Source organism: Pseudophryne corroboree, chromosome 4 (assembly GCF_028390025.1).
Source record: "Pseudophryne corroboree isolate aPseCor3 chromosome 4, aPseCor3.hap2, whole genome shotgun sequence".
In the NCBI taxonomy this organism is placed as follows: domain Eukaryota; kingdom Metazoa; phylum Chordata; class Amphibia; order Anura; family Myobatrachidae; genus Pseudophryne; species Pseudophryne corroboree.
In genome coordinates, this window is record NC_086447.1 from 94,806,427 (window position 1) to 95,061,748 (window position 255,322).

The following is a 255,322-nucleotide window of genomic DNA, read 5'->3' on the forward strand; positions in this document are numbered from 1 at the left end:
ACCACTGAATCAACCCGAACCGAGGTTGATCGCCCCCTACCTGAACAAGTGGCCCCCATAGTTCGAAAGTGTTGCTTTATTTAGCCAACCCTTTACGAAAAACCAAATGCCAACAATAGACTGACGGTGGCGGTTTACCGAGTACCCCACTCACTCGCCCACGCCGACCTATACGACCTAATCACACCGATATGGTGCTGGCGTACTCGACCTAGGGCCCCTGCGACCTGAACCTCTATTTACTGGAACCTGTGAGGGTTATCCGAAGAACACTTACTCTTTCCAGTAACTATTGGTTGCTGGATAGTTCCTGAGTGAGCAGCGAACTTCCCTTAAAATAAAAAAAATTACACAAATCACGTTAGAGTGTACAGATAGCGTTTGTGACCCCTTTACTCTAATGGTATTAGGTCAGATTACTAACTACTGCACACACTTACGTGCGGTCCAGTCGTTCAGTACACAAACAACTAAGCTTATGTACGGAAAGACCAATGGAATCGAAACTTACGACTGCGAATTCCTTCAGCCAGAGCTTATATGGCCTATATGGGTGTTGCACCAACCCTTTTCGGTGTTGTGCCTGTGAACTGTATAGCGGACTTCCTTGTCGGCTGTACCTGGACCTCCTGGTCTGTTATGACCTCCTGGTCTTGTTACAGTGTGACCTCCTGGTCTTGTTAGTATGACCTCCTGGTCTGCTATACTCTAATGCTCAAAATTGTATTTAACCAGAGATGCCTCCCTAGCCACCGTGCACATCACTTACACGCATGTACCTCACGAGTACTCGACTTTTCTTGTGGTTCAACCTTTAAAAATTGTGAAAACACTCACTCATCACATGTACACTTTTGTTTCTATTTCTATTTCTGCGCAGAAATTTCCTTTAGCCCAGCTGTGTTACCAATTAGGAGCAGGATCTGTTAAACTAAATTTCAGACTTTCCAAAAATAGACTTGCGTTATTTATCGCCTTTTGCGCTATTTACCGCTTAGCGCTAACCATCGCCTTTGCGTTAATTATCGCTTTGCGCTAAAATTCAACTTTTCGTGATTTGAGCTATGTGGGCGTAACCGGACGCTCCGTTGCGTAATGTACGCTGCGTGCGTCGGCCTTTGGATTGCGTACGCTAGTCTTTGTTAGAGACACGTGTACGCAATGCAAAGATCCACCGTAACACAATATACTTTTATCAATGTAGACGATCCCTGATCATCTACCGCGTACCCCACTGGCTTTGCCTTATCTCCCAGGCAAACCTGTGTGTTTCTCTACACTTTTAACTATTACCTCTATTCTTAAACTATGAAATAACAGCAAGTCTCTTTTAGCACTTTTCTATCAACTATAAAATTGGCAAACAGGATAGTGATATACGAAAATGAAAAAGAAATGCAGATATATGTATGCGTGCGTGTGTACGCAAGACAGAAGACAAATAAACAGTTTTAAAAGACACAAGCGTTTTGTTCTTACCTCCGGTTCCCGGATTCCTTCAGCACTCTTTATCTAAGCGAAGCAGACGCTTATCCCGCCAGCACTACGAGACAACCTCCCGCCCTTTGCTGAGGGATAATGTCTGCTGATCTACCTAGTGCAGATATGTGAAGGACAGGACGAGCCGCCAATTGTCAAAGCTAAATATTTATCGTGTATATAACCCTTTATGAGGTCTAAGAACACTGTACGCTATCTACGTAAGAAGTACCGTAAGGGTACGCAAGCTGCGTATCGATCGCTTAGCCGTGATCGAGACGCTCAGGCGTCACGTTCACTCACGGCCAGGTGATCGCAGGCAGGCAGACTATTGGCTGTTGACTTATCGTAATGATTCGCTATAGCGTAGCAGCGCTCGGGACCACGAGGAGATCACCAGCGATGCAGACGCTCACAACGTTAAACCTTTATATCTATACCTCTAACAATGAAATACACAGTAAACCTTAGTGTAGAGACAAAGTGTAAGTGCAACCTTGTGTAACCTGATTAACTACAAAGCTGCTTGAGCGTCACCGACGCTCAGAGAATACTTAACACTATAAAGAATACACAGATACCTGGGCTTAGGGTCCGAAACCTATTATGTGTATTATGACTATTACTTGTAAAAAGAATCACAGTACAAAGCATACACTACAGTATAACATAAACCAACTAACCAGATAAACTACACAGGAAATAAAATACAATACAATTTAAGGAAAATACGAGAGAAAGAGTAGAGAGAGAGGGAGAGATAGAGAGAGAGAGAGAGATGGCTCACAGTAAGACAATATGATTACGGAGAAAACTTACGCACAAGGGGAACGATCGCATGCGCCTCGATATCCAGCTCCCGATTATCAGCAATGAGAACCGTTGAAGAGAGTGAAGTTGGATATGGTCGGCCTGCTATTTATGCCCCACACACAATACAATTCAATGGTCCCTACAATCTCATTGTTCATTGGACACAGGAATTCGGCTTCGCATTATAACAAAAGGTCATAGGTTGATTCATACAGGTGGGCTGTGACTATTTCCAACTGCTCAGGTGGGAGGGAAACTGGGTTTCCCGCCGCATGGGTAATAAAGTGCAAATAAAGTAAATGTTCATAAACTTCTTATGTCCATAACTATTCGCACGAGCGATTGATCTGCTTCAAACCAACACCGGAATATTGCTAATTTTATACTCTTCCGATGGATACTAAACACCACTGTATTACTCCTATCTGACCCTTCATATCAAACAAAGAGGGATTCCTCTGTTCATGGACATTCTATATTAACCAAACTTTCAGATTCTATCAAAGGGACCATAATCTACAAAATACATTATTAGTGAAAATATGTAATGATTGAGTCGCACGCTACGATCGCATAAACTCTACCGTAAATACGCATACCATGCGCCTGCGGGTGCCCGCGACTGTGAGTATGCGCACGTACGGGAGAGCGTACGCATGCGCAGCACGGACCTGTGTGAGGTGCAAATATGGTAGTGTGCATAGAGATATTTTTCTGACTTTGACACCACCTACCCGTGGTTTTTTTTTCTTTCTTCTTTATACATACTACATCTCATTATCATCCAGTCTATATTAGCAGCAGACACAGTACAGTACGGTAGTCCACGGCTGTAGCTACCTCTGTGTCGGCACTCGGCAGTCCATCCATAATTGTATACCACCTACCCGTGGTTTTTTTTTTCTTTCTTCTTTATACATACTACATCTCATTATCATCCAGTCTATATTAGCAGCAGACACAGTACAGTACGGTAGTTCACGGCTGTAGCTACCTCTGTGTCGGCACTCGGCAGTCCATCCATAATTGTATACCACCTACCCGTGGTTTTTTTTTCTTTCTTCTTTATACATACTACATCTCATTATCATCCAGTCTATATTAGCAGCAGACACAGTACAGTACAGTAGTCCACGGCTGTAGCTACCTCTGTGTCGGCACTCGGCAGTCCATCCATAATTGTATACCACCTACCCGTGGTTTTTTTTTTCTTTCTTCTTTATACATACTACATCTCATTATCATCCAGTCTATATTAGCAGCAGACACAGTACAGTACGGTAGTCCACGGCTGTAGCTACCTCTGTGTCGGCACTCGGCAGTCCATCCATAATTGTATACCACCTACCCGTGGTTTTTTTTTCTTTCTTCTTTATACATACTACATCTCATTATCAACCAGTCTATATTAGCAGCAGACACAGTACGGTAGTTCACGGCTGTAGCTACCTCTGTGTCGGCACTCGGCAGTCCATCCATAATTGTATACCACCTACCCGTGGTTTTTTTTTCTTTCTTCTTTATACATACTACATCTCATTATCATCCAGTCTATATTAGCAGCAGACACAGTACAGTACGGAAGTCCACGGCTGTAGCTACCTCTGTGTCGGCACTCGGCAGTCCATCCATAATTGTATACCACCTACCCGTGGTTTTTTTTTTTTTTCTTCTTTATACATACTACATCTCATTATCAACCAGTCTATATTAGCAGCAGACACAGTACAGTAGTTCACGGCTGTAGCTACCTCTGTGTCGGCACTCGGCAGTCCATCCATAATTGTATACTAGTATCCATCCATCTCCATTGTTTACCTGAGGTGCCTTTTAGTTGTGCCTATTAAAATATGGAGAACAAAAATGTTGAGGTTCCAAAATTAGGGAAAGATCAAGATCCACTTCCACCTCGTGCTGAAGCTGCTGCCACTATTCATGGCCGAGACGATGAAATGCCAGCAACGTCGTCTGCCAAGGCCGATGCCCAATGTCATAGTACAGAGCATGTCAAATCCAAAACACCAAATGTCAGTAAAAAAAGGACTCCAAAACCTAAAATAAAATTGTCGGAGGAGAAGCGTAAACTTGCCAATATGCCATTTACCACACGGAGTGGCAAGGAACGGCTGAGGCCCTGGCCTATGTTCATGGCTAGTGGTTCAGCTTCACATGAGGATGGAAGCACTCAGCCTCTCGCTAGAAAACTGAAAAGACTCAAGCTGGCAAAAGCACCGCAAAGAACTGTGCGTTCTTCGAAATCCCAAATCCACAAGGAGAGTCCAATTGTGTCGGTTGCGATGCCTGACCTTCCCAACACTGGACGTGAAGAGCATGCGCCTTCCACCATTTGCACGCCCCCTGCAAGTGCTGGAAGGAGCACCCGCAGTCCAGTTCCTGATAGTCAGATTGAAGATGTCAGTGTTGAAGTACACCAGGATGAGGAGGATATGGGTGTTGCTGGCGCTGGGGAGGAAATTGACCAGGAGGATTCTGATGGTGAGGTGGTTTGTTTAAGTCAGGCACCCGGGGAGACACCTGTTGTCCGTGGGAGGAATATGGCCGTTGACATGCCTGGTGAAAATACCAAAAAAATCAGCTCTTCAGTGTGGAGGTATTTCAACAGAAAAGCGGACAACAGGTGTCAAGCCGTGTGTTGCCTTTGTCAAGCTGTAATAAGTAGGGGTAAGGACGTTAACCACCTCGGAACATCCTCCCTTATACGTCACCTGCAGCGCATTCATAATAAGTCAGTGACAAGTTCAAAAACTTTGGGCGACAGCGGAAGCAGTCCACTGACCAGTAAATCCCTTCCTCTTGTAACCAAGCTCACGCAAACCACCCCACCAACTCCCTCAGTGTCAATTTCCTCCTTCCCCAGGAATGCCAATAGTCCTGCAGGCCATGTCACTGGCAATTCTGACGAGTCCTCTCCTGCCTGGGATTCCTCCGATGCATCCTTGCGTGTAACGCCTACTGCTGCTCGCGCTGCTGTTGTTGCTGCTGGGAGTCGATGGTCATCCCAGAGGGGAAGTCGTAAGCCCACTTGTACTACTTCCAGTAAGCAATTGACTGTCCAACAGTCCTTTGCGAGGAAGATGAAATATCACAGCAGTCATCCTGCTGCAAAGCGGATAACTGAGGCCTTGACAACTATGTTGGTGTTAGACGTGCGTCCGGTATCCGCCGTTAGTTCACAGGGAACTAGACAATTTATTGAGGCAGTGTGCCCCCGTTACCAAATACCATCTAGGTTCCACTTCTCTAGGCAGGCGATACCGAGAATGTACACGGATGTCAGAAAAAGACTCACCAGTGTCCTAAAAAATGCAGTTGTACCCAATGTCCACTTAACCACGGACATGTGGACAAGTGGAGCAGGGCAGGGTCAGGACTATATGACTGTGACAGCCCACTGGGTAGATGTATGGACTCCCGCCGCAAGAACAGCAGCGGCGGCACCAGTAGCAGCATCTCGCAAACGCCAACTCTTTCCTAGGCAGGCTACGCTTTGTATCACCGCTTTCCAGAATACGTACACAGCTGAAAACCTCTTACGGCAACTGAGGAAGATCATCGCGGAATGGCTTACCCCAATTGGACTCTCCTGTGGATTTGTGGCATCGGACAACGCCAGCAATATTGTGTGTGCATTAAATATGGGCAAATTCCAGCACGTCCCATGTTTTGCACATACCTTGAATTTGGTGGTGCAGAATTTTTAAAAAAACGACAGGGGCGTGCAAGAGATGCTGTCGGTGGCCAGAAGAATTGCGGGACACTTTCGGCGTACAGGCACCACGTACAGAAGACTGGAGCACCACCAAAAACTACTGAACCTGCCCTGCCATCATCTGAAGCAAGAAGTGGTAACGAGGTGGAATTCAACCCTCTATATGCTTCAGAGGTTGGAGGAGCAGCGAGGTGGAATGCACCTGTCTCAAGTGCAGTGGAGAATGATTTCAACGTTGTGCAAGGTTCTGATGCCCTTTGAACTTGCCACACGTGAAGTCAGTTCAGACACTGCCAGCCTGAGTCAGGTCATTCCCCTCATCAGGCTTTTGCAGAAGAAGCTGGAGACATTGAAGGAGGAGCTAACACGGAGCGATTCCGCTAGGCATGTGGGACTTGTGGATGGAGCCCTTAATTCGCTTAACAAGGATTCACGGGTGGTCAATCTGTTGAAATCAGAGCACTACATTTTGGCCACCGTGCTCGATCCTAGATTTAAAGCCTACCTTGGATCTCTCTTTCCGGCAGACACAAGTCTGCTGGGGTTGAAAGACCTGCTGGTGAGAAAATTGTCAAGTCAAGCGGAACGCGACCTGTCAACATCTCCTCCTTCACATTCTCCCGCAACTGGGGGTGCGAGGAAAAGGCTCAGAATTCCGAGCCCACCCGCTGGCGGTGATGCAGGGCAGTCTGGAGCGACTGCTGATGCTGACATCTGGTCCGGACTGAAGGACCTGACAACGATTACGGACATGTCGTCTACTGTCACTGCATATGATTCTCTCACCATTGAAAGAATGGTGGAGGATTATATGAGTGACCGCATCCAAGTAGGCACGTCACACAGTCCGTACTTATACTGGCAGGAAAAAGAGGCAATTTGGAGGCCCTTGCACAAACTGACTTTATTCTACCTAAGTTGCCCTCCCACAAGTGTGTACTCCGAAAGAGTGTTTAGTGCCGCCGCTCACCTTGTCAGCAATCGGCGTACGAGGTTACATCCAGAAAATGTGGAGAAGATGATGTTCATTAAAATGAATTATAATCAATTCCTCCGTGGAGACATTGACCAGCAGCAATTGCCTCCACAAAGTACACAGGGAGCTGAGATGGTGGATTCCAGTGGGGACGAATTGATAATCTGTGAGGAGGGGGATGTACACGGTGATATATCGGAGGATGATGATGAGGTGGACATCTTGCCTCTGTAGAGCCAGTTTGTGCAAGGAGAGATTAATTGCTTCTTTTTTGGTGGGGGTCCAAACCAACCCGTCATTTCAGTCACAGTCGTGTGGCAGACCCTGTCACTGAAATGATGGGTTGGTTAAAGTGTGCATGTCCTGTTTATACAACATAAGGGTGGGTGGGAGGGCCCAAGGACAATTCCATCTTGCACCTCTTTTTTCTTTAATTTTTCTTTGCGTCATGTGCTGTTTGGGGAGGGTTTTTTGGAAGGGACATCCTGCGTGACACTGCAGTGCCACTCCTAGATGGGCCCGGTGTTTGTGTCGGCCACTAGGGTCGCTTATCTTACTCACACAGCTACCTCATTGCGCCTCTTTTTTTCTTTGCGTCATGTGCTGTTTGGGGAGGGTTTTTTGGAAGGGACATCCTGCGTGACACTGCAGTGCCACTCCTAGATGGGCCCGGTGTTTGTGTCGGCCACTAGGGTCGCTTATCTTACTCACACAGCTACCTCATTGCGCCTCTTTTTTTCTTTGCGTCATGTGCTGTTTGGGGAGGGTTTTTTGGAAGGGACATCCTGCGTGACACTGCAGTGACACTCCTAGATGGGCCCGGTGTTTGTGTCGGCCACTAGGGTCGCTTAGCTTAGTCATCCAGCGACCTAGGTGCAAATTTTAGGACTAAAAATAATATTGTGAGGTGTGAGGTATTCAGAATAGACTGAAAATGAGTGTAAATTATGGTTTTTGAGGTTAATAATACTTTGGGATCAAAATGACCCCCAAATTCTATGATTTAAGCTGTTTTTTAGTGTTTTTTGAAAAAAACACCCGAATCCAAAACACACCCGAATCCGACAAAAAAAATTCGGTTAGGTTTTGCCAAAACGCGGTCGAACCCAAAACACGGCCGCGGAACCGAACCCAAAACCAAAACACAAAACCCGAAAAATTTCCGGCGCTCATCTCTAACAAAAATGCTGCACAGATATGGAATGGATACTTGCAGTGACACAGAGCTGCAAGATACAGCAATGGCCTACTGTACACAACTATATACTGTTGGGTCACCAAAATGCTGCACTGTAATACTATATATACTGCTCACAAAAATGCTGCACAGATATGGAATGGATACTAGCAGTGACACAGAGCTGCAAGATACAGCAATGGCCTACTGTACTGTACTGTACTACTATAAGTACAATTATATACTGGTGGTCCCCAGTCCCCACAATAAAGCACACTGAGCACAGATATTTGCAGCACACTGAGCACAGATATGGAGCGTTTTCAGGCAGAGAACGTAGATATTTTCAGCACACTAAGCACAGATATTTGCAGCACACTGAGCACAGATATTTGCAGCACACTGAGCACATATTACGGAGCTTTTCAGGGAGAGAACGCAGCAATGTCCTCTCCGTTCAATCTCCAATGCACGAGTGATAATGGCGGCGACGCGCAGCTCTTTATATAGAATACGAATCTCGCGAGAATCCGACAGCGGGATGATGACGTTCGGGCGCGTTCAGGTTAACCGAGCAAGGCGGGAAGATCCGAGGCTGCCTCGGAACCGTGTAAAATGGGTGAAGTTCAGGGGGGTTCGGTTCTCGGAGAACCGAACCCGCTCATCTCTAGTATCAATGCCTATTTCCCTATAGATTATAAGCTTGCGAGCAGGGCCTTCCCACCTCTATGTCTGTCTGTTTTTACCCAGTTTTGTTCTATTACCGTTGTTATAATTGTAAAGCGCATCGGAATATGCTGCGCTATATAAGAAACTGTTAATAAATAAATAAATAAATTCGGGTGTGGTTCATCAAATCGACAGTATCTAGGTCGACAATGTTTAGGTCGACCACTATAGGTCGACAGTCACTAGGTCGACATGGATGGAAGGTCGACAGGGTTTCTAGGTCGACATGTGCTAGGTCGACAGGTCTAAAGGTCGATATGAGGTTTTTTGGGGGGGTTTTGTGTCGTTTTCTTCGTAGAGTGACCGTGATCCCAAATTAGTGCACCGCGTCCCCTCGCATGGCTCGCTTCACTCACCATGCTTCGGGCATGGTGCCTTCGCTTCGCTCGGCACACTTTACCGTTCCAATCGTAGTCCACGTGGATCGTTAAATATGAAAAAATTCAAAAAAATAATTTTTTTTTTAAAAACTCATGTTGACCTTTAGACCTGTCGACCTAGCACATGTCGACCTAGAAACCCTGTCGACCTTCCATCCATGTCGACCTAGTGACTGTCAACCTATAGTGGTCGACCTAAACATTGTCGACCTAGATACTGTCGATCTTCAGACCGGATCCCAATAAATTCACCCAATTCCTCTCATCGGTAGGGGCATCAGTTCTGTGTCTCTGCAAACTCTCCATCTTGCTCTACTAACTCATGCACATACATTGGTGCACATGTAAATTGACCTGTCCAAACTCCAGTGTACAGTGCCCACCTATGGGAATTTTTCACTGTGCCTCCTCAGGGGGATGTAGCTGGCATCCGAAATCAGGATGCCGCTGGTCAGAAGGCACAATGGCCCTCATTCCGAGTTGTTCGCTCGGTGCCGAGTTTCGCTATATTGCGATTAGTCGCTTACTGCGCATGCGCAAGGTTCGCAGAGCGCAAGCGCTTAGTTATTTTACTCAAAAGTTAGGTATTTTACTCACAGCATAACGAGGATTTTTCATCGTTCTGGTGATCGGAGTGTGATTGACAGGAAGTGGGTGTTTCTGGGCGGAAACTGGCCGTTTTATGGGAGTGTGCGGAAAAACGCTGCCGTTTATGGGAAAAACGCGGGAGTGGCTGGAGAAACGGGGGAGTGTCTGGGCGAACGCTGGGTGTGTTTGTGACGTCAAACCAGGAACGAAACTGACTGAACTGATCGCAATGGCTGAGTAAGTCCCGAGCTACTAAGAAACTGCAAAGAAATTTCTATTCGCAATTATGCGAATCTTTCGTTCGCAATTCTGCTAAGCTAAGATTCACTCCCAGTAGGCGGCGGCTTAGCGTGTGCAAAGCTGCTAAAAGCAGCTAGCGAGCGAACAACTCGGAATGAGGGCCAATGTACGATGTACATGTGGGTTTAGCAGTAAATGGCATGGTCACATCTGAGCAGCCAGCTGGTAGTCAATTAAAGAACTTCCCTCAACTTTGCATCCGATCAATGGGATAACTAACAAGCTGATCTAATTAAGCCGTGCAGCCACTGCCAACATGGCATGAATTAGGTTTTAATTTTATTCCCCGGCTGCCAAATGCATAGCAAACCCCCAAGTACTCGTGCCCTAGACTGCAGCCCAATCAGGCACTGCAAACAGCCCTGTAGACAGCCATGTTTTGTGACGAATGTCACTACCTCTTAGGATACCTGTTTTAAGGACTGACTGTCTTATTCCAACTCCCCACCTCTTCCTCCAGCTTCCCTAGGATTTGTATTCTGAAGGGAACACCTGTATGTTTCAGGCCCTATAGAGATCCCATTAGCCTCTGCAATGAGAGAATCCTATGTTCTGCCATCAATACTCTTTGCGGTATGGTGCTATAGTAAACAGAAGTCCTATACAGATCATCTGCTGAGCAGGAAGTAGGCTGGATCTTTGGTATTACAGGACACCCCTAAAGCTGCATACACACAAACGAAACGACACATCGTGCACATCGGTCCGGGTGTATAACCGATGCCAATGCGCGCACCCGCGGGACGCTAGCGACAGCCCCTGATCTTTTGAACATGGACAAAGACCTGGGGTTGTCGTTAGCGACGCCATGTGCCGAATGGCCCCTGCACCCCCCGCTCCGTCATTCATCGCTGCCGGCATTGGCAAGTGCACATGGGCATGACGTGATCGTGCCATGTGTACCCAGTTTAAGACTCTAAGGAAAGGCATTCCCAACCACGGTCCTCAAGGCACACCAACAGTGCAGGTTTTAGTGATATCCAGGCTGCAGCACAGATGGTTAAATCAAAATAACTGAGCTACTAATTAAGTCACCTGTGCTGAAGCCTGGATATCACTAAAACCTGCACTGTTAGTGTGCCTTGAGGACCGTGGTTGGGAATGCCTGTTCTAAGGTCTAGGACGATATATGTTATATGTGTATTGTCACAGAACAGGGATGAGGATCCTTTCTTCATTAGAGAGACGTCTAAGTAATAAATGGCTGGCATAGCTCTGGCTCTCAAAAGAGCCACCACTGCTGTCATGAGTTTAGTAAAAATCCTTGGCACTGCACTGCTGGCGAATCAGAGTACCATGGTGCTGTAGTATTCCATGGGAAATTCAGCATGTTAAAAATCCCGGACTTGCAGGACCCGGAATTGGCAACCCGAGCTAGCGTCAGCAGAACAGGGAGTTGGGACTGTATGGGCCACTTAAGACTATGAACTGATAGGAATTAGGCTTCTCCCTAGGCTCCTTCTCCTCCTCAGGCCCATCGCTGATTAGACTAGGGATGGCCATTGACCATTGATGGTATGCTACAGTTGTCAGTGGCTTTACCATTGATTGTGGGAGAATGAATCACAAACAAATTTTCCATCTTTACCATTTTGTGGCTGCATTTGAACTGCGCATGCACTGCTGGAAACCATGGATGGACAACCCTAGACACCACTGCTCACTGCCTCCAGTCAGAATGAAGAGTGGGACAGATAACTGCTCTGTGCTGTTATGGCAGCAGCTGCACAGGGACTACGGTGGTGACCGGCTCCCAACTCAGGAGGTCTGACAGAAGGAAAAAAAGGGGGGGAGCAGCGGAATGAGATGATTAACCTGTTACAGTATAAATCAGTCCCGGCTGATAGAGCACTGGGTTGAGGAGTATTGTGCGCTGCCCGTTTTTAAGACAATGCAGTCCCGCTCCACCTCTCCAGCCATATTAAAGGCATACACAAAAGGAACTCTTAGCCTCAGCGCATCTTTTCAGTGCAGACATTTTACTTCTAAGTAGCCATTAATCTTACATAACTTATACAAACAGACTTATTCAGCGAGATTCAGCTCACACAACAAGGCAAATCCGGCCAACGTGCCGGATAAACTCAGCAACAGCTGAAAAAGTACTGAAACAGTAAAAAACGCAAAACTTACCTAGAAACCAGGCAGTACTAAACTAACTAACCACTGCAGGAAAACGAAGCGCTGGGCGGGCGCCCAGCATCCTCTATGGACTACGAAAAAAGGATTAACCAAAATCCTATTTTCTCTTACGTCCTAGAGGATGCTGGGGTCCATATTAGTACCATGGGGATGTACCAAAGTTCCCAGAACGGGAGGGAGAGTGCGGAGACTCCTGCAAAACTGATTGACCAAACATGAGGTCATCAGAGGCCAAAGTATCGAACTTGTACAACTTAGCAAACGTGTTCGACCCAGCCCAAGTAGCTGCTCGGCAAAGCTGTATAGCTGAGACACCCCCCGGGCAGCCGCCCAGGAAGAACCCACCTTACGAGTAGAGTGGGCCTTAACAGATTTTGGACACGGCAATCCTGCCGTAGAATACGCATCCTGGATGGTGAACCTGATCCAGCGAGAAATCGACTGCTTAGAAGCAGGACACCCAATTTTCTTGGAATCATCAAGGACAAAGAGTCAGATTTTCTATGACGAGCCGTCCTCTCCATATAAATCTTCAAAGCCCTCACAACATCCAAGGCCTTTGAAGCAATTGAGGAGTCAGGAGCCACTGGCATCACAATAGGTTGGTTGATATGAAAAGCTGACACAACCTTAGGAACGAACTGTGGACGAGTCCTGAGTTCCGCCCTATCTTCATGGAAGACCAGATAGGGATTTTTACAGGACAAAGCCCCCAATTCCGACACACGTCGAGCAGAAGATAAGGCCAACAAAGTGACCGCCTTCCACGTGAGAAATTTGATTTCAGCCTCCTGTAGAAGCTCAAACCAATCTGATTGCAGGAACTGTAACACCACATCAAGATCCAAGAGTGCAGTTGGCGCGACAAAGGGAGGCTGGATGTGCAGAACCCCTTTCAAAAAGGTCTGAACCTCAGGGAGGACAGCCAATAGTTTTTGGAAGAAAATTGATAAAGCTGAGATCTGGACCTTGATGGAGCCCAATCTCAGGCCTATATCCACACCTGCTTGCAGGAAAAGGAGAAAACGTCCAAGTTGAAACTCCACTGCAGGAAATTTCTTGGATTCACACCAAGACACATATTTTTTTCTAAATTCGATGGTAATGTTTAGACGTTACCCCCTTACTAGCCTGTATCAGGGTAGGAATAACCTCGCTCGGGACACCCTTCCGAGCTAAGATATGGCGCTCAACCGCCATGCCGTCAAACATAGCCGTGGTAAGTCTTGATAAGCAAATGGCCCCTGCAGTAGAAGATCCTCTCGAAAAGGTAGGTGCCTTGGATCTTCCAACAGTAGATCCAGCAGATCCGCGTACCAAACCCTCCTTGGCCAGTCCGGAGCAATGTGGATTGCCAGAACCTTTGTTCTTTTTATAAGCTGTAGAACTTTTGGAATTAGAGGAAGTGGAGGGAACACATACACTGACGTGAACACCCACGGTGTTACTAGTGCGTCCACCGCCACTGCCTGTGGGTCTCTCAACCAGGAACAGTACCTCCACAGCTTCTTGTTGAGGCGGGAGGCCATCATGTCTATGTGAGGAACCCCCCACCAACCGGTTACCTCCTCGTACACCTCCGGGTGGAGGCCCCACTCTCCTGGACGGAGATCATGTTTGCTGAGGAAGTCCTCTTCCCTGTTGTCTACTCCCGGAATGAAGATTGCTGACATCGCTACCGCGTGCCTTTGTGCCCAGAGGAGGATTCTTGTCAACCTATATATTGGTTTTAATTAGGTTCCTGACATTTCTTAGACTGCATGCAGAGCAAGGTGAGTCCTGCACAAATGTATATTGGATTATCAGATGGGGGTGCATTTCTGGGGTGTGGGTCCCCCTGGACTGTTGTGGCTGTTTTGCCTCAGGAGCAACACATATTAACACTTATTTTCATATTTACTTTCATCCCTATCGTGTGTTTTGTTTCAATGTAATTAATTTCCTTCCTTCAGTTTTCACTACTTTACCTCTCACTTCATTACCTTTCACTAATTTACCCCTGCTCTTTTCAGCAGCCTCCTTCACTAACCTATTTTCACTTTTTCACTATATATTTTTTCACTTTTGTGTTGCCCTGGGGTCACTCAGCTGCTTCATTTTGGGGGGTCCCGCACCCTAGATTTGTACCCCCCAAAATGTTAGGGACTTGCCTGACTAATGAGGTCACCTGGACGCGATGGGCAAGCTGTTACTTATGGCCAAAACTATGCGAAGAACCTTGCTTAAAATGCTAAATTTTATTGCAATGATTATTATTAATAAATTGGTAATGTTTGAATTGTGCACCTGCAAACTTTTACTTTGTATGAAGTTCTACTGAAAGGTCTCCGCAGGGTCGCACCTTTCATTACCGGTGTGCACCCCAGGACCCCTCCCCTGTATACCTAATGCTGTGTATTTACATACACAATAGAAGGCCAGAGACTCCTTCTGCCTGGTGGTAGCACCCACGCCCACCTGTCCTATATATTGGTTGTTTTTTGGGTTTTTTTCTCAAATATATTTTACTGAAGTATAGGTACAGACCAGAATGAGCAGTATAAATAACAGGTACAGAGCCTAACATACATGACTGAGAACATGTAAGTAGAGAGATACAGGATGGCAACTGCATAATCCTAAACATACCTCACATTTTCCATTTTCAAACATATAACACATATACTAGAAGGGTGACCAGGACATAGCACGATAAAGTAATATAAAGAGAAGTAGAAATATACTTCTACAAAATCGTAACAGGTCTAAAATATTACTAAAACTGTAGTTATATCAAGGCGTCCTACAACATGGAGGACGCATAACATAAATCAAAAACACACAGAGAAAGTAAATACAACAAAAACTTTGTCCGCCAAGGCCAGGGGGCCATCGACCCATCCATGGAGAGAACATCAGAGCAAGGAAAAAAGAAAGATATTAGTACTGGAGGTCTAAGAGAGATTGGAAGGGGAATGGAGTGAGATGGGGAGGGGAAGGTAAGAAAAGGAGAGATGGTGCGGAGAGTAGGGAGAGGACATCAGTAGTACAGAGTTATGGAAGAGAAATAGGGGGTTTCTGGTCTAGAAGTTGATGACAGTACCATGTGGTGTAGTGGAAGCTTTGTTGAATGGCAAGTAGAGTGGATGTGGGCAGTGTATGTATAAATTTTCCCCAGCATTGGAACAATGCAGGGGTAAGAGTCTCTTTGTCAAGAGAGGTCTCCAACCAATCCATGGTAAAGAGAAAGAGCAGTCTGGAGGTAGCCATGGGTAGGGAAGGGGGGGTAGCGTGTATCCACTGTTGAAGAATAGCTTTCCTCCCCACATCTGATAAGAGAGTCACTAGGATTTTGTCAGGAGAGGGAATGTTTGGCTGATCAAGCAGGTATCCAAAAAGGGCCCAAGAGGCGGTACATTGGAAATCATTACCTAGTGCAGAGGAGCTGTATGCCTGCAACCCACCCCAAAACGTTTGTATGTGAGGGCAATGCCAGAAGCAATGCATGATGTCACCCACTGGTGCGGAGCATTTGACGCATGCTGCAGACTCCGAGAGGCCCATCAAGTGACTTCGTTTTGGAGAAATTTAAGCCCTATGCAAGATCTTATACGACATTTCCTTGTAGACACTCGCCGGAATAAGCTTCAAAGATACATTAAAGTAGTCCAACACTGCCTCCAGGGACAAAGAAGGGATCTGAGATGACCATTTTTCTAGTTGTAAAAGATCAGAAGAGGGGATAATGTCCGTGCGAATTCGGGCGTAAATGGTTGAAATGGAGTATGTACCGGAGTGTATAAGCGTGTCTAGGGGATTGAGAAAATAATTTCTATCAAGTCGTGCCAAGACCGAACGTACATAATGAGAGGCCTGAAAATAATAGAATTTGTGGCTTTGACTAATGTTATATTTGTCTATAGCCTCAGTGAAAGTGAGTGGTTCGTGTAGGGAGTTGAGGAGATTGCGAACGTGTGTGATTCCTGCCGTGTGCCAGCTATTAAAAGGGAAGGATGCATGTCCATTGTGAAAGTCTAAGTTCCCCAGAAAAGGGAGAAACGGAGAGTGAAGACTGTGCATATCCAATGATTTCCTAGACCTTTTCCATGCCAAGATAGTAGAGGTTAAGAGGGTATTGTCTAAGTGAGGCGTCTTTAGAGTAGCACTACTGGCATGCAGGATGTAGCTAAGGGACAAAGAGGCGCATAGTTGAGAGTCCAGCAGCGAGTCGGTGAAAACATTTGTGGCGCTGAGCCAATCCATGACTATGCGGAGAAGGGAGGCCCTATTATACTGCTCTATGTCAGGCAAATTTACTCCCCCATTCCGTACCGATTGGGACAACTTGAAGAAACTTATCCAAGGCCGTTTATTGGCCCATATAAACTTAGATATGTGTGAGTTAAGAAGGGATAACTCTGATTTTGTAAGCAATATAGGGACCATCTGGAGTACGTAGAGCAATTTGGGAAGCTTGCCATTTTGACAAGGTTACATCGCCCTAGGAGATTGAGGGGAAAATGTTGCCAGAGGCCAAATCTCAGTCTAAATTTTAGTGAGAATAGGTTGGACATTGTAGGAGTAAAGGAGAGAGGGGTCTGCGGGTAACAGAATCCCTAGATAAATGAGGTGGGTGGGGGCCCATTGGAACGGAAAGGGGGGGCCCCAGCCTACAGTGGCCTGTCGAAATATGGCTAGGGCTTCTGATTTGTCATAATTAATCGAGAAGCCTGCAAAGGAAGAAAAGCAGGTTATAGCCTCCTGTAGTATCGGGATTGACTGTTTGGGATTCGAAGTGAGGAGGAGGATATCATCCGCGAATGCTATGATTTTCAATTCTTGAGTGCCAATCAGAATGCCCCTGAAGCTAGTCAAACTAATAATGTGGCGTATAAAGGGTTCCAAAGCCAAATTGAAAAGGAGGGGAGAAATGAGGCATCCCTGTCTGGTTCCTCTTTCGAGAGTAAAAGGAGTGGAAGAGATATTGTTGACCATCACTTGCGCCATAGGATTAGTATAGAGGGAGTTGACAAGACCACAAAACCTTTCCCCGAAATGTTGGTGGCGCAAGACCCGATCAAGGTGAGGCCAGGCGATCTTGTCAAAGGCCTTTTCCGCGTCGAGATTAATCAAAATATTATTAACTACATTGTGGGAGCGAGAGTAAGTGATGGCGGCCAGAGCCGCCCTAATGCCCTTCACCGATTGTCTATTTCTAAGGAAGCCCAGCTGGGCTGGTGATATGATATGAGACAGACAGAATTGTAGGCGAGTGGCCATTAGTTTGGTAAAAATTTTGAAGTCTTGATTTAAGAGGGATATCGGTCTGTAGGAACCAGGAAGGGAGGGGTCTTTGCCAGGTTTCACTATGACAATTATTTTAGCTTCATTGAACCTAATCGAGGTTTGTTTGGAAGAAAGATTATAAAGGGATGTGAGAGTGGGGGCCAGATCCTCACGCATCATTTTGTAAAATTCCGCGCTAAAGCCATCAGGGCCAGGGCTCTTATTATAAGGTAAGCTTTTATTAGTGTCTACAACCTCCTCAGTGGTAATTGGGCTTTCTAATAGTTCCCTTTCTTCCTGAGAGAGGGTCAGGAGATCAGCAGATTTAAGAAAGGAATAATTAGTAGCAGGATCATCAGGGCCTTTGGTGTATAAAGAACGGTAGAAACGCATAAATTCAGTGCAAATAGAGTCAGGGTCTGAAACCAATTTACCAGAGATATCAATGGCGTTAATCCATGTACGGGATTTGGGTCCCTTAATCAAATTAGCTAATAGTCTGCCCGACTTATTGCCCCATCTGTGAAACTTATTCCTTTGGTAGTCATAAGAGAGTTGAGCTCGTTCAGTGAGGAAAGTGTCGTATATGAGCTTTGCTGAAAGATAAGCCTCTTTGTGGGCTGGGGTGTCATGTTGTATACAGAGGGGAAGACAATTTTTTCTCAGTATAAGCGCCCAATATAGATATCAAAATGAAAATAACAATGACATATACGTCCCTTGAGGGTATTCGGTATAATGATCCTCAGCAGTTCAACGAAGTTTCTCAGTTGATGTAATCAGTGTCCAGTAATTTTTACATGAAAAGAAACAGACATACAATGTGTACTAATGTTTTTTAAATAATATTCAATACACAAAAAAGTCCTTTATCCCATCAGCATAGCAGAAAGGCAGTAGCAAGGGTGGGGGGTCCGTATAAAGTTCGTACCCCAACTCACACTAGGAAGAACGGATATGTGCACATAAAGGTTTCTTTTTAAAATTCTTCACCCTTTCTGTGTGTCCTCCACCATTAAGTATGCATAGATGAGCATACCTAAACTCACTTAAAAATGAAGATGAATCAAGTGTATAAAGGTATCTTTCACATCTATTTCTATATCAATAAAGGTGCGTACCACACTCACAGGATGAAGTGTGGAAATGTTCCTATCAAGGTATCTTTTGAATCCGCAACTATTTCAGACCTCAGGATGCCAGTGCGTGGTTAGACAGTTGTAAATCCAAAAGGAATTAAAAAATGGTGCCAATCAATCCATTTTTTTTTTTAATGTTTTAATTAATACAAAATCCCATAGCTGGGAGAGAAATACATATGCGTATACACACTCCTCAAAAGGGAGAATCAAAAAATAAATGAATAAAAAAACTGGATATGGGGTGTCATGTTGCTTGTATCTCCGATATGAGGAGCTTAGCAACGTACTCAGAGTCTGCAGCTGCAAAGAGAATTTAAGTATAGGACATGACGTGCTCTCTAAGGACCGCCTTAGCAGCGCCCCAAAATATAGGGGAATCTAGCGTCTGGTCGCTATTGTCCGAAGTGTAATTGAGCCAGGATTGTTTGAGGTGGAGAAGAAAGTCAGTGGAGTGGCGGAGGTATGCAGGAAAGCGCCAGCATGGGGGGACACGAGGGGACAAAGTTATTCGGATATCTATTGATATGGGGGCATGGTCGGAGATGATAATGTCTGCAATAGATGTGTGCGTGACCTTAGGAAAGAGGGATGTGGAAGTGAAGATATAGTCAATGCGAGAGTGGGATGAGTGGGCATGAGAGTAAAAGGAAAAGTCTTTCTGAGTCGGGTGAAAAATGCGCCAAGGGTCGAGTAAGTCGAGTTGTGTACAAAAAGAAGATAGCAGTTGAGAGGTGGAAATAGAGGTGGAGGTACTTACCCGAGACCTGTCCATGGATGGGTCTAACACCAGATTGAAATCTCCACCTACAACCAGATTCTGGCCACCCCATTGTAGGAGCGTCGATAGAAGAGCTGCAAAAAAAGAATTAGGGGAGGCATTGGGGGCATAGACATTAAGAAAGGTATACATGGTATTATCAATCAGTGCGTCAAGTAAGACAAACCTGCCTTCAGGATCGATGTGTTTTCTACTAATTGAGTGTTGCAAGCTGGCATGGAAAATGATGGCCACTCCCCGGGACTTAGTGTGATATGGGGCCGAAACGCATTCTCCTATCCAAGGGACTCGCAGGGAGTTTCGAGTGTCGTCTAACCAGTGCGTCTCCTGAAGAAATACAACTTGAGGGGCCATACATTTTAGATGTGAGACTACTTTCTTTCTTTTAACGGGATGATTAAGTCCCTCTACATTCCAGGAGATTATGCGCAATGGAGTATTGCGAGAGACTCCAGTATCATGAGAGTGTGGGGGGGCTGCAGAAGCCATATTAGCCCACCCCTACAATCGGAAATAACATAATGAATGTGTGAAAGGTAAGATAGGGCCTCACCCTGTCCCAGTGAGCGGGGGGAGGACAACCTAGGAGGGGGATGAGTCCCCAGGTCAGGCAGACAGAACAAACCAAAAAACATAAAAATATTAACATGAACAGCATGAACATTAAACAGGTAAAGGATGAGCTAGGAGCATTCATGTCTCACAAACATGGCACTCCACATATGAGACCCGAAGTAAAAGCTCAGGGTAGTGATGAGCAATAAGCTAGCAGGTAACAGTCACAGTCAAGTATCGGGCAAGGAGAAATGTAGCTTTGCCTCTCCTGGGTTGTCAAAGAACAGCGGTTTACCATTCTCAAAGACCCGGAGGCGGGCTGGGTAGAGGAGGGAGAACTTGACTTTGGTATCGAAGAGGTGCTTACAAATGGGAGCAGACTCTCTGCGTTTGGTAGCCACGAGGCCTGAGAAATCTTGAAAGATGAGAAGGCGATCTCCGTTGTAGGAAAAGGAGGCCGTTTTACGATAATGATCGAGAAGTTTCATCTTGTCAGCATAGTTCAAGATTCTCATTATGATGGGACGGGGGCGTCCAGTGGGGTTCCCCCACTCTGGTCTGAGCCTATGGGCTCTCTCAATTATGAGTGGGACTCCTTTAAGGTCCATAGCTAGTTGTTCCGGGATACCAGATGAGAGGAGATCCATAAGTTCATGACCCTTGACCGATTCCGGGATGACAATGACCCTCAAATTGTTACGATTGCTGCGGTTTTCAAGATCATCGATCTCCGATAGGTCAGCAATCTCGGATTGATTGGCTTGTATGGTTCTCTGGGCTGTGGGCAAGTCATCTTCCAGCGTGGATATCCACTGTTCCGCCTCGTCCAAACGAGTAGAGTGTTGATTGAGTTGGGTTAGCGTGGATTCGATGGCTTCCTTTTCGTCCAGTAGGGGGCCCAGAACAGCTACTAGGTAATTGTGTTTCATTTTCGGCTGCTTAACGGGCGGTCTGGAGCTACGTGTGCGTTGAGATGCAGACCGTGAGGTTGAGCGGTCGGAGTCGGAGGAATTGCCACCAGGAGTTCCGTCACAAGATGGCAGAGAAGCCCCCGCAGAAGTCATTGATGTAGGAATTAGGAATTTTTCCATGCAGTCGTAGAATAGCAACTGCTGCAGAGGTGCGCAGAGAGTATGATATGTCGAGAGCGTATCGGGTCTCACATGCGAAGCGCCAGGCCGGTACGGTGTCACATCACAGTGGGCTCAATCCAGGAGACAGCCAGGATAGGGGCCAGCCCATATGGAGGGCGAGATGAAATAATCACAATTTGCCTACAAAAGGTATCATGAAGAAAGCCGTGCATATGGTGAGTGGCATGCAGTGAGGAGGGTAGCAAGCTGAGGCAGGCAGGCAGTGTCTCAGTTGTGAAGAAGGGGGGGAGAGTTCCTCACCACACCATCAGTATATTACAACACTGGCAGTGCGGCTCCCGTCTCCCGCCGTCACCAAACCCCAGGGCAGCCTATAGGTGGAGAGATACGACGGCCAGCGGTCCACGTGGCATGCCGGGGGTGCAGGTTGTAGCTTAATCCCTGCAGCTCTCTGTGTCATATAATGCTGCAGTGCCTCCACGTCTGCCTGTGCACCCACAATGACAAGGCTGGGCAGCAGAGTGTGCTTCAACAGAAGGACCCCAGTGGCACAGGGGAGGACACCTTACCAGGAATGCAGCTGGCAGTGGAGCGTTGGTGTCCTCTCCCCTGATCTCCGCGCCATCCGGGCAGCCCGCAGCAGCAGGGGGATGAGAGCCGCCGGGTCCCATCGCCGCGTGAGGGCGGCCGATCGCGGCACCGCCAGCTGGGTTCTCCCGCAGAAGCAGCAGTCGTGGACCAGGTAGGGTTGCCTGTAGCTGATGGCCGGGTCCGGGGGCGTCAGATGGGGAGAGAGAAGCCTGGACGCCTTTACCGCGTCGCGTCTGGAAGTCCGGCGGGCCGAAGGCTAAATCGAGGCCCCGGCTTCGTAGCCAAGTGTAGGCCGCAGTCCGCAGGAGCCTCCACGGCGCTCCCCAACTCCGCGGCACTGAGCGTTCAGTAGCAGGGGGAATGGAGGGAGTGTGAGAGGGAAGGATGGGGTGAAAAGACGGGTTCTAGCTGGGCAGGAGGGGTAGAAAGTAGTAAAGGAGCAGGAGCTGCAGAGAGCTGCGACTGCTCTCCTCCAGTGTCAGGCCCCCCCATCCTATTTATTGGTTTTAATTAGGTTCCTGACATTTCTTAGACTGCATGCAGAGCAAGGTGAGTCCTGCACAAATGTATATTGGATTATCAGATGGGGGTGCATTTCCGGGGTGTGCGTCCCCCTGGACTATTGTGGCTGTTTTGCCTCAGGAGCAACACATATTAACACTTATTTTCATATTTACTTTCATCCCTATCGTGTGTTTTGTTTCAATGTAATTCATTTCCCACCTTCACTTCTCACTACTTTACCTCTCACTACTTTATCTCTCACTTCATTACCTTTTACCCCTGCTCTTTTCAGCAGCCTCCTTCACTAACCTATTTTCACTATATATTTTTTCACTTTTGTGTTGCCCTGGGGTCACTCAGCTGCTTCATTTTGGGGGGTCCCGCACCCTAGATTTGTACCCCCCAAAATGTTAGGGACTTGCCTGACTAAATAGGTCACCTGGATGCGGTGGGCAAGCCGTTACTTATGGCCATTACTATGCGAAGAACCTCATACGCGCACGCAGGGGGGGTTTCTGAGTACCTAGAAATCCCCCCTGCCCGCCGATCCAGCGCCGCTGCTTACCGATGTTTATTTATTTATTTTTAACTGATCCCCACGCTGTGCGGCGGCCAGAAGCTGTCCCCTATCACACTGACTGAGGACTCGGAGACAGGCTGTGGCTGTGCGACTGGCTCTGGCTGAGTGTGTAGGAGGAGCTGCTATAGCTGCAGAGGCAGTGTGTGCAGCTCCTCCCAGGCAGTTCTTCTGGCCAGAGTCGGGTGAGGCAGAGAGTTATACCCTGCAGCAAACAGATGTGTGTGTACATATACTGGGGCTTAGTTATGCTGGGCGGGTGAGGCACTCAGGCACCCATTGTCCTGATGTTTGAGGGGGAGGGGGACATGATATGTGTGTGTATATATGCTGTGTGTGTGTGTGTGTGTGTGTGTGTATATATGCTGTATGTATGTATGTATGTATGTATGTATGTATGTGCTAAGTGTGTATATGTTGTATGTATGTATGTATGCATGTGCTATGTGTGTGTGTATATGCTGTATGTATGTATGTATGTATGTATGTATGTATGTATGTATGTGCTATGTGTGTGTATATGCTGGCTGTATGTATGTATGTATGTATGTATGTGCTGTGTGTGTGTGTGTGTGTGTGTGTGTGTGTGTGTGTGTGTGTGTGTGTGTGTGTATATGCTGTATGTATGTATGTATGTATGTGCTATGTGTGTATATGCTGTATGTATGTGCTATGTGTATATATGTTGTATGAACATGCTATGTGTGTGTTTAGTGTATGTACAGTATGTGCTATGTGTATATTCTGTATGTATACATGTTATGTGTGTATATGCTGTACGTGTGTGTATATGCTGTATGTATGTGCTATTTGTGTATATGCTGTATGAACATGCTATATGTGTGTATATATGCTGTATGTATGTGCTATGTGTGTGTATGTGCTGTATATATGCTGTGTGTGTGTGTGTGTGTGTGTGTGTGTGTGTGTGTGTGTGTGTGTGTGTGTGTGTGTATACTGTGTGTGTGTATATGCTGTATGTATGGTTGTGTGTGTGTGTATACTGTATGTGTGTTTATATGCTGTATGTATGTGCCATGTGTGTGTATATGCTGTATGTATGGTATGTGTGTACTGTATATGCATGTATGTATGTGTGCTGTGTATATGCTGTGTATGTATGCTGTGTGTTTGCAGTATGCATGTATATTGTGTGTGTATGTATGCTCTGCGTGTGTGTCTGCTGTGTGTATATGTGTTTTTGTAAGTATGCCATGTGTGTCTGCTGTGTGTGTTTATGCTAAGTGTGTATGTATTTACAGTATGCATGCTGTGTGTATGTATATATTACACATACATACATGTACGGAAACCCCCCATGAAAATTATGCGTTTGCCCTTGAAACTCGCTTAAAATTAGTGATGAGCGGGTTCGGTTCGTCGGAATCCGAACCCCCCCGAACTTCACCCATTTTACACGGTTCCGAGGCAGATTCGAATCTTCCCGCCTTGCTCGGTTAACCCGAGCGCGCCCGAACGTCATCATCCCGCTGTCGGATTCTCGCGAGATTCGGATTCTATATAAGGAGCCGCGCGTCGCCGCCATTTTTCACTCGTGCATTGGAAATGATAGTGAGAGGACGTGGCTGGCGTCCTCTCAGTTTTATTCAGGTGGCTGCAAATATCTGTGGTCACTGCTTTATTGTGGGGACTGGGGACCAGCAGTATTATATAGGAGGAGTACAGTGCAGAGTTTTGCTGACCAGTGACCACCAGTATTATACGTTCTCTGCCTGAAAAACGCTCCATATCTGTGCTCAGTGTGCTGCATATATCTGTGCTCACACTGCTTTATTGTGGGGACTGGGGACCAGCAGTATTATATAGGAGGAGTACAGTGCAGAGTTTTGCTGACCAGTGACCACCAGTATTATACGTTCTCTGCCTGAAAAACGCTCCATATCTGTGCTCAGTGTGCTGCATATATCTGTGCTCACACTGCTTTATTGTGGGGACTGGGGACCAGCAGTATTATATAGGAGGAGTACAGTGCAGAATTTTGCTGACCAGTGACCACCAGTATTATACGTTCTCTGCCTGAAAAACGCTCCATATCTGTGCTCAGTGTGCTGCATATATCTGTGCTCACACTGCTTTATTGTGGGGACTGGGGACCAGCAGTAGTATATAGGAGGAGTACAGTGAAGAGTTTTGCTGATCAGTGACCACCAGTATTATACGTTCTCTGCCTGAAAAACGCTCCATATCTGTGCTCAGTGTGCTGCATATATCTGTGCTCACACTGCTTTATTGTGGGGACTGGGGACCAGCAGTATTATATAAGAGGAGTACAGTGCAGAGTTTTGCTGACCAGTGACCACCAGTATTATACGTTTTCTGCCTGAAAAACGCTCCATATCTGTGCTGCATTGTAGTATATAGTAGGAGTACAGTGCATAATTTTGCTGACCACCAGTATATAATATATAGCAGTACGGTACAGAAGGCCACTGCTCTACCTACCTCTGTGTCGTCAAGTATACTATCCATCCATACCTGTGGTGCATTTCAGTTTTGCACAGTTTGCTGACCACCAGTATATAATATATAGCAGTACGGTACAGAAGGCCACTGCTCTACCTACCTCTGTGTCGTCAAGTATACTATCCATCCATACCTGTGGTGCATTTCAGTTTTGCACAGTTTGCTGACCACCAGTATATAATATATAGCAGTACGGTACAGAAGGCCACTGCTCTACCTACCTCTGTGTCGTCAAGTATACTATCCATCCATACCTGTGGTGCATTTCAGTTTTGCACAGTTTGCTGACCACCAGTATATAGTATATAGCAGTACGGTACAGTAGGCCACTGATCTACCTACCTCTGTGTTGTCAAGTATACTATTGTCAAAGTCAGAAAAATATCACGATGCACACTACCATATTTGCACCTCATACAGGTCCGCGCTGCGCAGGCGTGCGCTCTCCCGTGCGTGCGCATACCCGCTGTTACGTGCACCCGCAGGCGCACGGTATGCGCATTTACGGTAGAGTTTCTGTGTGCCCAGCGTGCGACTCAATCGTTACATATTTTAACTATATAATGTATTTTGTAGATCATGGTCCCCTTGATAGATTCTGAAAGTTTAGTTAATATAGCATGTTCATGGACAAAGAGATCCCTCTTTGTTTGATACGAAGGGTCAGACATGGGTCATACAGTGGTGTTTAGTATCCATCGGAAGAGTATTTAATAAGCAATATTCCGGTGTTGGTTTGAAGCGGATTAATCGCTCGTGCGAATAGTTATAGACATAAGAAGTTTATGTCCATTTACTATTATTTGCACTTACTTATCCATGCGGCGGGAAACCTAGTTTCCCACCCACCTGAACAGTTGGAAATAGACACAGCCCACCTGTATGAATCAACCTATGACCTTTTGTTATAATGCGAAGACGAATTCCTGTGTCCAATGAACAATGAGATTGTAGGGACCATTGAATTGTATTGTGTGTGGGGCATAAATAGACAAGCCGATCTGATCCAGCTCACTCTCTTCAACGGTTCTCATCACTGATAATCGGGAGCTGGATATTCAGAAAGGCGCATGCGATCGTTCCCTTTGTGCGTAAGTTTTCTCCGCAATCATATTGTCTTTATTGTTATTGTGAGCCATATCTCTCTCTCTCTCTCCTCTCCTCTTTCTCTCATTTCCCCTTAAACGTAATTGTATTGTATTGTATTTCATGTGTAGTTATCTGGTTAGTTAGTCTATGTTATATTGGTAGTGTATGACTTGTATTGTATTATTCTTTTGCAAATAGAACGTTCATAGAAGGTGTTAGAACCTAAGATCGGTATCTGTGTATTTCTTATATTTCTAAGTATTCTCAGAGCGTCGGAGACGCTCGAACAGCTTTTAAGTTAATAAGGTTACACTGTGTTACATCTACACCCTATCACTACACCAAGGTTTACTGCATAATACATTGTTTTATGGTATAGATACAAAGGTTTTACACTGTGAGCGTCAGCGCCGCTTGTGATCTCCTCGTGGCCCCGAGCGTCCGCTACGCTAATAGCGTATCATTACGTTAGTCGGCAGCCAATAGCGTGCCTGCCTGTGATCTCTTGGCCGTGAGCGAACGTGACGCTTGAGCGTCTCGACTACGGCTAAGCGATTGTTACGCAACGTGCGTACCCTTACGGTATTCCGTACGCCAATAGCGTACTGTGTTCTTTGACCTCTTAAAGGGTTTTAAGTAAGATAAATATTTAGCTTTATCAATTGGCGGCTCGTCCGTCCTTCACATATCTCTGCTAGGTAATTTCAGCAGACATTATCCATCAGCAAAGGGCGGGAGATCATATTCCTCGTAGTGCTGTCTGGATAAGCGTCTGCTTCGCTTAGTAAAGGGTGCTGAAGGAATCCGGAACCGGAGGTAAGAACAACACGCTAGTGTCTTTTAAAACTGTTTATTTCTGTCTTGCGTACGCACACACGCATATCTGCATTTCTTTTTCATTCGTGTATTTTCATATCACTCTCCTGTTTGCCATTTTATAATTGATAAACGTGCTGAGAGAGATTTGTCGCTATTTAATAGTTAAAGAGTAAAAGTAATACATTAAGGTATAAATTGCAAAGCACGCACACAGCTCTGCCTAAGGATACAAGGAGAGATCTGTGTGGTGCTCGGTAGACGATCGAGGATCGTCTACATTGATAAACCTGTTAATTGTGTTGCGGTGGATATCTGCTTTGCGTACACGTGTCTCTAACAAAAGGCTGAGACTCGCGTACGCAACCCAAAGGCCGACGCACGCAGCGTATATTACGCAACGGAGCGTCCGGGTACGCCCACTTAACTCAAATCACACGCTAGTGTTATTTTAACAGGCGAAAAGGTGGCAACGCAATAAATAGCGCAAGTCTATTTTAGTGTCCGAAATTTAGACTAACAGATCCTTCTCCAAATTTACAACACATCTGGTCTAAAGGAAAGAAAATTTCTGCGCAGAAATAGAAATAGAAACAAAAGTGTACATGTGGTGAGTGAGTGTTTGCAATTATATAAGTTCTACAATTTTTGAGGTTGAACCACAAGAAGTCGAGTTCTCGTGAGGTACATGCATGTAAGTGACGTACATGGTGGCTAGGGAGGCATCCCTTGTTAAACATAAAATTTGAGCATTAGAGTGTAGCAGACCAGGAGGTCACACTGTAGCAGCAGACCAGGAGGTCTTATAACAAGACCAGGAGGTCCAGTTACAGCAGACTAAGAAGTCCGCTATAGAGAAAAGTAGCACAACACCAAGAAGGGTTGGTGCGGAACCCATATAGGCCATAAAGCTCTGGCTGAAGGAATTCGCAGCCGTAATTTTCGATTCCACTGGTCGCTCCGCACATAAGATTAGTTGCTTATGTGCAGAACGATTGTACCGCACGTAATTGTGTGCATTAGTTAGTAATCTGACCCAGTGCCATTTGTGTACGAAAGGGGTCATAAACGCTATTTGTACATTCTAACGTGATTTGTGTAATTTTTTTTTATTTTAAGGGAGGTTCGCCAGTCACTTGGGAACTATCCAGCAACCAATAGTTACTGGAAAGAGTAAGTGCTCTGCGGATCACCCTCACATGTTCCAGTAAATAGCGGTTCAGGTCGCAGGGGCCCTGGGTCGAGTACGCCAGCACTAGGGCAGTGTGTAGGTCGTATTGGTCGGCGTGGGCGAGTGAGTGGGGTACTCGGTAAACCGCCACCGTCAGCCTATCTTGAACATTTTGGTTTTGTAAGGGTTTGCTGAAGAAAGCAACACCTGCAGGTATGGGGGCCAATTGTTCAGGTAGGGGGCGATCAACCTCGGTTCGGGTTGATTCAGTAAACCGACCAATCGGGTCGGCAAGGTATGTAATGTGTGAAAAATACGGTTCACACACAGAAGTTTTATGTGATGAATGGGAGAGAATGACGGTACATGACGGGGAGAAGTTCCCAAGAGTAGGCAGCTTTAGCCCAGAAGTGTTACAAAATCTAAGGAGGAGGATATGTCTCATTAAATCAGCAAAGAGACGAATCAAACATTATGATTATTTGCAGTTATGGCAACAGGAGGGTGAAATACAGAGAGGATTGGCTCAGGCGGCGGGATCTAATCCTATCAGGAAACTGATAGCCACGGCCCCGCCACCACCATACATATCAGGAGAGAAATTGGTTGCGGAGAATGACGCACTAGGGTGTAACAAACAAACACTTAGCAACTGTGTAAATGTTAATAAGTTAACCAATGCAAGTATTAACCCATGCAAGTTGTACCCTGTTTTGAACTTTCCCCAGGAGTGTGATCAAGAGGACGAATCGGCAACAATATCGGCGCTCTCTCTAGCAGCCACCATATCAGAAACTACAGTAGGCACGGCCCAATCCTTAAGATTAGTAACAAAGGCCCCTAGCGGAGGGACAGGTGAGGTCATATCTACGGGTAAGTACGGCACCATACACTATGCTGAAACCATTTCACCACAGGCTGTAGAATCTACACAGAATGATGTTGCTAGACTTAATCCTGTTAGGGTAATAGCAGTGCCAAATGGAAAAACTGACACTTCAGGAGTCACTCCTGTTAGGAACATTGCCATGTACAGCCCATTTTCCCGAATGGAATTAAGAACCATAGTGTCTGAATTCCCTGACCCTAGGAAAGACTTAGTTGCTAGCCAGAAATACATCAGAGACCTAGGGAACACTTTAGAGCCCAATAACAAATACTGGCAGGTATTGCTGAGGGCTTGTTTACCCTCCAATGTCGACTCGGCTCAATTTTTAGCTGACTGTGGATTGGATCAGGATGTACCTCTTACAGATGTGTACAACCAAGACAATGTAAAAAGGATAAGTTTACAGTTAAAGGAGTATTTTCCAGCTGTAGTTAAATGGAACAAGATTTTCTCCATTAAACAAAAGGAGTCAGAAACAGCTGCAGAGTATTTTCACAGGGCATTATTAGAGATGGCTAAATACACAGGCATAGAGGACATTAAAACCAACATAAACCATAGAGAAGTAGCAGTATCTGTGTTAATGGATGGTTTGAAAGAAGCATTAAAGACAAGGGTACAGACCACGCAACCATGTTGGCGAGGTCTGTCGGTGGCTACTTTGAGAGAGGCAGCTATTGATCACGATCGGAACATCACCAGACACAGGGAATTACAAGGTGATAAGTTAATGGCCGTAAGTATACAGGCCCTGACCACAAGGCAGCCTTTGTATAAATCACCAAACCCTGTTGGTAAGTCAAATGTGGTAACTTGTTATTCTTGTCATAGACAGGGACACATGGCACGAGACTGTAGAGTGAAAAATTCACAAAAATCATACCAACCCCCTAGACCACGACATGACACACGACATTGGGATCAGGGTCCGCAGAAACGGAGTTATGAGCCACATGCAGGGGAAACAAAAAGATACCCCCCGAACAGAGACTGGCAAGCCTCTGGTAGTTCCCAGTTAACTCCCTCTCAAGTAGTTGCTGCCAGCGGGATTCAGGGAGGTCACCATACCCAATAGGGGTGTGGCCATACCTGTAATCTGCAGCCAGTAAAATTGATTGCAAATCTTGGAAGTGAACCCGAAATTGCAATTGACGTAGCTGGTAAAACATTAAACTTTCTTGTAGATACGGGGGCGGCCAAATCAGTGATAAATTCGACAGTGGGCATGAGAACCACTGGTAAGACAATTCCAGCCATGGGAGTAACAGGAGTAGTCCAGCATTACCCTGTTAGCAAACCAGCCGAGATTACAATAGGGCCTTTACATACCAAGCATTCCTTTTTGCTGGCTGCATCGGCACCGACTAATCTCCTGGGAAGAGATTTATTGTGTAAAATGGGGTGCGTCATTTATTGTACTCCTGAAGGTGTATTCTTGGACATACCTGAGAATCACGCTCAGGAAGTGCGAGACATGTTAGACTCCCCATCAAAATTACTGTCACATACCATTATGACAAATAGGACTCCATCCCAAGTAGAAGAGATGACATCCCAGATACCAGAGTCACTTTGGACTAAAGATGGACAGGACACTGGATTAATGGCAAACGTAGCTCCAGTAGTTGTACAAGTAAAAGATGGTAGGATAGCTCCAAAAATCCCACAGTACCCTCTGAAGCCAGAGGTGGAGTTAGGAGTTTACCCAGTAATAGAGCGCTTGCTACAACAGGGCATTTTGGTAAGAACATCCAGCACAGCCAATAGTCCCATCTTCCCTGTGAAAAAGAGTGGGGGGAGGGGTTACCGGCTAGTGCAGGATCTAAGGGGGATTAACAAAATAGTTGAGAGTCAGCTCCCCGTAGTGCCAAATCCAGCTGTCATCCTTATGCAAATCCCTACCACTGCGAAATTTTTCACTGTTATTGACCTCTGCTCCGCTTTCTTTTCGGTACCCCTACATCCTGACAGTCAATATTTGTTTGCATTTACATACAGAGGAGTCCAATACACATGGACTCGATTACCACAAGGTTTCATAGACAGTCCAAGTATATTTTCCCAGGCTTTGCATGATTGTTTACAGTCTTTCCAACCAGAGAGTGGATCAGTATTGATACAGTATGTGGATGATTTACTGCTGTGTTCAGATTCATTGGAAGCGTCCCTGAAGGATACGAAACAGCTCCTGTTTCATCTTTCAGACACAGGACACAAGGTTTCCAAAGACAAGTTACAATTATGCCAAACTAAAGTAAAATATTTGGGACACTGTCTAACACAAGGACTGAGACACCTGACCGCTGATAGAATTCAAGCAATTAGAGACATGACTCTGCCTCAAACCCAGCAACAGATCAGAACGTTTTTAGGAATGTGTGGGTATTGCCGTAACTGGATCCCAGGATTTTCCATTCTAGCGTTACCTTTGCAGGAGATGGTCTCCTCAAACAAACCTGATCGGATTTCGCATACAGACGAGTCCGAAATGGCATTTGAGAGACTCAAACAGTGCCTAACGCAGGCGCCAGCATTAGGTATGCCAGACTATGGGAAACCCTTTGAGCTGTACGGAACAGAAAGTGCTGGTTGCGCGGCAGGCGTCCTAACCCAAAAGCACGGTGATGCCAGCAGGCCGGTAGCATACTACAGCGCTCAGCTAGATACGGTAGCGCGATCCCTCCCCACATGCTTGCGAAGCGTTGCTGCGATAGCATTGCTAGTAACAAAAAGCGAAGATGTAGTGCTAGGTCACAACCTCACAATTCATACACCACATGCAGTGTCAGCCTTGCTAAATTCTGCCCAAACCAGGCACGTCTCATCAGCGCGGTTTACAAGATGGGAATTGGCACTAATGGCCCTCGTAAACATCACCATAAGGAGATGCAGTGCATTAAATCCTGCAACATATCTCCCAGGTGTGCCTGGACAGGCACAAAGGGTGGAGGATGAGAGTGGTGGGGAAGGAGGATTTAATACAAAGGAGGACACACATGATTGTATGGAATATTTGAACCAAAATTTCACCGCAAGGCCTGACATCAGTGACAACCCACTGGAAGATGTAGATCTTACCTTCTACACGGATAGTAGTTGTCACAGACAGTCGGACTCGGGAGACTTGTGTACTGGATACGCAGTCGTAGATGACCAAGGCACCATAGAAGCAGAACCGCTAGGCCCACCTCACTCAGCCCAGGTTGCTGAACTGGTCGCCCTAACCAGAGCATGTGAATTGGCTAAGGGCAAGTCAGCCAATATCTACACCGACTCTAGATACGCATTGGGGGTAGTCCATGATTTCGGAGCCCTATGGCGCCTCAGAAATTTCATGACAGCAGCTGGTACACCGGTAGCGCATGCAGCTCACATCAAAAGGCTTCTAACAGCGATACAGGAACCCGACAGAGTGGCTGTTATCAAGTGTAAAGCACACACATATAGCCAGGACCCAGTATCACTTGGTAACAGCCGAGCAGACGAAGCTGCTAAGCTAGCAGCTGGTACCCCCAGACAGACAGACACCACACAACTGATGGTATTTAATACCATCAACACACAGAAGCTGTGTGAAATGCAAAATTTGTGTTCCACACAGGAAAAGGCAGTCTGGAAGGCAAAGGGATATGGCCAGGAGTCCTCAGGACTTTGGACGGATGGACAAGGTAAACCAGTGGCCCCCAGAGCATATCTTCCATGTTTAGCTGAGGCAGCACACGGGCTGACTCATCTGGGCAAGGAGGGAATGTGCAAGTTGGTAAGAGCATATTGGTGCGCCCCAGGATTTTCATCTCATGCGAGTAAGAGAGCAATGTCATGCCTTACCTGCTTGAGAAAGAATATCGGAAAGGCAATACCAACAGAACCATCTCATATCCCACCTACAGGCGGCCCTTTTCAGGTAATACAGATTGACTTTATTCAATTACCCCCTTGTCGAAATTTGAAATATGTACTTGTTTGTATAGATGTATTCTCAAATTGGGTCGAAGCATTTCCTGCGGCCACAAACACCGCTATGTTTACTGCTAAGAAAATTGTGCAGGAATTTGTATGTAGATATGGTATCCCTAGAATAATTGAAAGTGATAGGGGTACCCATTTTACAGGTGATGTCTTTTAAGGAATGTGTAAGTTAATGGGAATTGATAGCAAGCTGCACACTCCATACCGTCCACAGGCGAGTGCGAAGGTGGAAAGAGTGAACAGCACTATTAAAAATAAACTGAGCAAAGTTATGGCAGAGACAGGACTGACATGGCCAGAAGCTTTACCCATTGTACTATACAGCATCAGAACCACTCCCAGGTCCCCTCTTAATCTGTCTCCCTTTGAGATCTTATTTGGTCGACAACCGCATGTTATGATTAACCCTCAGGATGATTTGAAGTGTAACAATGAAGTGACTGTAAAGTACCTGGTTAACATGAGTAAACAGCTAAGGAACCAAAATGATAATTTGAAGTTAGTGATTCCTGATTTACCAGATAGTAATTGTCATGACATTGAACCTGGGGATTATGTAATGATACAGAATTTCTACGCTCAGGTTGCCTTATTGACAGATGGGAAGGACCATACCAAGTCTTATTGACTAGCACTACAGCATTGAAGGTTGCCGAGAGAGAGACTTGGGTTCATTCGTCCCATTGTAAGAAGGTTGCTGATCCAGAGAGGTCCCGTGATAAGGAACAGACGGTAGAGGAAGTTGTATCACTGGAGTGTCTGTTCCAGGAGGACTGAGGCGGCACCTGAGCATTGAAGATCTCAAGATCAAAAGCAGTTGTCGATTTCCTGTTCCCTTTTATTGTTTTTCTCCACTTCCCATCCCCTCTCCCTCAACTATTTTTTTCCCCCTTCTCATTCTTCTCCGTTTCCTCCTATAAGATGGACTTGCCCCAAGATACTGTGATCCGGATTTTCCTGTTGACCATGATGTTGACCAGAGCAGTCTGTTCCGGCGAGAGTACCATGGAGGTCGAGAGAGGTTCTGGAATGGGTTCTGATGACAAAGATGGAGGCGTAGTTTTCCAAGAACAACTTAACCAACAAGTAAAGGCGAGTATCAGAAAACGATCCGATAGCATTGACAATAGAAGGAATTGTGAAGGATTGTTAGCTGAAGAAAACTGTATCTGTAGGCTCTGTGACAATGTAGTTGAGGATGGGTGCATCAAGAAATGCCAATCCAGTTTTAATATCCACATGGACCGGCATCCCTTGAGTGACTATCACTCCTTAGTGGGTAGTGTGTTAAATCAAACAGATTGTTGGGTATGCTCTCAAGTACCTCAAGGTCATAACAAATCAGGACTAGTACCATTTCCTTTAACGGTAGGGGAGGTACTTGAGCTAAAGGGTGGGAGACCGGTGGACAGGAGGTTCAATATCTCCAGTCCTCCTAGTTTGAAGCTCCACCAATATCATGTGGATAGATCCCTAATATGTTTTAACATTACCAATCCCCGAAAGCCGGGAAATTGGGAAGTGTCATGGAGTAACCAAACCATGACCTTTTCATATAGAGCAGATAGAATGCCGACAGATACAGAGCTTATACGCCACATAGCCAGTAGAGAAAAATCTTTCCGATATAGGTATACCCTAGGAAGTAGGATTACGAGAGTTGGAGAGGTATCACCAGGATACTGTGCACATATCATACAAACTGATACGTGTACTAGACAGATGGGAGAATTAGGGTTAGGAGATTTCACATGGAAGATGTGTAATATGGTTATGTCCTACTCCGTCCCATATGTTCTCCCCGATGATGCATATTTCATATGCGGGAGGAAGGCGTATAAGTGGCTTGCCCCAAACTCTGAAGGATTGTGTTATATTGGAAAAGTACTGCCTGAAGTAATGACTGTATCACATGCCAAAATGAAAGATATACACCGTGGTGCCCAAGCTCCTTATACTCACACCCACTACGAGCACGTAGTTAAAAGGCAACTGACAGAAAGGACAGAGCATTCGGCCTCTAACATGATCCATGAATCCACCGGGATTCAGGTCCTACTTGCGTTAGATTTCACTCGCACCGCTAGAGGAGTGCTGAACTATAGATACATATCTGCGCTTGCAAATTTGTTAGACAATATCACAGAAATGTATGATGACACTTTTAGGTATACTGGAAGAGAGCTTCAAGCTTATAAAACAGAACTGGTTCAGCATAGAATGGTTCTTAATTATCTCACAGCAGTGACAGGTGGATATTGTGTCACACTGGCAACGCAGTACGGCGTGAAATGCTGCACATATATTACGAATAGTACCGAGGACCCGGTCGAGGTCATAGACCAAAAGATGGATGACATTCTCCAATTAAAGTGGGAATTTCGCAGGAGACACAATCTCACCCTTGCTGCTGTGGGTAATGAGCTGACTGGTTGGGTGTCATGGTTGAACCCGCGAAATTGGTTCTCTGGTTTAGGAGAATGGGCTCAAGGAGTCATAATGGATGTAGGGAAGTTTCTCCTATGTATCTTAGGTGTTGTCATATCGATTGGCTTGATATTTAGATGCGGTCAGGCTTTAATGAAGTGCAAACGTAGTACCAGGGTAATGAGTCTAAGGAGTGAGGAAATTGTAATTCCAATGGATTTGATTTATGACCCAACGGTAGAAACAATGATGTGATGAAAATGCGATTATACGGTCCGTTTCTTTCACCTGTTTTTCCGTTTTCTCCAAGATAAAAAGACCCACGTGGACGAGGAATTTGACGAACCTGTATACAGACAACTGATGGATTAAAGAAGAAGTTTTGACAACCTTATACACAGATATTTGATGAACTATGCCATAGACCCCCAGTTTCCCTAGAAATTTTAAAATTACGCTAGCCCAACACTTTTGTAAGTCTATGGACATTGACAAAGCTTTTTGCCCACACTTTTTGGCAAAAGCCCAAAGAAGACTGCATTCAACAGACACCGAACAAGACTTCAACCGACAAATGTTCATTAACCTGACATAGAATACCACTGCATTTACCATAATTGTTCTTTATCTTCATTTCTACAACCTTCAGGTAATGACACACATAGTCGATAGGGAATACAGGCACAGATATCAGCAATCACATATTCCCCCATTCATGTATCATCAACTAAAATGTGCTCCCCCATTTTTGTTGCAACCAAAAGCCGAAAAGAGCTCGGTAACGTTTGACAGCCCATCCACAGACCCGTACCGCGGGATAAGAAGGAATTCAAATGTATACTTCGCAATACCTCGAAGCTTGATTTAAAACACGTACGGCACGATGATACATGACCCCCCAAACATGGATTCATACACACATGCTTCTGCTATCTCACTAGGTCATACCCTTTTCACACCTTCTTCTCTCCTCCCTTACCCAACCATGGAAATGTATTTACACCTGACATATATTTTTCTCTTTTTGAAATGTTTTAGAAAGTGGCAGTTATTATTGACTGCCAAAGGGTGGACTGTCAAAGTCAGAAAAATATCACGATGCACACTACCATATTTGCACCTCATACAGGTCCGCGCTGCGCAGGCGTGCGCTCTCCCGTGCGTGCGCATACCCGCTGTTACGTGCACCCGCAGGCGCACGGTATGCGCATTTACGGTAGAGTTTCTGTGTGCCCAGCGTGCGACTCAATCGTTACATATTTTAACTATATAATGTATTTTGTAGATCATGGTCCCCTTGATAGATTCTGAAAGTTTAGTTAATATAGCATGTTCATGGACAAAGAGATCCCTCTTTGTTTGATACGAAGGGTCAGACAAGGGTCATACAGTGGTGTTTAGTATCCATCGGAAGAGTATTTAATTAGCAATATTCCGGTGTTGGTTTGAAGCGGATTAATCGCTCGTGCGAATAGTTATAGACATAAGAAGTTTATGTCCATTTACTATTATTTGCACTTACTTATCCATGCGGCGGGAAACCTAGTTTCCCACCCACCTGAGCAGTTGGAAATAGACACAGCCCACCTGTATGAATCAACCTATGACCTTTTGTTATAATGCGAAGACGAATTCCTGTGTCCAATGAACAATGAGATTGTAGGGACCATTGAATTGTATTGTGTGTGGGGCATAAATAGACAAGCCGATCTGATCCAGCTCACTCTCTTCAACGGTTCTCATCACTGATAATCGGGAGCTGGATATTCAGAAAGGCGCATGCGATCGTTCCCTTTGTGCGTAAGTTTTCTCCGCAATCATATTGTCTTTATTGTTATTGTGAGCCATATCTCTCTCTCTCTCTCTCCTCTCCTCTTTCTCTCATTTCCCCTTAAACGTAATTGTATTGTATTGTATTTCATGTGTAGTTATCTGGTTAGTTAGTCTATGTTATATTGGTAGTGTATGACTTGTATTGTATTATTCTTTTGCAAATAGAACGTTCATAGAAGGTGTTAGAACCTAAGATCGGTATCTGTGTATTTCTTATATTTCTAAGTATTCTCAGAGCGTCGGAGACGCTCGAACAGCTTTTAAGTTAATAAGGTTACACTGTGTTACATCTACACCCTATCACTACACCAAGGTTTACTGCATAATACATTGTTTTATGGTATAGATACAAAGGTTTTACACTGTGAGCGTCAGCGCCGCTTGTGATCTCCTCGTGGTCCCGAGCGTCCGCTACGCTAATAGCGTATCATTACGTTAGTCGGCAGCCAATAGCGTGCCTGCCTGTGATCTCTTGGCCGTGAGCGAACGTGACGCTTGAGCGTCTCGACTACGGCTAAGCGATTGTTACGCAACGTGCGTACCCTTACGGTATTCCGTACGCCAATAGCGTACTGTGTTCTTTGACCTCTTAAAGGGTTTTAAGTAAGATAAATATTTAGTTTTATCACTATCCATCCATACCTGCGGTGCATTTCAGTTTTGCACAGGTTGCTGACCACCAGTATATAATATATAGCAGTACGGTACAGAAGGCCACTGCTCTACCTACCTCTGTGTCGTCAAGTATACTATCCATCCATACCTGTGGTGCATTTCAGTTTTGCACAGTTTGCTGACCACCAGTATATAATATATAGCAGTACGGTACAGAAGGCCACTGCCCCACCTACCTCTGTGTCGTCAAGTATACAATCCATCCATACCTGTGGTGCATTTCAGTTTTGCACAGTTTGCTGACCACCAGTATATAATATATAGCAGTACGGTACAGAAGGCCACTGCCCCACCTACCTCTGTGTCGTCAAGTATACTATCCATCCATACCTGTGGTGCATTTCAGTTTTGCACAGTTTGCTGACCACCAGTATATAATATATAGCAGTACGGTACAGAAGGCCACTGCTCTACCTACCTCTGTGTCGTCAAGTTTACTATCCATCCATACCTGTGGTGCATTTCAGTTTTGCACAGTTTGCTGACCACCAGTATATAGTATATAGCAGTACGGTACAGTAGGCCACTGCTCTACCTACCTCTGTGTCGTCAAGTATACTATCCATCCATACCTGTGGTGCATTTCAGTTTTGCACAGTTTGCTGACCACCAGTATATAATATATAGCAGTACGGTACAGAAGGCCACTGCTCTACCTACCTCTGTGTCGTCAAGTATACTATCCATCCATACCTGTGGTGCATTTCAGTTGTGCGCAGTATATATAGTAGTAGGCCATTGCTATTGATACTGGCATATAATTCCACACATTAAAAAATGGAGAACAAAAATGTGGAGGGTAAAATAGGGAAAGATCAAGGTCCACTTCCACCTCGTGCTGAAGCTGCTGCCACTAGTCATGGCCGAGACGATGAAATGCCATCAACGTCGTCTGCCAAGGCCGATGCCCAATGTCATAGTAGAGAGCATGTAAAATCCAAAAAACAAAAGTTCAGTAAAATGACCCAAATATCTAAATTAAAAGCGTCTGAGGAGAAGCGTAAACTTGCCAATATGCCATTTACGACACGGAGTGGCAAGGAACGGCTGAGGCCCTGGCCTATGTTCATGGCTAGTGGTTCAGATTCACATGAGGATGGAAGCACTCATCCTCTCGCTAGAAAACTGCAGTGCCACTCCTAGATGGGCCAGGTGTTTGTGTCGGCCACTTGGGTCGCTTAGCTTAGTCACACAGCTACCTCATTGCGCCTCTTTTTTTCTTTGCATCATGTGCTGTTTGGGGACTATTTTTTAAATCTGCCATCCTGTCTGACACTGCAGTGCCACTCCTAGATGGGCCAGGTGTTTGTGTCGGCCACTTGTGTCGCTTAGCTTAGCCATCCAGCGACCTTGGTGCACCTCTTTTTTTCTTTGCATCATGTGCTGTTTGGGGACTATTTTTTTGAAGTGCCATCCTGCCTGACACTGCAGTGCCACTCCTAGATGGGCCAGGTGTTTGTGTCGGCTACTTGTGTCGCTTAGCTTAGCCATCCAGCGACCTTGGTGCACCTCTTTTTTTCTTTGCATCATGTGCTGTTTGGGGACTATTTTTTAAATCTGCCATCCTGTCTGACACTGCAGTGCCACTCCTAGATGGGCCAGGTGTTTGTGTCGGCCACTTGGGTCGCTTAGCTTAGTCACACAGCTACCTCATTGCGCCTCTTTTTTTCTTTGCATCATGTGCTGTTTGGGGACTATTTTTTTGAAGTGCCATCCTGCCTGACACTGCAGTGCCACTCCTAGATGGGCCAGGTGTTTGTGTCGGCCACTTGTGTCGCTTAGCTTAGCCATCCAGCGACCTTGGTGCACCTCTTTTTTTCTTTGCATCGTGTGCTGTTTGGGGACTATTTTTTTGAAGTGCCATCCTGCCTGACACTGCAGTGCCACTCCTAGATGGGCCAGGTGTTTGTGTCGGCCACTTGTGTCGCTTAGCTTAGCCATCCAGCGACCTTGGTGCACCTCTTTTTTCTTTGCATCATGTCCTGTTTGGGGACTATTTTTTAAATCTGCCATCCTGTCTGACACTGCAGTGCCACTCCTAGATGGGCCAGGTGTTTGTGTCGGCCACTTGGGTCGCTTAGCTTAGTCACACAGCTACCTCATTGCGCCTCTTTTTTTCTTTGCATCATGTGCTGTTTGGGGACAATTTTTTTGAAGTGCCATCCTGCCTGACACTGCAGAGCCACTCCTAGATGGGCCAGGTGTTTGTGTCGGCCACTTGTGTCGCTTAGCTTAGCCATCCAGCGACCTTGGTGCACCTCTTTTTTTCTTTGCATCATGTGCTGTTTGGGGACTATTTTTTAAATCTGCCATCCTGTCTGACACTGCAGTGCCACTCCTAGATGGGCCAGGTGTTTGTGTCGGCCACTTGGGTCGCTTAGCTTAGTCACACAGCTACCTCATTGCGCCTCTTTTTTTCTTTGCATCATGTGCTGTTTGGGGACAATTTTTTTGAAGTGCCATCCTGCCTGACACTGCAGTGCCACTCCTAGATGGGCCAGGTGTTTGTGTCGGCCACTTGTGTCGCTTAGCTTAGCCATCCAGCGACCTTGGTGCACCTCTTTTTTTCTTTGCATCGTGTGCTGTTTGGGGACTATTTTTTTGAAGTGCCATCCTGCCTGACACTGCAGTGCCACTCCTAGATGGGCCAGGTGTTTGTGTCGGCCACTTGGGTCGCTTAGCTTAGTCATCCAGCGACCTCGGTGCAAATTTTAGGACTAAAAATAATATTGTGAGGTGTGAGGTGTTCAGAATAGACTGAAAATGAGTGTAAATTATGGTTATTGAGGTTAATAATACTATGGGATCAAAATGACCCCCAAATTCTATGATTTAAGCTGTAAAAAAACACCCGAATCCAAAACACACCCGAATCCGACAAAAAATTTTCAGGGAGGTTTTGCCAAAACGCGTCCGAATCCAAAACACGGCCGCGGAACCGAATCCAAAACCAAACACAAAACCCGAAAAATTTCCGGTGCACATCACTACTTAAAATGATAAATTTTATTGCAACGATTATTATTAATAAATTGGTAATGTTTGAATTGTGCACCTGCAACCTTTTTCTTTGTATGCAGTTCTACTGAAAGGTCTCCGCAGGGTCGCACCTCTCATTACTGGTGTGCACCCCAGGACCCCTCCCCTGTATACCTAATGCTGTGTATTTACATACACAATAGAAGGCCAGAGACCCCTTCTGCCTGGTGGAAGCACCCACGCCCACCTGTCCTATATATTGGTTTTAATTAGGTTCCTGACATTTCTTAGACTGCATGTAGAGCAAGGTGAGTCCTGCACAAATGTATATTGGATTATCAGATGGGGGTGCATTTCTGGGGTGTGGGTCCCCCTGGACTGTTGTGGCTGTTTTGCCTCAGGAGCAACACATATTAACACTTATTTTCATATTTACTTTCATCCCTATCGTGTGTTTTGTTTCAATGTAATTCATTTCCTTCCTTCAGTTTTCACTACTTTACCTCTCACTACTTTATCTCTCACTTCATTACCTCTCACTAATTTACCCCTGCTCTTTTCAGCAGCCTCCTTCACTAACCTATTTTCACTTTTTCACTATATATTTTTTCACTTTTGTGTTGCCCTGGGGTCACTCAGCTGCTTCATTTTGGGGGGTTCCGCACCCTAGATTTGTACCCCCCAAAATGTTAGGGACTTGCCCGACTAATGAGGTCACCTGAACGCGGTGGGCAAGCCGTTACTTATTGCCAAAATTATGCGAAGAACCTCACTTAAAATGCTAAATTATATTGCAATGATTATTATTAATAAATTGGTAATGTTTGAATTGTGCACCTGCAAACTTTTTCTTTGTATGCAGTTCTACTGAAAGGTCTCCGCAGGCTCGCACCTCTCATTGCCGGTGTGCACCCCAGGACCCCTCCCCTGTTCATTTCTGACATTGCAGCCCTGCTCTTCGTTCCGCCTTGTCGGTTTATGTAGGCCACTGTGGTCACCTGAACAGCCTGATCCTGCAGAAGGTGTGCTGCTTGAAGAAGGCCGTTGTATACGGCTCTTAGCTCCAGGATGTTTATCGGGAGAAAGGATTCTTGACTTGACCACCTTCCTTGGAAGGTTCCCCCCTGAGCGACTGCTCCCCAACCTCTTAGACTTGCATCTGTGGTTAGAAGGATCCAGTCCTGTACTCCGACCCTTCGGCCCTCCAGAAGCTGTGGTAGTTGAAGCCACCAGAGGAGCAAAATCGTAGGAGGCAACCATCTTCCCCAGAAGGCGGATGCACTGATGAACTGATACCCGGGCAGGCTTCAAGACAACCCGGACCATTGTTTGAATCACCAACGCTTTCTCTACCGGTAGAAACACCCTCTGCACCTCCGTGTCGAGGATCATCCCCAGGAAAGACAGCCTCCTTGTCAGCTCCAGATGAAACTTCGGAAGGATCAGGATCCAACCGTGCTCCTTGAGCAGATGTGTCGTGAGAGCAATGGATCTTAACAACTTCTCTCTGGATGAAGCAGATCGTCCAGATACGGAATTATGTTCACCCCCTGCTTGCGGAGGAGAACCATCATCTTTGCCATCACCTGGTGAAGACCCTTGGTGCCGTGGAGAGACTGAACAGCAGTGCCTGAAACTGATCATCTAACAGTGCAAACCTGAGATAGGCCTGGTGCGGCGACCAAATGGGAATGTGGAGGTACGCATCCTTGATGTACAGGGACACCAGGAACTCCCCCTCCGACAGTCCTGAGATAACTGCTCTCAGAGACTCCATCTTGAATTTGAAGTTCCTGAGATAAGGGTTCAAAGATTTCAAGTTCAGAATTGGCCTTACCGAACCATCCGGCTTCGGTACCACAAAAAGGTTCGAATAGTAACCTTTGTTCGACTGATGAGGTGGAACTGGAACAATGGTAGCGTCCAGAAGAATAGCTCTGTCTGCCGGCAAAGCTGGCAAGCCTGATTTGAAGAAACGGTGAGGCAGGAGAGCTTGAAACTCCAGCCTGTATCCCCTGGACATAATATCCTGTATCGAGGGGTCCAGGCCCGACGACACCCAGACGTGGCTGAAATGCCGGAGACTTGCTCCCACCTGACCTACCTCCAGGCTGTGCTGGCTCCACTGTCATGCTGAGGACTTTGAGGTACCAGAAGCCGGCTTCTGGTCCTGGAAACCTGCGGGGGCAGGCTTTTTGGATTTGGTACGACCATCTCTAAAGAAGGTGTGAGAAGGCTTGTTCTTTCTATGCCTCGCGGGCCGAAAGGACTGTGACGTGTTGGGAGTAAAAGGCTTCTTCGTAGCCGATGTAGCTGAGGGGGGAAAAGGAGACTTACCTGCGGTAGCCGTGGCATTCCACGCATCCAGTGCCTCCCCAAACAAAACCTGACCTGTATAGGGTAGGCTCTCCACACTTTTCCTGGATTCCGCGTCCTCAGACCATTGGCGCAGCCAGAGACCCCTGCGAGCCGAGATGGACATGGAGGAGATCCCCGCAGCCATGGAACCCAGGTCCTTAATGGATTCTACCAGGAACCCTGCAGAATCCTGTATGTTACATAAAAACAAATCAACGTTACCTTTATCCATCGCAGTCAAGTCCTCCTGCAGAGCGATTGACCACTTGGCTATAGCTTTAGAAATCCATGCACAGGCAATAGTAGGCCGCAGTGTAGCCCCTAAATACCTCCTGTTTTGACAGCTTGGAGACAGAGGCGTCAACTATAGGCGGGGACTCCCATTTTTTTCTATCGTCTTCCGGGAAGGGAAAAGCAACCAGGACCCTTTTAGGGATCTGGATTTTTTCTCTGTGTTTTCCCAGGCTTTTTCAAGTATAGCATTTAATTCCTTAGATGCCTGGAAGGTGAGAGGGGCTTTCTTACTGTCCGTGAAAAAGGCCTCCTCAACCTGCTCAGGAGGTGTGTCAGAAATATGTAACACATCCCGCATGGCCTCAATCATCAACTGCACCCCCTTAGCAAGTGATGCCATCCCCCTCGACACATCCTCATCACCGTCTGCTGTGTCAGAATTAGTATCCGTGTTATCCTGCATAATTTGAGCAAGAGCACGTTTGTGAGAATGTACCGCAGGGGGCCCCGAGGGAGCAGTATCAGACCATACTGCCATATGCAACCCGTTAAGAAATCTGAGAAATAGGCCCCCTAAGAGGATAACCACTCCGGTTCTCTAGCTGGGATCTGCGCTACAACAATACAATCCTGATTACATGGGATGGGATCTTCCTGAGAAGATAAATCCTCTGCAGCATATGAGACAGAGTCTCTAGACATGTTTGCTTGTACACTCCACATACACACAGGGTACAGGGCAGTCAGAGTTTCCCCCCACAAGAACGGCAGAGAGACACAGAGATTGGAGCCAACCCACACACAGAGCTATATGGGTATAGGGAGACCCTTAACCAGCGCTGACTGTGTCCCTTAATAGGTGACACAGTCTTACACAGTTTCCCCTCCCTTCTACAACCACCTGGTACTGTACAGATAGCTGAAGTTGCTCTGGAGGGACAGCTCTTCCACTGGCAGCGTATCTGCAGGCAGGAAAATGGCGCTGAACGCTGCTGGGTCCGTTCTGAGAAGTTCCGCCCCCTTAATGGCACTGTCTTCCCGCTCTTCCAAGATTGTACTGGCCTGAGGATTTTTTTGCTGGCTGAGATCTGCAGACCCCGACAGGCTTTCTGGTCAGTTTAGGGGTAAGGCGCCGGCTCAGGGCACCCCTCACAGCACCGCAACTAAGTACCACTGGGCCTCCCCCAGAGCGCAGTTGGTACTGCGTTCCTGCCCTGTAGCCGCCATCTTCACACCGGCCCCCCCGCTTGCTAGGGGGTCGGTGACTCACTCGCCACAAACTTCAGCTCTGCAAGGGGGTGGCGGCATGCTGCTGGGGTGAGCGTTCCCCTGTGGCGGGGAGCGATCTATCCCCTCTGGAGCTCAGTGTCCAGTCAGCGGAGACAGTGGCTCAGACCCCGCAGGGCGGACACTACTCCCCCCCCCTCAGTCCCTCGATGCAGGGAGGCTGTTGCCATTAGCCTCCTTGTAAAATAAAAACTCTAAAATAAACTTTTACTAAGAAAGCTCTGTAGAGCTCCCCTAGCTGTGACCGGCTCCTCCGGGCACATTTTATAAACTGAGTTTGGTAGGAGGGGCATAGAGGGAGGAGCCAGCCCACTGTTAAACTCTTCAAGTGCCAGTGGCTCCTGGTGGACCCGTCTATACCCCATGGTACTAATATGGACCCCAGCATCTCTAGGACGTAAGAGAAAAACATGCGGGTCATAGGCAATTGACCCCACTCTGTTGATTTCAGGTGTCAAATTTGTTGCCCAACTCGTTAACCCTTGCAAAAATACAGCTCCTTATTCATAATAGAAAATTATGGTTTTAAGGTGCCCAATTTGCCAGCGTATTTCATGGCCAAACCAGTGTTGGGCAAGGCAAAATACAAGCGGGTCATATGCAATTAACCACCCTCTGTTGATTTCAAGTGTCAAATTTGTTGCCCAAGACTCGTTAACCCTTGCAAAACTACAGCTACTTATTCAAAATGGTAATTTATGTTGTATGTGTCCACTTTGGCAGTGTATTTCATGCCCAAACCAGCACTGGGTAAGGCAAAGTACATGCGGGTCATATGCAAGGGACCCAAATTTGTTGCAAAACTGAATGATCTGAATAAGAAGCTGGAGCTTGAATAAGAAGTGAATAAGAAGCTGGCCGAATAAGAAACTAATGCAGCATAACTTCAGCCTCATGAGGTAGCATTCCCTATTCCACTATAACTAGAGATCAGTAAAGTGAGTCACTTCCTAAGTACAATGTAAATGAAGATCTATAGAACACACATCTGTAGAAGATAAGGAAAAGACATTCTTTTCAACCTAGTGCAACTTCAACCAGTGTTCGCAAACACAGAGTCGCAATAAAGTTGAGTGAAAATTGCGCCCGTTGCTAAGATGCAGGCTGGGAGAGGACGGCAGTGTACGGAAGAGGTGGGAACGCGCCAATCAGCAGGCAGTGTGCGGCTGGTGACGTCACTGCTGTACGGACGGCGGAGGTGTGCAGGAGCAGGTGAGATCATGGTGCTGTTAACCGGCCTGTGCCCCAGGCACAGCAGTAGATAACCGATAGCTGCCTTATGGAGCATTGACCCCTGCATGCACACTACAGGGAGGCTGTAGCTCTTGTGGGACTACTAGGTGGAGCATGCCCTCTAGTCGGGCATACAGGGATTTCATTTGCTGCTCAGGCTGCCTAAGCTTGCTGCAGTGCATATATGTACAGGCAATTGGCAATGATCCTTTGCTGTTGGTCACTATGGCATACCTAACATTAGCAGAGGTACTAGTATACATTATAATATATAGGCTTGCCATCATATCCATGTAATCCAGGACAGTTATGATATACACAGGTTCTGTGGCTGGCTAAATCCAAGCCTGCATTTCACCTGGTATTAATCAGCCGCAGAACCTGTTTAAGTCATAGGTGTCCCGGAGTAAAGGGGATATTATGGCAAGCCTAATAATATCCAGACCCTCCAACATGACCCGCCCCACTAGGTACAAAATGCTCTGTTTCTGGGCTTCCCTCTTAATTTATGATTTCCATCACCTGTGTTGAACTAGTTGAATGATAAGAAAGCTGTTTCTTCACAGGTGATGGCAATAATAAATTAAGAGGGAAGTCCAGAAACAGAGCATTTTGTACCTAGTGGGGCGGGTCATGTTGGAGGGTATGAATATCTATATAATATTGTACTATGAACTGTCCCTTCTCCATCGTGCGCAGTGTGAGTGTCATGCCCCGACGCAGTGACCGAGATGGGGCAGACCAGGAGAGGAGAAGTATAGGTGGGCTGGTGCACACCCACCATACGCTGGTCCAGTATTACATAATAGGCATAAGGTAATATAGCAGCCATACTAAACCATGTCCATGCGTCATAATACCAATATTCTGCTCCTGATTTTCATACCTATTTTTTCAATAGCAATGACCCGAGTTGAATGTTATTGACAGGAACAATTTCCAGCATTCCGTACATGGCCCAGTGTCCGGCATGTGTGAGCGGCCTCTCCGTGTGTCATATATTTTTATCGTTCTACCGTTAACTCATTATAACTTTTTTTTATTGTTGCACATCTCATTTGCTCAGAGCTGTTCCACTCTTCTCCTCCCCTTCCCTGATGGCAAAATCCCCAGATGGCTTAAAGAGCTTAGTATGTCTTCCCTGTTGGGCGATAATGCAGATAGGATTATAGCCTGCAATGATCACTGACTTGCATCTCTCCCTTCAGAGAGCGGACGTAACGCCGGGGTGACCTGACACTGCCTGTAGCTACAGTATCTCTAACTACTGATAGGTAAGGATCCTGTTCCTTCATTTGTACTTGTTTGCTTGGCCTGTTTAGTGGTAGTTGCGTTTGATGCGACAATGCCATTGAGGAACGTCCCAGGGCTTAGCTAACCTGTTGTACTTAGTGACTGTGTTACAGCGACTGTCACTGGGATTATATATATATATATATATATATATATATATATATATATATATATATATATATATATATAATCTCCTCCTCCTCCCGAGTTCTGAATGGCGTTTCCCTCTTAGGCTGAAATCTCAGTCTATTTATTTGTACCGCTGTTTGTCCTTGTGCCCTGTGGGTGGTTAAAATATGATAAGCTGTACACATTATATGGGTGTCACATGTTACCTGGAATGCTTGGGATGTGCAGTTTTCTGGATCAAGTCTTTTTTTTTTTTTCGCGCAAAAAGACACCAAACATAAAAATGTACAAAATGACACATAAAATTGACTTGTGGCCTTCCCCTCACTAAGGTGTTGTGTAGTGCTCCTCATAGTGACCCCTTGGGGCCTGATAGACAGTTGTATGCAATCGAACATGGGTGCACGCATGGAACAGTAACGCAATTTTCGCGGTGCACCGGTCCTCTATTCGTACACTTGAATATATACTCCTCCTCAGCAGAGCACTTGCACCAGGTCTAAACTTGTGCCCTGGGCAGTGGCTCCAGTCGCACACCCCTTCGTAGTAGTATACGTTACATAACAAGATTGACAAAACATAAGCATGTAAAATTGAGATGTTCTGGTTGTGACTCTACGAGCTGGCTGGTTACTAGAGGTATGTACAGCATAGGTAGGCAAACTGTGGCACTCCTGCTGTATGAAACTACAGTGGCCTGCATGGTCCACTAACCAGAGAGCAAAAGGGACATCAAGCACTGGCAATGGTCAGAAATAATATACAGGTTGAGTATCCCATATCCAAATATTCCGAAATACAGAATTTTTTGAGTGAGACTGAGATAGTGAAACCTTTGTTTTCTGTAGCTCAATGTACACAAACTTTGTTTAATACACAAAAGAATTAAAAATATTGGCTAAAATGACCTTCAGGCTGTGTGTATAAGGTGTATATGTAACATAAATGCATTCTGTGCTTAGATACAAGTCCCATCACCATGATATCTCATTATGGTATGCAATTATTCCAAAATACGGAAAAATCCCATATCCAAAATACCCCTGGTCCCAAGCATTTTGGATAAGGGTTACTCAACCTGTAGTTACTTGCATATGTGCGCACAGTCAACAAGATATATTTAATACTTTGAGTTGTGGTAAAAAGAGCAAAACAATGTGTCTGTTAATCAGGGCGGTGCTAGATTGAGGCATTGGTGGTTTTTCAGTGTGTTATATAAGGCAGAAAAAAAAATCCATACGTAATAAATAAATAGGCCCCGCCCACTTGCTTGCAATCACTCTTAGCGACGTTTCTGTCTGATGAATTGCAGAACAGTCCCCAGAACTGAAGCAAAACCCTATTTATTGAAGAACACCTTGTACAAGAAATGTGTGCTTTTGCATAGGTACAGATGGTGTAGTGGTTAGCATTACTGGCTCACAGTACTGAGGTCATGGGTTCGATTCCCACCATGGCTCTAACTGTGTGGAGTTTGTATGTTCTCCCTGTGACTGCGTGGGTTTCCACCGGGTACTCCGGTTTCCTCCCACAATGCAATAATATACAGTTAGGTTAATTGGAACCCAACAAAATGAACCCTAGCGTGAATGTGTGTGTGTGTACATGTGGTAGGGAATATAGATTGTAAGCTCCACTGGGGCAGGGACTGATGTGAATGGCCAAATATTCTCTGTAAAGCGCTGCGGAATATGTGTGCGCTGTATAAATAAATGATAATAAATAATAGGTGTTTCACAGTTGTTTAGGACACTGTAAACTCTTATTGCTAAAAAGGAGAAGACGCATAGCAGCACTTAGAACTATATTACTATTGAGAATATATTTTGAGACTGTCAGAATGTAAATGAATAAAAATGGTACTGTGGATCGCTATCAACAATTACCAGTTATTCTGAAAAATGACAATTAAACAATCGACAACAAAAAAACTAAAATTTAAAGTATAGAATATATTAAAATAAAAAGATAATGCTGATTTTAGCTATTATATAGGTCTGTTGCACTACCAGAGGATGGCAATGATCAGATGTGTCATATGTAGAGTTCATAGTCCTAAATATTTCAAACGTGATTATACATGTAGGGAAACACAGGTGACACCTTTTGATATTACTGTCCCTAGAATGATCCATTTGGTGAACAGGACTGGAGTCTACTGCAGATATGGTATCCAATGGCCTCAGTGCTCAGTTTTATGCTTCCCAAAGTTGTCTGTGCACACTTGATGCGTTTCATAACTGACTGTTACTCTTACTTCATCAGAGGGTCTTTTTTTTCTTTTCTTTCATATTGTTGTTTATTACCACAAACTTTAAGCAGTACAGTCAAAAATAAGAGAGGTCAGTGTCGGACTGGGACATGAAGGGCACGCCGGAGAATGCAGTGGTAGGGGCCCCTTCGTAAGGGCTGTGTCCAGTTAACACAGGGTGTGGCCACCCCCTACAGAGGCTTGGACATCCAAAAGAGTCCATGAAACTGACCCTCTAATATAACCGAGCACAGGTCTCCTCATAGAATCGGAAGTGAAATAATTAGCTCCACCTGTGGACCTTTTAAAATGTGTCAGTGAGTAATTAATTCACCTGTGCACCTGCTGGGTTACCTGCAAAACATGCACTGTGTGGGGTCCGGAGGACCGAGTTTGAGAACCTGTGTAATAGAGTAACAATGTATAATTTGACTACACAGTCTGGAACCATCAGAGGAAGGGGTTATATTACTTGGGGCTTCTGCTGAAGGTGTAAATAGAAGCTGGTTATATAGCATGTGTTGTTCAAATGAAGACAATGTGGCATATTTACATAGTGGCGGCTTTGATCTCAATATTTAAAACATCACTAATACTAACTACTTAATTGGCGAATTCGGTTTCCAGATGTTTCCACCTTAGAAATTGTTTTTTTTAATGATTGAATTAAGTCAAGAACATCTATTTAAACCTTATCCAACACAATTTAATTTAAAAACAGATTTTTTTTTTTTAGCACATATCAGTAATATCTATTTTTCTCTAACATCCTAGTGGATGCTGGGGACTCCGTAAGGACCATGGGGATAGACGGGCTCCGCAGGAGACATGGGCACTTTAAGAAAGAATTTAGGTTCTGGTGTGCACTGGCTCCTCCCTCTATGCCCCTCCTCCAGACCTCAGTTTGATACTGTGCCCAGACAAGCTGGGTGCTTTTCAGTGAGCTCTCCTGAGTTTGCTGAGAGAAAGTATTTTGTTAGGTTTTTTATTTTCAGGGAGCTCTGCTGGCAACAGACTCCCTGCATCGTGGGACTGAGGGGAGAGAAGCAGCCCTACTCTCTGAAGCTAGGTCCTGCTTCTTAGGCTACTGGACACCACTAGCTCCAGAGGGATCGTACGCAGGATCTCACCCTCGCCGTCCGATCCCAGAGCCGCGCTGCCGTCCCCCTCGCAGAGCCGGAAGACAGAAGCCGGGTGAGTATGAGAAGCAAAGAAGACTTCACAGGCGGCAGAAGACTCCGTTCTTCACTGAGGTAACGCACAGCACTGCAGCTGTGCGCCATTGCTCCCACACACCTCACATACTCCGGTCACTGTAAGGGTGCAGGGAGCAGGGGGGGGGCGCCCTGGGCAGCATTTGGGACCTCTTTTGGCAAAAGTTAAACATATATACAGCTGGGAACTGTATATATGTATGAGCCCCCGCCAAAAATTGCATATTTAAGCGGGACAGAAGCCCGCCGCCGAGGGGGCGGAGCTTCTTCCTCAGCACTCACCAGCGCCATTTTTTCTCCACAGCTCCGCTGAGAGGAAGCTCCCCAGGCTCTCCCCTGCAGATACACGGTAGAAGAGGGTAAAAAGAGAGGGGGGGGCACATAATTAGGCGCAAAAAACAATATATAAACAGCAGCTACTGGGTTAACATTAAGTTACTGTGTTATTCCTGGGTTTATAGCGCTGGGGTGTGTGCTGGCATACTCTCTCTCTGTCTCTCCTAAGGGCCTTGTGGGGGAACTGTCTTCAGAGAGGGCATTCCCTGTGTGTGTTGTGTATCGGTACGCTTGTGTCGACATGTCTGATGAGGAAGGCTATGTGGAAGCAGAGCGGGAGCAAATGAATGTAGTGTCTCCGCCGACGGCCCCGACACCTGATTGGATGGATATGTGGAAGGTTTTAAATGATAATGTTAATTCCTTGCATAAAAGGTTAGAAAAAGCTGAAGCCTCAGGACAGTCAGGGTCCCAACCCGTGCCTTATCCATTGTCGCAGAGGCCGTCAGGGTCTCAGAAGCGCCCACTATCCCAAATTGTTGACACAGATACCGACATGGATTCTGACTCCAGTGTCGATTACGATGATGCAAAGTTACAGCCAAAATTGGCTAAATCCATCCGTTATATGATTATAGCAATTAAGGATGTGTTGCACATCACAGAGTAAATCCCAGTCCCTGACAAGAGGGTACATATGTATGGGGAAAAGAAGCCGGAGGTAACCTTTCCCCCCTCACACGAGCTAAATGAGTTATGTGAAAAGGCTTGGGAATCTCCAGATAAAAAACTGCAGATTTCCAAAAGGATTCTTATGGCGTATCCTTTCCCGCCAGCGGACAGGTTACGCTGGGAATCCTCCCCTAAGGTGGACAAAGCTTTAACACGCTTATCCAAGAAGGTAGCCCTGCCGTCACAGGATACGGCTACCCTCAAAGATGCTGCGGATCGCAAACAGGAGGTTGCCCTGAAGTCCATTTATACACATTCAGGTACCTTACTGAGGCCGGCGATCGCGTCGGCCTGGTTGTGTAGTGCTGTAGCAGCATGGACGGATACCGTGTCTGAGGAAATTGATACCTTAGACAAGGATACTATATTGTTGACCTTGGGGCACATTAAAGACGCTGTCCTATATTTGAGAGATGCTCAAAGAGACATTCGTCTACTGGGTTCTAGAATAAATGCTATGTCAATTTCTGCCAGAAGGGTCCTGTGGACTCGGCAATGGACAGGTGATGCCGACTCAAAAAAGGCATATGGAGGTTTTACCTTACAAGGGTGAGGAATTGTTTGGGGAGGGTCTCTCGGACCTGGTCTCCACAGCTACTGCTGGAAAGTCAAATTTTTTGCCATATGTTTCCTCACAGCCTAAGAGAGCACCGTATTATCAAATGCAGTCCTTTCGATCACAGAAAACAAGAAAGTCCGAGGTGCGTCCTTTCTTGCCAGAGGCAGGGGCAGAGGAAAGAAGCTGCACAACACAGCTAGTTCCTAGGAACAGAAGTCGTCCCCGGCCTCTACAAAATCCACCGCATGACGCTGGGGCTCCACAGGCGGAGCTAGGCCCGGTGGGGGCACGTCCTCGAAATTTCAGCCACAAGTGGGTTCACTCCCAGTTGGATCCCTGGGCAATAGATATTGTGTCTCAGGGATACAAGCTGGAATTCGAGGAGATGCCCCCTCACCGATACCTCAAATCGGCCCTGCCAGCTTCCCCCCACGAGAGGGAAATAGTGTTAACTGCAATTCACAAATTGTATCTTCAACAGGTGGTGGTCAAGGTTCCCCTCCTTCAACAAGGAAGGGGTTATTATTCGACCATGTTTGTAGTCCCGAAACCGGACGGTTCGGTCAAACCCATATTGAATTTAAAATCCCTGAACATATACCTGAAAAGGTTCAAGTTCAAGATGGAATCGCTGAGAGCGGTCATCGCAAGCCTGGAAGGGGGGGATTTTATGGTGTCTCTGGACATAAAGGATGCATACCTTCATGTCCCCATTTATCCACCTCATCAGGCGTACCTCAGATTTGTGGAACAGGATTGTCATTACCAATTTCAGACGTTGCCGTTTGGTCTCTCCACGGCACCGAGAATATTTACCAAGGTAATGGCGGAAATGATGGTACTCCTGCGGAAGCAAGGAGTCACAATTATCCCATACTTGGACGATCTCCTCATAAAAGCGAGATCAAGAGAGCAGTTGCTGATCAGCGTAGCACTTTCTCTGGAAGTGTTACGGCAACACGGCTGGATTCTAAATATTCCAAAGTCGCAGTTGGTTCCTACGACTCGTCTGCCTTTCCTGGGCATGATTCTAGACACAGACCAGAAAAGGGTTTATCTCCCGATGGGGAGAGCTCAGGAACTCATGACACTGGTCAGGAACCTTTTAAAACCAAAACAGGTGTCAGTGCATCATTGCACTCGTGTCCTGGGAAAGATGGTGGCATCATACGAGGCCATTCCCTTCGGCAGGTTCCATGCGAGGACTTTTCAATGGGACTTACTGGACAAGTGGTCCAGATCACATCTTCAGATGCATCGGTTAATCACCCTATCCCCCAGGGCCAGGGTGTCACTCCTATGGTGGCTGCAGAGCGCTCACCTTCTCGAGGGCCGCAGATTCGGCATTCAGGACTGGGGCCTGGTGACCACGGACGCAAGCCTCCGAGGTTGGGGTGCAGTCACACAGGGAAGAAATTTCCAAGGTCTGTGGTCAAGTCAAGAGACTTGCCTTCACATCAACATCCTGGAACTAAGGGCCATATACAACGCCCTACGTCAAGCGGAGACCCTGCTTCGCGACCAACCGGTTCTGATTCAGTCAGACAACATCACCGCAGTGGCTCATGTAAACCGCCAAGGCGGCACAAGGAGCAGAGTGGCGATGGCGAAAGCCACCAGAATTCTTCGCTGGGCGGAGAATCACGTAAGCGCACTGTCAGCAGTGTTCATCCCGGGAGTGGACAACTGGGAAGCAGACTTCCTCAGCAGACACGACCTCCACCCGGGAGAGTGGGGACTTCATCAGGAAGTCTTCGCACAGATTACAAGTCGGTGGGAACTGCCACAGGTGGACATGATGGCATCCCGCCTCAACAAAAAGCTACAGAGGTATTGCGCCAGGTCAAGAGACCCTCAGGCGATAGCTGTAGACGCCCTGGTGACACCGTGGGTGTTCCAGTCGGTCTATGTATTTCCTCCTCTTCCTCTCATACCCAAGGTGCTGAGGATAATAAGAAAAAGAGGAGTGAGAACAATACTCATTGTTCCAGATTGGCCACGAAGGACTTGGTTTCCAGATCTGCAAGAAATGCTCACAGAGGACCCGTGGCCTCTTCCTCTAAGACAGGACTTGTTGCAACAGGGGCCCTGTCTGTTCCAAGACTTGCCGCGGCTGCGTTTGATGGCATTGCAATTGAACGCCGAATCCTAGCAGAGAAAGGAATTCCGGATGAGGTCATTCCTACGCTGATAAAGGCTAGGAAGGACGTGACAGCTCAACATTATCACCGTATATGGCGAAAATATGTTGCTTGGTGTGAGGCCAGGAATGCTCCTACGGAGGAATTCCAGCTGGGCCGTTTCCTTCACTTCCTACAGTCCGGAGTGTATTTGGGCCTAAAATTGGGTTCCATTAAGGTCCAGATTTCGGCCCTATCCATTTTCTTTCAAAAGGAGTTGGCTTCTCTACCTGAAGTTCAGACGTTTGTAAAGGGAGTGCTGCATATTTAGCCCCCTTTTGTGCCTCCAGTGGCACCTTGGGATCTTAACGTGGTGTTGAGTTTCCTGAAATCCCACTGGTTTGAACCACTCAAAACGGTGGATTTGAAATATCTCACGTGGAAGGTGGTCATGCTATTAGCCTTGGCTTCGGCTAGGCGTGTGTCAGAGTTGGCGGCTTTGTCACATAAAAGCCCCTATCTGGTTTTCCATGCGGATGGAGCAGAATTGCGGACCCGTCCACAATTTCTGACGAAAGTGGTTTCATCCTTTCATATAAACCAACCTATTGTGGTGCCTGTGGCTACTACTGACTTGGAGGATTCCGAGTTACTTGACGTGGTCAGTGCATTGAAGGTTTATGTAGCCAGAATTGCTAGGGTCAGGAAAACAGAGTCTTTGTTTATCCTGTATGCTTCCAACAAGCTTGGTGCTCCTGCTTCAAAGCAAACTATTGCTCGCTGGATCTGTAACACGATTCAGCAGGCTCATTCTGCGGCTGGATTGCCGCTGCCAAAATCAGTTAAGGCCCATTCCACTAGGAAGGTGGGCTCTTGGGCGGCTGCCCGAGGGGTCTCGGCATTACAGCTTTGCCGAGCGGCTACTTGGTCAGGTTCAAACACTTTTGCAAAGTTCTACAAGTTTGATACCCTGGCTGAGGAGGACCTTGTGTTTGCTCAATCGGTGCTGCAGAGTCATCCGCACTCTCCCGCCCGTTTGGGAGCTTTGGTATAATCCCCATGGTCCTTACGGAGTCCCCAGCATCCACTAGGACGTTAGAGAAAATAAGATTTCTCTAACGTCCTAGTGGATGCTGGGAACTCCGTAAGGACCATGGGGAATAGCGGGCTCCGAAGGAGGCTGGGCACTCTAGAAAGATCTTAGACTACCTGGTGTGCACTGGCTCCTCCCACTATGACCCTCCTCCAAGCCTCAGTTAGATTTCGTGCCCGGCCGAGGTTGGATGCACACTAGGGGCTCTCCTGAGCTCTTAGAAAGTTATAGTCTTAGAATTTGTTATTTTCAGTGAGACCTGCTGGCAACAGGCTCACTGCAGCGAGGGACTAAGGGGAGAAGAAGCGAACTCGCCTGCTTGCAGCCGGATTGGGCTTTTTAGGCTACTGGACACCATTAGCTCCAGAGGGATCGACCGCAGGCCCAGCCTTGATGTTCGGTCCCGGAGCCGCGCCGCCGTCCCCCTTACAGAGCCAGAAGCAAGAAGATGGTCCGGAAAATCGGCGGCATGAAGACATCCTGTCTTCACCAAGGTAGCGCACAGCACTGCAGCTGTGCGCCATTGCTCCTCATACACACTTCACACTCCGGTCACTGAGGGTGCAGGGCGCTGGGGGGGGGCGCCCTGAGGCAGCAATAAAAACACCTTGGCTGGCTAAAATACCTCAATATATAGCCCCTGGGGCTATATATGAGGTAAATACCCCTGCCAGAATCCCATAAAAAGCGGGAGAATAGGCCGCGAAAAAGGGGCGGAGCCTATCTCCTCAGCACACTGGCGCCATTTTTCCCTCACAGCTCGGCTGGAAGGAAGCTCCCTGGCTCTTCCCTGCAATTCTACAGTACAGTAAGAGGGAAAAGAGAGGGGGGGGGCATTAAAATTGGCACTGTATACAGTATATTATATAAAAAGCAGCTATTAGGGACATAACTCAGTTAGTCCCTGTATATATATAGTGCTCTGGTGTGTGCTGGCATACTCTTACTCTGTCCCCCCAAAGGGCTTTTGTGGGTCCTGTCCTCTATTTGAGCATTCCCTGTGTGTGTGGAGTGTGTCGGTACGGCTGTGTCGACATGTTTGAAGAGGAGAATGATGTGGAGGGGGAGCAGATGCCTTTAGCAGGGATGTCACCCCCTAGGGGTCAGACACCTGAGTGGATGGTATTATGGCAGGAAATGAGTGCACGTATAGACTCCTTACATAAAAAATTGACGACATGCCGACTGTGGGACAGCCGAGTCTTCAGCTCGTGCCTGTCCAGGTGTCTCAAAAGTCATCAGGGGCTCTGAAACGCCCGTTATCTCAGGTGGCACAAGTAGATGTCGACACGGATACTGACACCAGTGTCGACGACAATGAGTCAAATTTAATGCCCGTTAAGGCCATTCACTGCATGATTGAGGCAATGAAAGAGGTGTTAAATATTTCTGATTTACATCCAGGTACCACAAAAAAGGGTATTATGTTTGGGGAGAAAAAACTACCTGTAGTTTTTCCCCCGTCAGATGAATTAAATGAAGTGTGTGAAGAAGCGTGGGCTTCCCCTGATAAGAAATTGGTAATTCCTAAGAAGCTACTAATGGCGTTCCCTTTCCCGCCAGAGGATAGGTTACGTTGGGAAACACCCCCGAGGGTGGATAAAGCGCTCACACGTTTGTCTAAAAAGGTGGCACTACCGTCCCAGGATACGGCCGCCCTTAAGGAACCTGCTGATAGAAAGCAGGAGGCGATCCTGAAGTCTGTATATACACACTCAGGCATTATACTCAGACCAGCTATTGCGTCAGCATGGATGTGCAGTGCTGCCGCTGCGTGGTCAGATAAACTGTCAGAAAATATTGACACGTTAGACAGAGACACGATCCTGCTAACAATTGACCATATAAAAGACTCAGTCTTATACATGAGAGATGCACAGAGGGAAATCTGCCGGCTGGCATCTAAAATAAGTGCATTATCTATCTCTGCTAGGAGATGCTTATGGACTCGCCAGTGGACTGGAGATGCAGATTCCAAAAGGCACATGGAAGTCTTGCCTTATAAGGGGGAGGAATTATTTGGGGATGGTCTCTCCGACCTAGTTTCCACAGCAACGTCTGGGAAGTCAGCATTTTTACCCCATGTCCCCTCACAGCCTAAGAAGGCGGCATTTTATCAGGTTCAGTCCTTTCGGTCCCAGAAAAACAAGCGGGGAAAAGGAGGGTCTTTTCTGTCAAGAGGCAGAGGCAGGGGAAAAAGGCTGCAGCAAACAGCAGGTTCCCAGGAAAAAAAGTCCTCCCCCGCTTCCTCTTCCAAGTCCGCCGCATGACGGTGGGGCTTCACAGGCGGAGCCAGGTACGGTGGGGGCCCGCCTCAGGAATTTCAGCGATCAGTGGGCCCGCTCACAGGTGGATCCCTGGATCCTTCAAATAGTATCTCAGGGATACAGGCTGGAATTCGAGGCGACTCCACCCCGCCGTTTCCTAAAATCCGCCTTGCCGATTGCTCCCTCAGACAGGTAGGCGGTGCTAGCAGCGATTCACAAGCTGTATTCCCAGCAGGTGATAATCAAGGTACCCCTACTTCAACAAGGCCGGGGTTACTATTCCACACTATTTGTGGTGCCGAAACCGGACAGTTCGGTGAGACCCATTTTAAATTTGAAATCCTTGAACACATACATAAAAAAATTCAAGTTCAAGATGGAATCGCTCAGGGCGGTTATTGCAAGCCTGGACGAGGGGGATTACATGGTATCCCTGGACATCAAGGATGCTTACCTGCATGTCCCCATTTACAATTCTCACCAGGAGTACCTCAGATTTGTGGTACAGGACTGCCATTACCAATTCCAGACGCTGCCGTTTGGACTCTCCACGGCACCGAGGGTATTTACCAAGGTTATGGCGGAAATGATGATACTCCTTCGAAAAAAGGGAGTTTTAATTATCCCATACTTGGACGATCTCCTAATAAAGGCACGATCCAAGGAACAGTTGTTAGTGGGAGTAGCACTATCTCAGGAAGTGCTGAGCCAGCACGGCTGGATTCTGAATATCCCAAAGTCACAGCTGGTCCCCACGACACGTCTAATGTTCCTGGGAATGATTCTGGACACGGCCCAGAAAAAAGGGTTTCTCCCGGAGGAGAAAGCCAGGGAGTTGTCTTCTCTAGTCAGAGACCTCCTAAAACCAAAACAGGTATCGGTGCATCACTGCACGCGGGTCCTGGGAAAGATGGTAGCTTCTTAAGAAGCAATTCCATTCGGCAGGTTCCATGCCAGGATTTTTCAGTGGGACCTGTTGGACAAGTGGTCCGGATCGCATCTTCAGATGCATCATTTAATAACCCTGTCTCCACGAACCAGGGTGTCTCTTCTGTGGTGGCTGCACAGTGCTCATCTTCTGGAGGGCCGCAGATTCGGCATACAGGACTGGGTCCTGGTGACCACGGATGCCAGCCTACGAGGCTGGGGGGCAGTCACAAAGGGAAGAAATTTCCAAGGACTATGGTCAAGTCAGGAGTCTGCCCTTCACATAAATATTCTGGAACTACGGGCCATTTACAATGCCCTAAGTCAAGCAAAATCCCTGCTCCTACACCAGCCGGTGCTGATCCAGTCAGACAACATCACGGCAGTCGCCCATGTGAATCGACAGGGCGGCACAAGAAGCAGGACGGCGATGGCAGAAGCCACAAAAATTCTCCGATGGGCGGAAAATCATGTACTAGCACTGTCAGCAGTGTTCATCCCGGGAGTGGACAACTGGGAAGCAGACTTTCTCAGCAGGCACGACCTCCACCCGGGAGAGTGGGGACTTCATCCAGAAGTCTTCCAAATGATTGTAAATCAATGGGGTCGTCCACAGGTGGACATGATGGCGTCCCGCCTAAACAAAAAACTAGAGAAGTATTGCGCCAGGTCAAGAGACCCTCAGGCGATAGCTGTGGACGCTCTAGTGACACCGTGGGTGTACCGGTCAGTTTATGTGTTCCCTCCTCTACCTCTCATACCAAAGGTATTGAGAATAATAAGAAAGCGAGGAGTAAACACAATTCTCGTGGTTCCGGATTGGCCGAGAAGAGCGTGGTACCCGGAACTTCAAGAGGTGATCTCAGAGGACCCGTGGTCTCTGCCGCTCAGACAGGACCTGCTGCAGCAGGGCCCCTGTCTGTTCCAAGACTTACCGCGGCTGCGTTTGACGGCATGGCGGTTGAACGCCGGATCCTGAAGGAAAAGGGCGTTCCGGAGGAAGTCATTCCTACGCTTATTAAAGCCAGGAAAGATGTTACGGCAAAGCATTATCACCGCATATGGCGGAAATATGTTGCATGGTGCGAGGCCAAAAAGGCCCCAACAGAGGAATTTCAACTAGGTCGATTTCTGCATTTCCTGCAAGCAGGAGTGAATATGGGCTTAAAACTGGGCTCCATTAAGGTACAGATCTCGGCTCTGTCGATTTTCTTTCAAAAAGAACTAGCTTCAGTACCTGAAGTTCAGACATTTGTGAAAGGAGTGCTGCATATTCAGCCCCCATTTGTGCCTCCTGTGGCACCTTGGGATCTCAACGTGATGTTGAGTTTCTTAAAATCACATTGGTTTGAGCCACTAAAAACCGTGGATCTGAAATATCTCACGTGGAAAGTGGTCATGTTATTGGCCTTGGCTTCAGCCAGGCGAGTGTCAGAGTTGGCGGCTTTATCATGTAAAAGCCCTTATCTGATTTTCCATATGGATAGGGCAGAATTGAGGACTCGTCCCCAGTTTCTCCCTAAGGTGGTGTCAGCGTTTCACCTGAACCAGCCTATTGTGGTGCCTGCGGCTACTAAGGATTTGGAGGACTCCAAGTTGCTAGACGTTGTCAGGGCCCTGAAAATATATGTTTCCAGGACGGCTGGAGTCAGAAAATCTGACTCGCTGTTTATCCTGTATGCACCCAATAAGCTGGGTGCTCCTGCTTCTAAGCAGACTATTGCTCGTTGGATTTGTAGTACAATTCAGCTTGCACATACTGTGGCAGGCCTGCCACAGCCAAAATCTGTCAATGCCCATTCCACAAGGAAGGTGGGCTCATCTTGGGCGGCTGCCCGAGGGGTCTCGGCTTTACAACTTTGCCGAGCAGCTACTTGGTCAGGGGCAAACACGTTTGCAAAATTCTACAAATTTGATACCCTGGCTGAGGTGGACCTGGAGTTCTCTCATTCGGTGCTGCAGAGTCATCCGCACTCTCCCGCCCGTTTGGGAGCTTTGGTATAATCCCCATGGTCCTTACGGAGTTCCCAGCATCCACTAGGACGTTAGAGAAAATAAGAATTTACTCACCGGTAATTCTGTTTCTCGTAGTCCGTAGTGGATGCTGGGCGCCCATCCCAAGTGCGGTTTATCTGCAATACTTGTACATAGTTATTGTTAACTAAATCGGGTTATTGTTGAGCCATCTGTTGAGAGGCTCTATTGTTTCATACTGTTAACTGTGTTTCATATCACGAGTTGTACGGTGTGATTGGTGTGGCTGGTATGAGTCTTACCCGGGATTCAAAATCCTTCCTTATTGTGTACGCTCGTCCGGGCACAGTACCTAACTGAGGCTTGGAGGAGGGTCATAGTGGGAGGAGCCAGTGCACACCAGGTAGTCTAAGATCTTTCTAGAGTGCCCAGCCTCCTTCGGAGCCCGCTATTCCCCATGGTCCTTACGGAGTTCCCAGCATCCACTACGGACTACGAGAAACAGAATTACCGGTGAGTAAATTCTTATTTTTACTTACCGTTAAATCTATTTCTCGTAGTCCGTAGTGGATGCTGGGCGCCCGTCCCAAGTGCGGACTTCTTCTGCAATACTTGTATATAGTTATTGCTTCAATAAGGGTTAAGTTATGGTTGCATCAGGGTTTGACCTGATGCTCTGTTATTTGTCATACTGTTAACTGGTTGTTATCACATGTTATACGGTGTGATTGGTGTGGCTGGTATGAATCTTGCCCTGGATTACCAAAATCCTTTCCTTGTACTGTCAGCTCTTCTGGGCACAGTTTCTCTAACTGAGGTCTGGAGGAGGGGCATAGAGGGAGGAGCCAGTGCACACCAGAACCTAAATTCTTTCTTAAAGTGCCCATGTCTCCTGCGGAGCCCGTCTATCCCCATGGTCCTTACGGAGTCCCCAGCATCCACGACGGACTACGAGAAATAGATTTACCGGTAAGTAAAATCTTATTTATTTTTTTGTAAAAATCAACTGATGGTTTATCGAACCAAGGATGATTGGGACATCATGGCCTTTACATTTCCCTGGCGGCTGCTCCTCTCTGCAGCCGCCGGATATTGATGGCGGCTTCATTTACATGTGGCTGCTCCACTCTGAAGCTGTGGGGTGGGGGGTGCTGCCATGTTGCCTGATCAGCAGTGATTGGCTGCACGACAGGCACTGGTGGATGTAACACGTATACAGTTGGATCGGGAGATCCCTCTAAAAATTGGTGGCTACTGGAAGATTATCTTTCGGCAGTCATCCAGTGCAAGTTTCTGATTGGTCACATTATTGGGGTCAATTCAATTCGGCAACTTATGAATAGCGCCGGGAATTAGCTCCCGACGCTATTCAATTCAGCTCCAGTTAAGTCGGCGATTTCCATTCTCGCCGACTAAACAGGTTGAATTGTCGGGAGAACGGGCATTCTCCGACTTAACTCCCCGGCGCGAGGCTGATTCCCGACAGAATCAGCCACGCGCCGGCCGCGAGGAAGCACTTTTGTCGGGTTTGTTCTCTCATCCCCGGGGATGAGAGAAGAATTCCCGACAATTGCGGGTAACTAGCAGCTGAATTGAATAGCGTCGGGAGCTAATTCCCGGCGCTATTTATAAGTTGCCGAATTGAATTGACCCCATTGTCATCAGGGAATGCACAGGCTAGAGTGATCACAAATGATGCACCTACACCAGCTAAGCGGTTAAGTGCAAAGCCTGTCATGTTTTGTACTTATTAGGGCCGCATTACATTTTGAGGTCATTCCTGCTGAGAAGCAAGATACTAATTTAACACGAAATGCAAAAAGAATCTAGGCGCAGACTATCGATGGGGACCTCCTATGTAGCAATTTCTACACTATTCTGACTACACTGCAGCCTCAAAAAGGAGATCACTGATTCTCCAAAAAAGTTTTCCCAAGCATACAAATAATTGAAGCGCTGCGTAGTCAGAATATCTATTTTTATGAATTTATTGTCACATACAAACAATTATACATACAACAAACAAATGTACACACGGCCGGTGCTAAAATTAATAAAAAGAACCAAGTAACCTCGGTCTCAATTCATAATATACAATCCTCAGTTTTTAGTATCCAATACCATACAATTATCTCAGTTCCAAACGATGTTCATAGAACAATCAATAGATGATTAATAAAACACAGATATATATATTAGCAATTGATTAGTATAAGTCCTTAATACTACAAATGAAATATTGATAAAATAGATCAGCCATTGATTAGTAAGAGTCTTTAGTGAATAGTTTAGTAATCAGCAACTATTTTCCATCAAAACACAGTCCACAGCTGTTAGTAGGGTTTTAACATGCAAAACTGGTTGATTTAATCACGGCTCCATCCACAGCTGTTAGTATAATTTTACATGCATAGCTAGATGTTTAGTTGTTAGGATAGCCAGTGGTGTCCAAAAAATTGCAATATATATTGTGATCACAATCAATATTTCTCCTATTTCCTGAAGTTGTTATGCATAAAAAGCACCCATAACTGAGCATACCGCCATTTAGCATCAGGAGAAATTCACTCTATTCCGGGCATTACCGCCTCTGTCGGCTTACTGTTTAGTTGTCTCCCCCGTACACCTGGTGCTGGTTAAGCTTCCTTCTCGGGGTTCCGCCGCACCAGAGGTCCGCTCGTTAATGTCCCGTTTGAGTGTATAGGTACCGGATCCGTGTAGCAGATAACTCAACGCGTTTCCCCGCCTTTGGAATCGGCGGAACCCCGAGAAGGAAGCTTAACCAGCACCAGCTGCAGGTGTACGGGGGAGACAACTAAACAGTAAGCCGACAGAGGCGGTAATGCCCGGAATAGAGTGAATTTCTCCTGATGCTAAATGGCGGTATGCTCAGTTATGGGTGCTTTTTATGCATAACAATTTCAGGAAATAGGAGAAATATTGATTGTGATCACAATATATATTGCAATTTTTTGGACACCACTGGCTATCCTAACAACTAAACATCTAGCTATGCATGTAAAATTATACTAACAGCTGTGGATGGAGCCGTGATTAAATCAACCAGTTTTGCATGTTAAAACCCTACTAACAGCTGTGGACTGTGTTTTGATGGAAAATAGTTGCTGATTACTAAACTATTCACTAAAGACTCTTACTAATCAATGGCTGATCTATTTTATCAATATTTCATTTGTAGTATTAAGGACTTATACTAATCAATTGCTAATATATATATCTGTGTTTTATTAATCATCTATTGATTGTTCTATGAACATCGTTTGGAACTGAGATAATTGTATGGTATTGGATACTAAAAACTGAGGATTGTATATTATGAATTGAGACCGAGGTTACTTGGTTCTTTTTATTAATTTTAGCACCTGCCGTGTGTACATTTGTTTGTTGTATGTATAATTGTTTGTATGTGACAATAAATTCATAAAAATAGATATTCTGACTACGCAGCGCTTCAATTATTTGTATGCTTACTAATTTAACACTGCCGTGCAGAGCTATAAAGACCTGTGTGCAGAATAACTCCTACCCATATGAATGCTAATAGAAACGTTATGTGAAAGTAATAGAATATTCCTACAAGTGACTATATATATTTTTTTCTTTTTATTGGTGTCTGCAGATGTTCTGTGCAAGAAAAGTATGGAGTTAGGAAAGGGCAAACTCCTGAGAAGTGGTCTCAATGCTTTGTACCAAGCCATCCACCCCGTGCACGGTTTAGCCTGGACAGACGGCAAGCAGGTCATCCTGACCGCCTTACACCTACAAAATGAAGACCCCAAGTTTGGCAACTCTGTGGTGATCGGGCAGTTTGAACATGTTCATGGACTCTACTGGGGCCCAGCACACTCCGGTGACATCCCAGCTCTGCTGGCTGTTCAGCACAAGAAACACGTTACCGTCTGGCAACTGTATTATAATAACACAGAAAAGAACAAGTTGGTTGTTTCCCAGACATGTGAAGTCGGGGATCCCCTCCCCGTGCTCCCACAGGGCTGTGTGTGGCACCCAAGAAAAGACATATTGGTCATTCTAACAAAACAGGATGTCTCGGTCTTGTATTCTGCCCGGACCGACAATGCCAGTGTTAAAGCAGACATTAAAAGCTCGGGTGTTGTGCACTGCGCGTGCTGGACTAAAGATGGAAGCCGTTTGGTGGTGGCCATCAGCAGTGCACTTCACTCCTACATATGGGACAGCAAGAACAAAGTGCTAAACGCTTGTACTTTTTGCCCTATATTTGATGTTGGTGGATACATTTGTGCTATCGAATCAACTGTTGATTCCCAAGTGGCCGTGGCCACGGAACTTCCTCTAGAACGGTTATGTGCGTTAAATGCCGGCATCGCATTCGATGTTCCAGCCGCTTCCGAAATCTCGTTCTCTGCCCAACCTGCCTTGCTGCTCATGGATGAAGAGTTCTCTCTAGACGTTGGGCGAAAGTCAACAGACTCTGGGACTTCTTTGTCCACAGATTCTCCCATTACGTCTCCGGGAACTTTGGATCTAACCCACATCTTGGTTAACCAAAAATCTGACCTTAGCCCACTACTTAACTTGAAGCGCAAGGACTATATAACCGGCAGTGGGCAGGACTCCTCTCACCTTATCCTTGTGAACTTTGAGAAAAAAGTGACCTCCACACGGAAAGTGAGCATCCCTGGGATCCTAGTCCCAGACATGTTGGCCTTTGACCAAGGGGCCCACATTGTGGCTGTTGCATCCAACACATGTAGCCATGTCCTTGTGTATTCATTAACTTCCACCAACATGCCCAATATACAGCAAATCCAACTGGAGAAGAACGAGCGGCCGAAAGGCTTGTACTTCCTGACGGAAAAAATGTTACTGGTGTTGGTGGGAAGACAGAAAACGTGTGATCCAGCGTTTCTTCCATCCTCCAGCTCGGATAAATATATCATCCGTTTGATGGTGAAAGAAGTCATGTTTGACGAAGACTCCTCCACTTCTTCCACCGATATTCCAAGTGCACATTCTAGCTATGACTCCTCCATGATCCCACATGGGAAGAAGAAATATGTGAATAGCTTCTTCAAAGATGAGCACCCTCCGTTTGACATATTGATCCCTGGGAGCACCGCCGGTCGCCATATGCTCAGCAAAAAGCAGCTCATTGAGGAGATCCGAAGCTACAACTGCGATCAAAGTCTAACATCTACCGCAAGTGACTTTGATGATAGAAGGAACTCAATGCCAGTGCACAAATTGGACACCGAGCCTAAGAACCGGGCTGTGTCCCTGGGCCTGGAGGCGCACCGCAAGCCAGCTAGTAGGCCAACGTCACCTAAACTTGAGTACCAGTCAAGCCACAAACCACCCAGTTTGACGAAGAACTGCACCCCGCTCCCTGGCCAAGACATTCAACACATGTCCCGGAACCTGGAGCGACTCTGCTGCAACATGGCGAATCTGCAGCAACGGCTTCTGGATCTAAATGACATGGCGCAAAACGGAAGAAAGTCTTATTTGTCATACCCCTCTGTGAAGGAGTCTCCGTATGTGACCATAATATGCCAGGTAATTATCTCCTAGGATTTGTACAGCAGATTGCTGGGAGTTGTCAGTGGTGTTTATCCACTGAAGGGATTACATTATAAAGGTGGAAAGTGAGGGGGGATAAGATAATAAAGCCAGGGGCTCTGAGAGGGGCCTGCGTTGTTTGCCACGGGGGTTATTCTGTAGCATTTAGTCCATATTACAGGTTGAGTATCCCATATCCAAATATTCCGAAATACGGAATATTCCGAAATACGGATTTTTTTGAGTGAGCGTGAGATAGTGAAACCTTTTGTTTTTTGATGGCTCAATGTACACAAACTTTGTTTAATACACAAAGTTATTAAAAATATTGTATTATAAGACCTTCAGGCTGTGTGTATAAGGTGTATATGAAACATAAATGAATTGTGTGAATGTAGATGCACAAAGTTACAAAAAATATTGGCTTAAATTACCTTCCGGCTGTGTGTATAAGGTGTATATGTAACAAAAATGCATTCTGTGCTTAGATTTAGGTCCCATCACCATGATATCTCATTATGGTATGCAATTATTCCAAAATACGGAAAAATCCGATATCCAAAATACCTCTGGTCCCAAGCATTTTGGATAAGGGATACTCAACCTGTACTAGAATAGTTTCGAATAAACTACATATTATTTTAGAGAGCTTTTTATATCTAAAACATATTTAGTTTTCCTTAGGGGGCTTCACTATATTCTAGAGCAGGACAGCTTGATCTAGTTAAATGCTCTATTTATGGAACTTATAGGTATAAAACCTGATGCCGTACTGCTCTCTGGTGTATGCATTGATTAGGATTTTCTGACACATTTATGTACTCCGGAAGACTGCTTTATAATCAATATTTATTCTGTTGTTCTTTTCTTGTCTCTTGCCTCTGACAAGGCAGCTGCCTTTTGTTTCCTTCATCGAGAAAAATAAAATGTATATTCTCAAGGGCTTGGCTGTCCAGCTGACAATCTAATTGCCGCTCTCTGCAATTTTTTTTGTACACATATGTACACACAAAAACCTCCGGGTGCGGCACTCCTGGACTTAACGGAAAATTCGGAGCCGTGATTTCTGTTAAGTCCAGGAGTGCCGCTTCCAGAGGTTTTTGTGAGTACATGCTAAGTGAGGGCACCCGGATGAGTATCTGTAGTAGATGGAGAGCCGGACCATACGGAATTATATATAGATAGATAGATAGAGATAGAGATATATATATTACACCTAATTCAGACCTGATTGCTGTTGTACGAATTTGCAAGGCACACGATGATCGATCGACTGCGCATGCATACGGATCATAGTGCGCATGCACGAGGGCAAACTGCAAAAAAATCCTGCATCTTTTTTGATCGCTAGGCATACGCAAGTTGATTGGCAGGAAGCAGGCGCTTGGGGGTGGTAACTGTCCATTTTCTGGGAGTGTCAGGAAAAACGCTGGCGTTCCCAAGCGTTGTCAGGGAGGGTGTGTGACGTCAGCTCCGCCCCTGATCAGCCTGTTTGTATCGCACTGTAGGAGTAAGTCCTGGGCTACACACAGACTGGAGAGACAGGAAAAACCATTAGATGGTGAGTTGCGAACGGATTTGCAGCTGACCGGCGTTAGCAGAGATTTTCGCACGGCGTATGCAGACTTGCACGGGGCGGGTATTCACTGTGTCTTGGCGGCGGCTATCTGATCGCAAACCTCTGCAAATTCTCAGAGGATTGATCAGGTCTGAATTAGGCCCTATAGATCCTGTAGGCTTTGGTGAGATTCTGGCGATTGCCAATTAATAGCATCGGGCAGACTCGCCAGAGTCCTGCTGATGCCTGCAAGTCGCAAGCTATTACATTTCCCCCCCAGCTGAGTTTTGTCCTGGAGTCTGAATTAAAGGTAAATATAGTGGGAGTTGAAGACTTAAAGTAGGGTCTGTTGTATATCTAGGGTGGGCCTATTGCTTAAGTAATCGCATATACCTTTATGTCTGTAAAAGGTTGCTAGGCACCCCGTAGGTGTGTAAAAAAATGTACCAACTGCCCCTATATGTCCATAAATATTTACTAAGCATCTCCTGTACAGAAGAAGTCTGCATTTGCCTAACGGATTTCCCAGTGAATTTCTGCATTTTGTTGTAAGTCTGGGTGAATAGCTCTGGGAGGAACGAGTACAGTTCAGAAGAGGAGCTCTGGGAGGTACGGGTACAGTTCAGGAGAGGAGCTCTGGGAGGTACGGTTCAGGAGAGGAGCTCTGTGAGGTACGGTTCAGGAGAGGAGCTCTGTGAGGTACGGTTCAGGAGAGGAGCTCTGTAAGGTACGGTTCAGGAGAGGAGCTCTGTGAGGTACTACGGTTCAGGAGAGCAGCTCTGGGAAGTACGGTTCAGGAGAGGAGCTCTGGGAGGTACGGTTCAGGAGAGGAGCTCTGGGAGGTACAGTTCAGGAGAGGAGCTCTGGGAGGTACAGTTCAGGAGAGGAGCTCTGGGAGGTACGGGTACGGTTCAGGAGAGGAGCTCTGGGAGGTACGGGTACGGTTCAGGAGAGGAGCTCTGGGAGATACGTACAGTTAGGAGAGGAGCTCTGGGAGGTACGGTTTAGGAGAGGAGCTCTGGGAGGTACGGTTCAGGAGAGGAGCTCTGTGAGGTACGGTTCAGGAGAGGAGCTCTGTGAGGTACGGTTCAGGAGAGGAGCTCTGGGAGATACGTACAGTTAGGAGAGGAGCTCTGGGAGGTACGGTTTAGGAGAGGAGCTCTGGGAGGTACGGTTCAGGAGAGGAGCTCTGTGAGGTACGGTTCAGGAGAGGAGCTCTGTGAGGTACGGTTCAGGAGAGGAGCTCTGGGAGGTACGGTTCAGGAGGGGAGCTCTGGGAGGTACGGTTCAGGAGGGGAGCTCTGGGAGGTACGGGTACAGTTCAGGAGAGGAGCTCTGGGAGGTACGGTTCAGGAGAGGAGCTCTGGGAGGTACGGTTCAGGAGAGGAGCTCTGGGAGGTACGGTTCAGGAGAGGAGCTCTGGGAGGTACGGTTCAGGAGAGGAGCTCTGGGAGGTACGGTTCAGGAGAGGAGCTCTGGGAGGTACGGTTCAGGAGAGGAGCTCTGGGAGGTACGGTTCAGGAGAGGAGCTCTGGGAGGTACGGTTCAGGAGAGGAGCTCTGGGAGGTACGGTTCAGGAGAGGAGCTCTGGGAGGTACGGTTCAGGAGAGGAGCTCTGGGAGGTACGGTTCAGGAGAGGAGCTCTGGGAGGTACGGTTCAGGAGAGGAGCTCTGGGAGGTACGGTTCAGGAGAGGAGCTCTGGGAGGTACGGTTCAGGAGAGGAGCTCTGGGAGGTACGGGTATGGTTCAGGAGAGGAGCTCTGGGAGGTACGGTTCAGGTGAGGAGCTCTGGGAGGTACGGTTCAGGTGAGGAGCTCTGGGAGGTACGGTTCAGGTGAGGAGCTCTGGGAGGTACAGGAGAGGAGCTCTAGGAGGTACGGGTACGGTTCAGCAGAGGCGCTCTGGGAGGTACGGGTACGGTTCAGGAGAGGCGCTCTGGGAGGTACGGTTCAGGAGAGGAGCTCTGGGAGGTACGGTTCAGGAGAGGAGGTCTGGGAAGTACGGTTCAAGAGAGGAGCTCTGGGAAGTTCGGTACGGTTTAGGAGAGGAGCTCTGGGAGGTACGGGTCAGGAGAGGAGCTCTGGGAGGTACGGTTCAGGATAGGAGCTCTGGGAGGTACGGTTCAGGAGAGGAGCTCTGGGAGGTGCGGTTCAGGAGAGGAGCTCTGGGAGGTACGGTTCAGGAGAGGAGCTCTGGGAGGTACGGTTCAGGAGAGGAGCTCTGGGAGGTACGGTTCAGGAGAGGAGCTCTGGGAGGTACGGTTCAGGAGTGGAGCTCTGGGAGGTACGGGTACGGTTCAGGAGTGGAGCTCTGGGAGGTATGGGTACGGTTCAGGAGAGGAGCTCTGGGTGGTACGGTTCAGGAGAGGAGCTCTGGGAGGTACGGTTCAGGAGAGGAGCTCTGGGAGGTACGGTTCAGGAGAGGAGCTCTGGGAGGTACGGTTCAGGAGAGGAGCTCTGGGAGGTACGGTTCAGGAGAGGAGCTCTGGGAGGTACGGTTCAGGAGAGGAGCTCTGGGAGGTACGGTTCAGGAGAGGAGCTCTGGGAGGTACGGGTCAGGAGAGCAGCTCTGGGAGGTACGGGTATGGTTCAGGAGAGGAGCTCTGGGAGGTACGGTTCAGGAGAGGAGCTCTGGGAAGTACGGTTCAGGAGAGGAGCTCTGGGAAGTACGGTTCAGGAGAGGAGCTCTGGGAAGTACGGTTCAGGAGAGGAGCTCTGGGAAGTACGGTTCAGGAGAGGAGCTCTGGGAAGTACGGTTCAGGAGAGGAGCTCTGGGAAGTGCGGTTCAGGAAAGGAGCTCTGAGAAGTACGGTTCAGGAAAGGAGCTCTGGGAGGTACAGTTCAGGACAGGAGCTCTGGGGGGGTAAGGTTCAGGAGAGGAGCTCTGGGAGGTACGGGTACAGTTAAGGAGAGGATCTCTGGGAGGTACGGGTACGGTTCAGGAGAGGAGCTCTGGGAGAGGTACGGTTCAGGAGAGGAGCTTCTGGGAGGTACGGGTACAGTTCAGGAGAGGAGCTCTGGAAGGTATGGTTCAGGCGTGGAGCTCTGGGAGGTACGGGTACGGTTCAGGAGAGGAGCTCTGGGAGGTACGGGTACGGTTCAGGAGTGGAGCTCCGGGAGGTACGGTTCAGGAGAGGAGCTCCGGGAGGTACGGTTCAGGAGAGGAGCTCCGGGAGGTACGGTTCAGGAGAGGAGCTCTGGGAGGTACGGTTCAGGAGAGTAGCTCTGGGAGGTACGGTTCAGGAGAGGAGCTCTGGGAGGTACGGTTCAGGAGAGGAGCTCTGGGAGGTACGGTTCAGGAGAGGAGCTCTGGGAGGTACGGTTCAGGAGAGGAGCTCTGGGAGGTACGGTTCAGGAGAGGAGCTCTGGGAGGTACGGTTCAGGAGAGGAGCTCTGGGAGGTACGGTTTAGGAGAGGAGCTCTGGGAGGTACGGGTATGGTTCAGGAGAGGAGCTCTGGGAGGTACGGTTCAGGAGAGAAGCTCTGGGAAGTACGGTTCAGGAGAGGTGCTCTGGGAGGTACAGTTCAGGAGAGGAGCTCTGGGAGGTACGGTTTAGGAGAGGTGCTCTGGGAGGTACGGTTCAGGAGAGGAGCTCTGGGAGGTACGGTTCAGGAGAGGAGCTCTGGGAGGTACGGTTTAGGAGAGGAGCTCTGGGAGGTACGGTTTAGGAGAGGAGCTCTGGGAGGTACGGTTTAGGAGAGGAGCTCTGGGAGGTACGGTTTAGGAGAGGAGCTCTGGGAGGTACGGTTTAGGAGAGGAGCTCTGGGAGGTACGGTTCAGGAGAGGAGCTCTGGGAGGTACGGTTCAGGAGAGGAGCTCTGGGAGGTACGGTTCAGGAGAGGAGCTCTGGGAGGTACGGTTCAGGAGAGGAGCTCTGGGAGGTACGGTTCAGGAGAGGAGCTCTGGGATGTACGGTTCTGGAGAGGAGCTCTGGGATGTACGGTTCAGGAGAGGCGCTCTGGGAGGTACGGTTCAGGAGAGGAGCTCTGGGAGGTACGGGTACGGTTCAGGAGAGGAGTTCTGGGAGCTACGGTTCAGGAGAGCAGCTCTGGGAAGTACGATTCAGGAGAGCAGCTCTGGGAAGTACGGTTCAGGAGAGGAGCTCTGGGAGGTACAGTTCAGGAGAGGAGCTCTGGGAGGTACAGTTCAGGAGAGGAGCTCTGGGAGGTACAGTTCAGGAGAGGAGCTCTGGGAGGTACTGGTACGGTTCAGGAGTGGAGCTCTGGGAGGTACGGGTACGGTTCAGGAGAGGAGCTCTGGGAGGTACGGGTACGGTTCAGGAGAGGAGCTCTGGGAGGTACGTACAGTTAGGAGAGGAGCTCTGGGAGGTACGGTTTAGGAGAGGAGCTCTGGGAGGTACGGTTTAGGAGAGGAGCTCTGGGAGGTACGGTTTAGGAGAGGAGCTCTGGGAGGTACGGTTCAGGAGAGGAGCTCTGTGAGGTACGGTTCAGGAGAGGAGCTCTGTGAGGTACGGTTCAGGAGAGGAGCTCTGTGAGGTACGGTTCAGGAGAGGAGCTCTGGGAGGTACGGTTCAGGAGGGGAGCTCTGGGAGGTACGGTTCAGGAGGGGAGCTCTGAGAGGTACGGGTACAGTTCAGGAGAGGAGCTCTGGGAGGTATGGTTCAGGAGAGGAGCTCTGGGAGGTACGGTTCAGGAGAGGAGCTCTGGGAGGTACTGTTCAGGAGAGGAGCTCTGGGAGGTAAGGTTCAGGAGAGGAGCTCTGGGAAGTACGGTTCAGGAGAGGAGCTCTGGGAGGTACGGTTCAGGAGGGGTGCTCTGGGAGGTACGGTTCAGGAGGGGAGCTCTGGGAAGTACGGGTACAGTTCAGGAGAGGAGCTCTGGGAGGTACGGTTCAGGAGAGGAGCTCTGTGAGGTACGGTTCAGGAGAGGAGCTCTGTGAGGTACGGTTCAGGAGAGGAGCTCTGTGAGGTACGGTTCAGGAGAGGAGCTCTGGGAGGTACGGTTCAGGAGAGGAGCTCTGGGAGGTACGGTTCAGGAGTGGAGCTCTGGGAGGTACGGGTACGGTTCAGGAGAGGAGCTCTGGGAGGTACGGGTACGGTTCAGGAGACGAGCTCTGGGAGGTACGGGTACGGTTCAGGAGAGGAGCTCTGGGTGGTATGGTTCAGGAGTGGAGCTCTGGGAGGTACGGGTACGGTTCAGGAGAGGAGCTCTGGGAGGTACAGGTACGGTTCAGGAGAGGAGCTCTGGGAGGTACGGGTACAGTTCAGGAGGGGAGCTCTGGGAGGTACGGTTCAGGAGAGGAGCTCTGGGAGGTACGGTTCAGGAGAGGAGCTCTGGGAGGTACTGTTCAGGAGAGGAGCACTGGGAGGTACGGTTCAGGAGAGGAGCTCTGGGAGGTACGGTTCAGGAGAGGAGCTCTGGGAGGTACGGTTCAGGAGAGGAGCTCTGGGAGGTACGGTTCAGGAGAGGAGCTCTGGGAGGTACGGTTCAGGAGAGGAGCTCTGGGAGGTACGGTTCAGGAGAGGAGCTCTGGGAGGTACGGTTCAGGAGAGGAGCTCTGGGAGGTACGGTTCAGGAGAGGAGCTCTGGGAGGTACGGTTCAGGAGAGGAGCTCTGGGAGGTACGGTTTAGGAGAGGAGCTCTGGGAGGTACGGTTTAGGAGAGGAGCTCTGGGAGGTACGGTTTAGGAGAGGAGCTCTGGGAGGTACGGTTCAGAAGAGGAGCTCTGGGAGGTACGGTTCAGGAGAGGAGCTCTGGTAAGTACGGTTCAGGAGAGGAGCTCTGGTAAGTACGGTTCAGGAGAGGAGCTCTGGGAGGTACGGGTATGGTTCAGGAGAGGAGCTCTGGGAGGTACGGTTCAGGAGAGCAGCTCTGGGAGGTACGGTTCAGGAGAGGAGCTCTGGGAGGTACGGTTCAGAAGAGGAGCTCTGGGAGGTACGGTTCAGGAGAGGAGCTCTGGGAGGTACGGTTCAGGAGAGGAGCTCTGGGAGGTACGGTTCTGGAGAGGAGCTCTGGGAGGTACGGGTATGGTTCAGGAGAGGAGCTCTGGGAGGTACGGTTCAGGAGAGCAGCTCTGGGAGGTACGGGTATGGTTCAGGAGAGGAGCTCTGGGAGGTACGGGTATGGTTCAGGAGAGGAGCTCTGGGAAGTACGGTTCAGTAGAGGAGCTCTGGGAAGTACGGTTCAGGAGAGGAGCTCTGGGAAGTAAGGTTCAGGAGAGGAGCTCTGGGAAGTAAGGTTCAGGAGAGGAGCTCTGGGAAGTACGGTTCAGGAGAGGAGCTCTGGGAAGTACGGTTCAGGAGAGGTGCTCTCGGAGGTACGGGTACAGTTCAGGAGAGGAGCTCTGGGCGGTACGGTTTAGGAGAGGAGCTCTGGGCGGTACGGTTTAGGGGTACGGTTTAGGAGAGGAGCTCTGGGAGGTACGGTTTAGGAGAGGAGCTCTGGGAGGTACGGTTCAGGAGAGGAGCTCTGGGAGGTACGGTTCAGGAGAGGAGCTCTGGGAGGTATGGTTCAGGAGAGGAGCTCTGGGAGGCATGGTTCAGGAGTGGAGCTCTGGGAGGTACGGGTACGGTTCAGGAGAGGAGCTCTGGGAGGTACGGGTACGGTTCAGGATAGGAGCTCTGGGAGGTATCGTTCAGGAGTGGAGCTCTGGGAGGTACGGTTCAGGAGAGGAGCTCTGGGAGGTACGGTTCAGGAGAGGAGCTCTGGGAGGTACGGTTCAGGAGAGGAGCTCTGGGAGGTACGGGTACAGTTCAGGAGGGGAGCTCTGGGAGGTACGGTTCAGGAGAGGAGCTCTGGGAGGTACGGTTCATGAGAGGAGCTCTGGGAGGTACTGTTCAGGAGAGGAGCTCTGGGAGGTACGGTTCAGGAGAGGAGCTCTGGGAGGTACGGTTCAGGAGAGGAGCTCTGGGAGGTTCGGTTCAGGAGAGGAGCTCTGGGGGGTACGGTTCTGGAGAGGAGCTCTGGGAGGTACGGTTCAGGAGAGGAGCTCTGGGAGGTACGGGTACGGTTCAGGAGAGGAGCTCTGGGAGGTATGGTTCAGGAGTGGAGCTCTGGGAGATACGGGTTCGGTTCAGGAGAGGAGCTCTGGGAGGTACGGCTACGGTTCAGGAGAGGAGCTCTGGGAGGTACGGGTACAGTTCAGGAGGGGAGCTCTGGGAGGTACGGTTCAGGAGAGGAGCTCTGGGAGGTACGGTTCATGAGAGGAGCTCTGGGAAGTACGGTTCAGGGGAGGAGCTCTGGGAGGTACGGTTGAGGAGAGGAGCTCTGGGGGGTACGGTTCAGGAGAGGAGCTCTGGGGGGTACGGTTCAGGAGAGGAGCTCTGGGAGGTACGGTTCAGGAGAGGAGCTCTGGGAGGTACGGTTCAGGAGAGGAGCTCTGGGAGGTACGGTTCAGGAGAGGAGCTCTGGGAGGTACGGGTATGGTTCAGGAGAGGAGATCTGGGAGGTACGGTTCAGGAGAGCAGCTCTGGGAAGTACGGTTCGGGAGATGAGCTCTGGAGGTACGGTTCAGGAGAGGATCTCTGGGAGGTACGGTTTAGGAGAGGAGCTCTGGGAGGTACGGGTACGGTTCAGGAGAGGAGCTCTGGGAGGTACGGTTTAGGACAGGAGCTCTGGGAGGTACGGTTTAGGAGAGGAGCTCTGGGAGGTACGGTTCAGGAGAGGAGCTCTGGGAGGTACGGTTCAGGAGAGGAGCTATGGGAGGCACGGTTCAGGAGAGGAGCTCTGGGAGGTACGGTTCAGGAGAGGAGCTCTGGGAGGTACGGTTCAGGAGAGGAGCTCTGGGAGGTACGGTTGAGGAGAGGAGCTCTGGGAGGTACGGTTGAGGAGAGGAGCTCTGGGGGGTACGGTTCGTACGGTTGAGGAGAGGAGCTCTGGGGGGTTCGGTTCAGGAGAGGAGCTCTGGGAGGTACGGTTCAGGAGAGGAGCTCTGGGAGGTACGGTTCAGGAGAGGAGCTCTGGGAGGTACGGTTCAGGAGAGGAGCTCTGGGAGGTACGGGTATGGTTCAGGAGAGGAGCTCTGGGAGGTACGGTTCAGGAGAGCAGCTCTGGGAGGTACGGTTCGGGAGAGGAGCTTCTGGAGGTACGGTTCAGGAGAGGAGCTCTGGGAGGTACGGTTTAGGAGAGGAGCTCTGGGAGGTACGGGTACGGTTCAGGAGAGGAGCTCTGGGAGGTACGGGTAAGGTTCAGGAGAGGAGCTCTGGGAGGTACGGGTACGGTTCAGGAGAGGAGCTTTGGGAGGTACGGGTACGTTTCAGGAGAGGAGCTCTGGGAGGTACGGTTTAGGAGAGGAGCTCTGGGAGGTACGGTTTGGGAGAGGAGCTCTGGGAGGTACGGTTCAGGAGAGGAGCTCTGGGAGGTACGGTTCAGGAGAGGAGCTCTGGGAGGTGCGGTTCAGGAGAGGAGCTCTGGGAGGTGCGGTTCAGGAGAGGAGCTCTGGGAGGTACGGTTCAGGAGAGGAGCTCTGGGAGGTACGGTTCAGGAGAGGAGCTCTGGGAGGTACGGTTCAGGAGAGGAGCTCTGGGAGGTACGGTTCAGGAGAGGAGCTCTGGGAGGTACGGTTCAGGAGAGGAGCTCTGGGAGGTACGGTTCAGGAGAGGAGCTCTGGGAGGTACGGTTCAGGAGAGGAGCTCTGGGAAGTACGGTTCAGGAGAGGTGCTCTGGGAGGTACGGGTACAGTTCAGGAGAGGAGCTCTGGGCGGTACGGTTTAGGAGAGGAGCTCTGGGCGGTACGGTTTAGGAGAAGAGCTCTGGGAGGTACGGTTTAGGAGAGGAGCTCTGGGAGGTACGGTTTAGGAGAGGAGCTCTGGGAGGTACGGTTTAGGAGAGGAGCTCTGGGAGGTACGGGTATGGTTCAGGAGAGGAGCTCTGGGAGGTACGGTTCAGGTGAGGAGCTCTGGGAGGTACGGTTCAGGTGAGGAGCTCTGGGAGGTACGGTTCAGGTGAGGAGCTCTGGGAGGTACGGTACAGGAGAGGAGCTCTAGGAGGTACGGGTACGGTTCAGCAGAGGCGCTCTGGGAGGTACGGGTACGGTTCAGGAGAGGCGCTCTGGGAGGTACGGTTCAGGAGAGGAGCTCTGGGAGGTACGGTTCAGGAGAGGAGGTCTGGGAAGTACGGTTCAAGAGAGGAGCTCTGGGAAGTTCGGTACGGTTTAGGAGAGGAGCTCTGGGAGGTACGGGTCAGGAGAGGAGCTCTGGGAGGTACGGTTCAGGATAGGAGCTCTGGGAGGTACGGTTCAGGAGAGGAGCTCTGGGAGGTGCGGTTCAGGAGAGGAGCTCTGGGAGGTACGGTTCAGGAGAGGAGCTCTGGGAGGTACGGTTCAGGAGAGGAGCTCTGGGAGGTACGGTTCAGGAGAGGAGCTCTGGGAGGTACGGTTCAGGAGAGGAGCTCTGGGAGGTACGGTTCAGGAGTGGAGCTCTGGGAGGTACGGGTACGGTTCAGGAGTGGAGCTCTGGGAGGTATGGGTACGGTTCAGGAGAGGAGCTCTGGGTGGTACGGTTCAGGAGAGGAGCTCTGGGAGGTACGGTTCAGGAGAGGAGCTCTGGGAGGTACGGTTCAGGAGAGGAGCTCTGGGAGGTACGGTTCAGGAGAGGAGCTCTGGGAGGTACGGTTCAGGAGAGGAGCTCTGGGAGGTACGGGTATGGTTCAGGAGAGGAGCTCTGGGAGGTACGGTTCAGGAGAGCAGCTCTGGGAGGTACGGGTATGGTTCAGGAGAGGAGCTCTGGGAGGTACGGTTCAGGAGAGGATCTCTGGGAAGTACGGTTCAGGAGAGGAGCTCTGGGAAGTACGGTTCAGGAGAGGAGCTCTGGGAAGTACGGTTCAGGAGAGGAGCTCTGGGAAGTACGGTTCAGGAGAGGAGCTCTGGGAAGTACGGTTCAGGAGAGGAGCTCTGGGAAGTACGGTTCAGGAAAGGAGCTCTGAGAAGTACGGTTCAGGAAAGGAGCTCTGGGAGGTACAGTTCAGGACAGGAGCTCTGGGGGGGTAAGGTTCAGGAGAGGAGCTCTGGGAGGTACGGGTACAGTTAAGGAGAGGATCTCTGGGAGGTACGGGTACGGTTCAGGAGAGGAGCTCTGGGAGAGGTACGGTTCAGGAGAGGAGCTTCTGGGAGGTACGGGTACAGTTCAGGAGAGGAGCTCTGGAAGGTATGGTTCAGGCGTGGAGCTCTGGGAGGTACGGGTACGGTTCAGGAGAGGAGCTCTGGGAGGTACGGGTACGGTTCAGGAGTGGAGCTCCGGGAGGTACGGTTCAGGAGAGGAGCTCCGGGAGGTACGGTTCAGGAGAGGAGCTCCGGGAGGTACGGTTCAGGAGAGGAGCTCTGGGAGGTACGGTTCAGGAGAGGAGCTCTGGGAGGTACGGTTCAGGAGAGGAGCTCTGGGAGGTACGGTTCAGGAGAGGAGCTCTGGGAGGTACGGTTTAGGAGAGGAGCTCTGGGAGGTACGGGTATGGTTCAGGAGAGGAGCTCTGGGAGGTACGGTTCAGGAGAGAAGCTCTGGGAAGTACGGTTCAGGAGAGGTGCTCTGGGAGGTACAGTTCAGGAGAGGAGCTCTGGGAGGTACGGTTTAGGAGAGGTGCTCTGGGAGGTACGGTTCAGGAGAGGAGCTCTGGGAGGTACGGTTCAGGAGAGGAGCTCTGGGAGGTACGGTTCAGGAGAGGAGCTCTGGGAGGTACGGTTTAGGAGAGGAGCTCTGGGAGGTACGGTTTAGGAGAGGAGCTCTGGGAGGTACGGTTTAGGAGAGGAGCTCTGGGAGGTACGGTTTAGGAGAGGAGCTCTGGGAGGTACGGTTTAGGAGAGGAGCTCTGGGAGGTACGGTTCAGGAGAGGAGCTCTGGGAGGTACGGTTCAGGAGAGGAGCTCTGGGAGGTACGGTTCAGGAGAGGAGCTCTGGGATGTACGGTTCAGGAGAGGAGCTCTGGGATGTACGGTTCAGGAGAGGAGCTCTGGGATGTACGGTTCAGGAGAGGCGCTCTGGGAGGTACGGTTCAGGAGAGGCTCTCTGGGAGGTACGGGTACGGTTCAGGAGAGGAGTTCTGGGAGCTACGGTTCAGGAGAGCAGCTCTGGGAAGTACGATTCAGGAGAGCAGCTCTGGGAAGTACGGTTCAGGAGAGGAGCTCTGGGAGGTACAGTTCAGGAGAGGAGCTCTGGGAGGTACAGTTCAGGAGAGGAGCTCTGGGAGGTACAGTTCAGGAGAGGAGCTCTGGGAGGTACTGGTACGGTTCAGGAGTGGAGCTCTGGGAGGTACGGGTACGGTTCAGGAGAGGAGCTCTGGGAGGTACGGGTACGGTTCAGGAGAGGAGCTCTGGGAGGTACGTACAGTTAGGAGAGGAGCTCTGGGAGGTACGGTTTAGGAGAGGAGCTCTGGGAGGTACGGTTTAGGAGAGGAGCTCTTGGAGGTACGGTTTAGGAGAGGAGCTCTGGGAGGTACGGTTCAGGAGAGGAGCTCTGTGAGGTACGGTTCAGGAGAGGAGCTCTGTGAGGTACGGTTCAGGAGAGGAGCTCTGTGAGGTACGGTTCAGGAGAGGAGCTCTGTGAGGTACGGTTCAGGAGAGGAGCTCTGGGAGGTACGGTTCAGGAGGGGAGCTCTGGGAGGTACGGTTCAGGAGGGGAGCTCTGAGAGGTACGGGTACAGTTCAGGAGAGGAGCTCTGGGAGGTATGGTTCAGGAGAGGAGCTCTGGGAGGTACTGTTCAGGAGAGGAGCTCTGGGAGGTAAGGTTCAGGAGAGGAGCTCTGGGAAGTACGGTTCAGGAGAGGAGCTCTGGGAGGTACGGTTCAGGAGGGGAGCTCTGGGAGGTACGGTTCAGGAGGGGAGCTCTGGGAAGTACGGGTACAGTTCAGGAGAGGAGCTCTGGGAGGTACGGTTCAGGAGAGGAGCTCTGGGAGGTACGGTTCAGGAGAGGAGCTCTGTGAGGTACGGTTCAGGAGAGGAGCTCTGTGAGGTACGGTTCAGGAGAGGAGCTCTGGGAGGTACGGTTCAGGAGAGGAGCTCTGGGAGGTACGGTTCAGGAGAGGAGCTCTGGGAGGTACGGTTCAGGAGTGGAGCTCTGGGAGGTACGGGTACGGTTCAGGAGAGGAGCTCTGGGAGGTACGGGTACGGTTCAGGAGACGAGCTCTGGGAGGTACGGGTACGGTTCAGGAGAGGAGCTCTGGGTGGTATGGTTCAGGAGTGGAGCTCTGGGAGGTACGGGTACGGTTCAGGAGAGGAGCTCTGGGAGGTACAGGTACGGTTCAGGAGAGGAGCTCTGGGAGGTACGGGTACAGTTCAGGAGGGGAGCTCTGGGAGGTACGGTTCAGGAGAGGAGCTCTGGGAGGTACGGTTCAGGAGAGGAGCTCTGGGAGGTACTGTTCAGGAGAGGAGCACTGGGAGGTACGGTTCAGGAGAGGAGCTCTGGGAGGTACGGTTCAGGAGAGGAGCTCTGGGAGGTACGGTTCAGGAGAGGAGCTCTGGGAGGTACGGTTCAGGAGAGGAGCTCTGGGAGGTACGGTTCAGGAGAGGAGCTCTGGGAGGTACGGTTCAGGAGAGGAGCTCTGGGAGGTACGGTTCAGGAGAGGAGCTCTGGGAGGTACGGTTCAGGAGAGGAGCTCTGGGAGGTACGGTTCAGGAGAGGAGCTCTGGGAGGTACGGGTACGGTTCAGGAGAGGAGCTCTGGGAGGTACGGTTTAGGAGAGGAGCTCTGGGAGGTACGGTTTAGGAGAGGAGCTCTGGGAGGTACGGTTCAGAAGAGGAGCTCTGGGAGGTACGGTTCAGGAGAGGAGCTCTGGTAAGTACGGTTCAGGAGAGGAGCTCTGGGAGGTACGGGTATGGTTCAGGAGAGGAGCTCTGGGAGGTACGGTTCAGGAGAGGAGCTCTGGGAGGTACGGTTCAGGAGAGGAGCTCTGGGAGGTACGGTTCAGGAGAGGAGCTCTGGGAGGTACGGTTCAGGAGAGGAGCTCTGGGAGGTACGGTTCAGGAGAGGAGCTCTGGGAGGTACGGTTCTGGAGAGGAGCTCTGGGAGGTACGGGTATGGTTCAGGAGAGGAGCTCTGGGAGGTACGGTTCAGGAGAGCAGCTCTGGGAGGTACGGGTATGGTTCAGGAGAGGAGCTCTGGGAGGTACGGGTATGGTTCAGGAGAGGAGCTCTGGGAAGTACGGTTCAGTAGAGGAGCTCTGGGAAGTACGGTTCAGGAGAGGAGCTCTGGGAAGTACGGTTCAGTAGAGGAGCTCTGGGAAGTACGGTTCAGGAGAGGAGCTCTGGGAAGTAAGGTTCAGGAGAGGAGCTCTGGGAAGTAAGGTTCAGGAGAGGAGCTCTGGGAAGTAAGGTTCAGGAGAGGAGCTCTGGGAAGTACGGTTCAGGAGAGGAGCTCTGGGAAGTACGGTTCAGGAGAGGTGCTCTCGGAGGTACGGGTACAGTTCAGGAGAGGAGCTCTGGGCGGTACGGTTTAGGAGAGGAGCTCTGGGCGGTACGGTTTAGGGGTACGGTTTAGGAGAGGAGCTCTGGGAGGTACGGTTTAGGAGAGGAGCTCTGGGAGGTACGGTTCAGGAGAGGAGCTCTGGGAGGTATGGTTCAGGAGAGGAGCTCTGGGAGGTATGGTTCAGGAGAGGAGCTCTGGGAGGCATGGTTCAGGAGTGGAGCTCTGGGAGGTACGGGTACGGTTCAGGAGAGGAGCTCTGGGAGGTACGGGTACGGTTCAGGATAGGAGCTCTGGGAGGTATCGTTCAGGAGTGGAGCTCTGGGAGGTACGGTTCAGGAGAGGAGCTCTGGGAGGTACGGTTCAGGAGAGGAGCTCTGGGAGGTACGGTTCAGGAGAGGAGCTCTGGGAGGTACGGGTACAGTTCAGGAGGGGAGCTCTGGGAGGTACGGTTCAGGAGAGGAGCTCTGGGAGGTACGGTTCATGAGAGGAGCTCTGGGAGGTACTGTTCAGGAGAGGAGCTCTGGGAGGTACGGTTCAGGAGAGGAGCTCTGGGAGGTACGGTTCAGGAGAGGAGCTCTGGGAGGTTCGGTTCAGGAGAGGAGCTCTGGGGGGTACGGTTCTGGAGAGGAGCTCTGGGAGGTACGGTTCAGGAGAGGAGCTCTGGGAGGTACGGGTACGGTTCAGGAGAGGAGCTCTCGGAGGTATGGTTCAGGAGTGGAGCTCTGGGAGATACGGGTTCGGTTCAGGAGAGGAGCTCTGGGAGGTACGGCTACGGTTCAGGAGAGGAGCTCTGGGAGGTACGGGTACAGTTCAGGAGGGGAGCTCTGGGAGGTACGGTTCAGGAGAGGAGCTCTGGGAGGTACGGTTCATGAGCGGAGCTCTGGGAGGTACGGTTCATGAGAGGAGCTCTGGGAAGTACGGTTCAGGGGAGGAGCTCTGGGAGGTACGGTTGAGGAGAGGAGCTCTGGGGGGTACGGTTCAGGAGAGGAGCTCTGGGGGGTACGGTTCAGGAGAGGAGCTCTGGGAGGTACGGTTCAGGAGAGGAGCTCTGGGAGGTACGGTTCAGGAGAGGAGCTCTGGGAGGTACGGTTCAGGAGAGGAGCTCTGGGAGGTACGGGTATGGTTCAGGAGAGGAGCTCTGGGAGGTACGGTTCAGGAGAGCAGCTCTGGGAAGTACGGTTCGGGAGATGAGCTCTGGAGGTACGGTTCAGGAGAGGATCTCTGGGAGGTACGGTTTAGGAGAGGAGCTCTGGGAGGTACGGGTACGGTTCAGGAGAGGAGCTCTGGGAGGTACGGTTTAGGAGAGGAGCTCTGGGAGGTACGGTTTAGGAGAGGAGCTCTGGGAGGTACGGTTCAGGAGAGGAGCTCTGGGAGGTACGGTTCAGGAGAGGAGCTATGGGAGGCACGGTTCAGGAGAGGAGCTCTGGGAGGTACGGTTCAGGAGAGGAGCTCTGGGAGGTACGGTTCAGGAGAGGAGCTCTGGGAGGTACGGTTGAGGAGAGGAGCTCTGGGAGGTACGGTTGAGGAGAGGAGCTCTGGGGGGTACGGTTCGTACGGTTGAGGAGAGGAGCTCTGGGGGGTTCGGTTCAGGAGAGGAGCTCTGGGAGGTACGGTTCAGGAGAGGAGCTCTGGGAGGTACGGTTCAGGAGAGGAGCTCTGGGAGGTACGGTTCAGGAGAGGAGCTCTGGGAGGTACGGGTATGGTTCAGGAGAGGAGCTCTGGGAGGTACGGTTCAGGAGAGCAGCTCTGGGAGGTACGGTTCGGGAGAGGAGCTTCTGGAGGTACGGTTCAGGAGAGGAGCTCTGGGAGGTACGGTTTAGGAGAGGAGCTCTGGGAGGTACGGGTACGGTTCAGGAGAGGAGCTCTGGGAGGTACGGGTAAGGTTCAGGAGAGGAGCTCTGGGAGGTACGGGTACGGTTCAGGAGAGGAGTTCTGGGAGGTACGGGTACGTTTCAGGAGAGGAGCTCTGGGAGGTACGGTTTAGGAGAGGAGCTCTGGGAGGTACGGTTTGGGAGAGGAGCTCTGGGAGGTACGGTTCAGGAGAGGAGCTCTGGGAGGTACGGTTCAGGAGAGGAGCTCTGGGAGGTGCGGTTCAGGAGAGGAGCTCTGGGAGGTGCGGTTCAGGAGAGGAGCTCTGGGAGGTACGGTTCAGGAGAGGAGCTCTGGGAGGTACGGTTCAGGAGAGGAGCTCTGGGAGGTACGGTTCAGGAGAGGAGCTCTGGGAGGTACGGTTCAGGAGAGGAGCTCTGGGAGGTACGGTTCAGGAGAGGAGCTCTGGGAGGTACGGTTCAGGAGAGGAGCTCTGGGAGGTACGGTTCAGGAGAGGAGCTCTGGGAGGTACGGTTCAGGAGAGGAGCTCTGGGAAGTACGGTTCAGGAGAGGTGCTCTGGGAGGTACGGGTACAGTTCAGGAGAGGAGCTCTGGGCGGTACGGTTTAGGAGAGGAGCTCTGGGCGGTACGGTTTAGGAGAAGAGCTCTGGGAGGTACGGTTTAGGAGAGGAGCTCTGGGAGGTACGGTTTAGGAGAGGAGCTCTGGGAGGTACGGTTTAGGAGAGGAGCTCTGGGAGGTACGGTTCAGGAGAGGAGCTCTGGGAGGTACGGTTCAGAAGTGGAGCTCTGGGAGGTACGGTTCAGGAGAGGAGCTCTGGGAGGTACGGTTCAGGAGAGGAGCTCTGGGAGGTACGGTTCAGGAGAGGAGCTCTGAGAGGTACGGGTATGGTTCAGGAGAGGAGCTCTGGGAGGTACGGTTCAGGAGAGCAGCTCTGGGAGGTACGGTTCAGGAGAGGAGCTCTGGGAGGTACGGTTCAGAAGAGGAGCTCTGGGAGGTACGGTTCAGGAGAGGAGCTCTGGGAGGTACGGTTCTGGAGAGGAGCTCTGGGAGGTACGGGTATGGTTCAGGAGAGGAGCTCTGGGAGGTACGGTTCAGGAGAGCAGCTCTGGGAAGTACGGGTATGGTTCAGGAGAGGAGCTCTGGGAGGTACGGTTCAGGAGAGGAGCTCTGGGAGGTGCGGTTCAGGAGAGGAGCTCTGGGAGGTGCGGTTCAGGAGAGGAGCTCTGGGAGGTACGGTTCAGGAGAGGAGCTCTGGGAGGTACGGTTCAGGAGAGGAGCTCTGGGAGGTACGGTTCAGGAGAGGAGCTCTGGGAGGTACGGTTCAGGAGAGGAGCTCTGGGAGGTACGGTTCAGGAGAGGAGCTCTGGGAGGTACGGTTCAGGAGAGGAGCTCTGGGAGGTACGGTTCAGGAGAGGAGCTCTGGGAGGTACGGGTATGGTTCAGGAGAGGAGCTCTGGGAGGTACGGTTCAGGTGAGGAGCTCTGGGAGGTACGGTTCAGGTGAGGAGCTCTGGGAGGTACGGTTCAGGTGAGGAGCTCTGGGAGGTACGGTTCAGGTGAGGAGCTCTGGGAGGTACGGTACAGGAGAGGAGCTCTAGGAGGTACGGGTATGGTTCAGCAGAGGCGCTCTGGGAGGTACGGTTCAGGTGAGGAGCTCTGGGAGGTACGGTACAGGAGAGGAGCTCTAGGAGGTACGGGTACGGTTCAGCAGAGGCGCTCTGGGAGGTACGGGTACGGTTCAGGAGAGGCGCTCTGGGAGGTACGGTTCAGGAGAGGAGCTCTGGGAGGTACGGTTCAGGAGAGGAGGTCTCGGAAGTACGGTTCAAGAGAGGAGCTCTGGGAAGTTCGGTACGGTTTAGGAGAGGAGCTCTGGGAGGTACGGTTCAGGAGAGGAGCTCTGGGATGTACGGTTCAGGAGAGGAGCTCTGGGATGTACGGTTCAGGAGAGGCGCTCTCGGAGGTACGGTTCAGGAGAGGCTCTCTGGGAGGTACGGTTCAGGAGAGGCTCTCTGGGAGGTACGGGTACGGTTCAGGAGAGGAGCTCTGGGAGGTACGATTGAGGAGAGCAGCTCTGGGAAGTACGATTGAGGAGAGCAGCTCTGGGAAGTACGGTTCAGGAGAGGAGCTCTGGGAGGTACAGTTCAGGAGAGGAGCTCTGGGAGGTACGGGTACGGTTCAGGAGTGGAGCTCTGGGAGGTACGGGTACGGTTCAGGAGAGGAGCTCTGGGAGGTATGGGTACGGTTCAGGAGAGGAGCTCTGGGAGGTACGGGTACGGTTCAGGAGAGGAGCTCTGGGAGGTACGTACAGTTAGGAGAGGAGCTCTGGGAGGTACGGTTTAGGAGAGGAGCTCTGGGAGGTACGGTTCAGGAGAGGAGCTCTGGGAGGTACGGTTCAGGAGAGGAGCTCTGGGAGGTACGGTTCAGGAGAGGAGCTCTGGGAGGTACGGTTCAGGAGAGGAGCTCTGGGAGGTACGGTTCAGGAGAGGAGCTCTGGGAGGTACGGTTCAGGAGAGGAGCTCTGGGAGGTACGGTTCAGGAGAGGAGCTCTGGGAGGTACGGTTCAGGAGAGGAGCTCTGGGAGGTACGGTTCAGGAGAGGAGCTCTGTGAGGTACGGTTCAGGAGAGGAGCTCTGGGAGGTACGGTTCAGGAGGGGAGCTCTGAGAGGTACGGGTACAGTTCAGGAGAGGAGCTCTGGGAGGTATGGTTCAGGAGAGGAGCTCTGGGAGGTACGGTTCAGGAGAGGAGCTCTGGGAGGTACTGTTCAGGAGAGGAGCTCTGGGAGGTAAGGTTCAGGAGAGGAGCTCTGGGAGGTACGGTTCAGGAGAGGAGCTCTGGGAGGTACGGTTCAGGAGAGGAGCTCTGGGAGGTACGGTTCAGGAGTGGAGCTTTGGGAGGTACGGGTACGGTTCAGGAGAGGAGCTCTGGGAGGTACGGGTACGGTTCAGGAGAGGAGCTCTGGGAGGTACGGTTCAGGAGAGGAGCTCTGGGAGGTACTGTTCAGGAGAGGAGCTCTGGGAGGTACGGTTCAGGAGAGGAGCTCTGGTAGGTACTGGGTTCAGGAGAGGAGCTCTGGGAGGTACGGTTCAGGAGAGGAGGTACGGTTCAGGAGAGGAGCTCTGGGAGGTACGGTTCAGGAGAGGAGCTCTGGGAGGTACGGTTCAGGAGAGGAGCTCTGGGAGGTACGGTTCAGGAGAGGAGCTCTGGGAGGTACGGTTCAGGAGAGGAGCTCTGGGAGGTACGGTTCAGGAGAGGAGCTCTGGGAGGTACGGGTATGGTTCAGGAGAGGAGCTCTGGGAGGTACGGTTCAGAAAAGGAGCTCTGGGAGGTACGGTTCAGGTGAGGAGCTCTGGGAGGTACGGTTCAGGTGAGGAGCTCTGGGAGGTACGGTACAGGAGAGGAGCTCTAGGAGGTACGGGTATGGTTCAGCAGAGGCGCTCTGGGAGGTACGGTTCAGGTTAGGAGCTCTGGGAGGTACGGTACAGGAGAGGAGCTCTAGGAGGTACGGGTACGGTTCAGCAGAGGCGCTCTGGGAGGTACGGGTACGGTTCAGGAGAGGCGCTCTGGGAGGTACGGTTCAGGAGAGGAGCTCTGGGAGGTACGGTTCAGGAGAGGAGGTCTCGGAAGTACGGTTCAAGAGAGGAGCTCTGGGAAGTTCGGTACGGTTCAGGAGAGGAGCTCTGGGAGGTACGGTTCAGGAGAGGAGCTCTGGGATGTACGGTTCAGGAGAGGAGCTCTGGGATGTACGGTTCAGGAGAGGCGGTCTGGGAGGTACGGTTCAGGAGAGGCTCTCTGGGAGGTACGGGTACGGTTCAGGAGAGGAGCTCTGGGAGGTACGGTTCAGGAGAGCAGCTCTGGGAAGTACGATTGAGGAGAGCAGCTCTGGGAAGTACGGTTCAGGAGAGGAGCTCTGGGAGGTACAGTTCAGGAGAGGAGCTCTGGGAGGTACAGTTCAGGAGAGGAGCTCTGGGAGGTACAGTTCAGGAGAGGAGCTCTGGGAGGTACAGTTCAGGAGAGGAGCTCTGGGAGGTACAGTTCAGGAGAGGAGCTCTGGGAGGTACAGTTCAGGAGAGGAGCTCTGGGAGGTACAGTTCAGGAGAGGAGCTCTGGGAGGTACGGGTACGGTTCAGGAGAGGAGCTCTGGGAGGTACGGGTACGGTTCAGGAGAGGAGCTCTGGGAGGTACGGGTACGGTTCAGGAGAGGAGCTCTGGGAGGTACGTACAGTTAGGAGAGGAGCTCTGGGAGGTACGGTTCAGGAGAGGAGCTCTGGGAGGTACGGTTCAGGAGAGGAGCTCTGGGAGGTACGGTTCAGGAGAGGAGCTCTGGGAGGTACGGTTCAGGAGAGGAGCTCTGGGAGGTACTGTTCAGGAGAGGAGCTCTGGGAGGTAAGGTTCAGGAGAGGAGCTCTGGGAAGTACGGTTCAGGAGAGGAGCTCTGGGAAGTACGGTTCAGGAGAGGAGCTCTGGGAAGTACGGTTCAGGAGAGGAGCTCTGGGAGGTACGGTTCAGGAGAGGAGCTCTGGGAGGTACGGTTCAGGAGAGGAGCTCTGGGAGGTACGGTTCAGGAGAGGAGCTCTGGGAGGTACAGTTCATGAGAGGAGCTCTGGGAGGTACAGTTCAGGAGTGGAGCTCTGGGAGGTACGGGTACGGTTCAGGAGAGGAGCTCTGGGAGGTACGGGTACGGTTCAGGAGAGGAGCTCTGGGAGGTACGGTTTAGGAGAGGAGCTCTGGGAGGTACGGTTTAGGAGAGGAGCTCTGGGAGGTACGGTTCAGGAGGGGAGCTCTGAGAGGTACGGGTACAGTTCAGGAGAGGAGCTCTGGGAGGTATGGTTCAGGAGAGGAGCTCTGGGAGGTACGGTTCAGGAGAGGAGCTCTGGGAGGTACTGTTCAGGAGAGGAGCTCTGTGAGGTACGGTTCAGGAGAGGAGCTCTGGGAGGTACGGTTCAGGAGAGGAGCTCTATGAGGTACGGTTCAGGAGAGGAGCTCTGGGAGGTACGGTTCAGGAGAGGAGCTCTGGGAGGTACGGTTCAGGAGAGGAGCTCTGTGAGGTACGGTTCAGGAGAGGAGCTCTGTGAGGTACGGTTCAGGAGAGGAGCTCTGGGAGGTACGGTTCAGGAGAGGAGCTCTGGGAGGTACGGTTCAGGAGAGGAGCTCTGGGAGGTACGGTTCAGGAGAGGAGCTCTGGGAGGTACGGTTCAGGAGAGGAGCTCTGGGAGGTACAGTTCATGAGAGGAGCTCTGGGAGGTACAGTTCAGGAGTGGAGCTCTGGGAGGTACGGGTACGGTTCAGGAGAGGAGCTCTGGGAGGTACGGGTACGGTTCAGGAGAGGAGCTCTGGGAGGTACGGTTTAGGAGAGGAGCTCTGGGAGGTACGGTTTAGGAGAGGAGCTCTGGGAGGTACGGTTCAGGAGAGGAGGTCTGGGAAGTACGGTTCAAGAGAGGAGCTCTGGGAAGTTCGGTACAGATCAGGAGAGGAGCTCTGGGAGGTACGGTTCAGGAGAGGAGCTCTGTGAGGTACGGTTCAGGAGAGGAGCTCTGTGAGGTACGGTTCAGGAGAGGAGCTCTGGGAGGTACGGTTCAGGAGAGGAGCTCTGGGAGGTACGGGTACGGTTCAGGAGAGGAGCTCTGGGAGGTACAGGTACGGTTCAGGAGAGGAGCTCTGGGAGGTACGGGTACAGTTCAAGAGGAGAGCTCTGGGAGGTACGGTTCAGGAGAGGAGCTCTGTGAGGTACGGTTCAGGAGAGGAGCTCTGTGAGGTACGGTTCAGGAGAGGAGCTCTGGGAGGTACGGTTCAGGAGAGGAGCTCTGGGAGGTACGGGTACGGTTCAGGAGAGGAGCTCTGGGAGGTACAGGTACGGTTCAGGAGAGGAGCTCTGGGAGGTACGGGTACAGTTCAGGAGGAGAGCTCTGGGAGGTACGGTTCAGGAGAGGAGCTCTGTGAGGTACGGTTCAGGAGAGGAGCTCTGGGAGGTACGGTTCAGGAGAGGAGCTCTGGGAGGTACGGGTACGGTTCAGGAGAGGAGCTCTGGGAGGTACAGGTACGGTTCAGGAGAGGAGCTCTGGGAGGTACGGGTACAGTTCAGGAGAGGAGCTCTGTGAGGTACGGTTCAGGAGAGGAGCTCTGTGAGGTACGGTTCAGGAGAGGAGCTCTGGGAGGTACGGTTCAGGAGAGGAGCTCTGGGAGGTACGGGTATGGTTCAGGAGGGGAGCTCTGGGAGGTACGGTTCAGGAGGGGAGCTCTGGGAGGTACGGGTACAGTTCAGGAGAGGAGCTCTGGGAGGTACGGTTCAGGAGAGGAGCTCTGGGAGGTACGGTTCAGGAGAGGAGCTCTATGAGGTACGGTTCAGGAGAGGAGCTCTGGGAGGTACGGTTCAGGAGAGGAGCTCTGGGAGGTACGGTTCAGGAGAGGAGCTCTGTGAGGTACGGTTCAGGAGAGGAGCTCTCGGAGGTACGGTTCAGGAGAGGAGCTCTGGGAGGTACGGTTCAGGAGAGGAGCTCTGGGAGGTACGGTTCAGGAGAGGAGCTCTGGGAGGTACGGGTACGGTTTAGGAGGGGAGGTACGGTTTAGGAGAGGAGCTCTGGGAGGTACGGTTTAGGAGAGGAGCTCTGGGAGGTACGGTTCAGGAGAGGAGCTCTGGGAGGTACGGTTCAGAAGAGGAGCTCTGGGAGGTACGGTTCAGGAGAGGAGCTCTGGGAGGTACGGTTCAGGAGAGGAGCTCTGGGAGGTACGGGTATGGTTCAGGAGAGGAGCTCTGGGAGGTACGGTTCAGGAGAGGAGCTCTGGGAGGTACGGGTACGGTTCAGGAGAGGAGCTCTGGGAGGTATGGTTCAGGAGTGGAGCTCTGGGAGATACGGGTTCGGTTCAGGAGAGGAGCTCTGGGAGGTACGGCTACGGTTCAGGAGAGGAGCTCTGGGAGGTACGGGTACAGTACAGGAGGGGAGCTCTGGGAGGTACGGTTCAGGAGAGGAGCTCTGGGAGGTACGGTTCATGAGCGGAGCTCTGGGAGGTACGGTTCATGAGAGGAGCTCTGGGAAGTACGGTTCAGGAGAGGAGCTCTGGGAGGTACGGTTGTGGAGAGGAGCTCTGGGGGGTACGGTTCAGGAGAGGAGCTCTGAGAGGTACGGTTCAGGAGAGGAGCACTGGGAGGTACGGTTCAGGAGAGGAGCTCTGGGAGGTACGGTTCAGGAGAGGAGCTCTGGGAGGTACGGTTCAGGAGAGGAGCTCTGGGAGGTACGGGTATGGTTCAGGAGAGGAGCTCTGGGAGGTACGGTTCAGGAGAGCAGCTCTGGGAAGTACGGTTCGGGAGATGAGCTCTGGAGGTACGGTTCAGGAGAGGATCTCTGGGAGGTACGGTTTAGGAGAGGAGCTCTGGGAGGTACGGTTCAGGAGAGGAGCTCTGGGAGGTACGGTTTAGGAGAGGAGCTCTGGGAGGTACGGTTTAGGAGAGGAGCTCTGGGAGGTACGGTTCAGGAGAGGAGCTCTGGGAGGTACGGTTCATGAGAGGAGCTCTGGGAGGCACGGTTCAGGAGAGGAGCTCTGGGAGGTACGGTTCAGGAGAGGAGCTCTGGGAAGTACGGTTCAGGAGAGGAGCTCTGGGAGGTACGGTTGAGGAGAGGAGCTCTGGGAGGTACGGTTGAGGAGAGGAGCTCTGGGGGGTACGGTTCGTACGGTTGAGGAGAGGAGCTCTGGGGGGTTCGGTTCAGGAGAGGAGCTCTGGGAGGTACGGTTCAGGAGAGGAGCTCTGGGAGGTACGGTTCAGGAGAGGAGCTCTGGGAGGTACGGTTCAGGAGAGGAGCTCTGGGAGGTACGGTTCAGGAGAGGAGCTCTGGGAGGTACGGTTCAGGAGAGGAGCTCTGGGAGGTACGGGTATGGTTCAGGAGAGGAGCTCTGGGAGGTACGGTTCAGGAGAGCAGCTCTGGGAAGTACGGTTCGGGAGAGGAGCTCTGGAGGTACGGTTCAGGAGAGGAGCTCTGGGAGGTACGGTTTAGGAGAGGAGCTCTGGGAGGTACGGGTACGGTTCAGGAGAGGAGCTCTGGGAGGTACGGGTACGGTTCCGGAGAGGAGCTCTGGGAGGTACGGGTACGGTTCAGGAGAGGAGCTCTGGGAGGTACGGTTTAGGAGAGGAGCTCTGGGAGGTACGGTTTGGGAGAGGAGCTCTGGGAGGTACGGTTCAGGAGAGGAGCTCTGGGAGGTACGGTTCAGGAGAGGAGCTCTGGGAGGTGCGGTTCAGGAGAGGAGCTCTGGGAGGTACGGTTCAGGAGAGGAGCTCTGGGAGGTACGGTTCAGGAGATGAGCTCTGGGAGGTACGGTTTAGGAGAGGAGCTCTGGGAGGTACGGTTTAGGAGAGGAGCTCTGGGAGGTACGGTTCAGGAGAGGAGCTCTGGGAGGTACGGTTCAGGAGAGGAGCTCTGGGAGGTACGGTTCAGGAGAGGAGCTCTGGGAGGTACGGTTCAGGAGAGGAGCTCTGGGAGGTACGGTTCAGGAGAGGAGCTCTGGGAGGTACGGTTCAGGAGAGGAGCTCTGGGAGGTACGGTTCTGGAGTGGAGCTTTGGGAGGTACGGGTACGGTTCAGGAGAGGAGCTCTGGGAGGTACGGGTACGGTTCAGGAGAGGAGCTCTGGGAGGTATGGTTCAGGAGTGGAGCTCTGGGAGATACGGGTACGGTTCAGGAGAGGAGCTCTGGGAGGTACGGGTACGGTTCAGGAGAGGAGCTCTGGGAGGTACGGGTACAGTTCAGGAGGGGAGCTCTGGGAGGTACAGTTCAGGAGAGGAGCTCTGGGAGGTACGGTTCAGGAGAGGAGCTCTGGGAGGTACGGTTCAGGAGAGGAGCTCTGGGAGGTACGGTTCAGGAGAGGAGCTCTGGGAGGTACGGTTCAGGAGAGGAGCTCTGGGAGGTACGGTTCAGGAGAGGAGCTCTGGGAGGTACGGTTCAGGAGTGGAGCTTTGGGAGGTACGGGTACGGTTCAGGAGAGGAGCTCTGGGAGGTACGGGTACGGTTCAGAAGAGGAGCTCTGGGAGGTACGGGTACGGTTCAGGAGAGGAGCTCTGGGAGGTACGGGTACAGTTCAGGAGGGGAGCTCTGGGAGGTACAGTTCAGGAGAGGAGCTCTGGGAGGTACGGTTCAGGAGAGGAGCTCTGGGAGGTACGGTTCAGGAGAGGAGCTCTGGTAGGTAGGGTTCAGGAGAGGAGCTCTGGGAGGTACGGTTCAGGAGAGGAGCTCTGGGAGGTACGGTTCAGGAGAGGAGCTCTGGGAGGTACGGGTACGGTTCAGGAGAGGAGCTCTGGGAGGTACGGTTCAGGAGAGGAGCTCTGGGAGGTACGGTTCAGGAGAGGAGCTCTGGGAGGTACGGTTCAGGAGAGGAGCTCTGGGAGGTACGGTTCAGGAGAGGAGCTCTGGGAGGTACGGTTCAGGAGAGGAGCTCTGGGAGGTACGGTTCAGGAGAGGAGCTCTGGGAGGTACGGTTCAGGAGAGGAGCTCTGGGAGGTACGGTTCAGGAGAGGAGCTCTGGGAGGTACGGTTCAGGAGTGGAGCTTTGGGAGGTACGGGTACGGTTCAGGAGAGGAGCTCTGGGAGGTACGGGTACGGTTCAGGAGAGGAGCTCTGGGAGGTACGGGTACGGTTCAGGAGAGGAGCTCTGGGAGGTACGGGTACAGTTCAGGAGGGGAGCTCTGGGAGGTACGGTTCAGGAGAGGAGCTCTGGGAGGTACGGTTCAGGAGAGGAGCTCTGGGAGGTACGGTTCAGGAGAGGAGCTCTGGTAGGTAGGGTTCAGGAGAGGAGCTCTGGGAGGTACGGTTCAGGAGAGGAGCTCTGGGAGGTACGGTTCAGGAGAGGTGCTCTGGGAGGTACGGGTACAGTTCAGGAGAGGAGCTCTGGGCGGTACGGTTCAGGAGAGGAGCTCTGTGACGTACGGTTCAGGAGAGGAGCTCTGGGAGGTACGGTTCAGGAGAGGAGCTCTGGGAGGTACGGTTCAGGAGAGGAGCTCTGGGAGGTACGGGTATGGTTCAGGAAAGGACCTCTGGGAGGTACGGTTCAGGAGAGCAGCTCTGGGAGGTACGGGTATGGTTTAGGAGAGGAGCTCTGGGAGGTACGGGTATGGTTCAGGAGAGGAGCTCTGGGAGGTACGGTTCAGTAGAGGAGCTCTGGGAAGTACGGTTCAGGAGAGGAGCTCTGGGAAGTACGGTTCAGGAGAGGAGCTCTGGGAAGTACGGTTCAGGAGAGGAGCTCTGGGAAGTACGGTTCAGGAGAGGAGCTCTGGGAAGTACGGTTCAGGAGAGGTGCTCTGGGAGGTACGGGTACAGTTCAGGAGAGGAGCTCTGGGCGGTACGGGTATGGTTCAGGAGAGGAGCTCTGGGAGGTACGGGTACAGTTCAGGAGAGGAGCTCTGGGAGGTACGGGTACGGTTCAGGAGAGGAGCTCTGGGAGGTACAGGTACGGTTCAGGAGAGGAGCTCTGGGAGGTACGGGTACAGTTCAGGAGGAGAGCTCTGGGAGGTACGGTTCAGGAGAGGAGCTCTGTGAGGTACGGTTCAGGAGAGGAGCTCTGTGAGGTACGGTTCAGGAGAGGAGCTCTGGGAGGTACGGTTCAGGAGAGGAGCTCTGGGAGGTACGGGTACGGTTCAGGAGAGGAGCTCTGGGAGGTACAGGTACGGTTCAGGAGAGGAGCTCTGGGAGGTACGGGTACAGTTCAGGAGGAGAGCTCTGGGAGGTACGGTTCAGGAGAGGAGCTCTGTGAGGTACGGTTCAGGAGAGGAGCTCTGTGAGGTACGGTTCAGGAGAGGAGCTCTGGGAGGTACGGTTCAGGAGAGGAGCTCTGGGAGGTACGGGTACGGTTCAGGAGGGGAGCTCTGGGAGGTACGGTTCAGGAGGGGAGCTCTGGGAGGTACGGGTACAGTTCAGGAGAGGAGCTCTGGGAGGTACGGTTCAGGAGAGGAGCTCTGGGAGGTACGGTTCAGGAGAGGAGCTCTATGAGGTACGGTTCAGGAGAGGAGCTCTGGGAGGTACGGTTCAGGAGAGGAGCTCTGGGAGGTACGGTTCAGGAGAGGAGCTCTGTGAGGTACGGTTCAGGAGAGGAGCTCTCGGAGGTACGGTTCAGGAGAGGAGCTCTGGGAGGTACGGTTCAGGAGAGGAGCTCTGGGAGGTACGGTTCAGGAGAGGAGCTCTGGGAGGTACGGGTACGGTTTAGGAGGGGAGGTACGGTTTAGGAGAGGAGCTCTGGGAGGTACGGTTTAGGAGAGGAGCTCTGGGAGGTACGGTTCAGGAGAGGAGCTCTGGGAGGTACGGTTCAGAAGAGGAGCTCTGGGAGGTACGGTTCAGGAGAGGAGCTCTGGGAGGTACGGTTCAGGAGAGGAGCTCTGGAGGTACGGTTCAGGAGAGGAGCTCTGGGAGGTACGGGTATGGTTCAGGAGAGGAGCTCTGGGAGGTACGGTTCAGGAGAGGAGCTCTGGGAGGTACGGGTACGGTTCAGGAGAGGAGCTCTGGGAGGTATGGTTCAGGAGTGGAGCTCTGGGAGATACGGGTTCGGTTCAGGAGAGGAGCTCTGGGAGGTACGGCTACGGTTCAGGAGAGGAGCTCTGGGAGGTACGGGTACAGTACAGGAGGGGAGCTCTGGGAGGTACGGTTCAGGAGAGGAGCTCTGGGAGGTACGGTTCATGAGCGGAGCTCTGGGAGGTACGGTTCATGAGAGGAGCTCTGGGAAGTACGGTTCAGGAGAGGAGCTCTGGGAGGTACGGTTGTGGAGAGGAGCTCTGGGGGGTACGGTTCAGGAGAGGAGCTCTGAGAGGTACGGTTCAGGAGAGGAGCTCTGGGAGGTACGGTTCAGGAGAGGAGCTCTGGGAGGTACGGTTCAGGAGAGGAGCTCTGGGAGGTACGGTTCAGGAGAGGAGCTCTGGGAGGTACGGGTATGGTTCAGGAGAGGAGCTCTGGGAGGTACGGTTCAGGAGAGCAGCTCTGGGAAGTACGGTTCGGGAGATGAGCTCTGGAGGTACGGTTCAGGAGAGGATCTCTGGGAGGTACGGTTTAGGAGAGGAGCTCTGGGAGGTACGGGTACGGTTCAGGAGAGGAGCTCTGGGAGGTACGGTTTAGGAGAGGAGCTCTGGGAGGTACGGTTTAGGAGAGGAGCTCTGGGAGGTACGGTTCAGGAGAGGAGCTCTGGGAGGTACGGTTCATGAGAGGAGCTCTGGGAGGCACGGTTCAGGAGAGGAGCTCTGGGAGGTACGGTTCAGGAGAGGAGCTCTGGGAAGTACGGTTCAGGAGAGGAGCTCTGGGAGGTACGGTTGAGGAGAGGAGCTCTGGGAGGTACGGTTGAGGAGAGGAGCTCTGGGGGGTACGGTTCGTACGGTTGAGGAGAGGAGCTCTGGGGGGTTCGGTTCAGGAGAGGAGCTCTGGGAGGTACGGTTCAGGAGAGGAGCTCTGGGAGGTACGGTTCAGGAGAGGAGCTCTGGGAGGTACGGTTCAGGAGAGGAGCTCTGGGAGGTACGGGTATGGTTCAGGAGAGGAGCTCTGGGAGGTACGGTTCAGGAGAGCAGCTCTGGGAAGTACGGTTCGGGAGAGGAGCTCTGGAGGTACGGTTCAGGAGAGGAGCTCTGGGAGGTACGGTTTAGGAGAGGAGCTCTGGGAGGTACGGGTACGGTTCAGGAGAGGAGCTCTGGGAGGTACGGGTACGGTTCCGGAGAGGAGCTCTGGGAGGTACGGGTACGGTTCAGGAGAGGAGCTCTGGGAGGTACGGTTTAGGAGAGGAGCTCTGGGAGGTACGGTTTGGGAGAGGAGCTCTGGGAGGTACGGTTCAGGAGAGGAGCTCTGGGAGGTACGGTTCAGGAGAGGAGCTCTGGGAGGTGCGGTTCAGGAGAGGAGCTCTGGGAGGTACGGTTCAGGAGAGGAGCTCTGGGAGGTACGGTTCAGGAGATGAGCTCTGGGAGGTACGGTTTAGGAGAGGAGCTCTGGGAGGTACGGTTTAGGAGAGGAGCTCTGGGAGGTACGGTTCAGGAGAGGAGCTCTGGGAGGTACGGTTCAGGAGAGGAGCTCTGGGAGGTACGGTTCAGGAGAGGAGCTCTGGGAGGTACGGTTCAGGAGAGGAGCTCTGGGAGGTACGGTTCAGGAGAGGAGCTCTGGGAGGTACGGTTCAGGAGAGGAGCTCTGGGAGGTACGGTTCAGGAGAGGAGCTCTGGGAGGTACGGTTCAGGAGAGGAGCTCTGGGAGGTACGGTTCAGGAGAGGAGCTCTGGGAGGTACGGTTCAGGAGAGGAGCTCTGGGAGGTACGGTTCAGGAGTGGAGCTTTGGGAGGTACGGGTACGGTTCAGGAGAGGAGCTCTGGGAGGTACGGGTACGGTTCAGGAGAGGAGCTCTGGGAGGTACGGGTACGGTTCAGGAGAGGAGCTCTGGGAGGTACGGGTACAGTTCAGGAGGGGAGCTCTGGGAGGTACGGTTCAGGAGAGGAGCTCTGGGAGGTACGGTTCAGGAGAGGAGCTCTGGGAGGTACGGTTCAGGAGAGGAGCTCTGGTAGGTAGGGTTCAGGAGAGGAGCTCTGGGAGGTACGGTTCAGGAGAGGAGCTCTGGGAGGTACGGTTCAGGAGAGGTGCTCTGGGAGGTACGGGTACAGTTCAGGAGAGGAGCTCTGGGCGGTACGGTTCAGGAGAGGAGCTCTGTGACGTACGGTTCAGGAGAGGAGCTCTGGGAGGTACGGTTCAGGAGAGGAGCTCTGGAGGTACGGTTCAGGAGAGGAGCTCTGGGAGGTACGGGTATGGTTCAGGAAAGGACCTCTGGGAGGTACGGTTCAGGAGAGCAGCTCTGGGAGGTACGGGTATGGTTCAGGAGAGGAGCTCTGGGAGGTACGGGTATGGTTCAGGAGAGGAGCTCTGGGAGGTACGGTTCAGTAGAGGAGCTCTGGGAAGTACGGTTCAGGAGAGGAGCTCTGGGAAGTACGGTTCAGGAGAGGAGCTCTGGGAAGTACGGTTCAGGAGAGGAGCTCTGGGAAGTACGGTTCAGGAGAGGAGCTCTGGGAAGTACGGTTCAGGAGAGGTGCTCTGGGAGGTACGGGTACAGTTCAGGAGAGGAGCTCTGGGCGGTACGGGTATGGTTCAGGAGAGGAGCTCTGGGAGGTACGGGTACAGTTCAGGAGAGGAGCTCTGGGAGGTACGGGTACGGTTCAGGAGAGGAGCTCTGGGAGGTACAGGTACGGTTCAGGAGAGGAGCTCTGGGAGGTACGGGTACAGTTCAGGAGGAGAGCTCTGGGAGGTACGGTTCAGGAGAGGAGCTCTGTGAGGTACGGTTCAGGAGAGGAGCTCTGTGAGGTACGGTTCAGGAGAGGAGCTCTGGGAGGTACGGTTCAGGAGAGGAGCTCTGGGAGGTACGGGTACGGTTCAGGAGAGGAGCTCTGGGAGGTACAGGTACGGTTCAGGAGAGGAGCTCTGGGAGGTACGGGTACAGTTCAGGAGGAGAGCTCTGGGAGGTACGGTTCAGGAGAGGAGCTCTGTGAGGTACGGTTCAGGAGAGGAGCTCTGTGAGGTACGGTTCAGGAGAGGAGCTCTGGGAGGTACGGTTCAGGAGAGGAGCTCTGGGAGGTACGGGTACGGTTCAGGAGGGGAGCTCTGGGAGGTACGGTTCAGGAGGGGAGCTCTGGGAGGTACGGGTACAGTTCAGGAGAGGAGCTCTGGGAGGTACGGTTCAGGAGAGGAGCTCTGGAGGTACGGTTCAGGAGAGGAGCTCTATGAGGTACGGTTCAGGAGAGGAGCTCTGGGAGGTACGGTTCAGGAGAGGAGCTCTGGGAGGTACGGTTCAGGAGAGGAGCTCTGTGAGGTACGGTTCAGGAGAGGAGCTCTCGGAGGTACGGTTCAGGAGAGGAGCTCTGGGAGGTACGGTTCAGGAGAGGAGCTCTGGGAGGTACGGTTCAGGAGAGGAGCTCTGGGAGGTACGGGTACGGTTTAGGAGGGGAGGTACGGTTTAGGAGAGGAGCTCTGGGAGGTACGGTTTAGGAGAGGAGCTCTGGGAGGTACGGTTCAGGAGAGGAGCTCTGGGAGGTACGGTTCAGAAGAGGAGCTCTGGGAGGTACGGTTCAGGAGAGGAGCTCTGGGAGGTACGGTTCAGGAGAGGAGCTCTGGGAGGTACGGTTCAGGAGAGGAGCTCTGGGAGGTACGGGTATGGTTCAGGAGAGGAGCTCTGGGAGGTACGGTTCAGGAGAGGAGCTCTGGGAGGTACGGGTACGGTTCAGGAGAGGAGCTCTGGGAGGTATGGTTCAGGAGTGGAGCTCTGGGAGATACGGGTTCGGTTCAGGAGAGGAGCTCTGGGAGGTACGGCTACGGTTCAGGAGAGGAGCTCTGGGAGGTACGGGTACAGTACAGGAGGGGAGCTCTGGGAGGTACGGTTCAGGAGAGGAGCTCTGGGAGGTACGGTTCATGAGCGGAGCTCTGGGAGGTACGGTTCATGAGAGGAGCTCTGGGAAGTACGGTTCAGGAGAGGAGCTCTGGGAGGTACGGTTGTGGAGAGGAGCTCTGGGGGGTACGGTTCAGGAGAGGAGCTCTGAGAGGTACGGTTCAGGAGAGGAGCTCTGGGAGGTACGGTTCAGGAGAGGAGCTCTGGGAGGTACGGTTCAGGAGAGGAGCTCTGGGAGGTACGGTTCAGGAGAGGAGCTCTGGGAGGTACGGGTATGGTTCAGGAGAGGAGCTCTGGGAGGTACGGTTCAGGAGAGCAGCTCTGGGAAGTACGGTTCGGGAGATGAGCTCTGGAGGTACGGTTCAGGAGAGGATCTCTGGGAGGTACGGTTTAGGAGAGGAGCTCTGGGAGGTACGGGTACGGTTCAGGAGAGGAGCTCTGGGAGGTACGGTTTAGGAGAGGAGCTCTGGGAGGTACGGTTTAGGAGAGGAGCTCTGGGAGGTACGGTTCAGGAGAGGAGCTCTGGGAGGTACGGTTCATGAGAGGAGCTCTGGGAGGCACGGTTCAGGAGAGGAGCTCTGGGAGGTACGGTTCAGGAGAGGAGCTCTGGGAAGTACGGTTCAGGAGAGGAGCTCTGGGAGGTACGGTTGAGGAGAGGAGCTCTGGGAGGTACGGTTGAGGAGAGGAGCTCTGGGGGGTACGGTTCGTACGGTTGAGGAGAGGAGCTCTGGGGGGTTCGGTTCAGGAGAGGAGCTCTGGGAGGTACGGTTCAGGAGAGGAGCTCTGGGAGGTACGGTTCAGGAGAGGAGCTCTGGGAGGTACGGTTCAGGAGAGGAGCTCTGGGAGGTACGGGTATGGTTCAGGAGAGGAGCTCTGGGAGGTACGGTTCAGGAGAGCAGCTCTGGGAAGTACGGTTCGGGAGAGGAGCTCTGGAGGTACGGTTCAGGAGAGGAGCTCTGGGAGGTACGGTTTAGGAGAGGAGCTCTGGGAGGTACGGGTACGGTTCAGGAGAGGAGCTCTGGGAGGTACGGGTACGGTTCCGGAGAGGAGCTCTGGGAGGTACGGGTACGGTTCAGGAGAGGAGCTCTGGGAGGTACGGTTTAGGAGAGGAGCTCTGGGAGGTACGGTTTGGGAGAGGAGCTCTGGGAGGTACGGTTCAGGAGAGGAGCTCTGGGAGGTACGGTTCAGGAGAGGAGCTCTGGGAGGTGCGGTTCAGGAGAGGAGCTCTGGGAGGTACGGTTCAGGAGAGGAGCTCTGGGAGGTACGGTTCAGGAGATGAGCTCTGGGAGGTACGGTTTAGGAGAGGAGCTCTGGGAGGTACGGTTTAGGAGAGGAGCTCTGGGAGGTACGGTTCAGGAGAGGAGCTCTGGGAGGTACGGTTCAGGAGAGGAGCTCTGGGAGGTACGGTTCAGGAGAGGAGCTCTGGGAGGTACGGTTCAGGAGAGGAGCTCTGGGAGGTACGGTTCAGGAGAGGAGCTCTGGGAGGTACGGTTCAGGAGAGGAGCTCTGGGAGGTACGGTTCTGGAGTGGAGCTTTGGGAGGTACGGGTACGGTTCAGGAGAGGAGCTCTGGGAGGTACGGGTACGGTTCAGGAGAGGAGCTCTGGGAGGTATGGTTCAGGAGTGGAGCTCTGGGAGATACGGGTACGGTTCAGGAGAGGAGCTCTGGGTGGTACGGGTACGGTTCAGGAGAGGAGCTCTGGGAGGTACGGGTACAGTTCAGGAGGGGAGCTCTGGGAGGTACAGTTCAGGAGAGGAGCTCTGGGAGGTACGGTTCAGGAGAGGAGCTCTGGGAGGTACGGTTCAGGAGAGGAGCTCTGGGAGGTACGGTTCAGGAGAGGAGCTCTGGGAGGTACGGTTCAGGAGAGGAGCTCTGGGAGGTACGGTTCAGGAGAGGAGCTCTGGGAGGTACGGTTCAGGAGAGGAGCTCTGGGAGGTACGGTTCAGGAGTGGAGCTTTGGGAGGTACGGGTACGGTTCAGGAGAGGAGCTCTGGGAGGTACGGGTACGGTTCAGAAGAGGAGCTCTGGGAGGTACGGGTACGGTTCAGGAGAGGAGCTCTGGGAGGTACGGGTACAGTTCAGGAGGGGAGCTCTGGGAGGTACAGTTCAGGAGAGGAGCTCTGGGAGGTACGGTTCAGGAGAGGAGCTCTGGGAGGTACGGTTCAGGAGAGGAGCTCTGGTAGGTAGGGTTCAGGAGAGGAGCTCTGGGAGGTAGGGTTCAGGAGAGGAGCTCTGGGAGGTACGGTTCAGGAGAGGAGCTCTGGGAGGTACGGTTCAGGAGAGGAGCTCTGGGAGGTACGGTTCAGGAGAGGAGCTCTGGGAGGTACGGTTCAGGAGAGGAGCTCTGGGAGGTACGGTTCAGGAGAGGAGCTCTGGGAGGTACGGTTCAGGAGAGGAGCTCTGGGAGGTACGGTTCAGGAGAGGAGCTCTGGGAGGTACGGTTCAGGAGAGGAGCTCTGGGAGGTACGGTTCAGGAGAGGAGCTCTGGGAGGTACGGTTCAGGAGAGGAGCTCTGGGAGGTACGGTTCAGGAGTGGAGCTTTGGGAGGTACGGGTACGGTTCAGGAGAGGAGCTCTGGGAGGTACGGGTACGGTTCAGGAGAGGAGCTCTGGGAGGTACGGGTACGGTTCAGGAGAGGAGCTCTGGGAGGTACGGGTACAGTTCAGGAGGGGAGCTCTGGGAGGTACAGTTCAGGAGAGGAGCTCTGGGAGGTACGGTTCAGGAGAGGAGCTCTGGAAGGTACGGTTCAGGAGAGGAGCTCTGGTAGGTAGGGTTCAGGAGAGGAGCTCTGGTAGGTAGGGTTCAGGAGAGGAGCTCTGGGAGGTACGGTTCAGGAGAGGTGCTCTGGGAGGTACGGGTACAGTTCAGGAGAGGAGCTCTGGGCGGTACGGTTCAGGAGAGGAGCTCTGGGACGTACGGTTCAGGAGAGGAGCTCTGGGAGGTACGGTTCAGGAGAGGAGCTCTGGGAGGTACGGTTCAGGAGAGGAGCTCTGGGAGGTACGGGTATGGTTCAGGAAAGGACCTCTGGGAGGTACGGTTCAGGAGAGCAGCTCTGGGAGGTACGGGTATGGTTCAGGAGAGGAGCTCTGGGAGGTACGGGTATGGTTCAGGAGAGGAGCTCTGGGAGGTACGGTTCAGTAGAGGAGCTCTGGGAAGTACGGTTCAGGAGAGGAGCTCTGGGAAGTACGGTTCAGGAGAGGAGCTCTGGGAAGTACGGTTCAGGAGAGGAGCTCTGGGAAGTACGGTTCAGGAGAGGAGCTCTGGGAAGTACGGTTCAGGAGAGGAGCTCTGGGAAGTACGGTTCAGGAGAGGTGCTCTGGGAGGTACGGGTACAGTTCAGGAGAGGAGCTCTGGGCGGTACGGGTATGGTTCAGGAGAGGAGCTCTGGGAGGTACGGTTCAGTAGAGGAGCTCTGGGAAGTACGGTTCAGGAGAGGAGCTCTGGGAAGTACGGTTCAGGAGAGGAGCTCTGGGAAGTACGGTTCAGGAGAGGAGCTCTGGGAGGTACGGTTTGGGAGAGGAGCTCTGGGAGGTACGGGTACGGTTCTGGAGAGGAGCTCTGGGAGGTACGGTTCAGGAGAGGAGCTCTGGGAGGTACGGGTATGGTTCAGGGGAGGAGCTCTGGGAGGTACGGTTCAGGAGAGCAGCTCTGGGAAGTACGGTTCGGGAGAGGAGCTCTGGAGGTACGGTTCAGGAGAGGAGCTCTGGGAAGTACGGTTCAGGAGTGGAGCTCTGGGAGGTACGGTTCAGGAGAGGAGCTCTGGGAGGTACGGTTTAGGAGAGGAGCTCTGGGAGGTACGGTTCAGGAGAGGAGCTCTGGGAGGTACGGTTCAGGAGAGGAGCTCTGGGAGGTACGGTTCAGGAGAGGAGCTCTGGGAGGTACGGTTCAGGAGAGGAGCTCTGGGATGTACGGTTCAGGAGAGGAGCTCTGGGATGTACGGTTCAGGAGAGGAGCTCTGGGAGGTACGGTTCAGGAGAGGAGCTCTGGGAGGTACGGTTCAGGAGAGGAGCTCTGGGAGGTACGGTTCAGGAGAGGAGCTCTGGGAGGTACGGTTCAGGAGAGGAGCTCTGGGAGGTACGGTTCAGGAGAGGAGCTCTGGGAGGTACGGTTCAGGAGAGGAGCTCTGGGAGGTACGGTTCTGGAGTGGAGCTTTGGGAGGTACGGGTACGGTTCAGGAGAGGAGCTCTGGGAGGTACGGGTACGGTTCAGGAGAGGAGCTCTGGGAGGTATGGTTCAGGAGTGGAGCTCTGGGAGAAACGGGTACGGTTCAGGAGAGGAGCTCTGGGAGGTACGGGTACGGTTCAGGAGAGGAGCTCTGGGAGGTACGGGTACAGTTCAGGAGGGGAGCTCTGGGAGGTACAGTTCAGGAGAGGAGCTCTGGGAGGTACGGTTTAGGAGAGGAGCTCTGGGAGGTACGGTTCAGGAGAGGAGCTCTGGGAGGTACGGTTCAGGAGAGGAGCTCTGGGAGGTACGGTTCAGGAGAGGAGCTCTGGGAGGTACGGTTCAGGAGTGGAGCTTTGGGAGGTACGGTTCAGGAGAGGAGCTCTGGGAGGTACGGGTACGGTTCAGAAGAGGAGCTCTGGGAGGTATGGTTCAGGAGTGGAGCTCTGGGAGGTACGGGTACGGTTCAGGAGAGGAGCTCTGGGAGGTACGGGTATGGTTCAGGAGAGGAGCTCTGGGAGGTACGGTTCAGGAGAGCAGCTCTGGGAAGTACGGTTCGGGAGATGAGCTCTGGAGGTACGGTTCAGGAGAGGATCTCTGGGAGGTACGGTTTAGGAGAGGAGCTCTGGGAGGTACGGGTACGGTTCAGGAGAGGAGCTCTGGGAGGTACGGTTTAGGAGAGGAGCTCTGGGAGGTACGGTTTAGGAGAGGAGCTCTGGGAGGTACGGTTCAGGAGAGGAGCTCTGGGAGGTACGGTTCATGAGAGGAGCTCTGGGAGGCACGGTTCAGGAGAGGAGCTCTGGGAGGTACGGTTCAGGAGAGGAGCTCTGGGAAGTACGGTTCAGGAGAGGAGCTCTGGGAGGTACGGTTGAGGAGAGGAGCTCTGGGAGGTACGGTTGAGGAGAGGAGCTCTGGGGGGTACGGTTCGTACGGTTGAGGAGAGGAGCTCTGGGGGGTTCGGTTCAGGAGAGGAGCTCTGGGAGGTACGGTTCAGGAGAGGAGCTCTGGGAGGTACGGTTCAGGAGAGGAGCTCTGGGAGGTACGGTTCAGGAGAGGAGCTCTGGGAGGTACGGGTATGGTTCAGGAGAGGAGCTCTGGGAGGTACGGTTCAGGAGAGCAGCTCTGGGAAGTACGGTTCGGGAGAGGAGCTCTGGAGGTACGGTTCAGGAGAGGAGCTCTGGGAGGTACGGTTTAGGAGAGGAGCTCTGGGAGGTACGGGTACGGTTCAGGAGAGGAGCTCTGGGAGGTACGGGTACGGTTCCGGAGAGGAGCTCTGGGAGGTACGGGTACGGTTCAGGAGAGGAGCTCTGGGAGGTACGGTTTAGGAGAGGAGCTCTGGGAGGTACGGTTTGGGAGAGGAGCTCTGGGAGGTACGGTTCAGGAGAGGAGCTCTGGGAGGTACGGTTCAGGAGAGGAGCTCTGGGAGGTGCGGTTCAGGAGAGGAGCTCTGGGAGGTACGGTTCAGGAGAGGAGCTCTGGGAGGTACGGTTTAGGAGAGGAGCTCTGGGAGGTACGGTTTAGGAGAGGAGCTCTGGGAGGTACGGTTCAGGAGAGGAGCTCTGGGAGGTACGGTTCAGGAGAGGAGCTCTGGGAGGTACGGTTCAGGAGAGGAGCTCTGGGAGGTACGGTTCAGGAGAGGAGCTCTGGGAGGTACGGTTCAGGAGAGGAGCTCTGGGAGGTACGGTTCTGGAGTGGAGCTTTGGGAGGTACGGGTACGGTTCAGGAGAGGAGCTCTGGGAGGTACGGGTACGGTTCAGGAGAGGAGCTCTGGGAGGTATGGTTCAGGAGTGGAGCTCTGGGAGATACGGGTACGGTTCAGGAGAGGAGCTCTGGGTGGTACGGGTACGGTTCAGGAGAGGAGCTCTGGGAGGTACGGGTACAGTTCAGGAGGGGAGCTCTGGGAGGTACAGTTCAGGAGAGGAGCTCTGGGAGGTACGGTTCAGGAGAGGAGCTCTGGGAGGTACGGTTCAGGAGAGGAGCTCTGGGAGGTACGGTTCAGGAGAGGAGCTCTGGGAGGTACGGTTCAGGAGAGGAGCTCTGGGAGGTACGGTTCAGGAGAGGAGCTCTGGGAGGTACGGTTCAGGAGTGGAGCTTTGGGAGGTACGGGTACGGTTCAGGAGAGGAGCTCTGGGAGGTACGGGTACGGTTCAGAAGAGGAGCTCTGGGAGGTACGGGTACGGTTCAGGAGAGGAGCTCTGGGAGGTACGGGTACAGTTCAGGAGGGGAGCTCTGGGAGGTACAGTTCAGGAGAGGAGCTCTGGGAGGTACGGTTCAGGAGAGGAGCTCTGGGAGGTACGGTTCAGGAGAGGAGCTCTGGTAGGTAGGGTTCAGGAGAGGAGCTCTGGGAGGTAGGGTTCAGGAGAGGAGCTCTGGGAGGTACGGTTCAGGAGAGGAGCTCTGGGAGGTACGGTTCAGGAGAGGAGCTCTGGGAGGTACGGTTCAGGAGAGGAGCTCTGGGAGGTACGGTTCAGGAGAGGAGCTCTGGGAGGTACGGTTCAGGAGAGGAGCTCTGGGAGGTACGGTTCAGGAGAGGAGCTCTGGGAGGTACGGTTCAGGAGAGGAGCTCTGGGAGGTACGGTTCAGGAGAGGAGCTCTGGGAGGTACGGTTCAGGAGAGGAGCTCTGGGAGGTACGGTTCAGGAGAGGAGCTCTGGGAGGTACGGTTCAGGAGAGGAGCTCTGGGAGGTACGGTTCAGGAGAGGAGCTCTGGGAGGTACGGTTCAGGAGTGGAGCTTTGGGAGGTACGGGTACGGTTCAGGAGAGGAGCTCTGGGAGGTACGGGTACGGTTCAGGAGAGGAGCTCTGGGAGGTACGGGTACGGTTCAGGAGAGGAGCTCTGGGAGGTACGGGTACAGTTCAGGAGGGGAGCTCTGGGAGGTACAGTTCAGGAGAGGAGCTCTGGGAGGTACGGTTCAGGAGAGGAGCTCTGGAAGGTACGGTTCAGGAGAGGAGCTCTGGTAGGTAGGGTTCAGGAGAGGAGCTCTGGTAGGTAGGGTTCAGGAGAGGAGCTCTGGGAGGTACGGTTCAGGAGAGGAGCTCTGGGAGGTACGGTTCAGGAGAGGTGCTCTGGGAGGTACGGGTACAGTTCAGGAGAGGAGCTCTGGGCGGTACGGTTCAGGAGAGGAGCTCTGGGACGTACGGTTCAGGAGAGGAGCTCTGGGAGGTACGGTTCAGGAGAGGAGCTCTGGGAGGTACGGTTCAGGAGAGGAGCTCTGGGAGGTACGGGTATGGTTCAGGAAAGGACCTCTGGGAGGTACGGTTCAGGAGAGCAGCTCTGGGAGGTACGGGTATGGTTCAGGAGAGGAGCTCTGGGAGGTACGGGTATGGTTCAGGAGAGGAGCTCTGGGAGGTACGGTTCAGTAGAGGAGCTCTGGGAAGTACGGTTCAGGAGAGGAGCTCTGGGAAGTACGGTTCAGGAGAGGAGCTCTGGGAAGTACGGTTCAGGAGAGGAGCTCTGGGAAGTACGGTTCAGGAGAGGAGCTCTGGGAAGTACGGTTCAGGAGAGGAGCTCTGGGAAGTACGGTTCAGGAGAGGTGCTCTGGGAGGTACGGGTACAGTTCAGGAGAGGAGCTCTGGGCGGTACGGGTATGGTTCAGGAGAGGAGCTCTGGGAGGTACGGTTCAGTAGAGGAGCTCTGGGAAGTACGGTTCAGGAGAGGAGCTCTGGGAAGTACGGTTCAGGAGAGGAGCTCTGGGAAGTACGGTTCAGGAGAGGAGCTCTGGGAGGTACGGTTTGGGAGAGGAGCTCTGGGAGGTACGGGTACGGTTCTGGAGAGGAGCTCTGGGAGGTACGGTTCAGGAGAGGAGCTCTGGGAGGTACGGGTATGGTTCAGGGGAGGAGCTCTGGGAGGTACGGTTCAGGAGAGCAGCTCTGGGAAGTACGGTTCGGGAGAGGAGCTCTGGAGGTACGGTTCAGGAGAGGAGCTCTGGGAAGTACGGTTCAGGAGTGGAGCTCTGGGAGGTACGGTTCAGGAGAGGAGCTCTGGGAGGTACGGTTCAGGAGAGGTGCTCTGGGAGGTACGGGTACAGTTCAGGAGAGGAGCTCTGGGCGGTACGGTTCAGGAGAGGAGCTCTGGGACGTACGGTTCAGGAGAGGAGCTCTGGGAGGTACGGTTCAGGAGAGGAGCTCTGGGAGGTACGGTTCAGGAGAGGAGCTCTGGGAGGTACGGGTATGGTTCAGGAAAGGACCTCTGGGAGGTACGGTTCAGGAGAGCAGCTCTGGGAGGTACGGGTATGGTTCAGGAGAGGAGCTCTGGGAGGTACGGGTATGGTTCAGGAGAGGAGCTCTGGGAGGTACGGTTCAGTAGAGGAGCTCTGGGAAGTACGGTTCAGGAGAGGAGCTCTGGGAAGTACGGTTCAGGAGAGGAGCTCTGGGAAGTACGGTTCAGGAGAGGAGCTCTGGGAAGTACGGTTCAGGAGAGGAGCTCTGGGAAGTACGGTTCAGGAGAGGAGCTCTGGGAAGTACGGTTCAGGAGAGGTGCTCTGGGAGGTACGGGTACAGTTCAGGAGAGGAGCTCTGGGCGGTACGGGTATGGTTCAGGAGAGGAGCTCTGGGAGGTACGGTTCAGTAGAGGAGCTCTGGGAAGTACGGTTCAGGAGAGGAGCTCTGGGAAGTACGGTTCAGGAGAGGAGCTCTGGGAAGTACGGTTCAGGAGAGGAGCTCTGGGAGGTACGGTTTGGGAGAGGAGCTCTGGGAGGTACGGGTACGGTTCTGGAGAGGAGCTCTGGGAGGTACGGTTCAGGAGAGGAGCTCTGGGAGGTACGGGTATGGTTCAGGGGAGGAGCTCTGGGAGGTACGGTTCAGGAGAGCAGCTCTGGGAAGTACGGTTCGGGAGAGGAGCTCTGGAGGTACGGTTCAGGAGAGGAGCTCTGGGAAGTACGGTTCAGGAGTGGAGCTCTGGGAGGTACGGTTCAGGAGAGGAGCTCTGGGAGGTACGGTTTAGGAGAGGAGCTCTGGGAGGTACGGTTCAGGAGAGGAGCTCTGGGAGGTACGGTTCAGGAGAGGAGCTCTGGGAGGTACGGTTCAGGAGAGGAGCTCTGGGAGGTACGGTTCAGGAGAGGAGCTCTGGGATGTACGGTTCAGGAGAGGAGCTCTGGGATGTACGGTTCAGGAGAGGAGCTCTGGGAGGTACGGTTCAGGAGAGGAGCTCTGGGAGGTACGGTTTAGGAGAGGAGCTCTGGGATGTACGGTTCAGGAGAGGAGCTCTGGGAGGTACGGTTCAGGAGAGGAGCTCTGGGAGGTACGGTTCAGGAGAGGAGCTCTGGGAGGTACGGTTCAGGAGAGGAGCTCTGGGAGGTACGGTTCTGGAGTGGAGCTTTGGGAGGTACGGGTACGGTTCAGGAGAGGAGCTCTGGGAGGTACGGGTACGGTTCAGGAGAGGAGCTCTGGGAGGTATGGTTCAGGAGTGGAGCTCTGGGAGAAACGGGTACGGTTCAGGAGAGGAGCTCTGGGAGGTACGGGTACGGTTCAGGAGAGGAGCTCTGGGAGGTACGGGTACAGTTCAGGAGGGGAGCTCTGGGAGGTACAGTTCAGGAGAGGAGCTCTGGGAGGTACGGTTTAGGAGAGGAGCTCTGGGAGGTACGGTTCAGGAGAGGAGCTCTGGGAGGTACGGTTCAGGAGAGGAGCTCTGGGAGGTACGGTTCAGGAGAGGAGCTCTGGGAGGTACGGTTCAGGAGTGGAGCTTTGGGAGGTACGGTTCAGGAGAGGAGCTCTGGGAGGTACGGGTACGGTTCAGAAGAGGAGCTCTGGGAGGTATGGTTCAGGAGTGGAGCTCTGGGAGGTACGGGTACGGTTCAGGAGAGGAGCTCTGGGAGGTATGGTTCAGGAGAGGAGCTCTGGGAGGTACGGGTACGGTTCAGGAGAGGAGCTCTGGGAGGTACGGGTACGGTTCAGGAGAGGAGCTCTGGGAGGTACGGGTACGGTTCAGGAGAGGAGCTCTGGGAGGTACGGGTACGGTTCAGGAGAGGAGCTCTGGGAGGTACGGGTACAGTTCAGGAGGGGAGCTCTGGGAGGTACAGTTCAGGAGAGGAGCTCTGGGAGGTACGGTTCAGGAGAGGAGCTCTGGGAGGTACGGTTCAGGAGAGGAGCTCTGGGAGGTACGGTTCAGGAGAGGAGCTCTGGGAGGTACGGTTCAGGAGAGGAGCTCTGGGAGGTACGGTTCAGGAGAGGAGCTCTGGGAGGTACGGTTCAGGAGAGGAGCTCTGGGAGGTACGGTTCAGGAGTGGAGCTTTGGGAGGTACGGGTACGGTTCAGGAGAGGAGCTCTGGGAGGTACGGGTACGGTTCAGAAGAGGAGCTCTGGGAGGTATGGTTCAGGAGTGGAGATCTGGGAGGTACGGGTACGGTTCAGGAGAGGAGCTCTGGGAGGTACGGGTACGGTTCAGGAGAGGAGCTCTGGGAGGTACGGGTACAGTTCAGGAGGGGAGCTCTGGGAGGTACAGTTCAGGAGAGGAGCTCTGGGAGGTACGGTTCAGGAGAGGAGCTCTGGGAGGTACGGTTCAGGAGAGGAGCTCTGGTAGGTAGGGTTCAGGAGAGGAGCTCTGGTAGGTAGGGTTCAGGAGAGGAGCTCTGGGAGGTACGGTTCAGGAGAGGAGCTCTGGGAGGTACGGTTCAGGAGAGGTGCTCTGGGAGGTACGGGTACAGTTCAGGAGAGGAGCTCTGGGCGGTACGGTTCAGGAGAGGAGCTCTGGGACGTACGGTTCAGGAGAGGAGCTCTGGGACGTACGGTTCAGGAGAGGAGCTCTGGGACGTACGGTTCAGGAGAGGAGCTCTGGGAGGTACGGTTCAGGAGAGGAGCTCTGGGAGGTACGGTTCAGGAGAGGAGCTCTGGGAGGTATGGTTCAGGAGAGGACCTCTGGGAGTTACGGTTCAGGAGAGCAGCTCTGGGAGGTACGGGTATGGTTCAGGAGAGGAGCTCTGGGAGGTACGGGTATGGTTCAGGAGAGGAGCTCTGGGAGGTACGGTTCAGTAGAGGAGCTCTGGGAAGTACGGTTCAGGAGAGGAGCTCTGGGAAGTACGGTTCAGGAGAGGAGCTCTGGGAAGTACGGTTCAGGAGTGGAGCTCTGGGAAGTACGGTTCAGGAGAGGAGCTCTGGGAAGTACGGTTCAGGAGAGGAGCTCTGGGAAGTACGGTTCAGGAGAGGTGCTCTGGGAGGTACGGGTACAGTTCAGGAGAGGAGCTCTGGGCGGTACGGGTATGGTTCAGGAGAGGAGCTCTGGGAGGTACGGTTCAGGAGAGGAGCTCTGGGAAGTACGGTTCAGGAGAGGAGCTCTGGGAAGTACGGTTCAGGAGAGGAGCTCTGGGAGGTACGGTTTGGGAGAGGAGCTCTGGGAGGTACGGGTACGGTTCAGGAGAGGAGCTCTGGGAGGTATAGTTCAGGAGTAGAGCTCTGGGAGGTACGGTTCAGGAGAGGAGCTCTGGGAGGTACGGTTTAGGAGAGGAGCTCTGGGAGGTACGGTTCAGGAGAGGAGCTCTGGGAGGTACGGTTCAGGAGAGGAGCTCTGGGATGTACGGTTTAGGAGAGGAGCTCTGGGAGGTACGGTTCAGGAGAGGAGCTCTGGGAGGTACGGTTCAGGAGAGGAGCTCTGGGAGGTACGGTTCTGGAGTGGAGCTTTGGGAGGTACGGGTACGGTTCAGGAGAGGAGCTCTGGGAGGTACGGGTACGGTTCAGGAGAGGAGCTCTGGGAGGTATAGTTCAGGAGTGGAGCTCTGGGAGATACGGGTACGGTTCAGGAGAGGAGCTCTGGGAGGTACGGGTACGGTTCAGGAGAGGAGCTCTGGGAGGTACGGGTACAGTTCAGGAGGGGAGCTCTGGGAGGTACAGTTCAGGAGAGGAGCTCTGGGAGGTACGGTTCAGGAGAGGAGCTCTGGGAGGTACGGTTCAGGAGAGGAGCTCTGGGAGGTACGGTTCAGGAGAGGAGCTCTGGGAGGTACGGTTCAGGAGAGGAGCTCTGGGAGGTACGGTTCAGGAGAGGAGCTCTGGGAGGTACGGTTCAGGAGAGGAGCTCTGGGAGGTACGGTTCAGGAGAGGAGCTCTGGGAGGTACGGTTCAGGAGTGGAGCTTTGGGAGGTACGGGTACGGTTCAGGAGAGGAGCTCTGGGAGGTACGGGTACGGTTCAGAAGAGGAGCTCTGGGAGGTATGGTTCAGGAGTGGAGCTCTGGGAGGTACGGGTACGGTTCACGAGAGGAGCTCTGGGAGGTACGGGTACGGTTCAGGAGAGGAGCTCTGGGAGGTACGGGTACAGTTCAGGAGGGGAGCTCTGGGAGGTACAGTTCAGGAGAGCTCTGGGAGGTACGGTTCAGGAGAGGAGCTCTGGGAGGTACGGTTCAGGAGAGGAGCTCTGGGAGGTACGGTTCAGGAGAGGAGCTCTGGGAGGTACGGTTCAGGAGAGGAGCTCTGGGAGGTACGGTTCAGGAGAGGAGCTCTGGGAGGTACGGTTCAGGAGAGGAGCTCTGGGCGGTACGGTTCAGGAGAGGAGCTCTGGGAGGTACGGTTCAGGAGAGGAGCTCTGGGAGGTACGGTTCAGGAGAGGTACTCTGGGAGGTACGGGTACAGTTCAGGAGAGGAGCTCTGGGCGGTACGGTTCAGGAGAGGAGCTCTGGGAGGTACGGGTATGGTTCAGGAGAGGAGCTCTGGGAGGTACGGTTCAGTAGAGGAGCTCTGGGAAGTACGGTTCAGGAGAGGAGCTCTGGGAAGTACGGTTCAGGAGAGGAGCTCTGGGAAGTACGGTTCAGGAGAGGAGCTCTGGGAAGTACGGTTCAGGAGAGGAGCTCTGGGAAGTACGGTTCAGGAGAGGAGCTCTGGGAAGTACGGTTCAGGAGAGGAGCTCTGGGAAGTACGGTTCAGGAGAGGAGCTCTGGGAAGTACGGTTCAGGAGAGGTGCTCTGGGAGGTACGGGTACAGTTCAGGAGAGGAGCTCTAGGAGGTACGATTCAGGAGAGGAGCTCTGGGAGGTACGGTTCAGGAGAGGAGCTCTGGGAGGTACGGGTATGGATCAGGAGAGGAGCTCTGGGAGGTACGGTTCAGGAGAGGAGCTCTGGGAGGTACGGTTCAGTAGAGGAGCTCTGGGAAGTACGGTTCAGGAGAGGAGCTCTGGGAGGTACAGGTACGGTTCAGGAGAGGAGCTCTGGGAGGTACGGGTACAGTTCAGGAGGGGAGCTCTGGGAGGTACGGTTCAGGAGAGGAGCTCTCGGAGGTACGGTTCAGGAGAGGAGCTCTGGGAGGTACTGTTCAGGAGAGGAGCACTGGGAGGTACGGTTCAGGAGAGGAGCTCTGGGAGGTACGGTTCAGGAGAGGAGCTCTGGGAGGTACGGTTCAGAAGAGGAGCTCTGGGAGGTACGGTTAAGGAGAGGAGCTCTGGGAGGTACGGTTCAGGAGAGGAGCTCTGGGAGGTACGGTTCAGGAGAGGAGCTCTGGGAGGTACGGTTCAGGAGAGGAGCTCTGGGAGGTACGGGTATGGTTCAGGAGAGGAGCTCTGGGAGGTACGGTTCAGGAGAGGAGCTCTGGGAGGTACGGTTCACGAGAGAAGCTCTGGGAGGTACGGTTCAGGAGAGGAGCTCTGGGAGGTACGGGTATGGTTCAGGAGAGGAGCTCTGGGAGGTACGGTTCAGGAGAGGAGCTCTGGGAGGTACGGTTCAGTAGAGGAGCTCTGGGAAGTACGGTTCAGGAGAGGAGCTCTGGGAAGTACGGTTCAGGAGAGGAGCTCTGGGAAGTACGGTTCAGGAGAGGAGCTCTGGGAAGTACGGTTCAGGAGAGGAGCTCTGGGAAGTAAGGTTCAGGAGAGGAGCTCTGGGAAGTAAGGTTCAGGAGAGGAGCTCTGGGAAGTACGGTTCAGGAGAGGAGCTCTGGGAAGTACGGTTCAGGAGAGGAGCTCTGGGAAGTACGGTTCAGGAGAGGAGCTCTGAGAAGTACGGTTCAGGAGAGGAGCTCTGGGAAGTACGGTTCAGGAGAGGTGCTCTCGGAGGTACGGGTACAGTTCAGGAGAGGAGCTCTGGGCGGTACGGTTTAGGAGAGGAGCTCTGGGCGGTACGGTTTAGGGGTACGGTTTAGGAGAGGAGCTCTGGGAGGTACGGTTTAGGAGAGGAGCTCTGGGAGGTATGGTTCAGGAGAGGAGCTCTGGGAGGTATGGTTCAGGAGAGGAGCTCTAGGAGGTATGGTTCAGGAGTGGAGCTCTGGGAGGTACGGGTACGGTTCAGGAGAGGAGCTCTGGGAGGTACGGGTACGGTTCAGGATAGGAGCTCTGGGAGGTATGGTTCAGGAGTGGAGCTCTGGGAGGTACGGTTCAGGAGAGGAGCTCTGGGAGGTACGGGTACGGTTCAGGAGAGGAGCTCTGGGAGGTACGGGTACAGTTCAGGAGGGGAGCTCTGGGTGGTACGGTTCAGGAGAGGAGCTCTGGGAGGTACTGTTCAGGAGAGGAGCTCTGGGAGGTACGGTTCAGGAGAGGAGCTCTGGGAGGTACGGTTCAGGAGAGGAGCTCTGGGAGGTACGGTTCAGGAGAGGAGCTCTGGGGGGTACGGTTCAGGAGAGGAGCTCTGGGAGGTACGGTTCAGGAGAGGAGCTCTGGGAGGTACGGGTACGGTTCAGGAGAGGAGCTCTGGGAGGTATGGTTCAGGAGTGGAGCTCTGGGAGATACGGGTTCGGTTCAGGAGAGGAGCTCTGGGAGGTACGGGTACGGTTCAGGAGAGGAGCTCTGGGAGGTACGGGTATAGTTCAGGAGGGGAGCTCTGGGAGGTACGGTTCAGGAGATGAGCTCTGGGAGGTACGGTTCATGAGCGGAGCTCTGGGAGGTACGGTTCATGAGAGGAGCTCTGGGAGGTACGGTTCAGGAGAGGAGCTCTGGGAAGTACGGTTCAGGAGAGGAGCTCTAGGAGGTACGGTTCAGGAGAGGAGCTCTGGGGGGTACGGTTCAGGAGAGGAGCTCTGGGAGGTACGGTTCAGGAGAGGAGCTCTGGGAGGTACGGTTCAGGAGAGGAGCTCTGGGAGGTACGGTTCAGGAGAGGAGCTCTGGGAGGTACGGGTATGGTTCAGGAGAGGAGCTCTGGGAGGTACGGTTCAGGAGAGCAGCTCTGGGAAGTACGGTTCGGGAGAGGAGCTCTGGGAGGTACGGTTCAGGAGAGGAGCTCTGGGAGGTACGGTTTAGGAGAGGAGCTCTGGGAGGTACGGGCACGGTTCAGGAGAGGAGCTCTGGGAGGTACGGTTTAGGAGAGGAGCTCTGGGAGGTACGGTTTAGGAGAGGAGCTCTGGGAGGTACGGTTCAGGAGAGGAGCTCTGGGAGGTACGGTTCAGGAGAGGAGCTCTGGGAGGTACGGTTCAGGAGAGGAGCTCTGGGAGGTACGGTTCAGGAGAGGAGCTCTGGGAGGTACGGTTCAGGAGAGGAGCTCTGGGAGGTACGGGTATGGTTCAGGAGAGGAGCTCTGGGAGGTACGGTTCAGGAGAGGAGCTCTGGGAGGTACGGGTATGGTTCAGGAGAGGAGCTCTGGGAGGTACGGTTCAGTAGAGGAGCTCTGGGAAGTACGGTTCAGTAGAGGAGCTCTGGGAAGTACGGTTCAGGAGAGGAGCTCTGGGAAGTACGGTTCAGGAGAGGAGCTCTGGGAAGTACGGTTCAGGAGAGGAGCTCTGGGAAGTAAGGTTCAGGAGAGGAGCTCTGGGAAGTAAGGTTCAGGAGAGGAGCTCTGGGAAGTACGGTTCAGGAGAGGAGCTCTGGGAAGTACGGTTCAGGAGAGGAGCTCTGGGAAGTACGGTTCAGGAGAGGAGCTCTGGGAAGTACGGTTCAGGAGAGGAGCTCTGGGAGGTACGGTTTGGGAGAGGAGCTCTGGGAGGTACGGGTACGGTTCTGGAGAGGAGCTCTGGGAGGTACGGTTCAGGAGAGGAGCTCTGGGAGGTACGGGTATGGTTCAGGGGAGGAGCTCTGGGAGGTACGGTTCAGGAGAGCAGCTCTGGGAAGTACGGTTCGGGAGAGGAGCTCTGGAGGTACGGTTCAGGAGAGGAGCTCTGGGAAGTACGGTTCAGGAGTGGAGCTCTGGGAGGTACGGTTCAGGAGAGGAGCTCTGGGAGGTACGGTTCAGGAGAGGTGCTCTGGGAGGTACGGGTACAGTTCAGGAGAGGAGCTCTGGGCGGTACGGTTCAGGAGAGGAGCTCTGGGACGTACGGTTCAGGAGAGGAGCTCTGGGAGGTACGGTTCAGGAGAGGAGCTCTGGGAGGTACGGTTCAGGAGAGGAGCTCTGGGAGGTACGGGTATGGTTCAGGAAAGGACCTCTGGGAGGTACGGTTCAGGAGAGCAGCTCTGGGAGGTACGGGTATGGTTCAGGAGAGGAGCTCTGGGAGGTACGGGTATGGTTCAGGAGAGGAGCTCTGGGAGGTACGGTTCAGTAGAGGAGCTCTGGGAAGTACGGTTCAGGAGAGGAGCTCTGGGAAGTACGGTTCAGGAGAGGAGCTCTGGGAAGTACGGTTCAGGAGAGGAGCTCTGGGAAGTACGGTTCAGGAGAGGAGCTCTGGGAAGTACGGTTCAGGAGAGGAGCTCTGGGAAGTACGGTTCAGGAGAGGTGCTCTGGGAGGTACGGGTACAGTTCAGGAGAGGAGCTCTGGGCGGTACGGGTATGGTTCAGGAGAGGAGCTCTGGGAGGTACGGTTCAGTAGAGGAGCTCTGGGAAGTACGGTTCAGGAGAGGAGCTCTGGGAAGTACGGTTCAGGAGAGGAGCTCTGGGAAGTACGGTTCAGGAGAGGAGCTCTGGGAGGTACGGTTTGGGAGAGGAGCTCTGGGAGGTACGGGTACGGTTCTGGAGAGGAGCTCTGGGAGGTACGGTTCAGGAGAGGAGCTCTGGGAGGTACGGGTATGGTTCAGGGGAGGAGCTCTGGGAGGTACGGTTCAGGAGAGCAGCTCTGGGAAGTACGGTTCGGGAGAGGAGCTCTGGAGGTACGGTTCAGGAGAGGAGCTCTGGGAAGTACGGTTCAGGAGTGGAGCTCTGGGAGGTACGGTTCAGGAGAGGAGCTCTGGGAGGTACGGTTTAGGAGAGGAGCTCTGGGAGGTACGGTTCAGGAGAGGAGCTCTGGGAGGTACGGTTCAGGAGAGGAGCTCTGGGAGGTACGGTTCAGGAGAGGAGCTCTGGGAGGTACGGTTCAGGAGAGGAGCTCTGGGATGTACGGTTCAGGAGAGGAGCTCTGGGATGTACGGTTCAGGAGAGGAGCTCTGGGAGGTACGGTTCAGGAGAGGAGCTCTGGGAGGTACGGTTTAGGAGAGGAGCTCTGGGATGTACGGTTCAGGAGAGGAGCTCTGGGAGGTACGGTTCAGGAGAGGAGCTCTGGGAGGTACGGTTCAGGAGAGGAGCTCTGGGAGGTACGGTTCAGGAGAGGAGCTCTGGGAGGTACGGTTCTGGAGTGGAGCTTTGGGAGGTACGGGTACGGTTCAGGAGAGGAGCTCTGGGAGGTACGGGTACGGTTCAGGAGAGGAGCTCTGGGAGGTATGGTTCAGGAGTGGAGCTCTGGGAGAAACGGGTACGGTTCAGGAGAGGAGCTCTGGGAGGTACGGGTACGGTTCAGGAGAGGAGCTCTGGGAGGTACGGGTACAGTTCAGGAGGGGAGCTCTGGGAGGTACAGTTCAGGAGAGGAGCTCTGGGAGGTACGGTTTAGGAGAGGAGCTCTGGGAGGTACGGTTCAGGAGAGGAGCTCTGGGAGGTACGGTTCAGGAGAGGAGCTCTGGGAGGTACGGTTCAGGAGAGGAGCTCTGGGAGGTACGGTTCAGGAGTGGAGCTTTGGGAGGTACGGTTCAGGAGAGGAGCTCTGGGAGGTACGGGTACGGTTCAGAAGAGGAGCTCTGGGAGGTATGGTTCAGGAGTGGAGCTCTGGGAGGTACGGGTACGGTTCAGGAGAGGAGCTCTGGGAGGTATGGTTCAGGAGAGGAGCTCTGGGAGGTACGGGTACGGTTCAGGAGAGGAGCTCTGGGAGGTACGGGTACGGTTCAGGAGAGGAGCTCTGGGAGGTACGGGTACGGTTCAGGAGAGGAGCTCTGGGAGGTACGGGTACGGTTCAGGAGAGGAGCTCTGGGAGGTACGGGTACAGTTCAGGAGGGGAGCTCTGGGAGGTACAGTTCAGGAGAGGAGCTCTGGGAGGTACGGTTCAGGAGAGGAGCTCTGGGAGGTACGGTTCAGGAGAGGAGCTCTGGGAGGTACGGTTCAGGAGAGGAGCTCTGGGAGGTACGGTTCAGGAGAGGAGCTCTGGGAGGTACGGTTCAGGAGAGGAGCTCTGGGAGGTACGGTTCAGGAGAGGAGCTCTGGGAGGTACGGTTCAGGAGTGGAGCTTTGGGAGGTACGGGTACGGTTCAGGAGAGGAGCTCTGGGAGGTACGGGTACGGTTCAGAAGAGGAGCTCTGGGAGGTATGGTTCAGGAGTGGAGATCTGGGAGGTACGGGTACGGTTCAGGAGAGGAGCTCTGGGAGGTACGGGTACGGTTCAGGAGAGGAGCTCTGGGAGGTACGGGTACAGTTCAGGAGGGGAGCTCTGGGAGGTACAGTTCAGGAGAGGAGCTCTGGGAGGTACGGTTCAGGAGAGGAGCTCTGGGAGGTACGGTTCAGGAGAGGAGCTCTGGTAGGTAGGGTTCAGGAGAGGAGCTCTGGTAGGTAGGGTTCAGGAGAGGAGCTCTGGGAGGTACGGTTCAGGAGAGGAGCTCTGGGAGGTACGGTTCAGGAGAGGTGCTCTGGGAGGTACGGGTACAGTTCAGGAGAGGAGCTCTGGGCGGTACGGTTCAGGAGAGGAGCTCTGGGACGTACGGTTCAGGAGAGGAGCTCTGGGACGTACGGTTCAGGAGAGGAGCTCTGGGACGTACGGTTCAGGAGAGGAGCTCTGGGAGGTACGGTTCAGGAGAGGAGCTCTGGGAGGTACGGTTCAGGAGAGGAGCTCTGGGAGGTATGGTTCAGGAGAGGACCTCTGGGAGTTACGGTTCAGGAGAGCAGCTCTGGGAGGTACGGGTATGGTTCAGGAGAGGAGCTCTGGGAGGTACGGGTATGGTTCAGGAGAGGAGCTCTGGGAGGTACGGTTCAGTAGAGGAGCTCTGGGAAGTACGGTTCAGGAGAGGAGCTCTGGGAAGTACGGTTCAGGAGAGGAGCTCTGGGAAGTACGGTTCAGGAGTGGAGCTCTGGGAAGTACGGTTCAGGAGAGGAGCTCTGGGAAGTACGGTTCAGGAGAGGAGCTCTGGGAAGTACGGTTCAGGAGAGGTGCTCTGGGAGGTACGGGTACAGTTCAGGAGAGGAGCTCTGGGCGGTACGGGTATGGTTCAGGAGAGGAGCTCTGGGAGGTACGGTTCAGGAGAGGAGCTCTGGGAAGTACGGTTCAGGAGAGGAGCTCTGGGAAGTACGGTTCAGGAGAGGAGCTCTGGGAGGTACGGTTTGGGAGAGGAGCTCTGGGAGGTACGGGTACGGTTCAGGAGAGGAGCTCTGGGAGGTATAGTTCAGGAGTAGAGCTCTGGGAGGTACGGTTCAGGAGAGGAGCTCTGGGAGGTACGGTTTAGGAGAGGAGCTCTGGGAGGTACGGTTCAGGAGAGGAGCTCTGGGAGGTACGGTTCAGGAGAGGAGCTCTGGGATGTACGGTTTAGGAGAGGAGCTCTGGGAGGTACGGTTCAGGAGAGGAGCTCTGGGAGGTACGGTTCAGGAGAGGAGCTCTGGGAGGTACGGTTCTGGAGTGGAGCTTTGGGAGGTACGGGTACGGTTCAGGAGAGGAGCTCTGGGAGGTACGGGTACGGTTCAGGAGAGGAGCTCTGGGAGGTATAGTTCAGGAGTGGAGCTCTGGGAGATACGGGTACGGTTCAGGAGAGGAGCTCTGGGAGGTACGGGTACGGTTCAGGAGAGGAGCTCTGGGAGGTACGGGTACAGTTCAGGAGGGGAGCTCTGGGAGGTACAGTTCAGGAGAGGAGCTCTGGGAGGTACGGTTCAGGAGAGGAGCTCTGGGAGGTACGGTTCAGGAGAGGAGCTCTGGGAGGTACGGTTCAGGAGAGGAGCTCTGGGAGGTACGGTTCAGGAGAGGAGCTCTGGGAGGTACGGTTCAGGAGAGGAGCTCTGGGAGGTACGGTTCAGGAGAGGAGCTCTGGGAGGTACGGTTCAGGAGAGGAGCTCTGGGAGGTACGGTTCAGGAGTGGAGCTTTGGGAGGTACGGGTACGGTTCAGGAGAGGAGCTCTGGGAGGTACGGGTACGGTTCAGAAGAGGAGCTCTGGGAGGTATGGTTCAGGAGTGGAGCTCTGGGAGGTACGGGTACGGTTCACGAGAGGAGCTCTGGGAGGTACGGGTACGGTTCAGGAGAGGAGCTCTGGGAGGTACGGGTACAGTTCAGGAGGGGAGCTCTGGGAGGTACAGTTCAGGAGAGCTCTGGGAGGTACGGTTCAGGAGAGGAGCTCTGGGAGGTACGGTTCAGGAGAGGAGCTCTGGGAGGTACGGTTCAGGAGAGGAGCTCTGGGAGGTACGGTTCAGGAGAGGAGCTCTGGGAGGTACGGTTCAGGAGAGGAGCTCTGGGAGGTACGGTTCAGGAGAGGAGCTCTGGGCGGTACGGTTCAGGAGAGGAGCTCTGGGAGGTACGGTTCAGGAGAGGAGCTCTGGGAGGTACGGTTCAGGAGAGGTACTCTGGGAGGTACGGGTACAGTTCAGGAGAGGAGCTCTGGGCGGTACGGTTCAGGAGAGGAGCTCTGGGAGGTACGGGTATGGTTCAGGAGAGGAGCTCTGGGAGGTACGGTTCAGTAGAGGAGCTCTGGGAAGTACGGTTCAGGAGAGGAGCTCTGGGAAGTACGGTTCAGGAGAGGAGCTCTGGGAAGTACGGTTCAGGAGAGGAGCTCTGGGAAGTACGGTTCAGGAGAGGAGCTCTGGGAAGTACGGTTCAGGAGAGGAGCTCTGGGAAGTACGGTTCAGGAGAGGAGCTCTGGGAAGTACGGTTCAGGAGAGGAGCTCTGGGAAGTACGGTTCAGGAGAGGAGCTCTGGGAAGTACGGTTCAGGAGAGGTGCTCTGGGAGGTACGGGTACAGTTCAGGAGAGGAGCTCTAGGAGGTACGATTCAGGAGAGGAGCTCTGGGAGGTACGGTTCAGGAGAGGAGCTCTGGGAGGTACGGGTATGGATCAGGAGAGGAGCTCTGGGAGGTACGGTTCAGGAGAGGAGCTCTGGGAGGTACGGTTCAGTAGAGGAGCTCTGGGAAGTACGGTTCAGGAGAGGAGCTCTGGGAGGTACAGGTACGGTTCAGGAGAGGAGCTCTGGGAGGTACGGGTACAGTTCAGGAGGGGAGCTCTGGGAGGTACGGTTCAGGAGAGGAGCTCTCGGAGGTACGGTTCAGGAGAGGAGCTCTGGGAGGTACTGTTCAGGAGAGGAGCACTGGGAGGTACGGTTCAGGAGAGGAGCTCTGGGAGGTACGGTTCAGGAGAGGAGCTCTGGGAGGTACGGTTCAGAAGAGGAGCTCTGGGAGGTACGGTTCAGGAGAGGAGCTCTGGGAGGTACGGTTCAGGAGAGGAGCTCTGGGAGGTACGGTTCAGGAGAGGAGCTCTGGGAGGTACGGTTCAGGAGAGGAGCTCTGGGAGGTACGGTTCAGGAGAGGAGCTCTGGGAGGTACGGGTATGGTTCAGGAGAGGAGCTCTGGGAGGTACGGTTCAGGAGAGGAGCTCTGGGAGGTACGGTTCACGAGAGAAGCTCTGGGAGGTACGGTTCAGGAGAGGAGCTCTGGGAGGTACGGGTATGGTTCAGGAGAGGAGCTCTGGGAGGTACGGTTCAGGAGAGGAGCTCTGGGAGGTACGGTTCAGTAGAGGAGCTCTGGGAAGTACGGTTCAGGAGAGGAGCTCTGGGAAGTACGGTTCAGGAGAGGAGCTCTGGGAAGTACGGTTCAGGAGAGGAGCTCTGGGAAGTACGGTTCAGGAGAGGAGCTCTGGGAAGTAAGGTTCAGGAGAGGAGCTCTGGGAAGTAAGGTTCAGGAGAGGAGCTCTGGGAAGTACGGTTCAGGAGAGGAGCTCTGGGAAGTACGGTTCAGGAGAGGAGCTCTGGGAAGTACGGTTCAGGAGAGGAGCTCTGAGAAGTACGGTTCAGGAGAGGAGCTCTGGGAAGTACGGTTCAGGAGAGGTGCTCTCGGAGGTACGGGTACAGTTCAGGAGAGGAGCTCTGGGCGGTACGGTTTAGGAGAGGAGCTCTGGGCGGTACGGTTTAGGGGTACGGTTTAGGAGAGGAGCTCTGGGAGGTACGGTTTAGGAGAGGAGCTCTGGGAGGTATGGTTCAGGAGAGGAGCTCTGGGAGGTATGGTTCAGGAGAGGAGCTCTAGGAGGTATGGTTCAGGAGTGGAGCTCTGGGAGGTACGGGTACGGTTCAGGAGAGGAGCTCTGGGAGGTACGGGTACGGTTCAGGATAGGAGCTCTGGGAGGTATGGTTCAGGAGTGGAGCTCTGGGAGGTACGGTTCAGGAGAGGAGCTCTGGGAGGTACGGGTACGGTTCAGGAGAGGAGCTCTGGGAGGTACGGGTACAGTTCAGGAGGGGAGCTCTGGGTGGTACGGTTCAGGAGAGGAGCTCTGGGAGGTACTGTTCAGGAGAGGAGCTCTGGGAGGTACGGTTCAGGAGAGGAGCTCTGGGAGGTACGGTTCAGGAGAGGAGCTCTGGGAGGTACGGTTCAGGAGAGGAGCTCTGGGGGGTACGGTTCAGGAGAGGAGCTCTGGGAGGTACGGTTCAGGAGAGGAGCTCTGGGAGGTACGGGTACGGTTCAGGAGAGGAGCTCTGGGAGGTATGGTTCAGGAGTGGAGCTCTGGGAGATACGGGTTCGGTTCAGGAGAGGAGCTCTGGGAGGTACGGGTACGGTTCAGGAGAGGAGCTCTGGGAGGTACGGGTATAGTTCAGGAGGGGAGCTCTGGGAGGTACGGTTCAGGAGATGAGCTCTGGGAGGTACGGTTCATGAGCGGAGCTCTGGGAGGTACGGTTCATGAGAGGAGCTCTGGGAGGTACGGTTCAGGAGAGGAGCTCTGGGAAGTACGGTTCAGGAGAGGAGCTCTAGGAGGTACGGTTCAGGAGAGGAGCTCTGGGGGGTACGGTTCAGGAGAGGAGCTCTGGGAGGTACGGTTCAGGAGAGGAGCTCTGGGAGGTACGGTTCAGGAGAGGAGCTCTGGGAGGTACGGTTCAGGAGAGGAGCTCTGGGAGGTACGGGTATGGTTCAGGAGAGGAGCTCTGGGAGGTACGGTTCAGGAGAGCAGCTCTGGGAAGTACGGTTCGGGAGAGGAGCTCTGGGAGGTACGGTTCAGGAGAGGAGCTCTGGGAGGTACGGTTTAGGAGAGGAGCTCTGGGAGGTACGGGCACGGTTCAGGAGAGGAGCTCTGGGAGGTACGGTTTAGGAGAGGAGCTCTGGGAGGTACGGTTTAGGAGAGGAGCTCTGGGAGGTACGGTTCAGGAGAGGAGCTCTGGGAGGTACGGTTCAGGAGAGGAGCTCTGGGAGGTACGGTTCAGGAGAGGAGCTCTGGGAGGTACGGTTCAGGAGAGGAGCTCTGGGAGGTACGGTTCAGGAGAGGAGCTCTGGGAGGTACGGTTCAGGAGAGGAGCTCTGGGAGGTACGGGTATGGTTCAGGAGAGGAGCTCTGGGAGGTACGGTTCAGGAGAGGAGCTCTGGGAGGTACGGGTATGGTTCAGGAGAGGAGCTCTGGGAGGTACGGTTCAGTAGAGGAGCTCTGGGAAGTACGGTTCAGTAGAGGAGCTCTGGGAAGTACGGTTCAGGAGAGGAGCTCTGGGAAGTACGGTTCAGGAGAGGAGCTCTGGGAAGTACGGTTCAGGAGAGGAGCTCTGGGAAGTAAGGTTCAGGAGAGGAGCTCTGGGAAGTAAGGTTCAGGAGAGGAGCTCTGGGAAGTACGGTTCAGGAGAGGAGCTCTGGGAAGTACGGTTCAGGAGAGGAGCTCTGGGAAGTACGGTTCAGGAGAGGAGCTCTGGGAAGTACGGTTCAGGAGAGGAGCTCTGAGAAGTACGGTTCAGGAGAGGAGCTCTGGGAAGTACGGTTCAGGAGAGGTGCTCTCGGAGGTACGGGTACAGTTCAGGAGAGGAGCTCTGGGCGGTACGGTTTAGGAGAGGAGCTCTGGGCGGTACGGTTTAGGGGTACGGTTTAGGAGAGGAGCTCTGGGAGGTACGGTTTAGGAGAGGAGCTCTGGGAGGTATGGTTCAGGAGAGGAGCTCTGGGAGGTATGGTTCAGGAGAGGAGCTCTAGGAGGTATGGTTCAGGAGTGGAGCTCTGGGAGGTACGGGTACGGTTCAGGAGAGGAGCTCTGGGAGGTACGGGTACGGTTCAGGATAGGAGCTCTGGGAGGTATGGTTCAGGAGTGGAGCTCTGGGAGGTACGGTTCAGGAGAGGAGCTCTGGGAGGTACGGGTACGGTTCAGGAGAGGAGCTCTGGGAGGTACGGGTACAGTTCAGGAGGGGAGCTCTGGGTGGTACGGTTCAGGAGAGGAGCTCTGGGAGGTACTGTTCAGGAGAGGAGCTCTGGGAGGTACGGTTCAGGAGAGGAGCTCTGGGAGGTACGGTTCAGGAGAGGAGCTCTGGGAGGTACGGTTCAGGAGAGGAGCTCTGGGAGGTACGGTTCAGGAGAGGAGCTCTGGGGGGTACGGTTCAGGAGAGGAGCTCTGGGAGGTACGGTTCAGGAGAGGAGCTCTGGGAGGTACGGGTACGGTTCAGGAGAGGAGCTCTGGGAGGTATGGTTCAGGAGTGGAGCTCTGGGAGATACGGGTTCGGTTCAGGAGAGGAGCTCTGGGAGGTACGGGTACGGTTCAGGAGAGGAGCTCTGGGAGGTACGGGTATAGTTCAGGAGGGGAGCTCTGGGAGGTACGGTTCAGGAGATGAGCTCTGGGAGGTACGGTTCATGAGCGGAGCTCTGGGAGGTACGGTTCATGAGAGGAGCTCTGGGAGGTACGGTTCAGGAGAGGAGCTCTGGGAAGTACGGTTCAGGAGAGGAGCTCTGGGAGGTACGGTTGAGGAGAGGAGCTCTGGGGGGTACGGTTCAGGAGAGGAGCTCTGGGAGGTACGGTTCAGGAGAGGAGCTCTGGGAGGTACGGTTCAGGAGAGGAGCTCTGGGAGGTACGGTTCAGGAGAGGAGCTCTGGGAGGTACGGGTATGGTTCAGGAGAGGAGCTCTGGGAGGTACGGTTCAGGAGAGCAGCTCTGGGAAGTACGGTTCGGGAGATGAGCTCTGGAGGTACGGTTCAGGAGAGGATCTCTGGGAGGTACGGTTTAGGAGAGGAGCTCTGGGAGGTACGGGCACGGTTCAGGAGAGGAGCTCTGGGAGGTACGGTTTAGGAGAGGAGCTCTGGGAGGTACGGTTTAGGAGAGGAGCTCTGGGAGGTACGGTTCAGGAGAGGAGCTCTGGGAGGTACGGTTCAGGAGAGGAGCTCTGGGAGGTACGGTTCAGGAGAGGAGCTCTGGGAGGTACGGTTCAGGAGAGGAGCTCTGGGAGGTACGGTTCAGGAGAGGAGCTCTGGGAGGTACGGTTCAGGAGAGGAGCTCTGGGAGGTACGGTTCAGGAGAGGAGCTCTGGGAGGTACGGTTCAGGAGAGGAGCTCTGGGAGGTACGATTCAGGAGAGGAGCTCTGGGAGGTACGGTTCAGGAGAGCAGCTCTGGGAAGTACGGTTCGGGAGAGGAGCTCTGGAGGTACGGTTCAGGAGAGGAGCTCTGGGAGGTACGGTTTAGGAGAGGAGCTCTGGGAGGTACGGGTACGGTTCAGGAGAGGAGCTCTGGGAGGTACGGGTAAGGTTCAGGAGAGGAGCTCTGGGAGGTACGGGGACGGTTCAGGAGAGGAGCTCTGGGAGGTACGGTTTAGGAGAGGAGCTCTGGGAGGTACGGTTTAGGAGAGGAGCTCTGGGAAGTACGGGTACGGTTCAGGAGAGGAGCTCTGGGAGGTACGGGTAAGGTTCAGGAGAGGAGCTCTGGGAGGTACGGGGACGGTTCAGGAGAGGAGCTCTGGGAGGTACGGTTTAGGAGAGGAGCTCTGGGAGGTACGGTTTGGGAGAGGAGCTCTGGGAGGTACGGTTCAGGAGAGGAGCTCTGGGAGGTACGGTTCAGGAGAGGAGCTCTGGGAGGTGCGGTTCAGGAGAGGAGCTCTGGGAGGTACGGTTCAGGAGAGGAGCTCTGGGAGGTACGGTTCAGGAGAGGAGCTCTGGGAGGTACGGTTCAGGAGAGGAGCTCTGGGAGGTACGGTTCAGGAGAGGAGCTCTGGGAGGTACGGTTCAGGAGTGGAGCTTTGGGAGGTACGGGTACGGTTCTGGAGAGGAGCTCTGGGAGGTACGGGTACGGTTCAGGAGAGGAGCTCTGGGAGGTATAGTTCAGGAGTGGAGCTCTGGGAGGTACGGTTCAGGAGAGGAGCTCTGGGAGGTACGGTTTAGGAGAGGAGCTCTGGGAGGTACGGTTTAGGAGAGGAGCTCTGGGAGGTACGGTTCAGGAGAGGAGCTCTGGGAGGTACGGTTCAGGAGAGGAGCTCTGGGAGGTACGGTTCAGGAGAGGAGCTCTGGGAGGTACGGTTCAGGAGAGGAGCTCTGGGAGGTACGGTTCAGGAGTGGAGCTTTGGGAGGTACGGGTACGGTTCAGGAGAGGAGCTCTGGGAGGTACGGGTACGGTTCAGGAGAGGAGCTCTGGGAGGTATGGTTCAGGAGTGGAGCTCTGGGAGGTACGGGTATGGTTCAGGAGAGGAGCTCTGGGAGGTACGGTTCAGGAGTGGAGCTTTGGGAGGTACGGGTACGGTTCTGGAGAGGAGCTCTGGGAGGTACGGGTACGGTTCAGGAGAGGAGCTCTGGGAGGTATAGTTCAGGAGTGGAGCTCTGGGAGGTACGGTTCAGGAGAGGAGCTCTGGGAGGTTTGGTTTAGGAGAGGAGCTCTGGGAGGTACGGTTTAGGAGAGGAGCTCTGGGAGGTACGGTTCAGGAGAGGAGCTCTGGGAGGTACGGTTCAGGAGAGGAGCTCTGGGAGGTACGGTTCAGGAGAGGAGCTCTGGGAGGTACGGTTCAGGAGAGGAGCTCTGGGAGGTACGGTTCAGGAGTGGAGCTTTGGGAGGTACGGGTACGGTTCAGGAGAGGAGCTCTGGGAGGTACGGGTACGGTTCAGGAGAGGAGCTCTGGGAGGTATGGTTCAGGAGTGGAGCTCTGGGAGGTACGGGTATGGTTCAGGAGTGGAGCTCTGGGAGGTACGGGTACGGTTCAGGAGAGGAGCTCTGAGAGGTACGGGTACGGTTCAGGAGAGGAGCTCTGGGAGGTACGGGTACGGTTCAGGAGAGGAGCTCTGGGAGGTACGGGTACAGTTCAGGAGGGGAGCTCTGGGAGGTACAGTTCAGGAGGGGAGCTCTGGGAGGTACAGTTCAGGAGAGGAGCTCTGGGAGGTACGGTTCAGGAGAGGAGCTCTGGGAGGTACGGTTCAGGAGAGGAGCTCTGGGAGGTACGGTTCAGGAGTGGAGCTTTGGGAGGTACGGGTACGGTTCAGGAGAGGAGCTCTGGGAGGTACGGGTACGGTTCAGAAGAGGAGCTCTGGGAGGTATGGTTCAGGAGTGGAGCTCTGGGAGGTACGGGTACGGTTCAGGAGAGGAGCTCTGGGAGGTACGGGTTCGGTTCAGGAGAGGAGCTCTGGGAGGTACGGGTACAGTTCAGGAGGGGAGCTCTGGGAGGTACAGTTCAGGAGAGGAGCTCTGGGAGGTACGGTTCAGGAGAGGAGCTCTGGGAGGTACGGTTCAGGAGAGGAGCTCTGGTAGGTACGGTTCAGGAGAGGAGCTCTGGGAGGTACGGTTCAGGAGAGGAGCTCTGGGAGGTACGGTTCAGGAGAGGTGCTCTGGGAGGTACGGGTACAGTTCAGGAGAGGAGCTTTGGGCGGTACGGTTCAGGAGAGGAGCTCTGGGAGGTACGGTTCAGGAGAGGAGCTCTGGGAGGTACGGTTCAGGAGAGGAGCTCTGGGAGGTACGGTTCAGGAGAGGAGCTCTGGGAGGTACGGGTATGGTTCAGGAGAGGACCTCTGGGAGGTACGGTTCAGGAGAGCAGCTCTGGGAGGTACGGGTATGGTTCAGGAGAGGAGCTCTGGGAGGTACGGGTATGGTTCAGGAGAGGAGCTCTGGGAGGTACGGTTCAGTAGAGGAGCTCTGGGAAGTACGGTTCAGGAGAGGAGCTCTGGGAAGTACGGTTCAGGAGAGGAGCTCTGGGAAGTACGGTTCAGGAGAGGAGCTCTGGGAAGTACGGTTCAGGAGAGGAGCTCTGGGAAGTACGGTTCAGGAGAGGAGCTCTGGGAAGTACGGTTCAGGAGAGGAGCTCTGGGAAGTACGGTTCAGGAGAGGAGCTCTGGGAAGTACGGTTCAGGAGAGGAGCTCTGGGAAGTACGGTTCAGGAGAGGTGCGGGTACAGTTCAGGAGAGGAGCTCTGGGCGGTACGGTTTAGGAGAGGAGCTCTGGGCGGTACGGTTTAGGAGAGGAGCTCTGGGAGGTACGGTTTAGGAGAGGAGCTCTGGGAGGTACGGGTTAGGAGAGGAGCTCTGGGAGGTATGGTTCAGGAGAGGAGCTCTGGGAGGTATGGTTCAGGAGAGGAGCTCTGGGAGGTATGGTTCAGGAGAGGAGCTCTGGGAGGTATGGTTCAGGAGTGGAGCTCTGGAGGTACGGGTACGGTTCAGGAGAGGAGCTCTGGGAGGTACGGGTACAGTTCAGGATAGGAGCTCTGGGAGGTATGGTTCAGGAGTGGAGCTCTGGGAGGTACGGGTACGGTTCAGGAGAGGAGCTCTGGGAGGTACGGTTCAGGAGAGGAGCTCTGGGAGGTACTGTTCATGAGAGGAGCTCTGGGAGGTACTGTTCAGGAGAGGAGCTCTGGGAGGTACGGGTATGGTTCAGGAGAGGTACTCTGGGAGGTACGGTTCAGGAGAGGAGCTCTGGGAGGTACGGGTACGGTTCAGGAGAGGAGCTCTGGGAGGTAGGAGAGGAGCTCTGGGAGGTACGGTTCAGGAGAGGAGCTCTGGGAGGTACGGTTCAGGAGAGGAGCTCTGGGAGGTACGGTTGAGGAGAGGAGCTCTGGGGGGTACGGTTCAGGAGAGGAGCTCTGGGGGGTACGGTTCAGGAGAGGAGCTCTGGGGGGTACGGTTCAGGAGAGGAGCTCTGGGAGGTACGGTTCAGGAGAGGAGCTCTGGGAGGTACGGTTCAGGAGAGGAGCTCTGGGAGGTACGGGTATGGTTTAGGAGAGGAGCTCTGGGAGGTATGGTTCAGGAGAGCAGCTCTGGGAAGTACGGTTCGGGAGAGGAGCTCTGAGGTACGGTTCAGGAGAGGAGCTCTGGCAGGTACGGTTTAGGAGAGGAGCTCTGGGAGGTACGGGTACGGTTCAGGAGAGGAGCTCTGGGAGGTACGGGTACGGTTCAGGAGAGGAGCTCTGGGAGGTACGGGTACGGTTCAGGAGAGGAGCTCTGGGAGGTACGGGTACGGTTCAGGAGAGGAGCTCTGGGAGGTACGGTTTAGGAGAGGAGCTCTGGGAGGTACGGTTCAGGAGAGGAGCTCTGGGAGGTACGGGTACGGTTCAGGAGAGGAGCTCTGGGAGGTACGGGTACAGTTCAGGAGGGGAGCTCTGGGAGGTACAGTTCAGGAGAGGAGCTCTGGGAGCTACGGTTCAGGAGAGCAGCTCTGGGAGGTACGGGTATGGTTCAGGAGAGGAGCTCTGGGAGGTACGGGTATGGTTCAGGAGAGGAGCTCTGGGAGGTACGGTTCAGTAGAGGAGCTCTGGGAAGTACGGTTCAGGAGAGGAGCTCTGGGAAGTACGGTTCAGGAGAGGAGCTCTGGGAAGTACGGTTCAGGAGTGGAGCTCTGGAAAGTACGGTTCAGGAGAGGAGCTCTGGGAAGTACGGTTCAGGAGAGGTGCTCTGGGAGGTACGGGTACAGTTCAGGAGAGGAGCTCTGGGCGGTACGGTTTAGGAGAGGAGCTCTGGGCGGTACGGTTTAGGAGAGGAGCTCTGGGAGGTACGGTTCAGGAGAGGAGCTCTGGGAGGTACGGTTCAGGAGAGGAGCTCTGGGAGGTACGGTTCAGGAGAGGAGCTCTGGGAGGTACGGTTCAGGAGAGGAGCTCTGGGAGGTACGGTTCAGGAGAGGAGCTCTGGGAGGTACGGTTCAGGAGAGGAGCTCTGGGAGGTACGGTTCAGGAGAGGAGCTCTGGGAGGTATGGTTCAGGAGAGGAGCTCTGGGAGGTATGGTTCAGGAGAGGAGCTCTGGGAGGTATGGTTCAGGAGAGGAGCTCTGGGAGGTACGGGTACAGTTCAGGAGAGGAGCTCTGGGAGGTACGGGTACGGTTCAGGAGAGGAGCTCTGGGAGGTACGGTTCAGGAGAGGAGCTCTGGGAGGTACGGGTACGGTTCAGGAGAGGAGCTCTGGGAGGTACGGGTACGGTTCAGGAGAGGAGCTCTGGGAGGTACGGGTACGGTTCAGGAGAGGTTGTGGCTGATTCATAGGAAGCTGCAGCTCCGTTCCAAGATTACTGACTAACGAGATTATCTGAGGCTGCTGTGCTTCTTCCATCACATGGTTATGTAGCTGCTCGCTGTTACTCCTCAGTGTGTCTCCTAACCTAGATCCATGGCATATCTCAGCCAGGGTCATTATACAACGACCGCTTTGTGGGAATAGCACTGCAACCTGCGTTGTGAGGAAAGTCCTGGGGTGGTGGATAGTGTTATGTCTCCCCCAGCTCTAATTGCTGCATCATAGCAGGCGTAAAATAGATATAAATAGCGTAATATAGGCATATGGCTTATTTTGTTTTTTTCTCTTAATTTTAGCCTGGTCCTGCTATGGCATCAACGTCATCGTTGGTGATATGTGGTGCTTTGTTGTTTACTAAATAAGGGGATTAAGTGAGTGACAGTGTTTCCTCTGCATTATGAGCTCCAAGTGGTCTATCTAAAAAAAAAAAAAAAAAGCCGGGCACTGGTGCCTGTATTGTCCAAGGCTGTGAATGATGCTTCTTGTTACCTTTTAAATAACACAGCAACGTGTTTCATTTGTAGTGGGCATCCAATTCCCTGCTACGAGCATACATTAAACAGCAGACATCCAGTCGTATCTAATCCTGGAATAACTAGCGTCAGACTAAGAGGACCGGACTATAGCCATCGTAGCCTGTGTCACTGTTATGGTAGCCTCAGTCCCGCTGTATATTGATGTACTGGATTTGGCAGATCAGGCAATTCTGTGTAGTTGAGAAAGATACAATGGGTACATTACAGTGTTGGGATCCCAGTGACTGAGGGGGAGATGTACTAAGCAGTGATAAAAGTGGAGAAGCAAGCCAGTAGAGAAGTTGCCCATGGCAACCAATCAGCTCCTCTGTATACTTTTATAGTATGCAATTATAAATGTTACATCAATGCTGATTGGTTGCCATGGGCAACTTCTCCACTTTTATCACTGCTTAGTACATGTCCCCCTCAGTCTGGCCAGTGATAGAAGATGGAGCATAGATTTGGGGGTCAACATAACTTGTAATTTTGTACATTTACATTTTTGGGTCAAAAAAGACACTCGGCGCAAGCCGAGTCGCACGAGACCTGGCAGCTCACTCGTCTGTGAGGAAGCATTGGTAGATAATAGATGATCAGGAACTTGGTTCAGTAGACCACTTCTACTCTCCAGGTCAGTGCCATAGAAAGTCAACGTGGTACCGGTCTTCCCAAAGGGAACCAAAAATGGAAACCAGGAAAGGTCAGACCTGCGTGTCAGGCTTCCACCTTAGATAAATTATTTGAGGGTTTCGCAAGGGATTAAATATAATATGGTTTCATTATGAAAGGGTCATGGCTAACAAAGACTGGTTTAATATGAGGAGGTAGGATTTCAGCTGGATCTTTAGTGCAGTTGGTTGATGATTTTCCAATATTGGGCCTAATTCAGACCTGATCGCTCGCTAGGGGTTTTTTGCACTGCTGTGAACAGACAGTCGCCGCCCATAGGGGAGTATATTTTCGATTGGCAAATGTGCGATCTCAAGTGTAGCAGAGCTGTATAAAAAGATCTTGTGCAGTCTCTGCGCAGCCCAGGACTTACACAGCCGCTGCGATCACATCAGCCTGTTCGGGGCCAGAATTGACGTTGGGAACCCTCTCTGCAAACACATGGACACACCGGCGTTTCTCTGACGTCCTAAGTGGATGCTGGGACTCCGTAAGGACCATGGGGAATAGCGGCTCCGCGGGAGACTGGGCACAACTAAAGAAAGCTTTAGGACTACCTGGTGTGCACTGGCTCCTCCCACTATGACCCTCCTCCAGACCCCAGTTAGAATCTTGTGCCCGGCTGAGCTGGATGCACACTATGGGCTCTCCTGAGCTCCTAGAAAGAAAGTATATTTAGGTTTTTTATTTTACAGTAAGATCTGCTGGCAACAGACTCACTGCAGCGAGGGACTAAGGGGAGAAGAAGCGAACCTACCTAACAGGTGGTAGTTTGGGCTTCTTAGGCTACTGGACACGATTAGCTCCAGAGGGATCGACCGCAGGACCCGACCTTGGTGTTCGTTCCCGGAGCCGCGCCGCCGGCCCCCTTACAGAGCCAGAAGCAAGAAGTGTTCCGGAAAATCGGCGGCAGAAGACTTCTGTCTTCAACAAGGTAGCGCACAGCACTGCAGCTGTGCGCCATTGCTCCTCATGCACACCTCACACTCCGGTCACTGATGGGTGCAGGGCGCTGGGGGGGGGGGGGGGGCGCGCCCTGAGGGCAATATAAGACACCTTGGCTGGCAAATCATCACAATATATAGTCCCAGGGCTATGTATGTGATAAATTACCCCTGCCAGAATCCATAAAAAAGCGGGAGAAAAAAAGTCCGCCGAAAAAGGGGCGGGGCTATCTCCCTCAGCACACTGGCGCCATTTTTTCTTCACCGTGCAGCTGGAAGACAGCTCCCCAGGCTCTCCCCTGTTGTTTTCAGGCTCAAAGGGTTAAAAAGAGAGGGGGGGGGGCACTAAATTTAGGCGCAATATGTGTATACGAGCAGCTATTGGGGGAAAAATCACTTAGTTATAGTGTTAATCCCTGCATTATATAGCGCTCTGGTGTGTGCTGGCATACTCTCTCTCTGTCTCCCCAAAGGACTTTGTGGGGTCCTGTTCTCAGTCAGAGCATTCCCTGTGTGTGTGCGGTGTGTCGGTACGGCTGTGTCGACATGTTGGATGAGGAAGGTTACGTGGAGGCGGAGCAGAGGCCGATAAATGGGATGTCGCCCCCTGTGGGGCCGACACCAGAGTGGATGGATAGGTGGAAGGTATTAACCGACAATGTCAACTCCTTACATAAAAGGCTGGATGACGTAACAGCTGTGGGACAGCCGGCTTCTCAGCCCGCGCCTGCCCAGGCGTCTCAAAGGCCATCAGGGGCTCAAAAAACGCCCGTTACCTCAGATGGCAGACACAGATGTCGACACGGAGTCTGACTCCAGTGTTGACGAGGTTGAGATATATACACAATCCACTAGGAACATCCGTTACATGATCTCGGCAATGAAAAATGTGTTACACATTTCTGACATGAACCTAAGTACCACATGAAAGGGGTTTTATTTTTGGGGAGAAAAGCAGCCAGTGTTTTGTTCCCCCATCAGATGAGTGAATGAAGTGTGTAAAGAAGCGTGGGTTCCCCCGATAAGAAACTGGTAATTTCTAAAAAGTTACTGATGGCGTACCCTTTCCCGCCAGAGGATAGGTCACGTTGGGAGATATCCCCTAGGGTGGATAAGGCGCTCACACGTTTGTCAAAAAAGGTGGCACTGCCGTCTTAGGATACGGCCACCTTGAAGGAGCCTGCTGATAAAAAGCAGGAGGCTATCCTGAAGTCTGTATATACACACTCAGGTTCTATACTGAGACCTGCAATTGCCTCAGCATAAATAGTGCTGCTGCAGCGTGGTCTGATACCCTGTCAGATAATATTAATACCCTAGACAGGGATAATATTTTGCTAACATAGAGCATATTAAAGACGTCGTCTTATATATGAAGGATGCACAGAGGGATATTTGCCGGCTGGCATCCAGAATTAATGCAATGTCCATTCTGCCAGGAGGGTATTAGAAACCCGGCAGTGGACAGGTGATGCTGCCTTTAAAAGGCACATGGAGATTCTGCCTTATAAGGGTGGGGAATTGTTTGGGGATGGTCTCTGGGACCTCGTATCCACAGCAACAGCTGGGAAGAAAATTTTTTACCTCAGGTTTCCTCACAGCCTAAGAAAGCACCGTATTTTCAGTCCTTTCGGCTTCAGAAAAGCAAGCGGGTCAAAGGTGCTTCCTTTCTGCACAGAGAAAAGGGAAGAAGGAAAAAGCTGCACCAGACAGCCAGTTCCCAGGATCAAAAATCTTCCCCCGCTTCCTCTGAGTCCACCGCATGACGCTGGGGCTCCACAGGTGGAGACAGGTGCGGTGAGGGCGCGTCTCGGGAACTTCAGGGACCAGTGGGCTTGCCCACAGGTGGATCCCTAGGTTCTGCAAGTAGTATCACAGGGATACAGGCTGGAGTTCGAGGCGACTCCCCCTCGCCGTTACCTCACATCAGCCTTGCCTGCTGCCCTCGGAGAAAGGTAGTACTGGCGGCAATTCACAAGCTGTACTTCCAGCGGGTGAACTCAAGGTACGAGGGGTACCTTGAGTTCACCCGCTGGAAGTACAGCTTGTGAATTGCCGCAACATTTTGGAATAGTAACCCCGGCCTTGTTGAAGGAGGGCTTCAACAAGGCCGGGGTTACTATTCCAAAATGTTGTGGTACCGAAACCAGACAGTTCGGTGAGACCCATTCTAAAATTGAAATCCTTGAACACTTATATACGAAGGTTCAAGTTCAAAATGGAATCGCTCAGGGCGATTATTGCAAGCCTGGAGAATTTCATGGTATCACTGGACATCAAGGATGCTTACCTGCATGTCCCTATTTACCCTCTTCACCGGGAGTACCTCAAAATTGTGGTACAGGATTGTCATTACCAATTCCAGACGTTGCCGTTGGTCTGTCCCCGGCACCGAGGTATTTACCAAGATAATGGCCGAAATAATTATCCCGTACTTGGACGATCTCCTTATAAAGGCGAGGTCCAGGGAGCAGTTGTTCGTCTGAGTAGCACTATCTTGGGAAGTGCTACAACAGCACGGCTGGATTCTGAATATTCCAAGGTCGCAGCTGGTTCCTACGACGCGTCTACTGTTCCTGGGTATGGTTCTGGACACAGAACAGGATAAAAAGGGTTTCTCCCGGAGAAGTCCAAGGAGTTATCGTCTCTAGACAGAGACCTCCTAATACAAATACAGGTGTCGGTGCATCAATGCACGCGAGCCCTGGGAAAGATGGTAGCTTCTTACGAAGAAATTCCATTCGCCAGGTCCCATGCAAGGATCTTCCAGTGGGATCTGTTGGACAAGTGGTCCGGGTCGCATCTTCAGATGCATCGGCGGATAACCCTGTCTCCAAGGGCCAGGGTGTCGCTGTTGTGGTGGCTGCAGAGTGCTCATCTTCTAGGGGGCCGCAGATTCGGCATACAGGACTGGGTCCTGGTGACCACGGATGCCAGCCTTCGAGGCTGGGGGGCAGTCACACAGGGAAGAAACTTCCAAGGCTATGGAAAAGTCAGGAGACTTCCCTACACATAAATATTCTGGAACTAAGGGCCATTTACAATGCCCTAAGTCAGGCTAGACCCCTGCTTCAACACCGGCCGGTGCTGATCCAGTCAGACAACATCACGGCGGTCGCTCATGTAAACCGACAGGGCGGCACAAGAAGCAGGATGGCGATGGCAGAAGCCACAAGGATTCTCCGATGGGCGGAAAATCATGTGTTAGCACTGTCAGCAGTGTTCATTCCCGGAGTGGACAACTGAGAAGCAGACTTTCTCAGAAGACACGACCTCCACCCGGGAGAGTGGGGACTTCATCCAGAAGTCTTCCAAATGATTGTACACCGTTGGGAAAGGCCACAGGTGGACATGATGGCGTCCCGCCTCAACAAAAAGCTACAAAGATATTGCGCCAGGTCAAGGGACCCTCAGGCGATAGCTGTGGACGCTCTGGTAACACCGTGGGTGTACCAGTCGGTGTTTGTGTTCCCTTCTCTGCCTCTCTTACCCAGGGTAATGAGAATAATAAGAAGGAGAGGAGTAAGAACTATACTCATTGTTCCGGGTTGGCCAAGAAGAGCTTGGTACCCAGAACGCCAAGAAATGATCTCCGAGGACCCATGGCCTCTGCCGCTCAGACAGGACCTGCTGCAGCAGGGGGCCTGTCTGTTCCAAGACGTACCGCGGCTGCGTTTGACGGCATGGCGGTTGAACGCCGGATCCTGAAGGAAAAGGGCATTCCGGAGGAAGTTATCCCTACGCTATTTAAAGCTAGGAAAGAAGTGAACGCAAACCATTATCACCGCATATGGCGGAAATATGTTGCGTGCTGTGAGGCCAGGAAGGCCCCAAAGGAGGAATTTCAGCTAGGTCGATTTCTGCACTTCCTACAGTCAGAGGTGACTATGGGCCTAAAATTGGGTTCCATTAAGGTCCAGATTTCGGCTCTATCGATTTTCTTCCAAAATAGAACTGGCTTCACTGCCTGAAGTTCAGACTTTTGTTAAGGGAGTGCTGCATAGTCAGCCCCCGTTGGTGCCTCAAGTGGCACCGTGGGATCTCAACGTGGTGTTGGATTTCCTGAAGTCGCATTGGGTTGAGCCACTTAAATCCGTGGAGCTACAATACCTCACGTGGAAAGTGGTCATGCTGTGGGCCTTGGCGTCGGCCAGGCGTGTATCAGAATTGGCGGCTTTGTCATACAAAAGCCCTTATCTGATTTTTTATATGGATAAGGCGGAATTGAGGACTCGTTCCCAATTCCTTCCTAAGGTGGTATCAGTTTTTCATGTGAACCAACCTATTGTGGTGCCTGCGGCTACTTGGGACTTGGAGGATTCCAAGTTACTGGACGTAGTCAGGGCCCTGAAAAGTATATGTTTCCAGGACGGCTGGAGTCAGGAAAACTGACTCGCTATTTATCCTGTATGCACCCAACAAGCTGGGTGCTCCTGCTTCTAAGCAGACTATTGCTCGCTGGATCTGTAGCACGATTCAACTTGCACATTCTGCGGCTGGACTGCCGCACCCTAAATCTGTAAAAGCCCATTCCACGAGGAAAGTAGGCTCTTCTTGGGCGGCTGCCCGAGGGGTCTCGGCTTTACAACTTTGCCAAGCTGTTACTTGGTCGGGTTCAAACACTTTTGCAAGAGTCTACAAGTTTGATACCCTGGCTGAGGAGGACCTAGAGTTTGCTCATTCGGTGCTGCAGAGTCATCCGCACTCTCCCGCCCGTTTGGGAGCTTTGGTATAATCCCCATGGTCCTTACGGAGTCCCAGCATCCACTTAGGACGTCAGAGAAAATGAGATTTTACTCACCAGTAAATCTATTTCTCGTAGTCCGTAGTGGATGCTGGGCGCCCGTCCCAAGTGCGGATTGTCTGCAATACTTGTTTATAGTTATTGCCTAACTAAAGGGTTATTGTTGAGCCATCTGTTGAGAGGCTCAGTTATATTTCATACTGTTAACTGGGTATAGTATCACGAGTTATACGGTGTGATTGGTGTGGCTGGTATGAGTCTTACCCGGGATTCAAAATCCTTCCTTATTGTGTCAGCTCTTCCGGGCACAGTATCCTAACTGAGGTCTGGAGGAGGGTCATAGTGGGAGGAGCCAGTGCACACCAGGTAGTCCTAAAGCTTTCTTTAGTTGTGCCCAGTCTCCTGCGGAGCCGCTATTCCCCATGGTCCTTACGGAGTCCCAGCATCCACTACGGACTACGAGAAATAGATTTACCGGTGAGTAAAATCTTATTTTTTCCAACCACTCCCTGAAAACGGTCAGTTGCCACCCACAAACGCCTTCTTCCTGTCAGTCTCTTTGCGAACGGCCGTGCAAATGGATTCTTCGCACAAACCCATCGCTGAGCAGCGATCAGCTTTGTACCCGTGCGATGCGCCTGCGCATTGCAGTGCATACGCAGTTCTGACTTGATCGCAGCGCTGCAAAAAACGCTAGCGAGCGATCAGGTCTTAATTACCCCCATTGTTCAGTAGTCTTCCACATATGTCTGATATGGTATGAGAGTTGGTTGAAGGAAGAAGGTAGCCACGAACAGCACCTATTGAGATTGGTAAGCTTGTGCGAGCAGGGCCCTCTTCCCTTATAATTATGGTAATTATGTATCTATGTGAAACTGTTAACTTGTTTATAACGGTCTTTGCTCAATCAGTTGTATTCCCCTGTGTTCGGCGCTACAGAACCCTTGTGGCTCCTTATAATTAAACCCTGATAACATTTATCATTAGTGGGGTCCCACAGGGATTGTCCTGTTCAATGTTTTTAGTAATCGCCTTGTAGATGGCCTATCAATGAGAAGGTGGCCATATTTGCTGATGACACTAAGCTATGTAGGTTTAACATGGGACAGTATAGTAACTTTCTACAGAAACATTTGCGGTAGCCTGGGACGTGGAATGGCAGATAATAGAACATGTAATGTAGATAATTTTAGGGCTATGCACCTGGTATGTTGTAATAAATATATTTGCACATAAAATGTAATACAGTTGGGGAAGCTGAAATAGAATTGGCCGCGGTAAAAGCGGAGTAAGGGAAGATAGGGCACCTGGTGCAGAGTGAGTACTGCGCCAGTTTCCCATATTATTTGTGGGAGGTCAGTGACGGCTGCAAATACTGGATGATGACTGGCCGGCAACACTAGTAACCCACTTGTCATTGGCTATTTACGAATGCTGTGCTTACTACGATTGGTGCTTTCTTCATCACTCGGGCATAGATTGGGGTTTTGTGAGCGTATTTAAGCAAAATGTTTTATCCTGCTTTGTGACCAACTCTGTCTTTGCTAGGGATGCACCTTAGAAGCCTAGCATTGTATGGCCGGGCTTACTTCTTCAAATCATGAGATTTGGTGGCTAGTTTCTATCCACAGTGGATTGGATTCTAAAGCGGTTAAATGGATCAGAACCTGGTTTTAGGATAGGAAACAGAGAGTTGTAGTAAATGGAGTGCATTCACAGTAGGAAAATGGTACCAGTGGAGTACCCCAGGGATCTGTATTTGGACCAGTGGTTTATAATATCTTTGTTGGTGACATTGTAAATGGCATTAAAGGGAAAGTATGCCTTTTTGCAGATGACACAAAGGTATGCAACAGGGTAGATACACCAGGAGGGTTTAAACAAATGATTGAGTATCTAGGTAGACTAGAGAAATGGTTAAGAGCATGGCAATTGCAGTTTAATGCCAAAAATTGAAAAATCATGCACTTGGGTCTCAAAAATCCAAAGGCTAAATATAGTATCAAGGGTACTATAATGGAAACTACTGAGGAGGAAAAGGATCTAGGCGTCACTATTTCAGGTGACTTAAAGGCAGGTAAGCAATGTAACAAAGCAATGAGGAAGGCAAATCGGAATACTGTGTTCAATTCTGGAGGCCATATCTTCAGAAGGATATTAATACATTAGAGACTGTACAAAGAAGGGCAACTAAAATGGTGCATGGCCTACATCACAAAACATACCCAGAAAGACTAAAAAATCTCAATATGTATAGTTTGGAGCAGAGAAGGGAAAGGGGGGGACATGATAGAAACTTTCAAATATACCAAGGGTTTTAACAAAGCCCAAGAGGGAAACAGTCTTAAAATGAAGAGAAGCAATAGGACACAATTACCTACACTGAGACTGGAGGGAGGTAGGTTCAGGGAAAATTTGAGGAAAAATTACTTCACAGAAAGGGTTGTGGACAAGTGGAATAGCCTCCCGTCAGAGGTGGTAGAGGCTAAGACAGTAGAGCAATTTAAAATGCATGGGATAGACATAAGGATATCCTTACAAAGAAATAAGGATCAAATAGGGTTGAGGTAACCTAAAGAATAAAAAAAGGGGCAGACTAGATGGGCCAAGTGGTTCTTATCTGCCGTCAAATTCTATGTTTCTATGAGCAGAAGAGGCCAAAGCCTCATGTATGCGTAAATGAGCTTACCACAGCTAAATATAAGCTGGCAGCCATTTACGGGACATCGGAAATTACGCATTCGATGGCTGGCAACAGTTGCAAACCCAGTACTCCTTGGAAAAAGAATGTCCATTAGATTAAGAACATCGATTGTTGCTTGCTATTGGTTTCTGATGTCCATCCCTAACTTATACACCAGTGACTACAAAGTCCAATAAAATCCTGGGGTACATGAAAAGGTGGATAGGCTTGAATAACAAAAACTTTTTGTACCAACAACCTTACAGAGGACAACGGGGGAATAGAAAAACTATCTTTCTCTAACGTCCTAGAGGATGCTGGGGACTCCGTAAGGACCATGGGGATAGACGGGCTCTACAGGAGACATGGGCACTTTAAGAAAGAATTTAGTTCCTGGTGTGCACTGGCTCCTCCCTCAATGCCCCTCCTCCAGACCTCAGTTTGATACTGTGCCCAGAGGAGCTGGGTGCTTTTCAGTGAGCTCTCCTGAGTTTTGATAGAAAGCATTTTGTTAGGTTTTTTATTTTCAGGGAGCTCTGCTGGCAACAGACTCCCTGCATCGTGGGACTGAGGGGAGAGAAGCAGCCCTACTCTCTGAAGCTAGGTCCTGCTTCTTAGGCTACTGGACACCATTAGCTCCAGAGGGATCGGTACGCAGGATCTCGCCATCCGTCCCGGAGCCGCGCCGCCGTCCCCCTCGCAGAGCCGGAAGACAGAAGCCGGGTGAGTATGAGAAGCAAAGAAGACTTCACAGGCGGCAGAAGACTTTGTGATCTTCACTAGAGGTAACGCACAGCACTGCAGCTGTGCGCCATTGCTCCACACACCTCACATACTCCGGTCACTGTAAGGGCGCAGGGGGGACGCCCTGGGCAGCATTTGGGACCTCATATTGGCAAAAGACCACATATATACAGCTAAACACTGTATATATGTATGAGCCCCCGCCAAAAAAATTACAATTTAAGCGGGACAGAAGCCCGCCGCCGAGGGGGCGGGGCTTCTCCCTCAGCACTCACCAGCGCCATTTTTTCTACACAGCACTGCTGAGAGGAAGCTCCCCAGGCTCTCCCCTGCTGATACACGGTAGAAGAGGGTTGAAAAGAGAGGGGGGGCACATAATTAGGCGCAAAAAAGATATAAACAGCTACTGGGTTAACATTAAGTTACTGTGTTATTCCTGGGTTATATAGCGCTGGGGTGTGTGCTGGCATACTCTCTCTCTGTCTCTCCAAAGGGCCTTGTGGGGGAACTGTCTTCAGAAAGGACATTCCCTGTGTGTGTGGTGTGTCGGTACGCTTGCGTCGACATGTCTGATGAGGAAGGCTATGTGGGAGAGGAGCGGGAACAAATAAATGTGGTGTCTCCGCCGACGGCGCCGACACCTGATTGGATGGATATGTGGAAGGTTTTAAATTATAATGTTAATTCCTTGCATAAAAGATTAGACAAAGCAGATGCATTGGGACAGTCAGGGTCTCAACCCGTGCCTGATCCTATGTCGCAGGGACCGTCAGGGTCTCATAAGCGCCCACTATCCCAAATTGTTGACACAGATACCGACATGGATTCTGACTCCAGTGTCGATTACAATGATGCAAAGTTACAGCCAAAATTGGCTAAATCCATCCGTTATATGATTATAGCGATAAAGGATGTTTTGCACATCACAGAGGAAACCCCTGTCCCTGACACGAGGGTACATATGTATAAGGGAAAGAAACCTGAGGTAACTTTTCCCCCCTCACACGAACTAAATGAGTTATGTGAAAAAACTTGGGAATCTCCAGATAAAAAACTGCAGATTTCCAAACGGATTCTTATGGCGTATCCTTTCCCGCCAACGGATAGGTTACGATGGGAATCCTCCCCTAGGGTGGACAAAGCTTTAACACGCTTATCCAAAAAGGTAGCCCTGCCGTCCCAGGATACGGCTACCCTCAAAGATGCTGCTGATCGCAAACAGGAGGGTACCCTGAAGTCCATTTATACACATTCAGGTACCTTACTCAGACCAGCAATCGCTTCGGCCTGGGTCAGTAGTGCGGTGGCGGCATGGACAGATACCTTATCAGAGGAGATTGATATCCTAGATAAGGATACAGTTTTATTGACCCTGGGGCATATTTAAGACGCTGTCCTTTATATGACAGATGCTCAAAGAGACATTAGTCTACTGTGTTCTAGAATAAACGCTATGTCGATCTCTGCCAGAAGGGTCCTGTGGAATCGGCAATGGACAGGCGATGCCGACTCAAAAAGGCATATGGAGGTTTTACCTTACAGGGGTGAGGAATTGTTCGGAGAAGGTCTCTCGGACCTGCTCTCCACAGCTACAGCTGGAAAGTCAAATTTTTTGCCTTATGTTCCCTCACAGCCTAAGAGAGCACCGCATTATCAAATGCAGTCCTTTCTTTCACAAAGAAACAAGAAAGTCCGAGGTGCGTCCTTTCTTGCCAGAGGTAGGGGCAGAGGAAAGAAGCTGCACAACACAGCTAGTTCCCAGGAACAGAAGTCCTCCCCGGCCTCTGCAAAATCCACCGCATGACGCTGGGGCTCCACTGGCGGAGTCGGGCCCGGTGGGGACGCGTCTTCGGAATTTCAGCCACATGTGGGTTCCCTCCCAGGTGGATCCCTGGGCAATAGAAATTGGGTCTCAAGGTTACAAGCTGGAATTCGAAGAGATGCCTCCTCGCCGGTATTTCAAATCGGCCCTACCAGCTTCCACCCTAGAGAGGGAGATAGTGTTAAATGCAATACAAAAATTGTATCTTCATCAGGTGGTGGTCAAGGTTCCCCTCCTTCAACAGGGAAGGGGTTATTATTCGACCATGTTTGTAGTTCCGAAGCCGGACGGTTCGGTCAGACCCATATTGAATTTAAAATCTCTGAACCTATACTTGAAAAGGTTCAAGTTCAAGATGGAATCGCTAAGAGCGGTCATAGCAAGCCTGGAAGGGGGGGATTTTATGGTGTCACTGGACATAAAGGATGCGTACCTTCATGTCCCCATTTATCCACCTCATCAGGCGTACCTAAGATTTGCGGTACAGGACTGTCATTACCAATTTCAGACGTTGCCGTTTGGTCTCTCAACGGCCCCGAGGATTTTCACCAAGGTAATGGCGGAAATGATGGTGCTCCTGCGGAAGCAAGGTGTCAAAATTATCCCGTACTTGGACGATCTCCTCATAAAAGCGAGATCAAGAGAGCAGTTGCTGAAGAGCGTATCTTTCACTGAAAGTGTTACAGCAACACGGCTGGATTCTCAATATTCCAAAGTCGCAGTTGGTTCCTACGACTCGTCTGCCTTTCTTGGGCATGATTCTGGACACGACCCAGAAAAGGGTTTATCTTCCGATAGAAAAAGCCCAGGAACTTATGACTCTGGTCAGGAACCTTTTGAAATCAAGACAGGTGTCAGTGCATCATTGCACTCGAGTCCTGGGAAAGATGGTGGCGTCATACGAGGCCATTCCCTTTGGCAGGTTCCATGCAAGGACTTTCCAATGGGATCTGCTGGACAAGTGGTCTGGGTCACATCTACAGATGCATCGGTTGATCACCCTGTCCCCCAGGGCCAGGGTGTCACTCCTGTGGTGGCTGCAGAGTGCTCACCTTCTCGAGGGCCGCAGATTCGGCATTCAGGATTGGATCCTGGTGACCACGGACGCAAGCCTCCGAGGTTGGGGAGCAGTCACACAGGGAAGAAATTTCCAAGGTCTTTGGTCAAGTCAAGAGACTTGTCTTCACATCAACCTCCTGGAATTAAGGGCCATATACAACGCCCTACGTCAAGCGGAGACCTTACTTCGCAACCAACCAGTTCTGATCCAGTCAGACAACATCACCGCAGTGGCTCATGTAAACCGCCAAGGTGGCACAAGGAGCAGAGTGGCAATGGCGGAAGCCACCAGAATTCTTCGCTGGGCGGAGAATCATGTAAGCGCACTGTCAGCAGTGTTCATTCCGGGAGTGGACAACTGGGAAGCAGACATCCTCAGCAGACACGACCTACACTCGGGAAAGTGGGGACTTCATCCAGAAGTCTTCGCACAGATTGTGGGTCGGTGGGAACTGCCACAGATAGACATGATGGCGTCCCGCCTCAACAAAAAGCTACAGAGGTATTGCGCCAGGTCCAGAGACCCTCAGGCAGTAGCGGTAGACGCCGTAGTGACACCGTGGGTGTTCCGGTCAGTCTATGTATTTCCTCCTCTTCCTCTCATACCCAAGGTGTTGAGGATGATAAGAAGAAAAGGAGTGAGAACAATCCTCATTGTTCCAGATTGGCCACGACGGACCTGGTATCCAGATCTGCAGGAAATGCTCACAGAAGATCCCGTGGCCTCTTCCTCTAAGACAGGACCTGTTGCAACAGGGACCCTGTCTGTTCCAAGACTTACCGCGGCTGCGTTTGACGGCATGGCGGTTGAACGCCGGATCCTAGCAGAAAAAGGCATTCCGGTTGAGGTTATCCCGACGCTGATAAAGGCTAGGAAGGAAGTAACAGCAAAACATTATCACCGTATATGGCGTAGATATGTTTCTTGGTGTGGGACCAAGAATGCTCCTACGGAAGAATTCCATCTAAGCCGTTTCCTTCCCTTCCTACAAACGAGTGGATTTGGGCCTTAAATTAGGCTCCATTAAGGTCCAGATTTCGGCCCTATCCATTTTCTTTCAAAAAGAATTGGCTTCTCTCCCAGAAGTTCAGACTTTTGTAAAGGGAGCACTGCATATTGAGCCTCCTTTTGTGCCTCCGGTGGCGCCTTGGGACCTTAATGTGGTGTTAAGTTTCCTAAAGTCACACTGGTTTGAACCACTTAAGACGGTGGAGTTGAAATATATCTCACGTGGAAGGTGGTCATGTTATTAGCCCTGGCTTCAGCTAGGCGAGTGTCGGAATTAGCGGCTTTGTCACATAAAAGCCCCTATCTGGTTTTCCATATGGATAGAGCGGAATTGCGGACACGTCCTCAGTTCCTGCCAAAAGTGGTTTCATCCTTTCATATGAACCAACCTATTGTGGTGCCTGTGGCTACACGGGACTTAGAAGATTCAGAGTCCCTTGATGTGGTCAGGGCTTTGAAAATTTATGTAGCCAGGACGGCTAGAGTCCGGAAAACAGAAGCACTGTTTGTTCTGTATGCAGCCAACAAGCTTGGCGGCCCTGCTTCAAAGCAGACTATTGCTCGCTGGATCTGTAACCCGATTCAGCAGGCGCTTTCTACGGCAGGATTGCCGTTACCTAAATCGGTTAAGGCCCATTCCACTAGGAAAGTGGGCTCTTCTTGGGCGGCTGCCCGAGGGGTCTCGGCACTACAGCTGTGTCGAGCTGCTACTTGGTCGAGTTCAAACACCTTTGCAAAATACTATAAGTTTGATACCCTGGCTGAGGAGGACCTCATGTTTGCTCAATCGGTGCTGCAGAGTCATCCGCACTCTCCCGTCCGTTTGGGAGCTTTGGTATAATCCCCATGGTCCTTACGGAGTCCCCAGCATCCTCTAGGACGTTAGAGAAAATAAGATTTTACTTACCGGTAAATCTATTTCTCGTAGTCCGTAGAGGATGCTGGGCGCCCGTCCCAAGTGCGGACTTCTTCTGCAATACTTGTATATAGTTATTGCTTCAATAAGGGTTACGTTATTGTTGCATCAGGCATGAACTGATGCTATGTGTTATTTGTAATACTGTTAACTGGGTTGTTATCACAAGTTATACGGTGTGATTGGTGTGGCTGGTATGAATCTTGCCCTGGATTACCAAAATCCTTTCCTTGTACTGTCAGTCTCCTCTGGGCACAGTTTCTCTAACTGAGGTCTGGAGGAGGGGCATAGAGGGAGGAGCCAGTGCACACCAGGAACTAAATTCTTTCTTAAAGTGCCCATGTCTCCTGCGGAGCCCGTCTATCCCCATGGTCCTTACGGAGTCCCCAGCATTCTCTACGGACTACGAGAAATAGATTTACCGGTAAGTAAAATCTTATTACCATGAGCATACGAAGAGAATCTTTACGGTAATGGTAGTTTATCTGTGGAATACCTTACCATGTGAGGCGCTGGTGACAAACTCAATAAACGATTTTAAGATTAAATTGGATACCCTTCACCTGCAATTAGAATATATGAAAACTTGAACTTGATGGAGCCATGTGTTTTTCCTTTATGTATTAAAAGCACGCTTTTAATACATAAAATATCTGACAGCATGTTCTGCTCCCATTTACCAAGATGTGATATATTTTTAGTAAGACTGCATAAGAATTTAGCTGAGGTAAAATAATATCTCATTTATTGTTTTATATGTTGAGAATGAAATACCAGCCATGGACTCCAATGGAAGAGTGCCCCCTAAAGGCAAATGATTGTAACTGACTGTAGCTTTTGAGGAAGAATGTTGTTAAACTTTAAGGTGCCTATGTTTTATTCAACAACAGAGCTGCAAATCGTTTATTGCTTTTAAAATAAAGAATGTCTGCCGTTTCCTTTAAATGTACAAAACTGTTGACTGTATTTTTTCTCTCCTGAAAGTACCGCTCGGACTGCCCTCCGGTAAGGAAGTGTATCCTGCTGTGCGACAACAAGCTGCGGCTCCACACCCTGCAGGAACTCTTCTGTCTGTCGTTGGTAGAGATGCAGCTGGGTGAGTTAAACGTCATCACTTTATCCATGGGAAAATCACAAGGTGACAACTATATAATCCATTCCTAAAATCCTATAATATTATATTATCCCATTTTGGTTTATGTGGTATGTCTCACCCACACGCATTACTTGTTCACACTCAAAATTACAGGACTTTATCTGGGCTTCGCCCACTCTGTGGAATACCCTCCCACGCACAATAAGACTTGCCTCTAGTCTCCAAATCTTTAAACGTTCTCTGAAAACTCACCTCTTCAGAGAAGCCTACCAAATTCCAGACCCACCCGCATAACCTTCAGTGCTTCCCTATCTAATTACATCCTCACTGTACAGTACACATAACATCACATATCTTGAATTTCTTTACTCTCACACCCTCCTGACACTTGGCCAACATTGCGGGGGGATCATATCATACAATCCATTAAGAACCTAGCAATCTGGCAGGACCATTATGCAATAGATAGCATCTATCCTTGTGTATCAGTGCCTATTTCCCTATAGATTGTAAGCTTGCGAGCAGGGCCCTCCTACCTCTGTCTGTCTGTTTTTACCCAGTTTTGTTCTATTACCGTTCTAATTGTAAAGCGCAACGGAATATGCTGCGCTATATAAGAAACGGTTAATAAATAAATAAAATAAATGTGGTACTAAGTTACCTTGTATGTAAAGTTCTAAGCTTTTATCATTGCGTGTTACAGTTTATATGCCGGTCATTTGTCAAACATAGTTGGTGAGAGAGATAAAGTACCAACCTATCAGCTCCTTTCATTTTTCAAACAGCCTGTAAAATGACAGAAGCTGGTGTATTGGTACATTATCTCTCTCCATGACGTCATACATCTTCCCCTTTATAAGTGACAGCTGCACATCAGCGACAAATGTGGTGAAAAGCAACCTAGGCAGGCACGTGATTGTTACCTGTTCACCCTATGAATGTAAACCCTGGTGTGTTTGACAGATCATAGGAAGACACATTCAGCTATTGACACACAATCCTGGACCAGTAACATGGGGGGTAATTCAGAGTGGATCGCAGCAGCAAATTTGTTAGCAGTTGGGCAAAACCATGTGCACTGCAGGTGGGGCAGATGTAACATGTGCAGAGAGAGTTAGATTTGGGTGGGTTATTTTGTTTCTGTGCAGGGTAAATACTGGCTGCTTTATTTTTACACTGCAATTTAGATTTCAGTTTGAACACACCCCACCCAAATCTAACTCTCTCTACACATGTTTTCTCTTACGTCCTAGAGGATGCTGGGGACTCCGTAAAGGACCATGGGGTATAGATGGGCTCCGCAGGAGACATGGGCACTATAAAGAACTTTTAGTATGGGTGTGCACTGGCTCCTCCCTCTATGCCCCTCCTCCAGACCTCAGTTAGATCCTGTGCCCAGAGGAGAATGGGTGCATTACAGGGGAGCTCTACTGAGTTTCTCTGAAAAAGTATTTTGTTAGGTTTTTTATTTTTAGGGAGTCCTGTTGGCAACAGGCTCCCTGCATCGTGGGACTGAGGAGAGAGAAGCAGACCTACTTAAATGATAGGCTCTGCTTCAAAGGCTACTGGACACCATTAGCTCCAGAGGGAGTCGGAACGCAGGTCTCACCCCGCCGTTCGTCCCAGAGCCGCGCCGCTGTCCTCCTCGCAGAGCCGGAAGATAGAAGCCGGGTGAGTATAAGAAGAAAAGAAGACTTCAAGGCGGCAGAAGACTTCAGATCTTCACTGAGGTAAGCCATTGCTCCCACATGCTACACACACAGAACGGGCACTGATGGGTGCAGGGCGCAGGGGGGGCACCCTGGGCAGCAATAAACCTCTGGTCTGGCAAAAACGGGTACATTAGGCTGCGGAGGCAGTAAACGAAGAGATCCCCCGCCATATTTTGAATATTGAAGCGGGACCGAAGGCCGCCGCTGGAGGGGGCGGAGCTTGATTCCTCAGCACTAACAGCGCCATTTTCTCCACAGAACGCTGCAGAGAAGCTGGCTCCCCGGACTCTCCCCTGCTGAACTCGGTGACAGAGGGCTGAAAAGAGGGAGGAAGAGGGGGGGCATGTTTAAGGCGCAGTGAGTGTATAACATTGATTATATATATAAAAAGCGCTATCTGGGTTATTCCAGTGTCAGGTTGGCGCTGGATGTGTGCTGGCATACTCTCTCGGTCTCCACAAAGGGCCTTGTTGGGGAATTGTCCCCTTATAGATATATCCCTGTGTTTGTGGGGGTGTCGGTACGTGTGTGTCGACATGTCTGAAGCGGAAGGCTCGTCCAAGGAGGAGGTGGAGCAGATGTGTGGTGCGTCTCCGTCGGCAATGCCGACTCATGATTGGATGGACATGTGGCATATGTTAAATGCGAATGTGGCCTCATTACATAAAAGATTGGACAAAGCAGAGTCCAGGGAGAAAGCAGGGAGTCAATCCACGGATTGGACTGGGTGACAGGGCCCTTCTGGGTCTCAAAAACGTCCCCTATCCCAAATAGTGGACACTGGTACCGACACGGATTCTGACTCCAGTGTCGACTACAATGATGCAAAATTACACCCAAGGGTGGCAAAAAGTATTCAGTGTATGATTATTGCAATAAAAGATGTTTTGCATATCACTGATGACCCCTCTGTCCCTGATGCGAGGGTGCGCATGTATAAGGAAAAGAAACCTGAGGTAACCTTTCCCCCATCTCATGAGCTTAACGAGTTATTTGAAAAAGCTTGGGAAACTCCAGATAAAAAACTGCAGGTTCCCAAAAGGGTTCTTATGGCGTATCCTTTCCCTGCACAGGACAGGGTACGTTGGGAATCCTCTCCCAGGGTGGACAAGGCTTTAACGCGCCTGTCCAAATAGGTGGCGCTGCCGTCTCCGGACGTGGCAGCCCTCAAGGATCCTGCTGATCGCAGGCAGGAGACTACTTTAAAGTCTATTTATGCGCATACGGGTGCTTTGCTCAGACCGGCAATAGCATCGGCATGGGTATGTAGCGCAGTTGCAGCATGGACAGATACCTTGTCAGCTGACCTTGATACCCTAGACAGGGATACCATTTTATTAACCTTAGCCCACATTAAAGACGCAGTCTTATATATGAGGGACGCACAAAGAGACGTTGGGCTGCTGGGTTCCAGAGCCAATGCCATGGCTATTTCTGCGAGACGAGCTCTATGGACCCGCCAATGGACGGGTGATGCAGACTCGAAGAAGCATATGGAGGTTTTACCTTACAAGGGTGAAGTGTTGTTTGGGGAGGGGCTCGCGGACCTGGTTGCCACAGCTACCGCGGGTAAATCTACCTTTTTACCTTTTGTTCCCCAACAGCAAAAGAAAACTCCACAGTATCAGATGCAGTCCTTTTGGTCGCATAAATCAAGAAGAGGTCGGGGCTCCTCCTTCCTTGCCAGAGGTAAGGGTAGAGGAAAGAGAACACCTGCTTCGGCTAGTTCCCAGGAGCAGAAGTCCTCCCCGGCTTCTACAAAATCCACCGCATGACGCTGGGGCTCCCCTAAGGGAGTCCGCACCAGTGGGGGCGTGCCTTCGACTTTTCAGCCAGATCTGTATTCTTACAGACGTGGATCCTTGGGTGATGGAAATTGTTTCCCAAGGCTACAGGCTGGAATTCGAAGAGGTGCCCCTCGCCGATTTTTCAAGTCGGCCTTGCCAGCTTCACCCCCGGAGAGAGATGTAGTGTTAGCTGCGATTCAAAAGCTGTGTCAACAGCAAGTGGTGGTCAAGGTTTCCCTGGTCCAACAGGGAAAAGGGTATTATTCAACCCTGTTTGTTGTGGTCCCGAAGCCGGATGGTTCGGTCAGACCCATTTTAAATCTAAAATCCCTAAACCTGTACTTGAAAAAGTTCAAATTTTTCGCTCCGAGCTTTAATATCCAGCCTGGAAGGCGGGGATTTGATGGTGTCACTGGACATAAAGGATGCATACCTTCATATCCCCATATACCCCCCTCATCAGGAGTACCTGAGATTCGCTGTACAGGACTGTCATTACCAGTTTCAGACGTTGCCGTTTGGGCTTTCCACGGCCCCGAGGATTTTCACCAAGGTTTGGCAGAGATGATGGTGCTCCTGCGCAGGCAGGGAGTCACAATTATCCCATACTTGGACGATCTCCTGATAAAGGCGAGATCGAGAGACCAGTTGCTGAAGAGCGCGTCGCTCTCCCTAAAAGTGCTGCAACAGCACGGTTGGATTCTGAATCTGCCAAAGTCACAATTGGTTCCAACGACTCGGCTATCATTCCTAGGCATAATTCTGGACACGGAACAAAAAAGGGTTTTTCTCCCATTGGAAAAAGCCCAGGATCTCCAGAACATGGTCAGAGACCTGCTAAAACCAAAATGAGTGTCTGTTCATCAATGCACTCGAGTTCTGAGGAAAATGGTGGCAGCCTACGAGGCCATCCCCTTCGGCAGGTTTCATGCAAGGACTTTTCAGTGGGACCTTCTGGACAAGTGGTCCGGGTCCCATCTACAAATACATCAGAAAATAACCCTGTTCCCCAGGGCCAGGGTGTCTCTCCTGTGGTGGCTGCAGAGTGCTCACCTTCTAGAGGGTCGCAGATTCGGCATTCAAGACTGGGTTCTGGTGACCACGGACGCGAGCCTCCGAGGATGGGGAGCAGTCACACAAGGAAGAAATTTTCAGGGACTGTGGTCAAGCCAGGAGGCTTGTCTACACATCAACATACTGGAACTGAGGGCCATATACAACGGCCTACGACTAGCTGAGAATCTTCTTCGCGACCTACCGGTTCTGATTCAATCAGACAACGTCACAGCCGTGGCTCATGTAAACCGCCAAGGCGGGACAAGGAGCAGAGTGGCGATGGCGGAAGCCGCCAGGATTCTTCACTGGGCGGAAAATCACGTAAGCTCTCTGTCAGCTGTCTTCATTCTGGGAGTGGACAACTGGGAAGCAGACTTCCTCAGCAGACACGATCTCCATCCGGGAGAGTGGGGACTTCATCAAGAAGTTTTTGCAGAGATAACAAGTCTTTGGGGAATTCCTCAAATAGATATGATGGCGTCACCCCTCAACAAAAAGCTTCGGAGGTATTGTGCAAGATCTCGGGACCCTCAGGCAGTAGCAGTAGACGCCCTGGTGACACCATGGGTGTTTCGGTCTGTCTATGTATTTCCTCCTCTTCCTGTCATCACAAAAATATTAAGGATAAGACAAACGAGTGCTGACAATACTCATTGTCCCAGATTGGCCACGAAGGGCCTGGTACGCGGATCTTCAGGAAATGCTCACAGAAGATCCGTGGCCTCTTCCTCTCAGGGAGGACCTGTTACAGCAGGGGCCCTGCGTGTTCCAAGACTTACTGCGGTTACGTTTGACGGCATGGCGGTTGAACACCGAATCCTAGCTGGGAAAGGTATTCCGGAGGAAGTTATCCCAACTCTGATAAAGGCTAGGAAGGAGGTGACGGCAAAGCATTATCACCGTATCTGGAGGAAGTATGTATCTTGGTGTGAAGCCAAGAATGCTCCTACGGAAGATTTCCATCTGGGCCGGTTTCTCCACTTTCAACAGACAGGAGTGGATATGGGCCTGAAGTTAGGCTCCATTAAGGTACAGATTTCGTCCCTATCTATATTCTTTCAGAGGGAATTGGCTTCTCTCCCAGAAGTCCAGACGTTTGTGAAGGGAGTGCTGCACATCCAGCCCCCCTTTGTGCCCCCAGTGGCACCGTGGGACCTTAACGTGGTGTTAAGTTTCCTGAAATCTCACTGGTTTGAACCTCTTCAAACAGTGGAATTAAAATTTCTCACGTGGAAGGTGGTCATGTTATTGGCCTTGGCATCTGCAAGGCGGGTGTCCGAATTGGCAGCCTTGTCCCACAAGAGCTCCTATTTGATTTTCCATGTGGATAGAGCAGAGTTGAGGACACGTCCTCATTTTTTGCCTAAGGTGGTTTCTTCATTTCATATGAACCAACCTATTGTGGTGCCTGTGGCTACGGGGGACTGGGAGGACTCCAAGTTCCTGGATGTAGTCAGGGCCTTAAAGATTTATGTAGCCAGGACGGCTAGGGTTAGGAAAACAGAGGCTGTTTGTCCTGTATGCAGCCAACAAGGTTGGCGCTCCTGCTTCTAAGCAGACTATTGCTCGCTGGATCTGTAACACGATTCAGCAGGCTCATTCGACTGCTAGCATTCGACTGCTAGATTGCCGGTACCAAATTCGGTAAAGGCCCATTCCACTGGGGCGTGGCCACGGCAGCACAGGAGTAGGCAGCAGGTCCCGGGAGCTCCCTGGCTAAATTATCCTGCAACATAATCCTGACCCCCTCTGGTGTGCCTGACTAGCCTGCTTCCTCTCCCCACACTGCGGGGCACCGGCAGGCATCTTTCTCTGCTCTCCCCGAGGTCCGTACGGCCGCGACGGCACACTTCCGGATCTGCGGCCTGTGCCTCCTCTGGATCCCCGGCCTCAATTTTGGCGGCTCCCGGCCGTGTTGCGCCCGGATCTCGAACGGCGGGCCTCTGTCACCGCTGGACGCCGCGGAATGGCGGGGGGACGACGGCTGGTCCTCCTCCTTCTGGCAGGCTGAGATTCGGGGCCCTGACTCCGGGAGAGAGCGCAGGTACTCCTGGAGAAGGGGAGAGGGCACTGTGAGATCGGCGGCCATTTTACCTACAGCTGCACAGACGGCCCCATTGCTCTGGACTGTCATCCTAGCCTGGAAGGGATATCTGCATCCAAGGGCTGCCTGGCCTGCTTGTCTGTGTCCGGTGAGTGAATTCTGCCTTCTGGGACCATACTGCAAGCTGACTCATTTTACATACGAACTATTGCATTGCTACTGCTCTCACCTATAGTCTGGGATGCTGCCTGTACCTTCTTTTATATTTGCCTACTACTTTGACGACCAGCTGCGGCTACATTTCTGCATACTGAAAGCCTAAGACTCCGCTGCTGTTGACTCCTTTTACGCTTCTGACCTGTGAATTTGCCGGAGTGTTTGTCACTACCTATTGTCCGTCATGGTTCGGGACGGCCAGCGCACGGCTACAGGTAAGCTGGAGAGGTTTGCCAGACGACCTAACCCACGGGCCTTGCAGGCCACTTCGCAGGGAGCCTCTCCGTCTCACTCCTATTCCCCATCTGCAACAGCTGCGGACTCCCCTACCACACCCTCAGCTCCATCCCTTCAACAAGTGCTGGAGGCCATTGCAGGGACGGAACAGCGTGTTTCAGATAAGATGGAGAAAGTGCAGTGTGATCTTTCATTGCTTCGACAGGATGTCCAGCGCATACGAGAGAGAGTGGGTGAGGCGGAAACCCGTGTCTCGAATCTGGAGGATATGTGGATCTCGAATCTGGAGGAAACAATCCGTTTCCACTGTGACCCAGCAGGTTTCATCCCTTCAATCCAAGCTATTAGACATGGAGGGTCGGCTACGTAGAAATAATGTGCGTTTTGTGGGCCTGCAGGAGAGGGAGGAGGGCTCTCAGCCTGAGGACTTCCTTGAATCGTGGCTAAAGGAAATGTACGGCGCTGAATCCTTCACGGCACAGTTTATGGTGGAGCGTGTACACCGGATACCATCCCGTCCTCTACCTCCTGGCGCTCCTCCGCGCACCTTCATCGCCAAATTTCTGCATTTATAAAGATCGTGACTCGGTCCTCCGTCTGGGACGCACAAAAGGCCCCCTTGTCAGGAATGGGGTTACCGTGTCCGCTTTCCCTGATTTTGCCGCGGACGTCCAGAAAGACCGAGCCCAGTTTATGCCTATTAAGAGGCGCCTCAGGGACCTGAACCTCTCCTACTCTATGCTGTTCCCTTCTCGACTCCGGGTGGTGGCGGGCGGGGAAACCAAGTTCTTTAACTCCCCTAGAGAGGCGGCCCAATGGCTGGACAGATATGCACCGGGTGCTCGTCAGCTGGCCCCGGAATGATGTCCTGCATTGCTTATGGTTCGTTTGGGCTCACCAGAGGTCCCCACCCATTGTCCAGGGAGCCCCCCCTTGGCTTTGGTGGCTCCAGACTTTTCTTTCTCTTGCTCACTCGATTTTGGTTAAGGGTTTTGTTGAGAATTTAGCCCTTGGGAGTTAGGAACGGTTGTTTGGGATATAAGTATGCCGAAGTTAGGGGTGGTATACGGGGAGGGGGGGGGGGGGGGGATGTCAGCAAACAGTTCGTTGCTGTTCCTTCTGCATGTTTTTTTCTTTCTATAGTTTGTTATTTTTCTCATGTTTGAATTTATTTCTGTGTGTATTTTCTTTGATGTGGGAAGTATGTTTGATGCATTGGATACTGTGGATTGCGATTCAGGGATTAAGTAAGATAAGCACTGTTCTTGCCTTTACTGACGACTTCCAGGATTATTTGCTGGGTCGTTTATCTACTGAGCTACATAGAACCCTACCTGGTCTATGGCTAATTTGAAATTTCTGACATGGAATGTTCGAGGTTTGAATAATGAGATAAAACGTTCCTTAGTTTTGACTACACTTCGGAAATATGGCCCGGATGTTACATGTCTCTGCGAGACTCACTTGGAGGGGAATAGGTTGTTGTCACTTAAAAGACCCTGGGTGGGCTGGGCCTATCATGCTTCTCATTCCTCCTCTTCCAGGGGTGTGTTGATTCTGATAAGAAAGTCGGTACACTTTGAGTTGGTGTCGGTCAAGACTGACCAGTATAGTCGTTTTGTGTTCCTTGACTGTAAGCTGAGTTCCCAGACCCACTACATTCTGGCGGTTTATGTCCCCCCCCCCCCTTTCTCATATAATGTGTTACAACAGGCTTCTTCATTCATAGCCTCCTCTCCAAGTACCCCGGTGATCTGCTTGGGTGACTTTAATAATGTTATGAATTTGACTTTAGACAAGTGGCGCTTTCCGCAGGCTGCTGGGGTGAGTTCTGGTCCAACTAAAATTTGCTGATTTTCTGAATAATTTGCAGTGGGTGGATGTGTGGAGGTCTCGGCACCCTACAACTGGTCAGTTTTCATGTTTCTCCGGCACGTATGGCTCATTTTCCAGAATCGACCTGATCCTACTGTCTCCCGTTCTTCTCCCCAGGGTGGTTGACTTCCAGTACGAGGCCCGGGGTATCTCTGACCATTCCCCTATGATGTTGACTCTTACTATGGCAAGCCAGAGGGGACAATCTTATTGGAAACTGCATCCTTCCTGGCTGATACAAATGGGCGACTGCTCTGACCAGGTGACTCAGTGGGAGGGTTATTTTAATGACAATGTAGGGTCGGCCCCGGGAACAGTGGTCTGGGATTCATCTAAGGCCTTTTTAAGGGGTACGTATATTAGACGAATATCTGCTCACAAGATATCCTGCAGGGAGAGGGAGCGAGCCCTTGAGAGTGACGCCAGGGATCTGCAGTCCCGCTACTTGGTGGAGGGCACCCCTGCACTGAAAGCACGCTGGTTGGCGGCTCAGTCAGCATGGGTGGCTCATTTGTCTGATAAAAACTCGCGCTCGCTTCTATTTCAGGCTACTAATATTTATATGCAGGGAGACAGGCCTGGTGGCCTGCTGGCTCGACTGGTACACTGCGACCGCCCTGGCTCTACGATTACCCAGATGTCCGGTAGCTATGGCTCCCTTGTAGACACCACGCCGGACATTGCGCAGTTATTTCATTCTTACTATGCTATAGTTCACAGTATGTTCGGCATTAGATCTCTCCACTTATTTGAGAAATATTCCCTTACCCACACTCTCCTCTGAGGCCTCTGAAGTGTTGGAGGCACCTTTGACACTGGAGGAGGTGACGGCGGCTATTGGTTTATCTCCCAATGGCAAGGCACCGGGTTTTGACGGCATCCCCTCTGAGGTATATAAAACCCATATTGATTTTTTTGGTCCCAGGCTTCACGCCCTGTATTCTGATATATTTGTTAATAATGAACTTCCCCCCTCTATGTCGGAAGGCGATTATCATAGTGATCCCGAAGCCCGGAAAAGACCCTAGGTCCCCGGAATCCTATTGACCGATCTCATTGATTCCCACTGATGCTAAGATCCTGGCAAAAATTCTAGCAGTTCGGCTTAACACCGTAATTACCTCCATTGTCCACCCCGACCAGACCGGCTTTATGCCAGGGATGTCCACTTCTATTAACTTGCGTAGATTATATACCATTTTACAAATCCCACATGATTTTCCCTCCGACTCGGTAGTGGTCTCGCTGGATGCCGCCAAGGCATATGACAGTATTGAATGGTCTTATCTATGGGAAGTCATGACATGTATGGGCTTCGGGCCTAATTTTATACGATGGACTAAACTACTCTACCAGCACCCGACTGCCAGGATCTCAGTAAACGGCTGTATCTCTCCCTCATTCCGCCTGTCTCGCGGAACCAGGCAGGGCTGCCCTCTATCCCCCACTTTGTTTGCCCTGGCCATCGAGCCCTTGGCCTGTCTAATAAGGTCGCACCCGGGTATAGTGGGAATCCATACCGGCCCTCGGGAGGATAAGATTGCCCTTTACGCTGACGACATGCTGTTGTTTTTGCAGGATTACACCAGGTTTATGCCTACTTTGTTGCAATTGATCGAGGAGTTCGGTGCGTATTCAGGCCTTCATATCAACTGGTCTAAATCCTCCATTATGCCTGTGATAGCCCCCCCCCCCCCCCCCTGTTGTTCCTAAAATCTCCCTGCCGCTATGTTGGACGGAGAAATTTAAATATCTCGGGATTCAGGTAACCAACGACCCCTCTGACTTTACACCTTTGAATCTCGATCCGATCATGCAACAGGTTGCTCGTAAATCTAGGACTTGGTGTAAGCTTCCATTGACTGTATCTGGCAGGGTCAGCCTTGTTAAAATGATAATATTACCTAAGATTCTGTATGTTATTCTTCAATCCCCTGTGTACATTCGTCCATCCTTCTTTAGGAAATTGATTAGTGTCTTGTCTTCTTTAATATGGGCTAATATGGGCTAACAAACGTCCTAGAATACAGCTGAATACTCTCACCAGGCTGCGCTGTGACGGTGGTCTGGCCTTGCCAAATTTTCAAATGTACTATTATGCCGCTCAGCTGACTCATATTAGTGCATGGGTGCAGGATACTGGCGTCACTTCTCTACACTGGGTGTTCATTCAATGTTACTTCCCTGACCTATCTCCCCTGCAGGCCGTGAAGGTTTGGCAGGCCCTAAGAGACCTTTTGAAATTTGACGGATTGGACCCGGACACCCCCCTCTGGTATTCTAAATGGCTCCCTGAATTGCATGCGCTCGAGGGGAGGGAGGTTTGGGCCCCTAAATCAGTGGTTTCCATAACTCACCTCTATACGGATACCACACTTAAATCCTTCCAACAATTAAAGGATGAGTTTGACTTACCTAACTCCTACTTTTTTAGATACCTCCAACTCAGACATGCTTTACAGTCCCAATTCGCTAATTCTCCCCCTAAGATCCTTCCATTTCCCATTAAGACCTTTGTAAGTATGTTGGGTCGAGTTAAGATGATTTCCATTGCATTTGGTTATCTTCTCGCTAAACTCCATATAGACCCTTTGACACGTCTCCGTGGCAAATGGGAGGAGGATCTGGGCCCCATAACTGAAGAGAACTGGACCCTTGCTTTGGAAAATCCGAGCACAGTTACCAAATCCATTAGGTATCAACAAATACAATACATCCTTTTGCATAGAACATATATGACCCCGGTAAGACTGGCTAGATTCGGAGGGGGACGATCGGGTGACTGCCTTAAATGTGGGTTGGCTGCGGGTACTTTTTGGCACCTCATTTGGGACTGTCCGCTGTTGCGGGCCTTCTGGTCGGGGGTCAGGTCGGTTCTGGGGAACACGGGAGTGGAGGAAGCCATGCTTACTCCACAATTTTGTATCCTGGGGATGGGTTGCTCTGATTTCGTATCCAGTCCAGAAGGCCTCTATGCTCGTAATATATGTGCCTTGGCGAAGGTGTGCATCGCGAGGCTATGGATGGCCCCCAAGGGCCCTTCGCTCTTAAAGTACTAGTAAACAACACTGTTTTTAAGGAACGATACATTTATATGAAACATAATGCCTCTGCTAAATTTGAAAGAATTTGGTCTCCATGGATGGAATCCATATACTCCCTCCCAGACCCTGCAACTTAATGGCTGTAGGGATATTATTAGAACCTGGATTCGCTAATGTACGGTTGTTATGATATAGGCTTCCCTCTCACCCGATGGGTTATGAGTGGGAGGATAGTTCTGTGCTCAGTTAGACAGGGTAAGGCTGAGAGTGTTAGTCTTTCCTTTGTGTCTCTTCTTCCCTTTTTTTTTTTTTTTTCTTTGAGGGTTTTCTTTTCGGTTGGGGTGTTTGTAAATGTTTTAATGGGGGGGGGAAAAAAGTCTAATGAGGTTTCTTGATTACATGATTGTACGGATTATGCAAGTTTATTTGGTATAAATAACTGTGTGTACGTACGCGCTCCTGAGCCTTTGACATAGTAAGATGATATGCCGAAAGTGAATACTGTTTTTTTCCAGTGATGCCATGTCATACTGTACATGTTATGCTCCTGTTATGCATTTTCTGTGTACAAACTGTTCTCCTTCGAAATAAAAAATACTCTATTTAAAAAAAAAAAAAAAGGCCCATTCCACTAGGAAGGTGGGTTCTTTTTGGGCGGCTGCCCGAGGCGTCTCGGCATTACAACTTTGCCGAGCAGCTACTTGGTCGGGTTCAAACACTTTTGCTAAATTCTACAAGTTTGATACCCTGGCTGAGGAGGTCCTCTTGTTTGCTCAATCGGTGCTGCAGAGTCATCCGCACTCTCCCGCCCAGGTTGGGAGCTTTGGTATAATCCCCATGGTCCTTACGGAGTCCCCAGCATCCTCTAGGACGTAAGAGAAAATAAGATTTTAAAGCTACCGGTAAATCTTTTTCTCCTAGTCCGTAGAGGATGCTGGGCGCCCGTCCCAGTGCGTACTGAATCTGCAAGACTTGTATATAGTTGTTGCTTTCATAAGGGTTATGTTACAGTAGGAATCGGTCTTTGACTGATACTGTTTTTTGTGTTCATACTGTTAACTGGTTGCGTGTATTCCAGGTTATATGGTATGACTGGTGTGGGCTGGTATGAATCTTGCCCTTAGATTAACAAAATCCTTTCCTCATATTGTCCATCTCCTCTGGGCACAGTTCTCTTAACTGCGGTCTGGAGGAGGGGCATAGAGGGAGGAGCCAGTGCACACCCATACTAAAAGTTCTTTATAGTGCCCATGTCTCCTGCGGAGCCCATCTATACCCCATGGTCCTTACGGAGTCCCCAGCATCCTCTACGGACTAGGAGAAAAAGATTTACCGGTAGGTTTAAAATCTTATTATATCTGCCCCCCCCCCCCCCCCCCCCTGCAGTGCACATGGTTTTGCCCAACTGCTAACAAATTTGCTGCTGCGATCACTCTGAATTAGGCCCAGATCATCCTGCAGCAGGCTAAAGCTACACTGTGGTGTGTAACTAACTTCCCGTGTTCCAGTCAATAAACCAATAAATCACTATCCGTCCGTCAAGGACAATGTTGACAATGTTTCTTTGTTTTGTTCTTTCAGGTTCCTCTTGTTGGATCACTCTGACGGCAGACAGCGAAGGCTTCATCCCTTTAACATTTTCAGCCAATCAGGAACTGTGTATAAGAGATGCCAGGAGCTCACCGCGCTCGCTGCTGAGTGCAGACAGCGCGCATAACGCAGAGCCCCCCAGCAGAATCACTTAACGTGGGCTGTCTGCGCTGAGCCTGCTGGCTGTGACGTTTAACGGTGTACTGGACTTGGGGCTCTAGCGCCACCTCTACAGGATAATCTATTTATTTCCAAAATATATATATAAAAAAATCTTAAGAAATTCAGAATGTGCTGTAAAGCCTAAACGAAGGAATCCTCATTATTACCGCCGGTGCTGCCAGGATGTTGTCCCAGCGTAAGGGATGTAACGTCTGAGATCACTTGGACACGGAGCCTGAGAACCGGACGTACAAGATATCCGCAAACATGGTGACTATCACAGAGAACAGCGGGGGATCCTACGCGAGAACTTTGCCCCTTTTTATAGAACCTTATCAGTGTTTGTACTGTGGTGATTTTACTGACACTCGTCAGTGTTTGCAGTATTTATCTTTAGACATGGGAGTGCTATTTAACATGCATGACGTATGTTTTGTTTACAGAAACCACACGCATGTTCCTGAACTGAATGTACTTGCAGACTACATGCTGGGAGACGGTCAGCTGCTGTTACTTTATGACTAAACCTGTGGCCACAGAGCAAAAAGCATCCTTGGACCAGCTGCGTGCCTCGATTTGAGCAAGTGTTCCTAGATTTCCGTCAATGAGGTTTGGCAGAGCAAGACGGGTACGAGATTATTGAGGGTGGTGATGCACTTTCATTGGTATTCCAGGTGTTTGGATTGGTATAAGTCCATTTCTGTTCCTTAGCAGTACTTGAATTTAGCACCACCTGTGAGAAGGCAGAGGTCAGATATCATCCTGTACGGTTAGTGGGACATGTTGTGTGCCTGTTTGTTACACTACGGTGGAGAAACGCGTTCCAAGCAGTGTAATGAAACGCGCCACACACATTGCTAACTGTAATGACGTCTCATGAAAATTAAGTGTATTTTATTAAAAGGGTAGTAGTAGTAAAGGTGTAATAGGATTAAATCCCTACAAAGTGCTTTTCTTCAAATGTCTCCACCTCTCCACACATGGAGGCACATGTTCACTTGGCATATCGAGGCACGCGGCACAAAATCAAGGTGGGTGTGATTGCTTCGTAAAATAATTCTAGTGCAGGCAACCAAGTTATACCCAGTATTATTTAAGTGCATGCAGACTATTCCGTTTACTAGGGCCTAGAATGGTCATTGAGTTATGAGGCACTTTGTGGCTTATGCCTCAGTAATGTCACTCGTTTCTAGGTAACTGATTTCTGTTGTCATGAATGTAGAGTTGTCATATAAGTTAATTTTAATTAGATAAAGTCTGGGTAATCAACAGATATGGCGGCCTGACCCAGCCCATCTGGGAGAGAATTCCTTTACGTCTGACCCTAGCACTGATTTCAGGCCTTGATGGATTAACCAAAATAAAACCACCATCTTGCAGCTCTTGGTTTATGGAGCTCACGTTAAAATCACTCAGGAGTTCCAGAGCTGATCAGTGTCTCCTGGGTGAAATTGATTGGAGTGTCTGAATAGGTCCCCTGTCTGGAACTACTGGCTATGTACCGCACTGTGTGATAGACAATCTTTCATGTTTGCGAGCTCACTGCCAGCACCGCGGCTAATGTACCCCAGACTTGGGGCCAAATGTAACAGCATGCAGGTTGCAGAAATTGCCAAGATTTTGCCGATTTACAGTAGTTGCTGATTTAAAGCAGCAATATTTTGAAAGGCAAAACATTAAAAATTTCTGCTTTAAATCTGGCAGGCAAATTGCTGAAATCTCTGCACTTTCCGCAATCTGTACGCTCCTGGGGTCTGTAGTTCACCGTGGGGACAAGAATGGTCATAATTGCAGTTTAATCACAAATACAAATGGGCTTCAGACTGCCCAGCCAGAGTTAGCAGGTAAAAGGACAGCGGTGATTGTGGCGCTGATTGTACGCTCTGGAATTGTGCTGTCATTTGTTATGTGAATAACAATATATCCACTATGAGAATGTAACTGAATGTACTCGTCATGTAATGATTTTCTAATTTGGATATTTGCTGTCTTCCGATCCATGTCTTCTGATCATTGACCCCCTGGGGGCAGTATGGTGCGGTTCTTGACTCTAGTTCACAAATAAAGCTGGCTTAGAGTGAGCTGTGCCCAACCCACCATGTTGTCTGTATTGTAAGAGTGCAGCCTATCTGCTCACTGGGGACATCACGGAGGACACGAACATGAAAATGTGTTCCCATGAGCAGGAAATGTATAAATACAGTTGAGATCTTCTATCGTTGGGTACATTTCTCCAGCAATTGGGGGACACAAGCCATAGGTCACTTCTAGGAAGCTTGTCACTGCAATGAACAGGCCCCTCCTCCCTTTAAATCTCCATCCCCTTGCTTCACTCTGATGAAGGTCTGTTGTAGGCTGAAACAGTCATCGGATATGTGACCACAGTTGTGTTATATGTCAGCAATAAATATGATGATTATAATTATAAAGCCAGTGCCGAACTGTTCTATGTGGACCTTTTGGTGAGTTTTCCCATAAATAACTCTTTGGACCTATGTATGGTGATGTTATTACCCTTTGGAACATTGGGGCTAATTCAGAGTTGATCGCAGCAGCAAATTTGTTAGCAGTTGGGCAAAACCATGTGCACTGCAGGGGGGACAGATATAACATTTGCAGATAGAGATAGATTTGGGTGGGTTATATTGTTTCGGTGCAGGGTAAATACTGGCTGCTTTATTTTTACACTGCAATTTAGATTTCAGTTTTAACACACCTCACCCAAATCTAACTCTCTCTGCACATGTTACATCTGTCCTCTCCTGTAGTGCACATGGTTTTGCCCAACTGCTAACAAATTTGCTGCTGCTAGTAACTCTGAATTAGGCCCATTGAGTATGGAATTTCTCAGGAATATATTTAATACACACACTACAATACAATTTATACTAAAATAAGTGGTTAATAAATCTTAAATGCCCCATGCATGTAATCCTGACAATGCCCACAAGGGGGCTCATGACAGTGGAGCATATGGGGCAAACAGAGAAGCTGTCAGGATGCAGAATAAAACCACTTTGGTGCTAAGAGGACCAAGAGCTATATTGGCACAGCTGACCTCTTCCACATAAAGGTCACTGATGTCAGGGACACGAGCGTGGTACAGATTGGGATCTCCCAGTTTCCAAACAGCAATTTCAGTCTGATCGTGTCAGCTGCTTGCAGTCTTTTTAATTTTACATGAACTTTGGCGCTGTCTTAGTGTACTTTCGTTTGTCTGTATAGCTTGTGGCATTGCGGTTTCCTCCATTAACAGGCAGCCCGGTGTCTGCTTATTTGCACTGTTGCATGATCGTGTTCTATAGGCTTAGTCTCTGCATTCTGAGAAATTGTATTTTAGAAAGGTTCCACTGATGATCTAATTCTCCTGTGTATGTGGCCATGTGCCGCCCCAGCCGCAACTTGGCTTTGCCTTAAAGGAGTTGTCGCATTAAATCTAGTGGCTGTATTGCCAAAATCGTGTCCGCGCCCTCAAATTGCAGATTACATTTGGGCCTGAAACTCTAATGTCAAATACCCATTATTAGATCCTGCAGACGATGGGGCTCTGTCTAGAAGAGGACGTGGGCCCATGCGGCATGTAAAGGCCTAGCTAGCTTTGGTATCCTTATCCAAGGGGAAATATTTAAATGAGACAATTGCGCATCTAGGCGGTTCCTTCGGTATCTGTTTCTTACCTTCACACGTCAGTGTGTATAAATGTACCTTTGCCAAACGTCAGTGTCTCTGTAGCAGCAGTAGCGCAGATTTTCATGTTGAAGGTATGGAAGGAGAATTTTTCACACGTTCGGTTCCTTTACCGATCTTCAGAAGAGGCAGTGATGCAAGTCTGTGCTTCATACACTGCACACGTGTGACCGCTGGAGGGAAAGCGCCATTTATTCGTCTTGTTCTACATGGTGTAGAGGAGTGGCGTCCGTGTTTATCTTTGTGGAATGGCTCCTTCATTCACTATTATTATGTACAATTGGATTTGGATGACTAGGCCACACAGATCCTATTATGGGGCTATGTTAGGAATTCCTGTAGACTCATGGGAAATATTTGTGGCCACACATAAATGGTACGTAATAAATCAGAAGACATCTGCTGCAGTGTAAGTGCCTTTTTTTTTTTTTTTTTTTTAGCTTTTGTGACACCATACAGCAGTTTTTTGGGTGGGGTGACACCTGTTTCACTGATAAATGTGTGGATGTGTTACAAAAGATGGCGGCTTAGCTCCCCAATATGGCGACCATGAAGGTGCAATATTTTGCTTCTCAAAAAAGGAGCTTTGCCCACCGAAGGGGGGGGTTCTTGTGAAATGTGGGCGAGTTGCGTGTATATATATATATATATATATATATATATATATATATATATATATATATATATACACATACATACATACATACATACATACATACATACATACATACATACATACATACAGTTAATGAACTTGAGGGGAGGGTGAGTCTTGGATTTAGGGGAGTGCCCCTGTTTTACATGGTCTCCTCAGCATTTTATGCCATACTCTGTATGTAATGTACGTATAAAAGAGGAAGAAAATGACAATACTACATCCATTTCTACAGGAAACACCATAATCAGAGTAATATAATATATAGTGTGATAGAAGTCACGTCCTGGCATTCATTCTACAAAAGCACTGGTATAAATGCAGGGCCAGATTAACAATGAGGCATATGGAGCTACAGCCCCAGGCCTCCACATAAAAATAGGCCCTATCATGACAGCAGATGATGAGCAGACAGGGCCGGATTAAGCCTTGGGGGTGCCCAAGGCACTTAAGACAGAGGGGGGCCCCAGTGGAAGGGGGGGGGGGATGTATAGTAAATTGTGCATTCCTCCTAACGTGTCCCATTCCAGGAGGGACAAAAATAGGATTTTGGTACTTACCAGGTAAATCCTTTTTCTTTGAATCCATAGGGGGCACTGGAGTACTCTTGGGATATGGGCGGGCTTCCGTAGGAACAGCACTGAATATTTAAATTTAGAACACTCCACCCCTCCATATCCCCGAGTACCTCAGTGTTTTTTACTGAGCCGAACAGGAACTATAGAGAGGTTTGGAGTATTACATATAACATAACGGACAATAACGAAGTTAACACATAACGTTACTGACAACTAAACAGTTGACATCCTAACCAGCACTTGATAATTTGAACCAGTCGGTGAGAGTGTGTTACCATAAGATCCTCAGAACTCACCACAACTAGGTAAAACTGCTCTGGGTGGGCGTCCAGTGCTCCCTATGGATTCAAAGAAAAGGATTTACCTGGTAAGTACCAAAATCCTATTTTCTTTATCATCCACTAGGGGTCACTGGAGTACTCTTGGGACGTACCAAAGCTTCCCCCGTGAGCGGGAGAGCTGTTTGGCACCTGTAACACTAGGCGGCCAAAGCTAGATGCTGATGCCGCAAACGTATCAAACTTGTAAAAGCGCACAAACGTGTGCACTGAAGACCATGTAGCCGCACGGCAAAGCTGCGTCGTAGAAGCTCCCCGACCAGCTGCCCATGAAGTTCCCACAGAATGTGTGGAATGAGCGGTTACTGATGCAGGCGGTTGTAACCTAGCATGAAGGTAAGCCTGACGTATGGTCAGTTTTATCCATCTGGATAAGGTTTGTTTAGACGCTGGCCAACCCATCTTGGCAGCATCATAGAGAACAAACAACGTATCCGTCTTACGAACTGACGACGTTCGGGATACATAAACGCGTAATGCGCGTACCACATCCAGAGTTCCAGAATGTGCCGTCAACACAGGAACTACTATTGGTTGATTGATGTGAAAAGATGACACTACCTTTGGTAAAAAAGCGGGATTCGTCCGAAGTTCCGCTCTGTCATCATGAAACACCAGATACGGTGACTTGCATGACAAGGCACCCAAATCCGAAACACGCCTTGCCGAAGCTAAGGCTAGAAGAAAAATTGTTTTCCAAGTGAGAAACTTTATATCCACTTGCTGTAAGGGTTCAAAATATGAAGACTGTAAGAACTCTAAAACCAGATTCAAGTCCCATGGCGCTGTAGGTGGAATGAATGGAGGCTGTACTCTGAGGACACCTTGGAGAAAAGTGCGTATAGACGGCAATAGAGCCAATCGTCTTTGAAAGTAAATTGACAAAGCAGATACCTGCACCTTTAGTGTAGATAAACGCAGTCCTCCATCTAACCCTGTTTGTAGAAACAACAAAAGGCGGGATAACTTGAAAGATGATGTCGGAAACTTCCGAGCTTCACACCAACCTATATAGGCACGCCATATTCTGTAATAATGAGCTGCCGTAACCGGCTTCCTAGCTCGTAACATGGTTGGTATAACCGAATCTGGAATGCCCTCTCTTCTTAAGAGGGCGGTCTCAACAGCCACCCCGTCAAACGCAGCCGCGCTAAATCGGGGTAAAGGAACGGACCCTGTTGTAACAGGTCTGGACGTAGTGGGAGCGGCCAAGGATCGTCTGCGAGTAGTCCTCGGAGATCCGAGAACCAAGCTCTCCGAGGCCAATGAGGCGCCACTAGTATGACTGTGACAGACTCTCTTTTGATCCGTTTTAGCACCAAAGGGAGCAACGGAAACGGTGGAAACAGATACACAAGACTGTACGGCCACGCGACAGTGAGAGCGTCCACCGCTACTGCCTTTGGATCTCTTGTTCTGGACACATACTGGAACGTTTGGTGATTGTGTCGAGACGCCATCAGGTCCACCTGAGGATAACCCCATCGCTGAACCAACATGTGAAACACTTCTGGATTTAATGCCCATTCGCCTGGATGAAAATCCCGACGACTGAGATAATCCGCTTCCCAGTTGTCCACTCCCGGAATGAACACGGCCGACAATATCACCTGGTGGCATTCCGCCCAATTGAGGATTCAAGCTACTTCCCGCATTGCCATGCGGCTTCTCGTTCCTCCTTGTTGATGTATGCGACCGCCGTCGCATTGTCTGACTGCACTTGGACAGGCTGAGAGCGAAGCATGTGCACTGCTTGTCGTAGCGCATTGTAAATTGCGCGGAGTTCCAGGACATTTATAGACAGCAATTTTTCATGATCCGCCCAGAGACCCTGGAGCTGACAATTTTGAATTACCGCTCCCCAACCTCTGAGACTGGCGTCCGTAGTTAGAATTATCCAATTCCAGCCTCCGAACCGTCTTCCTGCGGTTAAATTGTGTTCCTTGAGCCACCAGAGCAGAGATACTCTTGCCCTTGGCGACAACCTCACTCTGTGGTGAATCTGCAGATGCGAGCCCGACCACTGGGCGAGCACATTCAGTTGAAATGGACGCGAGTGAAATCTTCCGAACTGAAGCGCTTCGAAAGCTGCCACCATTGTGCCTAAGAGGCGAATGCACAAGTGTACCGACACTGTGCGTGGCTTGAGCACTAATTGTACTAGATGGCGTAGAATTTGTACTTTCTGCTGTGGTAGGTAAATTCTTTGATTGACCGTATCGAGAATCATACCTAGGAATTGAAGGCGTTGAGACGGAATTAGATGTGATTTCTTGAAGTTGACAATCCAACCGTGGTGAACCAGTACATCGTATGTTAGCAGCGCATGTTAGAGAAGTATCTGTTGAGACGGAGCGTTGATGAGCAGATCGTCTAAATACGGAACTATTGTCACTCCCAGGGATCTGAGATGAGCTATCATCACAGACATCACTTTGGCCTGTCATCAGCGCCTCGGGTATTCACCAAACGGTAGAGCCTGAAACTGGTAATGGTTCTGGCGTATTGCAAACCGTAAGAATTTCTGATGAGGCTGCCAAATTGGAATGTGTAAGTACGCATCCTTGAGATCTAGCGCAATCATAAATTCCTTTGGCTCTAAACCCGCAATCACCGAACGCAGAGACTCCATTTTGAATCTGTAGTAAGTTACGTACTGATTGAGACCCTTTAAGTTCAATATTGGTCTGACTGAGCCATCCGGCTTCGGTACCACAAACAGACTTGAATAATAACCCTGACCCTGTTGGTGTACAGGGACCGGAATCAAAACTGCCGAATCCAGTAGGGACTGAATGGCAATTTGCAGAACCGTCCTCTTGTCGTCCGACAGAGGCAATCCTGTCTTGAAAAACCGCAGAGGCGGAAGACAGTCGAACTCTATTTTGTAACCTTTTAACACTAAATTGCGGATCCACCCATCCGCGGATGTGTGGAACCACGCCAAATGGAACGTCTGAAGGCGTGTACCCACAATCGGAGAACCGAGATGGGCTGGTAGCCCATCATGCCACTGGCTTGTCGGTAACCTTAGCGTCCTGGCGAGTTGTGTTGGTTTGTTGGAAACCACGTCCGCGACCACGTCTAGCAGGCGTGGCTGTTCCTCTGCCACGTCCTCGAAAGGGCTGAGGTCTAAAGGATTTGAACGAAGGTCCAGCGTACCTCCTTCTTGATACCGGTGGAGGCAATGGTAAGAAAACAGACTTACCTCCCGTAGCCTCAGCAATCCATGCGTCCAATTCAGGACCAAACAACTTCTTGCCATCGTAAGGCAACGCCTCTATACCTCGTTTGACCTCTGCCTCCGCATGATAAGCACGCAGCCAGAGTGCTCTTCGTGCCGTAACTAGCGACGATGAAATACGAGAAGTGAGCTGACAGACGTCAGTAGACGCTGTACAGAGATACTCTACAGCCTCAATCATTTGATTTACAAGAAGTATCAGGTTTTCGTCATGTAAAGCAGATTTGAGTTCTGTAAGCCATATTATGAGCGCCTTAGTGACCCAAATGCCAACCAATCCAGGTCTCAGCATCACACCTGCTGCTACATACATGGATTTTAGCATAGTTTCTATCTTGCGATCTGAAGGATCTTTAAGCGTAGTAGCTGCTGGCACTGGTATGGTTAATTTCTTGGTAAGCTTTGACACTGAAGAATCCACTATTGGTGGATTCTCCCATGTACATGTTACCGAGTCTGGAAACGGGTAACTAGACTTAAATCTGCGAGGTATAGAAAACCGTTTATCTGGATTCTGTCGTGTTTCTACTAACATCTGATTAAGAGATTCCGACACAGGAAAACTTATTGGAGTTTTTTGTCGTTTAGTAAATACGACCTGATCATTTGTGAGAGGCTCCTCAGTTTCAGTAAACTTCAGAGACTGACGTACCGCTCTGATGAGATCATCAATGCCGGAACTGTTAAAATCCTCGCCATCTGACTCCACTTCGCCCTCCTCACCCTCATCTTGTTCCGTGAGAACTGGCATGGAATCGTCAGAATGCAACATAGCAGAAACTGGAAAATCATAAGACATATGAAATTTATCCCGTTTACCCAAAATGGATTTGGACCTTACGCAAGGCTGAGACGCCTCCGGTAGTTCTGGTGGTCTCACCCTAGACTCAGATCTTGCCGTTTCCCGCTCCTGACGAGCGGCGGTCAATTCTGATTGTAACCTATCTAGTACATTTACTAACATACCTCACGGAGGGTCCGGTGAGGACATTGGTTGTAAAACTGGAGCCGAAATGGTATTCTGAACCGAATCCACAAAACATACCGTACATGTGGTAGATCCATCCGGTAACACACTGCTACAGACTTTGCAATTATGCTTTTTAGTTTTTGCTGGTGCCTTACTCATTATGGCGACAGACAATACAATACACAAAAAACAGACACTTGCATGACTCGGTAAAATAGTAGTAAGGTGTCTCTGTATATATATCTGGCCGAGTGCAGTACACGTGGCCAGTACTATGAAATGTGATCCCAAATTCCCACTAACACCCCTGCGCCTCTGGTGGAGTAGAGATGTAGTACTGGAACTTTCTGGAATCCCAGCAGGAAGACACAGGAAGCATGGTTAAAATGGCTGCTATGCTTATACATATAATCACAGTGCAGTTTCATACTGATATTATTAACAGCCTCCCTGCCAGTATAAACATCATTATATAGCTATATAAATGTGCTCTATACTACCAACAGCCTGTTGCTGCTGTCCCTTCTCCCCCCCCTTCGCATCTGCTCCATAGCGTGCAGTGCGGGCCGGGCAGCGTGCACCCCGGGACCTGGAAGACTGGGAGCGCGTGTCAGCGCTATGATTACCGGGCAGCAGCGGATCAAGCGGCCGCCGGAGCAGCGGGAGAAGCGGCGGGCGGACCCGACTTCAGAGACGCGGGTAGCAGTTGGTTGTAAGAAGCGCCGGAGCAGCGTTATGAGACCCGGCGGCCGGCGCAGCGGGAGAAGCGGCGGGCGGACCCGACTTCAGAGACGCGGTTAGCAGTTGTTGTAAGACAGCGGGCGGGCGGTGTTACCCGGCGGCCGGAGCAGCTGCGGCCGCCGCTGTCATGCCGGAAAGAAACCAGCGCCTTCCCCACACCTTCGGGGCGGCAGCGGAAGCTGACCGCCCCGTTCTCCCCCCTCACATACCTGCAATTGTTGCTTCTGTGATGAGGCTCCGACGGGGCTTCTTAGTAAGCGCCGGCCAGCCTGCAGGATGTGTGCGTGTGGCTGTGAGGGAGCTCTTTCAGAGAGGCCCGACACGCCCCTGCTGCTATCAGCAGCTGCACTATCCCTGACCCTGCCTTTTGGAAGGGGGAAAGGGATGTATAAAATAGAGAAATATAAAAATAAAATTCAAAATAATTGTGGACTCAGCCACCGAGCTGTTACTACTTCGAGCACAGAAAAAACACTGAGGTACTCGGGGATATGGAGGGGTGGAGTGTTCTAAATTTAAATATTCAGTGCTGTTCCTACGGAAGCCCATCCATATCCCAAGAGTACTCCAGTGACCCCTAGTGGATGATAAAGAAATACTCTCTACCTGGACTTCCCCCTTAATATATGATTGGCGTCACCTGTGTTGAACTATTTAATTGATGAGAAAGGATTTTCAAAACAGGTGATTCCAATCATACATTAAGAAGAAAGTCCAGGTAGAGAGCATTTTGTCCCTACTGGAATGGGTCATGGTGGGCAGTATAGATTGTGTATATTATATTTAAACCAATGGTTTATATTAGTTTTAAACTAATAGTTTAATGATGGCTGGGTACTGTTTATAGCGCCACCTAATTGAAAGACAACTATTTTATAAACTTTTCTTGCAGTGGAACAAAGACAACTTAACCTTAAAACACACATAGAAAAATAAAATTATTTATCTTGTCACATGCAAGAATAGCAGCATCCTCTGTACTACTTACACACTGGGACAGGACTCAGGAGGACTCTCTATGTGTGGCTCTCTCCAGACCCAAATGGTTTAGTTGCACAACAGTTTACACAGGACTCAGACACCAAAGCAGGGAAGAGGAGAAGCTGGGATCCCTGTGTCACTTACAGCTCTCTCCATCCTCTTATCTGCACTCTGGTTGGAAAGCTCTGTCAGTAGCTCATGAAACATGATATTCCTGTGTCTCTGCCTTTACTGCATACTGCTGGCATTCTGGCTGCTGGTTCTGCTGCTGCTTAAGAGGGAAAGCTATTGATGTCAGTGTGCTCTGGCCAGGGGGCCCGCTGACAAAGGGGGGCCCGGGGAACAGTATGCCCTGCATCCCCCGCTTAATCCGGCTGTGTGAGCAGACACCACCTGCCCACACAGTCGGCCATAAATCATAAGTATTAAATATGCATTTTTCTATTTTCCACACAATTATGCAAATTTTGTACATTTATATATTTAGGGAGACATTGCGGCTTATAGTGTACATGCCTACATGGCATTGGCCTCACCTCCTCCACATCTCACAATAGGCCCCTGAACATTTTCAGACCTAGGCCCATGAGGTCGTTATTCCGGCCCTGTATAAATGCCAGACTAGAGCAGATGCTTTATCTAATATGCAGTTACAGGTTGCTGTGATTTAAAACTTGTTTTTTTAGGGTTTTCCTTTAAACATAAATTTTTTTATATTTTACACCACGCAATAGTATAGCGCACTCTGCACAAGACTTAACCATTACAAATCATTATGAGGGGATTGCATAACGTTCCTAATAAATGAAAGATGCCATTTTCTTGATCTATTTCAACTTACAAAATGGCTGCCTCCACTTCAGTGAGCTTAAAACAAAAAAAAATTAATCATTGCTGCATGGTTTATACAGGTTTTTCCATATTTACTGCACATCTCTACAAACATCCGTCTGTATGAATGATGCACTCATAATTAATATATATTTGTTTTAAAAATACTTTCCATACATAATTTAAATTAAAAATATATTTTCTTTTACAAGTGTAACAGTTTCGTATCTTTGATAAATTAATTCTTGCATCCATGGGAGGAGAACACAGTCATGAAAAGCAGAAATAGAAATGCAGTGAATTACCACCACAGCTGTATAAAAGCGACATCCCAGTTTTGAATACGATTGGTTAAAGCAACATCCCAGCTTGGAACCTTATTGGTTAAATGGCTATTCTACACGGCTCTCTTGTGCTACAGAAACTGGCGGCTGTGGGGTAACCAGGATGTCTACACAGGCAGACGCCATTGGTAAGTTAGTAGCCAGACCAGCAGGTGGCGTTCAGCGTATGACAGGAGAAGATCGAGGTATATGGTGGTTACGTCTCCATGAAGCAAGGTGGTCACTTCAGATGACAATGAGGGTTGAGCGACGAGTTCGCAACCTGATAAAAATATATATAAAATAAAAGAAGTGTGGTTATATTAATATATACTGTGTACATATAATCACACTGGATAAAATAATGTGGAAAGACAAGTGGTAGAAGTTCAACGACGCAGGGGACGGGAACATGCTGGCAGATGGCGACACTAAAACTATTGGATGATCATTGTAAATGTCTGAGGTATTGATACAATGTGAATTTGTTGATATATTGTTTTTTTTAGGTGGAACAATGGGTCGTACACGTGATGTGACATTGCAATCACGGGTCGCACACGGGAATTGTACACGGGTCCTTCCCGGGTGCCACCTGCCATGAGACCCCTTTCAGACTGGCAACGTGTCCTGGCAATATGCCAGGTCGGGTTGCTGTCAGGGGCAGGAGAAGAGGCGGTGCCTGCATCATCTCTCTAATGTGCTGGGATAAGCTAACCTTTGGCCAGGCCTAGCCTAGTGTAAAACTATGACCGTCTGTGAATCTACATCTGTTGTGAAACTACAAGTCCCAGCATGCCCTACTACAGTTTTGTTATTAGGGAATGCTAAAACTGACAGGGCATGCTGGGATGTGTAGTTTCATAACAGCTGGCGAGCCACAGGTTGGCCAGGCCTGCTCTAAGGAGCGGGAAGCAAAGAACCTGACCATAGAGATTAAAGCATATGGCACCACCTATAGGATGCTAGTAGAAATTGCACTTTTCATCCATTGCTCACACAAACGAGGCAGCCATTTTGTTCCCTAAACCAATCTTCTATGAGAATGCAACCTATTCTTTTCAGCCCAGTGATGTTCCTGGTGAATTGATAGGTTGAAGTTTGAAGGTTAAAATAGCAGTTCTTTGTGAGACGATAGGCCACATTCCTATTGAATATTGGTTTAGCCAACAAAATGCTAAATGGCTGCCTCCATTGTGTGTTGGTCATGGATGACTAAAAGGGAAGAGAAATATATACGAAATCTTTGTTGCCACTGACTGTTTGTTACCTCATCACGTCGAGTGCAAGCTCTGTTTCTTTTCTGGTGTCTTCTGTGATTGGGTAGAAGATCAGGATGATTAATCCTATGATGATGAGGACACCTGGCACTGCTCCAATCAGCACGCGGAGCGTCAGCACCACCTGGTAAGACTGCTTACATGCCGCGCTGCTGTAACCAGCAAATCTGTGGTGTGCAAAAAGAGAAACCACACTTTTCGGTAAACAAAGTCCCTGCAGATGAGCTGGAGATAAATGACCACAGAAGCATATACCAGTTCAATGACTTACTCCAGGCTCATGGTGGAAATTCCTAGCGCGATCCCAGCAGACAGCTTTGTGAAGAAGACAAATGAGGAGTAAAAAATGGCCTCCAGTCCCTTCGCATGAGGATTTGTTAGACGGAAATCGTCCACGACATCAGGAAGCATGGACCTTGGGAGAATAAAGAAGATGACAAATCATCCCAAGCAAGGCCAAAATAAATATTTTTGCTCTATTATGTTCGGTGCATTGTACATGCGCTGGACCCATACTGCACATGTGCAGTGCGGGTCCTGTGTCGTCGGACGCAATAAGTCTGCAGACGTAAGGTGATTGATAGTCTGCAGGTGTTTGGGGGCAGTGAGGGGGAGGTGATGGCTTCCGTTTCCCAAAACAGAGACATGTCGCCTCCGTTTTGAGGGAGTGCCGAGGCCAGGATCTCCTTCCGATGGAGACTTCCTGGCGTCGGTGATGGAGCGGCAGCGTATGCGTAACCTATGTGTTACTCAGCCGGCCGATGTTGTTGCAGGTGATCCAATGCTGCGTCGAGGATTACACATCAGGAGAAGTCTACCTGACGCCTCCTGCTACATTACCATATGCTAGCATTGTGTGTGATAAAACTGCCCACACACAGTGAAAGCAGCCATTTTGTGCCTCAATGATGCCACTTAGAGTTAGATCGACAATGTCTGGGTTGACGGTCAATAGGTCGATACCATCTGGTCGAATACATTAGGTCGACAGGCACAAAAGGTCGACATGACAATGGTCAACGTAAATTATCAACTTTTTTTTTTTTGGGGGGGGGGGGGATTTCCCAACATTTTGCTTGATTTACTGTCCACAGGGATATTTATTGGGAATATTAACCTTGCCCAATGCGTGGCGAGTGTACACATTTGTACTGATGGTGGTCACATAACATGGAGTCTACAAGATTTGGCCTAAAACACCCTCAAAACTTGGTTGACCTTTGTCATGTCGACTTTTTCACCTGGTTTACCTTTTATACCTGTCGGCCTTAACCATCTGTTGTACCTATCAACCTAATGCATATCGATCAAATGTTGTCAAGCTATTGACTGTCTACCTAGACATTGTACATTTTTTATACCACATCGGCTGGATACTGGTTTACAAAATGGCTGCCTCTACCAATTGCAGGTGATGCGTGGTATTTTATTTGGAGGAGATATGTATGGTATGTAGTGTCCTTCATAAACTTCACACAGCTTGGAGAAGCTACATCAACAACCCCAATCTGAAGTCAGTTTACATTAAGGCTCATTTCCAGACAGGCAGACATTTTTGTGATACACCTATATTATTGTTGAGCTCCTGAGTTTGGGGGACAAGATGAGTCACCTGTAAGCCTGTGAAGGCTTGATGAGGTCTGCTAAGAGCAGTTGGGTGGATCATGTGAGTTTCAATTGTTGCATCTTTACATCAACATGCAAAAACAAGATTTTATTTTGTGGGACCAAATTATTGAAATTAGATAAAGGACCGGAAGGGGCACATTTAGAGGGTGTTCCGTATTCTGCACGAAGATGCTCACAATGTTCTCCCCACAAAGGACCTGAATTTACTTCCAACTCCGAGTATTCTGAAACTGGGCCTCATCCTATACTTATAACAAGATCAAGGTTGCCCCTTTGCTGTTAATCTTTTTATGAAAAGCGCTATCGGGGGTATTATAATGGGTGCTGGGTGCATGCGCCACCTTCCTAAGTATCACACAGAAGACAGCGCTTCTAGCAGGAGGCATGTGGTGGTGCTGTACATGGGCCCCAAAGTGCATTAATACCTCCAATGGTTGTAAAGTAGACTTTGAGGTAACATTTAGTCCGTATGTTCAGGGGGATCTACCAAACTGGGCACATTGGGCGAGTCCGGGAAAGCCTATGTTATTACCGGGTAGGAGAGTTGGGAGAGAAGACATATAACCATGCCCTGCATCGTCAGAGGAGCTGCACAGCTTTTCCAGTGCAATAACGGTGCATTGTTTATTATGGGTGGTCTTCAGTTTGCCGGCGGCCAGGCTCCCGACGACCAGCATACCGGCGCTGGAATCCCGACATCTTTTCTCCCTCTTGGGGGTCCATGACCCCCCTGGAGGGAGAATAGATAGCGTGGCGAGCGCGACGAGCCCGCAAGGGGCTCATTTACGCTCACCCAGCTGTCGGTATGCCAGCGCCGGTATGCTGGCCGCCGGGAGCCCGACCGCCGGCATAACATACTACACCCGTTTATTATACCTGCTGAGTATAAAGGTGCTTAAAGCAGCAATGTGCTTGGCAGGCCAGTAGAGAGCCTGGCTGGGCCCAGGTACTTTTCAGGAGGCGTGGCCTAATAACAGGAGGAGCAGCCATGTGCCCTTAGAAAATAATACAGATTTTATTTTATTATTATTTTAAGCACCCCCTGGCCACACTGCAGCCTAGCGCACACAGCGGCATGTGCTGGGATGAAGAGAAGGGCTGCTGCAGCTGCTGCTACCAAGTAAGGAGGGGGGGGGGGGGGGGGGGACCTGGGACCCTCCTTCAGACCTGGGCCCGGGTAATTAGTTCCTCACCCCACGGCACCACTGGTGCTCAGGGGAAGCAATGCTGCTACACCATAATTAGCACATCCCCAAATATGACTGGCATACTGTCTCAATGTCAATACAATCACCAGAACTGGTTAATAAGAGCAGAAAAATACCATTCCTGTAAGAGGATATCTGTAATGAAGGGCATGGGCCATGGTCAGGCAGACTGTGCCGAGACCTGCTCCTATTACTATTACTGGAAAACATGGTTTGTGCACAGCTACGGCACGGGGCCGTGATCCCAAGTCAGAGCATCCATATAATCATCCGAGTCCTTAGCGCGTACATTTATATGATCACTGGAGAGAGATGTTACAGGAGGAAATGGGATTGGGATTTATGTCTCTTTATTTCTCTCAGCGAGCCCTCATTACAGGCATGGAAGAGGTACTTACTACCATACTACACAGGACACTGACCATGGTAAGAGCAGAGAGGCAGCGATGCTGAATCCCGATGTCACAGCAACCACATACGCTATAATGAGGTTTGGGATGGTCACCAGCATGACCGCAAACGGGATCATCCACTGCAATGGAAAAGGGGAAAGACAGCGTAATACTGATGATTATCTCACCGAAGTAACACTCCTCCAGCATGACGTATAGAGGCAACTGCTCTCTACTGTGACACTGCTCCAATATGACATACATGAGCATCAATTCTTCTAGGTACACTTGCACACAGTTTTTGAAGGAACTCCGCAGGGAGGTTGTTCCAAACATCTTGGATAACTAACCACAGATCTTCTGTGGATGTAGGCTTGCTCAAATCCTTCTGCCTCTCCATGTAATCCCAGACAGACTCGATGATGTTGAGATCAGGGCTCTGTGGTGGCCATATCATCACTTCCAGGACTCCTTGTTCTTCTTTACGCTGAAGATAGTTCTTAATTAGTGATGAGCGGGTTCGGTTTTACTCGGTTTTACTCGGTTCTCAAAACGGCATCTTATTGGCTCACGGATGTCACGTGTTTTGGATAGCCAATAAGATGCCGTTTTGAGAACAGAGTAAAACCGAGTAAAACCGAACCTCGCTCATCACTATTCTTAATGACATTGGCTGTATGGTTGGTGTCGTTGTCCTGCTGCAGAATAAATTTGGAGCCAATCAAACACCTCCCTGATGGTACTGCAGGATGGATAGCTACCTGCCTGTATTTCTCAGTGAAACACAAAGAAACAGGCAACATTGAACACTGTAGACGCAGTGGTCGGCCAAGGAAACTTGGTGCATCTGATCAAAGACACATGATGCTTACTTCTCTTCAAAATTGGAAGAAGTCCAGCAGTGCCATCAGCTCAGAACTGGCAGAAACTAGTGGGACCAGGTACACCCATCAACTGTTTGGAGAATTCTGGACAAAAGTGGTCTTCTAGGAAGAATTGTGGCCAAAAAGCCATACCTTTGATGTGGAAACAAGGCCAAGAGACTCAACTATGCATGTCAACATAGGAACTGGGGTGCAGAAAAATGGCCGCAGGTGCTCTGGACGGGATGTAGTTATGTGACCAGCTGTCAGCAGATCACCAGTTACAATACCTCCCCCTACATCCCGCACCTTTGTAATCCCGACAGTCGGCATGCCGACTAGCAGGGACTATTCCCACTCGTGGGTGTCCACAACACCCATAGAGTGAGAATAGAACCTCTGGTGAGCACAGTTCCCCACAGATCTCACGGCATGGCGAGCGCAGTGAGCCCGCAAGTGGCTTAATGCGCTCGCCCGCCCTCCCGCCGGCATTCCACTGCCGGGATCCTGACGGAGGTATGGTGACCGCCGGCCACGTATACCCAACCCCTCTGGACTGATGAGTCAAAATTTTAAATATTTGGCTGTAACAGAAGGCAGTTTGTTCGCTGAAGGGCTGGAGAGCGGTACAATGATGAGTGTCTGCAGGCAACAATGAAGCATGGTCAAGGTTTATTGCAAGTCTGGGCTGCATTTCAGCAAATGGAGTTGAGAATTTGCTCAGGATTAATGGTGTCCTCAATGCCGAGAAATACAGGCAGGTACTTATCCATCGTGCAGTACCATCAGGAATGCGTCTGATTGGCTCCAAATGTATTCTGCAGCAGGACAACGACCTCAACAGCCAATGTCATTAAGAACTATCTTCAGCATAAAGAAGAACGAGGAGTCCTGGAAGTGGCGCTATAGCCCCCACAGAGCCCTGATCTCAGCATCACCGAGTCTATCTGGAATTACATAAAGAGACTGAAGGATTTGAGCAAGCCTACATCCACAGAAGATCTGTGGTTAGTTCTCCAAGATGTTTGGAACAACCTCCCTGCCGAGTTCCTTCAAAAATGTGTGCAAGTGTACCTAGAAGAATTGATGCAGTTTTGAAGACAAAGGTTGGTCATGCCAAATATTGATTTGATTTAGAGTCCTCTTCTGTTTATTCACTTTGCATTTTGTTAATTGATAAAAATAAACTAATAACATTTCTATTTTTTAAAGCATTCTTACTTTGCAGCATTTTTTCCACACCTGTCTAAAACTTTTGAATATTACTTTGTATATGCAATTGCTCCCTACAGTGACACTCCTCTAACATGATGTAAATGTCACTGATCCCTACTGTGACACTCCTCAAACATAACTTATACAGTATATCACCGTTCCCTACTGTTACACTCCTCTAACAAAACATAGATATTACTGCTCCCTATGGTGACACTCTTCTAAGATGATGTAAATGTCACTTCTCCCTACTGTGACACTCTGACACAGAGGCAGAACTACCGCCAGTGCAACCAGTGCGTTGCACTGGGGCCCGCCTCTGTCCAGGGGCCCAAAGCATGTAATGAGTCAAACTGACTCATTACATGCCACTGTGTGCTGCGGGCAACCGCTGCCCGCAGCACACAGCCGCCCGGAGAGAGAGGAGAGGAGCGCAGCAGTACAGGGGGAAGGAGGAGGAGGGAGGTGGAGGAGGGAGCCGCAGCAGCGCTTTGTTACTGGTGGAGGCGCTGCTGCTGCTGTCCCTCTGCTTCAATATAGGCTGTCTTCCGCTGCTGTGAAGCGCATCCCAGCATTCACAGCAGCGGAGAACAGCCTATAGTGAAGCAGAGGGACAGCAGCAGCAGCGCCTCCACCAATAACACAGCGCTGCTGCGGCTCCCTCCTCCACCTCCCTCCTCCTCCTTCTCTCCTGCCCGGAATCTCTGCCAGAAGCTGCACCGAGGAGCATGAGCCAGTGGAGAGGGTAAGTATAATTTTCTTTCTTTCTTTCTTTCTTTCTTTCTTTCTCTTTCTTCATGTGCAAAAAGGGGGACTGTCTGCCGTAATGTGTAAAAAAGGGGGAATCTGCCTGACGTAATGTGTAAAAAAGGGGACGCTGTCTGCCGCAATGTGTAAAAAGGGGGAATCTGCCTGCCGTAATGTGTAAAAAGGGGACGCTGTCTGCCGCAATGTGTAAAAAGGGGGAATCTGCCTGCCGTAATGTGTAACAAGGGCACGCTGTCTGCCGTAATGTGTAAAAAGGGGACGCTGTCTGCCGTTATGTGTAAAAAGGGGGAAACTGCTGTAATGTGTAAAAAGGGGGACGCTGTCTGCTGTAATGTGTAAAAAGGGGAATCTGTCCGCCGTAAGGTGTAAAAGGGTCTCTACCTGGTGTAGTGGTGCTACTGTGCGGCATGATTTGAGCAGGTCCCCCTCACCAGATCCTCTCCAGGGGTGAGGGGGTGGACTTGGATAGGATGGGGGGGGGGGGGCAAAGCAGTTTGTCGCACCGGGGCCCACCGCTCGCTAGTTCCGCCACTGCTCTGACATGACGTAAATGACATTACTCCCTACTCTTACACCCCCTAAGATAAAGTCAGTATTACTGCTCCCTACTGTGACACCCCTGTAACAATATGTATAAAGCAGTACACCCCACAGTGGAGCCCCTCTAACATGACATGTAAATGTAAGGTGACTCTCCTATTACATGATTAAATGTGACATCAATTCTGGTTAAAGCAATGGATCGTTATGTGGACACTAATTACCTAGAACGCATGGGGCCGTTAAGCATGGCCATTGTAGCTGTAAGACTTAAAGCAGTAATCACATGGGGGAAAAAAAGATAAATCACTGTGGTAGGACATGAATGCTGCTACTAAACATTTTCCTTTTTTTCCAGGCTGATATTACTATTTCATATTTTGCATTTTCCACCGTGTTATTTGACTACTATGACAACCACAGTCACATGGCACTTGGTCTAGTGAGCAGAGGCACTTCGCAATGCGTAACAGGCTGAGTCAATGTATATATGCAAAGTTCACATCATGTTTTGTCATCCATGACCCAGTAATCAGGGATGGCTCTGCAGCCGGTAATCAGGGATGCTCGGCAGCCAGTAAAAAGGGATGGCTCGGCAGCCGGTAATCAGGGATGGCTATGCAGCTAGTAATCAGTAATGGCTCTGCAGCCAGTAATCAGGAATGGCTCTGCAGCCAGTAATCAGAGATGGCTCTGCAGCCAGTAATCGGGAATGGCTCTGCAGTCAGTAATCAGGGATGGCTCTGCAGCCAGTAATCAGGAATGGCTCTGCAGCCAGTAATCGGGAATGGCTCTGCAATCGGCGGCCGGTAATCAGGGATGGCTCGGCGGCCGGTAATCAGGGATGGCTCTGCGGCCGGTAATCAGGGATGGGTCGGCAGCCAGTAATCAGGGATGGCTCTGCAGCCAGTAATCAGGGATGGCTCGGCAGCCAGTAATCAGGGATGGCTCGGCAGCCAGTAATCAGGGATGGCTCGGCAGCCAGTAATCAGGGATGGCTCGGCAGCCAGTAATCAGGGATGGCTCTGCAGCCAGTAATCAGCGATGGCTCGGCGGCCAGTAATCAGGGATGGCTCGGCGGCCGGTAATCAGGGATGGCTCGGCGGCCGGTAATCAGGAATGGTTCTGCGGCCGGTAATCAGGAATGGCTCGGCGGCCGGTAATCAGGAATGGCTCGGCGGCCGGTAATCAGGGATGGCTCGGCGGCCGGTAATCAGGGATGGCTCGGCAGCCAGTAATCAGGGATGGCTCTGCAGCCAGTAATCAGGGATGGCTCGGCAGTCAGTAATCAGGAGTGGCTCGGCAGCCAGTAATCAGGGGTGGCTCTGCAGCCGGTAATCAGGGGTGGCTCTGCAGCCGGTAATCAGAGATGGCTCGGCGGCCGGTAATCAGGGATGGCTCTGCAGCCAGTAATCAGGGATGGCTCGGCAGCCGGTAATCAGGGATGGTTCTGTAGCCTGTAATCAGGGATGGCTCTGCAGCCAGTAATCAGGGATGCTCGGCAGCCAGTAATCAGGGATGGCTCGGCGGCCGGTAATCAGGAATGGCTCGGCGGCCGGTAATCAGGAATGGCTCGGCGGCCGGTAATCAGGGATGGCTCTGCAGCCGGTAATCAGGGATGGCTCTGCAGCCGGTAATCAGGGATGGCTCGGCAGCCGGTAATCAGGGATGGCTCGGCAGCCAGTAATCAGGGATGGCTCTGCAGCCAGTAATCAGGAATGGCTCGGCAGCCAGTAATCAGGGATGGCTCTGCGGCCAGTAATCAGTGGTGGCTCTGCGGCCAGTAATCAGAGATGGCTCGGCGGCCGGTAATCAGGGATGGCTCTGCAGCCAGTAATCAGGGATGGCTCTGCAGCCAGTAATCAGGGATGGCTCGGCAGCCGGTAATCAGGGATGGTTCTGTAGCCTGTAATCAGGGATGGCTCGGCAGTCAGTAATCAGGAATGGCTCTGCAGCCAGTAATCAGGGATGGCTCTAATCCCAGTAATCAGAGATGGCTCTGCAGCCAGTAATCAGGGATGGCTCTGCAGCCAGTAATCAGAGATGGCTCGGCAGCCAGTAATCAGGGATGGCTCTGCATCTAATATAGATAATATGAATTTCAGGAAGAGCTACCAGGGGATCACAGAGTAAACAGAACTCACCGAAATCCCAAACGCTGCAATCTTCTTGCCGAATCTTTGCAGGAACCACTGCCAGAACGGAATGCTCAGCACAGCGGAGATCTGGAGAAAGTCAAGGGGCCTTATTACAAAGTTATGGCATTACAACCTGCTCTATGCTACCAGTAAATGGGTAGGAATATGTACACGGGTGGGATAGGAAATCAGAGGAGCAAAAAGCACATGTAAGCCTGGCCCCTAAAGCTTAGCTTAACATACCCGGCACATGTCACATGAAAGCTCCGTTACTGATTAAGATATCATAAATGATGAACCTTATACTAGAACCAGGGCAAATTCTGGACCTCTATTACATTTTTGCTGTGAAAGTATATACAGTAAGTGGGCAATGGTGAGATGTAGCAAACCTATGAGAGTGATAAAGTGGAGAAGTTGCCCATAGCAACCAATCAGCATCTGCCATTTATCTGGCACAGCCTGTAAAATGACAGAAGCTGATTGGTTGGCACTTTACCTTTCTCAAAGCTTTGATACATGTGCAGTAAAGCATGCTTGGGATAGACATAAGAATATACTTACAAAGAACTAAGGATCAAGTAGGGTTGAGGTTTCCAAAAGGTAAAAAATGGTCAGGCTAGGGGCTAGATGCATCATTGTACCAGCCAATCAGCTCCTAACTGCCATATCACAGGCTGTGTTCGAAAAATGGCAGTTAGAAGCTGATTAGATGGTACTTTTTTACGTTCCATTTTATCACTTTTCAAGCGATGATGCATCTGGCCCTAGATATGGGCCAAATGGTTCTTATCTTCCGGCATATTCTACATTCAAAAGGGAACTTGGAGAGCCACATCCAGCCTGCCACCCCCGGCTGATAGATAGAACCAGAGCTTAAAGTTGCCCTGGAGAGGTGGTGGAACTAATTTTCCCAGCCACCTACCCCTCCCCCCCCCCCCCCTTCCTCTCCCATTATGTAGAGCCAGGGCCAGTGCTAAGGTCTCTGGCACACCACTTTAAACTATAAGTTTGTGCCCTACCTCCCATACTTTATAGAGGGATCGTGTGCGCCCAAGGCACACGTTGCACAAAAGGGGTGTGGTCTCACAAGAAAGGGGTGTTGTCACACAATAGTACCCCCAATTCAAATTACGCCACACAGTAGCACAATCTTATTCACATTACATTGCACATAGTGACCCTGATTCATATTACACCACATAGTAGTGCCCCTTATTCATGTTACGTTACTCAGTGCTCCTTATTCAAGTTATGCTACTCAGTAGTACCCTTATACACGTCTTGCCACACAGTAGTGCCCCTTATACACAATGACCTCAGTAGTACCCTTTATACACAATTACCTCAGATGTAGTGCACTTATACATAATGCCCACAGTACTAATGTTTATACACATAATGCCCACAATAGTAGATTCCCTTACACATATTGCCCACAGTAGTGTCGCTTATACACATAATGCCCACAGAAGTGCCACTTATACACATAATTTCCACAGTAGTGCCCCTTATACACATCTCTGCCTCTGTCACTCCAACAGCTCACCGCCCATATTCATCGAGCAGCTCCATGCCCTGTGTCTCTCCTGCTGCTTCCCCGCCTCTCTGTGTCTCTTCAGCCCCCTCTCACCTTGTCTTCAGCATGCACAGAGCCTGCTCCTCTTCCTGGCTCTTCTTCACTTCAGCAGCAGTAATAGAATGACATGACATACGCCATGCCGTAAAAGGAAGCCGCTGGGACCTGAGGAGGGGGCGAACGCCGTCCAACAGACACAGAGTGTGTAAGTACCAGGAGGGGGGGGTCGCAGGTGGATGAGAACCATGGGGCCGCCAGGACCTGAGGAAGTTAGAGGTGGCTGCAGCTCATCAGTGACACTATAGCGCCACATGCATAACCTACTGATGTGGGTGGTGGGGTGGGCTTTTCTTTTGGAATTACTGTGTAGGACCATGGCGGAGGTGGAACTAGTTCCACTTACCATTACAGGCGATGGAACTTAGTTCCTTATCCCCCCCCCCCCCTCCTTTTAACCCCTGGATAGGACAGTGCTGCATTAAGCAGAGACATGGCTACCTCAAATACATGTATATGGCACTGGACATGGATACACAACAACACAAATAACTATTTTTCCTTTTGAGCCATGAACAGTAATGATATTCTCCCACTTACCAGAATGGTCAGTACGAGGTTCTGGAAGTGGTCACGCAGTTCGGCTGCAGCGTGGGTGCAAAATAAGACAAAGTTGCTCTGTTGAAGCTGATAAATTAGAAGGAAAAGTTAAACTGTGAATGTAGCCAGCAGTAACCACAATCTTATAGGGTGTACGGTCATCAGCCGGGTTGGGCCTTATTACATCATCCAGATTATTAGTATTGAACACATGGATCCCTCCAAATGTGGCCTAATAATCATTATAAGCTCCATAATTAGTGACATTCTGTCCTGAGGAAGATATTGGTGCTCTGGAAAGTATGCCTTGAAAAATGGATTGTTAGTTTGAATGTATAGTTTTCTTAGCTTGTGAGATTTGAGGGGCTTACTGATCTGGGAAGATCTCAGAGGTGCTTACTGATCTGGGGAGATCTCGGAGGTGCTTACTGATCTGGGGAGATCTCAAAGGTGCTTACTGATCTGGGAAGATCTCAGAGGTACTAACTGATCTGGGAAGATCTTAGAGGTGCTTACTGATCTGGGAAGATCTCAGAGGTGCTTACTGATCTGGGTAGATCTCAGAGGTGCTTATTGATCTGGGTAGATCTCAGAGGTGCTTACTGACCTGGGGTGATGCACATATATTGGCAAGCTGCTCAATCAGATTGTGATGTCACTCAGGTGCTAAAAGGGAGGGGTAATTATGTGTAAGAAAAAAACAATTTGTGTTCCCTAATGCACACTGAGTGAAAAATAACACTACATAATAATCAGATAATACGGAGATCTTAGTTGCGTATATCTGCAAGATATACGCAACTAAGATCTCCGTATTATCTGATTTTGTAGTATTATTTTTCCTTCAGTGTGCATTAGGGAACACAAATGTTTTTTTCTGACCTGGGGAGATCTCAGAGGTGCTTACTGATCTGGGAAGATCACAGAGGTGTTTACTAATCTGGGGAGATCTCCGAGGTGCTTACTGATCCGGGAAGATCTCAGAGGTGCTTACTGACCTGGGGAGTTCTTGGAGGCAGTAGCGGATCTTGCTACGGGCACACAGGATTTTTGCCCGGGGCGCCGCCTTCCAGAGGGCGCCGGCGCCATCCAGAGGGCGCCGCGCCATGGCAAGATCCACTACTGTTTTTCAGTGTTCCCCGATGCTGTGCGGCGCTGTGAAGGAAACTAGACGGGTTACGCTACACGTCTAGTTTCCCTTCGTGGAGAGGACCTTTGCTGTGCGGTGCGTGATGACGTCATCGCGCACTGCACAGCATTGTGGGACTCGCACATAGACGCTAGGGGTCATAATTGACCTCTAGTGTCTATGCTGTGTTATGGGAGAGACGTCATGACGTCTCTCCCATAGATCCGAGGAGCGGCACCGGCGGAGGTCAGCAGCGGTCGGGAAACAGGAGCGGGGATAGTAAGTATTAATTAAAAAATATATATATATTTTTTTTTTTGTAAGCGGCGCTAATGGGGGCACAACTCTACAGGGGGCACAAATGGGTGCACAACTCTACAGGGGCCGTAACTGACCACGCCCCTGTATGAAGCCACGCCCATATTTTCGCCCGGGGCGCCACAAGAGCTAGAACCGGCCCTGCTTGGAAGTACTTACTGATCTGGGGAGATCTATGAGGTTCTTATTACTCTGGGAAGATCTCAGGGGTTCTTACTGATCTGGGGAGACGTATGAGGTTCTTACTGCTATGTGAAGCTCTTGGAGGATCTTACTGATCTGGGGAGATCTTGGAGGCTCTTACTGATCTGGGAAGATTGCAGTGGTGGTTACTGTGCAAGTAACAATGGGGGTAATTCTGAGTTGATCGCAGCAGCAAGTTTGTTAGCAATTGGACAAAACCATGTGCACTGCAGGTGGCGCAGATATAACATTTGCAGAAAGAGTTAGATTTGGGTGGGTTATTTTGTTTCTGTGCAGGGTAAATACTGGCTGCTTTATTTTTCCACTGCAATTTAGATTTCAGTTTGAATACACCCCACCCAAATCCAACTCTCTCTGTACATGTTACATCTGTCCCCCTGCAGTGCACATGGTTTTGCCCAATTGCTAACAAACTTGCTGCTGCGATCAACTCAGAATTAGCCCCAATAATAGTAACATCTCTTACTAAACTAGAGACATCATAGTGATTACTGACAGGGGCGGATTTAGGGGTGAGGGCGCCCCTAGGCAAAACAGTAATGCCCCCCCGCCTGCATAATTGTATTATTTTCATTGATTGGTTTTTAGCCCTCATTTGATGATAGCTAATTTAATAGAATAATAAAAAAGCCACTATGACTTTTTATTTTAATTACTGTATATATACATATTTATTCCGTAGGGCAGCTTACAGGGGCAGTATGTGCATGTCCTACTCATTTACACTCCATTCAAGATGGCATCTGGTAACAGTACAGTGTAAATATTGTCCAGTTACTGTTACGTTTTGGGTTGACAGTACCAACTTAAGCATGCAAGTGCCGCCACATACAAGTGCCGCCCCTAGGCACGTGCCTCACGTGCCTAATGGGAAATTCGCCACTGATTACTGGAGGTGGAAGAATTTTACGGCACAGAAAAACAAATAATATATTTTGATTGAAATACATTTCAAAATAAGAACTTAGCCACAAACAGACAAGTCTTACAAGACATTACAACAATTAGTGAAGAGACAGCTAATCTGAGGGCTCCTGCAACATTAAGTATTATTTCATTGATACCAGGTGTTTTGCATTATTCAGAAATCATGTGCCTTTACAGATATAAGAAGGGAAATGTAGCTACTGCTCCCTGCAGATTGAACTGTCTATGAGGAAAATACTGTACATGCGGATACAAATCAGGTTTATTGCAATGATGATCATTACTTAGGGCCTAATTCAGATCTTATTGCAGCAGCAAATTTGTTAGCTAATGGGCAAAACCATGGGGGGTAATTCAGACTTGATCGCTGGGCAGCGATTCTTGCAGCCCTGCGATCAGATAGTCGCCACCTACAGGGGGAGTAAATTTTCGCTGTGCAAGTGTGCGATTGCATGTGTAGCATAACTGTACAAACTGATCTTGTGCAGTCTCTGCGCAGCCCAGGACTTACTCAGCCGCTGCGATCACATCAGCCTGTCCAGGACCGGAACTGACGTCAGGAAACCTCCCTACACACGCTTGGACACGCCTGCGTTTTTCCAAACACTCCCTGAAAACGGTCAGTTGCCACCCACAAACGCCCTCTTCCTGTCAATCTCCTTGCGAACGCCCGTGCGAATGGATCCCTCGCACAAACCCGTCGCTGACCGGCGATCCGCTTTGCAGCTGTCCGTCGCTCCTGCGCATTGCGGTGCATACGCATGTGCAGTTCAGATCTGATCACCCGCTGTGCGAAAATGCACAGCTATGATCATTTCTGAATTACCCCCTATGTGCACTGCAGGTGTGGTAGATATAACATGTGCAGAGAGAGTTAGATTTTGGTGGGTTATACTGTTTCTGTGCAGGGTAAATACTGGCTGCTTTATTTTTACACTGAAATTTAGATTTCAGTTTGAACACACCCCACCCAAATCTAACTCTCTCTGCACATGTTATATCTGCCTCCCTGCAGTGCACATGGGGGGTAATTCCAAGTTGATCGCAGCAGGAAATTTTTTAGCAGTTGGGCAAAACCATGTGCACTGCAGGGGAGGCAGATATAACATTTGCAGAGAGAGTTAGATTTGGGTGGGTTATTTTGTTTCTGTGCAGGGTAAATACTGGCTGCTTTATTTTTACACTGCAATTTAGATTGCATATTGAACTCACCACACCCAAATCTAACACTCTCTGCACATGTTATATCTGCCTCCCCTGCAGTGCACATGGTTTTGCCCAACTGCTAAAAAATTTCCTGCTGCGATCGACTTGGAATTACCCCCATGGTTTTGCCCATTAGCTAACAAATTTGCTGCTGCGATCAGATCTGAATTAGGCCCTTAATTCAGTAGTTCCCAAAAAATGTTTGAATCACGGCACCCTAGAGTATCAGAGATTGTTTTTACGGTACTGTCTTGTTGAGAAATTCAGAAAATATATTAAATTAAGTAAAATTTGTTTGTCATCCTTGGGTTCAGTTATGTGGTGAGGGACAGGATTTGCTTCTCTTTTGTCCACATACTATATGACTGGAAGCCACAAGTTTTGGTTTTGCCTATTACATTGACAATAAATAATTGGTTCTGGACCACCAACCCAGGACACCCCTTCAACAGGCCCCAAGGCACCCAGTTTAAGAACCACTGACTAAACTCACAACTGCCTTCATTCTGAGGGAACATTGAAGCGTTGGGTATGGTATTCCGGCAGCCGGGATCCCGGCCGCCAGAATGCCGGCATGGGGACGAGCGCAATGAAGCTCGCCACAGGTTCTGTTCCCACTCTATGGGTGTCGTGGACACCCACGAGTGGAAATAGCTCCTGTTAGCCGGGATTCCGGCATCGGCACTGTCAGTGGTCGGGATTCCAGCGTCGGTATCCTGACTGCCGCCAATGTAACTGCATCCCATATGAAAGGGATATGAACCTGCTGTTTATTCTCATTATACACTGCTGAAATCTGGAAACCTGTCAGTAAATCTGGCAAACTGTCGGTAAAACATTGCTGACACAATACACACAAATAATTATACTTGGAAAATGATGGCTTTGAGGGTTCACCCTTTATGCTTTGCGGTAGGTGTGCCTGTTTCTATGAAGGGAGGTTACCAAGTACTACAGTAGCAACCTGCACGTTGGGGGTCATTCAGACCTGATCGCACGCTAGCTTTTTTTGCAGCGCTGCGATCAGGTCAGAACTGCGCATGTGTATGCACCGCAAAGCGCAGGCTCGTCGCATGGGTACAAAGCGGATCGTTGCTGTGCGATGGGTTTTATGAAGAATCCATTCGCACGGGCGTTCGCAAGGTGATTTACAGGAAGAAGGCGTTTATGGGTGGCAACTGACCATTTTCTGGGATTGTTTGCAAAAACGCAGGCGTGTCCAAGCGTTTGCAGGGCGGGTGTCTGACGTCAATTCCAGCCCCGGACAGGCTGAAGTGATCGCAGCGGCTGAGTAAGTTCTGGGCAACTCAGAAACTACACAAAGTTTAGTTGTACCGCTCGGCTGCACATGCGATCGTACACTTGCACAGCTAAAGTACACTCCCCTGTATCTGATCGCAGGACTGCAAAAAAAATGCTTGCGAGCGGTCAGGTCTGAATTAGGCCCATTGGGGGTCATTCTGACCTGTTCGCTCGCTGCTTTTTATCGCAGCCGAGTGAACGGGTACCCACTGCGCATGCGCCGTAGTGCGCCGGCGCATGCCAGACGGCCGAAGGCCGTAGCTGGGCTGCGATGGCCTCTGCCTGATTGACAGGCAGAGGCGGTCGCTGAGCGGAGGGGGTGGAACGACGGCGTTTGGCCGCCGTTTCGTGGGCGATGTCCAGCCAACGCAGGCCTGGCCAGACCATGCCCGGAGCGGCCTGCAGCGGTTGCGTGACGTCATACGCAGCCGCTGCGGGCCGGGGAGCGGCGAGTAGCTCCCGGCCAGCACGCTAAAGCTGCGCTGGTCGGGAGCTACTCTTGAAGTGCAAAGGCATCGCCGCTGTGCGATGCCTTTGCACTTCTACAGGGGGGACGGACGCACCGACATGCGGGGCGGACTAGCCCTGTGCTGGGCGTCCCCCCGCATGTCAGTGTGAATGATCGTAGCTGTGCTATATTTAGCACAGCTACGATCATCTCGGAATGAGGGCCCTTATTGGGTGTTATGCCACAAAGTTATTCTATTTTGAAACACAAAAATAATTTCAGATACATGATGCAGCTTCTGTGGGCATAAAAGATCATTTTGTATATTGTAGGTATTATATATTAATTATTTAACAGAACAATTAACTGTGAATAGCGGTCAAACCCCCCCAAATACAGTGCATCGGGAAAGTATTCACATCGCTTCACTTTTTCCACATTTTGTTATGTTATAGCCTTATTCCAAAATGGAATAAATTCATTTTTTCACTCAAAATTCTACACACAATACCCCATAACACAATACTTTGTTTATGCACCTTTGGCAGCAATTACAGCCTCAAGTGTTATTGAATATGATGCCACAAGCTTGGCACACCTATCTTTGGACAGTTTCGCCCATTCCTCTTTGCAACACATCTCAAGCTCTATCAGGTTGGATGGGAAGCGTCGGTGCACAGCCATTTTCAGATCTCTCCAGAGATGTTCAATCAGATTCAAGTCTGGGCTCTGGCTGGGCCACTCAAGGACATTCACAGAGTTGTCCTAAAGCCACTCCTTTGATATCTTGGCTGTGTGCTTAGGGTCGTTGTCCTGCTGAAAGATGAACCGTTACCCCAGTCTGAGGTCAAGAGCACGTTGGAGCAGGTTTTCATCCAGGATGTCTCTGTACATTGCTGCATTCATCTTTCCCTCTATCCTGACTAGTCTCCCAGTTCCTGCCGCTGAAAAACATCCCCACTGCATGATGCTGCCACCACCTTGCTTCACTGTAGGGATGGTATTGGCCTGGTGATGAGCGGTGCCTGGTTTCCTCCAAACATGACGCCTGGAATTCACACCAAAGAGTTCAATCTTTGTCTCATCAGACCATAGAATTTTGTTTCTCATGGTCTGAGAGTCCTTCAGGTGCATTTTCGCAAACTCCAGGCGGGCTGCCATGTGCTTTTTACTAAGGAGTGGCTTCCATCTGGCCACTCTACCATACAGGCCTGGTTGGTGGATTGCTGCAGAGATGGTTGTCCTTCTGGAAGGATCTCCTCTCTCCATAGAGGAATGCTATAGCTCTGACAGAGTAACCATCGGGTTCTTGGTCACCTCCCTGACTAGTGCCCTTCTCCCCTGATTGCTCAGTTTAGACGACTGGACAGCTCTAGGAAGAGTCCTGGCGGTACTGAATTTTTTCCATTTACGGGTGATGGAGGCCACTGTGCTCATTGGGACCTTCAAAGCAGCAGATATTTTTCTGTACCCTTCCCACAGATGTGTGCCTCGAGACAATCCTGTCTTGGAGGTCTACAGACAAGTCCTTTGACTTCATGCTTGGTTTGTGCTCAGGTATGCACTGTCAAGTATGGGACCTTATATAGACAGGTGTGTGCCTTTCCAAATCATGACCAATCAACTGAATTTACCACAGGTGGACTCCAACTAAGCTGTAGGAACATCTCAAGGATGATCAGTGGAAACAGGATGCACCTTAGGTCAATTTTGAAATTCATGGCAAAGGCTGTGAATACTTATGTACCTGTGATTTTTTACTTTATTATTTTGAATAAATTTGCAAACATCTCCAAAAAACTTTTTTCAAGTTGTCATTATGGGGTATTGTGTACAGAATTTTGAGTGAAAAAATTAATTTATTCCATTTTGGAATAAGGCTGTAACATAACAAAATGTGGAAAAAGTGAAGCGCTGTGAATACTTTCCGGATGCACTGTACAGTAAACTTCCAATTCCAATTAGATGAACCTTGGGCAGTCTAGGAAAGTAGAAATAAATACAGTGTAATGCGGACATTAAAATGTGTCGAGAATTAATAAAGTGCCTGCACACCATAGTGCAATTCTAATAGAGCTTATCTGGGCGACATTGAAGCTTTATTCTTACAGTATTCCATGAAGCTCCTCCAGATATCCCATAAAATATGGAGCGTAATATTGTAACACACCAACCCAGCAAACAAGTACTACATAATTCCTATTTGCCCTGTTTTAACTCTATGGGGGTAATTCTGAGTTGATCGCAGCAGGAATTTTGTTAGCAATTGGCCAAAACCATGTGCACTGCAGGGGAGGCAGATATAACATGTGCAGAGAGAGTTAGATTTGGGTGGGTTATTTTCTTTCTGTGCAGGGTAAATACTGGCTGCTTTATTTTTACATTGCAATTTAGATTGCAGATTGAACACACCCCACCCAAATCTAACTCTCTCTGCACATGTTACATCTGCCTCCCCTGCAGTGCACATGGTTTTGCCCAACTGCTAACAAAGTTCCTGCTGCGATCAACTCAGAATTACCCTCTATGTGTTTTTGTCTGTGTGCTAAATATCATACTGCACTAGATGGTTTTGTTTTGTTCTTTTCTGAGCATCAGGGGAACAGAAAGGTCTGACAAGCGAAGGATTCATTGATATGATTTCTTACTTCCATTATACGGTACTGAAGCACTTGGTGCCCAGGTTGTGTGAAGAATTTTGGTGCAATAGTTGTAACAGGTATGATCTGTGGGAAGGTCAGTGCAAGTGCAGGTGTCGGTGGACGTACCTGGATTCTTCACCCGGAATCACTTCTTGGATTGGGTCTTACTGCTTGTACCCTAGTCAGAGGGACGAGGAACCCCAACCCTAAGAGGACCCAACATATAAGTCACCACACATTAGGACGGTGACATAGAGATTTATTATTGGGGAACAAAGAGGAGTGATCACCGCTTTAACTTTAACTTTCAGTTAAATAATAACATAGTATTTGCTTTTATAATACAATGGAAGAATTTCAGCATACAGTTGTCTGAGGCAATAGGCAATATCTAAAAGTATTGACCAAATGTTACAGTAGGTGGCAGTATAACACCACTGGCATTCAAAGTCAGTTCTAGATAAGTCCTATTTCCAGTTTAAGTGTAACCTCTTAAACAAGATTCTCACACTGATATTCTGTAGCAGAGTAGGACTATCCTTAGCGGTCCCTTTAGTAGGGTGATGAAACTGGTTGCACGCATTCGGTCACAGAGGCACAGTAAAGGACAATCACAACTTAGTTACTAAGCAGAATATGACATTCAGACACTAGAATAATTGTGGAGTTAGAAAGCAGGTTTAGAGGGGAAATGCAATCAGAGTTCCTCACATGAAAGTCAGTACAATCTCTTATGAAATCACCTTGCCTCTCCACTAGGTGACAGTCTGCAATCTGTCGTGGTCCTACTCAGCACCTGAGGACCATTACCTGGATATCAATATCAAGGATGATATATTACAGTCTCTAATAGTTATTAGATGGAGCAATAAATACAGTCACAGTAATGAAAAGCAAAAGATGGGGTAGTAACAGTTTATATGATAGCATCAGCATGCAATAGATACTCCCTCCTAAGCCAGAGCTTTTACTAGTCAGTGTCTCTCTAGTGGCCCGGGTAAGCTTTTGTTATGAGCCACGGCTGTGGCTCATTCCTGTTTTGCATGTCAGTTAGGTATTTTATGTTTATTAGTTGTTTCGCAGGCCAGGATTTCCCGTTGCTCTGTTTAAGAGTACACTTGGTTGCTGCCGCTGGTGAGTCTGTGTAATTGCAGCTTGTTCCCATGTGTTCTGCCTCACCTGGCTGCTAATTGCATCTTGTCAGTTTGCAACATGCAACAGGGCAGCTGCATGAGATTATTAATTAGGCCTCTCTGTTATATGCTGGCTCAGTGCTATTCACAGACGCTGGTGATATTTCTAGGTTTCCAGTCTGCTTGAGTTCTGAGCTTGGTTCCTGCTAGTTCCTGAGCTCCTGTGTAGCAGTGGCAGTCGAACTGCTTCCTGTGTCAATTCCTGTGTCAGTCCCTGTGTCGATTCCTGTGTCTGATCCCGTGTCCTGCCGTGAGGCGTTCCTGTCCTGAGGTCCAGTGGCTTTGCCTGTGCCTGGTCAAGTTTCTGGCTTCTTGGTGTCCACCGGTCTGTCGTTTGGGATTCTGCCGGTCCTCCAGTTCTGAGAGTCTGTGTCAGCAGCATTTGGAGTTCCTGTCCGTTTGCCAGTATTCGTACCGGTTCCGTGAGTAGCGGCTCTGCTGAGTCCGTCGGCCTAGGCCGCTGTATTCCATTACTATTTCTGTCACTGGTGTTTTGCAGAGGGTTCTGCTTATGCTGTCACCGCCGGGACACAAAAGTATTGTGTCGGCGTGTGGTCAGCATTTCCTTTGTTGTTCTTTTCCTTTGGCGGCAAGCCGCACATACATTTAGTTTTAGGCTAGTTAGTAGCCCCTGGCTTTGGTTGTTTCAAATGGAAAGGTAGTTTAAAAATATGCGCAAATTAGTTTTACAGGTGCAGCTAAAAATTATATCTCAAAGTGTACATCCCTTTACACTTAAAATATAAGAATTGAGGAATAGATAGAGATATAGCCTTAAAGCGCTCCTATAGAACCCACGTTTATAAACACACACCAAGTGGGTCAAAAGAAAATATATAATCACATACACTGATGTTTCCAAAGATGAATGCAAGTCCAGCGTTTGATTAGACGTAGATGGTTCTAGTTCTCATAGAAATGTAAGAAAAAAGAAAGTGCAATAGTGCAATTAACCTTTAACAGGTGCTTGAATTTATTTTAATATTGCACTTACACCCAGCAGACAAAATCAGTAGCCTTTAGGAAAAACCCTCATTGGCAATACAGCAGCAGCGGACTGGATGATGATAATCCTTTTAATGTCCAGCGCCGATATCATATACGATTAAGCCTCATAAAAGATAAGCAGCACGAAGAAAGTGCAATAGTGCAATTATCCTTTTTTTAAAAGCAAAGATTTATTTTTAAAACATTACACTTACATCAAATTGATGAAAAAAGGCATATACACAAGTCCCCAGTATGGAGCAAAGCCACAGGAGGCGAGGTCTGGAAAAGGTCAGATGGTCCACCCACGGGAAATGGCTCCGGAAACCAGTACCCCAAACAGTTCCTCAGCGTCCAGTGTAGATGGTGAAGCTCCAACAGGGTTACAAATACAGTGGGAGAGTGTACGCTTAACGCGTTTCGAACTTGAATAGTTCTTCTTCAGAAGCGTGTGATGCTCTCCCCTTCATCTCCCTAAATACCCTAACATACACAGAACAGCTGCTCTAGATCACCGCTAATCGGTGTGTGTTCCCAGCCGCGCATGACCGGAAACACGGCCATCTTGTTTCCGGTCATGCGCGGCTGGGAACACACACCGATTAGCGGTGATCTAGAGCAGCTGTTCTGTGTATGTTAGGGTATTTAGGGAGATGAAGGGGAGAGCATCACACGCTTCTGAAGAAGAACTATTCAAGTTCGAAACGCGTTAAGCGTACACTCTCCCGCTGTATTTGTAACCCTGTTGGAGCTTCACCATCTACACTGGACGCTGAGGAACTGTTTGGGGTACTGGTTTCCGGAGCCATTTCCCGTGGGTGGACCATCTGACCTTTTCCAGACCTCGCCTCCTGTGGCTTTGGTTGTTTCAGTAAGAGGGCCCCTTGTTATCACCCTGTCTCGGTACACTCTTTGTCTCTCATTAAGACCTGAGGGGGCATCGAAGTTGGGCAGACGTAATCCGCCCTTCAAACGCGGCTGCCATGGGCTCAAGCAACCATAGTCTCGCAAGAGTGTACTGACAGCACGGGCGAGACAACGGAGATAGGGCGCCAGGGGCTATTCCCTTTCCATTCCCCTTTCCCAGTGTTACGTCCTGGTGCTCTGGACTCACTTCATAACATCTCCCTTGTTCTGAGCACCAGGAACCTAACATTATCACCAGCCATACCACAAAAAAGAAATAAAAACTTTTTCTTTTTTGGCCCAGTCCAGTGTCTAGTCAAGAATCCAGTCCTGTCTAGAATTCAGTTTGCAGAATCCAATCCGGTGTTTAGAATCCAGTCTTGTCTAGAATTCAGTGTGCAGAATCCAATCCGGTGTTTAGAATCCAGTCCTGTCTAGAATTCAGTGTTTAGAATCCAGTCCGGTGTTAAAAAAAAAAAAAAACCCCAGTCTTGTTTTGTTTAGCAAAAATTTAGTCCTGCCTTGTCTTGTCTCGTCTTGTCTAGTTTTAAATCCTCCTATGTCTACTATGCAAGCCCTGCAGGCATCTCTCTCAGCCCTGAACTCTGCTTTCAGTGCTTTGAGACCAGAGCGACTAGAAGTTTTGCAGCAATCCTTAAAGCAACTGCAAAACCTTCTGACTAAAATCTTGCTCATCTTGCCAGAAGTCGTTGAGAGTACATCTATCTCTAAAGAGACTCTTGTTCACAGTATGGTGACAAGAGAATCCTCTGGTTTAATTGAAGAGAAAAGGTTTAAAAGTTTTCTGCGGCCCAGGCTCTCAGAAGAGGAGCGTCTGCGTCGCAGAAACTTAAACTTATGCCTATATTGTGGGGGTTTAGGCCACTATCTGCAGACCTGTGAGTTGCGCAAGCCAAAGTGTGGTGACGAGTCTTGCCCTCTGGCCAAGTTGAGTCAGGATACAAGACCTACTCCTGTCTCTACTGTGGCAGAGGTACTTGTCACACAACCCACACTAAAAAGCTCTCTGTCCTATAACTGGGGTCCTTGGGCAAGGGAGCCCCATTATAGATTCAGGAATCAAAAGAGAATGTTTCTCTCCTCTCTTGAGGTTCCTGTTGAAGCAGCGTTGCAAGCCCCTGGAGTGGTGCCTGATGCCCAGGTTCCTGGAGTGGTGCCTGATGCCCAGGGCCCTGGAGTGGTGCCTGATGCCCAGGGCCCTGGAGTGGTGCCCGTTGCCCGGGGTCCTGGAGTGGTGCCCGTTGCCCAGGGTCCTGGAGTGGTGCCCGTTGCCCAGGGTCCTGGAGTGGTGCCCGTTGCCCAGGGTCCTGGAGTGGTGCTCGATGCTCAGGATCTTGGTGCAGTACCCGATGCCCAGAGTGCTGGAGTGGTGCCCGATGCCCAGAGTGCTGGAGCGGTGCCCGATGCCCAGAGTGCTGGAACGGTACCCGATGCTGTAGCTTATAGAGGGACATCAAATATTATAGCTCAGGTTTCCATACCAGAAGGGGTCTCAGAGGCTGTTACCCCAGGTAGGGACTTGAAGAGCGCAACCCCAGAAAGGGTATCTAAAACCATAGTTCTAGAAGGGAACTCGAGAAGCAAAACCCCAGAAGGGATATTTGAAGTAATATCCCCAAGTGGGTCTCGAGAGACGCAGCCTCTTAGAAGGGTCTAGAGGTCGCTTTCCCAGGAAAGAACTTAAGAGGCGTAGCATTAGTGGAGGTGCTGAAGGTTATAGCTTCAGCAAAAGTCCCGGAAGTCATAGTCCCGGGAGAAGTTTCGATAATTATCGACTCAGAGAGGGAGGCCGATGGCTCGGTCCCAGTGGGGGAGGCCGACGGCTCGGTCCCAGTAAAAGAATCCGAGGTGCTGACCCCAGCGGGGTTCCCGGAGGCCACTGCCCCAGCGGGGTTCCCGGAGGCCACTGCCCCGGGTGGGGTTCAGAAAGTCACTGCCCCGGGTGGGGTTCAGAAAGTCACTGCCCCGGGTGGGGTTCAGAGAGTCTCAGCCTCGAGTAAGGTCAATAGTGACCAGGTCCTAGCAAAGCACTCCAGTCAGTCAGATGGGAAGGAAACAGATCCTGACTCTGATATCTCAACATCCATAATCTTTGATGGCGACTTAGCCCAATTTCTGGCGCTTTACAAACACTATTACATTATTATGTTGTCTAGACCATTTCTGGGCATCACTTTAGAGAATCTTGTGCTTTATCTGATTTATTCTTTTAGAGGAGAGCCTTTTGAGTGGGCGACCAGCCTAATGAAAGCTGAAGATCCCATTCTTCAGGATCTCCCAGCATTCAGTGATGCAATTATTAAAAGATATGGTGCCAAAGAAATTGGTTCAGGTTCCTCTAAGTCACCCGTCTTGTCTGCTGAGAGTCCACCAAATACTGTAAACTCGGCACAAGAGTCCCAGCCCGTTGTTTTGACTGCAGGATGTGCTTTTCTGACTTCTTCTTCTTCTAATAATACTACTTTGCCAGAAAGTTCAGCTCCCAAGGGTAAGAAACCTGTCTCTGATTTGAACGCAGCCTTGCTGGGTGGTACCATCAGTTCAGACAATGTTTGGGGAATTACCTTGGTCAGACCTAAAGAGCTTTGTAAAAAGAAGAAGAAGAAGAGAAAGAAATAATTTTTGACTCTTGCCTTGATATTAAAAAAAAAAGATTTTTTTTCCTTATCTTGTGTCCAGTGGCCACCGTCAGGGGGAGGGCACTGTTACAAACTGTGGTTGCAGCTTGTTTCTGTTTTCGTGTCTGTTAGACCAGTGTGTCAGGTTTTTTTTTGTATCCCTTGTTTTGGATAGTCTGTATTTTGGGGTCCTTTGACCCCTCCTCAAGGGGGGGGGGGGTACTGTTATGAGCCACGGCTGTGGCTCATTCCTGTTTTGCATGTCAGTTAGGTATTTTATGTTTATTAGTTGTTTCGCAGGCCAGGATTTCCCGTTGCTCTGTTTAAGAGTACTCTTGGTTGCTGCCGCTGGTGAGTCTGTGTAATTGCAGCTTGTTCCCATGTGTTCTGCCTCACCTGGCTGCTAATTGCATCTTGTCAGTTTGGAGTCATGCAACAGGGCAGCTGCATGAGATTATTAATTAGGCCTCTCTGTTATATGCTGGCTCAGTGCTATTCACAGACGCTGGTGATATTTCTAGGTTTCCAGTCTGCTTGAGTTCTGAGCTTGGTTCCTGCTAGTTCCTGAGCTCCTGTGTAGCAGAGTCAGTCGAACTGCTTCCTGTGTCGATTCCTGTGTCAGTCCCTGTGTCGATTCCTGTGTCTGATCTCGTGTCCTGCCGTGAGGCGTTCCTGTCCTGAGGTCCAGTGGCTTTGCCTGTGCCTGGTCAAGTTTCTGGCTTCTTGGTGTCCACCGGTCTGTCATTTGGGATTCTGCCGGTCCTCCAGTTCTGAGAGTCTGTGTCAGCAGCATTTGGAGTTCCTGTCCGTTTGCCAGTATTCGTACCGGTTCCGTGAGTAGCGGCTCTGCCGCATCCGTCGGCCTAGGCCGCTGTATTCCGTTACTATTTCTGTCACTGGTGTTTTGCAGAGGGTTCTGCTTATGCTGTCACCGCCGGGACACAAAAGTATTGTGTCGGCGTGTGGTCAGCATTTCCTTTGTTGTTCTTTTCCTTTGGCGGCAAGCCGCACATACATTTAGTTTTAGGCTAGTTAGTAGCCCCTGGCTTTGGTTGTTTCAGTAAGAGGGCCCCTTGTTATCACCCTGTCTCGGTACACTCTTTGTCTCTCATTAAGACCTGAGGGGGCATCGAAGTTGGGCAGACGTAATCCGCACTTCAAACGCGGCTGCAATGGGCTCAAGCAACCATAGTCTCGCAAGAGTGTACTGACAGCACGGGCGAGACAACGGAGATAGGGCGCCAGGGGCTATTCCCTTTCCATTCCCCTTTCCCAGCGTTACGTCCTGGTGCTCTGGACTCACTTCATAACATCTCCCTTGTTCTGAGCACCAGGAACCTAACAGCTTTGCAGAGGATTAGATCCCAGGACCAATAGTATGCAGACGACAATAGCGTGCAATGAGGGCGTAAATTAATTTAAAGCAGTTTCCGGTCAAAGCAGTAAGGTTATAAGCACAGCAGGCAGTTGCAGGCTATACTAGTACCTGAGGCTCTGAATAGCTAGAGTGTGTTCACAATACAGTTCAGCGTCACATGAAAGGTGCAGATAGATTGCAGGCAAGGTATAATAAAGCTGGCTGATACAAGTTGTGAACTGTCTGAAATGCACAAGGGTCCGCTCTCTCCTGTCACACTGTCACTAAGGCAGTTTACAGTTTCTTTTGCTACCTGACGCCTGCCTTTCCGGATGTAAATTATATGAAAAAAGGGTCGGCATGGTCATTAAATTGACTCCCCTGTTGAAAAGTACAATATTTAATACTGTCCAGTACTCTTAATAGCTGTGTCTGCCAAGTAAAAGAGCATATCTCTCTCTCTCTCTCATCTGACCCCTATTCAGCTGTGTATGCGGAGCTGGGTGACTCTGGGTTTCTAACTGAGGGCATTAGCTGGAGTGTCTGCTATCAGCGGCCTCACCAACTCCCCTCTATCACCTGGGACCTTTCCCAGCAGCTTCTTTCAGTACTGGGCAGGCTGGTGTCACTACAGTGGCTGGCGGCTCTCACAGCGGTCTCCTCAGCGGCAGCTCCGCTCTCCACAGCGTGTCTCCTCACAGCGGTCTCCTCAGCGGCAGCTCCACTCTCCACAGCGTGTCTACTCTCACACACACTAGTTCGAACCCCGCCTCCTCTAATTCCCGTTCTGCCACAGCCAATTAAAACTCCATCAGCCTTCTCACTCCCTCCTCCATTATAAGTAAGTCCAAGGGTCCTAGTGCCTGTCTGCTCACTGGTCCTGCTGGCGTCTCCCAGGCAACAGCAGAAGGAAGTGTTGACCACCTTCAGCATTAACAGGATGGGTAGTAATCGAAGCTCAGCAAGGGGAAAATTAGGGGACCTTACTCATGTCTTATCCAGTCCGACAGTTGCCTGCAATGCCTACCCTTTGTAGTACAAATTAAGGGGGTCCAATTCAGAGTGCCACCTATTCCTCCGCTAAAAGCATGCGTGTCCTCACGCAAGTTGCCACAATCAAGAGTTCTGAGCCACAGTTCTGCAAATCCTCACTCAAGTTTCTGAGGTGGCCGAATATTCATGAGCACAAGGAAAATACTCAAAATAACCACGTACACATTACATTATATACACTTTCATAAGTATGTATATACAGAAGCAGCGGTTAAAGAAGCATACTGCATTATAACATTTTAATTGCGGTACCTTAGAGGTAGCGTACCTCATGTGGCCTCTTAGGAACTGGAGATCGGGTACAATACAAAGTGTGTCATCACATTCAATATATATCTCTTCCCTGGGTCTTGGGGCTACCGGTTTCATTGAGCTCGGAGTTGTGCTACCCATAAATAGTAAGAGCTCTATGGGGTCATGGAATGGAATGCCCCCTGGGGTTCCCCGCCCTTCTGCCAGAGGTCTTTCTCTACTGCCGAGACTTCAACGGTGTAGAGCTTCACCTGGTCACAGGGAACGGTACTCAAATGTCCATTGGGTCTCTGGATTTGGTAAGTATATAGTCTATCAGCTGGAACTCGGACAATAACATAGGGAACATCTTCCCACATGGCATCCAGTTTGCTTGATCTATGATTTTTCCTTTTCCAATCTTTATCTCCAATCTTGAGAGGCATTTGCCGAGCATCCAAATTGTAGTTTTTCTCCTGACTGTGATGCACTGTTTCCATCCGTTGTTCCACCAGTTGCCGAGCAGTTTCTCTCTGGTACTGATGTTCTTGCACCCAGTCAGTCCGCACGGTGTCAGGCTCATCCATCATTGGCATCAGCTCTAAATCTTTTGGATGTTTGCCCTGTCTCCCAAACATTAGGTAGAACAGAGTGAATCCCGTGGAGCAGTGTTCTGTCAAGTCACGTGCTGGTACCACCACCAAGAATTTGCTGTAGTGATCTGTAATGGTCAGAGCATACTGGAACCCAGCGGAGCTATGTTCAAGTTTCACATGATCTAACGCAACAATTTCAAGTGGACGGGAACTCTGAATCAGATGTAGAGGATCTTTTTGGGATGAGTCAGCTGGTCTCTTCAGATTACATATCCTGCAATCACGACACCACTTGTCGATATCAGATCTCATCCTGACCCAAAAGAATCTCTGTCAGAGCATCGTCTCCATCTTCTGGGTCCTGAAGTGCCCCGACTGACTGTGATAGACGTTAAGCAACATGTCAGCTTGCTGTCTAGGTACTACAATTTGAGAGATGGGCTGGTGGATGCCGGGATCAAGGCTGGTGCAGACGACAAGGCCCTGTCAGAGGATGATTCGGTCTCGGTGGCGCAACAGTTTAATCAGTTCAGGATCAGCAGTGGCTCTCTGGGACTCAGTTAGACGACTTTTGCTGTTTATGAGGCCCATTAGGTCTTGTAACACAGGACTTGCTTCCTTTACTCGTTGCCAGTCGAACCCAAGACTACTTGGCGAAGCATTTTCAGAGGTGAGATCTGCAGTGGCGGTAACAGGGTCAGAAGTAACTATTGGCTTCCTTTGCTTTTGAGGCTTAAACACAGGGGTCTCAATGTCTTCAGACCAATCCTTTTCCTCCTCTGCGACATCGGCAGTTGGGAGGCGAGACAAAGCATTTGCATTTCCATTGGACTTGCCACTTCGGTAAGACACTGTGGGGCAGATTTATTAAGCTCGGTGAAGTGATAAAGTGGAAGGTTATAAAGGACCAGCCAATCAGATCCTAACTGCCATGTCACAGGCTGGGTTTGAAAAATGACAGTTAGTAGCTGACTGGCTGGCCCTTTATCACCTTCTACTTTATCACTTCACTGAGCTTAATAAATCTGCACCTCTATATCTAAAGTTGGCAAGACGTGCCATCCATCGCTGCTCTAAAGCTCCAAGACGGGCGGAGGACAATGGGCCAATGGATTATTGTCCGTGACAATCACGAATGGTGTGGCAGTCAGACAACTCTTGAACTTTTCGGTGACGGCCCAGATGAGTGCAAGCAGCTCCAGTTTAAAGGTGCTAAAGTTTTCGCTGTTTCTTTTGGTCTTCCTTAGACCTCTGCTGGCATAAGCTATAACTCTCTCTCGTCCGTCTTGTATCTGAGAGAGGACCGCTCCCAGTCCACGGTGGCTGGCGTCTGTATAGACTTGGAAAGGTTTCTCATAGTCTGGGTATGCATGAAGTGGGGCTCCCGTTAGTGATGACTTCAAATGTTCAAAAGCATTCTGTTGCTTCTCTGCCCATACGACCAGGGCAGTACTCCACCTCTCCTGACCTGATTTGCCACGTAGTAACTCATGAAGTGGTGCAGCCACATTGGCGAAATGCTGAATAAAGTGTCGGCAATACCCAACGAAGCCGAGAAAGCTGCGGACGTCTTTCACCATACGGGGTACAGGCCAGTCCCTCACCATCCATATCTTCTCGGGGTCAGGCTTCACCCCATCAGAGCTATGTGCACATATATTGCACACTTGGTTTTAGAAGATGGCACTTGGACGGCTTTAACTTTAAACCACATTTGGTCAATTGGATGAAGACCTCCTCTAGATGTTTCAAATGCTCATCATAGGACTTTGAGAATATGATGCCAACGTCAAGATACAACAGGACCATCTCAAAGTTCCTGTGCCCCAAACAGTGCTCCATAACTCGTTGGAAGGTGGCAGGAGCATTGCAGAGCCTGAATGGCATACGATCAAACTTGAACAGTCATAAACGCGGTCTTCTCCCTGTCTTCTGGAGTCATTAGGATCTGCCAGTATCCGCTCATCTGGTCAAGAGTTGAGAAGTACTGGGTGAGCAGTCTGTAGCACTTTTAACGATTCCTCTGTCCGAGGCAGCGGATAAGCATCTTTGTGCGTCATTACGTTCAGTTTTCGATAGTCGACACAGAATCTGAGGCTGCCGTCTTTTTTCCGCATTTCGCCAATTCTAGAGCCTGCATGTCATATTCATTATTTCAGACAACTGTATGCTGAAATTCTTCCATTGTATTATAAAAGCAAAGACTGTGTTATTAGTTAACTGAAAGTTAAAGTTACAGCAGTGATCACTCCTCTTTGTTTCCGAATATTAAATCTTTATGTCACCGTCCTAATGTGTGGTGACTTATATGTTGGGTCCTCTCAGGGTTGGGTTTCCTTGTCCCTCTGCCTAGGGTTCCAGCAGTGAGACCCAATCCAAGAAGTGATTCCAGGTGAAGAATCCAGGTACGTCCACCGACACCTGCACTTGCACTGACTTTCCCACAGATAATACCTGTTACAACTTGGCGTCACAAACAGGATGGGTAGTAATCGAAGCTCAGCAGGGGGAAAATTAGGGGACCTTCCTCATGTCTTATTCAGTCTGACAGTTGTCTGCAATGTATACCCTTTGTAGTACAAATTAAGTGGGTCCAGTTCAGAGTCTCACAATATTCCCTTACGCTATACATTTTGTTTTCCTTGCATGTGGCTGGATATCCAGAGGAGCTTCACGGTACACCCCAAGTATAATGCTCCAATGTCAGTCAGATAAGCATTGCTTGAATAGCACTATGGTAAGAGGTTGGGATTGAAAAGCCAGTTGTCAGAATACCGACCACGGCATACCAATGTTGGGAAAGGTAAGTATACTTACCTCCCCAAAATGGCCCCCTAACTCTAGTCCACCTTCTAGCAGCCTAAACCTAACACCCCCAGCCTAACTCTAACTCTCTCTGGTGGTGCCTAATCCTAACCCCCTTCCCTGCAGCCTAATCCTAACCCCCTCCCCAGAGCAGCCAAACCCTAACCCTCCCCAGAGGTGCCTAAACCTAACCCCCCTGCCCACAGCCTACCCCTAACCTTCCCCCAGCAGCCTAAACCTGACACCCACCCCCCTGTAGCCTACATTTCCGGTGGGCCGAACATCCTCGTTCGGGATCCCGGTGGTTGGAATTCCAGCGCCGGGCTTGTGACCCTATTCAGGAGTAGTGACGGGATTCTGGCATCATTATTTTTGACTGCCATGATCCCGACTGCCAAGATCCTGACCGGATCCCATGGTATGCAACATTTTATTATTAGCACTAAGGGCCTAATTCAGACCTGATCGTAGATGTGCGAAAAAACGTACATCTACAATTAAAATCTCTGACATGCGAGGGGACGCCCAGAACACCGCAAGTCCGCCCCGCATGCCTGATCCTGTTTATCCCCCCGCAGATGTGCGCAAGCATCGGACAGTGGCAGTGCTTTTGTACCTGCCAAGTAGCTCTCTGCCTAAGCAGCCTAGATGCATAGGCAGGCGGCTACCTGCCATGTTTAGGGTCACAGCGGCCGTGTGTGACATCACGCAGCTATCGTGGCCCGCCCCGCAAACAGTCCGGACACGCCTGCGCTGCCCAGACTGTGCACCAAAAATGCCGCCACAGTGCGCTGACACACCCCACTTTTTTTATCTCAAAGTTACAATATATTTGCTTTATAACTGTCAAGGTCAATTTCAGAAAAAATGGAAAAGCAAAGAATTACATTGATATGCATTATCAGTTTGTTCTGATATGTTTGCACTTGATTGGATTATAGGGGTTGTTGTATCATGCAGCGAAAAGAATAGAGAAGTTGCCCATAGTAACCAATCAGGTTTGAGGTAGTATATATCAAGTACATTCTATAAAATCATAGGAAGCTGATGATTGGATGTTATGGGCAACTCCTCCATGGGTCCACATCTCTATTCTTTGCACTGCTTGATACATGTCCCCCTTACTCATAGACTGCACAAGTTGTATACTATAATACTATCCTAGAAGGTGCCATTATTTGCAGACTGTAGTACAAATTTGCAAAGTTATTTTTTCTTGTTACAGAATAGATTGTTTCTAACAAAATAGAAAATATTTTTTAGGCACAAAATACATTTTATGACTTCAAGAATCATTTTGTGCCATATAATATATACTTACAAAAAAAATAAGGATAAATATAAGAAAAATCTGCTTTGTGCTCATAAAATGATCTTGTGTTGCTGATAAATGTTTTATACTACAGATTATTTAAATTTGAATCAGGAAATATTTTTGAAAATGGTAGGAACTCATTTGGTCATATTAATGAATCTGACACTACCCACAACTGTGCGTTATCATAGGGCCTGATTCATTAAGGATTTCAAATGCAGGTGGAGGTGCATACCATCTCGCGATGCAGTCCTTGTCCTCGCTATTCCCGAAAAACGGGGGCAAGATGCTCTCGTTTTCCCAAACGCCAGCCGCCCACGCCCCCACCCCTCCCTTCGAATGCCTCTGCCAGTCAATCAGGCAGAGGCGTTCGCATATCTGCGCCGTGACCGCAGGATCCGTTCTGCACATGCGCAGGACTCGAACATCTGGGAAAAGCAGTAAGGATCACATCAGCCATCAGCACATCAGCGATCCTTACTGAATTAGCCCCATCACCAAATGTTACATAATAATTATTTTATACCAAATATTTATATTTAAGTGTTGAGATATACTTCCATGAGTAGAGTGTACAGGGTATTAGACACATGTGAAGACATATTTCTGCAAGTACAGTGTACAGCATATTACATAAGCATAGATATATACAGTATTTCTATAAATTGAGTGTGCAAGGTATGAGATAGCTGTACAGGGTTTTCTCCAATACAAAAATACTGCTTTACATCTAGGGTTTCACCTGTGTAACCCAGTGGCAGTGTAGTGAGTAACTAACTAAAGTCTACCTAAATCTCTCTATCCCATCACTGTTACATGACTGTTACACATCCCACAAGCCACCAGTTACCTGGACAGCGGCTCCTGTCACAGCCTGGAGCCTCCAGCCAGCCTGATGCATGACCTATCCATCTATCCATCCATCCCACAAGCCACCAGTTACCTGGACAGCAGCTCCTATCACAGCCTGGAGCCTCTAGCCAGCCTGCTGCAGTGACATATGCCTCCACCCCACAAGCCACCAGTTACCTGGACAGCAGCTCCTATCACAGCCTGGAGCCTCTAGCCAGCCTGCTGCAGTGACATATGCCTCCACCCCACAAGCCACCAATTACCTGGACAGCAGCTCCTATCACAGCCTGGAGCCTCTAGCCAGCCTGCTGCAGTGACATATGCCTCCACCCCACAAGCCACCAGTTACCTGGACAGCAGCTCCTATCACAGCCTGGAGCCTCTAGCCAGCCTGCTGCAGTGACATATGCCTCCACCCCACAAGCCACCAGTTACCTGGACAGCAGCTCCTATCACAGCCTGGAGCCTCTAGCCAGCCTGCTGCAGTGACATGTGCCTCCACCCCACAAGCCACCAGTTACCTGGACAGCAGCTCCTATCACAGCCTGGAGCCTCTAGCCAGCCTGCTGCAGTGACATATGCCTCCACCCCACAAGCCACCAGTTACCTGGACAGCAGCTGCTATCACAGCCTGGAGCCTCTAGCCAGCCTGCTGCAGTGACATATGCCTCCACCCCACAAGCCACCAGTTACCTGGACAGCAGCTCCTATCACAGCCTGGAGCCTCTAGCCAGCCTGCTGCAGTGACATATGCCTCCACCCCACAAACCACCAGTTACCTGGACAGCAGCTCCTATCACAGCCTGGAGCCTCAAGCCAGCCTGCTGCAGTGACATATGCCTCCACCGCACAAGCCACCAGTTACCTGGACAGCAGCTCCTATCACAGCCTGGAGCCTCTAGCCAGCCTGCTGCAGTGACATATGCCTCCACCCCACAAGCCACCAGTTACCTGGACAGCAGCTCCTATCACAGCCTGGAGCCTCTAGCCAGCCTGCTGCAGTGACATATGCCTCCACCCCACAAGCCACCAGTTACCTGGACAGCAGCTCCTATCACAGCCTGGAGCCTCTAGCCAGCCTGCTGCAGTGACATATGCCTCCACCCCACAAGCCACCAGTTACCTTGACAGCAGCTCCTATCACAGCCTGGAGCCTCTAGCCAGCCTGCTGCAGTGACATATGCCTCCACCCCACAAGCCACAAGTTACCTGGACAGCAGCTCCTATCACAGCCTGGAGCCTCTAGCCAGCCTGCTGCAGTGACATATGCCTCCACCCCACAAGCCACCAGTTACCTGGACAGCAGCTCCTATCACAGCCTGGAGCCTCAAGCCAGCCTGCTGCAGTGACATATGCCTCCACCGCACAAGCCACCAGTTACCTGGACAGCAGCTCCTATCACAGCCTGGAGCCTCTAGCCAGCCTGCTGCAGTGACATGTGCCTCCACCCCACAAACCACCAGTTACCTGGACAGCAGCTGAAATCAGCAGGAACGAGACTATCAGGTAACAGTATGGCCCGTGTTGCATAGACTGTTTGAAACCGCTACAAAATGGCAAAACCTTCCCGGAAAGCCATGCATATGGATCTGGAAAATAATGAAAAATGACTTTAATATTCAGTGATTGATGTGTGTGTAATTGAAGTACCACTTACTGCAGGTATTTACAAGGTACCGCAATGTCTGCCCACATTGTGACATCCTGTATCTGTCTGTGCGCCACTGACATGCACATGGGTTAGGGTGGCTATACGTCTTCTATAGTGGCATTTAGTACTCCTGCTGGCTAGACATGGGCATTTATGTGTTTTCCTGTGACTGCTGTTGTTACACACTCAGATCTGTCCATCAGCCAGAGCTAAGCAGATGTTGCACTACTCCGGTTATAACCCCCAGAGGACCTGGGCATATTTCTATTTCCAGACTGAAGGTGGTTTATATTGCCTGTGGAGGTGTCTTCACCAAACCTTCTTTCTGCTCTTGACTTTGCCACCTACTTCCCATCCAAAATTGACTCCATTCGTCAGGACATAACATCCCACCAGAACCTCAGCAACCCCCCTCCTCCATTCCCCCCCCCCTTCCTTCTCTCCTACCAACTCTGACATCTTTCTTCCTTGTATCTGGAGAGGAAGTCATGGTCCTCATCTGGTCCTCACCCACCTCCACCTCCCCACTTGACCCTATTCCCTCCTGCCTTCTCCGCTTCCTCTCTTCTGCCTGTTCCCATCTTGCCCATCTACTCAATATCTCACTCTCATCAGGCATTGTCCCTTCTGCCTTCAAGCATGCACTTGTCTCCCCTATTCTTAAAAAACCTACCCTTGAGCCAACCAATCTCTTAAACTACCTACCCATCTCTCTTCTCCCTTTTGCCTCCAAACTCCTCGAGCGTATTGTCTACAACCGCCTCACTGTCTTTCTTTCTTCCCACTCACTGCTTGACCCTTTCCAGTCTGGTTTCCATCCTCAGCACTCCACTGAAAATGCCCTCACAAAAGTCTGCAATGACCTCCTTGCTACTAAATCCAGGGGCCACTACTCTCTGTGTATTCTCCTTGACTTCTCTGCTGCTTTTGACACTGTAGACCACCCTCTCCTCCTGCAAACCCTTTACTCCCTTGGTTTGCGTGATACTGCTCTCTCCTGGCTATCCTCCTACCTTTCTGACTGTTCCTTCTCTGTCTCCTCTCATGACTCCACCTCTCCCCCACTTCCTCTACCAGTAGGTGTCCCCCAAGGTTCTGTTCTTGGGCTCTCCTTTTCGCTCTCTACGCATCCTCATTAGGTTTGCTCATTAGCTCTTTAGCTCAGATAGCTAGTCTGGCCATTTAAGGGCAACATTTGTACTGAGCCCTTCTAACAGATCAGCAATTAGATAAAATCTGTCTAGCACCAGACGGAGGTTCATATTCAGTCAAAATAATTATTCATGAAAATGCAACCTATAGAGGTAAGCGGCACCAGTTGGGCAAGCCATCTATTCTTTAGGAATAAGAGACATCATTGAAGCACATTATGAACTGACAGCCTGCACTCAATACCTGGTTCAGTACACAAAATGGTGGCCTCCACTCTCTATATAAACAACATGGAGTTAAGAAATAATTCCTCACCATCTTTCTCCTTGACTCCTATAAAGAGGACAGCTGTGCAGAGTAAATACACGCATCCGATCACACCAGCAGCAATCATGTAGACATTTCTCTACAAATAAATACCACTTAACATTGAATTCATTATTACGTCATTGAAAATTTATATTCTTTGTTAATAAATACAAACACTTTACGCGTCACATTTACAAGTTTTGTAAATAACCAGGACACTTTATACCATGTGCTTAATCTGCTCTAATATACTATCTGCCCAGCAGTGTCTCTCACCCTGCTCGTTACGCCAAATATCCCTTCTGGCTGCAATAAAACAAGACTAAAGCAAGAAAACTGGACTTTTAGGAGGAGGACAAAATTCCATAGTCACAGATAATTTGTCTTTGAAGGTTGATTCTTGCGAAATGGAAAAAATATGGCCCAGCAGTGTACTTAACTGTGTGTAAATGCACCTCTTTGTCTGCTGGTCTACAGAGACATGGAAATGCACACAGTGCAAAGATGAAAACATGGTGGATACAAGTACATAAGATTGTATGCAACCTTAAAAACCTAATTGCCTAGACACAAAATTGGTTTGGGGTCAGAGGTTTAGCCGTTGGACCGAACCTAAATTTAACTACACTTACTATATGTAAACATACTTTGGACTAAAAGGTTATGTAGTACTGGCTTACATTAGAACGCTACGTTGACCCCCTGTACCCCCTTTCATGACACATGCGAGCATAAGCACCAGAACAGAGAGAGACTGCATTGGGGCATATGCATTTTTCAAAGCTATTGCTGAACAGTTTTTTACTTACGGCGTGAAGCTGGTAATCTTGTGACCCTGGAACCAAGAAAGTGGTGTTTACCAGAGAGTCTGTGGCATTCACAGTGACGTTTACAGTCCCGTTAGTCACATGACAGTGATGGGCAGTGTGAGCACTGGCAACTATCTGCCCTTGCAGTGCCGCTCCAATCAAGGTCCCCAGCACCTCCATTGTCATCCCTGTATGAAGTTGCCACGAGAAGAGGGGGAAGGGGGGGGGATAGAGAGAGCATTTTAACTCATTCCAGTACAACATAATTTTTTAGTCTGCAGTTGGGTGAAACTAACATATGCGGTTTTGTAATTGTACATAGTTTTTCGCACTATACCAGTAACTTAAGATAAACTCCAGGCATGTGGTCTAATGTGAACCCCGATCTTCACCAAGAACCTACAAGAGAGCATTGGAGCTAACTGTGGTGGTGCAGCCCCCAGGCGGATTTTACCTACGGACTGCAGCCCCCCCCAGTAAAATCTGCCACTTCAGTGAGCTCAGCTGAGCCAGTTGCAGTCTGTGTGACTGTACTGGCTCAGTGACTTCACTGTGACTGGCAGTGACTTCCTATTGGAAGTTCTACCTGCCAGTCACCTGTAGGATAGGCAGTCCCTTTGGGAGGTATTTCCTCCTTCCGGGACTGCGAGAACCACTGCAATTAGCAGAGAGCGGGCTTCCTGTAGGAAGCCACTCCCTGCCTAGTCGTCGGCTTTGGTCTGGCATACGCACCAAAGCCATTGCTCTATTGAAGAGAGTCCTGTATCCTGTCCCCTGTCAGGTCTTTGTGCATGCGCTGGGACAGGGGACTCTGCTCACCGGCTTGGGTAGCGGCAGCCACCCTACCTAAAAAAAGGAGGAGCCGCCACTGCTAGTCTCACTCGACGCCTGCTGTCAGGCAGGAGAATGATAGATACAGACCGAGGTAGGTGCAAAATCAGAATATAATCTAAGGTAAGGGACAAACAGCACAGGTTCATAAACAGGTAATGGTCTCAAGTAAACAAGTGTATTCATAGTTATACATAATTACCAGACTGTGGGGGAGATGTATCAAAGCTTTGAGAGACATAAAGTACTAACCAATCAGCTCCTAACTGGCATGTACCAACCAGTAAGTTCCCCTATTTGAATAATGGACTGCTCTGCAACTGCCACTGGCAAGGAAGTCCAGCCCCATGGTTCAGGAGATTTTGTGATTAGTCAGTGGTATTTGCCTTTTATATATAAAGATTTTAGATATAAGTACTTAACCAACCATTTTCCAGTCAAGCGAGGATAGTGTCTTAATTATCAGAGGTTAACCTGTCACTCGAAACATTGCCAGCCCTCTTAGAGAGCAAAAGGAGAAAAGGAGACATAGATATTTTGACTCTTAAATGCATTAAGGAAAGCTTGATAGTCAGCAACTGCTTATCTGCTGTGTAAAGGACACCGAGACTCTCCCAGTGACCTTAAGTGTTGTGCGAAAATATTTACCTTTTTACCTCAAAGGAGGTGCCCTAAGGAGAGCGAGAATCTACGCAAGGAGACCTAGGGCCCTTTGGAATAGAGTCAGCCTATCCCTGCAAACCTTACATATTCAACATACAGCGGGTAGAGCTTGGCCTGTTGTCCCAGCATTTACAGCACTGAGCAGGGCAGCATCAGAGACGGGGCAGAGAAGGAGGCGGATTATTCTCCTCAGGGTCAGCCTTTTCACAGCATCAATCTGGAGGTGCGGCCTAACAAAGATTGACACCGGCGGGTGGGACATATCCTGATGTAAGTCTAATTAGCTTACCAGGAAGTCCTTCAAAATTAAAGTTATACGCACAGAAATACTTGAAATTCCGTTGCAAAGCACGGGTATCCAGCTACTGTGTATATATATGTGTATATATATATATATATATATATATATATATCATATACATATACACAGGTTGAGTATCCCATATCCAAATATTCCAAAATACGGAATATTCCGAAATACGGAAATTTTTGGAGTGAGACTGAGATACTGTAGTGAAACCTTTGTTTTCTGATGGCTTAAAGTACACAAACTTTGATCAATACACAAAGTTATTAAAAATATTGTGTTAAATGACCTTCAGGCTGTGTGTATATGAAACATAAATGCATTCTGTGCTTAGACTTAGGTCCCATCGCCATGATATCTCATTATGGGATGCAATTATTTCAAAATACGGAAAAATCCGATATCCAAAATACTTCTGGTCCTAAGCATTTTGGATATGGGATACTCAACCTGTATATATATGTATGCGTGTGCGTGTGTGTGTGTGTGTGTGTGTACAGATGCGTCCTCAGGTGTCTTTTTTGTTGAAAATGCATCTTAGACGCAACATAATGGGAATAGCATGCTGATTAATTTGACATGCGACACTTGTGTATCTGTGTACAAGTTGGTCTGTTTACAAAGCACAATGGAACTTATAGGCCCTACACACATGCCGATTTTTTGAAAGATATGAACGATCTCGTTAATAAATGAACGAGAACTCGTTCATATCTTTCAGTGTGAAGGCTCCAGCGATGAACGATGCGCGGCCCCACGCTCGTTCATCGCTGGTCCCCCGTCGGCTGTGCATGCAGGCCAATATGGTCGATCTCGTCCATATTTGCCTGCACGTCTATGGAGCCGGGTGACGGGGGGAGTGAAGAAACTTCACTCCCCCCGTCACTGCCCCCCCCCCGCCGCCGGGTCGCCCTTCGGCCGTATCGGCCGTCGGGCACCTCGGCGGCACATCGCCATATGTGTAGGGCCCATTAGAGTGGACAATAGTCACAGCTGCTGCATCGTAGCACTCTGTATATAGCTTCAGAGGTCACACACAGGTGTGGGTCTGCTCTATGGACAGGTACATATTGTACATTGTAAATGTCATATAACAGTACTGGCTTATGGGCATGCGAGTAACTGATATGACAGTGAGAGTATCGCACTTACTATATGCAGTGGCTGAGTCCCTCTCTGCCTGCTCTGTGCTAAGAAACATCGTTAGAGTTGTGTATGGAAGGTGATAAATCTATTGGAAACACAAAAAAATATCCGTTATTACAAATGTAAAGGTCTTATAGTCATATAAAATATATACAAGGGGAAATGTATCAAAACTCCAAGAGAGATAAAGAGAAGATGTCCACTGCAAGCAGTCAGCTGTTATATAACATTTACTGTATCTGATTGATATGGTCAACTCCTCTTTATCTCTCTCCAAGGTTTGATACATCTCTCCCACATACTGCACAAAGACTATTTAGATCTTGTCCTGCAGTTACTGTATTTCATACCTTTAGAGGGGTATTCAATTAGCTGCAAAAATTTTTGGACACGGAAATTGGGGGGGGGGGGGGGTGATTTTGTTATTGTCGATTATTTTAGGGGGGTGCTATCCAATTAGCCTCCTTTTTTTCATTCTGCGGTAATTAGCCGCAGCTAATAGGACACCGCCCTAAGGAGCCTATTTATCATTGTATATTTGGGCTTAATCCTGTTTTTGGGGGTTAACCATATTTATTCAGTATCCCTTGCATGATAATACATCCCCATTTATCATTAATCGCATATTCAGTGTGATCTGGGCGCAATATTAGTGCCCAGGATCGCACTGCAATATGAGGTAGGGGTCATAGGGGCGACATGCATTAGGGCGACAGTCATTAGGTCGACCACTATTGGTCGACACCTGAAATAGGTCGACATTGTCATTAGGTCGACATGAACAAGGTCGACATGGAAAAGGGTCGCCGTGAGTTTTTTTTAAACTTGTTTGGTGTTGTTTTCATTGTAAAGTGACTGGGAGCCCCAAATAGTGCACCGTGTCCCCTCGTATGGCTCGCTTCGCATGCCATGCTTCGGGCAAGGTGCCTCGCTCCTCTACCGCGGCGCTCGGCACAGGTTACGGTTTCCAATCATAGTCCACGTGGATCGTAAAGTATGAAAACTGAAAACAAATGTATTTATTTTTTTAAAATGCATGTCAACCTTTTTCCATGTCGACCTAGTGACCATGTCGACTTAGTGACCATGTTGACCTAATGCATGTCGACCAATAGTGGTCAACCTAATGACCGTATCCCACTGTTAGGGTGTGTACACACGGTGAGATCCTTGCTATGCCCGATTTTCACTTGCAATTTCCCTTGAACTCCCTGGAGCCCAGCACCATCGATTTTGACTAACTTTTCTTGAGATATGGACTATGTGTGCTTACGATTTTGGCTTATGTGAGATATCATTGACATGTGAGATGAACTAGATAGTACACCGATCTAGCAAGGATTGACTTGCCTGCACAGTCTATCTTTTCTTGCGATGCCGACCTGGCGGGACCGCGCATCGGGATTGAATCGGGATCGCAAGGTGACTTTCACCTTGCGATCTGCACTAACTTTTCTTGCGATTTTGACTATATAGTCAAAATCGAAAGAAAATATCTCACCGTGTGTACACACCCTAAATCTGAACTTCAAAATGCTTTATCTAACTCCCCACTAGGTGGCAGCAGAGAACTATAAAAGGAGAATATGAATATTTTGCATAGGAAGCCATCAACACATTGGGTGTGGTTCATTAGGTCGACATGAGTTAGGTCGACATACATTGGGTCGACCACGTTTGGTCGACATGCAATACGTTGACATGGACATTAGGTCGACATGTGCTAGGTCAACATGAAAAAGGTCATGAGGTTTTTCTTACTTTTTGAAGAAAACGACACCAAAAAAAGTAACAGGAAACCCCAATTAGTGCACCGTGTCCCCTCGTACGGCTCGCTTCGCTCGCCATGCTTCGGGCACAGTGCCTTGCTCCGCTACCGCTGCACTCGCCACAGGTTACCGTTCCCAATTGTAGTACACGTGGATCGTTAAGTATGAAAAAGGTCAAAAAATGAAAACAATTGTGAAAAACCATGTCGACCTTTTTCTATGTTGACCTAGTACACGTTGACCTAATGACATGTCGACCTAATGCATGTCCACCAAATGTGGTCGACCCAATGTATGTCGACCTAATGACCGCCATCCCAACACATTTTGCATTCTCTCCTAGTTTTGGTAATGCACAGGTCCATGCTCTACAGACCAGGGTAATATCTGCAGCATTTACAGAACTGCTGACAAAGTCAGGCTAAGCTGCAGCTTTACTGTTATCGCATTTTCTTATACCTCACCTGGGGGTCCCATAATTAGAGCCAACACTGTTCTTAAGACCCTGTCCACTTTAGGCAAAGCTGAAGTAGGTGGAGTCTGTCTCAGCAAATGGAAGCAAGCGATAGGACAAGTGATTGCATGTAGTGGATACTACTGCAAATCTGATTGGTTACTCACCGTGCTCAGAGCTTGGAAGCAACAGTAGAAGAGCAAATACCAGAAGACTCTCCCGGTCACAAAGGGAGGGACAAACCACAAGAAGAAATAGGATAAGACCAGGAACGGAGTGCAGCCCAGCATCCTACAACACAAAGAGACAAGAATAACTGCACATAGATTCCTGCATAGTGTCACACTGCGGATAATGTCATGGAGAACACATACTGTATCAGTTCCTGACCTCAGACTCCTAATGTGGAGGTTGTCTTATAACCTATGAACAATAATAATCTACATACACTCTCTAGTCCTGGGTATAGCTGGCAGGATTTTCACATGGCTCAGTATATACATTCTTCTATCTACGTCTGGCCCCACTGCCGTGTCCTCTACTCAACATTGGTGTTTATACACGGTCGAGTCCCATTATTATGACCACCAGCTAATAGCCAGAGTAACCGCCGTGTGCAGCACAGACAGCAGCTAAACGGATGAACTGTTGTTTTACACACACGTCTGGTAGCCCCCAGGTTCATTGTGACGGTGAGCTGCTCCACTGGAGCGTGTCGGTCGGCCCTCATGGACCTTCGTAGCCGGCATCCACCTCTCACATCAATGGCACGTGGTGTTCCGCAGTTTCCACGTCGGTTCTCCTACCGCCTTCTCTGATTCGCTGCTGTGTCCGAAGACGCAGTACCAGACAGGGGCGTTTTAAGAGAGAGAGAGGGGTAGACTCCAGGTGACCCCTGCCTCTCCACGGCGCCATAGGCTCCAGCATTGTGCCAGAGTCTACTACACATGTGCAGGTCTCCGGAAACATGGCAGCCACCATGGTCCAGAGACTAATTACCAAATGTGCTTGCGCGGTTGCCATTTTGGGAGTGATTTTTGCCGTGGATGCAACGCCCGTCGCGGGACGGAAAGATTAGTATTAAAACAACATAGGTGCAGTGTGTGTGGTGTGGGCCCCCTGGGGGGCCCGTGTGCACATTGCTCCCATGATAGAAACGCCAATGGTACCACATCATCTGCATGAGCAGCGGCCGTCTGAGTCATTAGTAACCCTCAGGTTACTCAGGATGACTAATGTTTTTGAGTTTCTGTCCCGCTGACCGTAATCACCCATTTTCCACTGCCAAACACCTTCACTCCTGCTGCGGCTTAAGGGGCACTATGCACATTGATATACACAACGGAGGTGTACGTAAGCCATTGGGTTTGAGTACATCTCTGAATTGGGCAGTGAGATCTTAAAGTTGAAGAACTGTATTTAATACATTAACCATTGCCTTTAATTGTCAGTACTGTTTCAATAACGTACAGTAGTACCATATTTAATTTATATGATGAATTGTCAGTACTGTTTCAATAACGTACAGTAGTACCATATTTAATTTATATGATGAATTGTCAGTACTGTTTCAATAACGTACAGTAGTACCATATTTAATTTATATGATGTTTCCACTGTACCATGGCAGTGTTACAAAATGGACCCTATATTCCAATGCACTCCACCCTCCCCCACACCCCCGCCTAATATCAAATTCATGTAATAACTGCAATGCCCATACACAACATTAAGATATAGGGGTCTATTTACTAAGCCTTGGGTGGAGATAAAGTGAACGGAGATAAAGTACCAGCCAATCAGCTCCTAACTGTCATGTCACAGGCTGTGTTTGAAAAATGACAGTTAGGAGGCGATTGGCTGGTACTTTATCTCCATGCAAGGCTTAGTAAATAGACCCCATAGAAACATCACAGAATTTGATGGCAGATAAGAACCACTTGGCCCACCTAGTCTTAACCTTTTTGTTAGCTCAAACCTTATTCCTTTGTAAGGATATCCCTATTATCCCATGCATATTTAAATTGCTCTGCCGTCTTAGCCTCTACCACCTCTGTTGGGAGGTTTTTCCACTTGTCCACTACCCTTTCTGTGTAGTAATTTTCCCTCAGATTTTCCCTGAACCTCCCCCCCTCCAGTCTCAGTGCATGTCCTCGTGTCCTAATACTTCTCTTCCTTTGAGGAATGTTTCCCTACTGCACCTTGTTATAACCCTTGGTATATTTGAAAGTTTAATACGATAATACTGAGCCAGCAATAATAAGCAACTTCAATCTGGAAGAAGAAAAAGAAAAAAGGGGAAAAATGCCTGTCAAAAAATGGATTATAATGGTGTTAATGTAATGAATAGATTATAGAAAACACTGTAGTAAGATCCTGTTACGATCTCCTCCTCTATGGTGTTGGGGAACATGATCTATAATAATAGCTCGTAAACTTGCTACATTATGTTTCGCTACTAAACAATGTCGGGCCAGTGGTTGTTCACTGGTACCTTTTTCTTTAGCCTGTTTTATAGCACTTCTTGTTTAGTAGCGAAACATAATGTAGCAAGTTTACGAGCTATTATTATAGATCATGTTCCCCAACACCATAGAGGAGGAGATCGTAACAGGATCTTACTACAGAGAGAAAGTAGATGGATACATGTATTGAATACAGTATCCCCAGGAGGTTTAAATGAAACACTGGGATTGCAGTGTTTTCTATAATCTATTCATTACATTAACACCATTATAATCCATTTTTTGACAGGCATTTTTCCCCTTTTTTCTTTTTCTTCTTCCAGATTGAAGTTGCTTATTATTGCTGGCTCAGTATTATCGTTAATTATTATATGCTATAGAACTAAAGGAGCCCGGTAACGGGTTAACTACATCTATTTTGCATTATTTATCATTGTATATTATACATGTTATTATACATGTTAGGATTCAGTCTTGTCCCAGTTATCAGCAACTGACACCCGATGTTTTTAAAGTTTTAATATAGTTGCACCTCAGGACGTATTCACACTGATCGTTTAACATGCACTGTTGTTTGTTTAGGTTGTTATGTGTCTCTTAGCAACACCTGGAAACGTCCTTTCATTGGCTCTCCGAGTCCGGCGCGGCCAGATGACGTCACTGCTCTGGGACCCGCGAGTTCAGCGGCTGGACGCGGCGGAATTGGCAGCGCCGGACAGGTGAGCGTTGTTAACACTTGTTTGTTAGGGTATATTAGATGTGTCTTCTTGTATGTAAGTTTGTATTGCTTGTCCCTGAAGACGGGGGATCACCCCGAAACGGCGTAGGACCGTAATAAAGGCTACATATTTGATTCTACAGTCTGTTGAGTGCCGCTGTTTTCCACTGTATATATATATATATATATATATATATATATATATGTACACTGCTCAAAAAAAATAAAGGGAACACTAACATAACACATCCCAGATCTGAATGAACGAAATATTCTTATTAAATACTTTGTTCTTTACATAGTTGAATGTGCTGACAACAAAATCACACAAAAATTATCAATGGAAATCAAATTTATTAACCCATGGAGGTCTGGATTTGGAGTCACACTCAAATTTAAAGTGGAAAAACACACTACAGGCTGATCCAACTTTGATGTAATGTCCTTAAAACAAGTCAATATGAGGCTGAGTAGTGTGTGTGGCCTCCATGTGCCTGTATGACCTCCCTACAATGCCTGGACATGCTCCTGATGAGGTGGCGGATGGTCTCCTGAGGGATCTCCTCCCAGACCTGGACTAAAGCATCCGCCAACTCCTGGACAGTCTGTGGTGCAACGTGGCGTTGGTGGATGGAGCGAGACATGATGTCCCAGATGTGCTCAATTGGATTCAGATCTGGGGAACTGGCGGGCCAGTCCATAGCATCAATGCCTTCGTCTTGCAGGAACTGCTGACACACTCCAGCCACATGAGGTCTAGCATTGTCTTGCATTAGGAGGAACCCAGGGCCAACCGCACCAGCATATGGTCTCACAAGGGGTCTGAGGATCTCATCTCGGTACCTAATGGCAGTCAGGCTACCTCTGGCGAGCACATGGAGGGCTGTGCTGCCCCCCCCCCCCCCCAAAGAAATGCCACCCCACACCATTACTGACCCACTGCCAAACCGGTCATGCTGGAGGATGTTGCAGGCAGCAGAACGTTCTCCTTGGCGTCTCCAGACTCTGTCACATCTGTCACATGTACTCAGTGAGAACCTGCTTTCATCTGTGAAGAGCATAGGGCGCCAGTGGCGAATTTGCCAATCTTGGTGTTCTCTGGCAAATGCCGAACGTACTGCACGGTGTTGGGCTGTAAGCACAACCCCCACCTGTGGACGTCGGGCCCTCATTCCACCCTCATGGAGTCTGTTTCTGATCGTTTGAGTAGACACATGCACATTTGTGGCTTGCTGGAGGTCATTTTGCAGGGCTCTGGCAGTGCTCTTCCTGTTACTCCTTGCACAAAGGTGGAGGTAGCGGTCCTGCTGCTGGGTTGTTGCCCTCCTACGGCCTCCTCCACGTCTCCTGATGTACTGGCCTGTCTCCTGGTAGCGCCTCCATGCTCTGGACACTACGCTGACAGACACAGCAAACCTTCTTGCCACAGCTCGCATTGATGTGCCATCCTGGATGAGCTGCACTACCTGAGCCACTTGTGTGGGTTGTAGACTCCGTCTCATGCTACCACTAGAGTGAAAGCACCGCCAGCTTTCAAAAGTGACCAAAACATCAGCCAGAAAGCATAGGAGCTGAGAAGTGGTCTGTGGTCACCACCTGCAGAACAACTCCTTTATTGGGGGTGTCTTGCTAATTGCCTATAATTTCCACCTGTTGTCTATTCCATTTGCACAACAGCATGTGAAATTGATTGTCAATCAGTGTTGCTTCCTAAGTAGACAGTTTGATTTCACAGAAGTGTGATTGACTTGGAGTTACATCGTGTTGTTTAAGTGTTCCCTTTATTTTTTTGAGCAGTGTGTATATATATGTATATGTGTAAATAATGTCTTTTTTCAAACAACAGTATAGCAATCCTCTGTCAGATTTTCGGAAGCTGACTGTTCTGTAAATAGAGAGCTGTGAAAAATTTTTTAAATCTCTGTAAAGAACAAAGGGACAACGCAGGTCACCAGTTCTGTGACACAATGGAGACCCTTTGAGTGAAGTTCTATGATGCTCTGTGGGATAATGGGCAGAGCCGGGATGAGTGTGTTTACCTCGGCTGAATGTGCAGTGATAATGAAAACAGCCGGTTCTAGTAGTGTCTGCCGGAGCTTACCCTCTGCCACATGAGGGAACATGTATTGTGTAACAGCAGCTCCCGCTCTCAGGAGGGATCTTACATAAGGGGAGGCTCTGTATGACTTCTCAGTTATTCCCGCTCACACTATAAGGCTGCGTCCACTTATACCTGAAGGTCCTGCAGAAAGTCAGCTTTGTTTTCACAGGATGTACAGAGCTGTAACACGGCTAGCCAATTAAAACATAGACACATAGAATTTGTCGCAGATAAGAACCACTTGGCCCATCTAGTCTGCCCCTTTTTTTTTTTACATTATTTTTATCTCTAACCTGACTTGATCCTTATTTCTTTGTAAGGATATCCTTATGTCTATCCCATGCATCTTTAAATTGCTCTACTGTCTTAGCCTCTACCACCTCTGATGGGAGGCTATTCCACTTGTCCACTACCCTTTCTGTGAAGTAATTTTTCCGCAAATTTCCCCTGAACCTCCCCCCCTCCAGTCTCAGTGCATGTCCTCGTGTCCTATTGCTTCTCTTCATTTGGAGAATGTTTCCCTCCTGGACTTTGTTAAAACCCTTGATATATGTGAAAGTTTCTATCATGTTCTTTGTAAGGATATCCTTATGTCTATCCCATGCATGTTTAAATTGCTCTACTGTCTTAGCCTCTACCACCTCTGATGGGAGGCTATTCCACTTGTCCACAACCCTTTCTGTGAAGTAATTTTTCCTCAAATTTTCCCTGAACCTCCCCCCCTCCAGTCTCAGTGCATGTCCTCGTGTCCTATTGCTTCTCTTCATTTTAAGAATGTTTCCCTCCTGGACTTTGTTAAAACCCTTGATATATGTGAAAGTTTCTATCATGTCCCCCCTTTCCCTTCTCTGCTCCAAACTATACATATTGAGATTTCTTAGTCTTTCTGGGTATGTTTTGTGATGTAGGCCATGCACCATTTTAGTTGCCCTTCTTTGTACAGTCTCTAATGCAGTGGTGGCCAACGCGTGGCTCTTGAGCCACATGTGGCTCTTTCTTCATTCAAATGTGGCTCCCAACACTCAGTCACGTGACCACAAGAGATCTGTAAACCGCTGCACTCCAGCCAGACATGCAGCAGCACTACGTAGACTGAGAACTGAGGGAGCCAAATACACATGGGGGAGCTGGCTGGAGTGACACAGGCGGGTGCTGGCTGGAGTGACACAGGCGGGTGCTGGCTGGAGTGACACAGGCGGGTGCTGGCTGGAGTGACACATGGGGGAACTGAAGTGTATTATGTGTATCTGGCTTTTCAATATATTTTATGCGGATCTGGCTTTTTCAATTATTTGATGTAGAAGTGGCTTTTTCATTGGATTTTATGTTGGATCTAGCTTTTTCAATGGATTTTATACCAGGGGCGTGGCCTAGCAGGCACAAGGTCACACCCCATTTTTGCAAGTGCGCCTTTGGCTCGAAGTCGGCTCTTTGATGTACCTAACAAGATTTCTTGGCTCTTTGTCTCTGACTGGTTGGCCACCCCTGCTCTAATGTATTAATATCCTTTTGAAGATATGGCCTCCAGAATTGAACACAGTATTTTAGATGAGGCCGTACCAATGACCTATACAGTGGCATTATTACTTCTTTCTTTCTGCTGCTGATTCCTCTCCCAATGCAGCCAAGCATCTGACTAGCCTTTCTCATTGCTTTGTTACATTGCTTACCTGCCTTTAAGTCATCTGAAATAGTGACTCCTAGATCCCTTTCCTCCTCATTAGTTTCCAGTATAGTGCCATTAATACTATATTTAGCCTTTGGATTTTTGAGACCCAAGTGCATGATTTTGCATTTTTTTTGGCATTAAACTGTAATTGCCACACTCTTGACCATTCCTCTAGTCTACCTAGATCCTCAATCATTTGTTTTACCCCACCTGGTGTGTCTACCCTGTTGCATACCTTTGTGTCATCTGCAAAATGGCATACTTTCCCTTTAATGCCATTTGCAATGTCACCAATAAAGATATTAAAAAGCACTGGTCCAAGTACAGATCCCTGGGGTACTCCACTGGTAACATTTCCCTCCTGTGAATGCACTCCATTTACCACAACTCTCTGTTTTCTATCCTTCAACCAAGATCTTATCCATTCAATAATCCTAATATCCAATCCCAAACTTGCAAGTTTATTTAGCAGTCTGCGATGTGGAACAGTGTCCAAAGCCTTACTAAAGTCTAGATAAGCTATATCCATGGCTCCACCTTTATCCATCACTTTAGTCACACAGTCAAAAAAGTCAATTACAGAGTATACATTACATACAAGGTATACATTAAAGCAGAGTTTGCCAAACTCCGTCATTACAGGACAGGTTTTAAGGATATCCATGCTTGAGTCTAGATGGTTAAATCAAATTGACTGAGGTGCTGAGCAAGTCACCTGAGCTCAAACATGGATATCCTTAAAACCTGGACTAAAATGGCATAGGAGGGAAACTCTGAATTAAAGCAGCCATTTTGGTTCCTTCAGAAACACCATCCCCCCAGTTTCAGGGGTACAGAGACGGGGGAAAGACCTGCCAGGGACGTGTAACCATGCCCCCAAGCCTGCGTGACCATGCCTCCTTCACGGTGCTCAGGTCCCCAGTAATAATAGTGGAGAGTGGTCTCACACTTTTAACCGCCTCTCCGCCAGTGCTGGAGACTGACAGATCTCCTGTCTTACTAGTTCTGTTATTCCAGCTTTATAAGGAGAGCAGAGAGATTAGAATTACAAGCTACAGGTTCCAATGCAAAAATGTGGTGTTATAAGCTTTACATTAGGTCTGTCAGACCATGAGATATCAGCCGTCGGCAAGTCACAGAGCGACAGGGATAAACTGCTGGGTTTACCACCACGGTCGCTGTCCGCTAGTCCTGGTGCTGATCCTACCCATCCTACACAGCAGTCAATATAATAGGATCGGTATCCGGATGATAGGTCGCCAGTTAAAAGTCGAAAAGCAATAGGTTGACACCAAATGGTCGACATGGCAATCGTCAACACAACATATGGTCGACATGAGGTGTTTTTTAGAATTTGTTTTTTATTTATAGGACTTTTTACCATCCACGTGGACTAAAAGTGAGAACGGTAACATTGGCTGAGTGAAGCGAGCCATGCGAGGGGGCGCGGTGCACTAATTGGGGGTTCATGTGCTGGAAGGGAAACTTTGACACCAAAAAAATTCCAAAACTCATGTCGACTTTTTCATGTGTCGACCCTTTCTGTGTCGACCCTTTGATCCATAACCAATATGATCTATGTTTGTTAAAACAGAATCTTTTGGTACGACAATGTTCCTGCGTTGTCCTTCTGGCCTCATAGGTCCACACTGAGGCTTCAGCAATTGTATTGCCACCAGGCTATTGCTAAGGTTAAAATCACATGACAGAGATTTCTGCTGCAATCTTTCCTGCAGATTATTTTTTTTTTTTTAAACCTGTCCCATTTAAATAAATGGGTTTGCCTAAAAACTGTCACACGGAGTACATTTTCTGCTCTGATAGATTTTAGCCACTGCGCTGCAGACAATGGCCCTCATTCCGAGTTGATCGCTCGCTAGTTATTTTTTGCAGAGTCTCAATCAGATAGTCGCCGCCTATAGGGGAGTGTATTTTCGCTTTGCAAGTGTGCGAACGCTTGTGCAGCCAAGCGGGGCGAAAAGTTTTTGGCAGTTTCTGAGTGGGTCTGGACTTACTCAGCCCTTGCCATCACTTCAGCCTGTCCGGTCCCGGAATTGACGTCAAACACCCGCCCTGCAAATGCCTGGACATGCCTGCGTTTTCCCTACTACTCCCAGAAAACGGTCAGTTGACACCCATAAACGCCCTCTTCCTGTCAATCTCCTTGCGATCGGTTGTGCGTATGGATTCGTCGCTAGAAGCAGTGCACAGCAACGATGCTGTTTGTACCCGTATGACGCACGTGCTCATTGCGGTGCATACGCATGCGCAGTAGTAACCCGATCGCTGCGCTGCGAAAAACAGCAGCGAGCGATCAACTCGGAATGAGGGCCAATGAGTGGGGCTGTATATACATCAAAATTGTGCAGGACGAGTCCCACTAGTCACCTGCAGCAAAGTGCTGAGTTGTGGCATTAGTTTTATGGGGGGAACAAAATCCATAAAATAACTCACAACTACCCCCATTCCCCTTTGATTACGCGTCAGGCCGACAGTCTCCTCAAATTGTACCTCTTGGTAGAAAGGCATTTTAGCATTTATAAGGCCTTAGGGGGAGATTTACTAAGACTTGGAGAGTGGTAAAGTGGAGAGAGATAAAGTATCAACCCATCAGCTCCTAGCTGCCATGTTACAGGCTGTGTTTGAAAAATGACAGTTAGGAGCTGATTGGTTGTTGGTTTATATCTCTCCATTTTATTTATCTCCAAGACTTAGTACATCTGGCCCTTTGTCTAATGAAACCGGATTGGCCCAGTGACCAAACTGAATATCCCCGAACCTGTCACTGTTTCCATGTAGGCTTGTTTTTATTTATTTGCTGCCTATAGAAAGATTCACTCCGACATTCCTCTCCAAGAAATGTTTAAATATTCTTGTTGCTTTCTTTCTGTCTGTACATAAAAATATAGGGGGTCATTCCGAGTTGTTCGCTCTGTAAATTTCTTCGCATCGCAGCGTTTTTCCGCTTAGTGCGCATGCGCAATGTTCGCACTGCGACTGCGCCAAGTAAATTTGCTATGCAGTTAGGAATTTTACTCACGGCTTATTCATCGTTCTGGTGATCGTAATGTGATTGACAGGAAGTGGGTGTTTCTGGGCGGAAACTGCCCGTTTTATGGGAGTGTGTGAAAAAACGCTACAGTTTCTGGGAAAAACGCGGGAGTGGCTGGAGAAACGGAGGAGTGTCTGGGCGAACGCTGGGTGTGTTTGTGACGTCAAACCAGGAACGACAAGCACTGAACTGATCGCAGATGCCGAGCAAGTCTCGAGTTACTCAGAAACTGCACAGAGATGTCTTATCGCAATATTGTGAATCTTTCGTTCGCAATTTTAAGATGCTAAGATTCACTCCCAGTAGGCGGCGGCTTAGCATGTGCAAAGCTGCTAAAAGCAGCTTGCGAGCGAACAACTCGGAATGAGGGCCATAGAATGTGACGGCAGATAAGAACCGCTTGGTCCATCTAGTCTGCCCCTTTTTTTTTTTAACCGCTAGGTAACCTCAACCCTATTTGAACCTTAGTTCTTTGTACTTTGTTCACTGCATTCCTGAAATCTCTTACTGTTCCCAACACATTTGCTGGTAGAATATTCCAGGACTGTAGCACTCACTCTTCCATATGTTACAGCTACGGTGTGGTATGAGTACTAAATGAGGGAAGCACATGCATGCTGACACTTATAGTGCAAATAAGTGGTACCTCCAACATTACTTATGTCCCTACTTAGCTAAAAATATATATCATGGCCCCTGTTAATGAATTGACTAATATCATTGTCCCCTTAATTATAATTTAAGTATAAATACTAATAATAAAAATGTAATCATTTGAAAATAAAATATATAAAAAAAATTGGACTAAACAAAAAATGCTGACACATAATTATGGCTTGTCAGTGACGTTCCTCTCATGTAGTATTATACAAACATAGGCCCTCATTCCGAGTTGTTCGCTCGGTATTTTTCATCGCATCGCAGTGAAAATCCGCTTAGTACGCATGCGCAAAGTTCGCACTGCGACTGCGCCAAGTAACTTTACTATGAAGAAAGTATTTTTACTCACGGCTTTTTCTTCGCTCCGGCGATCGTAATGTGATTGACAGGAAATGGGTGTTACTGGGCGGAAACACGGCGTTTCAGGGGCGTGTGGCTGAAAACGCTACCGTTTCCGGAAAAAACGCAGGAGTGGCCGGAGAAACGGTGGGAGTGCCTGGGCGAACGCTGGGTGTGTTTGTGACGTCAACCAGGAACGACAAGCACTGAACTGATCGCACAGGCAGAGTAAGTCTGGAGCTACTCTGAAACTGCTAAGTAGTTAGTAATCGCAATATTGCGAATACATCGGTCGCAATTTTAAGAAGCTAAGATTCACTCCCAGTAGGCGGCGGCTTAGCGTGTGTAACTCTGCTAAAATCGCCTTGCGACCGATCAACTCGGAATGAGGGCCATAGTTATGGCATGTACACACGGTGATATATTTTCTTACGATTTTCACTATATAGTCAAAATTGTAAGGAAAGTTAGTGCAGATTGCAAGGTGAGAGTCACCTTGCGATCCTGATGTGATGCCGATGCACGGTCCCGTGCGGCCGGCATCGCAAGCCTAGATAGACTGTGCAGGCAAATCCTCTATAGAAGAGAGTGTCAAAATTGACACTTAGCCAAAATCGCACATAGTCAGTATCGCAAGTACAGTCATTATATGCTTGCGATATCGACCTAGTCCCTGTCGCATAGTGAGAATCGCGGTTAGCCCGAATCTCACCGTGTGTATGCACCTTTTGTCGTAGGCTAAATCACATCATAAACAGCTACAGCAACAGTGCCATCTACTGGGAATAATAATACTATACAACATATAAGAGTGAGAGTACCATGACAAATTAATAAATAGCTTCATTGTAAAGGTTACTAATATATAACTAGGCGATTCATTGCGCCCTACGGGCGCTCTTCACACCATCGCAAGGGGCTACACCCCTTTAACTCTTGCATGCCCTTGGGGCGTGCAATATTTTTATTACATGGAGTATTACCTCCAATCATAATTTTGTGAGTGGTTAAATATTGCACGGACAAAGGGCGTGCGATGGTTAAGGGGCCGTAGCCCCTTGCGATGGCGTGAACATCGCATGCAGGGCACGATGAAACACCTAGTAGGTGCTGTGGTTGGGGGAGTGGCGGGTGCGGGGGAGACGCGGATTGGCGAGGGGGTCTGGGGGTGCCGGGGGTGGGGGAGGGGCGGTGCAGGGGTGCTGCGGGTGTGGGAGGGGCGGGCGCGGGGGTCCCGCGGGCGGGGAGGGTTGTTGCGGATGGGGGAGGGTGCGGTGGGTGAGGGAGGGGCAGGTGCGGGAGTGCCGCGGGTGGGGGAGGTGCGGGAGGGGCGGGTGTTTGGTTCAGAATGGAAATAGACGCAGCAGCGTGTGGTCAGGCAGGGAGCGTGACCTCTGCATCTTAGGTGCATCAACTACTCACCAGAAAGAAAAAGGATCATGGCCTGCCTCCAGCCACCTCTACTATATATTTGGACAGATCTGTGACTCTATGACTCTGACTCCGCCCCCCCCCCCCCCCCCCCTCACAGAAGTGCAAAGGCATCGCACAGTGGCGATGATTTTGCACTTCAAGAGTAGCTCCCGACCAACGCAGCTTTAGCGTGCTGGCCGGGAGCTACTCATCGCTCCCCATTTGGGCCTGCGTTGGCCGGACCACGCCCATGAAATGGCGGCCAAATGCCGCCGTTCCTCCCCCCCTCTTCCGCCCAACGACTGCCTCCGCCTGTCAGCCAGGCAGAGGCGATCGTAGCGGCCAAACGGCCTTCATCCTTCTGGCATGCGCCAGCGTACTGCGGCACTGGAACATGTGCAGTTCTGACACGATCGCACCGCTGCGATAATCTGCAGTGTGTGATTGGGTCAGAATGACCCCCTATGTTTGCAAACTTTCACGTAAATGGGAGATCTTTGTTACCCATTGCTTAAATGGCAGAGCATTACAGACACTAAGGGTGGGGTGGAGCTACTGCAAACGAGGCATGTGATTGGTCGGCGTCATTGAAGGGGGCGGAGAAGCGTGGGAGGAGGCAGGGAGACAGCAGTCTCAGCTGCTTTTCTCCCGACACCATCATTTTTACGCCATCCTGAGATGGCGAAGGCTATTTGAGAAGCAATTGTTCTCCCCATACTACTGTATCACGGGCACCGCTGGAGAAATCTGAGATTTCTCCACGGTAACCCCTTCTATGAATAGCAGGAAGCAGTGAAAAGCCATGTTATCACTGATAAAGGGCTTTTCACTGCTACATGAATAGACCCCAAAGTAACAACCAAGCAGCTCATAACGGTAATTTTTCAAACACAGCCTGTAACCAGGGATGTGCGGTGAGCTTAATGGCTCAGGAGGCACTGGCTAACCCCAGAGCCAGATTTACATGCAATATATGAGCCAAAGGGTACATCTGGGTATTATATACAGGTGCAGCATTATAAACTCCTGGAAATTTGGTGAGTTTTGATTAGAGATATGTGGAAAGGATACACAGGTGAGGAACTGCCTCACCTGCCATAGACTTTTTACTCCAGAGTTTGGGCTATAAAAATTATTAGAATAATGCAAAGAAGATATTTCAAACAAATTATTAGTATTTTTCATATACTTTATTCAGTCAAAACTCTGGTTTAAACCAGTGACGTGCGGTGAGGTAAATGCCTGGGGAGGCACTGGCTAAACTTGCTAACTGCACAGCGGGAACTCCTCAGCTACTAGTCACACTCCGCATACCAGCACAGCTAGTCCTACAGCATACCTACGGACTGTCCCGATTTTGGCGGGACAGTCCCGTTTTTCACGGTCTGTCCCGCTGTCCCACCCGCGGGTTGCAGTGTCCTGTGGTGGGGAGGGGGGGGAGGGCGCAGTTGGGAGATCCCCCTGTCACCCGCTGCTCTGAGCAGAGCAGTGGTGAATAGATGCTGTGCGCATGTGCACAGCGTCAGTAGCGGCTCTTGCCACGGGCAAGCAGGCTTTTTGCCCGGGGTGCCGCTACCCTGAGGGCGCCGCCGGCGTTACAAGAGCCGCTACTGATGCACCCTCGCTCCCCGGCTGCAGCGAGCGCCGCATCGCTCACTGACGCTACAGGTCAAAATTGACCCCTAGTGTCAGTGCGGCGCTGCTATGGGAGAGACATCATGACATCTCTACCATAGGGAAGAGCCGACGCCCGGAGACAGCGGCAGCAGCGGTCCGGAAGCAGGAGCGAGGCTCGTAAGTATTTTTTTTTTTTTTTTAGGGTTTTAAAGCGGCGCTACTACAGGAGGAACATACTGGGGCACTACTACAGGGGGCACATACAGGGGGCACAGCTAGAAGGGGCACAGCTACTGGAGGCAGATCTACAGGGGGCACATACTGGGGGCACTGCTACAGGGGGGACAGCTACAGGGGGCACAGCTACAGGGGGAACAGCTACTGGGGGCAAATTAACTGGGGGGCACAAGTACAGGGGGCACAACTACTGAGGGCACAGCTACAGGGGGCAAATCAAGTGGGGGGCACAACTACTTGGTGCAAATCTGGGGGCACAGCTACTGGGGGCATAACTGTGGCCACGACCCTCCCCTATGAAGCCATGCCCCTATTTTTCGTGAACTGTTTTGCCGGGGAGGGGAGGCACCAGTGGAAACTTTCGCACTGGGCGCCACAAGGTGTAGACCCGGCCCTGCATAGTGTCTATTCTCGGCAGGGGTGTGGTATGTGAGACCGCTGGTCAGCATACCGACACTGGTATCCTGGCAGCGGAATGCCATGCGGGTGGGGTTCGAGAGCAACAATCCCCTTGTGGGCTCGCTCGACATGCTGCGGGCTTGGTGGTGACCTGCGGTAGCCACAGCTTCTATTCCCACTCTATGGATGTTGTGGACACCCACGAGTGGAAATAGTCCCTGTTGGTCGGCATGCCGGCCGTCGGGATTGTGAGGGGGCGGGATGTAGGGGGAGGTCCCCCCGAGATGTAGAGGGAAGGCGGACTCCTGACCGCTGGTCACATAACTACCCCCCTTTCAGTGCCGTAACTAGACATTTTAGTGCTGTGTGCAAGAAACGGCATCGGCATCGGCGCCCCCCCCCCTCCCATAATGCAAACCGGTGGTAGTGCGTGCCGCAGGCGCGCGTTGAAAATATAGGGGCATGGCTTCACGGGAAAGGGGTGTGACCACAAAATAATACCAATTCATACTACGGTGCACAGTAGTCTCCATTATTCAAATTACGTCACATAGTAGCGCCACTACACCAGGTAGAGCCCCTTTTACACCTTATGGCAGACAGCGTCTCCTTTTTTACACATTACGGCAGACAGCGTCTCCTTTTTTACACATTGCGGCAGACAGCGTCTCCTTTTTTACACATTACGGCAGACAGTGTCTCCTTTTTTACACATTACGGCAGAGAGCGTCCCCTTTTTTACACATTACGGCAGACAGCGTCCCCTTTTTACACATTACGGCAGACAGCTTCCCTTTTTTACACATTACGGCAGACAGCTTCCCCTTTTTACACATTACGGCAGAGAGCGTCCCCTTTTTTACACATTACGGCAGACAGCGTCTCCTTTTTTACACATTACGGCAGACAGCGTCCCCTTTTTTTACACATTATGGCAGACAGCGTCCCCTTTTTTACACATTATGGCAGACAGCGTCCCCTTTTTTACACATTACGGCAGACAGCTTCCCCTTTTTACACATTATGGCAGACAGCTTCCCCTTTTTACACATTACGGCAGACAGCGTCCCTTTTTTACACGTTACAACAGACCGCGTCTCCTTTTTTATACATTACGCCAGAGAGCGTCCCCCTTTTACACATTACAGCAGACAGCGTCCACCTTTTGCACGTTACGGCAGACAGCGTCCCCTTTTACACATTACAGCACACAGAGTCCCCCTTAAACACAGTACGGCAGGCAGATTCCCCCTTACACACACCCCCCTCCTACCCTTAGGGTGTAGTGTAGTGTAGTGTACTATGGTGTAGTGTACTGTAGTGAAGTGTAGTGTAATATAGTGTAGTGTAGTATAGTGTAGTCACTCACGTGCTGTTGCGGGCGGGGGGCGGGCGGCGGCGGCTTCACCGGGACACGGGCGGGTGGGTGGCGGCTTCAGCAGCAGGAGTCTTGTGGGCGGCTTCCGAATTGCAGGGGAGGGGGGCCGGGCTGCCGCTGGCCCATTGAGAAGCCTGGCTGTCACACAGACGCCGCAGCGGCTTGAAAACTTCCTCTGAACTTGAAGCCGCCCACCCGCCTGTGTCCAGCTAAAGCCGGCGGCTTCAGCTGGACACAGGCGGGCGGGCGGTGGTGGCTTCGAGTTCAGAAGAAGTTGCGGAACACAGGTGGGCGGGTGGTGGCAACTTCAGTGGGACACGGTTGTGTCCAGGCGGGCGTGTGGTGGCTTCAGAGGGACACGGGCGGGCGGCGCCGACGTCAGCGGGAACACAGGTGGCGCCGCCTTCAGCAGTCTGGGCTCGGAGCTAGCAGGTGTGATGCCGATGGTGCGCCCTCAGTGCATTTGTGCTGTGGGCAAGGCATCATCGGCACACACCTAGTTTAGGCTCTGCCCCCCCTCCCCCCGTAGAGAGGGACAGGGGGCATGGCCAGCAGCTCACTGAGCGCTGTTCATGCCCCCATAATCACAAAAATGGAGGCGTGGCTTGCAGTCACGGCACTTGCCGTGAGGTCACGCCCCCTCACCGATAGACCACGCCCCCTAAAATTGGGCCCGTGAAGAAATGGGAGGTATGCTACATTAAATGAGGCCTTGCACTCACCTGGCAGCAGTACACATCAGTATGTCTGCATCCAGAGCCAGGAGATTCACCACTCTGCACTTCCCTTCATCTCTCCACTGAGCGCCCAGCACCACCATCACTCTGCTGCCCACAAGCAGAGGGACACCAGCAGCTGCAGGGAGCTGTCAGTGGCTGGAGGGGGGTAGGGCACTCAAGCTGCTACAAGCCCTGCTGAACTGGAGGAGGTGAGGAGCTGCAGAAGCTCCGTGGTTAAGCTGTGTCCACAGGCAGAAGCGGCTGGTGAGTGACTGTCACGCTCCCACCTGAAGGGACTGCTGTCTGTCGGTACTTAAAATGTGGCCGCCCTGGGGGAATGGCATCTGACACTCTGCCCACCCGAATCAGTCCACCCCTGCCATTGTCCAATCACGTCTGCCTGATTGACAGGGGTGTGCCTTGATGTGAGCTGAAGGCACAGCCCACTGTCAATGAGGCAGACGTTCTAGTGCCGCTTTTCATTCATTTTTCAATAAGCTTTTCCAGCCCGCAGCCTGGCCCCGCCCCCTTCCGCCCCCCACTTCAGCGTCTTTATTATTGTCAGTGGGAGGCAGCGCTCTCGCTGCCTCCCACATAGCTTTGGCTGCATTTTCATTCTGAAAATGATTACAATAATACAAAGTAGGATCTTTGTATTATATTAATCATTATGACAGGAGAGGCACTGCCTCCCCTGACTGCACGTCCCTGGTTTAAACGTAAGTATGGCAGGAAAGGGTCTGCCTCACCTGCCTCACCCCATCGCACGTCAGTGCCTGTAACATGGCAGTTAGGAACTGATTGGTACTTTATCTCTCTCCAATGCTTAATACATATGCCCCACAGTACGTAACAAGTAGATCAAAGCTAAGCTTCTTAGATAAACCCTGATGATCTACTGATGATCCTGAGAACATACATAGAAGATATAAAACACTGTGTTAACCCTTCGGAGGCAGACATACAGACATGATTACTCGTTAACTCACCATGGCATCAAGCGACCTATTCCTGTCCATCGACTTTTGTTGATTAAAAATCCAACAATGGGATCTGTAATTCCACCCCAGGTTTTCCCAATGCACAGCACCAGAGAGGCCTCGAATGGCGTGATCTGGAATAAATAAGAAGCGATGACTTGCTGTTCCTAGAACCAGCACTTGATTACTAATGTATGTCGTCATCTGTATCTCACATGCAGAAGACAGGGCAGGTCTCCTCAACCTAAAATAAATGTTCATCCAGTGTAAAAAGACATCCTGCAATGTTATGTAACAAATACGTAGGTGAAAGTCCCAAAGAATTATTTACAGAACAAGAGAAGTTCAGCGATGTAGTTTGGGTAAATGGTATGGGTGGTCATTCCGAGTTGTTCGCTTGTTGCCGATTTTCGCTATGCTGCGATTTGCTGCTAACTGCGCATGTGCATGGTACGCAGAGCGCATGCGCTAAGTTATCTAACACAAAACTTAGTAGATTTGCTGGTGTTCGAGCGACAATTTTCAGTCGCACTGCTGATCGGTGAATGATTGACAGGATAGGGGCGTTTCTGGGTAGTAACTGAGCTAAAAAACGCAGGCAAGTCAGGGAAAAACGCGTGAGTGTCTGAGGAAACGGGGGAGTAGCTGGCCGAACGCAGGGCGTGTTTGTGACGTCAAACCAGGAACTAAACGGACTGAGCCGATCGCAATCTGTGAGTAGGTCTGGAGCTACTCAGAAACTGCAGTGAATTACTTAGTAGCAGTTCTGCTAACCTTTCGTTCGCACTTCTGCTAAGCTAAGATACACTCCCAGAGGGCGGCGGCCTAGCGTGTGCAATGCTGCTAAAAGCAGCTAGCGAGCGAACAACTCGGAATGAGGGCCATTGTCCTCTGTTATCAGCCATGCCAGACTTCTGTCCCGCTACATTCCAGAGTCAGGGGAAATGTATATCTAGGGCGAGCGGATTTTTTAATAAAGCGGATAATTCAGAGGTGGATGCAGCGTTCCAAGCAAAAAGACGCCCACTGCCGGCTTCTGTGATCCGCTGCTGCATCCGAAGGCGCAGCATCAGATCAACTCTGTGACCATCGGTCATCGGCGTAACCCTCATGTTATTCAGGTAGTCCGGCAAAATCACGCAGCCGGGGCCAGGGAAGCTGCATTCAAAGACACAGCCACTGGCTTCAGTACGCCCGTTCTCTGGAACTCTCCCCGTCGCTGGCCCCAAGCGTCTGCAGCATGTCAATCACATTGCGGCATTTGGGGCAGCACGAGCGGCATCGTATCCCCAGATCTGCACATGCGCGGTGATGCTCCTGTGATGCGCAGATCTTCGAACATTGGATTTGCGTAAATAGAGAATGCGTATAAATCTCTGAAATAGGCCCAATATTAGGAAGTAGTAAATCATGTGTGTGTTTTTGTGCAGGGCGGGCACTGTTCCTGGATTGCACACGAGAATAGTAACTGTAGACAAATAAAATCTAATAATAGGTAAGAGCACTATACATCTCCAGCCTGTACAGACGTGGAATGACCTTACCTGGGCTACATCTAAGAGGTAGATCTGCAGGAAGAAGGCGGAGGCGCTCCCTGCCACCTGGTTGGGGGCTCCCCCGACGGCGTAGCACAGCTTACTGAGCAAGGACAGTCTGCAGTGTCTAACCTGGAGGGAGAGGGAGAAACGTATTGGTAAATAGACATCTGACATACACCTATTCTATCTATGCCAGCAGTATACACCCTATGGTAGTGGAAGTGACCGCTTGATCTGTGGCAGAACCGTGACTAGATTCTCGGAGTCCACATGTGGCTCTCTGGGACAACGTGTATAATAGAATGGTTACTGTCTAGCAGCACCATGATAACATTGCTCCGCTAATCTGAGGGGCATTAACAGAAGAGAGAAAATAACATCTCAGATACCACCTGAAAAAGGGATCACTGAACCCCATGAGGTACACTAGGGCCACGATGATGCGACCGTGCTGTCACAACACCCCCCCCCCCTTCCCCCCACACACACACACATTGCCCACTTATGTCATGCCATGTCCCTTGCTGTGCCAACCTGGCTGTCCCCTCCCGGAGGGAAGTGTGTTCTGAATGTTGCCAAATGCTGTCCTGGGAGCTATATATCAGGTCTATAAAAGGACTATGGGGGATATGTATCAATTTTAGAGAGAGAGAAAGTACTAACCAATCAGCTCCTGTCATTTTTCAAACACAGCCTGTAGCAAGGCAGTTAGTAGCTGATTGGTTGGTAATTTATCTCTCTCCACTTCATCTCTAAGATTTGATAACTCTCCCCCTCTGAAAGATGAGCGCATTTTACTGCAATTCAATAGTGTTTAAACATAATATGTAGGATTTGCCGTGCCGTGGTCTGCAGGCTTACAGACTTTTGATCAAAACATTTACTAAGGAGCCTTTTATTACTAGGGGCCTGATGGGCAGAGCCGGACCTAACCAATATGATGCCCTAGGCAAGATTTTGGCTGGTGCCCCCTAGCACCACCGCTGGTTCCGCCTCTGACCTTGCACCTCTTTCCCAGCACCATCACCCCTCACCCATAGCAGTCCTTATTTTGGTGTTTGTACTCCCTATATTTTAAATAGGAACAGTTCGCATAGTTGGCGCACAGCCCAAAAAGGGTGTGTTTTTGCTGGCAAGGGGCATGGCCACACAATAGTAACCCCAATTCCAATTACGCCACACAGTAATGCAACTTTATTCACATTTTATCATGCGATAGTGTCCATAATTCATATTACATCCCACAGTAGTATCACTTTACCTTATAAACATTACTCCTCACAGTAGAGCCCCTTATTCACATTACATCACACTGAATTGAATTATCCTATTGCTCTTTATTCACATTAGACGACACAGTAGTGCCCTTTCTATACGCAACGCCACATAGTAGAGTGCCTTATACACATAATGCCACACATTAGTAATGCATTTATACACAATTCCACACAGTAATGCCCCTTACACATATGAGACACATTAATGACCTTATATACATAATGCACCTTACACATTATGACAACCTTTATTAATGCCCTTTTACACATAATGTCCCTTGCACATATGCTGCACATTATTAATGCCCTTTTACACATAATGACACACATAGTGCCACCTACATATTTGCTGCACATTATTCATGCCCCTATACAGATAATGGCACACATACAGTAGTACCGTTACACATATGCCGCACATTATTAATGCCCTTATACACATAATGACACGCATAGTGCCCCTTACACATATGTTGCACATTATTAATACATTTTTACATGACACACATAATGCTCCTTACACATATTCCGAACACTACTGCACAACCAACCCACTCACATGCACACAGCAATCACACTGCCACTAACACTGTGACCTCTGCCTCTGCTTGGATACAGATGTGTCCTCATAAATCTTGCCTCAATGCTAACGTCGGGCACTTTTTTTGTTTATGAAAATGCATCTTATTTGCATTGCTATGTGGCTAGGATGCACAAGCAGCTTCTGCTGACTAAAATGATATACAACATGCCTATATACTGTGTGAGACTGTGGCTGTATCTGCATATGAAATGCTACACACAGAATATAGGCATGCCGCATATCATTTTGATCAGCAGAAGCTGCTGATGCCCCTAGGCATATCAAATGCCCTAGGCAATTGCCTAGTTTGCCTATGGCCGGCTCTGCTGATGGGGCTGCCTAGTATTCTGCAAACTGAAAGTGTTTGCCGTTTTGTGGAACCAGCACCATCTCAGATGCATCCGTTTCATGTGCCCACTTGGTCACCCATTTCACCAAAGGCTACATCCGTTGGAGATGTGACTGAGTGACTATGGTAGTAAATAGGAGTGTGCGAGTGAATGCCATCAGACATGGCGTAGGGTCATAGAGGCATCTCCATCGCTAACCCCCAGCATCTGCGTGTGGCTGGCCGGTGCCTGGAACGGTTAGATTTGTTTATTTATTTTAACCCCAAAAAAGCACATGATGTGTCCCACTCGTCACCCACGGTTTTCCCATACATGCAGGTGACGAGTGGGACTAGTCATCCACAGCGAAGGGGTTAAACATACAAATGGCACTCCAATGTGTTCCAGGCCTTAGTGTGTTGGAAATACAGCAGTATTTTTTGGTAAAGGACATCACACTTCTGACCATAAGCCCTAGAGACGTGTGTTCTGGGGTTACGATAGTGCAGTGACCACATTCATTTTCCTATAAACCGTCTTTCACTTTAGGAGACCCGTCTTTATCTGTCCGTCCCACGAAGCAATGAGGAGCTAATTAACAGAAATAGAGAGAAAGTTGCCCTCAGTGTGTCAGGCTATGGGAAACTGCAGCGGCAAGATAAGGGGAGAGCTCCGCTTATCTGCCACAATACGTTTCCCAGAAGCCCTTAGTAAGCAAACTCAGCCGATTGGCTTCCAGGCTGTACCCTGTTCATGCACTTTCTTTACAGACACTCCCTTAATAACAAACCCCTTAAAAAAAAAAAAAATACACACAATAATACCATTCTCACACTGTTGTTTAAACTGATTGTATTATGAGGCACGGGGGGAGGGATGAAACCTTCTAAACAGTGGAGAAGTTGCCTGTAGCAACCAATCAGATTCTATCTAGCATTTATCAAGCACACTGTATAAAATGTTAGGTAACATATGATTGGTTGCTATGGGCCACTTATCTATTCTTTATACAGTTTGATACATTGATACATGTTGCACCACTGCACAGGGTACTGCAAGGCAGGGGGCGCTGTTCTGCAGCACCTGTCAATAGTCCATTTTAGTCAATCTCACTTACACCCCTTTTACACCGCACAAATAACCCTGTATCGACATGGTTTATTGCCGCGTTGACGCAGGTCGCTGTGAAATGGTCAGTCCCGAATTCCCGGGTCGCCTGACACGGTAATTCAACCCGAGAATAAAGAAGGATTATTCCTGGGCTATTACCGGGTCAGGTGCAGTGTGAATGGATTTCCTGGGTCGATGCGACCCGTTACCCGTTCACTGTATAGGGAGAGGCGGCGCAGAGATTATCTCATCTCCTAGCGCCGCCTCCGCCCCTGCACCCGATGACGCCGTGGTCCCCGCCCCCGATGGCAACCCGACCTGGCAATATGACGGGTTGGGAAGCTAGTTCTCAGGGTCCAATGCCGGGCCCCACCCGCGAAAGACCCGTTTCCAATTCCTAGGCGCGACCTGGCATTTGCGATCTGGCGGTATTACACTATATATATATATATATATATATATATATACTGCTCAAAAAAATAAAGGGAACACTTAAACAACACAATGTAACTCAAAGTCAATCACACTTCTGTGAAATCAAACTGTCCACTTAGGAAGCAACACTGATTGACAATCAATTTCACGTGCTGTTGTGCAAATGGAATAGACAACAGGTGGGAATTATAGGCAATTAGCAAGACACCCCCAATAACGGAGTTGTTCTGCAGGCGGTGACCACAGACCACTTCTCAGCTCCTATGCTTTCTGGCTGATGTTTTGGTCACTTTTGAAAGCTGGCGGTGCTTTCACTCTAGTGGTAGCATGAGACGGAGTCTACAACCCACACAAGTGGCTCAGGTAGTGCAGCTCATCCAGGATGGCACATCAATGCGAGCTGTGGCAAGAAGGTTTGCTGTGTCTGCAAGCGTAGTGTCCAGAGCATGGAGGCGCTACCAGGAGACAGGCCAGTACATCAGGAGACATGGAGGAGGCCGTAGGAGGGCAACAACCCAGCAGCAGGACCGCTACCTCCGCCTTTGTGCAAGGAGGAACAGGAGGAGCACTGCCAGAGCCCAGCAAATGACCTCCAGCAAGCCACAAATGTGCATGTGTCTACTCAAACGATCAGAAACAGACTCCATGAGGGTGGTATGAGGGCCCGACGTCCACAGGTGGGGGTTGTGCTTACAGCCCAACACCGTGCAGGACGTTTGGCATTTGCCAGAGAACACCAAGACTGGCAAATTCGCCACTGGCGCCCTGTGCTCTTCACAGATGAAAGCAGGTTCTCACTGAGCACATGTAACAGACGTGACAGAGTCTGGAGACGCCAAGGAGAACGTTCTGCTGCCTGCAACATCCTCCAGCATGACCGGTTTGGCAGTGGGTCAGTAATGGTGTGGGGTGGCATTTCTTTGGGGGGCCGCACAGCCCTCCATGTGCTCGCCAGAGGTAGCCTGACTGCCATTAGGTACCGAGATGAGATCCTCAGACCCCTTGTGAGACCATATGCTGGTGCGGTTGGCCCTGGGTTCCTCCTAATGCAAGACAATGCTAGACCTGCAAGACGAAGGCATTGATGCTATGGACTGTCCCGCCCGTTCCCCAGACCTGAATCCAATTGAGCACATCTGGGACATCATGTCTCGCTCCATCCACCAACAGTTGCACCACAGACTGTCCAGGAGTTGGCGGATGCTTTAGTCCAGGCGGATGCTTTAGTCCAGGTCTTGGAGGAGATCCCTCAGGAGACCATCTGCCACCTCATCAGGAGCATGCCCAGGCATTGTAGGGAGGTCATACAGGCACGTGGAGGACACACCCACTACTGAGCCTCATTTTGACTTGTTTTAAGGACATTACATCAAAGTTGGATCAGCCTGTAGTGTGTTTTTCCACTTTAATTTTGAGTGTGACTACAAATCCAGACCTCCATGGGTTAATAAATTTGATTTCCATTGATAATTTTTGTGTGACTTTGTTGTCAGCACATTCAACTATGTAAAGAGCAAAGTATTTAATAAGAATATTTCATTCATTCAGATCTAGGATGTGTTATTTTAGTGTTTCCTTTATTTTTTTGAGCAGTGTATAATAACGCCAGACAACAGTGTACAGTACAGCTCCTGTGTTAATATGGGCAGAAGCTAACCTGAGCATAGGGACAGCTACTGCTATCATATAATTTCCACCTGACGGAGTATAATTGCTGATACACATAGGCGTGCGCAGCACATTTTATTAGGGGGTGCACCATCGGAGGGGTGTGTCTAACACCGCCTTTTGGGCGTGTCTAGCACCATCTATTGACGGTCAACACAATATAAAATATCCATACTTGTACCAATCCTAATAAAGCAGATACATTGTCAGATGTTGTGGTGTGCACCAAACAAACAACCCTGATGGCACTCACTGTAATTACACTGCTCCTCCTCAGCCTGGTCTGGCTCCCCCTCTCTTTCCCCTGCAAACTGCAGCAGCTTACTTACAAGTCAGTCACTCACTGACACTGACAGTCACAGACTAGTACTGCTGCTGCTGGAAAAACGAGTGACGTGTCATTGTTTCTGCCGACCGCCTGCCAGTATTGAATTTGTTTTCCTAAGAGGAACGCTGGCTGCATGCTGCTCCTCATCAGTGGCTGGTGTTGGCATAGCATAGAAGGAGAGAGATGGGCATGTGGCGGGTGTGGCAGGTGGGCGTGCGAGCAGCATGACATCATCACATCACATCACGCTGTTTTTGTACATGGAGGTGGAGCCGTGAGTTTGAAAGCCGGTGTCAGTGGCACCCTTGATTAACCCAGGCATCCGGTCAGTAATGCAGTCCTGACAGGGTGCAGCGCAGAGGGGACAGTAATCAGCCTGCTCGGCGATCACTGCATCAGGCATGTGAGATCGGGGTGCCAGACATTAGGGGGTGCCTGTGCGCACGAGGCACCCCCCCTGCGCACACCTATGCTGATACATCGGTACCATAGCCGCCCGCAAATCAGGTAATGTCACACAGTCTGAGTGCCTCTGTAGATGCGCAGGCTGAGCTGCTCTCCCAGGCCGCAGAGTGCTCTTCAGCAGCAGGTAAGATCGGAGTTGCTAATTTATGCACGCCCACAAAATGCCATCTGGACGTCCATGACACGCCTGCGTTTCCCCGACTACTCCCCGTTCCCACCCCAAGCGCTGTCTTCCTGTCACTTACTTTGAAAGAATTACATGGTGTGACAATCATCACAAGTCCCACGCTGTGTGTGCGCACTGCGCCACAGGTACAGTATGCAAACATCAACCAATTTGCGCACATTAGCCACTTTGCGACCACATCTGAATTAGCCCCAATATGTTGTTTCCGGCCAGATCGCTCAGTGTGTGCGCATGATCTGCGCGCTCACGCGGTCGCATGCGATATCATCCGGTTGACTGTGCTGCATGGGCAATCGGAAGATAGCGCATGCGCCCGTGCAGTGTAATGGAGTACGGAACATTGATCATTCTTTCCTACATTACACTGTTCTGATATGTACCGTGGACACGATATATCGGCCCGTCGGCTGGGGTGGTCTTCAGTATGCCGACTGACGGGATCCTGGCGCACAGCATACCGGCGGCAGAATCCCGACAGCCGGCATACCGACACTTATTCTCTCTCGTGGGGGTCCACGACCCCCCTGGAGGGAGAATAAAATAGCGTGGTGCGCATAGCGTGGCGAGCGCAGTGAGCCCACAAGGGGCTCATTTGCGCTCGCCACACTGTCGGTAAGCCGGCGGTCGGGCTCCCGGCGCCGGTATGCTGGTCGCCGGGAGCCCGACCGCCGGCATACCATACTGAACCCCGTCGGCTGGCATATCGGGGGGGTTCTGATGTGTAGCCACCTTAACTTTGCACGTTGGGAAAACCATGCTGCACTGCAGGTGGGGCAGATGTAACATGTGCAGAGAGAGGCAGATGTCCAAACTCAGATTGAAACTGCAGTGTAAAAATAAGACTGTCCAGCATCTGTGGGCTGCATGCAAAAGCCGCCAGTATTTACCCTGCATATAAATAAATAAATAAATGTATTTGCACCTCTTGTATTGTTGGTCAAGTTGTATGTTTCCCTGAATCTCAAGCGAAACAGACTGAACACAACTTCTACAGTGTACAAACATAAATAGGACATTTCTATATAATGCATAATCTGCATAGTTCCATCACTAAGGATAATGCTTTATCATATTAAATGCTATAAGGACAGTCATCATGAATGAACCTATGTGACCAAGCCTTAAATATACATTAAGATTTTCAGAAAATAAATAGGGAATGTCATTTTCATTTCTGAACTACTGTAATAACAATTACAATGTATTATATAATATAGTTCTGGGTAGGAGCAGGGCCAGTAGGTCACCCATGCAGTGAATTAACCTGACGCTCTCTCAGTCTTGCCCCAGTGACAAGTAAGGGGCATGACCCCTCTCGTGACCTTACTGCAAACCAGCTGCCACCATACAATATCTGATGGCAGAATACTATTACCCTCCAGCATGCACAGCAGCCTCTACAATACACCAAAGGAAAGCAGCCTGGGACTGTTCTGCTGTTGTGGGGACTACAAGTCCCAGCATGCTTCATCAGGGACTGCTGGGATCTGTGTGTTTCTACACGAGGCGCCAGTTGCTGGCAAGGTAAGATGGCACTTGTAGTTCCAAAACAGCAAGAGCTACAGGTAGATCACTAACAATTTAGTACTAGTACTACAACCCCCAGCATGGTTACAGTAGCGCAACACACAGTTTAAGCGGTAAGTAGGTGTAGTAATAATAAAAGTTACTAAACATTTGTATAAGTGACACAGAATTAAAAGATAGCCCATCATTCACTTTCTCAGTTATACCTTTATTCTAGACACAGATTATTATATACAGTATTTATTCTTTAGCAGGTAAAATGTAACTACTAGCACCTGCTAATAAACATTCAACTCATCTAAAGTAGTGTGTGCGTCAAACTGGCAACACTGTACACACATAATATATACTGTACAGGAACGTATATTGTATATAAGTTACTATAATGTGCCTGGTGCAGAGCTTGGATAGATAGTATATACCCCATACTGCATGATAAACAAGGCTGGGGAAGCCTGCACTGTATATCAGATGTATATAATACTGCAGATGTGAATAGCAGGCTGTCAGGGCTGTGGGGACACCTATATACAATAGAGCAGGGTAATTAAGTCTATTAGATGATGATAATAGAGCAAGTACACCAGGGATAGTCAACCAGTGGCTCTTCAAATGCTGTAGAACTAGAAGTCTCAGCAAGCCCTACCAACATACTGAGTTAGAGAGACGCTGGTTGCCTGGGTCTGCAAAGTGTGTGCAGTGACTGAGATACAGCCCTGGTGGCAAGCAGGGGTACTCACCTGGTTGGCAGCAGTAGCACTCACCTGGTGGACAGCAGGGGCACTCACCTGGTGCTCCGCATAGAGGGGAAGCCTCTTGGTGTTGGCTGTCAGTGAGCTCAGCGGGAGCTCCGGGGCTCTCTCTTCCATGTCAGGGTCAGTGTGAACTGGAGACGTGCAGCGAGTACTGCGACCACTAGAGGGCGGGGCGGAGCAAGAGGAGGTTTAAAGGGACAACGGTGCGGCTGAGGCTGCCTCCTTCCCACAGCATTCAGTGCAACTGATGGAAGTGCGTGATAAAAAAGTGCACACTTACGTGAAGCAACCAGTGTGGCTTTGGACTGAGCTCTTGCAACTGCACTTAACAAATACAAAAAGTCAGCATATGGATGTGGGAATGTGTCCTGTTTTACAGGACACATTCCAGCTGCAGCAGCCAGGGAGCCTGTGTCCCCTGCGGGACAACGTCGCTGACAGCGCTGGGACAGCTTGTCTGTCCCCAGCGCCTGTCAGTGTGTGGCGGCGGGTGTCTGGTGCAGGGATTACCCTTTTCCCTGCACCGGACCAGAGGCTGCGGGGGCATTTGAATGTTGGCGCCCTCCGGGAGCCAATCGCGGCTCCCGGAGCGGCAGCCAATCGGAGAGGGGCGCGGCGAGCCAATCGGCGCTTGCCGCGTCATAGGCCCCGCCCCCGGCGTCTGACGCTGGGGGGAGCCTGAACTTAATACCGCGCGCGGGAGCGCGAAGAGGAGACGCCGCGAGGAGGAGACGACGGGAGGCCGCGCCGAAGAGCGGTGAAGAGGTCCTGAGGCCGCGGAAGAGGCCAGAAGACGCCAGGCCCCTTGAAGAAGATGTCCAGCGGCGGCTGGATGCAGGGAAGAGACGGAGGCGCCGCTGGCCAGGACGGGTCAGCGGCAGAAGAGGGTGCCGGAGACCCCCGGATTGGGTGAGGCCTCAGTGAGGCTAACCTTCCCCCTCCCCTTTTCCTCCCTCGACCACCAGGGACGGGCATTAGGCCCGAGGGAACAATTCGGGCACTAGGCCTGGGCGCAGATAGGAGGTTGGGTGGTCGTCATTGGATTAGGTGGTTTGGGCATTAGGCCAAGCCACCAGAAAGCGTCACAGTAGGCGGGCATTAGGCCCGGGGCAAACGCAGGCAATAGGCCTGGGGGACATTAGAGGGCATTAGGCCCTAGTGCAGTTGGCGGCCGCTAGGGATACTAAGGTGACGCTGGGTACTAGGCCCAGGTCACCCAACGGGCAACAAGTTAGGCGGGCGCTAGGCCCGTGGGTGAAGTCAGGCCTCCGGCCTGTGTGTAGCTAGGGGGCGCTAGGCCCAGTGAATAAGACCCCCGAGGTGAATAAATGTGGCACTGGGCGCTAGGCCCAGGCCACCCTGAGGTATTTAGGTAGGCAGGCCTGAGGCCCACATAAGGGAAAGTACAGGAGGTGGGTAGGCCGTGCAGGGGCCCACCACCTTTCCAGCGGGGGGGGGGGGGGGGATTTAAAGGGACAGCACCGTGTGATCTTGCATTCCGATATTGTGATGTATGTTGTTACCGTGCAGGGCAAAGTGTAAGTGTTGTTTAAGTTGTGCATAGTTGTGTTGCACCACCCACACGAGCTAGTTTGAGGGCTCTGTTTATGTAGCTAGTGTAGCGGACGCACACTAGGGTAGTTCTTGGCCCTGCACGGCTGTTTCTCTTTGCCTCCTTACAGGGACCTGTAAGTGGAGAAGATCGGAGTGCAAGACTTGTGACGGTGAGTAGCATCCGTGTACGTTTGTCCCTTGTCTGTCCCCGAGCGCCGGAGTCGGGATTGCTCACGGACGTGAGAATCCTTTTCATCACACTACGTGCGAGACCGCGAGTGTGTGAAATCTGGGTGGCTGAGGCTTTGTGCCTGTGATGACCTTTCACCCAACCGGTGAAGGTCGCCGTCACCCCTGGGGTATCCCCTTTTCCGGTGGAAGAAGGGTTGATACCCCCCTTGAGGTAACCTATTCTCTCCTCAGCTCGGTCGTCGGTCAGCTCCGAGAGGGAATCGCCGTGTCCGGATCCGACGGAAGATTTGCCAGGTCCGTTGAAGGTTCCGGTACCTGAAGGTGAGAGAGAGCGGCGCCTGGTGAGTATCGAAAATACACCTGTACGGCAGCAGGCACCACCACATGCGCAGCCGCACCTCTTACATTTTGGCGTAGTCGGCAGGAATAAGGATACCGGATCACGGACACGATGTGGAACGCCACCAAGAAGACCTCCCTGCGGACGGCTCCGGAACAGACTCACCCCCGGACGCGTGCGTACCAGAGCGACTGGGTGACGGTGTCTGGGGCAGACCTCCTGAAGATGGTGCAGCGGTCGGTCCAGCGTGAGAAGGAAGAGCGCCGGGAGAGGGGGCGCAAGAAGGCCGCTGTGATGCCCTGTAAGATATGTCGGCAAACAGGGCACTTTGCCGACAAGTGTACTTGGTGAGAGACGTCCCCAAAGAAGGTGGTCCAGGAAGCGGACCGAAGACGTCGGAAGGGCCAAGCGAAGAAGGAGTCCTGGTGTTTGCTCTGCGGAAACTACGGGCATGAGCATAACAGTTGTCCCTGGGACGAAGAGTTGAGCCAAGACGAGGTTGATTCCCGGTGTGAAAGCTGTGGAGATCCCCGACATCGGCTCCTGGAATGTCCATGGACTGAAGACAGGACGGACTACGAGGCCACGGTGAAGCAGATGACGGAGTCTCGTCAGCAGCTTTGGGACCGGGTGGCTGCAGAGCCCGTGTGTGCTCTGCGAGGCGAGAGGACATGCGCTTCCAGATTATCCGTGGAAAGAAGACCGGATGATTGCGGATGGTCGTGCCCAGAGATGGAAAGAGGAAACCAGGGAAATGGAGCGGAAGACCTTGCTTGAAGTTAGTTCGCAGGTGCCCATTTCCTCTGAGCCGGAACCAACGGGTGAAGATTCCCCAGTGAAGGAGGTGGACCAGGAACCCGTCTTGGAGAAGGTGGCAGTGGCCCTCCCTTGTTGGAAGTGTCGGCGACCAGGACATGCGGCCAGTGAGTGCCCCTGGGAAGATTCCGCGGACCTACTCTGTCCCAAGAAAGTGACCCCAGTAAGGCAGAATCCTTTCCCGCATAAGGCGGAGGTGGATGACTGGGAGGTGAAGAGACCACGCGGCGAAGAAAAGCGTGAAGACCCAGTGACTGAGACGTCCGGAATCTCCCCGCGATGGAACCGTCCACGACCAGGACGTGCGGAACAGATGTGTCCTGGGTACCTAGAGATGCCAGCGGAAGCGAAAGAGTACGCTGAGGAAGTAACGATGCCAGCGGAAGCGAAGGAGTACGCTGAGTAAACGCAGGGGTGCCAGCGGAAGCGAAGGAGTACGCTGAGGAGGAAAATAATACCCCAGTCCAGATATCGGAGGAGGACTCGGACTATGGTGAGCTGTCCGCCGACGAATCCCTCCAAGAACAGATGGAGGACGACTCTGGCATCGGAAGCGCCGACGAGAGTGACTGGCAGGATCGGGTGGAGTCGTGCTCCCAGTTGAATGCCCTCCGTGAAAAGGAGGAGATGGTCCTGGAGCAAGAAGACCTGCCGGAAGTGCCGAAATGGACGGACGTACGGGGAGAGGATCGAGATGCCGTGGGAGGACCCGTTCCAGAGGAAGACATGGGACCTTTGGAGATGCCCCACGAGGAGATGTGACAGATGGTGGTTGTTGCCCGGGAGGAAACGGATGCCCCGGAGGATTCCACTGTTGAGTGGTGGTCTGTACTACACCCTGAATACAGGGACGATGCCACAGACGATCCGAAGGGCCAGGAGTGGGTGACTGTTGTCCCCGTGGAGGAAGAGTCCCCTTGGTGGCCAACGTCGAGCGACCGTGAGGAGATGCCACTCCCCCAGAGGATCCGCCGATTGAGGTCAGGAGGTAAGAAGAGGAACCCGGAGCTGGAGGTAGAAGGATGTGGGGTCACAGCCCGTCCGGGCTGGGCCCTCGAACACAACCTCGCCGGCGGGACCTCGGAATTCCCTGACCCGCGGACAAGGGACGTCGTGGAGACCTTTGTAGGGACTACAAAGGAAAAAGGGGGGGGGAAATGTGAGAATGTGTCCTGTTTTACAGGACACATTCCAGCTGCAGCAGCCAGGGAGCCTGTGTCCCCTGCGGGACAACGTCGCTGACAGCGCTGGGACAGCTTGTCTGTCCCCAGCGCCTGTCAGTGTGTGGCGGCGGGTGTCCGGTGCAGGGATTACCCTTTTCCCTGCACCGGACCAGAGGCTGCAGGGGCATTTGAATGTTGGCGCCCTCCGGGAGCCAATCGCGGCTCCCGGAGCGTCAGCCAATCGGAGAGGGGCGCGGCGAGCCAATCAGCGCTCGCCGCGTCATAGGCCCCGCCCCCGGCGTCTGACGTCAGACGCCGGGCGGGAGCCTGAACTTAAGACCGCGCGCGGGAGCGCGAAGAGAGGAGATGCCGCGAGGAGATGACGGGAGGCCGCGCCAAAGAGCGGTGAAGAGGTCCTGAGGCCGCGGAAGAGGCCAGAAGACGCCAGGCCCCTTGAAGAAGATGTCCAGCGGCGGCTGGACGCGGAGAAGAGACGGAGGCGCCGCTGGCCAGGACGGGTCAGCGGCAGAAGAGGGTGCCGGAGACCCCCGGATTGGGTGAGGCCTCAGTGAGGCTAACCTTCCCCCTCCCCTTTTCCTCCCTCGACCACCAGGGACGGACATTAGGCCCGAGGGCACAATTCGGGCACTAGGCCTGGGCGCAGATAGGAGGTTGGGGGTCGTCATTGGATTAGGTGGTTTGGGCATTAGGCCCAAACCACCAGAAAGCGGCACAGTAGGCGAGCATTAGGCCCGGGGCAAACGCAGGCAATAGGCCTGGGGGACATTAGAGGGCATTAGGCCCTAGTGCAGTTGGCGGCCGCTAGGGATACTAAGGTGACGCTGGGTACTAGGCCCAGGTCACCCAACGGGCAACAAGTTAGGCGGGCGCTAGGCCCGTGGGTGAAGTCAGGCCTCCGGCCTGTGTGCAGCTAGGGGGCGCTAGGCCCAGTGAATAAGACCCCCGAGGTGAATAAAGGTGGCACTGGGCGCTAGGCCCAGGCCAACCTGAGGTATTTAGGTAGGCAGGCCTGAGGCCCACATAAGGGAAAGTACAGGAGGTGGGTAGGCCGTGCGGCGCCCACCCCCTTTCCAGCGGGGGGGAGGATTTAAAGGGACAGCACCGTGTGATCTTGCATTCCGATATTGTGATGTATGTTGTTACCGTGCAGGGCAAAGTGTAAGTGTTGTTTAAGTTGTGCATAGTTGTGTTGCACCACCCACACGAGCTAGTTTGAGGGCTCTGTTTATGTAGCTAGTGTAGCGGACGCACACTAGGGTAGTTCTTGGCCCTGCACGGCTGTTTCTCTTTGCCTCCTTACAGGGACCTGTAAGTGGAGAAGATCGGAGTGCAAGACTTGTGACGGTGAGTAGCATCCGTGTACGTTTGTCCCTTGTCTGTCCCCGAGCGCCGGAGTCGGGATTGCTCACGGACGTGAGAATCCTTTTCATCACACTACGTGCGAGAGTGCGAGTGTGTGAAATCTGGGTGGCTGAGGCTTTGTGCCTGTGATGACCTTTCACCCAACCGGTGAAGGTCGCCATCACCCCTGGGGTATCCCCTTTTCCGGTGGAAGAGGGGTTGATACCCCCCTTGAGGTAACCTATTCTCTCCTCAGCTCGGTCGTCGGTCAGCTCCGAGAGGGAATCGCCGTGTCCGGATCAGACGGAAGATTTGCCAGGTCCGTTGAAGGTTCCGGTACCTGAAGGTGAGAGAGAGCGGCGCCTGGTGAGTACCGAAAATACACCTGCACGGCAGCAGGCACCACCACACGCGCAGCCGCACCTCTTACATGGAAATTACATTTTTTTTTGTTTTTTTTGGAAACATATGGATGAAAGAGTCAGAGGAAAGTAGTCTATATACCCAGGACTGCAATACTGTCACATCGCTGGCTACAGTATAAAGAATGTCAATTATTTTTTTGATCATCAATGGGATTTTTCATGTATACATGAATGATAATATCTACCTCATACTGCATAATAAATCAAGCTGGATACACACCACAGCGACATGTCCTCCGGCTGCCCATTGCGCCAACAGAGCAGCAGATTCAAGTAAGCATATACACTTGCTGATTGGTGGCTTGATATCACATCACAGCTGGGTGGGCATTTAACTTTGCCTGCCCAGCTGCGGTGTCAGTCTCTGCAGCAAGTGTACGGGACATCGGGGGACCACCTGTACACGCAGCCAGATGCGCCCATATATCTGCAGATACACCGGCCATCGGCTGTGCTGCAGGGCCGACGCAATATGTCTCTGAACGATGTAGTTCGCAGACATATCTGGGCTGATTTATTAACAAGTTTTATCATACGCAACAAGTTTTAAAACTCATTGTGTGTGCTAAATGGCGCTCCAGACAATCAGCTCCCAGCTGTCATGTGTTTGAAAGATGACAGTTGGGAGCTAACTGGCTGGACCACCATTTATCATACGCAACTATTTATAAAACTCGTTGATAAATTAGCTCCATTGGGTGTACACACCTGTCAACCTGCTAGAGATATACAGTATTAACCCCCCTTGGCTTTTTACCTATTTTGTTACATTACAACCTGTAATTACATTTTTTTTTTAAGCTGAATTTTATGTGATGGATATGCACAAAATAGTCTTTTGATGAAGTGAAATGAGAAAAATGTATGTAAAAAAAGAATGAATTCGCATGTGCATATGTATTCACCCCCTTTGCTATGAAGCCCCTCAAAAGTTCTGGTGCAACCAATTACCTTCAGAAGTCAAATAATTACTGAAATGAAGTCCACCTGTGAGCAATCTAAGTGTCACATGATCTGTCAGTATAAACACACATTTTCTGAAAGGCCCCAGAGACTTCAACACCACTAAGTAAGAGGCATCACACCATGAAGACCAAGGAGCTCTCCAAACAAGTCAGGGACAAAGTTGTTGAGAAGTACAAGTCAGGGTTGGGTTATAAAAAAACAAACAAATCTTTGATGATCCCCCGAAGCACCATCAAATCCATCATCTTTAAATGGAAAGAACATGGTACCACAACAAACCTGCCAAGAGAGGGCCGGCCACCAAAATTCACAGACCAGGCAAGGAGGGCATTAATCAGAGAGGCAGCACAGAGACCAAAGGTAACCCTGAAGGAGCTGCAGAGTTCCACAGCAGAGACTGGTGTATCTGCACATGTGACCACAATAAGCCGTACACTCCATAGAGCTGGGCTTTATGGAAGAGTGGCCAGAGAAAAGCCATTACTTAGTGTTAAAAATAAGAAGGCACGTTTTGAGTTTGTCAAAGGCATGTGGATGACTCCCCAAATGTATGGAGGAAGGTGCTCCAGTCAGATGAGACTAAAATGTAACTTTTCGGCCACCAAGGAAAACGCTATGTCTGGCGCAGACCCAACACATCCCATCACCCCAAGAACACCACCCCCACAGTGAAACATGGTGGTGGCAGCATCATGCTGTGGGGATGTTTTTCAGCAGCAGGGACTGGGAAACTGGAGTCGAGGGAAAGATGGATGGTGCTAAATACAGGGATATTCTTGAGCAAAACCTGTTTGTCTGCCTGTGATTTGAGACTGGGACAGAGGTTCACCTTCCGGCAGAACAATGGGCCTAAGCATACTGCTAAAGCAACACTCAAGTGGTTTAAGGGGAAACATTTAAATGTGTTGGAATGGCCTAGTAAAAGCCCAGATCTCAGTCCAATTGAGAATCTGGGGTCAGACTTGAAGATTGCTGTTCACAAGCAGAAACCATCCAACATGAAAGAGCTGGAGCAGTTTTGCCTTGAGGAATGGGCAAAAATCCCAGTGACAAGATGTGACAAGCTCATAACTCATCCAAAGCAACTTGCAGCTGTAATTGCCGCAAAAGGTGGCTCTACAAAGTACTGACTTTAGGGGGATGAATAGTTATGCACGCTGAAGTTTTCTGTTATTTTGTCCTATTTGTTGTTTGCTACACAATAAAAAAAAAAAAACATCTTCAAAGTTGTAGGCATGTTCTGTGAATGAAATGATGCAAACCTTCAAACAATCCATTTTAATTGCAGGTTGTGAGGCAACAAAACATGAAAAATGCAAAGGGGGGTGAATACTTTAGCAAGGCACTGTATAACATCCGCTGGCTCAAAGCCGATATGTCGCCAAGTATGCACCTAGCGTAAGGCTGCAGCCCCGACCTGTACATGTGTTTTGCTTCATCCACTAGAGTGGTGCAGTCATTCTGTCATCCAGGCTCCTGTAACATGCATCAAATCTAAGGTCCTCTAATTGCAAATCGCTGTCCAGTAAAACTTTAATTAGGGCCGTTTTAACAGCAATGCACTGTGGCCCCTACCCATCCTCCAGCAGTAGAGGTGGGGGGTGCTATCAGCAGCAGCTTTGATGACCCGCAGGCGGTAGGGGGTGTTCCATCTTCCGCTCAGCATGTAGGACCTGGAGCAGTTATTTCTGCTAATTACTCCTGTACTGTACAGATGGTGGGAGATGGGGCGGGAGGGAGAACACTAAACTGTAGAAAGGGGCATTGCGCTGAATGAAGGGGCCCCAGTACTTGACTTCCATGGTGGTAGGGGGTGTTTAATACGCAGGGGAGGGGTAGATATTGGAGTAGGCTTAATATAATTTTCTGGTGAGAGGGCAGCTTGCTTGATTGCAGATATCTCAAATTCCTGAAAATAGATTTCTTCGCTTTCAGTGGGATATAAAAGTAGAGAGTCCCACCTTTCAGGAAGTACTGGGGACTTGGGGATCAGAGATCAGGAGCCAGAGCAATCCACCAATGAAATTATAAAACTGCATACCAGACATGTGGAGCTGGAGCAGGGAGCAGCTGCTGGAAGGCTGATATCTCTGGTTCTGGGCATATAGTAGAGACAAGCTGCCAGTGTCCACTGAAAGGGGAGAGTCCCAGCTTTTGGAGTTTACCCTCAGAACTACTCTAAGTCAGACAGAGCCCGAAATATCTGGGGGGGAAGAGCAATTAACAGGCTCGGATGGGGACCACTGCTTTGAAGTTGGATATCTCTGGTTCCCCAGGGCTGATTTTCAAAGATCTGGTACCCCTGGAAAGAGAGGACCCTCAGCTATCAGCATAGGGCCCTTATACTCCTGGGGCCCTTGGGCAAGTGCCCATTGAGCCCATACGAAAAGACGTCCCTGACTTTAATTACAATGTAAATTATTAGTTACTGCATTTTATATGATAAAAAAGAAGTTATAGAAATATTACCAAAGAGACTGCACAATCTAACCTTTTACAGCTCAGCTGATAAGCTCACACTCTTGTAGGTCAGTGTAATAGGTGTGGGGAAAAATCTGATCTTACCAGAACCACACTAAAATCAGAAAGCTGGATCCACACTAAATTTACACAAACACATACCGACCGAAACTCGATGCACTGAAAAACCCCTGGGTGACGGCAGTAGTGGATCTTGCTACGGGCATGCAGGATTTTTGCCCGGAGCGCCGCCTTCTGGAGGGCACTGCTGCCGTCCAGAGGGCACCGCCGCCGTGGCAATATCCGCTACTGGTGCACCCCGGTGCTCGGTAGATGCGGTGCTGTGCGCGATGAAGTCATCGTGCACTGCACTGCATTGTGGGAGCGGCACATAGACACTAGGGGTCATAATTGACCTCTGATGTCTATGCGGTGCTATGGGAGAGACGTCATGACATCTCTCCCATAGAGCAGAGGAGCGGCACCGGCGGCCGGAGACGGAGGGCAGCAGTGGTTGGGAAGCAGAAGCGGGGATTGTAAGTATTAATCCATTTTTCTTTGTTTTTTCATTTTTTAAGTGGCGCAACTAGGGGGCACAACTCTACAGGGGGCACACCGCAACTAGGGGGCACAACACTACAGGGGGCATAACTGACCACGCCCCTTCTCCGTGAAGCCATGCCCCTATTTTTTCACCCAGGGCGCCACAATGTCTAGATCCGGCCCTGGGTGTCGGGTCTGTAGAACCTTATTACCTCAAAACAAAGGATCTATTCTAGATAGCACCATCTAGTCCTTTTATTCATGTGGTTCAAACCCAATATGATTTTAATTGTTTGGATGGGGCCACACCTTGTGTGATGAAATAGAGGTCCCTTAGCCCACACCCATGCGGTACCTCATTTCTCAGAGATGAGAGATGGTACTTTCATCCCCGGTTCCCATCATGGACATTAAAATAAGGTACAGAGTTAATATGATGAATAGTTAAACTGTATCTGTTATATTTGGACTGGACGTTACATATGTAATAGTTTATTTGGTTATACTGTATTATAAATTTGTATGAATGCACTTTAGCGCAAATACCAGAAAAGAAACAATAATCACCCTTTATTGTTTATTTTCTGGTATTTGCGCTAAAGTGCATTCATACAAATTTGTTTTCTTGTTATATGCTGGAGAGTACGTGTGAAACCTCTTTGAGTGTACCAAGCTGCATATTATACCATGTGTTAGCGCAAACAATGCAAAATAATATTTCTAGTTATACTGTATTATACTCATATGGTAAAGGCCTCGGTATGTATACACTGTGTTCCACAGTACCAGGGAAGAACGTTCTGCCGCAGCCGCAGGCAAGTTATTACTCATATACTGGGTAAGACTATTGTTTTATGACTACGTGCTCCAGATTCAGCCTTTCAATAAAATGATCATGTCCCATTGTCTAACCATGACAAACAGTAACGCTGCCAGAGTGTTCACTGTCCTTTAGAACACCATACAAGGATGAGTACATCAGCACACTGACTCACTATTATTCATTGTGCAGGAAGAAGGTACACTAGCTATTATTTACATGGTTACAGGGGTCAGGCTAAACAGATTTCCCCATGGCAAGATAAAACCCCTGTTACACCTGGGATGCCTAAAAGGCTGCAACCCAGAGCTCATAGGGAAGTTGGAGAATTTAAGCGGAGACTGGTGTTGGAATGAGGACTCCTACCAGCAGAAGAACATAAGAATCACTGTGCAAGAACTGCGAGGAAACAGCATATTATTTGGCGGGTCTGGTGATGCTGTGTGCCAACCAAAACCAGGGGGACAGCAGAACCACTGTCCAGATGGCAGTACAAGGAGATAAGCAGTTCCTCTCCAAGCATACAGCCACCTTTGGAATGGACCGCAACTGGACTGGTTATTATCCAAAGTGCTTACCTGTATCCAAGCTTGTCTATGCCTGTTAAAGCTGTTTTAGACCATACTATCTATGTATTATTTAGCCACAATTGGGTATCAGGTCAGGACAGGAAACCAGAAAGGACCTATAACCTCACACCTTGCACAATGGTTGGTTGGATTTGTTAACATTACCCAATCAAAAATGTTAATGTTTATTTATTTATTTACTTATATAGCACCAGCATATTCCGTCGCACCTTACAAATGGGCAGTAGGTAAGGGGATCCCACTTACACTTTTTGTAGACATCTTGTCTGCTGGGCACGGCCAGGAGCCGCTGATATCAGAAAATGATAACCCACGTTTGCAATAGAACTTAGCACAAATTCAATATCAAACTTTTTCTAGTTCTGTCCTGGTACAGGGTATTTTTACATTTGCATTATTTAATTTTTGTATATTTGACTACGAGGTATAGCAGGTTTGTCCCTTTATGTTAAGAACCAATTTTTGGGCAATAGCTGACCTTCAAAAGACTTACCTGTAGCCATAAGTATAGTTCAGGAACTATTCCCTAAACTATCAGCACTGTGCAGTGATAGATCAGCGGGCTTGGGATTTGGACTCCTTTAAATAGGGAAAGGACCCTGTTCTTCCCTCCCGCAAAGCCAAAGGACAGGTGGTGAAAGCGGGGGAACTCACCTCTCAAGCGCAGTCCATTAGTACAGGGGCCCCTCAGGGCTGCGTCCTCTCACCCCTGCTCTTCTCCCTGTACACAAATGACTGCACCTCAGAGGCACAATCACTATAGATCATCAAATTTGCCGATGACACCACCATCATCGGCCTCATCAAGGATGGGGACGAATCGGCCTATAGCCAGGAAGTAGACCGGTTGGCCCAGTGGTGCACCCACAACAACCTTGCGCTCAACCCCCTCAAAACTGTAGAGATGATAGTGGACTTCAGGAAGAAGTAAGCTAGTGCACCTCCGCTAACGATTGCTGACAGTGTGGTATCACTAGTGGACTCCTTCAAGTTTCTAGGGACCACAATCTCCCAGGACCATAAAAGTGGGGGTCCAACGCTGATGCCACTGTCGGGAAAGCACAGCAGAGGTTGTTCTTCCTCAGGCAACTAAGGAAGTTCAACATCCC

The 255,322-nt window shown here is 50.2% G+C and overlaps 2 protein-coding genes across 5 annotated transcripts; one reads left to right on the forward strand and one right to left on the reverse strand.

The window, feature by feature from the left end:
- Positions 1-46,137: 46,137 nt before the first annotated feature.
- WDCP (WD repeat and coiled coil containing) lies at positions 46,138-161,704 on the forward strand. Of its 4 annotated transcripts, none has more exons than XM_063915287.1 (5): positions 46,154-46,243; positions 47,473-47,538; positions 64,740-66,655; positions 145,441-145,552; positions 159,105-161,704. In XM_063915287.1, exons 3-5 carry the CDS (start codon positions 64,760-64,762, stop codon positions 159,266-159,268), a joined length of 2,172 nt encoding a protein of 723 aa, XP_063771357.1. In that variant the 5' UTR covers positions 46,154-46,243; positions 47,473-47,538; positions 64,740-64,759; the 3' UTR covers positions 159,269-161,704. The 4 variants fall into 4 exon arrangements, with proteins under 4 accessions (XP_063771360.1, XP_063771357.1, XP_063771358.1 ...); XM_063915288.1 differs by lacking the exon at positions 46,154-46,243 and adding an exon at positions 46,283-46,513; XM_063915289.1 differs by lacking the exon at positions 46,154-46,243 and adding an exon at positions 46,964-47,080.
- A 9,342-nt stretch (positions 161,705-171,046) lies between these two features.
- On the reverse strand, positions 171,047-243,096 carry MFSD2B (MFSD2 lysolipid transporter B, sphingolipid). The gene is made up of 14 exons (XM_063915291.1): positions 243,016-243,096; positions 234,325-234,447; positions 232,790-232,914; positions 215,201-215,324; positions 212,817-212,895; positions 209,864-210,051; positions 209,061-209,151; positions 207,410-207,531; positions 183,833-183,919; positions 181,663-181,743; positions 176,163-176,272; positions 173,175-173,318; positions 172,894-173,070; positions 171,047-171,906 (listed from the first exon to the last, which is right to left on the reverse strand). The coding sequence occupies exons 1-14, from the start codon at positions 243,094-243,096 to the stop codon at positions 171,870-171,872; spliced, it is 1,569 nt and encodes a 522-aa protein (XP_063771361.1). The 3' UTR covers positions 171,047-171,869.
- Positions 243,097-255,322: the final 12,226 nt, after the last annotated feature.

What these genes read in the sequence shown, in the direction of transcription:
- WDCP (XM_063915290.1), top strand. Translation starts at nt 64,760, where the DNA reads ATGGAGTTAGGAAAGGGCAAACTCCTGAGAAGTGGTCTCAATGCTTTG. An exon ending in ATGTGACCATAATATGCCAG is followed by an intron (nt 66,656 to 145,440) that starts GTAATTATCTCC and finishes CTCTCCTGAAAG; the next exon opens with TACCGCTCGGACTGCCCTCC. An exon ending in GTTGGTAGAGATGCAGCTGG is followed by an intron (nt 145,553 to 159,104) that starts GTGAGTTAAACG and finishes TTGTTCTTTCAG; the next exon opens with GTTCCTCTTGTTGGATCACT.
- MFSD2B (XM_063915291.1), bottom strand. Translation starts at nt 243,096, where the DNA reads ATGGAAGAGAGAGCCCCGGAGCTCCCGCTGAGCTCACTGACAGCCAAC. An exon ending in ACCTCTTAGATGTAGCCCAG is followed by an intron (nt 232,915 to 234,324) that starts GTAAGGTCATTC and finishes TATTTATTCCAG; the next exon opens with ATCACGCCATTCGAGGCCTC. An exon ending in GCCTCTCTGCTCTTACCATG is followed by an intron (nt 173,319 to 176,162) that starts GTCAGTGTCCTG and finishes TATTCTCCCAAG; the next exon opens with GTCCATGCTTCCTGATGTCG.